General features: G+C 38.6%; 3 protein-coding genes and 1 long non-coding RNA gene across 4 annotated transcripts in view; 2 read left to right on the top strand and 2 right to left on the bottom strand.

The window, feature by feature from the left end:
- The window catches only part of LOC126832377 (uncharacterized), a 3,845-nt gene extending 2,923 nt beyond the window's left edge, over window positions 1-922 (top strand). The window contains exon 2 of the mRNA XM_050563132.2: window positions 113-922. Coding sequence (XP_050419089.2) covers window positions 113-712 — 600 coding nt within the window. The 3' untranslated portion in view covers window positions 713-922. The remainder of the gene's footprint in view (window positions 1-112) is intronic.
- A 34,256-nt stretch (window positions 923-35,178) lies between these two features.
- LOC126832404 (chitotriosidase-1) lies at window positions 35,179-44,230 on the bottom strand. Its single transcript, XM_050563167.2, has 9 exons — window positions 44,056-44,230; window positions 43,512-43,685; window positions 42,687-42,943; window positions 42,320-42,444; window positions 40,958-41,081; window positions 39,461-39,646; window positions 38,388-38,510; window positions 37,783-38,041; window positions 35,179-35,425 (listed from the first exon to the last, which is right to left on the bottom strand). The coding sequence occupies exons 1-9, from the start codon at window positions 44,117-44,119 to the stop codon at window positions 35,208-35,210; spliced, it is 1,530 nt and encodes a 509-aa protein (XP_050419124.2). The 5' UTR covers window positions 44,120-44,230; the 3' UTR covers window positions 35,179-35,207.
- A 12,796-nt stretch (window positions 44,231-57,026) lies between these two features.
- Window positions 57,027-73,830, top strand: LOC126824270 (chitinase-like protein 4). The gene is made up of 10 exons (XM_050553504.2): window positions 57,027-57,100; window positions 59,280-59,358; window positions 60,513-60,686; window positions 60,912-61,168; window positions 61,709-61,833; window positions 62,254-62,380; window positions 63,594-63,779; window positions 64,667-64,789; window positions 65,376-65,532; window positions 73,387-73,830. The coding sequence occupies exons 2-10, from the start codon at window positions 59,292-59,294 to the stop codon at window positions 73,809-73,811; spliced, it is 1,641 nt and encodes a 546-aa protein (XP_050409461.1). The 5' UTR covers window positions 57,027-57,100; window positions 59,280-59,291; the 3' UTR covers window positions 73,812-73,830.
- Window positions 73,831-99,067: 25,237 nt separating this feature from the next.
- On the bottom strand, window positions 99,068-197,218 carry LOC126827040 (uncharacterized). The gene is made up of 3 exons (XR_008787949.1): window positions 196,865-197,218; window positions 123,228-123,325; window positions 99,068-99,361 (listed from the first exon to the last, which is right to left on the bottom strand). It is a non-coding gene; the product is annotated as an uncharacterized LOC126827040 (long non-coding RNA).
- Window positions 197,219-288,358: the final 91,140 nt, after the last annotated feature.

The following is a 288,358-nucleotide window of genomic DNA, read 5'->3' as shown; positions in this document are numbered from 1 at the left end:
AGGGACAATAGGCCCCATGCCAGTCAAACACGACACAAAGGCAGTATTAGTCCCGAAGTAACCTAGTGACCTTGAATTGATGTTAATCTTCATTTCGGTTATATATTTTCAGGTACTCAAACGTCATAACATAGATAACAATGACGATATAACACTGGCAGAATTGGAGAACGCCTTTAAAGATGAACAACTGATAAAAGAAGAGAAGATTCTGTTATTTGGTAAAGATATTGATGTCCATGAAGCTTTTCAATTGTTGGATAACGATCAAAGTGGTCAGATTAAATACAGAGAACTCATTCATTTTATCGAATCAACTGGTATTTGTTGTCAGACCAGGTTCTTAGGTTATCAGCGCATGGACGTTACAAATTTTATATCATTTCTCGATTCACTACAATCAACTTTATTAACAAATGTTAAGAAAATTTATGTAGACGAGAGGGATATGGAGCGGACCGTAGGGATCAATACCGGTCATATTGGAACCACCGATTTTAATTGTGAGGAAGCTGACCGCGATTTCGTTGTGGCACGTGGGTATAATGGGGCTAAGTCTTTTTTACAATATTGCGCTGCCTCACGTGATCTTCCTAAATCTTCTCCCTTAAAACAGTCTGGGAATACTATTGAAGAACTTACCAAAGAAGATAATGACTTGCAATATGCTGATGATAATTTTATGGACGAGACAACACAACTTGTACATTAGAATTCTGTGAGGGACCTCTATGGACATTTTACAAATCTACAAGGACCATAACATCTACAATAACTCTCTTCAGTCAAATTTCCCATATTATATACGCGCCAACACTTTTTAACAAATATCTGATACCAGTTTTGCGTGTAGTATGGTCCTTCTGCTCTTACTTATAAAGCATCTTCATCTAAAAAAAAACCAACAATAATTTATAACCATTCTGACCAGAAATGTGGTACAGCAACTAATAGCAAGAAGAATGGCGATCCTATTAATATGAACCTGAATAGAAGGGAAAAACCTATAATACTTAATATACGTGCACCTAAATTTCTTACGTCACACAGTCGGTCTCAAAATAAGTGCTCACTGCAGTCGGTCTCAGACTAAATGAATTAATGAGGAAAACAATGCCAAAACAGAATCGAAAAATTTTGTGTGAATGCGTGCACCTAGTATAAAATAACCGAGTCAACTTTTCATATTTGAATAAAAAAATTCCCTGTTATTAGTATGTTGGTCTTAGAAACTGAGAGCTTGTTACGAAGATTTTGATAAATTAGATTATATTATTGATTGTCATACGAATAACATTAGTCGAACAGTTGGTAAGAAGTTATCGGAAGCATATTTTGTTTCAGAAATACGTAAAAAATTCTTTAAATTAACTTTTACTTTTTACTTATTGCATATTTAATCCCAGTAGAAATTAAAACGTATTTTACTCATGTTGTAAGTATTTTCTGACCATTAGAATTCTGCAAAACCTTTCCCCAGATCCCAAAGTCCAGTAAATGACATTTCAGAGACCAAGTAAGCCCCCCCCCCCCCTCGTGAGACAAAGTCTCCTCAGGCCCAGTCCCAAAAAATTAAAAGCTCAGTTACATAATCTCAATTCTAATGTGTAAAATTGTTCTTTCTACTCTCACAAAACAGGCGAAATGGACGGACGGGCCTCAAGATTTTGTCGCATTTCTTTTCCTCTCGTTAAGGAGAATTTGATCCCATTTGTCATGACATTGACTATAATTTTTCAGGCCCAGTTCCCAAAAATTTAAAGGTCAGTTACATATCTGAATTTTTTTCGCGCCTGTGCCACTAGATTCCATTATGGGACCATTCTTCCACTCCTCTGTGGTCTTATACTACCCCATCACTGTCATATTCTGACAACTCTGGCAAAACAGGTGGAATTGACAGGAGCAGATTTCGAGATTCTGTCCTATTGACTCCTATATCTGGTTCTCTTGTTCACAAGAATTTGCTCCCAGCAATGACCTCAAGGGCCAGGAGTTTGGTTCAATTTTTCAAAATTTTCTCAGGTTGCTCAGTGTTATAGCCACTGCCCGTAAGGTTCACATAAATTTAATTACAAAATCAATAACAATCATCATATATATGACATACTTTATGTCAACTTGAATAAAACTGCTTTCCAACGAGATATCGATCGGCGAACAACTATAGGCAATACAATCTATGTTCTACCGGGACGCCCAGTGTTATAGCCAGTATTTTGTTGACATTCAATGTGGGTGGCGTCCTAGATTTGGAACCGCCCCACCCACCCCCATTTTCCCAGCTTCCAGATCAGCTACTGTTCGGCCCCTGACTGCGTCACTCGTATTAGGGACATGTGCATCAGTCGGTCGCATTTTTGCTAAACACCCCCCCCCCCCCAAACAAAATCTTTATGTACGCCCCTGTGTCGACTGGTTTTGATGGATAGGATGACCATCTTAAATGCCATCTTGAATTTCGCCCTTCCTTCCAATGATTCAAGGGTGGAATTGAGGTGACATTTAAATGCACACAGGATGTGTTTATGGGGTCCTTGAAAAAGTTGTTCTACACCAATGGTTGTGTGGTTTTGGCCAATTGAATCAAAATCCCGTGTACTCTTTCGCATGCGGGTTAAACGTTAAATTTACACGTAGTTACAGATGCGTCATTTCAATGACATAGTAAAAATTCCGGAAAGCTCTAATTATTTTGAATAAGTATGCTATTTTGAGGTATATAGCCTTTCTACACACAAAGTCTTAAAGAGACACAACCTTTTAAGGAAATACACAAATTTCCAGTCGTTATCACAAGTCGTTGGCGTGCGCGTAAAAGAATCCCTGACAGTTAGAATTACATAAAGAGTAGATGGAAACACCTTTGTCAGGATAAAATGTCCCGCTTAGCACACGGCATTATCCCGACTGGTACAGTAAAGTAGCATTCAAATATGGGGAGAGAAAGACCATCGATATTTCTGAAGCCCTAAGCATATGTCTGGGATGACGCCTGTGGGGTGAATCTCGTATACAAATTGATATTGTACGTAAAAGATCCTAACAACGAAAGTTAGAATCCACAGAAAACGAGACATTAGGCCGAACGTAAGAATATTTCTGTCTATTGATACACTTACACCAGAGTTATTTTCAACCGCGCTGTTTTCTCTTTAAGCGAAATATTTAATGTATGGTTTGCTAAGCATAATGGAAAACGTAGAGCGGATAACGACGTCTTAAATATATTATGGCTAAGTTTAACTAGTAAGGTTAAATGACACCATATATTCAAACATGGTTATATCCTTAAATTATTTGGCAGTTTGACATGTATCCAAGAAAATGTAACTTTTTATTCACAATAAAATTATTATCAACATTTATGAAGCGCATAAACACAATAATTCCATCAAATGTGCTGTTGGTTTCAGAGTTATCACTAATTATTTTCCACAAAAGTTTACGGGACATAAATTTTTAATCTGAGGTTTCGTTCGACTTTTCAGTGTGATGTTATTTTTAAAATATTTTACACGTTACAGGCGCCTGTGCTTCAAAACGGCTGCGTATTGAGGACTGTAAGTTACTGATTATGAAAGAAGAGTCCAACCTTTGACTAGAAAAATATAATTATGCGCGGATCAATCGGGTATGAATAGCAAATATCTGTCCATGATTTTCGTAATAGAATTCGAGTTACTCCGCTGCGCACTCATGACGTCATTCGGCGTTTTACACGATCGATCCCATTGCTGGAACTAACCACCCCTACACATGATACATTAAAATTTGATTGTATTTGTTGAAGTGAACACCGAAGTTTGTTCTAGTTATCTTAGTTATAGCCAGAAGCTGGACCAGATTTATATGACTTTTTCTTCTACCCATCGGTGTTGTGGCTAAAAATATGTTTTCAAAAATTCAGTAAAGTATCCAAGTTGCCGAAACGAGCTCATACGAGCGAAAAACTTTCTAACCAGATATCCAAATTATTTTCTTAATTTCGGATTTTATTTTGTCACGGACTCAGCGATGACAACTGGCAAATAACTGCTGACTGACTTATCAGCCAATGAAATCGCTGCAATTTGCTGTGATCTTTCAAGGTAAACGAAACGTATCCTTTAATTGTTGTTCTAGGTTTTATTTCGTCGTAGAGTTACCCAGCATACAGAAACTGGATTCGTCTATTTAATTGTGAGTTTAGCCACAACTCTCTTATGTAGGACATACATGTACTATAGATATTCATTAACTCAGCATAATCGAGGCGATGGATATGTCCGTGGGCAGTATACATCCTGATCAGCGGCTTTTCTGACAACGGTGATGACCAGGCTTATTATGTGTTCAATATTGCACTATGATAAAAATATGTCATAATATGCATATCCCTTATCTTCGTGAATTTCGCATTTAAATAAACATTAAGACGTCGGGTTTTAATGTCATCAAGGTAACAGTTAGTGACTGTTTATAACTATAAGCACGCTCTCTTGCTATAGTTCTAATGTACACTGTTAAAAATAAATGTAAAATTACAGTGAAAAATATGTAATTTCTTTAACATAACGCTGTAAAAATACCACTGCATGTTTTTATACTATAAATTTACTGTATTAGTGCGGTAACATGAGATTACTGTAACAAAATTGGTAAATTAACCATAAAAGTGTAGTTTTACAAGTTAGATCTGTTTTTACATGTAAGCTGTATTGATACAACTATGTTTGTTAACGTACATGTATGTTGTATTTTAACTGTTTTTATGGGTAATTCTACTATTCAAACATGTTTAAATACGGGATTTGTGTACAATTTACAGGAAACGTGTTATTCTACATCTCTTAAGAACTTTAACATTGATAGACCTTTTAAGGCTTCATTACTTTTCGTTGGCTAAGTGGGTAAGACGCTGGCTCGCTAGCCCGGAGGTCGAGTGTTCTATATTTGATTTGGAATGGTTGCATGTGAATACAAGGCTTATGTAAGATTACATCAAACGTAATGTAGAAATACAACCATATTATGTCAGTTTACATTATGTGAACTGTATATTAACAGAAATACCATTTGAATTATTATTTTTACAACATATTGTAAATTAACTGTCAAATAGTGACCACATCGGTTATTCCTTCTTTGGCCACATGTAAGATTACATCAAACGTAAAGTAGAAATACAACCATATGTCATTTTACATTATGTGAGCTTTATATGTTAAATTATTTCAATTTATTGTGTGGGCGAAGTTTTATTAAAAATGTCATAATTTGCATGGTTTTTAGGCCATATTTCTTTTAGAATAAAGCTAGACACATGGTTTATTGTCTTGTGGCTTAAATGCTTCGCGGTGGATTTTAAAACAAAAATCTTGAAAAACTCTCGCGTTCACCAGACAGAAAAGTATAAATAACGCCATAACGAAAAATTGGAGAGCGCTGCAAATCAATAAGGTTCATTAGTTGCAACAATCCCTTCGAAAATCTAGCTTCTATCCGTTCACATGGATAAATCCCACGGAACACCGAAAATAAATTAAATAAGTATATCTCTGGGACAGCAAACCTTATATTTATGAAGTTCAACAGGGGTCATCGCGTTAACGCGTTAACAAGGTTTTCAAAGAATGGAGTGTAACTCTGGGATGGAAGATCGCTAAGCGCTGAATATCAATAGAGTTCATGACCCCAATGCTTCACACACGTTAACAAGGCTTTCTGAGAGAGGGTGGGTTATACTAAGGAACAGAAGGTCACAGAATGCTGAATATTCATAGGGTCCGCCCTCTCATTGTCCCATATTTAAAAAATAATACGGACTCTGGAACAGAAGTGTGCGGAGTACTGAAAATCGAAAGACCCCAGTGCTTCAAAACACATTTGAAAAACAAAATGAGTTAAAACAAAATTGTAGTCTCTATATCGTTAACAGGGTTTTCGGAAAAGGGAAAAGGGGGGGGGGACTCCAGAACGATGCGGGCGCTGAAATTCGAGAGTATAAAATATTCAAGATCTCGGGAAAATTTACACAGGATGTCATGATCCCCAGAATATTAACTTGAATTCTCGAGATTGTTAACACAGGATGGGAGAATCTCGAGAAAATTATTAGGGGATCTCGAGAACATTAAATTAGGATCTCGAGAAAGTATCACAGGTCTTCTACAAAATTTTGCATGACCCTATGTTTTACGGAAGCGTATAAGGGTCATGCAAAATTTTGTAGAAGATCTCGAGATCCTGTGGACCTGTGATACTTTCTTGAGATCCCAATTTAATGTTCTCGAGATCCTTTATTACTATTATATAACGGTTCATATTAACTGGAGATCTCGGGAAAATTTACACAGGATGTCAATATCTCGAGAACATTAACTCGGATTCTCGAGAACATTTACACAGGATGTCAATATCAAAGGAAATTTATCAGGAGATTTCGAGAACATTGAATTGAGATCTCGATAAAATTACCAGGTGATCACGGGATTTCGAGAAAGTATCACAGGATCGCAGGATCTCGAGACCTTCTACAAAATTTTGCATGACCCCTATACGCTTCCGTAGTGTTTTTCTTTTACCTTTTTAACAGTTATATGCATAAAGGAATTGTGATATTGTTTTTAATTTTTGACATTCGTTTTTTTTGTGTGTATGAAATATAATTTTTTGAGCCATAATGTAAAACTCAATTTGATTCATTTATTCACTGAATCACTCGCACACAATACTGTTATCGTGATTCGCATACATATTAAACTTTATGTGTATCGAGGAAACCTATATTTATGTATTCATAAATTAAACGTGGTGTGGCATCTATTAGTGGGCAGTTAAACCTTTCCATCATGCACCTGAGTTTATAAACGTCACAAATTAACCGTATCCACGTATACAAATCTCATTAATTTAAATTTTGATCAGTTTCACTGGTCGCTGTACAGGTCAACAACCAAGATGGGTAACACCATTACCTCTAACAAAAAGGAACCGAAATCAACCAGCGTACTCAACATGGAAGCTCGTGTAGAGCTAGTGAAGGAAAAGGAAAAAGAAGTAAAATTCGAAGGCAACTTTTGCGCGCACGACTTTTCGGCCGCTAATATATCCACAGAGCAAAACGAAAAGTTACACCAAGCAGACTTTAGCGATCACAACATCTCGAGCTTTAACGAAACCGACCATCTAGCAATGACCACAGACCCAAAGGATTTTGTGTTTGATTTTGAGAATCTTGTACTCGAAGGAGGAGGGAGTAAAGGCCTGGCTTACTGTGGAGCTATGCGATACTTAGAGGAGATTGGGGTGATGAAAAACATCAAACGAATTGCAGGAGCTAGTGTGGGCTCCATGACAGCCGCGTTGATAATTGTAGGATACACACCAGGCGAGATCGAGGAATTTGTTGGAACAAATGTTTCTGAAGTACTTATTGATCACAGTTGTGGCTACTGCAGTCTTTTACCAAATCTATTGTATGGATATGGGTGGAATCCTTGCGAAAAGATATATGAGTGGCTTGGTGATAAAATGCGACTGAAGACTGGTAACCCGGATGTGACGTTTCAAGAAGTTTACAAATTAACGAGAATGGAACTATGTGTTGTTGTAACGAACTTGAGTCAAATGACTACTGAATATTGTCACCCTAAGACCACGCCCAACATCCTTTGATCTTGTTGTTGTCATGCATGGTTTCTGAATGGTTGTTATTGCTTGTCTATATATAATTGCTCTACACACTTGTTACTGTACTTGCTTGAAAACGTTGAGAGAATACTCTTCGAAACGTCGCCCAAATAAATCAGTAATTGTTCTTCCATAAGTATGTGTTATAGTTTATTGCTCTATCCAGTTACTAAATGCCTCTAAAAGATCATGATCTTCCAGACTCGAATCCGGGTAGCGGCCGAGAAGAGCCTTCGGGATTTTCAAGCCTGGTAGCAACTTGCTAGAGTCACGTCGGTGCCGTTGGCAGGAGAAGTGTCTACTCGTTCTGGTGGCACGAAAAACTACACATAAAAGAACCATAGACTGTTGAAAATCGAAGAAATAGAAATATGGGCTATGTTATCTTAAGTTCTATTATTCGCGTAACCATAGAAATAAATATTTCTATACGTTTATCTTAAAATGGAGTAAGTATTATATTTTTGATAACAAGCCCCATTCTATTAAAACGCGACCTGGATGAGTGACAGCTTGGGTCTAGTGACGTTAAACTTCATTGATAAAAAATCTGGTCCATACTTTTATGTCTTCCATACATGCTAATTTCAACTCACTCCTTGTTGGTCTTCTAATAAGCTCTTAGATAAATTACAAAAAGTTCAAAACTCTGCGGCCAGGCTAATAAACAGAACCAAGAAATTATATGGCCACATAACTCTTGCGCCGCATTAACTTTAAAATATTGTTACTACTTTATAAATGTCTCATTGTACATTTATTATATTGTACATTTTCACCCGAAAAAGGCGTTATTGAAATTTGCATATTTAAGTATTATATCTACTGTTCTCGTGATAATCAACTAAACAATATAGTAATTAGAATTGTTTAAATTGGTTGGGATTAACCAATTTACGTAATCGTAGTGAAGCAACTGGTAAGTTTGTTTACAAGTTAGTAACGGTTTCTATAGATTTGGGAACTTAACATCTCAAAGATATATAAACCCAAGAAACAGCCAGTTTTTAGTTACGTTTACTAACTATAAATTTATTAAAAACCTGACCAGTTGTTCGCGTATTTAGTTCCAGCCCCGTATAGTATAGAGACTGATTATTAGACAGAGATCGCCCCTATATTAGTATTGCTCCGCCGTATCTTCAAAACCTTTTTGAAGTTTATGTCCTAACCAGAAATCTTAGGCTATTAAAACTTATCTTCGAAAAGCTTATTGCTAGTTGTACAATATTGTTCTAAAAGCAATTTACTGCCCTTATTTTCTTTTAAAATTAATGTCTTATGCATCTGAATTTTAGTTTTTAAATTAATGTTTACTTGAAATTTTTATATTCATTGTTATTGTTCTAATTTTTTAAAGTTTACATATATGCATAATATATGTACCATACATTTTTTATTGCAAAGCGCCTCTGAACAAATTTATGAAAGAAGAGTGCTAAACCAAATTACGTAATAATAGTAATAATTTCGGTTATATATTGCGGTATTACGCTGCAGCACGTGATCTTCCCAAATCACCCCACTCTAAACCATCTGTGACCAATAATGCCGGAGTTACCAGAGAATACAACGGCCTACCTATACCGTATGTTGATGCTAAAGATGCCCACATTAACGAGACAACCCGGTTTGTAAATTTTGAAGACGACAGCACACGGGGGAATAACTATGCAGCGCTGGCCGACAGATCCTCATCCACCAACAGTCGAAACTACGGTTATTCTAGGTTAGTTGATGATGTCATTGTTTCTACTGGTAAATATCATGTTCACGATTAGAAATCTCGTATGTTCAAATTTGAGTGCTCGATTCTAAACCTGATAAATATATATTATTGATCAAGTTTGATACATCTGAATTAATACCAACTTGATTTAACCTTAATATAATACCCAACATTATTCACAACTTATTGAATTGTGTTTACTATAATCACGACCGGTAATCAAAGAAAAGGTAGAAAGACAAGAATTTCATGAATAGATAACTGATTATCTTTAAAGGGACTATTCCGATTAGAATAGAGTCTCAAAAATTAAAGTCCGAGTACGTATGAATTTAAGCACCAAAAAATATAGGAATGGTGTATTGACCTTGTCTCAAAATTTCAGCTTAAAATATTGAGTCGTTTGGACGTGACCGCCAAAACTGCTTATCCGGACACGTAAACCTTTTAACATTTCGGGTCAATTTTTTCGTTGGGTGACCTGATAATCGATTCCCGTTTCTTGAGAGGTCTATACAGTGAGTGACCCATGTGTTGTACTTGATAGCAGACGGTAAATATCACCTACACATTATTTTTATAAAAAAGGTCTGGTTTTATCCAGACTCCTATAATACAGTTTGGGACACCGGTCTCCATTTCCAGATGAAGACTGATAGTCCAGGAGCTAATGACAAAATAATATGGTCATCAGTTACAAAAGGTTTGACCCCCCAAATTCGTAGCAGGTGTCCGTACGAGTAAAAATCAGTTGGTCAGATCAGGCACTGCTGGGGCGTATAGCCACAGCAGCACCTTAAAGTAGGCCCCAGGGGGCCTAAAATTAAGTCATAAGTTACATGGCTGAAACTTTGTAGGGACAATGGTATCCGTAGTCGGAGTAAATATTTCACAAATCTAACCAAAATTTCCGGGGCTTTCCCCAAGTCAGACCACACCCAATATCGCCTCGTGGGGCTAATAATATGGTCATCAGTTACATGGCTAAAACTTACCAGAAACAAAGATCCACTCTTGGTAAATACCATTTTTAAAAATCTAACCAAAAATTTGGGGGCTTTCCCCAAGTCAGACCGCTCTAAAGTATGTCCGACCACACCCTAAAAATGGGGCTTTTTATATGGTCATAAGTTACATGGCTGAAACCTACCAGAAACAAAGATCTACACTTGGTAAATACAATTTTCAAAAATCTAACCAAAACTTTGGGGGCTTTCCCCAAGTCAGATCGCTCTAAAGTATGTCCGACCACACCCTAAAAATGGGACTTTTTATATGGTCATCAGTTACATGGCTGAAACTTACCAGAAACAAAGATCCATTCTTGGAAAACATATTTTTCAAAAATCTAACCAAAAATGTTGGGGCTTTCCTCAAGTCAGATCGTCCTAAAGCCCACCTGGCCACGCCCTAAAAGTGGGACTTTTTGTTAGATTTTTGAAAATTGTATTTACCAAGTGTATTTGGGTGTTCAAACCTTTTGTAACTGATGACCATATTATTTTGTCATTAGCTCCTGGACTATGACGGGTTTAAGTTATTTGCAAACTTATCACAAATATTGAGTTACTTGCTCGGCCCGTAGGTAAAGGGTTTTAAGGCATTTTAACACAAAATTAAGCAGTTTTATTCTCCAAAAAGTTATCGGGATTGGCCCTTTAATTTTCTGTGACATGCTACAACTATATGCTATGTGTGATTCCATGTAATAATATATGAAGTGCGTTCGTCTAATTGTATTCCGATTTTAGTATTGTAGAAAAATGTATACATTTTGTAATGAAATAATTGGCGTCTGTTCCTTGGTAACTTCTTTAGTTCGCACTGATTACATTATATGTAATTATTATTATTACAGTTTCACACTAGTACAACACTATTATTTTTGTTCGGGTTATTATCGTATTGCATTGCGAATTTAGTATTGTTGTAGCAAAACGTATACATTTTAGATTGAAATAATTGGCTCCTGTTCCTTGTGAGTCTTTTTTGCTTGTACTGTTTATATCATAGGCGTTATTAGGGTTTCACACTACATACCTTAGGTGTAACACTACTGTTTTTGTTCGGATTATTAATTTTTTTCAAATTTCCTTATTTCTCGAAAACTACACATGGGCCCACCTTAAAAATATCGGCGTTCATGGAAAGGTGGGCGTGACTTAGAGGATGGCGTTATTTGAACAGTCTGAGCATGTCAGAAATTGGTAAAAGTAACGGACCGATTTTACAACTAATGTGTTTTGTTTTCCTCATTGATCTTGTTCAAGCATTACTTAACAATAACTCCTCATTTTGATTTAATATCTCAACATGCCCAAAGAGTGGCTAAATATGTTTTCAAGAGAGAGAGAGAGAAATGGGGTTTAACGCCCACTCGACACAAACTAGGTCATTTCGGGACTAACATATGGTTTAATTTTATTTCAATAATTCGCTTGTGCGTAGGGGTCTTTAGCAGTGGGAGGAAACCGGAGGATCCGGAGAAAACCCACGAGGTTGGACAGGCGACCCTATTACTTGTCACGTACAACCGGGGATTCGAAACCACGCCAGTCGACTCAATGACAGACTTTATGATACAGCGCGCGCACGCTTACCATTCAGCCATCCAACCCCCCTATATGTTTACAAACTATGCACTGATAAAAAAAAAAATTATCAGTAAATAACACCACTTGTGGTATAGGAATATTACTTAACAGAGATACGCCGTTTAACCACTACAGGTACATATTAAAGGACAATATTGGTGCCAGTCATTATCACATATGTGATAGAACTGATTAAACACGTTCCAAATATAATTTTAACACAGAGATCATTACTACGATAGATGCGTCGTGAAGATTTCAAGAAACAGTAGTGACGAACGCAAAATGAAAAGATGAGTTATCCTTCTATATAACTGATTTCCTTTTGCGTTCGGGGGGTGGGGGGGGGTGGCCGAATGGTTAGAGCATGAGCGCTGTATCATAAGGTCTGTCATTGAGTCACCTAGAGTGGTTTTGATTCCCCGGTTGTACGTGACAAGGAGTAGGGTCGCCTTCCAACCTCGTGGGTTTTCTCCGGGTCCTTCGGTTTCCTCTCACTGATAAAGACCACAACGCGCAAGCGAATTATTGAAATAAAATTGAACCATGTATTAGTCCCGATATGACCTAGTAAGTTTGTGTCAAGTGGACGTTAAATCCTCTCCGCCCCTCTCTCTCTCTCTTCTCTCCCTCCACTTTTTCGTTCGCCAGTTATATAGAACTAGAAGGATAATACCTTTTGCGTTCATCACTTCCCTTTCTTGAAATTTTCATAACGCATCTATCGTAGCAATGATCAATGTGTTAAAATTATATTTGGAACGTGTTTAACCTGTTCTATCACATATGACTGACACCAATATTGTCCTTTAAAATATGGCATGCAGACATAATCTGATAACTTAAAATGAACAGCGCATTGACTCCTTCATCTCTCATGATAAACTCCCACATTGTTGTTGACAAAATGTAAATATTAAATGTTATTGTGAAATCTATTAATTATTTATAAGAACCGTATTAGCATGCTCATTACACTTTAAGGGTGGTTGTACGTAATTCTATTATCACTGATAAATCTCTACTTGGTTAAAGAGTCCTGTTTTGCGATATGTAGTGGGCCAAGCTGCAGATTATTTGAAGACCATATCCGCTACCGCTGCATTACAACCTGACTGTTTTGTGATGAGTTATAAAGTTAAAGAATGTGTCGTATAATATAAGTTGTAACGGGAATATCAGCTTGATAATACAATAGCTTGGCGTCCATCAACTTGACCATGTTTTGGTTTGTGACATTATACAATAATTTTATCGTTGCTTACCAAGGCCTTGGTGTATTATAGATCCCTGGTGTACTCGCCGTTGGATCTTTGACAGGGATAAACAAAACCTGGGAGGGCGGAAAAACATGGGAACAAAATTGTGAACGCGGCTCAAAATTTAGCTTTGGCATACTCAAAACCCTAGATGATTGCGCTGAGTATGTTATATTAGTTGATATAAAAAAAACTCCTTGGATAGAGTGCGGAAAGGGGGGAGGGGGTGACTAGCATAATACGGTAATTTTCATTTCTATGTTTACGTCGTCAATATTTCCCTTCCGAACGATAAGGTACACTTCCCTTGTAAGTCCCGCAGACTCCAACTTTGACAAGTGAGTATCAGTTTTTACAAACCCCTTAAGTTTTTCTCCGCCCACCTACGAAAAGGCGTAGTTATAAATTCCAGGCGTTGATGTGGCGTCATGTTAGCATGAACTATCTCATGAATCAGATCTGTTAGGTACAGCTACTTAAATATAATAGCAGCTCCAATTAATGTCAAGCCAGTTTTCTTTATTTATACATCCGGTTCCATTAAAAAGTAAAGGAAAATCTACGTTTTATTTCTTCAAAATGTATAATTAACAAGTGTCTATACATCATCTTACAATGTGTTTGATGAACGTAGAAGTGAGAGTTGGCTTTTAAGGCCCTTTCAATCTCACACTGACCTTCATCAATGTGTCTGCAGCTACAAAAATTAAAATGATTATAGTTTCCTATTGGGTGTCTTTCTTCCTTCATTTTACACATTCTGAATGAGAAATAAATACAAATGCTAATATAACGTACAGAACAAACCATCTATAAATCGGTGTACCGGGTATTAAGGGACAACAGATGGCGCTAAAACATAAATTGTCCTCTGGCCTCATAATAACCGTTAATTAATAATGATTATTTCACCAATATAGTTCATTTCAATAATATAGGGATTTCTTTTGTTGGTATAGGTTCTTTTTGGGCGTACTACGTAAGTGTACTACAGTATACTTAAGATAATTGCTTTCGTATGGAAGCCTATAACTACCATTCATAATTTCTACTTTTCGCCTCTTCACAACGCGAAAGTCGAAAAATAGAAGTTACGACAAAATGTGAGACGACAACAAGCCAAATTCAACTCGAAAATAGGAAATTAAGAAATAACACACAGCGATAATAGCGCCCCTCGTTTTTTCCTAATTTCTTATTTTCGACTTGCATTTTGGCTTGTATACCGTCTTGTCGACTTTCGACTTAGTCATATTTTTGTATTTATTGATGTCAGTAAGAAGGCGCCAACACGCTATACAAGCCAAAATGCAACTCGAAAATAGGAAATTAAGAAATTACACACAGCGATAATAGCGCCCCTCATTTTTTCCTAATTTCTTATTTTCGACTTGCATTTTGACTTGTATACCGTCTTGTCGACTTTCGACTTAGTCATATTTTTGTATTTATTGATGTCAGTAAGAAGGCGCCAACACGCATACCAAGCCAAAATGCAACTCGAAAAGTAGAAATTAGGAAATTAACACACCACGCTATTAGCGACTTTTCGACTTTCGCCTCGGAATTTGTTGTAGTCTCAGTTTTCCAGGTCGCATTTGAATACGTGCAATCAGGGCTCACACTTGTATTACATTCGTTTCGGTACTGTCGCATTACAGCAACATAGCCCGAGAGAGTTATCTCTCCTTTCCCTGACATTTAAGTGAGTATTATTGTCTTGTGTGAAACACGATGGGGCGAACTTGGCATGGCCTTACCAAAATATTTTCTTGGATGCAAACATACTCAGAGCTATTGCAAACAAAGGGGGCACATAACGCTGCGATGTGTTACTTAAAATAAAAGTATTTATAAATTTTAATTACCATGGAGCGGGAGTAGTTGCAATTGGTCGTGGACGATAGCGATATTGAAAATATGGTCTGTATCTCATCCTGTAAATATAGACATGCCATAGCAAGTATCAGGACTACAATAAGGATGCGGCAATATACCATAAGCATCTCTTAAACCCTAGCAGACAAAACTATCCCGGCAGATTTGAAACCTTATTTGTAAAAACTTCAATCTCAACAGATCGATTGTGAACTAAAATATACACGGTAATTACCACGGATTGTCAATGTTGATCTTTCCGTCCTGAAGCCGCTCCATCGCTTTGAGAATGTCCAGTGGTCGGTACATTTTTTTTTTAAATTTTACTTTGCGGGATTTGACTACGCAGCAACATCGGACATATTCATTTAGATCATATGTTAAATTTCAGAATGAACTTCTCAGATACACAAATTTTATGCTTTAATTTACTACGTGATCTTTATTGATTTTCAAGATTCCAAAGAAGGTCCTGGGTAGACCAGTGCTTGGATTTTCGATAACGACTTGTTATTTTTAATATTATATTTTCAAAATCAGTTTTATTCATTTCGTCAATCATAATCAGTTCCCAGAATTTTAAGTAAGGAACTTGGCGATATGGTGCTTATTTTGGACTACCCTTCTTTCCGAAAGAATACCCTTGTCAATAATCGGGCGTTTTAGTTATATATTATATTGGTCTATGGTCGACATGGTCGAGACTATACAGAATGCCTGCATATCCTTAACATTCTCCTCTAGAACTTCCAACCTGAAGACTATCAAACATCAAGTCTGGGCAAATTGTATCACCACAATTATATCCCGACAATTGTCCAGGGTAGCGAACAGAGTGGTCAAACAAGATGTGAGGTGCTATAAATTGCAATAGTTGTGTTTTGTTCCCGGAAGGAAAATGAATTATATGTCGGATGTATAAGTTAGAAGGTATCTCCAGTCATTTAAATCTAGCCTAAGTAAAATATAGCACAGGTACAATTTGTTAGAAATGATTATTAGTTTTACCAGAAGTAGGGGGGCCTGTAATTATACATTCGCGGATACATTCTACCTCTTGCCATCCCACGATTTCTCATCCTCTTCCCTACATCTTCTCCTGGCTCACCGAGTGGTAACCCCATTCTCATTTTTCTCATTCGTTTTCCTGGATCCTCACCAACCTCACCACCACCGGCACCAGGACCACCAGCAAACATCATTTGTCGTTTCACGCGACTTAACGTCTTAATCCCCGTAGCTACGATTTTTTCTGGATTGCCAGCAGTCAAGCCTTTAGACACCAAGTCCAGAATGGGATAACCCAATGCTCGATTAGTCTGTAATCTCTTCATCAGTACCATCGTTAGCGCAGCTTCGGTTAGTTGGTTCTGTTCAGCTGATAGTAAGATGTCGAAACATTGTCGAAGTCGCTTGTTTTCTACTGGTGAAATGACTTGGTCTTGATCCAAGACCAAATTATCCACATCGACACTGAAAATATATGAAATAGTCTTAAAATTACATTGTAATCATTATTAAATTGTGTGTTGAACCCACAAAACTTTATTTGTATCCGTAAAGTAATGATGAAATTTAATCATAATGATGCGTGATTGGGTTGTATTTTTAAAAACAAAATGAATAGTTTCATTAAACTTTATGCAGAAACAATTCACCAAGTCCAGCGAAGGATTTAAAAGATATTACACAATACAAAATAAATTAAAATGGTAAATTTGATTTAAAAGTGTTAACAATATACAAGATAAATCCATCAAAATGTCACCGGAAAAAATACCATTATGTTTCTTCTGTACTTGTTATTTATGTTTGTTTCTGGGCGTGTCAAACATGTTTATGTGGTGTCCAGGCTGTGATTGTATTATCAACAAGACTCAGTTATGATGTAAACACGAAGAGTGTCAAATATATATACGTTGTAGATGTCGGTATTAGACTTGATATAACTTGTGTGATGCATAAACCCATTTGTTTGAGGCGTTTCCGCGTGCGTTTCAATGTAACCGACGAAAATGGACTTTACATATTGATCATAAAAATTCAATAGCAAAGTATGATTATTGGGATTTTATCACCCAATAATACATTCTACAGTAGATATCGCTTGTATGATATATTTCATAATCTAATGCGATATCTCCTTAGGAGTTGAAAAGGAACTACTTTTTTTATTTTCAAAGAACAGTCCATTTCTTATTAAAAGTAACTTTTTTTTTATTAAAAATGAACTATTGTTATTCAATTGACCTTGATGGAAACACCGGGTCAATATAAAGGACTTTGCAATGGTTGAATTGCTGTCAACAAATGATGTATCACTACGCCGTCATGTTCAGTTAAAGTGAAATCTACAGCAAAGAATTATATTTATCTATTTGTGCATGTAAGAAGGGATTGGGTGATAAATAAAATCTCCTACTCGTCTTATTTGATATCAAAAAATACTGGTAGGAGATTCTCTATATCTTTGCTATCACGCTGCGCCGTCTTGTATAAACCGCGCTTGCATTGAGTATCACGGTTATAGCTTCAAGTGAGTTTTACATGGGCGTGAGCGTTTGATTATTGAGACAACAGTTGGATTGAGAAACGCGTTTGACCTTTTCCCCTTTTCTGTGAACGCGGACATATAAATATGTTATGAATTTTTCTGGTCATAACCGTATAAACGTGTAAAGTTCATTACCTTTTGTCGTGAATTTTGTTTGTGAACAACGTGATTAGTAAAACGAATAAACCCGTTTTTCAGTGAGAAACAATTTCACGAAACGCACCACTACTTTCTCGTCAGTAATAAATTTTGCTAGGACACCAAGTGTGAAATTAAGATCGCACGCCTGAGGTGTCTGTTCGCAATATACGTTCTTTTTATTATGAAATTGTAAAGCGTAAAGTTATTTTAGAAAATAAATTTCTATTCTTCCTTTATCCCGCCTATCTTGCCATAAAAATACTATGAATTGATTTGCTACCGGAATATCAGAACTTTTGTCAACAGCGTGAAATGGGTGCTTATACAAAGTAAAATGAATACAATTTCATAAAAATATACTATAGTTTTCAATAACAAGCCTAAAAGAATACCCAACAATAGGCTAAAAGATCTTTTCGTTGCCTTATAAAAAGAATCCAAGCAACCACAGTGCTCTGCACACTTCGATAGATATATGTTGACCTTTCAGAACAATTGCCCCAAAATCGGAAGATTGAAAAACCCCAGCTCCCTTGACAGTTGGTATTCCAAATAATAATTGGTCGAAGCGCCGCTGTCCTGACACACTTGTCATCATAGCACACTGTACCGCGTATACCCTTCTTCATAAGCCCTGTTGGTATGGAGAAGAGAAGACCGTTAAACCCCCATTCCAATTCACTTCCGAACACCCCACAAACCAAAGATAGGCACTGAATACAATAATATATACTATGAACACTTAAACGATTAAGATATGCTTTTCATATTATTAAAGTTATGACATGTAAAGGAGACAGTATGCAAAACTAGTAGTAAAAGCACGTTCAAACCAACACTCCAGTTAGCGGTAAGTAGTGACGGGTATCGTTCAAGAAGCAGGACAAGTTTTATCTTTCTAGGACATCAGATATGCGTTCTCATCTTATAATTTAATATATCTAATATTTTTTGTTGTTTGATAACATGCAAAATATATTGAAAGCTAAACTACTGGGCCATAAAGTAACCTTTAATAAATTCAATGGTATTAAATGTTTTCCAAAGAATAATTAGACAGTGCCTCATTGCGTATCAGTATTAAAACGCATGGTTAACTTTAGCGACCTCGGCAACAGTATTGATCCGACCCATTAAAAATAACTACACAGCGTGCGAACATCACATCGTACAAACAAGACAATCAGTTGAAACAAACAAAATCATACAAAATGCATAACTTAGAAAAAGATGTTCTAATCCGAAATGTTATAAGTTATAGAAACAGGGGAATGAAGGAAAACCTACCCTAAATCTCTACAGAGCTGTAGAGCATCTCTGGCTGTAAGGTATTGGTCAGGTCGAGGTGCAGCTTGAATGGCAAGCACTAGCGACAGAGTTCCCAATATTAGATGTTGGTACATCTTGATTTTCGCTCTAACTAACCACCACTTAATATACCCGATTAACGCACATCTTATATAACTTTCTCTCTTATAACATTCTGAAAAATTTACGACCTTTAAAGTTTTTTTTATGTCTGGACGTTTCCGCCACATGCATCAGTCATTTGTCCAAGGAAAGATAGACTAGATCAACCAGAAACATATTATCATTATCTAGATCTGATAACATTTGTTTACACTGTACATTTGATTCATGTATAGAAATAACCGATTGGCATCGCATCAAATATATATGGAGTATTGTTGATATTTGTTATACTGGATAGGACCGGGAGGGTGAGGGGGGGATATTTGGCCCGGACCAAGGCCTCACGTACACTCTGTTTTCTACCCAATCCGAACAACTACCTAAACTTTCAGACTTGCAATTTAGAACATGGTTTCGAATCCGTGACATTGCCTTTGTGATTCCAGTTTCCTAACGACACAACCCCAACACTGCCTAAAGTCGTGATGACCTAGTCTAAACGGTAAAGGTAAGGTTTATTTGTTTCGGCATCATGTCGTAATTTACAACAACATGACTTGAATGATTTATAAACGAAAGTCATTTTCGGCACAAATAAGGCAGTTAAACAATCTAAGCTAAGCATAAATTAAACTGAAATTAAAAATGGATTCTTTATGTTGCTTTATATGTGCTACTCACTGGTTGTGATCGTTTAATTCAATTACCGTGTCCTTAAAGATTTTATTTGAAATATCACAATCTAATGTCCATATCGTTATAAAAATAGATATAGTTTGGTTTACTGCACTGATTCATGTTGAATCGATGTATTATTTATATTAGTGACATGGCAAAATCATTTCCAAATATCAATTGACTTTTGGCACAATATTTCGACAATGGAATGGAAATCGAAAACACGTCACTTTCAATGTTCAAATTGAGAGTCCGGGTCCCTAAGGTGAAAAATATACCCGTGTTTACCGAAGCTATTTTTATGCATTTAACCACATGATGTATCTTTATATTTCAAAATTTCTTTTTACTTGTCCTACCACTCAGTACCAGGATCTGGAAAAGTTGTTAAATAACCCCACGTTTTGTAGGATGTGAAGGAAATGAACTGTTGAATTGTGTTCTCATAGTGTGGGGTGCAGAACTGTGAGTAAACGTTCGCAGCGAAAGAAATCAAAAACAAAGCAAACTTTGTATTTCCAAATAGCTGCTTGGAACACCGACCCCTGATTTGACTAAACGCATTCAAAATATAAATAGCTCTTTGCAACAGCTGACTCGTAACAAAGATTTTGAGAATCGGGACTTAATGGAAAAAAAGGAAAACAGCAGTTGTCCTTACATATTACTGATTGAAGTAGAGAGCGAAGACAGATGCACGGTCGATTTTCACGTGACCGATAAGTTGTTATATTAGACTGTGTTCGAAACTAGCAATTCATAAAAATGAATTGAGTGGTCCTAAATCAGAGTAAGCCTGAAAAATAGAAACAGTCGACGCTCTAATTTGTTCTAATTATACATTTTAAGCGACGATTAGTTTATTTCAGTAACCCAAAAAATAATATTATTAATTGGTTTATACTTTAAGTATATAAATACCTTGACTAATGAGCATTTTCTGCTTATGATAAGCAGAGCGATAAGCAGTTTGATTGGCCGAGATTTTGGGACACAATAACTCTGCTTCTTATTGAGCTAGAACATTCCAACTTGGAGTAGGTATTTATTAGGTCAATGCCTTGGAGTTCGAAGATGAGCATTTTCTGTTTAGGGTAACCAGAGATATGTAATTTGATTGGTTGGTGTATTGGGACACGATAACATTAGTTCTAATTAAGTGAGAGTGATGAAATTTGGTGTATAGTTTTATTACATCAATATCATGACTAAGTTCGATAATGAGCATTTTCTGCTTTGGATGAGCGGAGCGATAAGCAATTTGATTGGTCGAGAATTTGGAACACAATAACTCTCATTTTAATACAGCTAGAATGTTCACACGTGGCGTAGGTGTTAATGCCTTGATGGAGTTTAAAGATGAGAATTTTATGCTTAGGGTAAGCAGTGATAATCAATTTTATTGATTGATGCTTTGGAACACGATAGCATTAGTTCTAATAAGTGAGAGTGAGGACACTTGGTGTATAGTTTTATCACATCAATACCTTGACTAAGTTCGATAGTGAGCAATTTGGAACACAATAACTCCTCTAATTGAGGTAGCATGTTCGAACTTGGTGTAGTCGTTCATTAGGTGAATGCCTGGATGGAGTTCGATGATAAATATTGTTTGCTTGCGGTAAGCAGAGATAAGCAATCTGCTTGGTTGATGCTTTGGGGCACGATAACTTTGGTTTTAATTAAATGAGAGTGATGAAACTCCGAGTTTAGATTCATTATATCATTACCTTGAATATGTTCGATGATGAGAATGTTCTGCTTAGGCTAAGGGGTGATACGCAATTTGAATGGCCAAGACTTTGGAACATAACAACTCTGCTTTTAATTAAGGTAGAATGTTTAAACTTGATGTAGATTTTCATTAGGTGAATGTCTTGACTGAGTTCAATGATTAACATTTCGAGCTAAAGCTAAGCAGAGCTAAAAACATTCATTGGTCGATGCTTTGGGATAAGATAACTTTGATTCTATCTAATAGAGAGTGATGAAACTTAGTGTATAGTTGATAATCAGTTTGATTGCCTGATACTTTTGAAAAAGATAAATGTGCGATTCATTAATATGTGTCATCTATTTATTTTTGGATTTCGGAGAGGTACATCAACCTCACTGTTGGCTTGTTAAAATAATAACATATATATTATACTTATGCAAGCTACACCACGTAAATTACAAATAGCCATCTACAAAAAATTAATAATTGCTAACTTATAGTCTATTCAGATTGTATTCCAGGCCTGATTTCGTGGGGGTGGTATCTCAGAAATTTTAGTATGCTGGATCAGTAATTCCAGCTTCTAAAATCAACGTCTGATATGTATAGTGGCCAGCGCAGTGCACGGGATAGGATACGCTTACTCTTTCCAAAGAACCTCATACCACTATTTATCAATATTACATAGGTCGTTGGAGCCACAGCGGCTAAGTGAGTAACACGCTGGCTCGTCAAAACTGGTTAAATACATAGATATTTGGAGCCACAGTGGCTAAGTGCGTAAGACACTGGTTTGCTAACCTAAAAGTCACGGGTTCGGTCTCGGTGTTGGCAGAGAAAGTACATCGGAATTATCAAAAGTCACTGTGCAGGAGGACTGAGAGCGTGTCAAGGATAGTAGTGCTGGATCTGACTATGCTCCTGTAGGAAAGTTTGAGTAGGGAAAATTTATTTTAGAGGAAATCTTTAGTGGGTGCCGAATTAAGTATTTTGGACTTGGGTGGACAATAGCAACGTGGTAGGTTATTTCAATTTTATCCTACCTGCTATATTTTTCTGTCAATGTCTATGAAATAAAGGCCAGAATGAAGCTGTCTGTGCGAACTAAAGTGAAAAATATATTTATTATTAAACATTTATAAATTTTTCACGGAAACTCATACACAATTTTTAAGTGAAAAAAGCTCTAATAATATAAAAAATAACATTTCAAAATTAATTACAATGAAATAACAATAAGAAATTTGTTGATAACACTCAAAAGGGATTTTTACAAGTTCCATCAGGTTCTTTGACAATCATACATTTACAAAATAAACAACAGGATAACTCATTAGCTCTGCAAATACAGAACGACTTGGCATATATTAGCCTACACAGACACAAGCACCAATAAAGTCACTCGGGAACTTTTGTACCCTGAATTGAGGAGCCAAACCATTTTTGGATATGTCAAAGCCACATTGACATGTTCTAAATGAATGATTACATTATCAAGACAATGATGTACCCATATTCCAGCAGCAGGATTCGAAATAAAGTTAGCAAACATATTCCTAGCGCCAATAAAAACCTATCTAGATGTATATATTTATCACGATAATAATTGTTACATTTATATAAGAAAAAAACATTTCAAGACACATTGTACCTTTCACGGTACAAACTGGGAGATCTGATGATATATTTGGACTTAAAACTCATTCAAACTAATTAATCTATCAAAGTTTTGCTTCAAATCCTTTTAAAAACATTGTATACGCAAGGAAATACCCCAAGCTATAAAAATCTATTAAAAGAAATCATGTTTGTGTCACTTAACTTGGCTGACGCGGTACCTTAGCGTGAAACCTCTGGCGTCACTCGAGCAGACATTCCTAATCGCCGGGTTGCCAGTTAGGGAAACCCTTAGTATACATTTCATGTGGACGTATATTGTCGTTGCTCCTGTCCGCCCGTCCACAATTGTTTGTGAACACTCCACAGGTCAGAATTTTTATCCGATTTCAACGAAACTTGAAATATTGGTTTAGCTCCCAAAGATCTCGGTTCCTTTCGATATTGGCATATATCGGACCGTAAATTCATGGATTATGGTCCCTGATTGCATGAAAAATCGCGTTTTTAGCTTGTAGACCCTATAGAGGTCACAATTTTTATCCGATTTCGTTGAAACTTAAAATGTAAGCTTATAACCCAAAGATCTTGGTCCCTTTCGATATTCGCGGATATCGGACCATAACTTCCTGAATTATGACCCCTGGTTGTACGAAGAAGCGCGTTTTTAGATTGTGGAGGCTATAGAGGTCATAATTATATCCGATTTAAAAAAAAAAACGTTTTAGTATATCACCGTTACACCCTAAGGATGGTTGAGTTCGAATTTTACTAAATCGTAAAAATCGGACTAAAACTGACAGGCAAAATGGCCGCCCCTCATACTCAATTTACGCAAAAATATGGTATATCAATGTTGTGGTCCCTCTAGAGGTCATAATTTTCTTTTGATTTTGATGAAACTTCAAATGAAAGTTTATAACCCAAAGATCTTGGTTCCTAATAATATATTTACTCATATCGGATCATAACTTCCTGAATTATGGCCATTGATTGAACAAAAAATCACGGTTTTAGCTTGTGGTCCCTGTAGAGGTCACAATTTTTATCCGATTTAAAACAAAATGTGTGAATATATTACCATTACACACTAAGATCTTGGATCCTTTTGATAAAATCGCGGATACCCGAACTTAACTTCCTGGATTATGGACTCTGATTGTTCGAAAAATGGCAATTTTAGCTTGCGGATTCTGTTAAGGTCACATTTTTTTCCAATTTTAAAAACCGTTTAAATGTTTCACCATTCCATTATAATGAAGGTTGAATTCGAATTTCGGGCAAATCGAAATAAAACTGCCCAACAAAATGGCCTCTCTTTGTAGTCAAAGCGTGTGAAAGTATGATTTATGAAGGTTGTTGACCCTCTAGAGGTCACAATTTTTTCCGATTCTGATGAAACTTAAAACATATCCTTTATATTCCAAAGATCTCAGTCCCTTTTGATATTTGCGCATTTCAGACTATAACTTTCTGTATTATAGCCCCTGATTGTACAAAAAAATCCCGTTTGTTTTTAGCTTGTTCTCTACCCATCTCTTGCAAAATGTGGGCATATCCTGCCTGGCAGCCGCTGGTTGTCCTGTATGCGTAGGCGGAGAGGGATAACGTTTTACCCCAAGCAAACTGCAAAAGAAACCCCTGCAGTTTGGTTCAATGATACGTACATATATCAGACAAGACAGCGAATTACCCTTGGATGAAGGCATGAATCCGACAAAAAACTCACTATCAATCGAACAATATATGAAAAAAAAATCAATAAAATGGGGTTTGAAATTTTTTTTATTGACCGACAGTAAGCATGGCTATATTATAAATGCAGAAGTGTATACTCGTACACGAGCAGATGCACTGACTGTCGATAATTTAGGAATCACAGGAAATGTAGTTGTTAGAATGACTCAAGATTTCCAAAATCATAACTACATTTTGTTTATGGATAGATTTTACACCTCTGTCGAGTTGGTTGAATATTTACTGAACAAAGGTATTGGTGTGTGCGGAACTGCGATGACAAAAACACTCAGAGCCATTAAAAACGCAATGCCAAATTCAAAGTTTATTTACTGCAACAAATTTTAACAAATGTACATAACAATTGTCAAAATCGAGATAACAAGTATCTGTGGATAATTTCATGAAAGAATTCACTACAAATGCACAAAACCGAAACGTTAGAGAACCATGAAACAAAGCAGGGGTCAGCTGAAGTTAATATCGGGTATGTTCACCCTGAGCTCTTACACATGCTTGAAGTCGCCTTGGCATGGACTGATACAGCGGACCAATCCATAACACGGACATGATGATTGTTCAGAAAGTCTCTTGTCAACCTCGAAGTGTGCCGTCGGGCGTTGTCATGCTGGAAAACCATCTGTCGACGGACGCTATGTTGAGCCAGCAATGGAAACAACACCGGACGAAAGATAGCGTTGAGAATGCCTTGGACCACCACCAACTGGGACTGGAAGTTGACGTTGATAGCGGCCCAAACCATGACGCCCCCCCCCCTCGAAACGATCCCTTTCCAGCACGCAATTACGAGCAAAGCGTTCATGTCGACGTCGGTAGATACGGTAACGTCCATCAGGAAAACTGAGGTTGCGGCCCATTGCTGTCTGGCAAGTCAGTGACGATGCAAAAGGATTTGACCATGGTAAAGTCGACGGCAGCGTAACCCTAGAGCAATCAGGCGCCTTAGGACTGTTTGAGGGCTGATCTGACGTTGCCGTGTTCCAACAGTTCCCCTGGCAGTAGCAGTGGCTGACCTGACTGGAACCTGTTGCGCAGATGCTGTAGTCGGATGTGGCGATCTTGAGCAACGGTTGTTACAGGTGGCGCTCCAGACCGGAGTCGATCGGCAACTCTTCTAGTTTCGTGGAAGCTTTGTCTGAGGGTGGTCATTAATGTGTCTGGCGACGGCTACCTGACACAGTCCCTGATCCAGCATTCCATAGCTCTGTCCCTGTTTTATTGTGTAAGGCGTGGCATCTTTCCAAAGTGATGAATGTTGAAATTTTTTTCTGTATTTTTTCATGTAGGCCGCTTACAATGCTTATGTAATTCAAGGATATTATAAGTTGCATACGTAGTCTTCTCATAGAAACTTTACATTTCACTTCTTTTTAGAGAAATTGTGCCACCAACGTGATGGCTTTGTCAGAAACATAACACAGAAGGGTAGACGTCGGTCTGATGCGGATCAGGAAATTCGGCTTTGTAACGTTGGACAACATGTGTGCGAACGGACGCACACGCAACGACTAACAATAAATGTGTTGTTTGTACAGAGAAACACAAAAGGGCTAAATTGAGTTATCCTAATGCGCTTGACAAAGACTTGCCTACCAAATCCAGAACTCCAAGGTTATGTATTGGAGATGAAATTTAATAAAAAAATAAATATTGTGATTAAATATCTTCGTTTCATCATTTCATTCAATTTTAAACTCATATAATATCAAATTCACACCTCGCATTTAGTTCCAATCAAAATGATGTCATTTTTGCAAATTCCTGCTCTAAAGACAGGGTGGGGTGTGCAACACCCAAAATATTTTCAGGGTTCAAAGGGTTAAACCCAATTTAATTTCATTTATATAGATCTTTGCTAAACCCATATATTTTGTCCCACAGATCCTTTAGAATTTATTTTCATAAAGACGCACAATTTGAATAATTGAAAAGACCGTCTATTTTAATAAATGTGTTGCATAATATACAAAATATGAACAACTTCAAATAGAACAATATAAGAATAAAACATATTGAACGGAAAACTTCGACACGCATTCCCCCATTCCCCGGGTCCAATAGATCGGTGTTGCAGACAAATACTGAAATCGGTATTTACAACAACCTACACTAGCATTACTTTGCGGAACCTTAATCAGAAATTAAGCTAGAGATGTTAAGAAACCCTTTATTCTGAGCGAAGTTATGAGTGTTTGGATTTTTTACAAGAAATAGCCGATCGTCAAGTTAAATTGCCATGATTATAAACCTCTCGACTAGCATTCTGTTTATTGAGCGACGTCCACATTACATGGCACGGATGGTCTACCGCATTCGATATCTAAACCATCCTATGGTCTACAAGATTGATTGTGAGCTTGTCATGTGATTAAATGGCTAAATAATGATTTATGTAACATTTGAAGACTGACAGAAATTTCACTAGGCAGAATTATTTCTTACTTCAATGTGTCTACATTGAGATTTCGTGTAGCACCTTTGGGATAATATATTCCCTTTTTACTTGAGTTGTTTCACTTATTTTTCTTTTTCTTTCTGAGTGAAGTCTGTGTCCCTACAGCGCAGCGGACCCTTTAGGCTAGCCCCCTGGATCCATTCACTTTATCTCGTATGTGCGTTTGTTGTGGTGTCTGTATATTGTGTCCTGTCCTAGGTTTGTCTTGTATGTGTGTGTCTTTACCAATAATGCGTCTTTAATCGGTTAAATAAAATGCAGTAGACCAAAAGTGCCGCCCACCCACACTGCCCTCCTTTAGGTATCTTACTGCTTGACATTATATTTCGATTAACGGTAGGCATATATAATACCCTATCATAACCATGTGTAATGTGTACCGGAAACGGACATCGGACAGTGATTTAAATTTGTTCTATTCTAAAATAAGATAAAAAAAATGAGTTTCTTTATTTAGAAGTTACATGTCAAATGGTTGAATTGTCACGAGAAAGTGTGTTTATCTCCCAAGTGAAACATGTTTATGGCGAAATTTTATATACAAATATCCCGTCTTCTGACGTGTATAGATTACAAAATGTTTATTTCAAGAAAAAAAACCCCAGTAATAAAGTATATGCATTGCTACGTACAGACGAGTTCCTCGGGACTTTTAGGCGTATGGTTTCCCCTGACAAGAAAGCACTTAACCTTTGGGAGTTGGATTTTGAAATCAGAGTAGGCCTTATTACCGCTGTCAGGGATAAATTTCCTGCAAAACAATAATGCAATTTGCCACGAGCCCGGGTGAAGCAGACATGTGGTAATCCCATTTCATTGCATTTTAGCTGTAAAACGAGCTCTTGCCACTTGATTTGATTCACTTACCCGATGCAATCTATTTTATTATTAGCATTCTCTTTATTTCCATTGTCTCTATAAAACCTATACGGTATAGGTTTTCAACAACCCAGTTGATTATTAGTATAAATCTGTGATCTAATGCTGTATTTTTTTTTTGTTTAATTATTTACTTACTAATTTTTCTATTATACTATTCAAAAAAAGTAGGGGATATTTGATTTTGGGGGCATAATACTAAAATATGCAAATGACTACGAAAAAAGACACTATAGAACCTAACAGAAGAAACATTTCCAGTTACATGTGACGTCCAAACGCACCAATAGCTACCGCACGGAATGCAGGTGATGCTTGGGATCATCATGGGGGTCCAACCCAAGATTTGCACGACTCTGACTTTGAATGTTACAGTCATTGTGGCATTGAATTCCAGGGTGGAAACATCAGTTTAATTGTTTTAGTGACCAGAAAAAAATTTTGATATGCGTCGGCTTACCCAAAATGAAAGGTTACGTGCCCTTGGCATGCTACAGATCGGCACAACACAGGCGGTTGTGGCGCGGACGATGAATGTTTCTCAGTCTGTCATAAGCAGGCTATGGTCCAGATACCGTGATACACAATCTGTACAGGACAGACCACGCTCAGGTCGACCAAGGGCGACAACTCAAGCCCAGGATCGATTTATCCGTACCTTGGCCTTGAGAAATCGTGTCATCACAGCAAATCAGATCAGCGCTCGTCTTCAAACAGACACTGGTGTGAGAGTGAGTGGCCAGACGATTCGGAATCAACTGCATAGGGGTCACCTTCGCGCCCGACGTCCTCGCGTGATCCCTTGTTTGAGAGATCATCACATTCAGGCAAGACGTCGTTGGTGTAGGGATCGTCAACACTGGGATAATCGACGTTGGAGCGATGTGATGTTTTCAGATGAGTCAAGGTTCACTGTTGATTTTTTGGACAGACGTAGGAGGGTGTGGCGTCGTCGAAACGAGCGCTTCCAAGACGTTAACGTCATCAGACATGATCGAATTGGGGGTTGTTCTGTTATGGTGTGGGGAGGCATCACTGTTGCTGGAAGAACGGCTTTACATGTTGTTGCAGGGCGTGTTACAGGCCAGTACTACCGGGACAACATCTTGGCAGTCCATGTTGTGCCGTTCGCACGACGTCATGGCCGCCGTTTCATCTTCCAGGATGACAACGCAAGATGTCACAGGGCCAGGATCGTTACAGGTTACCTCCAACAACAGAACATCACCACATTACCTTGGCCAGCACTGAGTCCCGACCTCTCCCCCATCGAGCATGTCTGGGACATGCTTGGACAGAGGTTACGTCAACGTCAACAACGTCCTGCCAATGTCCAAGAACTTGCTGCTGCGTTGCAACAGGAATGGGACAATCTGGACCAAAATGACCTTAGACGTCTCATTAGGAGTATGCCACGTCGGATCAATGCTTGTTTGGCAAACAGAGGAGGATTTACCCGTTACTGACTTGGTTGTGATGCTGTGGTAACTTTGCTGTTTGACCCCGGGTATCATTTTACCCTTATAATGGTCAGTCTGTGCCTTACTTAGTATAACGATCATTTGGAATAAATCGATGAATGTGAACTTCATTTCATTTTGTCATTTGTTTCTTCGTCAGTTTCATTAGGTGACTTTAATAACACTTAAAAATCAAATATCCCCTACTTTTTTTGAATAGTATATATTGATTTTACGTGCAAAATGTTAATGCTGAAGATCGTAATTTTGTAACTGAAAAAGAGCCTAATTTTTTGACTATAATACAGTATTATGCATTGTATATTGCTACAATTGCGCTTGCAAAAATGTCAGACCAATAGAAGTTATAGCTATTTTTGCAGATTATTCTAAACTTTTAAACATACATTATGCAAGAGCTAAATCTGTCTATTGCAGGTCTTTCTTTGGGCCTGAAATGTTATCTAAATTATTAATTAGACATTAAATAACCTATCCAGGCCATAATCAACTCTAGATGGCAGCGCTAGCCTGCGATCTTTAGTGGATTGTGAGCCGATTTACTGTATAACTTTCCTTCTCGATTTAACGATTAACTGGATAATCGAGACTATGCTGTTTATTGTACTTACTTTAGTAATGATGACCGAGGCTAGGGGGAAATTTCCGACGCTTAGTTCTCGGTTCATAGTGGATCAATTTGAATGAAATTTTCAGCAAATTACCTTTTCATTATCTAGTTTTTAACTATTATAGTGAGAACTGCCACCTCGTTACCGAATCTCCCATAATGTATCTTTAATATTCAACTTATTTTTTCATAAAACTTAAAGTTTCAGCCTTTCCGTTGGCTTAAAAGTAAAATTTTTTTCACGATTTTATGTCTACATTTTTATGAACAAGACAGAAGTCTTACTTTTTTTAAATGCCTAGTATTAGTATCGAATTAAAAGAATTGTGTAAATATATATCTAATAAATAATCACTGGATATATTGATCCTATTTTATCTTGTCTCTATAATATATGCTCATTCTGTAATGTTGATACTATAATGTTAATTATTTAATGTTTAAAATTCTATAATATATATAGTATATGTTAATTCTATAATGTTATTTCTATAATATATGTCATTTCTATAATAATAATGATATTACTATTAATAATCTTTATTCACAAAAAAACCCATTAAATTTATACAGGAGAGCTCTATGCAGAGGGTGATTACCCAGGGCTCAAGGATTTGGAACCAATTTGTTTTGTGAGATGGGTTAGTACCCACAAACATCTCCACTTAAACAAAAAAATATTAGATTGATTCATTAGTCGGGCCAATCATGCTACCCTAACAATTAGATTTCTACTGTTAATGCTCTCTTAGTACCAGGTTTACCTATTATTGATGATTTGTGTCACCAATGTCATCTGTTGAATCTAAATGACATTTTTCATCTTCAATCATGGTGTTGAATCGTGTTTCCGACTCTGCGACTTTATGCTTATTGTGACGCCTTTTTGGCTCAATTACAGCATCTTTAATCATGATTAAAATCTCAAAACTGTAAAAACTCTAAATGTTTTCTTATCGTCAAACATCTATTCTTACAAACTGCATTTGGTTTTCCGAGATTGTGTTTTCGGGGTTTCAACGCCAAACCTCGTCAGACACGTCATTGTGAAAAATACATAGGGTGCTTAACTTTGAGTATATACATGATTTAAAATTCATTATAGAAATTTGTCGCCTTTAAAAATCTTAGCACTTTATTAAATAGCTTGGTACAGGCCAGATATTAATCCTCTCTGAAAACTTTATTGAGTAAAAACTAAATTTTGAGAGGCTATAGCTTGTTATTTGCAAGAACTGCGACCCATAACTAGCAATCTTCCTACGTACAAAATGTAACTGACCAGAATAAGCATCATAAATAAATTAAAAGCACCGAAAATTATATAAAAATTATAATATTTCGTTTATTCAAACCCAATGTGAAGTATATGGACATCTTTTCAAAGTGTATTGCCCCATGCTTAAAACAAATTCATAATGGTCAAATTGTAAAATAAGTCCTGTTCCGAAAAAGGGTAACCATGATGCTGTCAATGACTATAGGGATAAATGAGGGATAAATTTAGTAGGTATATTTAGCAAATTATTTTCTATAAATAATCGTTAAATTTTAACGGTAATTATTCAGATTATTTTTCATCCTTTTCTGGAGTTAAATCAGGTGATAAGCTCTCGCCCGTCTTGCATGATTTAATAGACCTACTTATATGAACAATAATGCTGTTGATCCAATTATTTATAAAATATACTATTCAAAAAAAGTAGGGGATATTTGATTTTTAAGTGTTATTAAAGTCACCTAATGAAACTGACGAAGAAACAAATGACAAAATGAAATGAAGTTCACATTCATCGATTTATTCCAAATGATCATTAGACTAAGTAAGGCACAGACTGACCATTATAAGGGTAAAATGATACCCGGGGTCAAACAGCAAAGTTACCACAGCATCACAACCAAGTCAGTAACGGGTAAATCCTCCTCTGTTTGCCAAACAAGCATTGATCCGACGTGGCATACTCCTAATGAGACGTCTAGGGTCATTTTGGTCCAGATTGTCCCATTCCTGTTGCAACGCAGCAGCAAGTTCTTGGACATTGGCAGGACGTTGTTGACGTTGACGTAACCTCTGTCCAAGCATGTCCCAGACATGCTCGATGGGGGAGAGGTCGGGACTCAGTGCTGGCCAAGGTAATGTGGTGATGTTCTGTTGTTGGAGGTAACCTGTAACGATCCTGGCCCTGTGACATCTTGCGTTGTCATCCTGGAAGATGAAACGGCGGCCATGACGTCGTGCGAACGGCACAACATGGACTGCCAAGATGTTGTCCCGGTAGTACTGGCCTGTAACACGCCCTGCAACAACATGTAAAGCCGTTCTTTCAGCAACAGTGATGCCTCCCCACACCATAACAGAACCACCCCCAAATCGATCATGTCTGATGACGTTAACGTCTTGGAAGCGCTCGTTTCGACGACACCACACCCTCCTACGTCTGTCCAAAAAATCAACAGTGAACCTTGACTCATCTGAAAACATCACATTGCTCCAGCGTCGATTATCCCAGTGTTGACGATCCCTACACCAACGACGTCTTGCCTGAATGTGATGATCTCTCAAACAAGGGATCACGCGAGGACGTCGGGCGCGAAGGTGACCCCTATGCAGTCGATTCCGAATCGTCTGGCCACTCACTCTCACACCAGTGTCTGTTTGAAGACGAGCGCTGATCTGATTTGCTGTGATGACACGATTTCTCAAGGCCAATGTACGGATAAATCGATCCTGGGCTTGAGTTGTCGCCCTTGGTCGACCTGAGCGTGGTCTGTCCTGTACAGATTGTGTATCACGGTATCTGGACCATAGCCTGCTTATGACAGACTGAGAAACATTCATCGTCCGCGCCACAACCGCCTGTGTTGTGCCGATCTGTAGCATGCCAAGGGCACGTAACCTTTCATTTTGGGTAAGCCGACGCATATCAAAATTTGTTTTCTGGTCACTAAAACAATTAAACTGATGTTTCCACCCTGGAATTCAATGCCACAATGACTGTAACATTCAAAGTCAGAGTCGTGCAAATCTTGGGTTGGACCCCCATGATGATCCCAAGCATCACCTGCATTCCATGCGGTAGCTATTGGTGCGTTTGGGCGTCACATGTAACTGGAAATGTTTCTTCTGTTAGGTTCTATAGTGACTTTTTTCGTAGTCATTTGCATATTTTAGTATTATGCCCCCAAAATCAAATATCCCCTACTTTTTTTGAATAGTATATTATATTAATTGTATAGTATGTTTCATTCTATAATTATGAGATGCAGACCACATTTACAATTGATTTCTCTCGACTGATGTCCGGATTTGAATCCGAAAGAATCTAGTTCAGAGCCCTGCACTTTTACTGCGTCCTTCAAAACAATTGTAAATGTTCTAAGAGCATCATAAACCAACATTTCTAGCTTTACAGTTGACAGTTTATATTGCATGTTGTTTTTATTACCACACATTATAACATAAACTTACTGACATTTATGAATATGGCGACAATTTTTGAAACATTCAAATTAAAGGAATGAATGAATGGAATGTGGTTTAATGACACGTTAGCTCCAACTGGGCTATATTGAGACAATTAAACAACTATCGTAAAAAGAGTTCATATACATATATGTTATTAAAACAAATATCACATCGCTGTATGTATATAAATATTAAGGTTTTAAAACGAAAAAATGATTATATACACAAAGAAAAAAAATAAGCACCCGAATATTTATTTTTCACTTGTCATATGACTTGTCATACGAAACCCTGATAATATAACCATGGAAAAACAAATGTGGTTTGCAAGACATAAAGAATTTATCATTTTTTTTTATTTTAATCACCATTATGAAAAGAGTTCCAAGATGTCGTATTTGAGCCAAAAAATATGAAGGTGCAGAGTCAAACACAATTCAACATCGTGATGGAAGATGAAAAATGTCATTTAGATTCCACAGAAGACATTAATGACACAAACCATCAATAGCGGGTAAACTCGCCACGTGCCAGGAGGACAACTTTTCTTCACTATGATGCCGTGGCGACCCTGCCTTGGCTGCAATAGGTCCCGACCATAATCCGTTAGAGCATGTTTGGGATTGAACCCACGTGTACATACTCTGACGCAATTGGAGGCATTTCTTCATCGAATTAGCAGCAGTGGAACATTGAGCAGAGCAGACGACTTAATAGAGGAATCAGACGACGAGTGGAAGCTGTCATGCGGGCATGTGGTTTACCGACTATATTGATGATCTGTGTCATCAATTTCAACTGTGTAATCTAAATGCCATTTTTCATCTTCAATCACGATGCTGAATTGTGTTTTCGACTCTGCGCCTTTATACTTATTGTGACGCCTTTTTTGGCTCAAATACAACATCTTGGAATCATTTTCAAAATCATGATTAAAATCTCAAAACTGGAAAAACTCTAAATGTTTTCTTATCGCCAGACATCTATTCTTACAAACCGCATTTGGTTTTCCGAGACAATGTTTTGGGTTTTCAACGCCAAACCTCGTAAGACACGTCATTGTGAAAAATACATAGGGTGCTTAACTTATTTCTTTGTGTATATACATGATTTAAAATTCATTATAAAAATGTGTCTCCATTAAAAATCTTAGCACTTTATTAAATAGCTTTGGGACATAAGAGAGCTATAACCTGCCTTTGACTCGTCTCGTGTCTTAGGGGTTCTGACCGACAGAAATGACGACTTAAGGTATAAACAAAAACAACAAAAACATAAAAAATGAAATGTATTCAAAATATATTTTATAACGGACAATCACGTCGCCACATACAGGCAGTTTTACCCGCCGGCCATTTAAAATAACCAGTATTTCCTGGACAAGCAAGATGGTAGCGAGTGTACTTCCGGCCTGTTATCACACACAGGTAAAAATTATGACAGTTATCTGGGTCTGGGAATACACCATCTATAGGACACGTTGTATCATCAGTAGTGACACCTACGAAAGCCCCAAAATCAACTGAAAAGAGAAGTAAACGAGGTTTAAGAAATCAGCTTGTAACAAGTGTGGAAGTATAAATAAAATATAAAATGTGGTACCACCGATCCTAAAGATATGTAAGAACACAGATGTATAATAATCCGTCAGGTGAACAGGTGGAAAAGAGTAAGTTTATCTTGCGTTATGCACGATGGTTGCCACTATTCTTTTAACACTTCGACCAATAAATAACATGGACAATAAATGTTAAACGCAATACTACGTATCGACAGGTATTATAAGTTTTACCTGGTTCATAAAATATACATAATATAGAGATATGTACATTAAATATATGTACGTTATTTCTATAATTGTATGCACTTTTTTCATTTTCAATATAAAACTGACACATGTGTTCGCTCTATGAGGTCTCCTAATATAATACTTTTTATTTCATAAATAACATGAATAAATATCCTTAAATGATATTTAGAAGTAGAGGTACAGTATTCATGACATTGATTGTGTGATCATAATGAGTTATGTTGGTAGCTTCGGTCCCAAATCAATCTGCATCAGTTTGAGAAATAGTGAAGTCATATTCGAAGGAAAGTGATTGTTGTTATTATCTCTTGAATATTTTGACGCGTTGACTGTTATAATTCGTTTTTTTCGTGGATGCGCTATATTCATCATTGCTTGATATTATAAAGATACCCGCGACAGTATTGGACCGTTACATGTAATAGACTAAGGAATAGTAAATCCATAATACTGGGCATTTAATTGTCATAGGGGTGGACATTGTCATCCGGGGCACATGTACTGTGTGTAATTTGTCCCGAGATCACTTGTCCAGGTGTGAGGTGGGCATTTCCCCCCGGGGCACTTTACCTAGGAAGGGAGGGAGGGGGGTGAACGGTTGTCCTGACGGCGATTGTAAGGATAAGTGTTTGTATTAGTAGATAGAGGTGTGTTCAGGCGGCGCGGGGGGGGGGGGGCTTTCCTTGGAAGTGGACGTTTGTCCCAGGGGTATTAGGGCCGGCGGTTGTCCTAGAGGATGGACATTTGTCACTAGGGCTTGAGTGTTATCCCTTGATCGGTTGCCCCGGTTGATTTTCCTGTACCCATTATTCTGCGTTGGTGATTTTTTCGTAGATTTTTGTATGAGACAATAAATCAAATCTAATGCCATCAATTCTCCCCCCAAAATATGACAGTTATAAACATAGCTACTATTATCTAGAGTTAGAAAAAAAATGACTAATATTAAACATAAATAAACTGACAGATAGAAACTGCTTATGGCAGACATAATGGTTTACTGTTAGATTTTTTATTTTATCTTTAAACAGATGAATCACTTTCAAAAAGGCAATAAATGTGATTTATATGGTTCATGCGATAATGAACCCTATATATTATCCGCGTTAAGTGACAATCCGTTCCACAGTTTGGCCTTCTCTTACAACTTTTCAGTAACCCCTGTGACAGCCATAGAGTCTGCCATTAAGGGAAGTCGTACAAGAAGGAGTACGAATATAAGATTAATTAGTTAGCATATATAATGTTATTTATACCTGACATACAACACATATTAAATGTTTATGAGTTAGGTGTGCGTTATAGTAGGCTCGTGTTACATTTTAAGAATATGTTAGGGCACTGCCCTTAGTTGGACTTAAATCAAAACATTTTTAGCTCCCTGTTTTATTTGTTTTCCCAACAGTGGGGTCCGACAGGTGTAATTTAAATAACCACGAAGGATTTGTCAATTTATATATAGGCTATATGTCTGATATAGGTCACACTTTACGCAAAGTGTTCAAAGGAATATGGAAGATAAGGTATAGTGGCTGTAAACAAATAGTTTTGTTAAAACATTTTTGGTCGATGTTAGCCGATATCACCAAGACCCCTGACATGACTTACCACCATTTGATACAATCTGCGTCGTTTTCCATATAGTTCCGTTAAGTTTGGAATAAGAACTTAATTGTATCATTAAAAGCTACTTAACTCATAAAACAGATAGGGGTTATCTAGTTTAAACAAAAGCAATATAGGCCTGCCGTTTGGGAATTAAAAATCAGGTTAATCGAATAGATATGTAGTAAGCTACAACATAATGCTTGATGAGGCGTTTGTTTCCGCGGGTCCGGCGAGTTGACATTCCAAGAAAACCAGTCAGATATATATTTTGAAATCATTCTAGCAATAAATTGACAGCAATCAGAATGTTAGTGAACTTATTAGTAGCAAGCAATCGCTGTGACCAGCACCGATTATGCATATTGCATACTGCTTTCTTGCTTCAGTAAACCGAAACTATGAAGTTATCTGGACGCCACAGCGTAGCACGATTGGGTTGTACCATAAAATAAAGAGTGTACCTGATCCTGATCTAACTGCAGCAGCTGGTTGATTTATAGTTGGTTTTCTTTGTGGTGGCAATACTACTCCTCCGGGTCCATCTTCAGGACGCTGAGATCTAAAGTTCAGAGTCGGAAGAGGAACTGTTGAAGGTTTGATTATCTTATTAATGGTATTCAAAAGAGGGTAGAGTCCTTCGCCACAACTTCCGGTAAAATCGTCCATCTCGACGGACCAGACAAATGCTCCCCCTAATCCTTGTTGCACAATATACCTGGCCTGAAAAAAGTTTTAATGGATTTATAGTTTGTATTGGTGTAGTGCTGTAATGCATTGCAAATTTGTGTAACGCTCAGTGGTCCTATTGTATTTAATGTAACTAAAGACATCTACACATCATAATGAACAGGTTTAGTACATTTCTCAGTGGATTACACCACGCTTGGCATCATGAAAAATACACTTACCCAATTTCAAACATATTTCATCATTCACAGACAATCATCTGTAAAATATTTGCGACTTGTGTCCTTGCCGATAAAAAAAAGAACATTCACCATTATTATTATATATCCCACCCATACTTGTAGTATCGTTACATTCCACCTAGCTATAGTGTTCTCACCTTTATAGCGATACTTTTAGTATCATCATATCCAACCCATTGATCTCCACCGTAAGCATATGGTGATTGTTGTTCTGGTATCCAGACTGATCTCCAACCTTTATATCTTAGATTCTCACAAATCTGTATTTTGTACATAATTAAAAATTTAATTTGAGCTCATTTATAACTAATTTAGATAAAATTGGCCTTAAAGGGACTATACCGTTTTCAAGAGAGTCTCAAAAATAAAAGTCGGAGTACGTATAAAATTTTAGCGTCAAAATATAGAGGAATGGTGTATTTACCTTCTCTCAAATTTCCAGCTCAAAATATAGAGAAATGGTGTATTTACCTTCTCTCAAATTTCCAGCTGAAAATATTGAGTCGTTTGGATGTGAACGTCAAAACTGCTTATCCGGACACGTAACCCTTTTAAGATTTCGGGTCAGTTTTTTCGTTGGGTGACCTGGTAATCGATTCCCGTTCCTCGAGAGGTCTACATAGTGGATGACCCATGTGCTCTACTTGATAACGAAAGGTAAATTTCACCTACACATTTTTTTTATAAAATAAAAGTCTGGTTTTATTAAGACACCGCATAATGCAGCTTGGGACACCGGTTTCCATTTCCAGATGAAGACTGACGGGTTTAAGTTGTTTGAAAACTTATCACGAATATTGAGTTAGTTGCTCGACCCTTAGCTAGAGGATTTTAAGGGATTTTAACCCAAAATTAAGCAGTTTTATTCTCCCAAAAATATCGGGATCAGCCCTTTAACACCACGTGGTCTTCTTTTCTTGAAATGTGTACCCAAATTTACTATACTCTGCATTACATGAAGTGCCAGGGCCCATTAGTTATCAGTTGATGTTGTTCCGATATTTTTTTGAGAACAGTGTTACATTTTAATTTTTTAGTTTAGATCATCAGCACACAGGTGATCCACATATTATCGTATTATTAGAAAAGGAGACTATGGTCGATACTTAATTGTTTTAACGAATTTTCACTTTTTGTTATCTTATGCAATACAAATATCACGGAATTAAATCGTAAGTGGTAATAAGCAAAGAAAACTAAATGTCCTTACCTCAAAGTAAGCGAGGATTCCCTTTTCTCCTGTATAACTACCAGGACGCCCACCAGATGAGGCAGGTGACCCCAATCCATTTATTGCTGAGTTCTTCAAGGTATAACTCATGCCATATGTACCCAGACCAACAATAAGTCTTTCTTTAGGCATACCTTGTCCTAACCAGTAGTTTATAGACCAGATCTATAAATAAAGGCATGGGAAATAATCCTCGAGGCAACGGTTAACGTTTCAACATTAACCGATGTGGTCACTTCTAATTTCATACCCAATGAATGTGGTCACCACCGTAATCCTGTGATCAAGACATTCTTGTTTATTGGGTCCTATATATACATTTAACAAACCATCTTTTTAATTCTTGGTATTTGTAACAGCCATCCGTTCTGTTGGGTTTTATTGGCTAGTGGACTATCGGAAATTAAATTAACTAAAAAATTCAAGGGTTCGATTTAGAGAGTTCAAATAACCCGTGTATTTGGAATGATAAACTAAATGACCACGATAATCGGGAATGGATTTCATAGTTAAACATAGTATTATTGTAGTGCCGGGAAGGAATTGACGTCATGGGTTTATTGTAAACCATAAATTGTATACTTCACGCCCTTCGGAACAAATTTGATAATGAAGAGGGGGGTGTCAGGATAATGAACCAAAATAGGATACCAGACAATTCTGAAGCTAGTGAACACATACATTTGCAAATTATTGTGGAATCTTCAGAAACCCCTTTACAATCTTCAGAGTCGACCAAATCCGACATGCAAGAGGCGTAATGGGGCGTACTAAGAGTGTGTGCAGAACACCTTTAAATTTCACCATCTCGATTTGTAGTTCGTCAATACATATCAATTCACTCTCTTTCCATTTCTCTCCCTTGTCAGTGATGCAGGATGGAGGGGCTGACAAGGAAAGCTGTCTAGTCGTTCGGATGGGACGAAAAACCGAGGTCCCGTGTACACATTGGCGTGCACGTAAAAGATCCCTTGGCAGTTGGAATTCGATATAAGAGTAGGCCGTAGTGCCGCTGCCCGGGCAAAATTTCCCTCATAGCACACTGTATGGCGTATGCCCGTCTTCATTAGCCCAGGTTAGGAGCAGAACAGTAGGACGTTAAACCCCATTTTATTTCATTTCATTTCATTTCTTTCCATTTCACCCCTTTGCAAGCAAGAGAGTTTAAATTAATATTTTCTGCCAGGTTTTGGGTAAATATTCATGGGTTAGAGGCGGAAGGGTTGGTTACGGTGATATGTACGGCGGATAGTTACATGTATTACGCATGCTTCTTGTTTTTGGATGAGTCAACTGGCGTGGTTTCCACTCCCCGGTCGTACGTGAAAAGGAGTAGGGTCGCCTTTCCAACCCCGTGGGTTTTCTCCGGGTCCTCCAGTTTCCTTCCATTGCTATTGAAATAAAATTGAACCATAATCTGGTAATCCCGAAATGACCTAGTTAGAGTAGAATGCAGAATAATGAGAGTTATCTCACCTGATTAAGTTCTCGTTTTTTACCCTTGTCTATATTACTAGAATATAAACTACTGTGGTGACCAGTTGTATTCTCCCATTGACCATGGTAATTATATGCCATTAATAACATATAATCTACAGACCTGAAAAACAAGTATCAACTCATGGAATCAAATGGAAGTGTCTTTAGCCACATTCCCGTACTGATTTACATAATATTGTTATATGTCCAATGAGAGGGAGGAGGAAGCTTGCAGAGGCCCTTCGGCCCTCGTATTCTTAATCGATGTTTAACGGTCAAGTTTTCTATCATTCCACGTCGATGTTTCCGTCCCATCCAAACGACTTCCCCACGGGAGCCATTTCCGGAAGCGGTTCACGGTACACGCGGGATTAGAACTCGAGAAAATCTGATCCAGAATGCGGTGTCCTGGCCGCTCGACTAATTCTACCATAATAAAACTCATATTACAGGTTTCATATAAGGGTATATAGAAGACTAGGCTTTAGTATATCTTTTCAGTTCGAAACGCAATCTAGAAATAAAATAATATTTTGATGAATCTGTATTATACAGATTTAAATCCCCAACTTTCCAAGTATTATGAACATGAATGGTGTAAACAGTAGGCCACTGGTTCAACGAAACGTGCTGATAGTTTATTTATTTCATTCTAAATTGCCGTAGACTATGGGACTATTGTCATCACAATATAAAATGTTCTTCGCCTCAGAAAGCGGATCACACTTACTGCCGCGTTTGGAGGTGGCAGTTGGGGGGGGGGGGGGGTGAATTTCTTTGCCAATGACAACAACTAGTTTTCACGATTTGTAGTTCAACTGTTTATAGCAGCCCCCCCCCCCCCTTCGCCCCCTTTGCAGATCAAATTTGATCTCATAAGGAAGAAGAGGCTTTGAATTAAACTTGACAATTTTAAGTCTGTCTTCGTGTAGTGAAAAGCTCAACGGAAATGTGGTTAAAAGTTGGCACCAGACAAAAAGATGTGAATCAACAATGAAGTCAATAGCGAAATTAATTGTGGTCTGTCTTCATTGGTTATTGGAGTTGTCTCCCGTTTCATAAATATTGGAACGTAACAACGCAAATACACAATCCAGAGGGTGATATTTTTAACGTGTATCTTCTTGTCATAATACATGGGGTATATCCGTCTTTAATAGCCCGGTGGTGTAGAACAGTACGTCCTTAAACACCGTTTAAAGTGCATGCGCAATACAATTCGACCACCTACCACGACCCTCCCCAATAGGGGCTTTAAAGTACTCCTTCCATCATTTGTTGTTACTTTTCTTATGAACCCGATTGGTAAGCTTGTTGGGTCACTATTTGACTAATATGGATAAGACACAATTCACTTACTTGATAATTTCTTTAGGTTCATAAGATGCAGCAATGTAGTGACTCCCAGCTGCTGTTGCTAGTGTTAATAACAACTTCTCTTTTCCGCTCTTCCATGCCTCTTCCTGAAAAGCTCTTTGTAACATCTGAAGAAAACCGTCATGATTATAAGAGAGATTGCACATGTTATAAAGCACATATCGTAACAGAATGTTGGTTTAAAAAGTACATTTCCCCAAATGTTGATAGATTTAGGTGCCTATAGCACAAAAGTTAGATACATGTAATTCAACCAGCAAACCCTTAAGGCAAATTTATAAATTTAGACTTTATTGATTTTCGAGTATGGTAATTAGACAGCAATGTAAGGGAAGTAAGCGTCACTTACCCTCATTAAACTAGAAAACTTAAATTTATCTCCCGCTCCACTTCCTCGTACTCCGGGAAATTCCCAATCCATGTCTAAACCATCAAAATCATACTTCCTCAGATAGCTAACAACGTTCTGTACCCAGATACTTCTAGAGTTCTGATCTTTGACCACATCAATAAACGGAGCAGATCCCATGACCCATCCCCCGACAGCAATAAGTACTTTTAATCCTGGTCGTTTCTGTTTTAAATTGGTTGTTCCAGCGTATAAGCCTGAAATAAAGTATGTGCTTATTAATAAGGCCCAATATGCATTAGTATAATACGAGCTGGATTCGCAGGCTATTGAAATTTATGAACCGGGTTAAAGTGGTACTGAGTTTTAAATACATGTAAAACCATATATAAAATATTTATATTCAAACTTATTATCAAAAACACTGGCCTTTTCAGAATGAGGTATTTATCACGGCCGTTCCTCATATGCCTTAAAGAGCACGAACAGATTTGTGGGAATTAGAACCTGCTTGAACCTGTTAAGGCTGCCAGAGCTAATGTGTTGATGCTTCTTTAAACCAAATTTAATTAAATTGAGGTTCCAACCAAAAATACAACCAAACAAGTTTCACTTTCAGCTATGTTAACTCATCTAATCAGAACTGTTTCAGGTGTTCTAGAAATAGTAAGTATCGGCCTTTTTTGCACTTGACATTACGTAAAGAGTAACCCAAGGCCAAAGGTCACATTCCATATAACTTAAATACAAATTTAAATATGCGACAGGTATTATATTGAAAACATATTAATTATTAAATAAAATGCAAATAGTATTATAACTTACCATTACTTCCATAATCATTCCAGTTCATTTTACCTAGATCGAGGCCAGTGACATTGGCGAAGGCGAATATTATATGTGTACATTGTTTAGGGTCGATATTACTAGGAACAAATTTACCAATACCTCGTCTGTACTGGGATTCACTGCTATAATAACAGAAGGATTTCCTCTGACCTACACAAAATATAAAACAGCTTACAAACATTCATAAAAAAAAAATCAGTGCTTTAAACCAGTAGTAAAGACTGTCCGTGTTTTCATTAAAGACTCATGTCAACCAAAATTTCCTCAACACAAAGTAGTAATTTTCAACTCACTGGACAATTATATTAAACAAAATTATGATTATATTCGCAGTCTTCAAATTAGCTCTGTTTATAAAAATGTTAAATTATTGCCAATAGGTAAAAATTCAGAAAATAACATTGGTAAGACCTGTACAGTGTGCCAACCAGGAAAGAATGAATTTTTGTAATTTGCGTACGTTTCTATTGTCCATTTATGAATAATAATAATGATGATGATGATGATTAAACATAGTTACCTGTTACATAACAGAAACATGACGAGACGAGTAATATTCCAAGGTATTTATGCAGGGCTATCATCTTTTCTTGGTCTTCTATAAAATATGAAAATAACCATGGTAATATAACCAATCCTTGTTGGACTCCTTATAGTATAGTCAAATTATTCAAAGTCAATATAGTGTACAAAAATAAAACGTGAGAAGACGACGATAATTGGAACGTTAACAAACTTCACAACCCGAAGAAAACATACATTCACTATGCAAATAAAAATGCGGACATACTGCGAAAATCTTTAAAGTTGATTCTCGGAATTAACTTTAAAGTGGATGAGCATTATTAAAATGAAAATGTCTCTTTGATTTAAATAGACTTAAGTATGCATAGGAAGAGTGGATTTGCTTTCTCAAGTGTGTATTTCTTTACATTTAAAACCTTAGGTCCACATAACGAACCAATACTTAAGTTTGTGTGTCCAGCTGTAGATAGGTCCACCACCCTCCCCCACAAAAATGAAGTTAATAATCAAACTGACTTCCGATTAATATTCCATACCGATCCCATTTATCACTTTGTTTTAACTTAAAGACATTTAACCACTTTATATTTTGCGAGGAAAAGAAAAATATTCATCCTTATATTACAGTGAAGTAAGGTTGATTTTAAAGGAATTTGTTTACTAAATTGTTTATTAGGTATTACAAGCATATCCTTTCCCGTGCACAACACTCGTCACAGTTTATACTGGTTTGTTATTTTATTTATTGTAGGCTTACAGTAACTTTCAGACCATTAATAATAAATTGCTCCGCCATAACATTTTCAGCTTAAATAGGGTTTGATGAACTAATTAGCATAGGGACGTGGGTCATTCAAGGCACCCAGGCCGTTTCGCGATAATGCCAAATATTTATTAAATATGATTATAAGTAGAAACTCCGATTGATAACTTTTTATTAGTGTTACTAATCATATTGTAGTCCGTTTTTTTTTCCATCAACTGAAAAATGTTTTTGAAATTTAAGCTATAAAATCACGAATCGAATATATTTCGGCAAACCTCATCCAAGAATGATTTTATATTCAATTTTGTTTCGTTTTTTATTTTGTTAAATAACTTATTTTATTTAAGGAAGATATATACATCATGTGATACTATTGAACAATTGCATTGCCTGCAATATTATACGGGGCTTATTACAATTTTGAAAGCTAAGTGCCATGTAAGTGTAATTCTAGAGGTTTTGAGTTTTTGTATGACTGGCTAGCTGATAAAGTCCCCGTCAGACCGGGGTGGCGTCCTTACTGCGCTGCTGCGACCGTACGGCGACCAGAAAATGCACAAGGTCACCGGCGAACGTGAACACAACGCGAGAAAATGTTCCCCCAAAATTACAAACTTGAAAAAAGTCGCGTTCTTACCGCGACTGGTGCGATTATACCGCGTTCTCACGCCGCGCTAGTCACGACCTCTGCCGCGCTTATGGTATTTCTATTGGGATCTATTGGCTTGGTAAAGGCGACCATCGTCGAACCCGCGGCACTCTAACCACGTTCATGGGGTTCTTACCACACGTCTTCTACGTGTATCGCGACTGCACGTGCGTTTTTACAACGTTATCACAGCGACTATATAAGCTGGTGATTTTTTTGAAAATTTTACGATGACGACATACACACTGATGTATGAACTTTGAATCACCTGTTTTATAGCAAGTCGTTCATGAAAAACATGGTCGCCATAGGAACGTAATGCAAGCTTGGTAACCGCGCCATGGTCATACTAAGAACTCCATAAACGCAGTGGGAACCCCATAAGATCACCATGAGGACAACAGTGGTGAAATCATCGTTACATCGCCATGACAACACCGTAAGGACTTCGAACGCTTAGCGGGTTTGTGGCAGACACGGGAGGGTCGTGGTGAAGACGCCATGAAGTGCCAATTGCAAATGTTACAATTTTCACAGCGTCTTTGCCACGTGTGTACTGCGCGTGTACTAGGTTCATGGAGATGTTACCACGCTTGTCTCCCGACCATCGCGAACCCGCAATGTTCTCACAGCTTTTCCAGATCAGATCGCAGAACCTTTGCGTTTGTTTTGAACATGCTCAAAACATGGCTTTGGTAGAACGTTGGTTAATCTAAAACTTAAAGGGATTGTAATCTAATTCTAAAAAGATTGACCCAGCAAGATAAAATGTATTACCTTAAATGTCAATATATATTTGAAGTTATATTAAGTATATAAGTAAATATAGATGTTGGGTTAGTATATATATGGCCAAGGTGCGACCAACCTTGCACATCCTAGTAGCGCCATAGTTTACACATAGGGGTAAACCATTTTATTTTAGCATTTCAAGACATAGGAGTAAACCATTTTATTTCAGCATTTCAAGACATACTGATAACCCTATAAACAATTTTATAACCCCTTTCTGATTAATATATCGGGCTGCAATTTTTGAGGCCATTCAATTTTATATTTCATATTGAATCTTGGGTTGATGAATTTTACATAATAAATAATAAATAAAAAGAGTGGATTTTGTTTCAATTTAGGGTTTCCTAAATATTGTATATGAAATAGTTATGGTTCATGTCACGAATATCATAAACATTTAGCGTTTCCATAATTTATTTCTTCATAAAGATGCAATGCATTAACGCTTTTGAGATCTACGGCAATGCGGTTAAATTGGAGGTGTTTGAATTCCATTAAAAGTCGTAAACGTTATAGCCAAATGCTGTTTGTATGGATGGATCTAATTTTAGTGGTTAAATTTGCGAAAAGTGGGTGAATAAGATTCTATATATTTGCTTGTTGAATGAAGCACGAGCGCCTTTGTCTCAGGATATGACCATAATCAACTCTCGACGGCATCGGATACTCGAGATTTTAACTAGATTAGAACGGATCGCGATTTAAAAATTTAATTTAAAAATGGGAAAGCGAGGCTAAGTCTCGAATATACCAGTGCTCTGGTTACAACTATGCACACATCTTGTCAAAACTACAAATAGTGATAACTTGGCTCAGAATGAAGTAATTTGAATGAAATTTTCAATATTTTCATTTTACCTTATCTTTCTTGAGCTATTATAGCATTAATTGTCATCTCTTTATCTAATCTTACATAATGTATCTTTAATTAAAACTAATGTTTATGTACTTACCTATAGTAACATACGTGTTATTATAGTAGTTTCGTGCACGAGCTGGAGTATGTTTACTCTCGAAACACCTGATACTACTTTACAATGGAAACACAAGTTGCGTGGTGAAGTCCGCGTACTAGCGTGCTATTAAAATATTTCGTCATTTTCTTTTAAAATTTTGGCCTTTTGAATATTTAGAATCCACCCTACTATATTTTATTCGTGAACCTATTCCCCAGAGTTAAATTATGCAGAAAAAAAAATATCTTACCTCTCAACTCCTAGTCCAGTAGAGTACAAATGGCAACCCAAACCGAAAGCTTTCGGGTTTTTTTACACCCGTGATTTATTTCCCCTACCCTAATCTGTTTATAAAAACCCACTATAATTCTATGTAATTGTTTGGAAAGTCTGGGGTACTTGGCGTCTAGTTGTTATCTCTCCTCATACTATAGGCTTAATTACTTCGGCCAAAATGTGTCAATTGTTGCGCCCTTGTTTGAAACCTTTGCTTGCTCACGATTTGCTTGTCCGGAGATATCTTCATGTAGGTTACCAGTGCATGTTTGTTGGCCATCGTAAGATCATGAGAAATAACTAGCTATTAGTCTACATTACATAATCCTATTGAAATCGTTTTGGCATCCATATTTCGTGTACGATAAGACGAATGAATTTATTTGGTCTTGTAAGATTCAGCGTTTTTTGCTCTTTTTGGCATGAAAAATGTTCATTTTTTGTATTGTGATGATTTTGTACATACTGCATGTATTGTTATGTTATTCAAACTGTATGTTTATCACATATCTTAACAAATAATCAAACTCTAGCTACTGTGTGTTCCTGTAAAGTGGGGCTTATATCGACTTTGCATTCCAAAGCAACTAATTGCAATCAGTTGCAAGTGTGATTATGTCGATTATATCAGCAACTGAGAGCAACTGAATTTGGAGCGCTTACGTCAACTCGGAACTGATAGCGATTACACTTAACACGTGATCGACAAAATGGCGAATAACTTAGAAGAAACGCCCCAAAGGCATGGCCGGTCTTGCCAGAATTCTGTTATTATATTATTGTCAACATCATCAACATTTGAAAAGTGGGTGTCTTCGTTCGCTTCCATGTGATGTTATTTTCATAGAAACAAGTTGAACATATGCAACAGACTGCAACTAGATGCAGTGAGTTGTAAGAGGTGCTCAGGACGACCTTTTTCAGTTATATTCCGTTGCTTTCAGTTGTTTTCAGTTGCCAGGTCGACATAAGCCCCCCGCCCCCTCCCCCTTAAGGGTAAAAAAGCATACACCATCTATCAAACGACCCCGACTGATGCCGTTATGTTACATGGCAAGTCATTAAAAACGTAACAAGACCAAGACCAAACAGTACATTAGCTTGAACCAAACAGTACTTAAGAAGACTAGATCAGGCAGTACATATATGCTGGTCCAAACAGCACATGACCCTCTTGTACGTTTGGACGCATAAAATGCAAGTAAGGAATTACAACAATCGTATTATGAACTGTAGTATTAAATTACTTTGCCACTGTGGGCATATGAACTTTCAATCGGAATACAATTTAGGATTGATAGTACAATAGTTTAGGCCATACAACATCCGATATTACTTTGCCACTGTGGGCATATGAACTTTCAATCGGAATACAATTTAGGATTGATAGTACAATAGTTTAGGCCATACAACATCCGATATACAAGAACCTGGCTTATACCGCTATATGATTCCTCATTTGGGGTAAACTATATAGTCGAATTCATGCTCCATATCCTAACATAAAATTGGGATAAATAAATTACAATAAACAACAAGCAAATACGTAAAATAAAATAAAACCATAACCAAATGCGAAAAGATAGAATAAATCTTAGAAGACAAAGAAAGGAAATAGTGTCCCCTTTTCAAGACCATACGTAGTGAAAATGCAAAAAAGTCAAATAAAAGAGTACGACAATCCAGACCCATCAGATCGACCCCTAAATATCTCTTACATGGTGGCATATTATATTTGTCAATAGAGTATCCAGTCCTAGATAGTAGGCTGTCTATATTGAACAAAGATGTCCACATTGTCTGATATTTAGCGGGGTATCACTCGGGTCATCACTGTCAATAGCCAGTAACCACTTTACTCTATTCTGACATACACTAAATCATATAAGCTAGCTGTCTGCCCTTTATGGGCGACTTCAGATATTAATGTATACAAAAAAAAAATACCATACATATATACATTCGTACAATAATAATAAATATATATGCACCTGATTCTTTTTGAAATGTTTAATGTTTTTTTCGAGAACTTTAAAAGGTTTATGTCTTTTTACGTTTTTTATGTTTTCAAATATGAGGGAATGATTTACACATTATGATCCGTTCATACACATAATATGAACAGATGCACATACCATGGCGCACTCAGACACATATGACTCGTTCATACATATGACACACAATTCTACCGTATTAATCCAGGTAGATATAATGCGGAGATCGTGCAGCTTCTGGTCCAATTAACCCTGCCAGACATTTTGTTTACTTAAATGGACATTGTTTAAGCGATGTCTACATAATTTTATTATTTTGCTTAATTTAACAGAATTGAATGACATTAATGAAGTATTTACACTGAATGTGGTACAGGTAGTCATGGCAGGTATAAATACCACGTGTTGTAACTAAACCGTGTTGTTAAGTAACCAGTGTTTTCCTGCCAATCCACCATTTATAGAGGGCGGTGTTCACACTTCACGTCCAATCACAAGATCAATACATAATGACGTATATATTTAACCCCCGTGACCCTCGTCGCCTTTATGTCAGCAAATAACGTGCGCCTCCACACGAACTTTCACCTTTGATCATCTATTTAAAAGACATGATTTCGTCGAACAAGTTTGTACAACTTGCTGCAGATTAATGCGAGGGGGGGGGGGAAACGTTTGCCCGGACAGTATCGATTTCACTCACTCCTTCGCTTACGTGTGGACGTCGGTTTTCCGTCCGACCCAAACGGCTAGAACACTTTCCTTGTTGGTCTCTGACAAGTGAAGGCCGGCTTTAAAGAATCCCAAAGTATTTGAAGCCGGAACATTCTAGTCCAGTGTACTAACCGCTCGGCTCTCGAGAGCATGTAGACACATCATTATCGATAATAGAATTTTGGAGGTTGTGTATGCATTATATTCGGGGATGCTGGTGTGCGTGTCTGAACTATGTCGTGTTTACGGTAATCACACCTTTCTCAAACTGTAAATGTCACCCGAATCAGGTTACAGATTATATTTCTAGTTGTTACTAAATGAATATTATTATGACCAATCTTGTGACATCATAATTTTGCGCGAAAGTCGTAAAGTACTGTTAACTTTCTTTAGAATGGTGCCTTACTGTGCACACTGATGGGTTCAAAAATTCTAAAAAAAAATGTTTGGAATGGCTTGTGAAGGCTACCAAGTAACTACGTCATTCTGGTTTTGATTTTACTCATATATATTAAACTGATGTGACTATTTTAAGAAATACTTGTTAACCCGTACAACGTTTTCTGCCAAATAATGAAACCACCAGGTATTTGACGACATGTATTGGTTAATCGATTCACTGCGCAGGAGAGGAAAAACAAATTATTTAATGATGCGCTATTTTAATGAATATCCGCAAATGATAATAACATTTACTCGCGATGGCTGTGTAAGAGTTACTTCCCCTATACCCAACCTAAATTTCTGGATGTAATTCGACGAATAGAACGGAGTGTTGGTCTGAATATGACGGGAAGGTATACCAGTACCACTGCTTTAAACCCTTTATGATAATCGCTAAACTTTCAAACGGACATCAGCAAACCCTGTATGATTAGTAAGTGCTGTATATTTTAACTCGGCGGGAATGGCTGGCCGAATTGTTAAGAGTCTGCGCGTTTTATCAGACGGTCTGTCATTGAGTCAACTGGCGCGGTTTCGGTTCCCGGCTGTACGTGACAAGGAGTAGGGCCGACTGTCCACCCTCGTGGCTTTTCTCCGGGTCCTCCGGTTTCCTCCCACAGCTAAAGACCCCTACGCGCAAGTGAATTATTGAAATAAAATTGAACCATATGTTAGTCCCGAAATAACCTAGTTTGTTTCGAGTGGACGTTAAACCTCTCTGAAAATGACAATGTTTTTGTCCCACAAAATAGTATCCCAACGTACACGACCGCTTAGGTCCTCGGCTTTGTACGCCGAAGAAATTCGTCGCTTAACACATTATGGTTTTGTTTATGAGTTGGCTGGATGTGGGATAGAATTTTGCTAGAGCGGGCAATTGAATTGTAAGTGTCTATGAACCTTTCACGTGGGTTATGAAAAGCTGTCCTCGAAGTACATATATAGCAACATACATATGTGCATAATTGGAAACACACACACACACACACACCATACCTTCCCTGAGCCACAATCCTGCAACAGTCTAATCCTCTGCTTTACTATAGATAAAGTCAAAAATAGATTTTGGTCAGTGAGTTTCAGCCATAGCTTCTGTAAATATTGTGTACGATAATAAATGTCCACCCATTTGCACATGGGGGTTAGGGTGGCTAAGTGGGTGAGGCGCTGGCTCGCTAGCCTGGAGGTCGGGTGTTCGATCCCTGCATTGGCCGAGAACGTTTATCCAGATATTCCGGCGTGGTTCCCCCTTGTCAGTGGTGCAGAACGGAGGGCCTGACAAGGACAGCTGTCTAGTCGTTCGGATGGGACGAAAAACCGAGGTCCCGTGTACACATTGGCGTGCACGTAAACGATCCCTTGACAGTTGGAATTCGATATAAGAGTAGGCCGTAGTGCCACTGTCGGGCAAAAGTTTCCCTTATAGCTCACTGTATGGCGTATGCCCGTCTTCATAAGCCCAGTTCGGAGCAGAACAGTAGGACGTTAAACCCCATTTCATTTCATTTCCCATCCGCACAATGCGATTTCACGCCCCCTAGAGAGTGTCCCCGGGTCGGAACACAGTCCTGGCCGAGAAAACCCATCCGGATTTTTGACGCTAGGTTCTGACTTGGCAGGGGTGTCGCGTGGGAAAAGCATACTTGGTGGTTTTGGCAAAATTCCCGTGCCCCCAATCAATAAAGTTAGAATTGATTTGTATTTAACCTATGACATGTAGGATTCTTTAAAGATGCATTATGTAAGATGTAGATACCGAACTTTCCGTTCTTGCTATTACAGTTCAAAAATAGACAATGCAAACTTAATATATTGAGCATTTCTTTCAAATTACTTTATTCTGAGCGAAGTTATCAATGTTTGGAAGTTTGCCATTGATTGTTTATTATTGTAACAATGGTACTTGTTATTCGAGACTTAGCCCCGCTTCTCCATCTTTAAATTAAATCATTAAATAGCCAACGCGTTATCATCTACATGCATCGGAGCCATCTGATGGGCTAGAGATAAGATTATGGGTTTGTCATGTTATTAAATGTTTAAATAATAGTATATAACATTTCGAGCCAATTTAATAAAGACCCGCAATAGGCAGATTTAGCTCTTACATAATGCATTTTTCCACTTCGATGTGTAAATAAATGATGGAGATATTACCAGTCTGGAAATGGCTATGTATTCGCAAATTATAGAAAGAATGAAAGAAATGGGGTTTAACGTCCTACTTATCTACTCCAACTAAGTTAATGAAGACGGGAATACGCCCTGGCGTGTGCTATCGGGAAAATTTGTCCCAGACACCGATTGAATTCTAACTGTCATGGGTCATTTTACGTGCACACCAAAGTGTACACGGAACCTCGTGGTCGTTTGTCCCATCCGAGCAACTAGACGTCTTCCTGGCCACGCCAGAAAATGCCGAGGAAAGTTCGGGTTAGCCAGCCAGCGCCTTACTCACTGAGCTACACCCCACCCCACCCCCACCCCCTCACAAGAATTAGATGAACTAATAAATGATAATGTACATCATTTATAACCCTCCTTCCCCATTACACAAATTTCGGACGACCTCATATTATGGTATTATCTGTATCACGGAAGGCAACTTTCTACGTGTATTTACAAAAGTGTCTGTTAATGTCCATGGCGCCGCGGCTTAATTAGTTAGACCATCATCTAGCCATAAATAGTCCCAGCAAATACCCGTTGGTGCTGTGACTCGAAAGTACAAACACACCTGGATAACCAAGTTTATATTTGTGACAATCCAATATAAAGGCTGGACGATCCAACAATTTGTTTATTTCTGTGTGGGCGGATAGATGAAGTACACACATATTAATGACGTGTAAGTAGGCCAGACAGTACTAAAGTACTATGGTTGATTTTGGCCGATGGGGCTATAAAATCAGTACGCTACAGATGGTCAAGTTGGATTCACAAACAGGGTGTCACGACCTCGAACAGCGATGCTCAGATGGAAGGGGTAGCGTGTACGGAAACGTCACTTTCTGGGCAAGAGTCTCTCGATTGCAATACAGGAATACGCCGTTTTGGCATGGTCGCGAGGACAAATTGCGATTGGAATTTGATTAAGAAGAGAAAGCAGAAAATATTCCCATCCGACGGCTCACATAACCTCCATCATTTTGTCTTTCAATTGAAAATTGATAGGATGATTATGAACGCGGTATTTATTCCTTCCTGGCGAATAGACGTACTCGGCCCACACTCCGGGACAAAAACTTTCTAGGACGAGTGTTCTAACGACACAACAACCCAGGCCCCAACACGGACAGTTGCTATTGACGTGCTAAAGTAATTTACTACCACAGAAGGAGTTTGTTAGTAATTTAACTTGTAAAGTATGTGAAAGTGAAATGTTTTTAGGTACTTGTTTATTTACCCTAAACATTGAAATATTTCCTACTTTACCACGTAGGTGTTGTGGCGAATTGTTAACGCCAAGTGAATGAACCGTAATTAGGTTTAACACCAAATTGGGTCATTTGAGACCAATGTAGGGTAATTTTAATAAGAATAGTAGAATTGTTCTCGGCCCGGGACGCTTCAACCTACCTGTCTTCGACTTCCAAGGGATCTTTTACGTACATTTTATAACATATATTTCTTTGGTATGTAGACATACACTATAGCTAATTCTGTTACTAGAGGTGTGAAGCTCGAATAAAATAAAAATAAACTCATTAAGAAATCATTATCTATGCGTGACAAAAGTGATGTTACGTTGCAAGTTAAACCATTAATTTTATCAAGCTGAATTTCTGCGTTGCCAACCACTCGATCATAGGTTATTGACCGTATATACCAAATACGCCAACCTTCTATTTTGGTGGTTTTCGGGTTTAAAGTGTTACCTTGTCCACCTACGTTCGCTGTATAACTGGTAGGATCTTAACACATGTGTGTTATTTAGTGGGAAGGATGGGTGTCACTTATTGCGTTTAGTTAAATAATTACAAGACAATTAAAAACCTGACGAGTGGAAGTCTAAATCACGAGATTTAATTAACGACCAGGTTTATAATGTAATTGACACCATCGTGTATCTACAGACAGGCCTGTTTCTAAGATCGTAGCGGTCTTTGATATAATTAAAGTGGCTGTTCGAACATCACCAAACAATGAGATATCTTTAATTTTCAACATAAATGTTTAAAATAACATGCCTTTCTTTTCTTTTATCTGGGTCAAAAACTAAAATTGTCGATTTCATTCGAAGTTCTAGAAAAAGTACACCTTGACTCGTGCACCTCAATAATCAGTGCTTAGCTTAAAGGTGGCTAAGTGGGTAGGACACTGGCTCGCTAGCCCGGTGGTAGCGGGTTCGATCCCTGCATAGGCCGAGAAAGTTCATCAGGATTTTCCGACGTGGTTCCCCTGGCAAGGACGGCTGTCTAGTCGTTCGGATGGGACAAACAACTGTAGTCCCGTGTATACATTGGCGAGCACGTAAAAGATCCATTGGTAGTTGGAACATTTCCAACATAGTACAGTGTATGGCGTATTTTATGGCGTATGTCCGTCTTCAGTAGCCCAGTTGGGGCAGAACAGTAGGACGTGAACGATAACACAACATTATCCCTGTATACCAGTCTGTTCAACGTAAAGGAACATAGATATGAAACGTGACTTTACGTCCCAATTTTCTGCACCGACTGGGCTAAAGAGGGGGGTTGGATGGCTGAATGGTTAGCGTGTGCGCGCTGTATGATAAAGTCTGTCATTGAGTCGACTGGCGTGGTTTCGAATCCCCGGTTGTACGTGGCAAGGAGTTGGGTCGCCTGTCCAACCTCGTGGGTTTTCTCCGGGTCCTCCGGTTTCCTCCCACTGCTAAAGACCCCTACGCGCAAGCGAATTATGTAAATAAAATTAAACCATATGTTAGTCCCGAAATGACCTAGTTTGTGTCGAGTGGACGTTAAACCCCATTTCTCTCTTTCTCTCTGGGCTAAAGAAGACGAGCATACGCCATGCAATGAGCTATGTGTGAAATTTTGCCCGGACAGCGGCACTACAGTCTATTCTTATATCGAATTCCAACTGTCAAGGGTTCGCGTACGCCACTGTGTACACGGGACCTCGTTTTTTCCAAAATCCGAATGACTAGACAGCTGTCATGCACCACTGACAAGGAGAAACCACGAAGGAAAATCCCGACGAACTGTCTCGGTCAACACCGAGGCAGCGTCTTACTCACTTAGTCACCGCGGCTCCTTATTTCCTTAAACTGGGTTGCTGAATTGTAACTGGGTCATTTTGGGACTAACATATTTATTTTGATATTTGGAAGGGGTCTTTAGATATGGTGGGAAAATAAATACTCAGAGATGGAAGCCCGAGATCGAACCCCCACTTGCATAGCTACCATACATTGTGGTCTACATTCGGCACATTAAGCCACTCAGACCCCCTTAACTGAACTACGAATATGGGTTACATCAGTGTTACCTACAAAACCCTGTTTGGGCCGTTCACATACCCATTACATCTTGTGTATGAAGATGACTACACAGTATTGTCAGACTGGTATAAGCATGTCGAGATTCAAATGAATCGATGTGTTATACAAGAACCCAATATGCAAACGAGATTTTCTTCAACATTAAAAATTGCATGTTAATAAGTTATTTAAAGTTATAATCAACTGACAACATTCGAAAAACACATAGAACATTAGGTCAACTTTGAGGGGGTTGGGGTTGGTTTCCCCTTGTCAGTGATGCAGGACGGAGGGCCTGACAAGGACAGCTGTCTAGTCGTTCGGATGGGACGATAACCGAGGTCCCGTGTACAAATTGGCGTGCACGTAAAAGATCCCTTGACAGTTGGAATTCGATATAAGAGTAGGCCGTAGCGCCGCTGCCCGGGCAAAATGTCCCTCATAGCACACTGTATGGCGTATGCCCGTCTTCATTAGAACAGTTTAAGAGCAAAACAGTAGGACGTTAAACCCCTTTTCATTTCATTCTTGAGGGGGGTAACTATTTAAATACAACCCCAAAAGGGTCAGGTCAAGATTTGTAATCCCAAGAAACCTTCATTAAATTAATCAATAAAAAGATTAATGTTGAATTCCGTATGTCTTCACATCCATTCTCTTTAAGGTTTTAAACATACTATTGATTGTTCCGATATTTTTTTCTTCCTTCATTTTTTTTTTTCTCGCAAAACAGCCCCAAATCGTTTTAGTCAATAAAGGCTGGTTAGTAAGCAATGTAATTTTCACCATGCCGATGTCTATATTTTATTTACATACCGCTTTCAACTTACACGAAAACTTACAAACATTTTTTTTACAAGGAAACTTGTCTTAAAAGGTCTTCCGAGATACCGATCTTCCCAGTCACTCTACTGACTTCTCTTACTGACTCTCCATAAGATAACGGCAGCCATAATTGGAACTTGCGTCATCAGTCCAGGTAATTATCGGTTTTGTTATTTCATCAGAAAGAACAGGGTTTCCTTCAGGTAAGAAGGTGTTTTGGGATAACGGTTATATGATCTTTATTTTCGACTATTAAACGGTAGAATATTTTATGGTTTTCCTTTAAACGGACTGAACCTCTTTGAATTATATAAAAAAAAAGTTTACACGAGTTAGCAGGTGTGTTATTAGGAATTGGACTAGCGCAATCTTGAAGACAAAGTAAATTATTTAGATTTGGTCTATTAGATTAGTATTCGTTTCGAAATATTATGCAGAGTTCAGGTTGTTTACTAATCCAAGTTTCGTTGTTGGCTTAAACTTTCGCCCGTTGAATACGGAATTAGTTACATATATAGCTCAACATTGGTTATATCTATCTGTGAACATACCATGTTAAATTGAAGAACGATATCCACTTTGATACATGTATATAAACGAAAGCGAACATCCTCTTAATTAACCAGACTTGATCTAATCGAATTATCTGCAAACATAAAATATGCACAGTTTTCTCAGATGTCGAATTGATTGCGTGACGGGCCAGAATATCAGGAAAAGATAACCATATCTCATACAATATCTTGATAGCACCCAGTTTAGATTTTTTTCCGACAATAGGGTTTAGATCTGAAAAGTTAAACAAATGTATTTAATTTTGGAAGACGTTCTTGGGGGAAGGAAGGGGGGGGGGGGTATCTTAAACAGATCTCCGAATTTACACCAATCCAAAATCCAGAGAGGTAGTTTTTGGTCGAGGCTAGAAATTGCATTAATTCACAAAACAAAGATTATTGCCCGTTTTATTGATTGCAGTATGTAGGGTGTGTGTGTGGGGGGGGGGGGCAGGATTTGCATAGATACATATAAACATAGTTAGCTGGAGGTGGGGATTGGGCAAGGTTTTTGGGGCATTAGTAGCGGATTCTTAAATGTAGAGCATAAAATCATTAAGTTTATAGCCCAGGGTGAGCGTCGACGATAGGCGTATTTGTTGTACGTATTGCGGAAGTAACACTGCATGTTATTAAGGGTAAATTGCCGTCATTTAGCGGATATTGAACTCTTTCCAAAACACGATAGTCACGCAAAAAATGCCCTGAATAATAAAAAAGGAGAATTATGTAAAATTAAACATGGTGTAGATATATTATTATTGACAGACGATAAACAGTTCCTCGTTTCACTGTTTGATGACAAATGGCGAGAAGCATGGTCCTGCCTATTTATACAATATTAAATCTGTCTACTATAAAAATATACCGCCAATTTTATATATCCTCTGTCATTGATACCGGCATTACAACAAAGGTAGGATATCAAACATGTTATTACCCATTTGAAACAAAATCTACTGAAATTAGAAATATATTTACTTATTTTTTTTATAGATGTACCGAATATGTTTTATACTAGCTTTGTGACATCCATAAAAAAACACGAGTATCATTAATTGCCAATTTCACAATTTAAAGAAAAGAAATGTACCAAATACAAAAATAACCATTATAATTCTTGTAAAAATCAGGAACCTGTTTCACGAAATTTTAATTAAGATAAAATCCAAATTTTAGTAATTTAGTAATTTAGATTGATTTTAGTGCTTAGCCAATCAAAATTAAAATATTGGGATTTTATCTTTAATTAAGATTTCGGAAACAGGACCCTGGTTGTTATGGAGTTATTATGGCTTGCTTGAGCATTTTTTGTTTGTTTTGCGGCCAATCGGAACATGGATAAAATATAATAGGTTGTCCACAAAATATGTGAAAATAGAGGCAGACTGTTAGCTCACAGGTACTAGCTCTTCTTTATCCTGTAAAGTACAGATGCTTCTTATCTACCCATCTGGGGGTCGAAAATCATGAACCCAGTGGTGTCGCCACATTACAACCCCCGGTCCCCGTTTGTGTGAAATATTTTTAAAGCTGTCTGTGAAAGGGACTGAGATTCACTATATCGTGAATGTAACGTAGGCAATAAAAATCTTGAAACCAGTGAGGAAACCAGACGATTACCACAGGATACTGTTTGAAACGTGCAAGTTTTCATAACCGCAATACATAATCAAACGAATGGAATTCTTAAGAATCGAATGCGTGGACCCCAAATTGGGATCTTGGATTGTCGTATAATGTACTACATCAAATAGTTGTTTTTGATTATTAATATAGGTTTTCCCCAGGATGAACAACATGACGCGACTAAAAATGCAGCTCGTTTTCTTTTGTACACTGGTAGCCGTAACTGTAGGTATGTTTTTTTTTTTTTTGTTTTTTTTTTTTTTTCTAATGATATAATAATATATAGATTGATGACAAATGTAAACTATCGATACTGTGTTGGTATAGTCCTACAGAGATATTAATATATTTATACTATGGAATTAAAATATATTATGGTATCGATACTTCGGTATTGAAGTATCAATATTACGGTATTGGTATATATAAAACTGCCGGTAGTTTTTTCTTTGATGCGCATAGAAGTTATATCTCATATCACCCTGTCATGAAATCTTCATAGGTTGATATATACGGTTTATATCAACCGCTGATGACGTTGGTGATCGAAATAATACAAAGAACACAGAAATCAATTTTTATTCTTTTGATAATCAGTTTGTAGAATTCAGTACCGAAATAGACGACGTACTTATCGGCATATTTACATCGGTTATCCATGTCTAAGATATCTTTCAGAATGTCCTTTTCGGCCACATGTCGATTATTTCTCCACATACTCCAAGACTTAATAGCCCAAGAGTTCCTTTGTAACGTAGTTTTAGGTACAGCCACTTAACACAGTCGGCCAAAAACTTCTCTGAACATACGAAAAAAAAACCCCAAGGGTCACTGTAAGAATTATCGGAAAAGATTGCCTTTTGATTCAAATTTTCTTCAGCCTTTTGATAGAACCTCGTCGGAATTTGCATTCACATCTATTCCATCGTCAATCTGTTGGCTAAAACGGATTGATTGTTCGTCTGATAACGTATTGCTATCCATTTTGTTTTTGCTTTCAATTCAATTGAACCTATAGTTACTCCAAAATGGCGACGTATAAACAATAACATGCACGTACATTCACGTGATTACTTTGGTCATTTTCGTTAAATGGCGGAAACTATCGAGCAATTATCCAATCATTGTTGACTTTTAATGGATTAAATTTAAGGGTGAGTAAAACTATGGCGTTGTATATGTCGGATATACCCCCCCCCCCTCCCTCGGAAGCCCAAGCGTTCGCTATCATATCAACCCCGGCTAGGTTAATATCCTATACATATACGCTTGTATTAAGAAAATGGTTTATACTATGGTATTAATATATTGATGATATTTTATTGATACATTGGTATTATGGTGTTGATATATTGAATAATTATAAATATGATACCATTACAGGCCAGAAGAAGATGTTCTGTTATTATAACGCCGAAGCTCAGTATCGGCCTGGTATTGGTAGATTTGTTCCATCTGATATCGACCCTACACTTTGTACGCATATTGTCTATAGTTTCGCTAATGTATCGGGTCTTGAATTAACGGATGTTAACAGTAATGATAGAACGCCCGGTGGTAAGTATGCAACGTTTATGGCGGAAAGGGGTCATCATTAAATTCCATGACATTACGACAAGATTTGACTAAAGAGCTACTGTAGATGATTAGTCATAAATAGCATTTATGGTCCTTAATTGGGAACAATCAAATGTAAAGGCAGTGATATAACATGAAACCAAATTTTTAAAATATACAAACTCAAAAATCGAGTTCAAAGGCACCTTTTATTTTATATTTCAGGTCTTTACGAACAAACAATTGCCCTAAAACAAAAGAATCCGGATTTAAAGATTCTCTTGGCCGTCGGCGGCTGGGAAATTGGCTCTGAACCTTTTAAGGAATTAGCCTCAACTTGGCAAAACAGGAACACTTTCTCAAAGAATGTTGTGAAATATTTACGCCAGTATGGTTTTGATGGCTTAGATATGGACTGGGAATTCCCAGGTACACGTGGTAGTCCACCAGAAGATAAATATAAGTTTACGGATCTGATGAGGGTAAGTTAGATATGTGAATACTACTTGAATACATTGACCAGTCACACCGATTGTTATTGTTTTTGAATTTCAATTGTTAGCGCCCATTTGCCAGCAAAGTTCTGCCTAGTTGTTCAGGCGGTACTAGAAACTATCCCGATACAGAGTAGGTAGAGCCACCGAATTCTTCCCCTAACATTATATACGTGATTTTAGATAGATAAGTGTGTATATATACATGAATAACCAATAGTCATTTGGAATTTTATTTTACCAGAAAGTTAGGATAGATTGTGCCCCTCTGATATCGTTTTTTAGTGGTCACCACTTGGCGGGTGCCAAGTCGTTAAGTCTATTTGATTTTGGAGGAAAGGAAGATACATGAATTGATTTGATAAGATCAATGTTGACCCTTAAGCTTACCTCGGCATTTACTCACAATCTGACGTGAACTGTCGACGGGTAAGAAGTAGAGTGGGACGTCTCACTGACATACCGGATTTACTTCTGCCCTACCGATGGATTGTAGCATTAACAACCCTTATATCTTATTTATTAAAGCAACTTCAGAACCAATTTACACAAGAAGCAGCTGCTACCGGAAATGACAAATTATTGCTAACTCTAGCTACAGCTTCCGGTACATATTACATCAACCAATCATACCAACCTAAAGAACTCATTTCGTAAGTCTGGGTGTGTGGGATATTATTTAATATGATCTACACACCGGGGCAATGCAAATATTAATAAACCAGAAATTTCAGTCAACACAAATTCCAGTAATTTCGAGATAACTGATAATTTTGGCAGTGAATCATCCTGCTATTCCCCCGATTCTGTCTGAAAACTAAATATCCGACGTAATTCAAACGTTATGTATATGGCGATCATGGAGAATTGCACGTCAATGCAATATTCAACACATTTTTGGGGGGCTGGAATGCTAGTATATCAATCTATTTAAAACTTGAGTTGATCACAGCAACATAATATGGCCTTTTCATTGGTTGAGGATTCAAATTTTAGTATAAGTTATAGATCTTAGCCAATGATTAGCAGGCTTTCTTAAAATATGTTTTGTTTTTAATTGATTTTATTTGTAGAACTCTGGACTACATGTTGCTTATGACGTACAATTACCATGGAGGTTGGGAGAATACAACAGGACATCACACGGGTCTCTGGCCTAACAGCATTGATAAACCTGGGGAGAGGCGAGAACTTAACATTGTGAGTTATATATTAAGGAACATGAGGACATGATACTTCTAACGTATTCATTTTTGTATTGAAAAGTAAATGGGGTTGTTTTTAAATTGAATTTAGAAAACATATAAATTATTGCAACCTAATTAACTGTGCCAGTAATCATTTATCGACCAGGCGAAATTCCACTGCTGACTCATTTCTCAATTGATATTGTGCAGATCGAAGTAGAAACGATAAAATGGATAATGGAGTTATTTCCCTTTAACACTGTAATACAATTTCTGTAATAAACAGGCCACTTTATTTATATACAGAGGTGTGTCCATGAATTTGAGCAACGAGGGTCCCATGGTGAAGACATTAGGTCGGGGAAACTACCCGTGAATTTGATCAAATCAGAGGCTTTGAGATAATATGTCTTCTCATTTTGCTGCATATATATACAGAATTACCGTGGAGTCTGCCAAAACGGCGTTTTTTCCATGAATGTAGGAGAAAAATAAAAATTCTGTCATGTCGACACAGGACTTTTTGAGAATAAAATGTACTTGGATTATAACGTGTGCATTGTGATAAACTTGATGACTGAGCAGAAACTTTTCGTTATGCTCCTCTTCAAATTCTGACTGAAAAGAGATCTTTCTGGTTGGTACACTACCCTTTTGTAAATGGGACCTAATATTTTTCAATTTATTCGAATGTTTAGACATAATGCCCTTGTCATCTCCACCTTCGTCGACCCTGACAACCGAACTTGAAGTATATCCAAGGATCTTCTCGACCTACCGTAGGAATCGAACTGGGAACAGTTTGATTATGTTGTTTTCATTTGATTTTGGGGATCACGTGGCTAAGTGGGTAAGACGCTGGCTCGCTAGCCTGAAAGTCGGGTGTTCGATCCCTGCATTGGCCGAGAAAGTTCATCCCGATTTTCCGGTGTGGTTTCCCCTTGTCAGTGATGCAGGACGGAGGGCCTGACAAGGACAGCTGTCTAGTCAATCGGATGAGACGAAAAATCGAGGTCCCGTGTACACATTGGCGTGCACGTAAAAGATCACTTGGCAGTTAGAATTCGATATAAGAGTAGGCCGTAGCGCCGATGCCCGGGCAAAATTTCCCTCATAGCACACTGTATGGCGTATGCCCGTCTTCATTAGCCCAGGTTAGGAGCAGTAGGACGTTAAACCGCATTTCATTTCATTTCATTTCATTTTTGTTATGTTTTTTTTACCAGGATTGGTCAGTGGATTATTGGTTAGATAAAGGCATGCCTAAAGATCGTCTTATTATGGGTTTAAGTTCGTATGGAATGAGTTACACGCTCAACTTCACCAATCAGAACGGCGTGGGTGCCCCGGCTAAAGGCAACGGCAAAGTTGGCACATATACTAATGAACAGGGTATCCTCGCGTACTACGAAGTATGTACACATTTCTTTATTTAATAAGGAGTGGTAACGAGGGGAACGTTAGGGACGATTTCCATGTTATAGGGAATTGCTACTAAACTGTAGCTTCCCAATCAGGATGTAATACATATTGGCGTCCACAAGACCTAATTCAGCATTAACCAAGTGTTGTTTATTTACATGTATATATTGTCTCGTTATATTTTATATTTTATCATTACTTGATAATGACTAGAGAAGCACATTTAAACGTCGCTCAGTAATAAGCAGTAATTGTATTCTATAAAATTGTGACCTATATATTCCTGTTCAATTACTAAATACCATTCAAACAATTTAAGAAATTATTCCACTAATAATTATTTAAATTACTAAACGTATATACTTTGGATAATGAAATGTATTTAAGTGGAAATTATTCCACTAATAATTATTTAAATTCTGTTCCACGTTTGGGTTTTGTCTTGGTTTAGTTTCTTGGGACAGATCTAAAGTACACAATGGCAGCCTCAAGCGTCGTGAACATAACAATCTATGGATTTCAACATAATGTGAATGTGACACTGTTTTAAATGACTAGACATCTTTGGCTTTGGGTAAAAATACAAATTCTTGATTTGATATAATTTAATTTGTTGATATGCTTTCTGAACTGGGTATAGGTTTACATTTACAATTTAAGTCCATAGATAGAGCCAGCCAATGTTGTGTTTTAGCCGATTTTGTGCCCCACTGTCAACAGTGTGAGCCAACGAGTAAACCATGTGAAAACAACCAAAACAATACTAATTTCGAAACGAAAATTTAAGAGTAGCACTTATATTTTGAGCTAGATCAAGTGAAATACATGTTCAGATGTATATAAAAGGGGCTAATATACGTTTTGATTTTATTGCTAGATTTGTGAGAACTTGAAGTATAAAGGTTGGAATCAACGCTATATAGCAGAACAAGATTCACCATATGCGTTTGGTGGAGATCAGTGGGTTGGTTATGATAATCAAGACAGTCTGGCCATCAAGGTACACTATCGCGATTCAACCTTTTAAAAGAAATGTCTAAATTTTAATTTCTCCAATTGCGTAAAGAACATGTAGCCGATCAGTATTTGTGTCTTACAGTATCTGAAGTTTTTTGTCTTGTTCATCCTGCAAGACGAACATTGAGCATATTATGGTAACGTTTATTTCCATGCAAAGCGATGCAGTCGAATGTTGCACAGCGCAGTGGTGTTTATTTCTACTCTTTGTCCATTACTAGCCCCAGAGGGATTCATTTTGCAGGTCAATGTTTCTTTTCTGGAACCGCAGTCTTTTCAACCCAACCTCCGACAGGAATTTTAGGTTGTGTGTTGGGCAATTCTCTTGAGATTCCCTATCATAACCGGCATATGTACATAAGATTTGCAAAATACTGAAAGGCCAAAATTTAAGGAGGACTGGCAAATCATTCCAGGCAATTGCTTTACCTATTTTGCCCCACCACAGGTTAACTTTTTATCTGATGTCCGCCCACCGTGCGTCTGCACGGCCCATCATTTATGCTGGAAGTTCACAAGTTTGTTTGTCCACCAAATTGTGAAACCGTGGAATATGTATGTCTTTACAGGCTCAATACGCTAAACAAAAAGATTTGGGTGGTGCCATGTTGTGGTCTGTAGAAACAGATGATTTTAAGGGAACCTGTGGCGAAGGTCTGTATCCATTACTGAAGAGAGTCAACGGCATCATCAGAGATGGTCAAACCGGAAGTAGTGGTACTCAAGGTAACATAGACTGTTTTAATTGCTACTAACTATGAAATGTGTTCGTTGCGATTCGGGTTCCAGTTGAGAGACACTTTCGTCGTTGAGAGTTGAGGTAGATGCATGATTTCTCTGAATTTATATGTCTTTTAGGATTAATCGTACTATAATATACTTTGTGATGCGTCGGTGTCCTATTAAAGTAGTCAGTGGTGCAGTACACACAGCTTTGTATCTTTGCACATGTTCTCGAAGTAGTCTCCCTTTGATTTGATCATAGTCTACGTAATATGTGAAATGAATCATTTCTTCTACAAGTTTTCATCCGGCGTTTATCGTTGTGGGTTTCGTACCTGTCATATTACTTTTTTTTACCTCATTTTCTTATGTTTGTCACAGGTTTAGATCCTGTTTTTGATTCTTCTATCCCGTTTTCTTTCCATGTTAGTTCCTTTAATTTTCCATCTTGTTTTAATTTGTGTCTTTATGTTTTGGTTTTGTTTAATTATTGTTTTTATTTTTCGTTGTGTCTTTATTTCTTGGTTTTGCTAGTTTTCCATCTTAATTTTGTTTGTGTCTTTATCCCTTGATGTTAAATATCTTATGGCGTTTGTGTTTTTATCTCTTAGTGTTGTTATTTTATCTTATTTTTTTAGTGTGTGGTTAACTATTTCTGTTTAATTTTCATCATGTTTTCGGTTGTGTCCTTTTCTTGTCTTGCTGTGTTATTCAACGTTACGATTAAAATCGCCTTTAACCAATTTCATATTATGATTAGGATATGCGGTTCACAACGTAATCATTTGGGCCAATATGTACCTGATAAATGTATAGCGGAGAATGCGGTGGCAAAAATAAAGCGCTTCGCAGTTCCCGTCTGTGTATAGGCGTTGATCCAATATCTTCAAAGGCTATGTTGCCAAATTCGTTCTGCTCGTTTATTTCTGCAGTTCATCAAAATCTGTTCTTTAGCTTGCCCTCTTTATACGGCCTAATACCTTGCCAAGGCATGAGTTTATAATACCAGGTTTATCAATCCATGGCTTGAAAAGATAACAGGCCCCATAAAGAGTACAAGTTATTCAGCGTTACGATTAAAACCAAGGGTTTATAAACCCATGGCTTGGAAAGATAACAGGCCTTACAAAGAGCACAAACTAAACAACATATTTTGTTGAACTACAAAAAAAACCAGCCGGATAGTCTATCTAACCTCGATGTTTATATCCAGATATTCCGTTTGCCCCCACTTATAACAAACCTGCGCGCAAATGAATTACTGAATTTAAAAAATGCCATGTTAGTTCCGAAATTAACTGGTTCTGTCGTGGTGCCGTTAAGCCCCATTCGCACTACTAGTTAGGACTGGTCGACTTTGTTTATATTTTACCTGTCGCAATTGCGTGTCTTCTATTTATTGTCCAAAAACATGCCCAATATTTTAAATATTACGGTTTACTTATTTTTGTAGATAATTACTCCAAACAAGGCTTACATGAAGATAATGAATATCATATATAATCGTCTTAGACGATAATATCATGCCTTGCCATGGCATAATTATAATCACATCGGTGCATTTACTTTCCTTGCCTATTTTCTATCCTGCTATTTCAAATTTTTACAGAGCTTTATATTCTAAATATATTTAGATTCCTGATCTAACTTCCTGTACTTTCGATTAATTTTCGTTAATTGTTTCTACCTGTTGAATTTAATTAAGTACCCTTACAGTTGTCGCTTTCGCTTAGTCTGAAAAAGAAAATCGCCTTTAAGACCCCCTGGTGGTTGGAAATTAAAAGAAGATTAGGCTGCAGTGCCACTGTAACCCCATGTACACATTGGCATGTATGTAAAAGATCACCGAAAGGTCTAATTTGACGAGGCATCGCATACCTGCTCATAGAAAAACACAATGTAATATCTTTTGTAACATCTAATAATAGTATGTATGCAAATAAACGTGAAAATCACTATAAAAAGACTATGTGAAGTTCTGGTTCTACATATCGTAAAACAATAGTTTAATTGTAATAATGAGTTTATTTGTAGAATGTAATAATCCTCACAATATCAATAATATTTACTGTAGAATACAATTTTTTAATAACAAACTTATTCTATAAGGAAGCGGTTAGTTTACACTATAAGTTTGCGTGCAATAATTCGCTTCGTGATGTGTATTTGGTCGATTTCTTTATTTACGTCTTTAGTCTGTGTTGAATAATGTTACCACGTGGCAAACATACAATACTTTGATTCAGTTGCTGCTGCCAATTCATTTCATTTATGTGTACATTACGTGACATTCACCTTGATAGACTGGTATAAAATAGAAACAGAAGTAGTTTCGTTTGTCATACCTGGATATAATGGAATATAGTATATAACTTTTTTCCCTCGATAACTTATCTTTCATTTATTAATAAATCTATAACATGTGATCATTGAGAATCCGAGAAAATAGTTAATTATTATAATGACATAAATTAATGGTACTATTATATAAACGACTGGTTGATGAAGACTGAAGACTAAGAGTATAAAATGACTTGAGTTATTTAAAGAAAAGAAGAAAAAAACAACCCAAAACCGCGTTTTATGTATATTGATATTTCTCAAGTAACATGGATTGTTGAATGCATACAAGTAGATGCCAAACTCTTCAACAATAGAAACACAAACAAACATGTACAATAACATTCTTTAATATATGTCATGGCCTTGACGATGGCAAACAATCTTACAGCATTTGCAAATCGTATCGATTTAAGGCAGAGATCACCAAACTTTGTTCATGTTGTGCCAGATATAAATGAAAGAATGCCGAGCGCGGGGCGGATAAATATTTTGTCCAATACAATACACTGAATACAGAATAGATGATTGTACAGACTGTACACAAAAGTGAGGATAGTCATTCTATTTATTTATCAATACATAAATAAAATAAAACCAAGTACGAACAATCCAAACCATTAGACAAAATTCGAAGTCCTAAAAAAACGGTATAGGCAAAATAGTGTAATAAGGCAAAATAGTGTAATCAGCATATGGACTGTTCACCGTGTACAAAATACACGACAAACAGTGGTAACAGGTGTCCGGAAGAGTAAGCTTACCCTGCCTGGCGCCACACCCGCCATAGCTGCATCCAAACTATTAGGAGAAATCTCGGTAAAATAGCGTGATTGGCCAATAGACTATCGGTATGCAAAATGCACGTGATGAACAGTGTTAACGATGTAGTAGACAGACATAATCAGGGAGATTGTATAAGCGTCAATTAAATATTTCTAGAATAATAGCCGAGAGAGACATGTTATATTTACCAATCAAGTCAATATGACGCCCATAAAACTTTTTAAAGGTTTTAATAAGTTTAGTTCGCAAGTATCCCTGTAGTTGAAGCTTAGATGACAAATGCCTCGATCTACTTAAAAAAATCAGAATAAAACGAACAATCTCTCGCGTAACGAATTAGTTGAGACACAAACACTCCATAAGCTGGTGATATTGGAATGTTACTACTAATAAATGGAAAGTTAACAATCGGAAAGTCAAAGTCATCACGTTTATCGTACAATTTAACACTAAGTTTATGGCAATTGTCAAAATCGAGACGCAGATCCAAGTAGGAAGCGTAAATGTCACTGTCAGTAGTGTTTTTAATTTCGAGCTCATCAGGATATATGAATTCTACATAATTACTAAATTTTGGATTATTCAGTGATAGAACATCATCGATATATCGATAAGTGAAATTAAAATGTCTGACTAATCGTTTATTTGATTTTACGAGTGCCTGTATGTAATCGGCTTCTTAGGAATAGAGAAACAAATCAGCAAGCAAAGGTGCACAGTTGGTGCCCATGGGGATACCGACCACTTGCTGATAAATTTCCCCTCCAAATTCACAAAAGATATTATCAATTAAAAAATCCAACATCTGAATTATCTTCTTGGCGGTGAATTTATTTTTGGAATCACTATGGTTCTTAACAAAATATGTGGAGTTGTAATTAACAACTAAATATTGATATCTAACATTTCCCGATTTAGATGAAAAGACACTGTGAATAATGTCTTTTAACCGGGCTTTTAATTTACTATGGGGAATTTTAGTGTACAAAGTAGAAAAGTCAAACGTCTGTATAGATGAGATTGAAGCAAGTGATCTAGATTGTAAACCATCAAGTAATTCTTTGGAATTTTTTAAAATCCACATTTGATTAAAACCACTACGAGAGTATATTTTGTCACAGTATTTTTGAATACCCTCTTTCACTGCCGTTAGTATAGATGTCAATACTTTTGAAAGTGGTTTTGTGGAACAACGGGATGAACCTGCTATAAAACGTTGCTTGTAGGGATTTTTATGTAGTTTAGGTATCCAATATAACAAGGGCAGATCTGTATAGGTATCTCCACATGGAGTACCAAATGAAGTGGGTACAGATCTGTGATTGGATATAATTTCATCCTTACTAAGCGTAGAGCGTTTATACGTAGCACTGTCGATTGATTTCCCGTAATTAAGTTCTTTGAACAGACAGTCATAATAATATCGTTTACATATAAACACTAAGTTATTGGACGCTTTGTCAGCCGGTACAATGACATACTTGTCATGTAAGGCGTTGAGATTTTCAACAATGCTAACATCATTGAAAATAGATTTAGGCCTATTATCAACTAACAAACGTTGCATATAAATTCTTCGTTCAAGTAAACGACTGATAGACTTAGTCCAATCTGAGAGAGTATCAGAGATAACATCTTCCCTCTTGGCCCATGATCTGGCGTAGTCCTCTACGGCATCCATAATAAGTTTGAAATTTTGATCCCATGAAAATGGTTAGGGTTCCCGGTATTTGGGTCCTTTAGACAAAATCTCACGTAACTTATTATTCTGGACTATGTTTAAATCACATATACACAAAATAATATAAGCAATAAAATATTTTAATCTTACCAAAATGTCACCAAGTTAGAATATTTATACAAAGGTTAGGATGTAATAACGACATGCGTTATGTAAGAAGTGTAAGAAGCTAAAACATTTTTATACGCCCACATTTTCATGTCTTAACGCCTCGATTTTAAATACGATAATTTATATCTATTTTAGGTAGGATTATATTCTTAATTGTAGTTGGATTTGGCAGAAATATCATATATAATTATAATCAATCGTCGTTTTGATGAAAAATATTGTCAATTTTGCTTACTGAAGTCCGATATGATTTGCGTTGGGTTTTGCTACGTGGAACTATATAGCACCATCTCTTATCTCGAAATACGGAGGGTTGAGGGATGAAGTTTGTTATCTGCACGCTTCGCGCGATGCTTTACACCTTTGCTCTATATTAGTTTAGCTGGGCGCAGCATCCCCCATAAAGCTTATCTGAGGGACATTGCCGTGTACCGAACGTACCATTTCATGGACAGTACTTATCTTTTGTTCTTCATATATATGTACCTCGAAATGAGATATGCTAACGAAATAATTATGAAATAATTATTTCAGATGCATTGCCTTATTGGCGATGTAGCCGATTGTGTGTTAGTAAATTAGTAAACTTCTGGTTGATAATTTAAGCGTATTGACTTTGCCATATCAATGGTATGGCTTTAGCTCACAAGTCAGGTCTCGGGTTCGATGCCGATGTTGGTCGAGAAGGTTTCTAGGAATTATCCAATCTGGTTTTCCCGTATTCGTGGTGCAGGAGGGAGGAAATGTGTCTGAACTTTCGGATGGGACGTAGCTTACTCTTTGACATGCACGCAAAATAAGCCATGATAGTCGGAACTCGATTAAGAGTAGGTGTAAAAGCCGCTGCCCTGACACAATATGCTTCATAGCAAGCTGCAAATCGTATGGTCATACTCTATTTTAACTAATCAAAATGTTTGGCTCCTTTAAGTCTGTCTTTCAAAAGTTTAGGATGATTGTAGTAGTTCAAATTGGTGGTTGTATCGTTAAAACAATGCACATGACTGCTCTTTTTACAGCACAGTGCATTTGAAACACGTGCTTGGTAGGAGAATATGACTCGCCCAGCGGCGTTTCCGACTACATTCCATATACTTACATTAAGTTTCGTTATGTGCACAGATTTCTCCCCATCATTACAAATGTGATTATACATCAAATAATATTTTAACTTCATTAAAGAGACCATGTCTTTTTAGACTCAGGGTGTTGGTTAGCACGCGCGCGCTGTATCATAAGGCCTGTCATTGAGTCAACTGGCGTGGTTTCGAATCCCCGGCTGTACGTGACAAGGAGTAGGGTCGCCTGTCAAACCTCTTGGGTTTTCTCCGGGTCCTCCGGTTTCCTCCCACTGCTAAAGACCCCTACGCGCAAGCAAACTATTGAAATAAAATTAAAACCATATGTTAGTCCCGAAATGACCTAGTTTGTGTCGAGTGGACGTTAAACCCCATTTCTCTCTCTCTTTCTTTTTAGACTCAACAAATAAAGAAGTAAGTCCCAACGTTGAATGGTATATATTACGTCAATGATAGAACATGCTAGGTTTAGGATTTTATGGTCTATGAAGCGGTTAATAGCCAAAATGGACTCCGGTCACACCTATCACATAAACAAAAAAGAGACCTATTTCGGTTATTCAAAATATTTACGCGAACCAAAAGATCCGGTTCAAGTTGGTGGCGAATTTGAGTTCAAATATTCGAACATTTTCACGGCCAACAGTGGGGGTTATTCCGTCTATTTAATAACAATATGCATTCTGATTTGTATCCAAACATTTATGTTCTTAGCGACAACAAATGGTGTAAAAATCGTTAACACAAATATCCCTGTTCAAATAAAACTGTGTGCTTTTCACAGGTTAGGTGCGAAATTTAGATAAGATGTTAACATAACCTTAGATGGAAACCCATTCATATCCTTACTGACGACACTGAACTTGACAAGGTCAGTTAAATCAATATAAATCCAAACACAGCATGGCATTGACATTTCATTGGCTGAGTTCACCGAGTACGTTATGCATATTCCATGTCCGAAGCTTATCATTAGTATGATATAACGTTTAATGTCTTGACTGAGTGGTATAAACCACACGCTTTACATCATAAGGCATGTTATCTCTGCAATATATGAATTCGACCCCACGATTGTTTATGGCATGAAGTGGGGTCGCCTGTCTAATCTCGTGTGTGTTTTCTTTTTGGTTACCCCCACCCCACCTCTTTTTGCACCATGTCTAATCTCGTGTATATTTTCTGGGTACTTATGTTGCCACCTCTTTCGCGTACAACACTATCATATGTTCGCCCCGAAAAGGCCTCGTTACAGTTGGACGTCAGGATATTCTAATACAATATAGGACTATATTTTTGGTGCTCAGGTTTCCATTGCGGACTTACAAATTGCTAGGTTATATTGGCGTTAGTATGATATACACATAGTATACATTTCATTAATTCAAACGAAAGTATGGTGCTCTCGCAGTGGAAAAAAAACAAACTACAGTATTAAGAATATGATCGTTATTTGAATATCCAACTTTTCACGACTTAATCCACGCGAAATTATGCCCCAATTGCATATTTTACATTTAATTAAGAAAACAATGCCAACATATCAACGGTGATAACATCTCAGTTTTAAAAGTTTAATTCATCATATCTTTGTCATTTAGTATTGACCTTTTATAATATTGTAGTTTGCAAGTGGTTCAATATCGCTCGAATGACGATCACGGACTTTAAATGTATTTTGATACAATATTCTCAAGAACTGAAAAGAACTTATCCCGTGTCAATATTTTTGCGTTGATTGAATGACTTTTTCTTGTATTTTACAGGCGTTGATTGAATGACTTATTTTATATTTTACAGGATCTGGTGACCGAGGCAACCAAGGGTCGGGTGGTAGAGGTACAGGCGGGTCAGGCGGAAATGTCGGTGGCAGCAATGGTGGGGGAAACTTCGGCGGTGGAAGTAGTGGAGTCGCTGATGGAAATTTTGGAGGCGGAAACAATGGAATTGGTGGTGGAAATGTCGGTGGCGGAAACAATGGAAACAATTGGGGAAATGACGGCGGTGGAAATTATGGAAACAATGGTGGTAGATTTGGCGGTGGTGGTGGTAGTTCCAGCTGTGCCTCTTTAGGTACCGGTGCTCATGCTAACCCATCTAACTGTGCATCTTTCTTTGTGTGTACTGAAACAGATGATGGATATAGACGAGATGAGCTGTACTGTCCTGCTGGTCTTGGTTTTAATGATTTTATCAAGACCTGTGATTGGTCAGATTACTGTTAATAAAATATATTACATCTGATTGTATTCTTGTAAATGAATTGCCAAGGCAGATTATAATAAGGTGTCAAAGAATAACACTTAAATAAGTTACCACCAAAACACAATGAGAATATACCCTTCGCCACCACATCAACACCCTGTGTACAGATAAACACAATAGAGTATTTATCCTTATCGTTAACTCATATAGCTCAATATGTAAATAATTTAGTTGTGTCGGTCTTAATACAGAATAAACTTTTCATTTTCAAACCACAAAATTTAATTAAGTAAAGGATTGATGTAATACATCATATCTCATATAAACACACAACCAGAACCCGGTTTAATGTAAGAAGAAATACCAAAAATCGGATTTTGTGTTATTTGATCAAAATGAGGATTTTAAGTTTAATTATTTTCTACGGACACGTATACAATACTGGGGAAGAATACATGGATGGACCTCGTGTTTGTCCTATCCGAAAGAATATGCACTTTTTCCCTTACGTGGGAAACCAGGCTAAAATATTCCCAGGAACGTGAGTCGGGTTTTTAAAATAAGAAAAGTGCCTTTAACATCCGACTGTCACGGTGCTTTTATTTATAATTAATACGAGATAGACAATGTATTTGTAAACATGGTATGGATTATAGGTTGCTTTATTGGTTTTGGCAAGAGCTCAAGATATTTGAAGCTTGTGGGCTTACACTGAAGAAAGTCCAATACATTTGTACCATCCAAGGTCACATGGAATGAATCCTGACCTAGAAATGTCGTTCATGGTATTCCCATAAAGTCTACTCTAAACTATTTTTACATTAATGTGGATGTACAGGAGTTGTCGGGTAAGGGAATTGCACGAGAGATGGATGGTTTATTTTACCCGAAAGAAAAATTGATCACAGTCACCTGCAACCATACATAAATTGTCTTCAATTAGCAAAGAGTCGGTCTTCACAAGCTCGAAAAGTAGCTAGCCCTTGGGAGGTTATCTTTTAATCCACGAATTATCGTGACCTGAAATATGTGCCCTGTCAAGAGAATGAACGGAACGGAAAAAAAGAACTATATTATTAATTTTAAATGCGCCACACATTAATAAAGACATACATAAAGCATAAACCTTATGCACTATTTAGATAAGCGTCAATTGGCTTAAAGAGGAATTTTCACTTTCACTAATATACAAATATATATACTCTTTAAAAAAAAGTAGGGGATATTCAGAAACAATACAAAACTGCGGAAATGTAGTGCTGTTTTTATTGGAGTTAACCAATGTATGTTAATAACAGGCCAAGTGCCTACACATGAACATAAACAGTTCATATGGGCGGCTTATCTGATGGCCCCGTTTCACTCGCAAAGAGATACACTGTCAAAAGTGAAAATGGACGTTTTTGTTTTTGTCTTAATAATGAGTAATTGCTCCACCGATTATCAGACATTCAGCAATTCGTCGCGGCATGTCCTAATCAACCGTCCATTCACGATTTGGGGAAATCTGACCCACTCCTCTTGCAGTGCCACGGCCAATTCTTGCAGTGTTGTCGGTTCATCTGTGAACAGCAAGCGGCAGTTTTCATCAACCCTCCCTTGAAGTGTCGAATTTGACAATGGACTCCTCCCACTTGTATGGCTCAGTGGTTCTGCCGGGGCGATAAGTTCTTCATCTGTGAACATACTCTCAAAGCATGTCAAGTGTCCATGACTATTTATCATATGACAACCTGCATAGGTATTTTCATTTCAATATCCCCTACTTTTTTTGAAGAGTATATATATATGCCCTTAGAAAAAAATAGACCTACTGAATAAGTCAATTTTACAAAAGTTCGATGCACTCCTCGAAAATTATTATAAATGTGTATGTGTGGCATAAATTTATTAGTAAAACGTCTATGTCAGCGATAGACTGGTCGATTTGTTTCAACTATCAAATGTGGCCCCCATTCCCATCCTTATTATATTTAATATTATTTGTTTACAGACTGGTAAATATCTCAAAAGTGACCACCCCTCTCTTAAAAAGACACATGATTCAAAACAAAGCAACCTACTGTTTAATATGGTCTTATAGTTAGGGGTTACATTTTTAAAGAATCACAGAATTTAATTCTAGATAGTGAAATAAATTTGTTCATTTTATCGCCAGTTTTCTGGCATATGTACTTTCTGAAAAAAAAATCTCGCAATAAATGTCATTAAAAAAACGTTTGTTAAAAACAAGCTGCATGTCAATATCAGCTTGTATACTGAGAACAGGAGGTAAATATAGACTTAAAGTGTTTGCAAGTTCAATATTGAAAACAGTGAACATGTTAGTGTATATAGCGGAACTGTTGACACGTTTTACTGTTTAAATATTAAGACCGGGGTTCACGTGACCTTCAATATTCCCGTAAAATATAGATTACCCTTTCGTGAATATTTTATGATGTTACAGGATTTTTATGAGCCCAAATATTATTTAGGCGGCGGCAAACATTTATTATTAAAATTTATTTGGGTATGCTTGTTTAAGCGGGCACTGGGGTCTTTCAAGTAAGAGTAAGTACCAAAGAGTTATATGTAATTCCGGTTTGTCTAAAATGACATGCATGTTTCTAAAGCATTGCTATACCATATATAGATTGTTGGCATTGGTCTGCTAAGTTATCGCGGGTGTTTCTGAAAGATAAAATGTGCCAAAACAATAGTGTGGTATCGATACTAATATTTCAGAGAGGGAAGACTGCTTGAATTTAAACAAACTGAAAAAATAACGTAATAGTACATACTAAAGTCATGATTGCCTAATTTGAAACACCACTTGTTCAGCAAGTCTCTAGTATTTCGACGATAAAGGTAAAAAAATAGAAAACATGATTGGAATTGTTTGTTGTTCTGTAGTGGTTTGTTGTTTTGTTGACAGAGTTAACAAAATGTCGAAATAACGTGTAGTAGCAAATGATGATGAAGTTCGTTTTGAACTGTTGACAAAGGATTCTATAAATCGCCTGTTTAAATAAATTATTCCCCACTCACAAACACTCCTTTATCGCTTTGGCATTGACCCTGAATTGTGGTCGTAATGACCTCCAATTCCACCACTCTTTCAAACCAAATCTTGTGTTTACTGTTAGCAATACGTATGTTGAATTAAACCATTTTCCTCTTTTGCCAGTCGTTATTTTGTCTGTTAGAGATTACCTAAAACGTTTTTAACAATCAAAGAAGGATTTGTGTAAATAAGAAAACTGATCGTTTAAACTCGACAAATAAACATCCCCATTCCTTTACCATGTAATGTTTTTAATTAATTGATCTTTCCATTAAATTGTCAAGAGTTGCATCGTTAAGGACACACATATGCAACTAGTTGTGTCATGTTTTTTCATGTACCCATGATGATTTTTATCTTAATGAATGAATTTATGGTCCAACTTAATTGGGATTCTTACAGACGTTCCCGTGTCTTATACAACTCTGAATTGGTTCGGTACTAAGATCTTACACTATTATAAAATAAACAGAATGTGTACAATTAGAAAAACAGTTTAACTGGTCTCGCACATTCTAGATATGTATTTAAATTTGTTTACACTCATTCGACATCATCCACTGTGCAGCAAAAGTTCGTTTCTTTACATTTTCATTCTGCTGGCACTTGTTAATGAAATTTAGAAATTGAGACACTGATTGTCACGTCACTAAATACATAACCTTGGACTGTCGCGTTACTGAATACATGACAAGCGATTGTCACGTTAATGGACAATATTTTAGTCTGTTATGTGATAGAACTCGTTAAACACGTTCCAAATATAACTTTAACACAGAGATCATTGCTACGATAGCTGCGTAATGATGGTTTCTACTAAAGGAAGTGACGAATACAGAAGGAAAACACGAATTATCCTTCTATATAGCTTACTGAAGTGACGAATGATAACAGATACACGAGCGAATTTCTGCTCACTAAAATTCCTTCGAAGATCAAAAGTTATGTGAGACTGTGAGTGGATATCTGACATTTCAAAAAAAAAAAATAATAATTCAATGTCACTCGTGTCTAGATAAGAGAACACGAGAAAAATAGAAATAGTCCGTACATTCACTTGTTTTCATTCATTCTTTACTTAATAAAAACATGGTAATGCACACGGACTTTTTCTATATTTTTTCGTTTTCTCCTGTTTTGAATTATCAGATATCCTCTCAGTCTCATATAACAACTTTTGGTCTTCAAGGAATTATTTGTGAGCAGAAATTCGCCCGTGTATCTTTTATCACTCGTCACTTCAGTCAGTTGTACAGAAGGATAACTCGTGTTTTCCTTTGGCGTTCGTCACTTCCGCCTGTAGAAACCTTGATTAAGTATCTATCGTAGCAATGATCTCTGTTTTAAACTTATATTTGGAATGTGTTAAACCAGTTCTATCACATGTGATAATGACTGACACTAATATAGTCCTTTAATGAATACATAACCAGCGAATGTTCCGAAACTAATAACATAACTTTACTGAATACATAACCATCGACTGTCCCGTTACGGAATACATCACCACCAGTACAAAGAGTTAACATTTCAGAAACGTGACAATCGGTTATGTATTCAGTAACGTGACAATCGATAGTTATGTATTCAGTAACGTGACAATCGATAGTTATGTATTTAGTATCACGACTATTTGTGTTATGTGTATTATTAGGTAGTGTCCGCTCCTCACCTCTCTCCAGTTTAGTGGCTATCAAATGTGTTTCCAGGGTGCAGTGACGTGTAGGGAAGGGGGTATATCTAAAATGACTTGCTACGTCACATTTCTCCCAGTGCAATAAATGGTTAGTTTAGACTGATTTGTCCTCTTTCCAGTGGGCAAATTCAAATAAACAGTGCAGGGAGTACAGAATATCATTTTTATACCATGTTTGGCTATATTATCGTTTAATCATTTTACAAAGGTTGTGTAGAACTAATTTTACTTGTGTAATTATTGTGATGTTATTGAAACAAACTCAAAATATGTCAATAAAATTGGGATTATAATACAATCTCTTGACTGTATTTTCGTTAGAATATTTTATTTGTTTTTTAAAATGTTTCTTGGCAAATTTGCAAGTTTATGGTTTATAGAAAAGTCTTCAAGTTCAGGTCAGATATGAATAGCTAAACGAGATTTAGGGAATTCTTCGGGCAGATTATCGGCAGAATGTGTGTGTACAGATAAACAGAAACATATCAATAATACCCTCAAACGTGAACAAATATCGAAATTTGCTTATTTATTTATATGTTTGTTTGTTCCAATTGAACTTGAAATGACACAGAACCAACGCCGAAGCGCTAAAACTTTGCACCTCGAGGCACCGAGTCATTTTTTGTTACCGTACTCAGTGTACCAGAGCTAATAAACGTGCCATAGACAGGCGTGTCTAAGTCTGATGACTATGAATTAACATCTCATATAGTTTCTCCGAATTATGAGTTCCGGTCACATGAACTTATTGACTAATTATGGAGAACAATACCTATGAATGATTCAGAGTGTTTTTTTTTGTTTTAACACCTGTATTCTATTCTTACTCTGGCTGACACATATAGCTAACACCTTTGTGTTGGACTTTAGTGTTTAAAGAAAATATAAAAAAAATGTCAGTTTCTTCTATGGATATGTTGAAGTAAAAAATATAAATGCAACTAATTCTTATATTGAAGTAACTCAAATAAAACCTATCGTACTGAACATTGTAAAGTAAAGGATATAAAAGCTTCTGTTTCTTGTATTGAACATGTCAAGGGTAAAGACTATCAACGCTGCGGTTTCTTGTATTGAACATCTTCAAGTAAGAATATGAAAGCTGTTGTTGATGCTTACATTGAAGTAACACATATAAAAACTTGTTTCGTGTACTGAAATGAAATGAAATAAAATGGGATTTAACGTCCTACTGCTTCCACCGGGCTAATGAAGGCGGTCCTTGTACTGAACATTGTGAAGTAAGAATAAAAGCTTTTGTTTCATATACTGAACATTTTGAAGTAATAAAGTTGCTGCTCCTTATATTGAACATCCCAACGTTCAGAATACTCAGGCTGATGTTTATGGAACGCCGTTGCTCCCTTGGGTTATGTAGTTTGATCATGACGTGCGGTGATTTCGTCATTACGTGTAGTGATTATTTTTGTTCACATTGTGGTTTTATCATAACCTGTTGTGCATATTTTATTAAGTGATGTGCGTATATCATTAGGTGATTTGCATATTATATCATTACGTGATGTGATTTTATCAATACGTGGTGTGCATATTCCATTACGTGATATGCATATAAAATTACTCGATGTGCATATATCATTACGTGATATGCATATAAAATTACGTGATGTGGTTTTGCGATTACGCAATGTTCGTTCTTCATTAAGTGATATAATTATGATTTATCATTATAACTACTGTTTACATTGTAACTATTATTTATAATATGAGTATTGTTTGCATTAGATAACTACTGCTTCCATCGCAAATATTCACGTTTACTGTCTTAAGAGAAGACTTCACAATCCCTAATCATAGCGTCGAAAATTCAGAAAATTTAAGATGATTGCAATTCATAAAACCTACTCGTAAATTTTAGATCGGACATAATCGGCACTGTCGAAATTATTGTCACAATTCCAAGGCCAGGAGTAGCATGCATGATTGATTGACAAGGTCTACATTTTATAATGGATTATTTGGTTTCATAATTATATGATTGCATGTGGATTTCTAAATTCCTTTATCTCATAATATAGACTCCATGTTGACTAAGGGCTATAAGGGCTAAAATATGTACATCACATAGGGATAAAATCACACCACGTGAGGCCGATACAATAAAATAAAACATGATGAAAGAAAATGCACACTATGTAACCTGAACGATATTGAAGATGAATTTCATTTTATTTTAAGCTACCGTTGTTATATTAAATTGCGTGATCAATTCATGAAACCCTACTTTTTACGAACACCAAATATGTTTAAATTCAATTATTAAGTACAAAAAGAACCACTCTATTAAATAATACTTAAGTTTGCCACAATAACCGATCTAATTATAATTCTTGCATTATACTGATGTTTTCTGCCATGTTTATATCTTTGTATCCTATTTAGGCTAATAAATTTAACTGAATTTATTTACACCCCACCCCCATACTTCTTTTGTCTGTTTGTTTTTATTTACTTGCCATGTATGTATTGTTTGTATATAACTATAAGGTTTGTGTATGCTATCTGATGAATCAAAAGACTTAAAGAAATAAAGCAAATGTAACAAAACCACATCACGCAACGACAAAGTCATATAATAGAATACGCACATCACATAATGACAAAATCACATGACGTGATTTAACAAGTACACTGACTACACCTTCCAAGATGGCGCCTGCCAGTCGCGTCACGTTTATGACGAAATCAAAGCCCTGTATATACGGCTTTGAATGAAATATGCACACCACGCAATGTAATAATGCATATCACGTCATGACAAAATCATATATAATGAAATAACCACCGCAAGTAATGTGGAATACAATGCCAAAACCACCACATGTAATGTCTACGCCATGGCATGTAATGCCACGCCGCGGAATGCAATGTTTAAACCGCCGCACTTAATGACAGAACCACCATATGTAATGATAAAACCACCGCATGTAATGTCAACGCCATGGCAAGTAATGCCAAATCGAGGAATGCAATGTTTAAACCGCCGCACTTAATGACAGAACCACCATATGTAATGATAAAACCACCGCATGTAATGTCAACGCCATGGCATGTAATGCCAAGCCGCGGAATATAATGTTTAAACTACGGCACTTCATGGCATGTATTTCCAAGCTGCGAAATGCAATGCCAAAACCACCATATGTAATGATAAAACCACCGCATGTAATGTCAACGCCATGGCATATAATGCCAAGCCGCGGAATGCAATGTTTAAACCGCCACACTTAAGGACAGAACCACCATATGTAATGATAAAACCACCAAATGTAATGTCAATGCCATGACATGCAATTCCAAGCCACGGAATGTAATGTTAAAATCGACTCATGTAATGACAAAACTACATAGCCATCCCAAAATAGCCACACACGCAGTAACTGCGTTCCATATATGTTCCTTATATTGAACCTGTTGAAGGAGAGACTATAAAGGCGGTTGCGTCTTATACTAAACCTGTAAAGAACGACTCCCGTTTCCTATACTGAGCATGTTTATATTGAACATGTTGAAGTAAAGAATATAAAGCCTGTTGTTTTTTCTATTTTTCTATTGAACATGCTGAAGTAAAGAATATAGAAGTTGATGTTTCTTGTATTGAACATGTTGAAGTATAGAATATAAAGATAAAGCTGTTGTTTCTAAATTGAACATATTGAAAAAGTTTCCATTTCTTTGTTTCTTCTAACGAACAGAAAAGCTGGCGTGTATTCTACTGAATAAAATTATAATATCCGTGGTTGATTCTACTGTTCAAATAAATCACCGAACACCACTGCTCATGTGAGCCAACATAACCCAACAAATTGGTGGTGCACTTTTGTCTAATACACGGAATGTCTACCAGGGCTGCTTAAAAACTCAATTCCGCTATACATGGTCCTCTTAGCTAAACAAACTCTACATTTTTGGAAAGCTTATAACATCAGAGAGTTCCAAGAAAAATGTTTTGAACAATCATCGTCATCAAGTAAATGCTATGGTTATACTAATAATTCTGACGTTGGCATAAATATTGGCGAAATCACCCGATGTCTTTATCCTTGGAAAAGAATAGTGTGTTGGTTAAATTGTGATTGAAACTAAACGCCCCAAACATAAATGCCGTGGCTGAACAAGGGATTTTGGAAGAGTTATCTCCCTCTCTGTTAAATGTCTGCAGTTGATAACAGTATTTCAGATGCGTGGTGACTGCTGAATTTGTATGAAGCACAAGACACTGTGTGGGCACGCAAGCCCAATATTTTTATCGTCAATCGGGTCCCAGGATGTTTGGTGAGAAAGTGTGGGCTGGGTGGAACATACTAGAGCCTGATGAGCTGGTGGATATGTTTGGTAATGGTTGAGAAATCAATATGGTTATGAAGCAAGCCCAATATTTTTTATCGTCAATGGGGTCCCAGGATGTTTGGTTAGAAAGTGTGGGCTGGGTGGAACATACTAGAGCCTGATGAGCTGGTGGATATGTTTGGTAATGGTTGAGAAATCAATATGGTTATGAAGTAATGGACACACGAATCTGTCAGTAGCATTGTAAATCGCATTAAAACCACGTGATCTTTCCTACTAAAATATCAACCCACAACCCACTTGCCCTTTCAATTAGGCCCTACAGCATTTTTAGTACATAGAGGTGTAAACCTCTATTTCAGATAATATTTATGATTAAAGACCCAATTACAAACATATTTGAAATGAAACAGTATCTATAATTGTGTAATTTGCCTAGTCGTTCGGATGGGACGAAAAACAATAGTTTAAAAACAAATCATTTAATAAACTGAATCAGAGTTTACAACAGGCATTTGACCCAAACAGCGACGTTAACGGTCTACTCTTATTTAGAATTCGAACTGCCAAGAGTTCTTTTATGTGCACGCTAAGGTGTACACGGGACCTCAGTTTTAGGTCCCATCAGAATACATAGACGCTGCTGATAACAGGCCCTCCGCCCTGCACCACTTAAAAGGGGAAACAACGCTGGGAAATTTGCGGTGGACTTTCCAGGCCAACATGGCGATCAAACCCCGGACCTCCTCATTAGTGAGCCAGCGCCTTACTCACTGAGCCACTGACAACGGACCTCCTGCACCTCTGACAACGGGAAACTACACTGGACCATACGGAGCCAGCGCGGATTCCTTGCACGGATGAGGCTTGCATGGAAATGAAATGAAATGAAATGGGGTTTAACGTCCTACTGTTTTGCTCCGAACTGGGCTAATGAAGACGGGCATACGCCATACAGTGTGCTATGAGGGAAATTTGGCCCGGACAGCGGCACTACGGCCTACTCTTATATCGAATTCCAACTGTCAAGGGATCTTTTACGTGTACGCCAATGTGTACACGGGACCTCGGTTTTTCGTCCCTTCCGAACGACTAGACAGCTTTCCTTGTCAGCCCCTCCGTCCTGCATCACTGACAAGGGAAAACCACGCCGGAAAATCAGGCTTACATGGAAAGCATGGTGTTATGTATAAGCTATCCAAAACTATATAGTTTGTTTAGCTATCCAAAACTATATAGTTTGTTTAGCTACGAGGACCGTTTTGGAAACTTCACGCTGGAAATTCTGGCTGCAGGCCTGCATCAGAAAATAGATGAAATTTGTGATATCGATTCCTAGATCAACCATGTGAAGTCAATCACATTGTAAACTGGGCCATACTCCAGGTGTTACTACAGCTCCACATACTTTAGACTACAGCAAGGAATAAAGTAACCAAAATGAGCGAAGGGCTATTTGGATGTCCGCTTAGCACCACAACACTAACCACATTGACAATAATAGATTGTCCCTAAAGGACGTGACCCCAAGCTCCAGTACTCAACTGACCTTAAATCCACGTTCGAGCTACAAAACACCAGACAAGGATTTAGTTCAAGACCTTTGATATTTGGTGTTAGAATTTTCAACTTAAACAAGTCTTTAATGGATCGAAAGATCAGGCGATAAGTCGATTTTACGCACATGAACTCCATCACCTCAAAGTCTAGGAGGATGTTGAGATGGAAAATGGGTTTGATGAGTGTTGGGCGTGGAAATGTTATTCTTCTAGAGATCAACATTCTGAAAGAAAACCGATTAGTGAGATTTATGATACAGCTGTTTTCAGCTGATCACATTAAATCGCCAAATCCGGTTACACCAAAGTCTGTATGGACGCGAGAAGATGCTTTAAGAGTAGGTTTATAAGACCCATTGTACATTACTCTGACACAGTTATTGTCTATATTGCATACCTCGATTAGTCCCAGGAAAAAGCCAACAGTACTTATCATAGTACTAAATATAACAATAGACATGTATTCACTGAAAGCGAGCAGGTGGGTTTTAACGTCCACTAGACACTAACCAGATCATTCCGTGGCTATATTCGCGTTAGCTTTAGCTTAACGAATTTGCTACTCCTTGGGAATCTCACAACATACCATAGCATCAAATTCTATATGGCACTATTTTTCGAAAAAAGTTTTTTACTAGCTTCAAAATATCTGGTACATATTCATCGTGCTTTAGATTTAAATACAGATTAGAACGATCTATGCATATCTTCAAAGAACCCGACAGAACAGTGACTATAATTATGAGATGTGCTGCACTCTTAATAACTTGATTTACAAGATTTCTTTCAAGAGTCGGACGAACTTAGTGGGGTCACTGTCCTTAAAGTGATTTTCTCGCATTGTAATGTGATGTTAATTTCAAATATTTGTTTCGCTGAATATAAAATTTTGAAAATATGGATTTCTCGAAAATATACTTGTCTTGATTTTAAACTTGAAGATATAATGCGACTGAAGCTTATGTTCAAATACTTTATTTACTTCTCCCGTGCCAAACATCCTGCTGCGGCGTTCAAGTTGCCTCCCTTTGCTTCGTGCCTTGCACTAAAACTTCAGTAACACCACCACATTCCAAGTTAATACCTCAGTTCTGGGGCTTCTGAGGTGATGTAAACACTAACTTGAACTTGGCGAAGGGTTTAAAAGGGGTTGCGATAAATAAACATTCTTAAGCGTGATTTCTATATTAGCAACACCTGGTTTCATAAACCAAAATGTTTTGTCAATTCATTTACCGACTCGCTGAAACTCAGCCATGTGGTATTTCGGTTTCAGAAAATACTTGACTTGGGGACTGTCGGACGGATTTGTGTAAACCTAGAAGGCGTAACTTAGTGCAATAAAGTATCGATTATTAACAATAGTTTAGCTTTGAAGTAACTGTTTTGATATTTGGTGTTAAGTTTCGCACCCTCAACATGACAACAAATGTTTCTCCAATAATATCGTTAACATTTTAAATTGGTTTAAAAGATACAACTTGCACCGAAGAGGTGTTTGTTCAAACTCGATGAATTATTTGGTAAAGAACGCCCAAATTTCGTAAATTGTCAGTAATAAACATAACCGATTTCCATTGTATCTGTGTTCAAAAACATTACGAAGTGACATGGCTCTTAAAATGGCTAGACCTCGATGATTTCAGTAAAATAGCATCGGGTTAACCATATTTTATGTGCCCATTTGTGTTTATAACAAACTATTTATCGACAGTCGGGATTCGAAATACACAAAACATCCATTGGTGTATATATAAACTATTGGGAAAGCATTATTCCAACGAAGTTCGTTGACTAATCTACAAAATTTAACGTAGCAGCTCATATGTAAGATGATGCAATAATGCGACATAGTGTTACTACGCAACCTTTGAGATCGCATCAACCAACCGACAATAATAATCAGATTATTTAATACTCGATTCTTATACAGTTTGTATGTCTTGTGCGTTCATAGATGATCTGATTGTGTTCTAAAATACCTTGCATTGCCTTATCAAAACAAGACAATGTCTAAAAGACAATGTCTATAATAAGTTATATTTATAGCACGGCTTTCATCAGTTAACAGGTTTAACCAGAGGCCGAAGGCCGGGGGGGTTAAACCTGTTAACGAATGAATCGTGCTATAAATGACTTGCTCAACATGCATATTGTTATTGCATATAAACCCCACCCCACTTCTCTGTGATTTCTACTAAAACTAGTGTAAACCAGCAAAAGTGTGCAATAAAATTGAACATGTCTAGTTATTATACGGTTAAGCTCCACCAATCTACTAGAGGGAAAACAATCTGCTTATTCAACGAAAAGAACAAAGGAAGATTTCCTATCCATGTTACAAGTGTACTGTATATTTAATTACTCTATTCGTACATAAAGCAGATACTAGTATTTTTCAGTTTCTTTAAATTTGCAAGCTCTGCCGTATGATAACCCTTGTTTTTTTACCGCTAGTTCTTCTCCACTTTTCTTTTGAAGTAGCAGAATGTAGTTCTGGACTTACCTAATCTACTTTTAGTGTCTGTTGGTGGCCATTTGGTGTTAGGTTTTAGCTTTTTGTTTGCTGGAGTCCGGTGATCTTTCTCTGTAAACTGAATCTATTGTGTTGGAATAAGACAGAACCTCTACGAAGTTGTATTACATGTAATGTGTGCAACTTATTCCGGTTTTGCATTGCAACAATCCAATGCTTTTTCAAAATTTATAATACTTTGTACTATTTTATTTTACCACTCATTTTATTATATATCACTTATGGTAAATATATGGCCAATACATCTTCCGCAGCTACTGTAACTCATTCAGTTATTATTTCCAGGTATATCTTACCACGGACCAGTAGTTACGATGTACCCCTCCAGTTGTTATACAATCCTTCAGATTATCATTTAATGTTGTTTAGTGTAGTCTTTATAATCTTTTCAAAGGAGTGTAGTTTAACAGATGTGATGTTACCAATTATCATCGTAACCTGCTTTTCCATATTAGCTTTAGTGTCTTGGTTACTTCTGGTATCGGTGATGGCTCAACATAATACATGGATAATTATGCTAGGTTTCCACTGTCGTGCGATGCGTTACGATAGGATTGTCCCTACTGAGCTAACTATCTTCTACGTGCAGATACGTTCGGATACGGTTCGATTCGATCAACACGGTTGTTACGACTGACCACAATATACGATAAGACCTGATAGGATCACCACGATTAAAACAATTTCAATCGTAGCACTAATCGTGATAGAGGGAACCTAGCATTAGCGGTTCCCCAAAAGATGTTATACAGATCACATTATTTCTATTTTTAGTGCTACTTTAAACTGTTCAGATCATTTTTCTAACTTTACTTCATGATGACTTTGTCATTGGTGTATCGGCGTTATATTTCCCAGCTGGACTTATCATGTGCATCGTACTCATTCCACGTTTTCTGACAGAATGTTCAATTTCTTCAGCAAGTTCCTCGGCGTACTTATTGCTATCTGGTCCTCCATAGTCAGATTGGGTTTTTCTAAAACTTTGTTGATTTGGTGTTGTTCATTTACCGCTTTCTTCTTCTGGATTGTATCCCATGTTGATTTGGTGTTGTTCATTTACCGCTTTCTTCTTCTCGATTGTATCCCATGTTTTAGCTGTAATTCATTTTTTTTCTATTTTGTCTTTTCTTCCCTATCTATGATGTTTTTCGAAGTCTCTTCAATAAAATCTTTTTTGTTGGTTCCATGCCTCAAATCGATTGGAGACTGTCATTCAACTTAAACCTCGTTCCTGATGTTGTCGCATGTAAGTTATACCTTTTCATGTTTGACTTGAAATGGGTGTTGTTGGCTTGGAGTTTCGAGTACTAGATCGTAGCTTATGGGGAATATTGCCTCACCATTTATTATTAGACCACCATACAGAATCCTGCGCATAAGTGCTCCATGTGTATCCATTACACGGCTGCCATTTGAACACATTATCTCTCCAAATAGTATTTATACCCATTTTAGTATTCAAGTCATCTGTTCGTAAGATTAAGATGATGTGATGCGGTGTTACTTATGATTTTTTGCAATTTTTCATTACAGTCTATCTTGTGTTTTTTGTGCGTTTCATTTATTAGTGCATAACACGGTATGGTGGTCAGCTTAGCTTATTTGATACAGAACCTGGCTGTTATAATTCAATTATCATAGGGTTCCATGCTATTAGACTTTTGCTGCCTTCTTGCTAAGGAATACAGCTACACCTTTATCTATCTTAATATGTAAGCCGATTTCCCAGTAAGCTTCTCGGGACAAGGATTTTAACGTTCGAGTTAGTAACTGGTGCGTGTGGAACTGATACCATCTGGTACCCCGATATGTTTGCTCTTTACATTGATTAGATTGCTAACCTTGCGCAAAAACCCAAACAGGCAGGGCTAGGATATCTTAGTAAGGTCTTCGTCCAGATTTAGACTCCTAGTAAATAGACAACCAACCAATGCCATGACTAACCATCATCTGGTCAATTATTTATCCCATAGCTGAGGAAGACCGACACGTTGCATTTTTGGGCCCTTGTTTTTATATGAGCTGCCAGGTTAGAGCAAGCTAGATAGCGATATTGCACATGACACATATGATCACTTTGCAAGTAGAATCTCGCCAGCTCATACGCAATACATTTACGACTATTAAATCGATTTCCAAATTACATTGAAAATTGAGCAAAAGGTCAATATAAAACGGTTCTCGTTTCAGGTAAGCATTTAAATCGCTTGCTTGTGATCTTATCCCGCCTTTCGAAGAAACCGTGGTGCTATTAAAATGGGTTTGCCCGTTTGTCTGTCCATCACACTTTTTGGGTCACAAAAAACTCGGCTTCAAATTGGGCTAGAATGTTAAAATTTCTTGATAGAGTTCGATGATGCGTTTTTCTGCTCAGGCTAAGCAAGGATGACCAATTTGATTGGTCGATAGAACACAATAACTCTCCTGCAAATTACGCGGTGAGAGGAAGCTTTGCCTAGATTAAGCTGAATGATAAACAATGGCATTGTCATATGCTTTATAAGATTATAAAGCAGGTAATTAATGAATGCCATCTATTTCGAGGGTGTAGGTGATCAACCTCACTGTTGTTTGGATTAATAATAGGGTAATTATTTTTATGAATATTAAGCGGAAGGTGTCTTCGTTACTAAACTGAGTTTATATTTAAGCTTAGTATCGACAGTGGGACATAAACCCGGTGATATAACAACACCGTCTTTATTTACGTAAAAAATTAATTAAAGACAAAGTGTCATCCAACGAAAAAAAACAAAACAAGCAGCACTTCATCAAACATGACCGTGACATTTCCTTTCAATCTACCATTCCAGTAATTCACCATTCATGTCTAGTAAACAGGAAATAACTTTTTTTTTCTCGGCCAGAGGATGTTTGTTTTGTGTTTTTGTCTTTCGGTTTTATTCAAATACAGAAAAGATTAAAGACCGTCTCTGATTAGCGTTGATTAAGGTTTTTTTTTTAAATCCCAACCTGTCCCGGTTACCAATCGATAGCCTGTAATCGTTTTCGAATTGTTTTAACTGTTGTGTTCTAGGCTTTCTTTTAATATATAAACTGTGTCCGATTTTCAGTTATGTGTAATTTTATATTTTATTCATATAATAAATAAACAATCTATTCTCGCAACCAAATTTAATCGACTTTCCCACTATACCCATACTTGCATGGGCGAGATTTAAATAGGAGGCAAAGGCTATGCGATACTCCACCTAAAATCAAATGAACATCTCCAAATCTATTACCATCACATACTATAATTAGTATAGTATGTTTTGAATCCATGCAAAGTCTGGCTGGGGTTTGGTTTCAATAATTGTTATCAATATTGCTATAATTTTGGAACGGTATAATATTTGTTGTGTATCAACCATGACTAAACCCTCCAAACAATCTCTTCGCCAGAATTTACAACACTTAAAGTCGTGCACTCAATGACAATTTATTTAAACATACAAGCAACAATCGGTATTCACACTTCATATCCAAATCCGTATTTCGATTTTTTGATCGTTGTTCTCTTCGCACTCGAGGTTATCAAAATACATAAATTCAGTTTACAGGCTAATAAACAAAAAACAAACAGTGGGGGATCATTTGAAAAGGTTGGATGGGTTTAGAATGAGTTTTGTTTATATAATATGAGCTGTCCTCGGTCTCTCTAACGTGTTACAATATAACCGGCAATTCAAGGCTTTTCCACCAATGATTCAACTGTTTGCTTAAATACGACTTCCTATGCCAACAATGTGACTATGATATTGATAATGTTGTTAGTTTTTATACGCTGCTCTCGTCTTTTACCTTGTCACATATTGGCGTTTACGATTCAAACTCAACAAACGCGACCTTGAAATGCCGACTATCGAGTACGTTTTTAAAGAATGCTCTCATTGGTCGATATTCTCTCTGATCTCTCTTGTGATATTCGGTTTTAAAATATGGCCACCGTTCAAGGTCAAGTCAATCTGTGAGTTTGTTTCCTTTTTAGATTGTCTGAACTCTGACACCCCTCTTAAAACCTAAAGACACTAGAAAAATAGATTACCTAGGTTTTCTTTAAGGCGGGGATTTCTAGATTATCCATAACGGAAAACGTCTAATCATACATGGTGACCCGCATAAAATCCTAAATCCGTCTACACTCAAAGTAGAAAGGGGAACTGCACTTATAAATCGTTCGATTTGTTCCCGTTATTTGTTTTTCAATATCAACAGCAAATTGTGAAATAACACTCATTCTAATACGAGAATTATGAGGAGGGGAAAGTTAGGGGTGTTTACATGGGTGTCGAGAACGGCGCGCATCCTGTTGGCATTAGCAAGCTACTTATTGCACTTGAAAGCTCACTGAAAGGGTCAAAAATGAGTTTTTGAAAATATAACACTTTAATGTAAACTTTAAACAAGAATTCTTTCTGGATAATATCTGATTTAGCGAGATTGACAACGCCCAGGTTACAATAATGTCTGAAAATTCCAGAGAATCACAGAGTTTATTCCAACAGTTCAGTTTAAAGTTTTTCGGCAGTATAATTTTTTGACATTTACATTTAATATCACGGATAACAATAGGGCATAATTATACTGTGTCCCCATGCTCATTTTATTTTGCAGTCATTATTGATTAAATTCCCATACCAGTGCCTTATTTACGTGCGGTTCAATTGCAAGAATGACTTTGACAATATATAACACTTGTATATGGAATGCAATAATGATCGTGCCAGATGATATTAGTTAAATACTACTATTTTGATATATATTTGTTTAAATTAGTATATAAATCTTGTACTGCGCACCATTAAATATTCTTTAACAAATTGGGCAATTTTAACCAAGAACTATTTGCGTCTGATCTCGGGTTGACCTTCTGGTTAAAAGTTCTTTTCAATGTCAACTGTGTTTGCCACCACAATACCTCAACCGGAATTTTTCATTACCAAGTTTGTTTGTTTCCCTTCGATTTGTATCTTGGAACCCGTCCAGAAATGACTTGGCAGTATGGAGGACAAACAGCTAACAAGCTTGGAGGTCCATGCGAGTCGTTTAAAGACTACCAGTTCCAAAGCAAACACGTACCCGGAGTGATTTCAAGGGTGTATTTGATTATTAGGACAAAGTATCGAAGCATTACACACTCAGACATAAGCAAGGAATAGTTGGTTGCCATTTCGTAACGTTATAGACCATAATACGCAGATATATTCGTGTTGTGTGACATTAGAACTTCAGCTTTGTTCCGACATAAGGACCTATGATACCAATTTTATTAGTATTATGTGACATTGGAGCTTCAATATAGTGATTTTCAGTCTTTCGGGTATAGTGGCCAGTTATATCAGTGTTGTGAGACATTAGAACTACATTTTTGTTACATTCTGAAAAGACTTTCAGTCATGAGGACATGTGCGGCCAACTGTATTAGTATTATGTGACATTGGAACTACCATATTGTGACTATCCAAAGCGAATTTCAGCCACGCGTATAATGGGTAAATTTGTAAGTGTTGTTTGACATCAGTACTATCCGTTTCTTAGAAATGCGAACACTTATGACCAGTGCCCAGTGTTAATGGCAATACAATATTGTGAACACCCAAAAATGTTTGTATCATAGCAAGCTACATGCTAAACGGTCCAGATCACTGTAAGGATGAGCATTGAATTGTAAATTATTGTCTGTGTTCAATGTAATGTTGAGTGTGATTATAACGTGTGAAAATAATTAAACATATATGAATAAAGTTAAGACAAGACGAAATGAAATGAGGTTTAACGTCATACTGTTCTGCTCAGTTTAGAGAAGGCAACGCACAGAATAATTCAAGGAAGTTAACAGAACGAAGACCGGTGCATTCCGTTTTTAAATAAGGTAAGACCGTGAACATAGATTGTCATTTTTTGTATTCACAATATGTTTGGCGCAAAATAGCTCACTTCCACGAAAACTTACTTCATTTTAATTAACACTTTAGTGAATCCTAACAACCCATTACTGTTCAATCCGTGTTCAGCCAGTGTTGCGAAAAAATAGTAATATTGAATAACACCGCATTGACAAAACTGGTATCATTAATTAGCATTGATATCAATATAACCATAGATATAATTACATCAAACCGGTGTCTGCATTCTAATCTGTGAAGCCCTAAGCATATTATAATGAGTAATAAAACATTAAAATCAATTAAATACTACCGCCAATCAAAATATAAAAGCATAACCATCAATATAATGATATTATAATAAAACATTATCATACAACAAAATAAAAACATTACCATCAATCAAAATATAAAAAAAAAACATTACGATCCCCCACAATAGAAACTTTACGAATTATCAGAATAAAAAAAAAAAAAAAAAAAAAAAATGCTTACCATCATTCAAATTAAACTATAGTTACATATGGTCCATATGTTACGAGTCATTGTCCTGCTTAATTAGTAAGATTCAGATTTTATCATACGAACGTACTGTTTATGGCGGTTGACGTGCACGAGGCAGGGCATGTCTATCTTTTTAAACGCAAGGTACAATGTTTCAAGTAGGAAGTGTTTTCCAATTTAGAATGGCCGCTTACGTTTAATGAATATTGCTTGATATTGTCCATTGGATTTCCTGATTTTGTCCCCCACGGTCTGTACTTATTGGAAATAAACTGGTAGAAAGGAATAATGTTCTGGGCCAGGAGTAAAGAACACGACAAGCCCTGTTTCGTTACATAACTGATATACGATATCAATTTACATACAGCCTAAAGACAAAGACAATACACAAATAAATGTACAAAATAGCTTTTATCCAATTCGACGAAGCCGTGGGCATTTAGACTTAACATTGGTATCTGCCGATTTTCTCAATGCCATCTTTATGTGTCTTAGTATTATATATAACGTAATATTTCAGTCATACTTATTTGTACATGCCAATTCACTCTTTATTAGGGTGGGCGGGTGCGCTTTAGTACATGATGACATGCATAGTTTTACATTTGCTTTTATATACATGTATATATATATACTTTTATATATTTAAAGCATCTGGCTTGTTGCTCCTTAAAGAAAGTGTTAATAAAACAAGCTTCGTAATATAATGCAGCGTTGTCAAAGAATTAAGAAAACCACTTAAGATGTATTATGCGTGAAGCTCACAATAAAAGAGAGTCTGTTCCTAATCCGACTAAAGGTTACATAGAGATTGTCGTCGACAAATATTGGAGAAGATAAATGCAGTTCTGTCATACCAAGTATTTGACCTTCGGATATGTGTCATTTTTTTGTGCATGCATTAGGTTTTAAATCCCTTATTGTGAAACCTTATAAACAATAAGATCAGGGTTATTGAATATCAGTAACAGAAGACACACATCAATAAGTTGCTTAGTAGCAGCAGTCAAAAGAGGTAGGCTTGTTCATTATCACTTACTGGGTTTAAGTGATAGATTGCAAAGCTAATAAAAATCTCAATTGAAAAAATCACGAATTTTGATAGCTACGTAGAGACAAGTCAAAAACTTGTATGCTAACTAATATTTTGTAGCACACAAGACCACCCATCGGACTGATAACAAACAAACCAAATAAATGTTCGAGTTTGTAGCCCATATGATATAAATGAAATGAAATGAAATAGGGTTTAACGCCCTACTGTTCTGCTTCGAACTGGGCTAATGAAGACGGACATACGCCATACAATGTGCTATGAGGGAAATTTTCCCCGGACAGCGGCACTACGGCCTAGTCTTATATCGAATTCCAACTATCAAGGGATCTTTTACATGCACGCCAATGTGTACACGGGACCTCAGTTTTTTCGTCCCATCCGAACGACTAGACAGCTGTTCTTGCATCACTCTCGTATATACAATTGATATTGTATAGCCCATGTTTTATTAATTATATTTTATATCCCACATTTTATTCATGATATATATCTCGTGTTTGTAACTATGCGTTTATAGTCTATGCCATAAGGGTTGTATACTCCCGAATAAAATAAATTGTATAGCCCATATCTTATAATTTATACTATGATATAAAGAACATATTAAAGGCCACATAAATGATATGTTATTAGTAATATGCTCATATTATGTTATACGTTATATTCTGTACAGTCTGTAATATTTGGATAATTTGTAGCCCATTGTGATATAAGTACTAGCCGAAGATATCATTGATATGTTATACCTCATGTACCATTAGTGACATTTTCTGGCCGGTATGGTGAAAAGGTACTACAACCAAGTGATAAGTTATAGCCCATGAGGTATACGTGACATTTTATAGCCCATGAGATAAAAGTGCAGTAATCGATTTTGCCTATTATCGATTATTACATAAAAACATTAAAATTGTTTTTATTATTTTAGAAACGGTCGCATAACACCCCATTAGTTTCTTTCAAGCAGGGGATCACGTGGCTAAGTGGGTAAGACGCTGACTCGCTAGCCTGGAGGTCGGCTGTTCGATCCCTGCATTGTCCGAGAAAGTTCATCCAGATTTTCCGGCGTGGTTTCCCCTTGTCAGTGATGCAGGACGGGGGGCCTGACAAGGACAGCTGTCTAATCCTTCGGATGAGACGAAAAACTGTGGCCCCGTGTATACATTGGAATGCAAGTAAAAGATCACTTGGCAGTTGGAATTCGATATAGGCGATAGTGCCGCTGCCCGGGCAAAATTTCCCTCATAGCACACTGTATGGCGTATGCCCGTCTTCATTAGCCCAGTATAGGAGCAGAACAGTAGGACGTTAAACCCCATTTCATTTCTTTCAAGCTTGAAAAAGACACTCCTTTCAACTGGCTGAAATACAGCTGAAGGGAGGTAACTTCAAATAATTAGACGGCTTGACAGTCTTTCTTTACACATAAAAAGCGATTTTGAAATTTAACATTTTTAACAGTCCAGTTCATCAATGCTTATTAACATTAAACCGTTAGCAATATTTTTTTCAGATTCTACAATAATCTGTCGGTTAATATACTTTTAATCTGTTTTTAAATTAAAAAAATAACTTTCAATCAAGTACAGTACGAAGTTGGACAAATACTAAAGTGCAAGAAGATAGGCCTATATCAACAGATAAGTGATGTTGAGCGTTCTAAAAAGAATAAACATACCGTACCACATGCATGACACTCCCCAATTGCGTTTCATTTATGACATTTATTGCATATTTTAGAAAATGAATTAATCGAACTCAAGAGGCATACACTACAGTCGGTGATGTGATTTTATATATTAAATTTGACAGGCATATTATATTGGATTGTCTTTTCGATACTTTCTTCTTAAATTCAAAATGTATTTACATTTGCCGTAGAATATGAAAAATTCTGAAGAATACTCTACGATAAAGTCGTCTATGTTTAAGCTATGCTAATTGTGCGGGTGTGTATAAGCTCCATCAGAAAATGGTTACCCATATTTCATAGGTGATCTGAAAAAGAGAGAAAAAAACCCGCTTACATTTGAAAGAAGTCCTAGATATACATATAATGATATAAATTACGTATAATTATAATTAGCCTTGAATTAAAGACAGTTTAAAGATTCCGCGAGTTAACAAATAGGCTACACAATAAAATATACAATTTGTTTATATTTTGGCCGAATGGTTAGCACATGTGCGCTTCATCATAAAGTCAACTGGCGTGGTTTCATATCCAATTTAACTTGGGCGTATAAACTTTCGTCGTTGAGAAACTTTTGTTCTTGGTGAGGGGTGTTGGATAGCCGAATGGTAAGCACGTGCGCGCTGTATCATACTGTCTGTCATTAAGTCCACTGGTGTGATTTTGATTCCCCGGTTGTACGTGACAAGAAGGAGTAGGGTCACCTGTCCACCCTCGTGGGTTTTCTCCGGGTCCTCGGGATTCCTCCAACTGCTAAAGACCCCTACGCGCAAGCGATTTTTTGAAATAAAATTGAACCATATGACCTAGTTTGTGTCGAGTGGACGTTAAATCCCATTTCTCTCTCTCTATATATATATATTTGTGTGGCTTCGCCATAGGAAACCAACATTTTAAAATAACTTCATAATAACCATGTTTTTTTTATAATGAATTAAATGGTGCTATTTATTTTTTGTTTAATGCATTATGCAATGATGTACTTTACTTTCTCGATTTATTATGGATGTTAGAAACATTCACAAATATATCATACTGTTCTCGACTGGCATATTACCTCCAGGAAAACTCTTTATTTTACTGGCAAATTCTTAACTCAAAACTATTTACGACGCCTGTGTATTTATATATCGATATTTATAACTTGTGGATCAAAATATAGTTTTTAGCTCTAACTAGACAGATCAATACCTCTAATATAGATTTCCATCGCCATGCTTGAATAAAGTTCCGGAATAAAATGACACGAAATAACTGTGAAGGGAGGTAACTCCATATAAATGGAAAGCAAGGCGCATTGGACTTCTGGATGCATTGACCTAACTTTAGCTTTGAGCACGGGCTTGAGTTACTCTGGGGTCATACGAAACTTACGCTGTTAGTTTACAAATAGATCCCTATTTTGACTACTAGGAAGACCAAGGAAAGGAGAATCACTTAAGTTTACTTGGTTTTTTAAAAAAAATTGTAACTGGTGTAAAGGACAGGTTCTAACTTGGTTGGTTCCAGTATTACATGGTCCAATTCTTGGATACATCCCAAACATCTCTTTTTCGTCACTCTCTACCAATAGTGATTCGGAGAGAAAAAATCATTTTCGGGCAAAGAGGCCCACGTCAATTTAAAAGAACCAGTTTTGCGGGTAAAAAAAAGAACCATTAAACATATTCCAGATTAGACAATTGTTAACTGAATTTAATCGATTAAAATCATTCAAAGGAAAGGTAGAATATCATTATCTATAAAAAAAAAGTTGGAGGCGAGTTGTCTAGAGTTTAAAATGTTTCTCGTAAAGTCAAATGGCGTGGTTTCGAACCCAAGCGTTGGGGAGTAGAATCGTCTACCCAACCTCGTGGGTTTATTTTCTGTGCTCTCTTTCAACCACAGCTAAAGAACCCGATGCACAAAAGCGCATAATGGAAATAAAATTGTAATATATTTTATGTTAGTCCCGAAATGACTGACCTTGAAAAATAGCTCACAGATACAATTTTCAACTTTGTCCTAGAAAGATGAGCCTAGCGTCGCAGGATCTCACGATCACTCAACACCACAAATGACTTAAAAACAAATTTAAGATATCGGCGCCACTTCCTAACAGCTGAATTTGAATCAATTTAATACATGTACCATATAATAATATTACATTAAATAAATACAATCATAGATACAATCGATCGTTATTAAAATATAATTAAACGAAAATTATATAGCTCAATAAGCTAATGAGTTTGACGTCCACTCGACACAGACTAGGTCATTTCGGGACTAACATATGGTTCAGTATTATTTCAATAATAATTCGCTTGTGCGTAGGGGTCTTTAGCAGTGGAAGGAAACCAAAGGACCCGGAGACAACCCACGAGGCGATCCTACTCTTTGTCCGGGAATTCGAAACCACGCCAGTTGTCTCAATGACAAACCTTACAATTCAACGCGCACGCGCTAACCATTCGACCCCCCCCACCCGAAAACAATTTAATGTTTTATGTACATTATCTTTAATATAGTCATCTTTAGCACTTAGAAATATTGGCAATTTTAATAACAGGGCAAAGCTTAGCAATGTTAATAACAGGGCAAAGCTTAGAATCCCCTGATCCAATTTTTTCTTTAGTGGCTTAGGTGAGATTATCAGCGAAATCGGAATTATACACAAATTGATCCTTATTACCAACTGCCTGGCCATACATGTTTTGTCATCTTTCAATCTCTCCACAAAACGAGAGGTCCCATTAATGTCAATTTTCACTGCTCTAATTCTCGTTGTTGAGATTTCAATTGATCAAATATGTCACAAATTGGACCTTTGGTTCTTTTTGGGGCGGATTGACAGTCATGTACTTATAGTTCACATTAACAAAACACAGTATAATTTAAATATCTTTATATAACTACAATATATCAATACAATTATAATATGTATATATATATATCTATATATATATTGTATATATATTTATGTGATTATTCTCTAATAATATCACCGTCTCCACCATTCAAAATACCACTAATCACATTTATATGTTGATGAGATGACGATGAGTTGGTGGTACACGCGCACACAGCAGTCACCAACTATTTGACTCTCCTCTCCACGGCACATTTAAGAAGATGATTAAGATGATAAGGTTGATGAGTTATTCGTGTATATCTTTTAATTACCATAAAAATAACTAACTGGAACAATAACGACCAGAGTAACAATATAGGTAACACTATCCGTAGCACATTAACATTATCAGAATCACAATCACAATCACAATCAGGTCACCTATAAAACATAACACAATGTTTAACAAATAATCAAATTATTTCTATTCATCCACGATAATCAACATTACAAAAATCAAACAATACTTACAAGTAAATGTACTAATTATTGCTCATAATCACACAGATTACCATTATAACGACACCCAGTCAAAACCAACGAGACACACAGTCTAACACCCATTTAGTTGAAATATCTTTACGAATGATTCATGAATGATATGACCAATGAATATGTGTGATTCTCCCAAAATCCATTATTAGAGTGACAATATAAATTCATATCTCCCACCAGGTATACTACAGTTTCACTCACAACCAATCAAATCACGACAACAAAACAGGCAGTTCACATGCATTCAATGCAGTTATACCTGCAACCAGACATGTGAATTACTCAACCTTGGCAAATAATAACTATCACACATCTTACAAATAACAATAAAATCAAATGTTTATAATCAAACTTTATTACCACAATCTGAAAACATGTTCACCAGTTGTCATAAACTGTAATAAACAACAATAACATATATACTATATTTATTAATGTACAAATACTTGTGACCCTGAAACATTCAGCAATACCAGCGTGAATATATATGTATTATTCAGTACATCTACGACAAACCACATTGTAACCTATCTTTATCTAGTAAAGATATTGTCATACGTGACAAAATATATTGCATAAAATAATATTATTACCTGAATGCTGTCTTGTATTGGGAGCGACAGAAGCTTGGACTTCTGTATATTATGTTCATCTGAAGACATCATCAGCATAAGCCTGACGTAATATCTCAGTAAAACAAGACCCATGCTGACTGCTTGGCAGTGTCGCCTGAAATGACACAAACGTGCCAATGCACGTATATTAATAACGCGTTACCAATAACTCACCTTTAGAGAAACGTACGGAAACACTTTTCCACAACAATGAAAAAATAAGTTTTCCTCTTATTCCTTTGTCAACCGACGAAAGTTTCATTACTTTACTACCCAATAGCATCCTTGTCTCCGCTCCATCATCATACCAACTTTGGTCTGTTTTATCACTTAAAAGTTTGGCCAAACCTTCGGCGTCTAAAATGTGCTATCCGACGGAATGAATTATTGTCGCCTACTATATAAAAACTTTTGGTCTCATTCAAACCCACCGAACGAATATTTATTTTAGGGTTTCCAGTCTCTTTGATATCATCCTGTAACTCGTCGTTACTATTAGTGCCATTACCATTATTCTCATTATCATTCGTGTCATTACCGTTCGTCTCATTATCATTAGTGCCATTACCATTCGTCACATCATCATTTAATTCATTATATTTCGTTTTATTATCATTCGTATCATCATTCCCTTCATAATCATCTGCGTCATTAGATTGGTAGTCCGAATCATCCGTGTCGTCTTCGTCTGAATGAAAGTATACGTGTGCTGGAGTGAAGTGCGAGTAGTTGAAAAAATTGATACCAGTCGTCTTGAAACCAAGAATATCATTTTGCATATTGACATCTTTCATATTCGCATCCTTGAATAATCCTCCTGTCTGATACACTGTGCCCTTTCTCGTCGTTTGACTCATCTATGTGTCTGTTTCCTTTTCGGTAAGGGTTTTGTATGGGCCATAAACCAAAACATCAAGTGGCTGTAAATTGTGGGGGGCGGAATGGAGGGAATTATTAAGCTGTTTTATGTGGCATCATCCAAAACCTCTATCGATAAACGAGAGCCATGTTTATTTACAAGAAGCAGTACTTTATGATCAATGGAGCATGTAGTCTTGGCAACGAACAACCTAAGCCGGGTTAATAAACATCCCGTGTTCAATAGTCCTAATGTTTCTGACAGCGTTGGATTCATTCGGCGTCCTGGAAAAATCATTGCTGGTAGTATAAACGCTTCAAGCAGATCGCAGCAAGCCATTACGGTTACCAGTTGACCATTTTCGGCGTTGCTTACGACACAAACTTGTTTCTTTCTTTCTTTCCAATCACCCGTGGAGGTTTTGTGCTTGATGTGCGAATATCTGTACGGATGTCTGTTTCATTAGCGTTAAGGGCTCTGGCCCTGGTAACGCTTGTACAAATTGCAAGGGACAAATTCGGATTTATTTTTAAAGTATCGATAGACAGCCCAAATATAGTTTCTTTAGTATAATAATTCATCACTATCTTCAAGTAGAATTTTGCGATTCAAAAACCCTAACAAAATACGTAGCACAAAGGTCGCGGGTTCGTGGCTACATCGCAAATTTTTACTTGAAAATAGTGTTGAATTATTATACATTTGTGTCAGATGTGGCGAGAAATGATTCCTTTTTGTGAAAAAAAAGCCAAATTAGCCTTAAAACAGAGGTGGGGTAGAGCGGTGGTATTTTAATATTGCAGCTCAATAAGGATGAAAATGAACGGTCAAAGGACAGCGTCCGACCAGAGACCGTTTCTAAAGGAACTTGTCCAAATAATACTTCTTCACGTGTCAAAATATAATCTAATAACTCATTTTTCAAATTGAAAGTTGGCTTAAATCTTCCGAGAACTTTCTTGCAACTGTTTTTCATTAAATGGTTACGCAGTGGTTTATATGGAATGTCCAATGCCCAAGCAGATTCGCGAATCAACGAATACAGAAGACATGGCCTTATCTGAAAAGAAATCCAAATATACTACTTTAACTTTTGTTTTTAAATACATGTATCTACAGGAAGAATTTTATAGGGGTGGGAAGGGTCGGGTCAGCAAATCTGAACCTGAATATAACAACTAGTTTCATCAATAACAATAACGAAGGCACATTTTCATGTGTAAAACACAGTTCTAATCTTAGAATTGAAAGTTTAAATGGTTCTTATTTTCTTTAATACAGTCGTTATTTGCTCAGTATCTAGTTTGTTCTGTGTGTACCGGAAATCTCTAAATAGACAGATTCTCTGTAATACATATACAAATCACCAACAGAAATACAACATATTTTCAACGCAAGCCATTATAGGTATTACTAAAGGCATAATCATATATTGAATAATTCCGAATTTTTATTGAAAAGTTGTAACTAGTCCAGGTCTTGGCAATCTCATACAATATGAAAAATTATCACGAGCTTCTATCGCTTTAACAGGGTCTCTGGTAAAGCGGGATAACTCCAGAACGGAAAGTCACGGAATGCTGTATATCGATAGGGTTCGATGCGCTTTGGGCCCAGTTTAAAGACAAGTAACCAAGTTCTATACAAAATAATAACAACACGATTTGATTTTTTTAAATCAAGTTTACCCTCGTAATTTTTATCAATGTTAGATTCATCTTCCAAGCCCTGTTAACAAGGTACTGTCATCCAACGGTGACGAACATAGTTGCAGGTGAAGGGAAGCTGGTTGCCCTCTGATCCCTATCCTAGGTCACCGCAACCCCAGAAGATTCCCACTGGCTTATCAAGCATCTAACTCTCGGGTTTTAAGCCTAGCTCACAACCCACCGTGCGTGCTACTACGGGGTAAATTTTAGTAAACTAGTGAGTGAGACTTACGAGTCACTTGTGTGTGTTTGGCACCATAGAAGATCGCGGACGGGCCGTACAGACTTTTGCTCCTGCACAAACAAAATTTTCACTCGGTGTCTTTCAAAACGTATAATCGCCAAGAGTTGTCTAATTGCGCAATAACGACGCTGTTTTGGCATTAATGAAAAACTACTGTAGGAAAGTACCTTCTTCTGGCGCGTTTTGAATCTGCGACAATTCCACAGCATAAACTGATCCGAATTATTAGGTAAAGCGAGTACCGGTGTTGTCACAGGCGAACGTCTGAGTTGTTCGAAAGCTGACTATGATTTTCGTTCCATGTAAATTCTTGTTTACCCGTAATCGCGTATAACGGTAAAGCTATTTCAGCAAAATCCTTAATAAAACTTCTATGATAGTTCGCAAACCCAAGATTCTACCTCCATTGTACATGTTGGTATAGTCCATTTATGCTTTGATGCCGTTCTGGCTAACTTAGCTACCCAAAAATTCATCTTCCTGTTGAAACAATTCACATTTCTCTGGTTTTAACTTAATTTTATATTCCCTAAACCGGTCTAACACCAACCGCAAATTAGATAACTGATCATCTAGATCTTCCCCCTAGAACAAGAGTATCATCTAAAAGGCAATATTCGATGCGAAACCGTAAGGTACAAGATTCATTGCCCTTGAATATGTATTTGGAGCGCCACTTAAATTTGTAAATTCGAACAAACGGTATTTAACAATAAAGGCGGTTTTTTCTATCCTCTTTAATGAGGCGAATTTGACAATAAGCCGAATTTCCATCTAATTTGGAAAACCACTTGTTCCACGCCAAGGTGTCTAAACATATTGGTCAATCACTGGCATCGGAAATACATCCTTAGGTGGAACCGCATTCAACTTCCGATAGCCTATGCACCAACGCACGGTTCCGTTGAATGAATTTTACTTCCAACATTTTCTTTGAATATTTACCTTCGTCCCCCGCGAAACAAACGGGAGTACGTTGCATCCGTTGTTTAATAGGTTTTTGCATCACCCGTCTCAATACTGTGTTTGACAGTTCTTTAGCGAAGACGTCTTGATATTCAATTATTAGATTTTTAACTTTGACATATTCACCCGAATCTAAGAGTTGTTTGGAACGTTCAAATAAATTGTCCCATGCGAAGATATCGGATTTCAAATATATAGCTCGGTATATAGGCTGATTAGTTCCAAGAATAACACTATCCTGAGTTGGGTTTATCAAACATATACGAGGGAATTCAGTGTCTATGTGGGAGTGTGCCGATCTTTCTAATACTAGCTTAGGTTGACTTAAAGGTTCGATCGAAAACCTGTATAAATTATCATCCATATTACACCGTACCCGTGCTACAGATTACGATGGAAGAGCTTTTCGCTTGGCGACAGATAAGTTAGCGTGATCTGCTAGCTTATTTACTTCTCCACAACACATCAAACATAACTCTAATATACATTTTATCCGTTTTTAAGTCGATATGCACTTTATACGCGCTCATGAAATCTAAACCTAATAACATATCCCCTTCAATCGGAGTTACATATAATTGGTCAAACTGCAAATGGAATGACCCAAAAATTAGACTAGTAGCGGTTCGAACAATAAATCCGGAAATAGCTAACTCCCGTCCCAAGGTATTTAATTTTACGTTACGAAGCAATGGCGGCTTCCTCTCTAGTTAATCATACCGGCTATCTGAAAGTATCGTGACCCGTGACCCTGTATCAATTAGTTTGATTTTATACGTTGAATCGGATTGTACACGTCGAATAAATTGATATTCGAACAGGTAACCCTTTCTTCAACTCTGATACCAACGACATCTATATCACCCATTCCCGCTAGAAACAGTAGACCTCGAGTTCCGGAACCGTAGATAACGCTATTCAGGTTATGGACACCGGTTATGGTATTAACCACCTCATTGAAAATACTTAATTTTTCGCATGACAAATTTTCAGCAGTTGGAATTAGCGAAACAATTGGTTGCTCTGGGATCCACCGCACGCTTACTCGCTCGATCCTGTGAAGTGTAACAACTGATTATCACTGCTCACGAAACTCACGTGTCGGTTTTGTTCGTTAAAATTCTAAGGCGAACTATGTTTTGACTCAGGAAGACTAGGGTAATCTCGTTTATAATGGCCTCATTTGTTACTATTAAAACTAGAGCTGTGTAAAAGCAGTACTGAGGTGTTTCGGTGAAATATGTCAAGATTTATTCCAATTTCTACCAACACTAACATCCTGCACGTACACTTAATATAATTAAATGTTTCATAGACATGTCCTCAAATGACCTGGTTGGTGTTTAGTCAAAATCAACACCATTTTATTTGATATCAGTGATCGAATGAAATGTAATTTCACATTTCACATTTAACACGTTAAAGAACCATCTGACTGTTGGCAATCTAAACAATAGCCCATACGCTGCCGCAAGGGCGAAATTTCCCTTATACTTATTGTACAAACATCGAATTTCTCTCTCTGTTCATTATGTAGCAGACAGTAACGCTACTGTATATTATGTCACGCTTTGTCACGTCAAAATCGAGTTACACCATTAAAACAAATATATACTAAACATAAAAAAACAAAACAATTTCAGTACGATTTCAAAATCAGAGAGGCACTTTAATCAAATCATTCCAGAAAACGACTTACTAAATGGATCAAAGCAATTTTTGTGAACAGTACGTTGACACATTAGTGATTAATTCATAACAATTCCAAGACATTCCGAGAAGGTTTAGAGTCTGTACACAGTCTATACATCAGTATCTGGTATGTACACGGCGAGTGTCAATAACAGCAGCGCAGCGTCTGAAAATGGAGTAGACCAGACGATTGATGAACGCCATTGGCACCTGGAACCACACTCTCAGAAAAACCTGGTGCAATCCATCGGCTGTTTTTGGTCTCGGTACGACGTTAATAAGTCCCCTCTGAATTTCATACCAAAGATGTTCAATCGGGTTTAAGTCCGGACTAAAGGCTGACCAGTGTATACAGTTGCCAGCGATCTGCTGTAGAATGTCCCGAGTAATTCTGGCGGTGTGGGCACGAGCGAAATGTGGTATGACGTGGACCAAGATTTTGGAACACCACAGGACCCACTCTCTGGTTCAGGCCGATTCCGCCCCAAATCATTATGCTTGGACCTCCTCACGAGTCTTGTTCCAAGACACATTGGTCAGAATAACGCTGGCCACGTCGACGCCATATTCTGGTCCTGCCATCTGCAGTTGAAACGCAATACCGACCCTTATCTGTGAACAGAACATTTCTCCATTGCCTGTGTCGTCAGTTCTGGTGTTGTTGGGCAAACTGTAGACGTTCACGTCGATGGCGAGGGGGTGAGGATCGGTTCATGGTAAGGTCTACGGCAATGGATGTTCTCTCTGGTGAGACGTCGGCGCACTGTATCGGTACTAATGGTCCTTCAGTCTGTTCCCACTGTCTGACGTGCTGTCTCAGATGCCAGTGTAAAGGGATTCTCCACGTGCTGTCGCACAACGTGGCGTTTTTTTCGCCTTGTGGTAATCCTTGGTTCTTCTGAGCTGCCGTGAGTCGTGGCATGCTGCTGACGTTGTAGTGTGAATGATTCAACCAGGTATGGGGGTGCATTTTATAGGACTGGTCCCGTTGAACAACACCTGCAGCATGAGTTACATGAAAATCATGGAGAACACATTACCATATCAGATGTCATGTTGCGTTTTTGAAAACATTTCCTGGGTTCAATTCTGTTTTTGGGAAGGAGCCTTATAGCTCAGGTAAAGTTGGAGATGTGGTCACAAATATACAATAAAAAGATTTCGCAAGTTTTATACAATGCGTCTATTTAGAGTAACATACCAACCTGACGTTTCTTTTGCTGTTTAGTATAGTAACATCAAATACATATCAAAGTTGAAAAAAAAAATTCGCCCGGCCGAAAACATTCACGGGGTCATGCTGGTCACTTTGATACCACATATATGGGGATCGACCTCCGCGACGAAGCGGGATGGGCGAACACGCATACACACATATATCTTTGATTTTATTTATATAGATAATAAAATAGTCACAGGGAGAGGTGGGGGTTGAGATGTCTTAGTGGTTTGCAGACGTCATTTGTGCCTTATAGTCACACATTTGATTCCTTATTGTGGCGCCTTTTCCGGGATGTGGGAGCGTCAAAGTCAAAGAGGTGGAATAGGGACTGGGGTGTTACATCATGTCTTCAAACAAGATATGCCGCGGTGGCTCAGTGGGTATGGTGCTTGCTAAGTAACCAGGTGGTGCGGTGTTCCACCAGGTTTCCTCTTGCTGGTGACACAGGGCGGGTGGTCTGTCTATGAAAAACGACTAGTCGCACGGTTTGAATGGAAAACGGGGGTCCATGTATACAATTGGCAACACGAAAAAAGAGTACGGTGTAGCACTGCTGTCGGCGCAGAATTACCCTCATAGCCAACAGCATGGCGGATGCCCGTCTTCAGTAGCAAAGATACGGTACAGAAAAGCAGGACGTTAAACCGTATTTAATTTCATTTCAATTTCGACTAAGGTCAAAGAGACGCTAAAACTCGGCGTTCTTGGAGTGAAATCTTACAGCTTCAGGGCCCGTAGACACAATCGTACTTACCTAGCCCCAACCCCCGCCCCCACCACCACCAGTTATAGCAACCCACAACACCAAATACGCCCAGAAAGTTTCAAATCAATGCTTTGAAAGAAAACCACAGAAGGTGTGTATAAAGAATGATGTTGCTCTTTTGCCCTATATTGTATTTATTTATTTATTTTTTTACCTACCTTACAAATATCGGATTAAGAATAACACTACACTATTACTGTTATGCACACAAGACGTTTTGACAATATTTCAATAACATTCACAATTTACACATACGCAGAGGTGCGAAAGCGTTATATGTACAGTTGATAATAAGGTTATTTCAGATAAAAACATTCGTGAATAAGGATTTAGATAATTCAAATAAGAGTAAGATAATCATAAGAAAAAAAAACATCTGGTATTAATACTACGCCATGAATACAGGGAATAACAGATTACATACTAAATTAACATGTTTAATAAACGAAGATACACATCACGTATACTTATGAGTATAGAACTGTGTATCATATCGATATTCGTGCATCGTTACATCATTATTGATAGTTGAAAACTACGTCACCACGTAATGTTACGATATGTCCGTATATCATATCGATATTCGTGCATCGTTAAATCATTATTGATAGCCGAAAACTACGTCATCACGTTATGTTACGATATGTCCGGTTGTCCTTTTCATACAGTTTGTTCGATAGGCAATTTGGGCTTGGCCACTAGATAACCGTTCCAGTAATATACACCGCACACTATCAAAGGAGATCACTACACATTTCCTTGGTAGTTTCTATTACTGTATATGTGGAGATGTTTTATCCAGTACCATACACAATTTAAAATAAATCGCGGAAACTATTTAATGCATGCAAAAAACTCTACTCAGAACTCGCACTATAAAATGGAATTGTCTCCCTTGCGTTAATTTGAATAATAAAGCTACAGTATATTATTTGCTGTCGACAATGTCACGCCATGCTACGACAGGTTACATCCACTATCTAGATACACGATGAGCTATTGAGATTTGTATCGTCTAATACCTATTAACCTGGAAAAAACAGCCATTTTGAATTTTTTTTAATAAAACCGGAAGTTATACTTCAAGATCGAACTATCTAGATACACGATGAGCTATTGAGAATAGTATCATCTAATACCTATTAACCTGAAAAAAAAACCCCAGCCATTTTGAATTTTTTATAAAACCGGAAGTTATACTTCAAGATCGAACTTCTTGATATTAGTTGTTAGTATAGGTCAAGGTAATATAATATGTATAGGTCAAAGGTCACGTGATCGTAGGCTTTTAATATCGAAACATTTCCAAGTGGAACCGGAAGTAAACAAGGCCGAAATTAAAAAATCGGCTCCCAGAGAATTGGTGCCACCTTGGCTAATTTAAAAACAAAAAAAAAAGTTTTGAAAACCGGAATCAAAATGGCGGCTGAATATCGGTTTGAAGCTTTTTTGTAAAATCCATTATGGCGGCCAAACGGTTGAAAATGGTAACGAACAAGGTCTCTGAAAATGAAAAATAATATCCGGTGCTAACACTATCATATGCCATTTTTAGTCTATTTTTGAAATGGAGAGAGTTATTCATGTTCGGGAAAAATTGGAAGGTCTCGGAAATTGTAATATGCCATTTTGAAGGCATCGAAGTGTTCCTTATTACAACCAAGGTTTTTTGGGTTTTTTCAATTGTCACATATCGTCTCACTGTCTCATTTAACAACCTTTCATCTTCAACGGAATTGTCAGTGAAATTCAATTCGACCTTTTGTCTGTTATCGGTCGTTACTTCAGCCAGTTATATAGAAGGGTAACTCGTGTTTGTTATTTTTGTCGTCACTTCTCGTTTCTTCAAGTGTTTGTTACACATATACCGTAGCAATGATCTCTGTTTTAAAATTATATTTGGAATGTGTTTGGAATATGTTTAACCAGTTATGTCACATATGTAATACTGGCTGATAACAATACTCTCCTTCAATATAGGTATTTGAGGTAATCTGTGAAACTAAATTGCATACGTCACGCAAAACTATAGTATAAAATAAATTTGTCAAATTTTCACTCTGATTCTGTTGTGGGTATGTTGGTCTATAAAAAAAAATAATAGTCGGTCTCAGACTAAACGAATTAATGGGACCAACAAACAATGCCATAATAGAAGGGGAAATCCCAAATACTTTAATAATATGTGTATTTGCGTGAATTCGTGTACTTAAATTGAATACATCACGCAAAAATATAGTACAGAATAACCTAGTCAACTTTTTATAGTTGAAAAAATGTTTTTTTACTCTTATTCTGTTATGAGTATGATGGTCTAAGAAATTGAGAGATCTTGTTACGAAAATTTTGTTATTTCAAAATATATTCTTAATTGTCATAGGAATAATATTGGTAACAGAAAAGATGAGTTTGTTTCAGAAACACGTACAAAATCGTTAAATCATGAAATGTTATAAAAGAAATGAAATGAAATGGGGTTTAACTTCTTACTGTTCTGCTCCTTTACTGGGCTAATAAAGACGGACACACGCCATACAGTGTGCTATGAGGGAATTTTTGCCCGGGCAACTGCGAAGGGATCTTTTACGTGCACGCCAGTATATACACGGGTCCCGGTTTTTCGTCCCAAGTTTACAGTTTGCACAATAAACACGTCGGAAAATCCCGATGAACTTTCTCGGCCAATGCAGGGATCGAATACGCGACCTCTAGGCTAGCGAGCCAGCGTATTACCCACTCTGGCTCCCTATGAAATGATAACCCGATATATTAATTACTTAACAGTTTTACTTGTTGCAGATTCAAATTAAAACGTATATGTAGCGGAAATTTCTGGAACCAAGTATCCCTATCCAGAAACCAAGCCACATTAAGTGATCTCTAGGCTAAGCCGCATATTACTTATTTCAAGATGCCTGGTGGAAGACGCCTACCAGTAAGCACTTCAACCGGGAATCCTACTGAATGCTGGATTAACTGTTATGGCAAATTGCCGATCAAACTTGACTAAGCCCGCAAAAAGATATAGATCCATTTAAATGATGTAAGTATTATACCTTTCATCAAATGAATCATAGAACTGCAACTGTAGTGGTATTATTGTCTTCGTACTAGACCATACTGTGAACCTACCCATTGAAATCATCAGGAATGGAGAAAAAAATGGCTATAGGGCAGTCCGCAAGTACCTGCAAGTGTAAGGACTAACGCCAACACAGATACATGCCGACATGGTTTCCACTTTCGATGATGATGCCTCTTACTTTTCCACAGTAAAGAAGTGAGCTGCGGAATTTAAGCATCCTGGAAGGCGATCAACAACATGAAATGAAATGGGATTTAACGTCCTACCGATCTGCTCCGAACTGGGCTAATGAAGACGGGCATACGCCATACAGTGTGCTGTGAGGGAAATTTTGCCCGGTGCCCGGATAGCGACACTAAGGCCAACTCGTATATCGAATTCCAACTGTCAAGGGATCTTTAACGTGCACACCAATGTGTACACGGGGCCTCGGTTTTTCGTCCCATCCGAACGACTAGAGAAGAAAATCTGGATGAACATTTTCGGCCAAAGCAGGGATCGAACACCCGAGCTCCAGTCTAGCGAGCCAGCGTCTTACCCACTTAGCCACCGTGATCCCCCATCAACAACAACTATTCAAGAAAAACGTTACCCGTGTACATGGCATGGTGATTGTTGATCGACGATTGACCACTCGACATATTGCCAGTTTTGTATGCATTTCTCATGAGAGGGTTGAACACATTATCGCCAACAAGTAAGGAATTACAAAAGTTTCTGCAATATGGATGCCACAGCTCTCGATTGCGGATCAGAAAGACAGAAACGTGTCAAATTCCTGACGTCCCATGACAATCTGCGCCATTTTGAAGCAGATCCTGATAATTTTTTGGCTGGATTTGGTCCCGGCAGACTTCCACCTGTTCCCAAAAATGAAACCGTAACTAGCCGTTCGTCATTTTCCTAGTAATGATGACGTCATGTCAGCTGTGAACGACTTTATTAGGGTGGCTGAAGAAATTTCTTCCTAACCGGCATCCAGACCTTGCAACATTGTTTGCATATGTGTATTTCCCGAAGGGGACTATGTAGAAAAATAAATGAGACTCTGTACAAGTCTCTCACAGGCTTAGAACTACTCAGCAAGAATCTTACAAAATTCTAAATAAATATGATGAACGATTGTACAAAATCTTCATCTTCCACCAAAGTCTATGAAATGCCATTTCAGGGACTCTAGATTCAAAAATATCTCGATGGGGAGGGTGGGGGGTTGAATGCCCCCGGACCCCCTTGAAGACTAGCACCGGCGGCGCTCGGTTCGTGACTGCGTCACTCGTATTATCGGTTGCATTTTTGGTTACCACCCCTCTCCCCCCAAACAAAAACGTTATCCAGTCCGTAATCAAAAGCGAGAAAGAGAGAAATGGGGTTTAACGTCCAGTCGACACAAATTAGGTCATTTAGGGACTAACACATGGTTCATTTTTATTGATTCGCTTGCGTGTAAAGGTCTTTAGCAGTGCAAGGAAACCGGGGATCCGGAGAAAACCCATATGATTGACTTAATAGCCTAGAGTGTCCTCTTTAAGAATCTGTCGGGTGAACCTCGGTCACCCTAGAGCGTTTTGAACGATTCAAGATGGCGTCCAAGACGGCCGCCACATCAAATAATCCCTATAGCTCCCATAGTATTTATTCTAGGATGATAATTTTGGTGTCTAACCATAGATTTCTGGGGTCAAGGAATACACCGAAATCATTTATTATGTTGTGGGGTGATTAGATGATAGTAAAAATCAAACATGCCAGACAATATGGCTCTTTAACTCGTTAGCGGATGTTGGAAGAGATTATTTCACCATGAAACTTCATGGATTATGACACCTGACTGTACAAAAAAAACCAAACACGTTTTTAGTTGTGGACAGTCTGGAGATCACAATTTTTATTCGATTTTGATGAAACTTAAAATGTATGGTTACAACCGAAAGATCCCAGTTACTTTTGATATTAGGCCATATTTGACCGTAATTTCCTAGATTATGTACCTTGATTGTACGAAAAATTGAGTTTGGGGTATAAACATATATTTTAAGTTTCATCAAACTCTGACAAAAGTTGTGACCTCGACAGGTTCCACAGCCTTCGTATTACATACTTTTACACTATTTACGTACAAGGACCGGCTACTCTGTCGGTGTCGGGCAGTTTTGGTGCGATTTTTACGAAATTCGAACTCAAGCACTTTTTAAAATCGGATAAAAATTGTGACCTCTAACTAAAATCGCGAATTTTTTCATACAATCATTGGTCATAATCAAGGAAGTTAGGGTTCCATATGCACGAATATCGAAAGGAACCTAGATCTTTGTGATTTAAACATATATTTTAAGTTTTATCAAAACCTGTCAAAATTGTGACATCGGGGGTGCACAAATAACGACTTTTTCGCCAGTTCTTTTAACGCTCAGTGGTTTCAGAGACGAAATGATTTTCAAATTTGGTCGGTGATTTGATAAAAATCTCATTTTCGAGCAAAATTTATCCTTATTATAGATTATGAATTTTGACAACTTTCATAAGTTGATAACAACTGATGTTTCCTATCTTTCATTTCCGTTAGTAATATTTTGATTTTCTTGAGGTCAGATACTAGTCAAAATTCAAAATGGCGGCCAAAACACCATTTACGAGCAAAATGTCCCCTCAATAGAAAATATCCACGCAAATATCTAGGCCTACAACTAAATAATATGCACTAATATCTATCATCTACAAAATACAATCGTAACTATGCCTACGTTAAACTATTACAAACTATAACACAATAGAAAAAATAAACATATTCCCAAACTGTGATACTTCATACACATGCATCTATCTGTTCATCGACAACGTTATCTTTAGGCTTTATAACCGTCTTAATTGACTCTCGCGGTTCTTTCACGCTGAGATTATCGTATTTAAATCGTCCAGTGTTTAATTTGATCCAACATTTGTGTCGTATTTGAGGCGCAATAGTGGCACGTAGATAACATATTCAGAAAAGAACTAAAAGTCTAATTAAGCGTTCATGCCGTCAACGGATGTATCGGCTAGTATGGCCAATAGTGTCAGTCTCTGTTCATAGGCCTTTACTCCATCGGCGCCTGAATGGGGGGTGGGGCGGTTTCGGTGTACTCTGTCGTGATCGGCCTTTACATCAAACAATTATGTCCTGCTGCTTTTGTAGTATCAACAATTCATATCGTCACAACATAGTCTCCTCTATCCGCCAAATTTCTGGCCACTAATTTTAAGGTTCAAGTAAGACGTATCTTCTAGATATTTGATTATACAGTTACGAGATGACAATACGTAAGATAGGTCTTTAGAATATCTTCTCCTGAGCTTCATATATCTACCAGTATCGTCTTCTTCACTAACGACATGGTCTTTCGCCTTATCAGCTATTTCCCAATCCTGGTCAAAAAGTATATTTGCCACACTGACTATGATGCCACGAAGGTCATCGGTGGAACTTGAACTCCGATAGCACTGAACAATTCACCTCATTAGAGACTCGTTGATTGTTTTCCGCCCAGTCCCAATTTTGGTTAATATCTGGTGACTTTTGAAAGAACTTTGGGGGATCGCTGAGGAATTCTCTGAACTCGTAATGCGGTGAGTTCTACGGGGTGATATATATTCTGAGCGACGAATACACTTGGATCTGGGTCATTCTCAGAAAAAGTTCAGAGTAACGGTAAAGACACATTCATTTTTTTTATGAGGCCATTTATGTAAAAATTTTTCATAAATCAGAAGTAGAAAGTGTTCTTTCATTCAAAATCATGTTTGCCATGCATGATCAGCATTTTTGAGTTATTTATAGCCCTTCGAAAAAAATATCTGTCTTTACCGTTGAATACATTTTTTCATTATATCAGAACTGAGGCGTCACAGGCTTTCTGTCTCTGCAGACTGCAATGTGAACCATTCCTGTAACATGGTCAAAAGTTCCATGGTAACTGTCAAGCTCATTTTTCAATATTTCAAAACTGGTGATCGGATATTCTGGTTTGAGTGGTTTGGGGTTGTATGTTTGATGTCTCAAATCCAGGGAATAATCACAATCTATCTATACTAATATTTGTGACTGTCGTTTGTCTGTCTGTTCGGGGTTGGCGGCTACACTAGGTCTGCCCCGAGTCTGAAATTTGGGGTACAGGGGTAGCTCGGGACCGGGGAGTAACATAGGCCAGGTGGCGTAAGTCTACCACTTCCGGTTTCGGGGTTATGACCCCCGAGCGAAGGCGGGCATTCTTCTAGTATTAAATAATTTTAACTAGGTATCTTGCTTTGTAATATGATATATTATCTAAACTTCAAAATATTTAATGATAATGTTCAGGACATTTAATTAAACCAATTAATAATCTCTATTTAGATCTGTTTGCCAATAATCCGGCCGAGTTTACCTCTTAAATAAACTTCGAAATATATTCCAATGGTGTACAGAAATTTAATTAAATGAATTATGAAATAACATCAAGCAATCCAATCTAATTCAGATTTTTAACATATTAATAAATATATTCCAATGGTGTAAAGAAATTTAAATGAAATAACATTAATAAACACATTTTTGAACTAGATATCTCCGCAACCTGACATCACGTACGACAATGCCGATCACAGATTTTGAGCAGATCTTCTCAATTGAATCTAGAAAACAGACTCGGTCCAGAATTGCCGAAACGACAATTAAATCATTCACGATCGAACAACATGTTAAAGCTGACAGTACAGCGACTAGATTGGGATTAGGTATTGTAGGCAGTTGAAGTTGGTGTTGAAAATATTTACTTCAGTAGTGGATGATTTCGTATTTTTTCGAGCTGTTGTTCATCTAGAATGAATGGAGGGAGGTCATTAAAATTGACCTCAGTCAAAAAGAAACAGGTGTCTTCAGTTTCTTGAATATCGTCACGCCCTGGCCAGTTAAATCTGTAAAGGTCTCGGGATCCAACACGCTCCAGATATTTCAATCGGAGTGGTTGGGTTGCTATCACTCGGCCAATGTAGAACAATTTCTTTTTACCTTTAGTAAACATGACCGAGTAGTAGGAGTGAAGATGGGGCACAATTTCGGTTGGTGACTGCCTGGGACCGATATAACCCCGCTCATCAACCGCCAAAGACCACCAGACTTTAAATTTGCACCCCCGGCTGATGTCTTCTGGCGACATGTTCGTTATGTCTCTCATCGAGAGCTCAATATCATAACCTTCATCTAGACGTCGTCGGAATAGTTCTAGTTCGATGGCTGTTAAAGTCTTTTCAAAATTCTCACGTGGAGTTGGTACGTGCGTATCCTCGTCGCTGGCTGAAAACTCAATCTCCATATCTTCGCTTTCGCTATCCGAGTCCTGTGTCATTGCCATCACGACCGGCTTGAAGCAATTCTTCAGACAATCCCCAACAGTACAAAAACACGACAACACACGATGAATGAGATGGGACTTTTTGGTGGATACAACTTGGTGAATCTCAGTGCATTTTTTGACAGATGGGATGGTCTGTTTTTCCAAGCTTTGTTTGAAAAAGTCCATTCTGTCTGGATCTATTTTGCTCATCTTGATAGTTGTTTGGCTCTCCATAGCATCTAGGAGTTCATCAGCATTCGTGTATCTATACCGTGAACCACCAATCTATCAGCCGCCGTTTTGATGGCCGCGCCAATCCCATCTGCGGGCCCCTTCCCATGCCCGGATTCGAGGTAATTCCAGGTCACGGCTTTGAATCCTAAATCGAATGGGATATTGGACATGAGGAAAAGATTATATCGGTTTTTATACTGCGACGATGGACCATCAGAAATGAAGTTTATTGTGTCAATACCGGAGTTGACCAGTTCAACTAGGACTGGCTCCAAATGGGCCCAGATCCCAGGGGCTGTATGGCGGACATAGTCACTCACAGTGCAGTAGCATTTCACGGCTTCTGATTGGGTTACATGTACCGTGTGGAGGGAAATCTGCTTTTTAGAACCACCAAAATGCATGGACATTATCTCATGAGGCAGTTTTGCCTCATAGTTTTCTGAGAAGTCACATTGTATTACTGCTTCGTTTTCATTTATGGAATTCTTTAGCTTTCTAATCTCGTTGCACTGGTGTTTGACGCGGAACTGGTGCGGAACCAGTTGATGTAAGGAATAGGTAAAACTTTGTAGGATTTCACCTAGAGTAGAAATGACCTTTTCCTTCTGATGGATTCTAAGTTTCAACTTTTTTCCGTTAGTACTTTGGCGCGTTTCAGTTTTCTGTACGAATGCGAAGTATTCAACTTTCTTCGAGAGCTCGGGAAGAGGTAGTATGGCCAAAGAATCTACTGTCATTCGGGGGCATTCCTGACAAAGCCCATATGCACAGTCGTAACTATTTTCATCACATACTAGTTGTGCACAGATTTCATTGAGAGAAAGTAGTGAGGGCAAAGCACCGTTTTCTTTGAGGACTTTCGCCATGAGATCAACATTCGCATGCAACTTGCACGCTGTCGTATCTCTCTGTGAGAGACGTGGGGCCACCACATGGAAAGGCCGTAGGCGACAAAATTGGGCATACGATGTGATGTTGTTAGGATGTTCTGAGAGGAATCTTTTGTGTAAATTTTCCATTGTGTCTTGCATGTAACGCTTCACACGTTTTTCTCCATTTTTGGTGATGGTCTCTTTTTTGCCTGCAGCTGGGGTCGTAACATCATCCCGTAAGTAGAATTCGATTACAAGATTACTGACATAAGACAGAGGTCTTTTTGAAATTACATTTTCATCTAGTATGTCGTCCACTCTCTTTTTTATTACAGATCGACTCGCTTTAAGTTGGCGTCTGGCTACATCTAAGAGTCGATACTTTCGAAGTAACTTTTGGCCGATCAGTTTATGTATGGTCCTTTTCCTTTTGGTACTTTTTGATTTACCCATTGTAGAGGCCCCTTGGTCAGCCAAACAGTATCCGAAAAGTAACTGACGCTTGATCGTTGCCTGACTACTTGAATGTATTAAGTTCGCAGCTCTGGTGCCAGGTGAGGCTGCTTTTCCACCATCATTTATAATGCGGTCCATATCATCCTTCACTGGCAGTGATACTTTCTTGACTTGACGTTGGTATTTTTTTATCTTGTTCTCGAGTTTTTTTTTTACTTTATCCTGTAATTTATTGATGGTTCTGTAAGCCATTTTATCTTCTCGGCGTATTTTTCTCCTTCCCGCCCTTTTTTGATGCGATGGACCTGCTTGTTCAATATTTTCCGGAAGTTGTCTTGGCGGGGTAGGCTCTGGAGTGAGTAGTTCTAGAGATGAAGGTTCTGTGACTGTTTCATTATGGTTACGGCGGTGTTCTCGCTTACATTTGCGCCAAGTATTTCGCTGCAATCGTTTCTCTCTTTCTGACATCTTTGTGATATCTTTGATTTTGCCCAGTTCTTTACGTTTACGGTATCTGAAAAATAAAGATGTTTCTGTTCATTATCTTTCAATTAAGCAAATTGGGGGGGGGGGGGGTGGCTGCCATTGGCACAATCGTCATGCACGGTAAAAATGAAAATATAATGCTATACATCATTCTAGCTAGTTATCTAGCCCATCCAGGTGGTCCCCAGCACACACAGTCCAACTTGTAAGTGGACAAGTCTTTACCGTTCCAACAACTGTCTTTACCGTTACCGAAAAAGGTAACAGTAAAGACATCGAGTAGTAACGGTAAAGACACATTTTGCTTTATTATATAAACATATATATACTCATCTTTTTCTTCCTTATTTTGAAGAATACCAGTTATCTTATCTAATATATTATTATTTATAATATTCCCCCCTTCTTTGCCTCATTATTTCAGGTAACGGTAAAGACAAACTATTTCCCAGACATGTGAAAATTATGATTCTTACCTTTGAAATTCCCTCCTTGGTAAACTTTTATGGCTGAGAAAGACCTTGACCTTCAGGTTTAAAATAGCCTTGCTGAATAAAGTTGAGATATCTGTGAAACACACAGCGCGGTAACGGTAAAGACATTTTGAAACAGAAAATCAGGACACGCATTGAGGCTCTCCTCACGGCTACATTAAAACCGCTAGAAACCCAGGACTTTGTATGGAAATAGACCAATATAGTATGAATTGATATGCATGGGGATTAACATTCACAGTTTCCAAACATTTAGGAAAAATATACATAACTTTTGGAATCCAAAGTTGGACATGGTAACGCGGTAAGGACATTTAACACGTATATTAGATCGCGAAAGGTCTATTTTTGGAGTAAATATGGTTGAATAATTTTTTTCTGTTAGATAAAATGTTGTTTCAACACATTAATAAATAAATTTTATGATAATCAAGTAATTATTAGGTGAAAAAATTGAAGACATTTTTTTCGTTCAATTTGCCACTTTTTTGAGAATGACCCATCAGTACTTTCAGAGTCTGACGTCCTTTGGGTGTTGTTCTCGTCGTCGATACATAAACTTTGATCCATTGCCGATTGGTGTCCCTCCGCAGCTTGTTCCCGTTCCGCGTTCCGTTTCTATGCCCAGTTTCGCGGCACAATATTTGAACATACTGCTACATAAACACCATGTCAATTATCATTATAAAAAGACACGCTCTCTGCCTTCATGAGCACACTGTATTCAACTTCTAGCTGTTTCTCATAGACTTTACTCGTCGCACGAATGTCAAAAACATTCCTGGTCACAGTTTCATTGAATTCCGTTACTTGCTCAGTCTTGGTTACTTGCGAAGATGGCAAAACAGTTCATAATCCGCCTTAAATTTTCTGGTTACAGCCTTTTCATTTCTCGGATAAACATTTTTCTGTATTCAATCTTTTATTAAAAGTTTTAAGTTCTCTAGCAACGACTAGGCTAGCATTTTTCCGACTCTTTGAAACACGATAGAAAAGAAGCTGTCTTCCCATCACGAATTTTCCCGATTGTAATTAGAGAAACAAAAACATCTTGCTTGCGACATATTTCACCATTCAAGTCCTTTACGTCAGAATTCTTATGTTTACGATCCTCCTGCATGATGAACAAGAATTACGTCATAATGGAGGAGAGGATTGCTATGACAACGATTTATGACATCATCGTCGTATGGTTTTGAATGTTAATCATATTTTTGTTGTTCAAAGGACTTTTCTTCATCTTTTTTTTCTCAATCGGTGGACAATAAGTCGTTAATGTACACTTTTTTGGTATCATTCCCTTCTTTAAAAAAAAGAAAAAAAGCGTGAGGGGGGGGGGGGAATCTGAGCGTCATTTCGAATTTTGCCTAGTATCCGACCCACACCAAATCAATGAACTGATGAGGAAATTGAAGCAAATTACATATTTAGTTATTAATAAAGCTATAATAATACAAAAACATAATATGGAACACAATTACTATTTTAATAAACGTTTCTCTCAACGTTTTCAAGCAAATGATAATGAAAATAATGTACAGAAGGTTTATATAAAAAAAAACAAGTAACAACTAATTAATCGTAACAGAAACGTCAGATTGTTATTTGCTTTGATATATTTACCTTCTTATTTACCAATTAAATTCACTGATTTCACTGCCTCATCTCCATATTGATGACGAATATCTTCTTTGAGCGGCATTTAGCAATTGACATACGTAATACAAAAACATAATATGGAACACAATTACTATTTTAATTAAAGCGACGTTTCGTTGAGGGTTCTCTCAACGTTTTCAAGCAAATGATAATGAATATAATGTAGAGAAGGTTTATTTAGCATTAATTATAGTAGTGTAATAAGACAATAAATGGGGAATCTTGGGCGGAAAATTCGTATTTTAGCCGCCATTTCGAATTTTGCCTGGTCTCCGACCCACACATAATCATTGAGTTTATATATCACTATCTGTACCTACCTGCACCTATTAATTATTAGCAATATTCCTAGGTCACCAATCGAACACGTTCGAAATTGTAAACGCCACTTACCTCCCTTTGACCTACTCACCACTAATACCACTTACGGTTCAATTATTTTTCGGACGCCATTATTTTCTGGTTGTGTTTTTACACACGGGAGAATAACTTTATCGAAAGAATAACTTTCTTTTCTTATTTATTTGTGTTTTTTTTATTATCTTAGGTAAGTATTTACGACCGCTAGAAGTTGTGTCAGCTTCTTTTAGCGCTGTTAACCGAAGCCGAAGTTTTGGAAAATTCACGTGGCGTTTTTCATCGGAGGCTTACGCTCGTTTGTGACGATTCTAAAATGTTTCAGTCATCTTCAAATAACTTTAAATCCTGTTCCGATTGTGGAAGGGAGATGAATGTAATAGATGATCATCTAAAATGTTGGCGGCATCGCAATTGTGGCCGGGATAATGTCTGTTCCATTTGTGAGCTGTGGACACAAAACAAATGGTCAACAGTTTTAATGATGATTGGAAGGACGCGGGTTAGATCTAAGGCCAGTAACAAATCTGCCACAGTACCTTCAGGTTCCTTAAAGGGGTTAAACCCTGTCACGTCTGTCTCCCTAGTTGTTGATGATCAGGACTCTGGTTTCTTATCTTCTGACCTGCGTCTTAATAAGGGTCCTTCTGATATTAGGGATTCTATTTCTCTTATTCCAACTGTTCCCAATTCTCAGAATTGTTCAGCTAACAGTAAATTAGGTTCTAGTATGTTCAAACTGTCATGAAAGCATTCACTGAAGCTATGGATAAAAGGTTGGAAGACTTTTCTAAGAACTTATCTACAACAAAATTGTAATACCAACCAGCCCTCACATTTGAGAAATGTTGAACAGTCTAAAAGAAGGTATGATGAGTTTAATTCAAATCGTAAGGATTTAGATTCAAGCTCTGTAAATGATGATGTTTCGGTACAGAACGAGCTGAACGACCAAGCTCTGAATCTTGCGGGCTCAGACAATATTAGTAATGGTAGATCATCTAATTTTGACAATTTACATGAACCCACTTCCGATGTCAATGATTCTAGGATTCATATGACAGAATGCGATGGGTTTGTTCGCAAAATGGCTGAAGCCCTTGACAATGATTGTATGGGTGATTCAAAGACAGAAGGGCATAGTCTTACATTTCTGGACGACTTTTGACTGACCAATGGTCCAAATCTAGAATGTGGTAATTACATATTTTAGAATCTTTACACGATGTGGACGATGAAGTTTCTAACGAAAATTTCGAGCTTATAGGTCAGCTGATGATTCTCGTTCTACGGTGTCAACTTATCACTTTAGACAGTGTTGTTACACTCCACATCTTGCTGAAAATATAGCTGAAGGATTTTCTTCTCAGTCTTCTAGTAAGTCTCCTTTTACCAATGCTTCTCCGGGTAAAAGGGTCAAATTACAAAATAAACAGGCCCGTACTCGTAACAGTGACTTTATTAAGATAGACACTGAAGCTAGACTTTTATTGAGAGAATGTCCATACGGGTCGCTGATTGTTTCTTATCTAGGTGGTCTTGCAGATGAGGATGCAAGGACTCAAGCTTTGCAAGCTCTTTTAGATCTTCTCCACTCTATGGCTGATCTTACTTCAAGAATACGAGTAAATTCTATGTTTGCCAGAAGGGCGATTTATCTTAATGAATTTCATTTAAGAAACTCCGCTACTGAAGACAGACTTCTTGAACCTAAATTATATTGTGGTAAATTCTCAGAACTGTTACATTCCAGTGCTGAGAACATCAGCGATGCTAAGTAATTTCTGCATTTGTTAGCAAATTCTGCAAAATCAAAATTTTCGGGTAATGTGTCTAAGACTTCATCTAGTACTCGTGCCTTTGATAGGAGAAGAGCGGCACCCCAGGATCATCCTAACAAATCTGCTCATTCTAATGCCAAATATAAACAGATTGAGTATTCTGAAAACTTTAGGCATTCTTTTGAGGGTTATGGTAATAGTTATGCTTCTAATGTTACCGAGAGACCAAAGCGACTAGGATTTTCTAACTATAGGGGAAAGAAGGCGGAGTTTCACCGCCGATAATTACTTTTAGCCTGAAGTCAAATTGCTCGACCCTGCAGGTAGGGGGAAAAGTTTCTTTAATTTACCCAGCATGGGAAACGATCACAAAGAATCAGTGGGTTTTGGATGTGGTCGGAAACGTTCTTCGGATGAGTATTTTTTTTTTTTGAAGATTCCTCCAGAAACAGGGGTAAGGTATACTCCTTTACAGGATACTAAAACATTGGTTATTTTGGAAGAAGTAAGCAGTCTTCTAGAAAAATCTGCTATAGAGTCTGTTCCCCCAAGCCAAGTAGGAAAGGGGTATTACAGCACTTTCTCCATTGTTCCAAAAAATGACGGATGTTTACGGCTAATTTTGAATCTACGTTTTCTCAACCTGTATTTAAATGTACAACGTACCTCATTTCAAGATGGAGACGATGCGTTCAATAATTTAAGCACTATATCAAGGCGAATGAGTACCTTCGTTAGATTTGACAGACGCGTATCGTCTAATTCGTATTTTTCGTCCCCACAGATAATTTCTTCGATTTTGTGTGGGCGGAAATCATTACCTGTTTGCAACAATGTCGCTCGGCCTAGCCGTAGCCCAACGCGTCTTAAAAAGATAATGTCAGTAGTAGGAAGCTACTTACCAAGACAGCACCATCAATATATTCCTTTATCTGGTCGACTGGCTAATGAAAACCATTCAGCAAAATCTTCTGAAGGCCCGAATAAAAACACAGGAATGCTACAATAAATTTCAGGAAATGATTTCTCTTTTTCTAGACAACAATCATTTGCCAGCTTATGTCTTTTTACGGTTACTGGGACTCATGGCAGCATGTATCGACCTTATTCCATGGGTCAGGCTTCACATGCGCCCAATGAAGTTCTACCTTTTGGCTCAATGGATACCATATTCAGAGAGCCATTTGAAGATGGTTTCAATTTCGCACGCTTTTCGTTTCCATCTCCAATGGTGGAAGAGGAAGGATGTGTTCTTTCAGGGTATTCCTTTTGCAGGTTATCGGAATCAATTCCCAATTTGGGCGGATGCAAGCAACTCAGGGTGGGGAGGTCATTCCTTTCAGAAGAAACTATCCGGTCTTTGGAACCGATTAAAACGACAGAAGCATATAAATTGGTTAATACTTATAGCAGGATAAGCTTAATCTTCCGGACACCCGTTACCACTGTTTGTCGTGTATTTTGTCATTAGCTGCCAATTTCATTGAAGGCGCTACAAGACCTTCAACTAAAAGACTCTATTATAGTAGAATTTCAGTCTTTAGAGAATACTGCAAATCTAAGAAAATTAGTGCAAGTTCTGCCTATGTTTATCTTCATAAGACGAAAGGATGTCAATATAACACCATTATGGGTTATTGTTCGGCTACTGCGTATTTTCATAAAGGTTTTGTTGACAGCAGGGATGGTACAGTTAACACTAATCCAGATTTATCAAAACTAGTGAAAGTCATTATTAATGCATCACCTCCATGTCGGAACCTTATTCCTAACTGGGATTTACCTTCGGTTCTTTGGAAATTGTGTGATCCTCCATTTGAACCCTTATCTTCAGCAGGGTTAAAAAATTTAACATGGAAGACGGCTTTTTTAGTTGCTCTTGCTTCGGCATCTAGAGTTGGTGAATTAAATTGACAACACAACGGATAGGTAAAACATGGACTCTCATCTACATTCCTAAATTCAATAACTTGGCTTCTGATCCTAAAGATTTGTTGTTATGTCCCTGTAGGACATTAAACTTGGGATGGGTCAAAATAACTAAAAAAAAACAATCTGCAGGGATGTTTCTTAGGCGAAATTGATTGAAAAAAAAAACGATTTGGGCAAATTTTTGGTTCTATCTCGGCCAAATGTTCTTCATTAGCTGCCAATGTCATTGAAGGCGCTACAAGACCTCCAACTAGAAGACTCTATTATAGTAGAATTTCAGTCTTTAGAGAATACTGCAAATCTAAGAAAATTAGTGCAAGTTCTGCCTCTGTTTATCTTCATAAGACGAAAGGATGTCAATATAACACCATTATGGGTTATTGTTCGGCTACTGCGTATTTTCATAAAGGTTTTGTTGACAGCAGGGATGGTACAGTTAACACTAATCCAGATTTATCAAAACTAGTGAAAGTCATTTAATGCATCACACCCATGTCGGAACCTTATTCCTAACTGGGATTTACATTCGGTTAACATTTTTAACATGGAAGACAGCTTTTTAGTTGCTCTTGCTTCGGCATCTAGAGTTGGTGAATTACATTGACAAAACAACGAATAGGTAAAACTTGGACTTTCATCTACATTCCTAAATTCAATAACTTGGCTTCTGATCCTAAAGATTTGTTGTTATGTCCCTGTAGGACATTCAACTAGGGATGGGACAAAATAACTCAAAAACAATCTGCAGGGATGTTTCTTAGGCGAAATTGATTGGAAAAAAAAAACGATTTTGGCAAATTTTTTGTTCTATCTTGGCCAAATGTTCTTCTTATGCTGCATGCGGTAGATACGTGATCCAATATGTCTTTTATTATGTTTTTGGTGATGCCGAGTCCAAAAAAATATATTCCAGTATGTTTCGAGCAACGGCCGCCATCTTGGCTAGAATATTTAATTGACTGTGATAAAAGTCTCAAAAACTCATCTTCTGGTGTCTTCACAGTTGGCCAAATCGCAATCACCAAACTGTTATCGTCGAGTCATGCATATTACTCGGTCTCATTGTATGCTGAATTTAAAGAGCGACTTGAAGTTAATGGCAGTGAGGAGAGCAAGATATTCAAAGGTTGCGTTCCTAACAGATTCGGGCGCATCGCAAAATTATACTTAAGAAACAAAAGTGACATAGGTATTTTTTTTGAAAGCGTAGTAGACAGTAACTCAAACCGTCTTGTATTGGCCGTGTCAGCTTTTATTGAGGACGAATGGTTTCAGTTGTGTGCAGAAGTATATTCTCTAATTGGTGATACCATATTTCCGGTTATGGATTTACTTGGGATCGACAAACGCGGCTCAGAAATGATGCGAAACCGGGCAGTTGTGAAAAAGTTATTCGAAAAAAAGCTACCAGAACTCGAAAAGTTGTATACTTACTTCCAGAAAACATCTACTGGTAAAGGTCAACTGAATGGTGCTGTCTTGGGGGAAATATGTGAAGTGCTGAAGAGGCAATTGGCTGAATTGAACTACTTCGTAAGCAGTGATGATAGCGATTCTCAAGTCCAGAAAATGCAAATAGCTCTTTCTCACAAACCTTGGCTGTGAGTCGAATTCCGCCCGTTTGGACAATAAATTGAAAACATATGGTGGAATGTCACGTATCGAGACGCACTTGAAGAAAAATATCGTGACGATCAAGAAAAACAGCGTAAATGGAAATGGGCACTATGTTCAAAAGCAGTAAAAATGTAAAGAAATCGGAAAAGAATTTCCTGGCCACAGTTAAATTCGCCTAAATAGGAACTAAATAAGAAAAAATGCTCGAAAATGAGGGAAATCTTTGATTTGTGTCAAAAACAATATTGGATCCAAGATGGCCGCCGTTGCTCGGAACACGTTGGAGTATAATTTGTTAAACTCTGCATATTCGAAGACATATTGGACCACATATCTACCTTGGAGTATAATTTTATGAACTCGACATACTCGAAAACCTATTAAAAGACATATTGGGACACATATCTGGTCCATTCGAGGACAAAACTCTCGAAAAATGAATTTTTGGCCGCCATTTTTAAAAAAAAAAAAATGCCAATTACCCGAGCGAAAAAATCGAGATAGAACAAAAAAATATGCCAAAATCGTTTTTTTTTTCAATTAATTTCGCCCAAGATACACCCCTGCAGAATTTTTAGATGGTAGGGTCCCACCCCTTATTAAACACTTATGTTGATCGTACTAAGGATTTAAGGTCTTATGAGTCTTAACTATACATAACATATCAAGATGGTTATCACAAGCCAACTGCCAAATCTTCGTTATCGCGATGGATTGTTGGCATGCTAAAGTATTTAAATGAAGCAAACGGCTGGGATTTACCAGTGAACAGAGCACATGATACTAGAAAGATGTCAACATCTTAGGCACTGTTTGATAGAGCTCCATTAGATGAAACACTGAAAGCAGCTCATTCCGCATCAGAAAATACCCTTACTACTTTCTATCTGAAAGATGTGCTTACTTCACAGAAGCATCTTTCGCTTGCAGCTATTTTTTAGTGTCATCTAAACAGAAGAAAGTTTAGTCACAGATTTACATGTGGTTAAAATTTGAGTATAATATATTTTTTGGAGAATATCTATTTGTTGGTAGGTCCCCCCCCCCTCCCTAGGTACAGATTGTGATATAAACTGGGGGTTTCTCTTGTAAAACCCCTGCTTATGAGATATCTGTACCTGCCTGGATCAGTTCCGCCTCCTCCCACGAAGCCTTGTTTAAGTTTTATGGAAATACTGCTCAAAATAATAGAACCGGAAGTGGTGTTAGTGGCGAGTAGGTCAAAGGGGGGTAACTGACCTTTACAATTTCGGCGTTTTCGATTGGTGACCTAGCAATATTGAAAATAGTTAATAGATGCAGGTAGGTACAGATATATCTCGTAAACAGGGGTTTTACAAGAGAAAACCCTCAAATTGAAGTACATCATGTATTTAGTCAATAGAGTTATGTCATGTATGAAAAAGAGTTATTATAGTGGCGTAATAGACGATAATTGGTATATAATCCGCAATTTTTATTTAGGTCATCAACCAAATTCGTAAATAGATTTTTGTTGTTTTGGGTTGATGTTGGACCAAGCTATCCAAAAATTGTCCGACCCCGGGACCCCTTTGAACGAGGACATGGCTATCCCCGCCAATAATGGTTCGATTTTCATGATCTGAAGTTTATCCTCGTGTTTTTTCATCATGCTGACCCCATCTACGATACTCTTAAAGCGATTGGAAGTAGTTTCCATTGACTTCTCGTGGAAATTCCGTGTCAAACACTGATTGACTTCAGCCAATAATCTTTGGATTTTCATGATCTGAAGTTCATTCTGGTGGTTTTTTTTTCATGAAATCGACACCATCTATGATGCACTTTAAGCGAATGGAAGTAGTCCTTATTGAATTCCGGTGGGGAATACCAATTTCCGGTGTCTCAGCCTACCACTTTTTTTGGCTTTTGAAGCATGGTAAAATGATTCATGTGATCACTTTTGAGTGACTGGAATGTTCTGTCATGAGATTCAAGACACTTTGACATTTGTAACAAGTAAACAAGTTTGATATCAAAAACAAAGACCCTATCTAGGAAATAAATACAATGCGGTTCACTACATCAGTTAGTCATCACCCTCGTCCTCTTACACCCATGATCAAATTGGTACTCCCCCTATCAAAACACGTGCAGAGACATGTATAAGGTAGTCCATTTTTGCGGCAACTGCATCGCTCCGTGCAGCCTGTTTTACATCTACATTTTGTGAGTTCAGTTGCAGCACGAGGGGCAGGCAGATCAAAATTCGGCACAGAAACATAAATGCCCTTTTCCAACTAGCAGCCGCTTTTGTTGAATGGCGGGAAGGTTCAAGGATCTGGTTAGGTACGACTTGTCGCGTATCGCGGTGCACTTTGTTCCTGTGATATGAGGCAACAATGCAGCATGAGTCGGTGGAAGCATCTCTTACTCCAAGTTTTCTGAACTGAACAATTGCCATCTAAGTGTTGGTAGGTTTAATGGTACAGACAAAGAGTAGACTTAGCAGCCAGATCTCTCCAATTCCTTGAACTGCGAAGGCAAGTCACCATTCACCAGCTCAGTTGAGATGGATGATACATTCTCCAAGCTCTTTGAAACAGATGATAACAGGGTCATCACCATCAAGATTCATGTATGCACTAACCCATGTTTTCTTTGTAATGCCCACAATATTAAATCTCCAGTTAGCACCAGATAAGCTGCGAAGTCCAATCAGGCTACATTTATTTTATGGCTGAAAACATCAAACATGCAGAAACTCTCTGGCCTACAAGAGCACATCCCCGGTGAGTTGCCGGCAGGGTAAAAATAGTACACGGGTATTGAACATTATCTAGGGAAAGTATAGCGTGAACTTTTGCTTGTTACTGGAATTCCTAGCTCATTATATGAACATTGGAAAGACTTTATCGCTTGATTAGAACCATCATCCAACTTGTTGCCGAAACAAGCCTGCCGGACGTTGCTAAAGTCCTTGAGTGCCTGGAGCATTTTCTGGTCGTCAACGTCAACAAAGCCATCTGCTTTAGTATTGTTTAATAGCTTCTTACTTTGGATACCATTGAAAAGTCCACCATGCATTTCAAAGCGACGAACATTACGACGAACATTACAATGACCAAAAGGTGACTGCATGATAGATTTCTTTAAGGGGAAATCGATCCAGTTTGACACCGGAAATTGGTATTTCCCACCGGAAGTCAATGAAAACTACTTTCATTCGCTTTAAGTGTATCATAGATGGGGTCGGCATAATGAAAAAACACGAGAATGAACTTCAGATCATGAAAATCCAACAATTATTGGCGGAGATAGCCATGTCTTCGTTCAGATGGGTCCCGATTTCTGACATGCCCCTCCCCGACATTTTTGGATAGCTTGGTCCCTAATCAACTCAAAACAACAACAACAAAAAAAAACACAAAAAATAATAAATTTTAGCATACAAATCTTACGGGAGCTGTTTTGATGACATGTCACACCACACTATAAGGAATCGGCAGGCGTTTGAAGTCGACCATGATTGGCCCGGCCCTAATTACACACTTTAACACTTTTTGCTTACAAGGAGCGGTCATTTTGTCGGACATTTTCGGTTTATTTTCACGAACAGGAAATGGTGTAGCGGTGATATATTCGAACTGATATAATTATTATATAATATATTATTAAATCGGATAAAAATTGTGACCTCTAGAGCGACCAGAAGTTAAAAAACGCGATTTTCCGAACAATCAGAGGCCATAATCCGGTAATTTACGGTCCGATATGCGCGAATATAGAAAGGCACCCAGGTCGTCCGGTTATAAACAAAGGACAAAAGGGATGTGGCAGAACGCAAATGTAAAATGTAATGAGAGAAATGTAAAATGTAGACACGTCAAAAAAAGCATTTTCCCACAAAACATTTTGTCATTTAATACTTAACATTTGACGTTTTACATTTAAATCTTGCCTTAGAGGTATTTTGACTTTATTATTATCGGTATTAGGACTTTGTACTTGTTACCTATAATCAATGGAAACGACATTGTCGCAGAGCATTTAATATTGGCAGCGATACCTTTCCATAAGAAAGTTCATCGGGATTTTCCGACGTGGTTTCCCCTTGGCAGTTGGAATTCGACATAAGAGCAGGCCATAGTGCCGTTGTCCGGCAAATTTTCCCTCATAGCACACTGTATGGCGTATGTCCGTCTTCATTAGTCCAGTATAGGAGCAGAACAGTAGGACGTTAAACCCCATTCCCTTTCATTTTTTATCCCGAATCAATAGCTTAGCCCGTAGTCAAGACATTCACCTAATGAACAAGATGGTCAGTGGTATGAAGTTACTGACGATAGGGCACTAAGTTTCTGAGAATGTATGCGCTAAATATGATCATACACAAGATGTTATAGATTGATAAATCATATGTTTTAGATGTGGTCTGGAATAATTGTTAACTGTAAATAATATTAGATCGGGTGTATTTAGCTAAAAACTACTAACTATATGAAAGTAATGTTGGGGTGATGTGAGTTGTTCTTATAGTAATGATCATATTATTGAGTCGATATCCGCTTGTGTTAGCCGTGTTGGACCTTATCAAGATAAGAATCTACTACCCTCGCCGATTTTTTTTCTGCTGGAAATAATAATATCTTTGTATACCAAGTTGGTATATTTTGGATGGAAATTCTTCGGAAACCTCTTCTGTCACTTTCAAGTTCATCCCATGAAAAGATCAAGAAATCCAAAGGCGTATCTTTATCTGAAGATCCAGACTTCGTTTTCGCTGGGGAGGATATAATGGATGACTGAATCTGGAGGTAAGAATTTTATTGACCAGATGATTATTTCAATACAAGATGAGAGAGTGGTCAAGACAATGGCTATTGCAGTAGTCTATCTTGTTGGATCAAAATTAAAAGAACACATACGTTGTCTCGAAAATAGAGGTGTTCAACTTGAAAATGAAGTGAAGGTAAAAAAAACCAACTCTGAAATGGTAGACGTTAATGATAGACTTGATGAACTACTATCTGTTCCAGGAGATACTCCGACTCGAAAATTGGTTGCCATTTTTGAAAAATCGGCACATGTCAGAACCATCCGAATTCTCCGAAATAAGTAATTTGGTGTAAAAGGTTAGGCCTTATTTAAATTTGAATAAATGTATCGCGATAAAATGATTCAGCATTTTGTTTTTTGAGACTTTATAGTTCTGTTTGAAAGCAAAGTCGGGGGATGTGGCATTTTTAGAAAACGTTTTAGTTTTCAAAATGTTTGCTCGAAACTTCGTCATAACACACATACACACACACATATATATATATATGTACTGATCAGCTGTCAATACATATCGAACGCTTGTAGCGTATGAATTTGGTAATAAGTAACCGACTGGCCCAGAATTAACGGTATTCTTAGAAAAACGTGCAATTTTTACCTTTTCGGGACCATTTTGGCGGTTAAAATGCAAATGAGCAGAGCAAGACAGAAGCCGATTTTCGAATTTCGTTTTACTGCAATTTGGATCATAAGGCTGAAACATAACTATTTTCAAGGGCAAATTTGTGTGAATCACTTTTCAAGTTTTTATGCCCATAAAAGAATAAATGATTGTTCGATTTTCATAAAAGTTTGCACCATTCTGTGAATGTTTCTTAGATGTAACCAATCGGTCGTCGAAAATAACGTCATTGTGGTTAAAATAGTATTTTTACGAACATATATACATCAAAAGATAATTTCTCACTTGAGTCATTACCCAGAACTAGGCAATTGTTCAAGGGCAACCATTTATGTTGTTTTGCCCACAACACATGTATTTATAGTTTAATAGACATTTTACTATTTGATGCCTTATACAAACCGCCATCAAATCCAATCAATCCAAAATGTTCAGTATTATCGGAAGTTACGCGATTTTGAAAAAAAAAACCCAAAAAAACTATATGGTTATCCTTTAAAACAAACATTTGATGTAAAGATTTACTTCCATAAATTAATAGTATGCAAATATACGACCATGTTGATGTCACAAAATAATTTTTAACTTTGTTATTTGCCCAGCAACAGACGAATTGTATGCACATACACAATCCGGCAGATATCACAAAATAATCTCCAACTTATGGCCGATATATCATAAGCATAGAGTTATATATAGAAACTAGAGTCCGCACTGATCACGTGACCCCCATGACTACAACGTTAATGGTTTGTGCCGGGATGGAGCGACGGCCGCCATGTTAGTTTCGGGGAGTATGAACGTAAATACCCGGATGTTCACTATGTTATCGCATCAATCAATCTGTGTCAAACTGTTTTAAAATGTGCACAAATATTAAATTTTTAAATTTTCTCACCCAAATTTGTATTGTTTAATAAAAATAATATTAAAGATCCATGGACCGACTTATCTCCGGGCTCCACTTTCCACAGTAAAGGTTATAGAACATTTTAATTTGACATGTCAGCGATCTCGACCGCAGTTTCTCTGCGTCTACCTACTTGTACTTACCTTCGCTTTCTCTTTTAATTTTTATTAAAAATATTGATCTTTTAAATTAGTGCAATGTACACAATAATTATTCCTATACAGTAAATTTGTTAAATTGTTTTAGAAATTTATGGAACTAATTAATAAAGAGTGTAGAGAAATGAATGGGGTTTTTTAACAATAAAAGTGAACAGAAATCAATAGCCCGCAGAATTATATGTAGCCTACCGGTATTTTTATTTATTTGTTAATTATTTTATTTTAGGAAATTAGGGAATGAAAAGTGAAGAAAAATTAATAGCCTGCGTAAAATTTGTATTTCTATTTACCGGTATTTATTTATTTGTTAATTATTTTTAGAAATTTGTGGAACTGAAAAAGTGAAGAGAAATTAATGGCCTGTAGAGAAATGAATAGTTTTAGAACAACAACAACAACAATAAAGGAAATATGTTTCCAGAATGAAAAAAATATTTATGAAATGAAATGGGGTTTAAATTCCACTCGACACAAACTAGGTCATTTCGGGACTAACATATGGCATATGGTGGGCAATTCCACGCTAAAGTAATACAATTAGGTGAAAAATTTAATTAGTTGATAAGTGGACAAAAATAGTGTCTTATGGTGGGAAATAATCCATATTTTGAAGAAAAATCTCAATTTGGGTGGAGACTCTTCCAATTTTTTTTATTTGGTCTTGTGTCAAGGTTTACGTTGTAAATGTCGAATTTATAATTCTATTGTATTTTCTTACTTTGTGTTTGTTTGATTATTCTGGCTCATAATGAATGATTTGGCATTAGTTAATTATCTGACAATGTATATAAACTTAATATTTAAACATTAAAATATAAAAGTAATATATTTTTGTGAAGGTAACCAACATTGAAAAATATCACTATGAGAATGAACGTCCGTTACCAAATATTTACATTTTTTTTTCTCTCATTCATATTTTTATATGGAATTATTTAAAACTTCATATCTAAAGCTATAATAACCCATTCTTACTATAATGACTGTAAAAAGAAAAGATTTGCAAAAATTCTCAGAATAACTTGGGTTTTCATAGATGTACGTCCGTTACTTTTCACAGTATTTCATGTTACCAAATATTTACATTTTATCTCTCTTATTCATATTTTGATGGAACTGTTCAAAAACTCATATTTAAAGCTAATAACATCATTCATTCTTGTTACTATGACCGTAAAAAGAAAACATTTGCCAAAATTCTCTGAATTACTTAGGGTTTCATAGATGTTTGTACGTCCGTTACCAAAATTTTAGTGTAAAAATGTACGTCCGTTGCCAAAATTTTAGGGTCACAATATTTCATTCAAGGAGTAATGTTTTTAGGAAAGTAACTGCTCCATTAATTCAAATGAGTTAACTATTATTATTATCTATAAGTCCGATTATTTGTAAGTTTACATATCTAATGTAATGGGTAACATCCGTTACCAGAAAATATGTACGTCCGTTACCACAATAATTTCTAATTTACTGGGTTACAAGAATCCAAATGTGAGAAGTGATTATGCAGTACACATGTAGTATTAGTGCCATTTCTTAAAAGGATTAAAACTTTTAAATTCCACAAGACAATTCACAGAGTTTTGAAACTATGTTCATGCAGGCAAATCATGGTGACTGTTCATTTCTGTATGTCCGTTACCTATACTTTGAAGAGCCAATATTTATTTCCAGTGTTCATGAATAAATTAAATTATATATCAATTGATACTGAAATCATATGTCTTTAATGCTATATAAAACTCAAACAGTTAATTATTCGTGGTTAGAAAATATTGGAAGTAAAAAAATATGGTGAGTTCAAAATGTACGTCCGTTACCGTGGAATTCCCCTGGTTTAATTTTTTTTATTTCAATAATTCGCTTGCGCGTAGGGGTCTTTAGCAGTGAGAGTAAACCGTAGGACCTGGAGAAAACCTACGAGGTTGGACAGGCGACCCTACTCCTTGTCACGTACATCCGGGGAATCGAAACCCCGCCAGATGACTCTATGACACATAGGCCTACGAGTTAGAAGATATGTTTAAAAAAGGTGTTAAATGTGTCAAATTGTGTGTGTGGGCGAGGGGGGGTGGGTGTAGGCGCCCATTGCCTAGTTGTGTGAGGTTGCGGTTGAATAATGAGTGTTTGTTTTCGGGGAGCATTGCATAGACAGCGTCTCGTTCGGATGGGACGAAAAACCGAGGTCCCGTGTAGGCCTACACCTTGGCGTGCACGCAAAGAACCCTTGCTAGTTGGAATTCAATTGCTGTCCGGGCAAAATTCCCCTTAGAGCACACTGTATGGTGTATGACCGTCTTCATTATCCCGCTAGGACGTTAAACCCCATTTCATTCTTCATTAGGCTAATTTGTTTGTTTTCGCTTGTTCAGCTGAACTTGTTTGTGTTTAGAAAAATAATATGACATGAAAATTTATTATATATCTTAAGTTTCTTATAAAGATTTAGTAGTAAAGGGTTTCTTTTATTTTAAAATGACTTTTAGATTAGGTCTTCACATCAAATTAATGACATTAATTCGATTGTTATTGAGTAGGCCTATTGACGTTTACATTGGAATGAGCTTGACCCTAACCCAGTGCTATAAGTAGAAGAATGGACCGATTTTTGATAGGTACAGTTGATAAATCAATCTAACCTGTGAAACGCTATTCCACTACCCCTTTTCGGGTGTTTGAGCAGCCAAAACAGCAGCAACTTTCTGGCATATTGATTATAAAACACGATTTAAAAGATCTAATGGTCGTCACTGTCGTCAGCGTCAACTCCCCGGAACTAACATGGCGGACAAGGCCCCATGTCAGCACGCTGTCACGTGATCAGTGCGGACTCGAGTTTCTATATATAACTCTATGATCATAAGTCACTTTGTAAGGTTTTCGCACTTCAATATGTATTGATAAATGGTTATTCCATGTCCATTTTTTTTAACACGTATGGAAATCTGTTAAACGGGAATGACGTCCGCTAAAGTGCGCGGACGCCGGTGAAACTCGTGATGACAGTTCTAGTTTTCGATTTGTTTCAGAACTGTTACTAAAAGCAAAATAAATATGTGTATGTTTACAATAGCACTAATATTTGGTTACCATTCTATTAATATTTCTCACTGTTCATTACATCATTGATATTCATAGTATTGTAACCAAAATGTTCCTGATAGAACACTTATTTTCAGCAGCAGATGAAATGGTAACTTTTGGGATTTACAATAGTTTCGCATGCCGATATTCCTTTTAAAACAGCACTTTATATTTAGGCACAAAAGACTTGTTTCTGGTGTTGTGTTAGAAAAGAAGAAAAACAAAGGAATCTTAGGAAAATATAGTCCCTTGAATAATGGAATATTGTTATGTACAATTTCAAGATAAAAAATACGCGATATGGCAAGGGATGTATCGAGAAATTATATAGTGATTTGAGAAACATAATAAACGAATTAAAAGATTTTTTTTAAAAAAAAGATTGCATACATTCTAAATATACACCTTAATTATGTGTACGTGGTTCTACAAAACCGGATAGCAAATTAAGGACGGTAAAAAAAATGTTTACCAAAATTAGATAAATTTGAGAGATCATCGACAATCTACACTGTAATGACTAGTATGTAAGTGAATTTCTTTTAAAGACGCATTATGTAAAAGCTACATTTGCCTGTTGCATGTCCTTCTTTGGGCCCCAAATGTTATTTAAATTATTAATTAGACATGTATTCACATGACCAGTACATAATCGGATGGTCGCCTATTTTAATGGAGTGAAACACGATCAGCAATTTAATAAATTTAAAAATGGATAATCGAGACTTTGTTTATTATTGTAAAAATGGTAGCAATGGAAATCTTATTAAAACTTCCATTTATAACTTCGCTCAGAATTATGTATATAGTTGAACTGAAGTGTCAATATATTCCTTTGTCATTATTAATTTTTAAACTATTATATTTAAACTGTCACTTCTTTATCCAAATCTTACATAATGCATTTTTAATTCGATAAATAATATTTTATAACAGTAGTTTTATTTTGTTGAGGGTTGCATTAGGAATTACGCTACATAGAAAATTAGTTGATCACCATGCCAGTCTTAGCTCAAGTTTAAAATTTCTCAAGGCAAATTTTAAGCCACTGAATAACTATACAAACCGCCATAACCAATGGATTTTGTGTACCGAGTCCCGCAGCCTCCTTCCAAAACTCCATCACGTGTCAGCACAATAGCAGGTTCAAATTTGTATGTAGCTTATTTCGATATCAAAAAGTTACAACCATCGGACGGAGGGTAATTAATTATTCAAGTCAGTGGGACAAACAACCGTGGTCTTGGATCCAGTAAATAACTCTTTCAAAATAGTTATATTCGACTGGACCGAAACAACCACCTACACAAGTGGGGCGAAACGACATAAAGTCAACCCTACACCCCTTGTCCGCTTAGGCTCTTCCAGAAAACTAGGCCAAACATGGTTGTTTTCAGTACCAAGATGTCAACAAACCACGATTTTTTTCAACGGAGAAAAAGCTATATAGCTTGATCTGAACTTCATTCCCACAAGACAAAAATCAATGGGTGACCATTCCAGGTATTTCACAAAGTTTTAACCATTTTAAAAAAAAATTGAAGAAATGACAAGCAATTTTTGAGTCGTAGTATTACATGTAACAGACAGTAGAACAATATGGTTGAAGAGAAGGGATTCGAATTTCTAGAGTATATACTATTCAAAAAAAGTAGGGGATATTTGATTTTGGGGGCATAATACTAAAATATGCAAATGACTACGAAAAAAGTCACTATAGAACCTAACAGAAGAAACATTTCCAGTTACATGTGACGCCCAAACGCACCAATAGCTACCGCATGGAATGCAGGTGATGCTTGGGATCATCATGGGGGTCCAACCCAAGATTTGCACGACTCTGACTTTGAATGTTACAGTCATTGTGGCATTGAATTCCAGGGTGGAAACATCAGTTTAATTGTTTTAGTGACCAGAAAACAAATTTTGATATGCGTCGGCTTACCCAAAATGAAAGGTTACGTGCCCTTGGCATGCTACAGATCGGCACAACACAGGCGGTTGTGGCGCGGACGATGAATGTTTCTCAGTCTGTCATAAGCAGGCTATGGTCCAGATACCGTGATACACAATCTGTACAGGACAGACCACGCTCAGGTCGACCAAGGGCGACAACTCAAGCCCAGGATCGATTTATCCGTACCTTGGCCTTGAGAAATCGTGTCATCACAGCAAATCAGATGAGCGCTCGTCTTCAAACAGACACTGGTGTGAGAGTGAGTGGCCAGACGATTCGGAATCGACTGCATAGGGGTCACCTTCGCGCCCGACGTCCTCGCGTGATCCCTTGTTTGAGAGATCATCACATTCAGGCAAGACGTCGTTGGTGTAGGGATAGTCAACACTGGGATAATCGACGCTGGAGCAATGTGATGTTTTCAGATGAGTCAAGGTTCACTGTTGATTTTTTGGACAGACGTAGGAGGGTGTGGCGTCGTCGAAACGAGCGCTTCCAAGACGTTAACGTCATCAGACATGATCGATTTGGGGGTGGTTCTGTTATGGTGTGGGGAGGCATCACTGTTGCTGGAAGAACGGCTTTACATGTTGTTGCAGGGCGTGTTACAGGCCAGTACTACCGGGACAACATCTTGGCAGTCCATGTTGTGCCGTTCGCACGACGTCATGGCCGCCGTTTCATCTTCCAGGATGACAACGCAAGATGTCACAGGGCCAGGATCGTTACAGGTTACCTCCAACAACAGAACATCACCACATTACCTTGGCCAGCACTGAGTCCCGACCTCTCCCCCATCGAGCATGTCTGGGACATGCTTGGACAGAGGTTACGTCAACGTCAACAACGTCCTGCCAATGTCCAAGAACTTGCTGCTGCGTTGCAACAGGAATGGGACAATCTGGACCAAAATGACCTTAGACGTCTCATTAGGAGTATGCCACGTCGGATCAATGCTTGTTTGGCAAACAGAGGAGGATTTACCCATTACTGACTTGGTTGTGATGCTGTGGTAACTTTGCTGTTTGACCCCGGGTATCATTTTACCCTTATAATGGTCAGTCTGTGCCTTACTTAGTCTAACGATCATTTGGAATAAATCGATGAATGTGAACTTCATTTCATTTTGTCATTTGTTTCTTCGTCAGTTTCATTAGGTGACTTTAATAACACTTAAAAATCAAATATCCCCTACTTTTTTTGAATAGTATATTTGAAACAGAGGGGGATCTACGGATGATTTAGTCGGTCAACAAATTTGTGTAAACATTTTCAAGAACGATTTAAAACGAAATCATAGAGTTGGACATCCAGATAAGTACAATGTCACACAAAATCCACGACCAATTATTGAACGGTTTAAGGGCTACTACACAAAACTTGATTTTGTTAAAAATACGAGTAATGCCCTCTCAATTAACGATGATTTAACCAAAACCAGAGCACAAGTTGCTTATAAAGTACGAAAAATGTGTAGGGAAAGGAATTTGATAAAACGTGGGTACGTGATGTTATCGTCTTTGTCAAAACAGCACCAGGAAGAGTTGTGCTTATCAAATCCCAAAGTGAATTTTATTCTCTTGTTGAAGATACCATCCTCAAGCTTGCAACACCTCATGAATCTAAACAAGAGTCTTCAGAAATAAACCAGTCAATAAATGAATCTTTTGTTGTCCTGTCCCCATAATCTGTTATTTGGAATATATAATTTACTAATCAGCAATTATGACCCCAATTTCCTTCCATAGATGACGTGCAGTAGCCTGACAATACCTGAAAATGACAAACTACTATAATATACCTGGCATGATATCATATTCCCCAGACCATTAAATGTTTTTTAGAACTTAATGCAGTATTTATATTGAGCTTTTTAATAACTTTTAAGTAGACCAATCACTATTATCTAATGAAATGGACGACATACTTCCCGATACTAACATTGTTAATGTTTAATGTATTTTTTTTAAAAAAAATCAACGTCTCTTGCTTTCCCCACTGTTAAGATTATTCAATCTGCTTATATCGAAATCCATCTTCCCCAATTGTTGGAAATTGACACACGTCATACCAATAGACATTATGTTCTAATTACAGATCAATATCAATACTAAGTTCCTTGGGTAAAGTTTTTGAAAAAAACATATATAAGCATATTGATAACTTCGTTCATACTAATAAAATTATAAATATGTACCAGTCTGGGTTTCGACAAAATTATTGTGTTGTTTACCACTTCACCGATATGTATAACCATGTTTCTTCCTGTTTAGACAAAGGGCTTGAAGTAAAAGCTATATATTTTGATGTAAAAGGGGCATTTGATAGGGTATGGTATCGTGGCTTGATACACAAAACAAACTCAGTTGGATTAGAAATGGTGTTTTAGATCTCCTCAAAAGTTATTTATTCAATAGAAAGCAATCAGTTATTATTAATAATGATTCCTCAACTTTTAAACATATATATTTCGGCATACCCCAAGGATCCGTACTGGGACTGCTCCGTTTTCTAATTTGTATTAACGATATTACAAATGAATCGAAGACATCTCCCAATTAAGATTATTCGCAGATGATACCTCGTTATTTTTGGTTATATATAATCCCACCGGTACCCTTAATACTTTCAATAATAATCCAAAGAAAATTCGTGATTTGTCAGAAAAGTGGAAGGTCGATTCCCCGGTTGTACGTGACAAGGAGTGGGGTCACCTGTCCAACGTGGGTTTTCTCCCGGACCTCCGGTTCCCTCACTGCTAAAGACCCCTACACACAAACGAATTATTGAAATAAAATTGAACCATATGTTAGTTCCGAAATAAGAGGAAGTTAAACCCCACTTATCTCTCTTTTAACGATATATGATGCAAATACTCATTAACATCTAGTTCGATAGTTCCCTGCTTTCTCTGAAAGGTAGGAGGATGGGGGGGGGGCAGAAATTAAATGAGATGAGAGGTGATGATTGACGGAAGCCGTAAGCATTACAAGACAGCATGTCAAACATTTAAATTTTGAATTAAAAAAGAAAACGCAAACACTATCGCCAAATACACAGTAATACACTAACAATTAACTACGCCTCCACCCAATGCGGTCCAAGTTGCAGCCATGTAAAACAGACGATGGATGAAAATAATATAATAAATAATCAAACATAGGTCGAAGCACAGTTCTATTATAGTTCTGGTGTGTTCATTAGCTACTCTTGGAATTATCTTTTAACAGTTCAATAGCTTCGTCATAAGCTCTAGCGTTGGTTTCCCACTCCTTAACACTACTAGCCATTAACGTCTCCTCGGCGCTTTTTATTCTTCGGATTTTGCTTAGGAGTGGCTTCCTCGTGGGTGATTATCTTCCTCCCCCGTCTTCCTCATCTGTGCTTGAATCCGAGTAAATGCAAAAATTCTGTTTGTACTCGAATCCATAGTCACTTGGGGGGTGCGGGGTACAACTCGAGACCTACTAAATCCCAACACTCCGCAGACTTCACAATCTTTAAATTTACCATCTTTTTCTTCTTGCCATCCTCGTTTTGCCCCCTCGTTGCCTTGGCGGCTTGTGGGCGGCGAAGCCATAGTGCCTGAAAAAAAGATCGATATTAATTAGGCACAAAGATACGATGGTCCACACAACTTTCCTACTACGCTTCGCCATATACGGTGCAAATCCCCGAATGTCCAGATCGTCCGCATTCTCGGTATCACGCACTACAAAGCCTTCGTCAGTATCACCATCATTGTAGGCCGTTGGGGTAAATTTACCATATGAACCACTTGCATGCGATTGATGTCGGTCAGTTTCCGAAGTACCATGAAAGGTCCACGCCGATGTTTCGCAAACTTGTTTGGTATCCCTGCTGTCACCGTATGGGTAAACAGCCACATATTATCTCCAGGAGAGAGATTTTCCTACCGATTTGATGATCGTAATAGTTTATCTGGCGTCCTGTTTCAGATCGGAGATGTTTTCTAACAAAATCGTGACACAGAAGAAGATGACCATTTAGTACGGTATTCTACAAACGTTAATTCCTATAATTGTTCTATTATTCTGCTTGACTTATCCATTAGATTGGAGTCAGGCGGCGTCGTGCGGTTTTTATGCGGCCCGCCCCAGCTGTTAACGGTTCTTGGGCACTTTTCTCTTTTCTTAACTTAATGAATGCACATTCCTTACAAGAATTTGTATAATTATCTAGATCAGATCTAATTCCAGGCTTGTTTAATCTTCTCTGTAGCTTTGCTTATTCTTAGATGAGCTCCGGTTGGAAGATCAGGCGCACCATGATCGGGTCGAATAAGAAATTCATGGGCATAGAGATAAAATCTGAAATATTTTTAGAAATGAACATCTACAGGTAACTCGCGTTACGCCCAGGCTTGGACAACATCATACTACCATAGGCAATAACACGTACCACTCCATCATGCACTCGGGAAATCACGGCTCTCATTCTATATCCACTTGCGTCAGTATCAAGTACGGTGTTAGAAGGGTCTGTATACGCCCATGCTCCTCGCAGTGTTTCGTTTGATTAGGGCTAATCCCACTTCTGTAAACAAAGCAAATTCGTGTTCTAAATTATGACTGGTCCAAATATGTTTACATAACGTTACGTCATTCCCAATTAACCAGTGCGTAGCAGAATATTGCAGAAAAACTAATTGTGTGACAAACAAGGCTATCAACTGTCAACACGATTTTCACTCTGTGGATATAATGTGAACAATATTGTTTTGAGACGAACAACACTTTCACCGTTTTTAATACCTTAAATTACTGTCCAAAGTTTTAGGGAAGACCCCTGATTAAACGAAGGGCTGTCATGTTGCTGTGCTTTTGGATAGATTTGATTGAACGGGAAGAATAGACACACTCCCTCAAAAGCGCAAGTATCAGAAGCTAATCCAGCAATGGCCAGAGAGGTATTTCTCGGGCCAGTGCTTCAGGAATATGGTATACGCCAGAATAGGGATTTCTGTCAATTTTCTTTTAAAACTTTTGAACGACTCGACACACTATTAAGTCGAAATTGTTACCCCTTTTCATTTTTTTAAGGTTTTGGCAATCTCTGAACATTTTCGTATAAACCTCCGGTAATAACTTCAGAGTCCCACAAAGCTGAAAAGTTCTAAGCCTATCTTGTGAAATACCTGTACAAAGTCGATGGTATCCATTTTTTTTTCTACATAGTCCACTTCGTACACACGTTTGACAACGATTTTCCAAGGCCTGAATGCCGGCCAGGGAGACAAGTTGTTCACGATCGCCTGTTACTGTTTCACTTTTGTGAACGAGCTAAGTCTGCATATTGCGGGTCTTTATTGTGGATTCATATGTTATATAATAAACTATGAATTAGTAGTCTCTATCATCCAGAAAACTATTCTACGAATATTAGTCGGGATGCGTTGTCAACTTTTAAGAATAATAGGTCATTCAGTATCATAAACAAAGTGTAAAGGAGGTAACTAGTCCTAAAACAAGATGGAATTAATTTAAGAATGCCACTTCAGAAAATCCATTTGACTGTATTGCCAGTTCAATATCCAACACTCTTTAATTTTGTAAAATTTCTCTCTTCATGGGACATATCCATGTTTTTTAATTAATCCTAATTCGTCGTCACGATTCGTGTTTGTTTATAATCATGCAAAAAATATGGGATTTATTGCGGTAAGGGATGCAACTCTTACTTGACTTGGTCAAAGATACTGGATAATCAACCACATAAAAAAAAAACCCGGTTACGCACGGACAGTCAACAATTCTTGCGAAACCGATATAGACTACTGTGTTTGAGGCTACACAGTTTGTGTGACGCATTGTGGACAAACCATATCCATTTTCAGCGTTCCACAACCTTCCGTACCAGAGTATGTCCCTTTTCCGAAAACCTTGTGAACGTGATAGGCAGTGGTTTTTAACGGATATTTTTCAAATTTGGTCGGAAGCATTGGTGTCATGAAACAATGAATTCTATCGCTTTTCAGCATTCCGCGACATTCCGCGACATTTCTAAAATTAAGAATTAGGGTTATGAGAGGATATTTAGCGTTCCGCAAGTTTCGATTCCCCTTTGCTGAAAACCCCGTGAACGCGATATCGGCTACAGTTTTTAACGGATGATTATCAAATTTGGTGTGAAGTCTTGTGGTCATGAGAGGACAACCCTATCAACGTTCAATGTTCCTTTCGTATCAGAGTTATGTAGTTCTGGAGGGATGTTTTTCAAATTTGGTGGGAAACATTCGGGGCACGAGAATATAAAAGCTATTGAGATATCCCTCTTTTGCCGAAAACGTTGTCAACGAGACGGTCAACGAACCCTATCGATTATTCAGCATTCCGTGACTTTCGATTCCTGAACTGCCCCCCCCCCCCCAAATTGCCGAAAAACTCGTGAACGCAACAGTAATATGAAGCAGTGTTGCCATAGGGCAACATAGAAATCTTCCTATGTGCGCCGCGAAATTTTGAACGGCACATTATAAGAAATGCGAAAAACCACGTGACCCCAATTGAGAGAGAAAGAGAAATGGGGTTTAACGCCCACTTGACACAAACCAGGTCATTTCGGGACCAACACATGGGAGGAAACCGGAGGACCCGGAGTAAACCCACGAGGTTGGACAGGCGACCCTACCCCTTGAAACGTACCACCGGGGATTCGAAACCACGCCAGTTGACACAATGACAGACCTTATGATACAGCGCGCACGTGTTGACAATTAGGTTCCCCCCACACACACGATCTAAATTGAATATCCACTGGTGTCTACTGATAAGTTCATAGCTGTGTGTTTCTTTATTTAGTTTGAGTTATTCTATGTGTCTATGAATAGTCTGTGTGAGTCTGTCTACTATACTGTTGTATTCCGTCTGACTTAACATGTTTGTATTTTGCAAAATTCAAATATATTTCATATATATTTAGCCAGGTGTGCCGCTATATTTTATGTGTTCCAAGGTGTGCCGTTGGCAAAAAAGGGTTGATGACCACTGCCATAGGGTGTGAACCATATCAATACTAATCATTCTGCGACTTTCCATTCTGTATCGTCGCCTGTCCAGCCTCGTGGGTTTTCTCCGGGTCCTCCGGTTTCCTTCCACTGCTAAAGACCCCTACGCATAAGCGAATTATTGAAATAAAATTAAACCATATGTTAGTCCCGAAATGACCTAGTTTGTGTGGAGTGGACCGTGGACGTTAAACCCCATTTCTCTCTCTCTCTCTCTCTCTCTCTCTCTCTCTCTCTCTTCCATTCTGTATCAACCCCCACCCTCCCTTACTTTGCTAAAAACCTTGAGGGATATTTTCCTTTTCAAATTTTCCATATCAAACATGGACGTGTTCCCTTTGAAAAATCTGCTACCGAGACCTGTTGCGTGGGCGTATGTATCAAGACATTCAAAAGTAGAAATAGGTTTTTAAACATAATAGCTGGCGACAACGTCACTTACTATCTTACTTAACCCAGAAATGCAGCATATTATACAGTTTCTCCCAGTGGAGATTGTTAGTGTGTGAGTCTGAAAATTCTGGTTGAATCATAGTTGTATGCGATTGGCCTTGCTTTATTTTGGAAAACAGATTGGAAGTGCTCTGCATTTAGATAATGGGTAAAACGACTGAAAGGTTGTTATTCTATTTTCCGAATAAGCCAGAATATTAAATGAACCTTAAAGTGTTATTAACAAATTACCCATAATAAAAGTTTGCCCTAATACATTAAAAGTAGTAGGACCATATTATATAGGACGAAAGTTAGTTATTTTTACGAATACGAAGTGGTATCAGGAGTTTGTGGGCTGAGGATTAACTGGTTCTATGTCCACTTTTTGTAAAACTGAGAAAAATGAGTGTGAAGTTTTGCATCGCTGTATTTTGAAACTCATTACATTTTTACCAAATTTTCACTGGTGTGGAAGCTGACAATATAAGCAGCTGGCAGGGTGCGTGGTACTTTGTAATGCAGTGGTATCCAATCTGGTCAAACCGAAATACGATAAATGGAGATGGGACTTTGTGACATACAAAATTTTATGAATTTGTCAGGCACAAAGTTCTATCTAGGAGATAGAACCTTGTGTCTTAAGACGGTGCGAATCACATAGTTCTATATCCAGCCTTATTGTTTTTTAAAAAAAACTACCCGTAAACTGGGGCAACTCTAGCCCAGGGATTACATTGTCACAGGTTCAGAATCCTTCTATCTGAGAAAAACATATTTAGCCTATGCCAAAGTAACCCCTTAGGTCTAAAGTTACTCTGGTTTACATGTACAGGAGAACAAAATGGGTTTAATTCATGAAAATTACTATTGAAATCCATGCTACATTTTCGCCTGACGAAGATTAAAAAGTGTCAATTTATTGAACAGCTACAAAAATATGATTTCAGAAAAAGTAACACATAACACTTTCAAGTATTAAACATAACAAAAAGACCTTTCCGGCCCAAAATTTAACGAAGAGAAAGCATTTTCTATCCTTCGAAGAACTGTCTCCATCCTGTATTCCTCAGTAAAACCCGTTTTAAATTTTAGCACTTGTATATGGGATTCTTTCATACCTGCCTCTCTGGGCAATGGAATGAAAGTCTTTAAAATCCGCTAACTTCATCTGGATCAGCTTCAGCTTATTGACAGTTTTAAGGACTCTTATTAGCCCGACTGGACTCTAGATCTCTGCTGGGCCACAAACCTTTTCAATCTGGCTGTGGATATTGTCAACCTCTTGGATTGAACTGTGACCCCGTTCACATAATTTTGCTCAGTCATTTTTACCATGGGGTGTTGATGCATGAAATGCTTCAATACAGCAGAAAATACGCTATTTCTATTCTGGGGGACACACGAATCACTCCAGAGGATAATGTGCCTTATCCTTTGATCATCTGCGTGATCTTCTACTATGACATTCAGAAGTCTCATTACTGCACTAGCGATGTCGTTTCCAGATCTACCGTGTTGGCCCTCATGCCAAATGGCCCCATAGCATTGCTTATCGACAGAACAAAAAGCAGTCATATTATAAACATTAAGCTTCCTTCCGTAAAAGAAGCTCGAGATGTTTGCACGTGGCAATGCAAAAACATTGTCCAAGTCAAAACACACCGTGAATGAATCTTTGTTAGCTCTGTCTTTGTCTCTTTCCTCCTTCGTTTCCACCTTACCCTTTACGTGTGCTTCCAGTTCACTCTTTTGTTTGTCCGTTGGGTCGGTGTTTGTTTTCATTTCTTCACACCAATCACACCTGTCACTTTTAGGGAAATGGAATGCGAGGTTGAATTCATTGTTGAATATTTCTCTATACAAACATAACTTCCCAGGAGTAGTTCCATCTGCTTCACATTGCTCCACATACTTTCGATAAAGAGATGCGAGATTCATACCCCATTGCGAAAAACGCTCCTTGTTTATATCAGCCCGACAATAGTGGGATTCGACACGACAAATTGGCTTTATGTCTTTTCTAATGCCATTTTTGACTTTTTCATGTATGACGTGATTTCCATGTTTGCCCCAAAGGAGGTGAGTTGGTGTGCCCCCAGACGCTTGCTTTGACAAATGATAATTATTAATCCTTTTTTGACTTACATCAAGAGTACCCAGGTAAAACATTTTATATACACGAATAATCTTGCCATCAGAAGGTAGATAGTATTTGTAACTGTTCTTTTTTCGGCTGACAATTTTTGTTGTGCGCTTTCTCTGTGTAGGGTCCACTTCAGTAGTTCTAGCGTAGAAATGGGATTTTCCGTCATCATCTAATGTCCAAAAATCTTTAAAGATATCCACCTGACCATCATGGCTGAAGTTCGCTCTGCACATGAATCTACATCTAGTGCAGTCGTTTTTGTTCTTCACACTCCTCTCGACATGTACCTTACCTCTGCTATCAGTATTCATTTCACCGGACTGCCTCAAGCGCTTACGAACGTTGCGTTTCCATGTACTAGGCTCACGCTGGCGTTTTCGTGTCAGGGTTTTCTCAGTGCGCTTGTGCTTTTGAGCTGTCGGACGAACCCCATTATTTTCATCGTTTGTATCATCATTCGAATATTTGTCCTTGTCCTTAGTGGGACTGTAGTCGCCATCTAGCACCGAGTCGTCAATGTCACTAAGTGGTGTAGTCTCACCAAACCTGAAAAAAACAAAAAAACAAATGTGAATAATGTTTTCTAGGCTGTTGTGACAATAACATTATTGTTTTAATTATGATTGTGGTATTCTTTGGCAAATCATGACATAGAAAATTGCGTCAACAGCATAATATGATAAGTCTTTTGCATTTTTTTGATATTAAAGAGTTGAAAATCTCCACGTGTTGTTAGAAATTGTTTAGTTTTATTGATTCTTATTTTATTTTAATGTGTTCGAAATATTGGAAAACAACATAAGTGTAAGTAAATATGTCATTTTATATTTGTCTATCAATAATATGCGAATAGTATGATTATTGTCATTTGGGTTTTTGGTTTTGCTCCGAAATGGTTAACTTTACTACTAGGCCTAGGCCCTTGGCTATAGATAATGTCTACAATACTAGCTACAGTTCTCGATCAACTAACTATAATGTCAGGATATCATACATTGATATTTAGTTGTCTGAATCCTATAAGACCAACCATTAGTTAGTTCCCTTTAATGGTTACATCAGAGTTACTTACCTTGTGTAGTTTTGATTATCCACGTTACAACTGAATTGTAAAACAATGGCCACGTGTTCGCCTGTCTGGATAAACTATACTATTGACTAATTACTCAATTGTAGTCTTCATACAGACACATTTGATAAAGATCATAAGTGTATTACACTGTAAGCCTATGATGGTAGGGAGCCACGGTGGCCGAGTGGGTAAGGCGCTGGCACGCTAGCCTGGAGGAAGCGGCTGTCTAGTCGTTCGGATGGGACGAAAAACCGAGGTCCCGTGTATGCCAGTATGACCCATGGGCCTGGATGCCAATTAGTTCCATCTCCATCATTATGCAATGAACTACTGTGTACGATCATTCAAAATAAAAATAGGGTTTCAACAAAACATTAAGCTGTCTTAAATTGCCTAACAATCAATACCTTTCTAACAGATTAAGAATTTCATTCTGGGACAATATTCCGAGGGCCTTACGGCGAGTTTTCTGCTCTAGAAAATACAGCCATGCTGGTGTCTCTTTCGGCCATGTTGTCAAAAGACCACATGACACCAGACCCAGGAATTATATTGGTGAAAGTGGACATAGAACTTTGTGATGGGGAATGGATTGAAATTTAAACAAAGGCCTATGTGTTTTTTTGGCAATTTAACCTAGAGGGCGCTTCTAAATTAAATCAAGCTCACAGTACATAGCACCTGTTGATTCAAAGATAGTTTTTATACAAATATCTTATTTTTAGTGAAAAGTGGACATAGGACCAGTTAATCCTCAGCCCACGAGTTCTTGAACCAGTAAGCAGGTGTACGACACCCGTCAATACTAATAGATAACTGGAACGATAGTTTAGAGCAGTGGTTCTTAACCCTTTTTGCCAACAGTACACCTTGCATCACATGAAACAATAGCGGCACACCCGGAGAAATATATAAGAACAAATCCTAACGGATCGTAAATCAGAACATCCTGATTAGGAACCGACTCCAACAAAGACACGGTATTATAATCCTTATTATTCCACCACAAAAATCGAAAATAACCACTTTGTTCTACATAAACTCTGATAGAACATATTTTCAATGTCGCACAAAGCGAATCTGAAAAGACACAGCTCGCCGTCAAGTGAATCTTGTCGGACTTCGGTTCTAGAAACTTCGTGACTTTTCGCGAATATGCAATTTGATCAGATTTGTTTTCTACAAAGTCCGTCTCAAACATTCTCTGAAGATTGTTTATGTCGATGATTTCATTCACGCCTGAACGCAGTGAAATATAAACTTGATCAGACGTTTGACGATTAGTCGTGGCATAGGTACAGGGTAGGTTGCAGGTGTTCTGTGACTAGCACCAATAGAATCAATATTGGACGGACTGGGATCAGTCACATCAAATATTCTACAACCTAGGTCTGTACGTTGTGCAACAGTAGTACTACCAACTAGTGGAATTACTTCGCGCGCTGCTAATGCCCGTGCGCAATCGCATCCGATTATTAGCCCAACTTTAACATCCTACTGTTTGCCCCTACTGGACCAATAAAACGAGCATATGCCATGCCATGAAATTTTGCCCTGACATCGGCGCTGCGACCTATTTAAATGTTAGAGGGTATCGGAGGTATTGGCTAAGTGAAGGCATCTTCGAACCATATCCGGTGTCGAAATATGCGAACGATTTACCGGTATAGACGGATGAAAGAGGGATTTTTAATACAGTATCATAACCGCGAACCATCAATCCACAACCTTTACGACTCTTAACGACTTGGTCCTTTACGAACATCATAGAAAGCGATAACACAACATCATGTTCAAAAGGTTCACGGTATGGGGTGGGGGTGGTAACTAATAGAACGTTGCGGGACGCTTCACGGCAAATTTGAAATAAAAACCAATAATAATAAATAGGTTAAAGATTGTGGCCTTTATAGTATTTTTTTTTTTAAAAAAATTTATACTAAGGGGGCATAACTCTGGCAAAAAGTTCGCGGAACGTGGATTTTTGATAGGGTTCAAACCAAATTTAAGTAATTTCATTTGAAAAGCTATAGCCACCAGCATTATCACAGGGTTTTCAGAAAAGGGATCATAACTCTGGATCCTGAACATCAATTTTAAGTTTCATCTAAATCGGACAACACAACACAATAAAAACTCTAGAGGGTCCACAAGCTACATACGCGATTTTCGTACAATCAAAGCCAAGCTAGGCACTGACATATGCCAACATTGAATCCATCCAAGATGTTTGTATGTTAACAAATATTGTTAAGTTTCATCAAAATTGGATAAATATTGTGACCTTTATAGAGTCCTCTATCAAATGTCTAGACATGGATGACGCCATAATACGTCCACATGAAAGTGTGCATGTATAAAAACAATGTATTCTAGTTACTTGTAATGGTTAAACATGCATTATGCAAGAGCTAAATCTGCCTATTGCAGGTCTTTATGTAGGCCTTAAATGTTATATAAATTATTTATTAGACATTAATTAACTTACCAAGACTACAACCAATTCTCGATGCCATCGTTTTCTCGAAATTTTCAACAGTTTCAAATACGAATTACAGTTGATGATTTAATTTGGAATTGGATAATCGAGACTGTTTATTATCTTAACGGTAGCAATGGCAACCGAGGCTCATAACGGAGGTAACTCGCCTCAGAATAACGTAATTTTCAACATAATATCTTTTCATTATCTATTTTTTTTTAACTAATATAGAAAAAACTGTCAACTCTTATCTAATTCTTACATAATGCCCCTTTAAGTAAAGGTTAATGTATACAATAATACATAAGTTAAATACCGCACGATAAACCTGAACCTGAAGGGCTTTACATGTAGATATATCTGGCATGGCATTTACTTTGTAAAAACAAAGGTTGTCGCATAAAACGTACAAGACACTATATTATCAAGAGTAACAATCTATAAAGTAATTATCATAAATAATTAAAATTTTCTTGGTTCCTATTTCTTCTATAATTCTTCCTACAAAATTTCAAAAGTCGTTATCACAAATAGACAGTAATTATCGGAAATTGGTTTTCTTCATTTCATGAAAATAAATTTTGTGTACAAATTTCAAGTCAATCTGATGATAACTTTAGCTGTTCGGGTAATCGGAAATATTTGAAAAGGGTTATTCGTCTAGTGAGTTTCAAAAATATTTACCATTTTTTTTAATTCAATCGGATAACTTTAGCCTTTGGACGTCTTCAAGAATTTTCAAAATGATCATGGGCAATAATTATCAGAAATCGTTGAAAATCAATCAGGCGTGACATTTCAATGCTGTCTAAACTGGTGTTTACTGTTCATTAAACTATGCTTGAATCATAAGAACACGAAACTCAACAGCGTCCAGTTGTTCTAATGGATAATTCAAGCGTGGTTAAATGGACAATAAATTCCCGATAAATACGAAACAGGAACGTGTGTGTATCGATATTGTAGCTCAGATATTTAGGGATTTTCTTCGGAACTATATGAAACATGTTTACACCCATTTTAAAAAAGTCGTTATTTGGCCACGCGCTTGCGTTCATTTTTTAAAAATATTCCAAGAAGATTTAGACCGTCCTTCCTGCAAATTTAAAATGCTGGAGTCTCGAGTTGCTGGCAAATGGATTATGAAAGAAAATGTTATTCGGATATCGACAAAAAATACTTTTAACGTTTGAATAATTTTTAAAAGAACAGGAAATTAGTCGTATTGTGGTATTTAGAGGCGAGTGTCAGCTGTAATTGGAATAATTCCGGTCTGCTATCTGAGACTAAAGCAGGAGTAACAAAGATGACCTCGCTTCGGGAGTTTCATGTAAGTTTTCAGCCTTTAGTATTTTATTTGCAGACTGTTATCACATACCCTTTAAAACTATGACAGTGATGTCTAGCCTAAGATTCTAGTGGTCGCTATGTATACTGTTCTGACGTGTTGTCAACAAATGTCAATTTTGGCATAATGATTTTCGACTCCCTCATAGTATTTTCAAGCGATTTCTTGTGACTAATGACTTATTATTACTAAATTTTGGTGAAAGAATCTAGCCTACTAAAAAGAGAAAACAAATTTGTTCATACTGTCACTGCCTATAGCTAGTTACGAATATATTTGAATACATGAAAATAGTTTTAATTAATTTTATGAATGATTTTCTAATGTTTTATGTATACTCTTTAAAAAAAGAAGGGGATAGTCAGAAACAATACAAAACTGCGAAAATGCACTGCTGTTTTTATTAGATGTAACCAGTGTATGTTAATAACAGGCCAATTGCCTACACATGAACATAAACAGTTCATATGAGCGGCTTATCTGACGGCCCGATTTCACTCGCAAAGAGATACATGTTCAAAAGTGAAAATGGACGTTTTTGATTTTTGTCTTAATAATGAGTAATTGCTCCACCAATCCTCAGCAATTCGTCGTGGCATGCCCCTAATCAACCGTCCAATCACGATTTGGGGCAATATGACCCACTCCTCTTGCAGTGCCACGGCCAATTCTTCCAGTGTTGTCGGTTGATGTTGACGTCGCTTAACAGTAAATCTTATGCAAGAACCGATAGGAAAGCAAACATGGATAGATAAACCAGCACGCGGCAGTTTTCATCAATCCTTCCTTGAAGTGTCAAATTTGACCATGAACCCCTCCCACGTGTATGGCGCTATTGCGTGTCGCATGTGCAGTTTTCATCAATTCTTCCTTGAAGTGTCAAATTTGACCATGAACCCCTCCCACGTGTATGGCGCTATTGCGTGTCGCATGTGCAGCTCGGTGGTTCTGTTTGGGCGATAAGTTCTTCGTCTGTGAACATACTCTCAAAGCATGTCAAATGTCCATGGCTATTTATCATATCGCAACGTGCATAGGTATCTGCATTTCAATATCCCCTACTTTTTTTGAAGAGTATATTTCAGAAATGTGTTTTCATAAAAGACGATGTTTGAAAATGGTGTGATATTCATGTGTGCAGACTTTCTTGGAAGATGTTTGCAAATTAAGATTTGAGTTGAGGAAGATGAATGAAAAAAAGTACACTGTAAAATTTTTACGCAGTAATTCGCCTTAATAATTTAGAGGGGGTTTATTGTCCATTCGACAACTCTTTTCGACCAATCAGAATCGAGGACATTTCTAATTTGTGCTACAATATTCATTATTTCACTGTAATCAATAGAAATACGTCACAACACCTCTCTCTAGACAAAACATAGCCAAAAAAGACAACAGTTTATCCCTTACGCAAAACCTTTTGATCTTGACCTAATTTGATAAGGCTCTTTTAATGCTTGAACTGTTGATAAAAGCCCAATGCTCTAAACACCCAATTTGAAGAAGATCAGGTAAAAAGATAGACTATCGCGTTAACAAGCCAATTTATTTCTGGGGGACCGATTGACATGCGTTACAACATATTAGCCCCCCCCCCCTCTTAAATTTGGGCGTATAAAATTGGTTATTAACATGCAAAAGGTTTCTATAAATCGTGCCTGTAATCTTTACAAATAGACATATTACTGTACAACCTCCAATATTGCCGAAGTAAGTAGGCCATAACTTAATAGCGCGTGTTTTCTTTCAATCGCCATTGCTTCAAGTCTCGATGGGGGAGGGGGTGGCCGAATGGTTAGCACGTGCTTCGCACTGTATCATAAGGTCTGGAAGTGAGTCAACTGGCGTGGTTTCGACTTCCCAGTTGTACGTGGCAAGGAGTAGGGTCGCCTGTCAAACCTCGTGGGTTTACCCCGGGTCCTCCCACTGCTAAAGACTTTTACGCGCAAGCGAATTGTTGAAATAAGATTGAACCATGTGTTAGTCCCGAAATGATCTAGTTTGTGTTGAGTGGACGTTAAATCCCATCTCTCTCTCTCTCTCTCTCTCTCTATTTATGTCTTACATAATGCATCTTTAATCCCCAATATTGATATCTCTCTTTCTTTTCTCTTCTAAAGTCATTCTTTGTGGTAAATATTTGTTCTTTTCTAAAATCATTCTTTGTGGTAAATATTTGTTGTTGATTATATTTAGAATTCTCTGCTTGATATTTATGTCTGTAAGGATAACGTTTGCTATTTTGCCTTTTTGGCTTTCATATCTTTCAGTTGCAGTGAAATATCTTCAAGTTAGTCTCTCTTAAAGAGCGCATGGCTCTATTTTTTGGAACCTTGAATTAGACGAAAATGATTCTAAAGGCACATATTGAATAAAATATGAATGGATATAAAATGATTTATATTCAGTTTTTGAAAAAATATTTTAAATCCGTAAACAGTTAAAATTGAATGGCAGTCGTTTATCTATGTATAGGTGGTAGTCTAAATAAGGTTTTCCATTAACCTTTTTTCTCAATAGTAAAGAACATGTTCAAATACTTAGCCCAGTGGGGGGTCACGGTGGCTAAGTGGGTAAGACGCTGGATCGCTAGCCTCCTGCAGGTCGAGTGTTCGATCCCTGCATTGGCCGAGAAAGTTCATCCAGATTTTCCGGCGTGGTTCCCCCTTGTTATTGATGCAGGAGGGAGGGCCTGACAAGAACAGCTGTCTAGTCGTTCGGATGGGTCGAAAAACCGGGTCCCGTGTACACACTGGAGAGCACGTATAAGATCCCTTGACAGTTGGAATTCGAAATTCGATAAAATAGTAGGTCGTAGTGCCGCTGTCCGGGCAAAATTTCCGTCATAGCACACTGCATGGCGTATGCCCGTCTTTATTAGCCCAGTTCGGAGCAGAACAGTAGGACGTTAAACCGAAGTTCATTTAATTAGCCCAGTAGGACGTTAAACCCCCATTTCATTTTGTTCTACAGATTTCATTTTCAAAAATTTAAAAACATGGTGTGTATTTTTCTTAGGTGTAAAATAATTATTTAACTTTCGATCCAACATTTTTATTGCTGATCTTAGACTGGATGCTGTCCCCTGCTGGGCATATTTAGGCAAAATCCTAAGATTTCATAATAAGTTTATTGTATTGTTTTGATGTTTGTTCTTTTTTAAACAGATGTTTACGAAGAATGATTTACCCAAATCAGCTCAAATCAATAATTTATAACCATTTTTGATAATTTACATTGTCATTTTTTAATTTAAAATTGTATTATATACGTATTTTGTTCCTTGGTTACGACTTTTAAAGTGATTGGGAATCGCATTTTGAGGGAATTTTGACATAAAAATGTTACGATTTTAAGGGGCATTATGACAGTTCTCGCTATAATAGTTAAAACTAGATAATGTAAAGTGAATATGCTGAAAATTTTACATTGCACCACTCTGAACCGAGATATTAAGAGTTTGATCATCATTACTAAAGTCGGTACCATTAAAACACAGCCTCGATTATCCATTTTCGGATTAAATCATCAATGAGCGTTGAGTAGCAAATCGGATTAAAATCCAATGAAAATCCGGAACATAAGATGGCATCGGGAGTTCATTAAGGCCTTTTCTTGTTAATAAATGTCTAACATTTCAGGCCCAAAGAAAGACATGCAATAGGCAGTTTTAGATCTTGCATAATGCATGTTTAATTAAAAACTAACAATTTGGCATGAAGAACGGTATCGATATAAATTAAGTATGAGTTGAAATAATGATGGTTATGGATAGATTTGGGTAAATCGTGGTAGCCCACAATTTTCGATTTAATGTAATTTGATGTGATGGAACTTGACATTTAGAACAAAATCGCCTACTTTCAGGTCGCTTGCCATTCTTCTCGCATACTCTACACCGTTGACGGAATTTTAACCAGTTCTAGTTGTTGTAAACATCCAGTAAGTCTGGCTGGTGTGGGGGGGGGGGGGGGTCTTCTTTGGATTCTCGGGGGAATGGGCTTCATCACCGCTCACATCATCTAGAGTATCCCGGTAAAACATGTTATCAATAAGTTTTATTCTAAATTGTAACAATGACATTTTAGACAGTTCATATTTATTGTTCAACAGTATTTGTGCATTATCAATACACACAATTCGAACATATAAATTAAAAATAAAAATTTCACCATATTTAGTTTTCTTTGTTGTAGGTTCCATTTTAGGGGCATGAAGATTTCAATCATTTTCACAGGCCTTGTGTCTTTCCAAACCAGTATCATAACATCCGCAACCCTTTTAAAGATGACATCGCCTATCTTCACAGTGTCGATCCCTTTGTCCCACATAAATGTATTTTATTTTTATCATATAGAAATAATTTAGTTAATCAACATCATTATAGAAGTTGCCCATGTACAGTTTATATCCGAAACCAAACATACGCTTAAGCAAATTGCAACATGTGCCAGACAAAGTTACACTTAGCCACCGTACGATTCATAATTACAAACATCCCGAATCGGGGTCGGAATGGATAAAACCCTTGATTCCATATTATTGTCCGTTTTTTTGTGGATTCTAGACCTCAGCATGCCTTCATCTAGGGACAATGTGTTGTTCAGGTAGGAAAATTGATGAAACTATGTCCATATAACTATAGACCGATTCAGCTAAGATGTCACGTGACGTCCTCACTGAACCGTTAAATTTCATTTAAAGTAATGTGTTTGCCTTCGTGTTTATTCTTCATATAACTGCATATTTATAACTTTTATTGTTTTGATCAGTACTGATGCTGTTTAATAACTATTTAGTGTGAACAAATAACGTCTATTTCGTCATCTTGAGTATAAATTGACTTCATTTATTTAACAACCTGTTAATGATACATTTACACTATAGCCTACTTCCTACTACATTGTTTATAAAGCATTTTTAGTGATAGGACTAACATTGAAAAAACAGAACACAACTTTATGGATAACAATCACTAGCAACTTTAAAAGTGCAACGTTTCAACAAGTGTCCTCTTGTCGTTATCAAGCACAGGGTAAAAACTACGTTGATGGCAAAGAAGCGTGCGAGCCAAATTCGTCATTGAATGTTTGTGTTTTCCTTGATACAAAATTTCTGTTATTCGTTAAATGGTGACCTTCTCCCCCTGAAGCTTCATCTTCCTTGACTCAGGTGAATATGATAGTGATGACAAAGTATAAGAACCGTGATGACATAGTATAACATAGTATAAGAACCTGGAATATGATAGTGATGACACAGTATAAGAACCGTGAATATGATAGTGATGACATACTATAAGACCGCAGAGTAGTGGAAGAATGATAAAATAAGGGGACTTAGCCTGAAAGTTTTAAACAATTCCCTGGCATTTTAGTTCATTGCTGAGAGCAAATTCTTGTGAACAAGATGATAAAAAAGCACCCCTTACATCCGCGTTTGCCGGAACCTACATAACCTTACCAAGATCTCGAAAAATAACGGCAAGTATCTAACGGGGCCTATATTTTCTGAAACTCTGAACTCCAGTTGGGAACTCCATCATTTTTCGGGCGATCACGAGGTAAAGAATGAAATGAAATGGCTTTTCTGTCTTCAGAATTGGTTGTACAAGCAACCAACACAACAAAAGTGGGGCATTATTACGGGGAAAGTAGTCTACTCAAACAAACAATATAATCAATTGAAATCATATTATTAATAATTATTGTCGAGCGCATATCCACAAACGGCAATATTTATTAAATACCGTAGTCAAACCGTTAGGCTAGACTAGTCAGTTAATAAATCAAATTTTGTGTAAAAAATAGTTGTATTATAGTTTATTATAACCAAAATTTCTGAACACTATTATAGGCCCTGTAGATATGAAATCATCGGTAAACAACTGGCCCTTGTTTGTGTTATTACCAGTACCCGATCCACGATGAAGCAGACATGGAGGTGGGCCATGTCAGGCTAGTCAATTAAAAGGATAGTCCTATTATTTTTGTTTACACAAAAGGTTACGTTAGCCTGTAGGCCTACATATAACGCGAAACAAGAATAAACGAAGGCGACCCCATATTGTTATAGCGGTTACCACCCAAATCGTTTCACATGACGTCTTCGACAACAATGCAGATTATTTCACGTTCATTCTGATTATAGAGACCTCAAGCCAGTTGCGGAAGACACGTTTTATATGAGCCTGGTCCAAATCGTCAAGATTTTGCACTGGTGGATCAAGCTGATGGCCCCCTGACACAGAAAATCAACTACACTAACCAAGGGAAAGCAACCGTGAATTTTTTGCATCGTGCTAGTCGTGCAGTCTTGTGATCACGTAACAAGACAGGTCTCTCATTGGTCTCTTGGTGTTAGTGGGACAGTAAGGTAACCATTCCCTTTTCAACGTAAGTGCTTTTCACAAAACAATAACGTACTGCAAGATTTACCAGAACGTTGACGGTCCGGCAATACTATATTCCGGAAAACACCATTTTATACTGAATACCGGAAAACACCGGAAAAAACACTAAATACCGGAAACACCCTAAATAGGTAACCCGGAGCCTGGTCCGCTGTGTGCGGTTTTGGACCAAGTGAGCGCCGATGTAGGAAGGTCAAGGTCATTACGATGTCCGTTTTACAAATAGCCCCCCACACCGCCCCCCCCCCCCCAAAAAAAAAAAAATTCGAATTTTTCCGAAAAATTCGTTTTACAAAAAAACATTCCGTAGAAAATAATTTTACAGAGAATAATACTGGAAAAAAAATTTTGAGAGAAATTTGGGAGAAGAAATTGTTAAAAAAAAATCTGAAAAGAAATTTTTCTTTGACCGTAGGCGCCCACTTGGTCCAAAACCACACACGAGGACCAAACTCCGGGTTACTTAATAGCTACAGGAAAACTTAGAAGAGTAAACTGTGCCCGAAATTTTTTTAGAGAGCGCGCCGCTCCGGGAGGGATCATCGTCAGGGTGGGACGGGGGTGGAATTGTCCAGTCACGTGACGAACATAGATCTTCCGTTCCTCAACCCATATTATTTCCACAGTCATTGTCATTTTAATGACAAATTACGGGATGATATACGAAAATACAGGTTTACTTTGAAATAGTGCAAATGATACTTTTCCATCTACAATCTTCAGATCAAAGGATGCAAGTTCTTACACAGTGCAGCATAATTTTTGCAACAGAAGACATCTCAAATATCGATTGTCTGAAAAAACATTTTCTCGGGGACATTTTTTTCCGAATACGCATTCGGTGTAAGTCTTCAGCTACCAGGAAGTGGTTAACATAGTAATGTTTTATTACGATAGTAGTACATAAAACGAATTGGTTGCCTGAGGTTCTCGGGGGGTATTGTAGCCTCATCGGCTAGAGTCCTCTATTTCACAAACAAAAACAACAATTGCTTCACAGACGTCCAGCTTACCACTTCCCGTCAATGCAGTAAGATAGAATATGTAGTTTTCTCATGGACAATTGGGCGAAAGTTGGGGTTTTCTCAAGGAAAACTGGTCAACAAGTTGGAGAAAAAGGGTCGAAAAGTAATCCAGAAAAAAATCCTGTGTGCGGCCCTCGGAATATGATGGAATATGTTGAATATTATTATGGTTCAAGTGATTATATTTGACCCTGGAATGAAAGTAAGCTCAGAAACAAGTAGATTTTTAGCCCTTCCAACGAGATGGATAGCTCTTGGAAAGGATAGACACTTTTCAGATTACAGCCTGTCCGAGAATTGCGTGGCATCCATTTCGTTTGGTGATTATCACACATAGCGGTTAAACCGGGAACTTCAACTCGAACTATTCAGAGATTTATTAACTCGCTTTTGATGATACTTGCTGTTTTATGATGCGATTTTTTGTTACCTAGGGAGGGGTTGGCCTAGTCGTGCCTTCCACTAATTCGTACCACCCTGATGCCAGCGTTACTGGTAAGAATCAGGAGACCGGCGCAACCGGCATATAATGGGGCCCTCCGAGGGCAGTGTTTAATCTACTGAAATTTACTGAAAATTAAAATACAAAATAAAATATGGTCAATGATGGAGGTAGACTGATTGCGTCTTTTAAAACATTCAAAACATAATAGGCATCAACAAAATTTTGGAGAAAAAAATCGGATTTTTTTTGGGGGGGGGGAGGGGGCTATTTGTAAAACGAACATCGTAATGACCTTGACCTTCCTTCATCGGCGCTTACTTGGTCCAAAACCGGACACCCAGGCTCCGGGTTACCTATTTAGGGTGTTTTCCGGTATTTAGGATGTTTTCCGGTATTTAGAATGTTTTCCGGTATTTAGTGTTTTTCCGGTGTTTTCCGGTATTCAGTATAAAATGGTGTTTTCCGGTTGTTTTCTGGTGTTTTCCGGTATATAGTATGGCCCTGACGGTCCTTTTTGTCATTAGTCGCTGTAGTGGGTTGTCTACGCCCCATTGTGAAATATAGTGACCAGTGATTTTAAAACGTTTCTCAATGCAATGGCCGATTTCCCAAATATGCCTTTCATGACGGAAGGGGGTGATGCTTCCCCTGCGCTGTATGCTACACTGATAATAGCTTTCATTGGCATGCATTGAGGGCAGAAAACGTCATATGTGATTGTCATCTGTCTGTTCATGGTTGGGGGCTGAAATTTGATGTACATGGGTAGTTCGGACCGTGGAGTAACAGGCTAGTTGGCGTTGGCCTACCGCTTCCGGAGTTACCGGCTAGTTCGTAATTTAATTTGGGCGTATAAACTTTCGTCGTTGAGATACTTTTTTCTTGGTGAGGGGTGTTGGATAGCCGAATGGTTAGCACGTGCGCGCTGTATCATACGGTCTGTCATTGAGTCAACTGGCATGCTATTGATTCCCCAGATGTACATGACAAGGAATCGAGTCGCATGAAATCCTCGTGGGTTTTCTCCTTGTCCTTCAGTTTACTCCCACTGCTAAAGACCCCTACGCGAGAAATGAAATGGGGTTTAACGTCCTACTGTCCTGCCCCGAACTTGGCTAATGAAGACGGGCATACGCCATACAGTGTGCTATGAGAGACATATTACCAGGACAGCGGCACTACGGCCTACTCTTATATCGAATCATGCCCGTAGCCAGCAGGGGGGGGGGGGGTTCCCCCCTGAAAAAATGTTTTGCCCCCCCCCCGCCCGAAAATAAATTGCCGACCATAGCTCTAAAATACCTACTGTAGACTGTGTCGGGTGTGCCCTCCCCCCTAAAAACCCCATTCTCTCATCCCCACCCCGCTTTGCCAAAAAATCCAAAACGCGAAAGGCTATAGTTTTTCAGTCATGCAGGTTTAAAAATGTAAGGGGGCAAAACATAGCTCTCCTGAATTTGATCAAACTCAAAATCGCTCCCTAAAAGAATTCTCCCAAAAGTCTTAAAGGAGCTAAATCTGTATTCTTTGGCACCTAGAAATATGGACACAAATGTGTCGCAAAGAATATAATAATGTAATATGACCTTATTTAAACTGATTTGCATTCAATCGTTTCTGTTTTTACTGTAATTTCTAATCAGTTATGTTCGGCGAAATACGCGAAGAGTTTTTGGCGTCTTGTTATTCCAGTCTACACCGGCAGTATTCTCTTATGGAATGCTTAGCCTTGTTCATTGAGTCGCTTCGTGTGATAATTTTAAAATTTTCACTTTGTCTTAAAGATACATTATTGAAGATTAGATAAAAGGCTGGTAGTTTTCACTATAATAAAAACTGGATAATGTAAAGCCAATATGCTGAAAATTTCAGTCAAATCGCTTCACTCTAAGCCGAAAAAAACTTATTTTTTAAATTACTGTAGCCTCGATTGGCTTTGTTACCGCTGCCTCGACTATCCATTTTTGCGGTTATTCATCAATGGACGTTGATCCAGCAGATCAGATTCAAATCCAATGAAAATCGGACACATAAGATGGCATCGAGAGTTGATTGTGTTCTTTTCATGTTAATAAATGTCCAATAAATAGTTTATATAACAGTTCAGGCCTAAAGAAAGACCTGCAATAGGCAGATTAGCTCTTGCATAATAATGTTAAAATAATGGATATCAAAATGGCATTTTCACGGTAAGATAGCCACATTAATGTTGAATTAAATAGACTAACATGTCGTGTTTGCAATGTCGAAAACTGTTGACATTAAGTTAAAGAAGTATGGCACTTGTAAGTAAATTATCTACTGCAGGCTTTGTTTTACCAACATTTTTCATATCGCTCAATGAAAGGGTTACTTAAGTATTATTTTCTGTTCCCTTGAGTTCTCTGAATATCTGATAATCTCCATTATTTGAAATATAAAATCAAAACAGAAGTCTAAACTATTATGGAAAAAGAAACAATATAATTTAATAAAGATTAACACAACACAAATAATTGTTACTAATGTATATGCACAACTGGGAATTCTCTATTTGCAGTAATTTTCTTATGTCATTGTCACTTATAGTAAACTACTTTATTATACTTAACAAACTAATGTCAATGATACTTTTTCTTTTTAAAACCTTATCGCATTGCAATTTCTTCACCACATTTACCAAAGCTAATTTTATCTTTGATATCTTGTAAAGCTTTTACAGTTTTTCCAACAGCTGGCATTACATCCGTTACCACAATATCATCCTTTTCCAGTCTAGAGTGATAATGGTTTTAATAATGGTTAATAAAAGTTAACCATGTGCACAAGAAATTGAAGTCTTTTAATTTCTTAAGAATCTCTCTCAATTTCGCAGCATAACTGGGATTTTTATTGTTCTTTATTGAATCTTCGCGGGTTAATCCAAGAAAAATCAAATTGTCCAACAATTTTGTAAGACCCCTAGGATGACGACTTATAATCATCGTCCCGTGAACCATTGGGATTTTGTAGACTTTTATATTGTGGATTTCTACCATTTTCGTGAAATGACGGGTCAATTACCAGATTTTTGAATTAATAATATTATAACTAAGTCCCCAAACACTCTTCAAATCTGGAATTTTTAGAAGGGAATCTTTAATAGCAAGTTCGATGCGATCATCTGTCATTTGCTTGAAAAGTCAGGTTTTAGCCCCGGAAGTTGACGTAGGACGTAAAACAAACAAGACTTTTTGGTATAGTCGTACCATCGATATATAATTTCAGGTATGTCGCTTTTGCATCACCATACTGGTCAATATTCTGTGTCAATCACAGAAGGTTCGATTCTTGAAAGAACAATCAAGACTTAAACTCTTTTACCGACCAGGTTTTCCGTGCTTGCGACCTATCAGACAAGACCGTAAATACGTTGCACCTTCATAATTCAGTAATATTGTTTCTCATAGAATCAGCACTACAGGAAACGAGTTCTTTTGCCTTCTCACGATTATGCATGGAAATCAAGGACAATCCACTTGCCTTTAAAACATTTACTAAGATGTTAAAATGAGTAAATGTTAGTCCTTCTACCGCTAAAGTAATTAAGTAATTTTTTAAATGCTTCAACAGAAATAGTTTTGAAAGATTGGTTTATTTTGGGCCGTGTAGAAATCTTTGCATTTTTCTGTGAAGTAGATGCATCTCGACTAATATTATTAATTCTGTGTCAGCAGATTCGCCTTCCAAAAATTAGTATTATAAGGCAGCCTTGTGTGCCGTTGAGTTCAGGTGTACCACACACACGTTTGGATTTCGTCTTTGGCCGCTTGTCGAATTTTTGATTCTTTAATTAGTTTTTCGGCATGCTTCATGAATACCTTGCACCATACGTAATCGTTGTTTCCGTCTCTCTCCGCTTTAAACATACAATATGCAAGAGCTAAATCTGCCTGCTGCTGGTCTTTCTTTAGCCCTGAAATGTTATCTAAATTATTAATTAGACATTAATTAACTTATCAAGAACATACTCAACTCTCGATGGTTTCGCTAGCCTGCGATATTTACTAGATTAGGATCCGATTTGCTGCTCAACTTTCATTCATGAGTTAATCATGAAATGGATAATTGAGACAAAGTTATTTATCGTACAGACTTTAGTAATGATGATCGAGGCTAGACCGAAAATTCAATCGCTAAATTCTCGGTTTAGAGTGGATCAATTTGACTGAAATTTTCAGCAAATTCCCCTTACATTATCTAGTTATAGTGAGAACTGCCAGCTCTTTGTCTAATCTCCCATAATGTATCCTTAACACAGATATTCCCCCACCCGTATTTCATTTTTGGAATATCTTAAAAAGGACAGTTTTTGTTTGTTTTGTCATTACATTAAACAAAACGAACAGTGCTGTCAATAACAACACATACATTGATACATTTAACTGATATTAGTGACCGTTTACCGCTTTTTTGACAATGTGCTATCACAAACCGGAAGTTTTAAAGTGCGGTCGAATCTATTGACCTATGCAAACTCTTCCACCTTTGTTGTTGTGAAAATAAATAAATTGTAATTTACGTTTCAAGTATTACGCTATAAAAGAGTTTACTTATTATTTGAAAGTTTGATGTAAATATTAATATTACGGTAGTGCGACGGGCGAGTTGTTTTAGTCTACCCCAAACACTGATCACTCGAACGGTGGTCTTACATTTATAAGAATCTTCCCAGGCGGGGCATATACCTGATAATGTTATGAATTAGCATCAATTGGACCAAGGCGAGTCTAATAAATCCGATTGGTTAAAATTATACTTTTATTTTGACGGTTACAACGAGTTGAAACCCCCGGATATTTTTCCTCGCGTTGGCGCATCTATATAGTTCTCGAAGTGAGAGGAGTGAATTCAGCAAGTGTGGTTAGTGAAAAAATAACACACACCTCAACGCTCTTCTAGGTGAGCAGGGGGTGGGTGCGCTGACTGGTTTTTGAGGGATCTTTGGGGAGAAGACGTACTTCTTTTAGATAAAATAAAACAAGTATTTAAACTGCTTTAATGAAAAGAGATTTAAAACATTCAGTGAGCTCATGGATATACATGTACGCTTACAAAGTTAACGTGTAACAATTAAAAGTTCAAATAAGCCATTTTCGCCATCTTCATTAGCCCTTTTACTTATGTCTGGAGTCTCGAGTCCATTGTCGTGCTGCAAGATGTTTCCTCTGAACAAATAGCCAGAACAGTACACCGTACAACCAAATATGTCATATCTAACGAAACACACATTAACATAATTGTCAGTCAAATAATAACAATATCGTTATGAATAATATGAACACTATTGGTTTTTGTGGTCTGTATGTTGGCAGTTTTTTATAGACAATGTACTAATAATAAATATATAACTTTAAAAAATTCCTTTTTATGTATTAACTGCTCAGGCATCCTCATTCACTGATTAAATGAAATTTGCCTGGGAGAAATTCTATAGCTATTTATTCTTAATTCTGCAATTGAATTGTCAGTCAAATAATAACAATATCGTTATGAATAATATGAACACTATTGGTTTTTGTGGTCCGTATGTTGGCAGTTTTTTTATAGACAATGTACTAATAATAAATATATAACTTTAAAATATTCCTTTTTATGTATTAACTGCTCAGGCATCCTCATTCACTGATTAAATGAAATTTGCCTGGGAGAAATTCTATAGCTATTTATTCTTAATTCTGCAATTGAAAAGGAAAAGGCGGATTTATTGAATCTGAATATCGAAAAACGAGAAACTTGTGTTTACTTATTTGCTAATATCGAAAAGCGAGCTGCATCTTTTTCGTTTTTCTCACAATCAGGGGCCATTTTGTCGGGCAGTTTCTGTCCGATTTATTAAAATCGGATAACAGTTGTCACCTTTAGAGGGACCACAAGCTAACAACGCGATTTTTTGTGCAATCAGGGGCCATAATCCAGGAAGTTGGGGTCCAATATGCGGGAGACCTTTGTCTTATAAACACACATTTAAAGTTTCATCAAAATCTGATAATATTTGTGAACCCTAGAGTGCCCACAAGCCAAAAACTCGAACTTTCGTACAACCAGGGCCATAATCCACGAAATTACGGTCCGATAAATGCCAATATTGAAAGGAACTGAGATCTTTCCGAGATAAACTTTTATATCAAGTTGTATCAAAATCTGATAAATTACGGCCTATAATTACGGCACACAGTCCAATAGTAAACGTGACAAATTTTCCTGGCTTCTCATTCTTATCTTTTAAAAAAGACATCAGATATGCATTACTAAAAGAAAGTATGTCATTGTTATTATTATTTCTATCTCCTACCGAGCCGTAGATAAATATTTACATATTTTTAATAACTTCTATTTTTACTCCAGATAAGTACATGTAATGGCCGCTTCCAGATTCCAAATCCTCTCGACTGTTAAATTTGTTGACGAATGGCTAGTGTTGTAGCCTTAGTGGTGTCTGGGTTGGGGATTGCGAAATGGCGTTAACAAAACTGATTTATGCATACCCACCGTCTCCAAGACAGCTTGCACATTTATGCAGCAGTATACCTGACATAGACTGGTTCGTCTATCTACACTGTGTGTCTGAATCCGCATATGTGTAACATCGATACAAAAACCTATTACATTTCGAAGGTGTGCCTGTTCATAAAAGCTAGAAAGTCTTATATGAGGTGGGCCACTTTATAAATGCCAGCATTGGTAACACGATCTATTACCTCGCGAACACTGCCTTCGTGTCGACCAATAGTATCCCCAATGACTTATATAAAGAATCAACCACTTGCATAAAGCGGAAGACAGTGACTACTTGCTGCCCCAATATAAGTCTTATTTGTCTGGTAGTTGCGCATAGACTACCTTCAAGAATATTACATATAATATACATAAATAGCTCCTTTCCAAATCTGCGTCAGAGTCTGTAAGGTCCCGAAGCGTTAAATTTGAAGTTTTACCTCTGTATACCCTCTTGTTCCCGACAGCCACCTTAAATGAATAAATGAATTAAGGACCAGATAAATTATGTAACGATGCCCGGTTGGGGGTTAACACTGGCTTAACCCTGATTTTAATGTAACGACACTGAACAAAATACTTCTGTCTTTATATTTAATGACAAGTTGAATAACCGGACTCAGAAGTTATTTCTTTCAAATAATGAATGTTCACATTTAATTCCGCAGATTCCTGCAACGATCTTCGTGGAATTGAAATAATCATTAAATAGTATTTTGTTAACATTTGCCATATCATTATTCAGAAATATCCCGCTTTCTAACAACGCCTATTGAATTAATCAAGGGAACGAGATCGAAATGGCCTGTAGCCATGGGGTGTTCAAATTAGTAGGCGACCCGTAGGCTCGTAGCATCATCACCTTCTGATCCTCTTGTCTTGATACCATACGTGCGTTGTACATAACTGCTGTGAGGCCTTTTGGTCTACTGTCTCTGAACACGTGTACTCGCTCATCACACTCAGGTACTCGCGGCTCCTCTCGTCGCGCGTAGTCCTACCGACCAAGCATCCGACTCGTGTCAAGTGTTGCCATTTGTACTGGCAGAACATTTTTGAACGTTTTGAGATTGAGAATTCGATAGCGACGAAGACAAGACGATGGATGCATTTGTGATTAGAAAGAGACCATCGTCTTCTGATGACGTGGCTACATCGTCATTCCAACGATTCACCGCCTTATGTCCAGTCCAAGACGAAAGCGATGATGTTCCAGCCCAGCCCCGTGTAGTGAACCCACCGAAAACTACGTTTAAAAAACAGACTAGTTCATTTCAAAGTAAGTGGTACACCGATCGGTCTTGGCTCTAGTACTCGGTCCAAAATAACGCGTGTTTCTGTTTTCCGTGCCGGAAATACCTTTCTATTAATGAAAGGGGTCATGTTTCACACATGATTGGTTCAGAAATCGGAAAAGCGCTACTGACACTGGTAAAGGTTTTGCAAAACATATTGGATCGATATCCAACATGCATGCTATGGCAATGTAGACCGGGCGTAAGAAATACGAGAAAGAGGGAGGTGCACCTGAATCCTTATGTACCGATCAAATTGAACGCAACCGTTATTATCTCACTAGGCAATTTGAGATAATAAAATTTCTGAGTATAAATGAGCTACCATTTAGAGGAACTGAAGAGGAAATAGGCGGACTTCATTCAGGAGTATACGACTGACATAGATCAGAAATCGGCAAAAATATTCCTGAAAACGCAAAATATACATCGCCCCAATTCCAAAATGAGGTCATAAGCATGATGGCAGTGATGGTGAAAAAGAACCACTTGCAGCAAATAACTAGCTCTAATGCGGGGCTAAGTCTAAGTCATCTGGGATAGAGCTGCTCACTGTAATGATCCGTTTCGTTGACGGTGAAGGGCATCCAACGGAAAAACCTTTAGGTTTTTTTGAACTGGAGCGATTCGATGCGGAATACATATCTGGCGAAATTCTGGGGGCAATGAAAGATTTGGACTTGATGTTTCTACTGGCACATTGCCATGACGGCGCGTTCGTTATGTCCGGGAAATATTCCGTTGTCCAGCGCAGAATAACGGATGCAGTACAACGTGACGTACCATATATTCATTGCTACAATCATCAGCTCCATCCCCTGGTTGTACACCTGCGCAAGAAAGTCGCCATTGTAAAAGAGGTTTTCGATGTCTGCCAATTACTGAACGACTTTTTCGCTAAACAAAACGTTCACGCTGAGTATACAAAAATCTGGTGGAACGGCACTAGCCCGTTTTAAGGAATAGCGCTGGAGTGGCCATTTCAAAACGACGAAGACCGTCATTGAAAACTACGGAGATATCTCAAATACACTGGATTTCTTCGCAAACTGAACCCACCCAGATCCGTCGGTTGCTGCAATTGGATTGAAGACCACTATAATCCAGGAACGATTCATACTCGCATGACTGGTCATGTACGAAGTTCTCGGTGCACTGAAGCCAGCGGACAAAATGATGCAATCCAAGACGTCCCCGATTGTGACAGGGTTTTAAATTATCAACGAAACCATACAAAATGTGCGCACAATGAGAACTCGTGAGAAATTCGATGAACTCGTTGAAATATGTGAGCATAAATTGGACAGCCCAAACGAATCGGCTGAAAATCAGCAGGAGTTGGCGGCGAACAAGCCTGCATAGCCACTTCACCATTCGCCAGGCAGCTATAGCGCCTAACTGCGTCACTGGCAGGACAAAATGCACGTGGCGATGACTAGTGATGTAAACACTAGGCCTCACGCTGTTTTCGCTTGCTATTTGCTGGTTTATTATACTTCTAGTTATACAAAATGTGTTACTATGCCTTTTGTTGGTACCCCGGCTGGTCTGTCCACATAATTTTAAGCTGTCAAAGTATATTTTAGTCACCTAGGAGATGTAAAGGCGCAGCAAGCCTGAAACAGATTAGGCTGTCAAGTTGATATACGGTCCACAAACAAACAGCTCACCTCCTGAAACCGAGAAACCAGACTCAGACATTTCTGAAAACTATATGGTCATGGGATCAGTCTACCTCGAGGGGAGTAAAGTTGTAGCGAGGTTAAGGCGGGAAAAGGGCATCTAAAATCTGTCAGTCTTACCGTCACTGCGAATCAGTGAAAACTGAGATCTCTAGAGTGTGCACAAGCTACTGAAACGTACAATCAGGGGCCATGACCAATGAAATTACCCATGAATGAAACCGAGTTTCGTCAATCTCGAGGGTCCACCAGCTTAGGGGGAGCGGCCATTTTGACATATTAGAATGGCTTTTAAAATCGGATAAAAATTCTGACCTCTAACGGGTCCACAAGCTAAAAACGCTATTTTTCGTACGATCAGGGGCCATAATCCAGGGAGCTACCGTGCGATATGCGCGAAGAACCGAGATCTTTGGGATATAAATCTATATTTTAACTTTCATTAAAACCGGGTCAAAATTGTGACCTTTAAAGTGTCCACAACCTTGGTATTGCATACTTTTACACTATTTAAGGACGGGGAGCGGTCCTTTTTGGCGGAAATTCGTCCCGACTTCCAGGGGCAGAGCCACGTCCAATATTCGTGTTTATCGTATACTGGCCGCAATTCTGAATGGATCATCATGGAACTGGGCATATGTATTCCTTATGGTCCAAGGACGGCAATTATTGATTTTGGTGCATGTCCCGACCCCAATCGCAGAGCCACCCCCAATTTTTTGTGTTTAGCGCCTGAAGGCCACGATTCTGAATGGAATATCCTGGATCTTGGTATGCTTAGTCCTTATACTTTAAGGAAGAAACCTATTGATTTTGGTGCATGATGTTTGTAAAAATTATGTCTGTAAATAATCTACAGGTTGCAATTATTAACAGATTTAGATCCAATTCAGTATAATCCACCATAGGGCTGTACCTATTTATATTGGTCAATGCCCCCCGCCACCACACACACACCAGGGGCAGAGCTACGCCCAATTTTTGTGTTGTTTATTTTTTGTCTTCAGACTGGAATTCTGAATGGATCATCTTGGAACTTTGGAATTTGGCATATTTATTTATTCCTTATACCGTATGGATAGAAACTATTTGTTTTGATGCATGCCCCGACCCCCTGGAGTGTGGTACCACACCCACTTTTTTGTTATTTTTTTGTTTGTAAATACTCTACAGGTTGTAATATTAACAATATTTCAATAAACGGGTTACTTGTACCTATTTATATTGTTCCATATCCACCACCAGAGGCAGAGCCACGCCCATTTTTTTGTTAATCGTCTACAGACCGCAATTCTGAATGGATCATCTTGAAACTTTCCGTCATCCTGTGGGGGTGTTACACCCACCTTTTTGTTAATATTTAGTCTGTAAATTTGGCAAAACAAACGCAGCGCCTAGCCTTCTTATAATTTGCTTCTTGTCATATTGCAGTCATGACAGCCATTCCATATTCCATGCTCTTCATTTTAAAAAGCATCATATCAATCAAAGCAGCAGAGGAATGTATATTGAAGTGGTAGCGATGCTCTTGTTTAAATTTCCAATAGAGGCAACGGGCAGAAATGTCTGGACACAGCTATGCCAACTGGTCTCTATCGAAACATGCTTCTCTCTGTTCGGAGCATTTTGAGTCGTCTGCTTAAATGTCCGTTATTATTACAAATCACCAAAGATCAGTATGATTCTCAAAAACAAAGCATTATAGCGTCCACTAGAAATGCCAGTTAAAGAGTCCCGTCCCCTGTTAACGGCACTCGGTAGCGGGCTCTGGGCAAGAACGTGTGCCTTGCCGACCACCTTGGTGGTCACTGGGCGATGCCTAGTCGTAGCCGACCCACCGAGAAGACGCAATTCATGTCACATGGTGACGTCTCGGTTCCCTGACCTGTCCTCGTGATCTCTCAACAGGGGGGCGGCCATCGACAATTTCGCTTGCCCGTCGCTAGCCGACGGAAGATTCCTCCTGTGTCACACGTCATCTTTCGACCGAGTGTCGGTCGACCTACCAAGAAGACGCATCCTGTGCTTGGTTTCCTGACCGGTCCTCGCGATCTCTCGACAATTTCTCTAGTCCGTCGCCGGCTATGGCAGATTCCTCTTCTGTCACACGCCATCTTTGGCCGACTTCTCGTTTTTGCCGATCGTTGCGACCCATGTCCGTGAAGGTTGAAATCCTGGTAATTGAGTGGGGATTTAACTTGGGAGCCCTTTCTCTGCAAAATATTACATTGGCACTTGGTTCACCTTGACCGAAGGTCAGAGTTGCCCACTCTGATCAATCGACTGTCGTGGGTGTTAGCTCTGTATAATGCACGCTTTCCCAGTTTAATGCTCTATTGTTTATTCACTCAGCATATTGCCTTTGTGCCCTAAGTCCATTATACAGAGCAACAGCTTGTGTCAATCATGTTGGTGTAGTATTTTTACTTTCTGGCTTGAGTATACACCTCATCGAGTCTTGAGGCCAAGCACCGGTTATCCGTTCTAGGCCTCCCCTTGGCAGACAAAGCAGTAACCTGGGGGACGACGAGGGTGAATATAAAAAAAATACTATCATGGATTCCTCAGTCCCCCCCACCCCAATTAAAGACCATAATAAACGGAAACGTCCTGATACAGACGACGTTTCAAACTTTTTTAATTCAAACAATAAACACTAAAGGTATAGCTGAGGTTTCTCTAAAGTCTCGCTATTTTAATAGCTAAAGGTTAAGCCGGTGAGCCCAAATCCATCAAAAAACTTAAAAATGGAACACAATTGGTTACCATGCTACTCAAGTCAACGTCCTTGGCAGGCATTGCTATCAAAGTGTCGTCACATGTGTCACTTAATTCAAATAGAGGTGTAATTAAATGTCGAGATGTTGAAGGCGGCAGTGAGGATGAAATGGTAGAATACCTTTCATCTCAAGGCGTCTCACATGGTAAAACAATTAGTGTACAGCAAGGTAATTCAAGATAAGGTAAATTAAACACGCACCTATATCCCCACTTTCAATCGTCCCGACATTCCAAAGACTCTTCGCTGCTAAAAATGCCAAATGTTTGGCCACAGCAAAACCTGCGCTCGTTGTAGTCATGATGGCCATTGTTGAAACTTGGTGTTTCTTCACATTTGCTGCAAAGGAGTTAGATGTAGATGGGCCCATGGCCTTATTCGCTTTAATTCTACCCCTGCGCCGCTCGTTGTAGTCATGATGGCCATTGTTGAAACTTTGTGTTTCTTCACATTTGCTGCAAAGGAGTTAGATGTAGATGGGCCCATGGCCTTATTCGCTTTAATTCTACCAGATCACGACTGAACCAAAACGTTTGATTAAACCATGGTATAATGACGATTGCAAATCTGCTCGTAAAGAGCGTGATCAGATTTTGAAACGACTTAAGAACCATCCTTCCATGGAGAATATTGCAGCATATCAAATGCTTCCGGCGAAGGCCTGTAGAATCAAGCGTCAAGCAAAGAAATTACGTCTCTAAGATCAATTCCCGTATCACATCAAAGTATGTATGGGATTTAAGGTAAAAGTAGTGCTTTATCAGTTAACCATCTAAATATCGATAATACTACCTTGTCATTTCCTGATATTGCTAATTCTTTGGCAAGTACATTTTCCTTCAATCTGTTATCCAGTTTCTTCTCTGACGCATTTCGAGGCATTGAACAACAATGTGCGACTTAATGTCAAGTCCCGTATGATGAATGTTACAATGATCGAGACGAAATACACTACCAGATTTTAAAACATTTACCCCCTTCGTAGCATGAAGTCACAATAATTCGCATCCTTAAACCGGGTAAAGGTCCCACGAATCCTACCAGTTATCGTCCGATCGCTTTAACTAACTGGATTGATCAACCAAAGGCTTGTTTGGTACCTTGAGACCAACAAGCTTATAATTGACCTTCAGTGTGGATTTCGCTCTCAAAGGAGCATAATTGATCATCTAGTTCGATATGAAACGTTCTTCAGGGACGCTTTTCACCTTGAAGCAACATAGGGTGTGTCCTCTCATGGCCCCATGCTTCACAGCAAAAAGTAGTTTAAAACTTAAGCCTCTACCCCGCTAAAGTGCCAATTGTTGACAAACCGATGAAATAATACACCCACATTAAGAAGTCGGCGTATACAAATTAATTTCCGATGACTAACATTCCATATTTGCCATTTTTGGATGTGATGAAGTAGTTTAATCATGATATGTATGAAGTGTAATGGTAAGGTCACTAAGATCTGGAGGATGCGTTACGATACGTTACAAATTATTTCACGAAAAGGACCAGTGATATTTGGATATACCCCTAGAGGATTTTATACGTCATATGAATCGATAATAATTCTGTCGTGTCTAAAAGTAAAGTATCGGATTTAATCCACCCCCACAAGCACAGGAGAACATATTGTTAGGTTGGGATAACTGGAAATAAGCGGTGACCATGCAAGATACGCCCACAGTTTGCAAGAGGTGAATGGAGATCAATAGGGTCCAACCTCTAGCGAGACAAACATTGCGTTTTCTCGGCTGATCCTATCATAACGAACTCTCCACCACAAATTGTTAAAGACAGTGAACATATACAGGGCCTTATTTCACAAAAACTAAAATAAATCTCCTTAAAATCGTCTTCAACTTAACGGGGGATTAGGTAAGATTAGATAACGAGCTGACAGTTCTCGCTATAACAGTTTTTAAAAAAATAATGAAAAAAAGAATATACTGAAAATTGCAGTCAAATTTCTTCACTCGGAACCGATATATTAGCGATTCAATTTTAGGCTAGCCTCGATCATCATTACTATCGTTGGTACGATAATAAACAAGGTCCATTTGTACGCTAAATCATCCATCACAAAACGTATTCAAATCCAGTAAATATCACAGGCTAACGATGGCATCAAGAGCTGATTATGATTTTGATAAGTCAAGTAATGTCTAATTATTAGTTTAGATAACATTTAATGCCTAAAGAAAGACCTGCAATAGCCAGATTTAGCTCTCCCACAAAACTTAAAATAGTGGCGTTTCACAAAACCATTTTAGGGACATTTTTAACTAAAATTAATTTTAAGTTAGGACAGCCTAACCACAACCCTGGTGATTTGCCGGCAGGGTATAAAAAGTACAAGGGTATTGAACATTATTTTGGGAAAGTACACCCATTAGGCATCAAAAATATCAAAAAATGAAAATAGCACATACAACACGCTCGATATTTACTGTCGCAATCTGGAGACATAAGATGTTCAGAGCAAAACATGTTAAAAGATTATTTTTATCATTGTAGTCCAGTGGTTCCCAACCTTGTTTTGGCAACGGCACACATTGGAACACATGAAAAATAGCAGCACACCTGGCTAAATATATATGAAAAATATTTGAATTTTGCAAAATAAAAACATGGCAAGTCATAGACGGCATAAAACCGTAGACACAGACTAGTCATAGAAACATAAATGACTCAAACTAAATATAGAAAAACACAGCTATGAACGTATCAGTGACTACTCAATTGGGATCAAGTGGTTTTCGCATTTTCTTAGTGTGTCGTTCAAACTTTCGCGGTACACTTAGGAAGATTTGGTGGCACACCTGTGTGCCGCGGCACACTGGTTGAGAATCACTGTTGTAGTCATTTATACGATCATTTCTTTCAACAATTTTGACGACATTCGCAAAAAGTCACTCACTGAATTCCGTACACATTTTAATATCAAATATGACGAGAACAATAAAATAAATTGTGCATGCTAGTAGTTTCGGTGCGTACTCTGTGTCCAGTGACTTAGGCCTCCGAGTCTGTTCACGGAGTCTTTAAGACACTCTGGTAGACCGGGTGTGGCTATAAACTAGTCATAAAGCACCCAAATGGCCAAATTGCTAGGTATTAGAAGGCCTACAGGCCCACAATACAAGACATGCTATTGGCCTAGGCCTATTTGAAATACATCTATAATATGTTATTATTTATTTTTTTAAAAATGAAAGCCGTCATTTTTAACAGAATATACATCATAAAACACACACTGAAATAATGTTGGAGCCATAATGTATTTTATCTTGGAAATGAAAATCAAAAATGTTATGGGCCTATTTGAAGTTAAATTTTAATTATCTTAAATTTATTAGCACACAGTGAGAAATATTAGGAGCTAAGGGTATTTTTTTCTTGGGAGAAATACCTACTAGGCCTACCCACTGCTGTATCTATAGATTCCTTGATCAAGGGTAAAGGGAAACCTAAAGGCTGTTAAATATGGTCCCACTGAATAGCTTGTTATTAAAAACCCATGCATATACACCAAAATAAACTTCATGTCACACTTACATTCAATGTTGGACAAATTTCACTAATTAAGGTTAATAATACTTTTGGGGGTAGTGGTAACTTTTGTTGGCATTTGACACCAACCATGTTCACTATGCAATAACTTTAATCATTAATATGATGCATGAAATTATTAAAGGTCTCTATAAGGAAACCAATTTTGGTTACTTTATCTACAAAATTGGGTGTTCAGGGGGTGGTCGGATTCAAACTGAAAGTGATTTTTGTGGTAATTTGGCTAAATAGTATATTTTTCGGCTGAAAATGATAGTATAATGACGTTGAAAAATGTTTAAAACATATAAGTTATGTCTAAACATGATAAATTAATGTTGCAATTCTTGAATTATTCCAAGAAAACTGGGTTTTGCTATTATCTTTAATTTGACGGTGCAGAAAAAATGTACTTGGTCTGGGAGTGTTGTCCAGATTTTTTCCAAGCGTCTCAACATATAAAACAGGAAAACACAAAGTTTTGCTGTAAAAGAGGGATGTACACAGAAACCACCCACATCATCTACTAGTATCCTAGAAAGGGCATCTGCGTTTAAATGTTTTGAACCTGGTGAATATATTTAGTGATGTCATATTGGGCAAGTTTTTCCACCCATTTAGCTAACTGACCATTAGGACGTTTTACGTTAAGCAGCGAGGTTAAACCAATATGGTCAGTCGGATGTTTAAAGTTAGGCAGGCAGGTTAAACGACTATGGTCAGTTCTGAACATAAAAGGATAACCTAAGAGATAATGACGGGTGAATCAGTTCTGACCGTAAAAGGACGACCTAAGTGATAATAACGGGTAGATCGAACCACCGCAAGTAATTCTTTACGCGTCGTACCATAACGTCGCTGTTCAGGGGTTAAAGGAACAACTTCAATAGGCTATCAATCTTTCTTGACCAGTATCCAAGACAAACGGATCTTTCTTATTAGGCAAAGCTAAAACTGGGGTAGTCACCAAAGCAGACTTAATATTCTCAAAACGACTTTGGCTTTTCCCTGTGATAGAGTACAAGGCTCCCACGCCTCTTCAGCGTACCCTTTTAAAAATACTCGGTGGTAATTGGCAAAACCCGGGAACTTTCCCACCTCCCGGGTATACTTAGGAACCGGGCAATCCGTACCGGGGCCATGTGTTTCCACCCACAATAGGTCCTAGAAATTCTACTTCTAGCCGGTATAATTCGCACTTTCTGGGTTTCATTTTTAAATCATATTGACGAAAACGTGTAAAAACCGTTCTGAGATTAAGTATAAGATCCTGAAATATTTGACCCATTATTAGCACATCATCGATTAAGGCCAAAGATGTATTCCAATTAAAGCCCTGTAGCACTAAATTCGCAGCTCTTCTATAGGCCGAGGGGGGGGGGGGGTGGGTGGGTGGAAAATCCAAACGGCATACGCTTAAACTTGAACAACCCTTACTTAGTTAGAAATGCAGTTTTCTTTTGATCTTCAGGTTTGACTTTGACCTGCCAATATCCAGAGTTGTCATCAAATTTAGAAAACCATTTGTTTTCTGTCAGGGTATCTAAACATTCCTCAATAATAGGTAGAGGATATAATCCTTAGTCGTAACTGCATTGAGAGCTCGATAGTCAATACACCATCTTGCATTTCCGCTAGGTTTGCGTATTCTGAAGTGGAAGGTTCAATAACACCTGCTTTTAACATTTTCTTTAAATGGGCTTCCCCTTCAGAGGCAAAACACAAAGGTGTCCTACGCTTGCGTAAGTTAATAGACGGGGTATCTCCAGTGTGAAAGGCAAAATTTCCTACGTCATATTTAGTTTGAGCAAAATCGTCACTAAACTCAATCAAAAATTCAGCTAATTGTTTCGCTTGAACACCTGACAAATGTTTAATTGGTGGTTCATATAAAGGTAGAGTGGCCCACAGCCTCAATTATTTGTACTATATAAACTGACCTGTTTTAGCAGCATGGTGTCACGCGGATCAAAACAGCGTTTATGAGAAAAGTGCTCTCACGGGATCGCTCGTGCACTGTAGGGGCCATACTATATACCGGAAAACAACCGTAAAACACCATATTATACTGAATACCGGAAAACACCGGAAAAACACTAAATACCGGAAAACATTCTAAATACCGGAAAACACCCTAAATAGGTAACCCGTAAACCGGAGCCTGGTCCTCTGTGTGCGGTTTTGGACCAAGTGAGCGCCGATGAAGGAAGGTCAAGGTCATTACGATGTTCGTTTTACAAATAGCCCCCCCCCCCCCAAAAAAAAAAAAAAATCCGATTTTTTTTCTCCAAAATTCTGTTGATGCCTATTATGTTTTGAATGTTTTAAAAGACGCAATCAGTCTACCTCCATCATTGACCATATTTTATTTTGTATTTTAATTTTAGTTTTCAGTAAATTTCGGTAGAGTTCAGTGTTTCAGTATTTCAGTAGATTAAACACTGCCCTCGGAGGGCCCCATTATATACCGGTTGCGCCGGTCTCCTGATTCTTAGCAGTAACGCTGGCATCAGGGTGGTACGATTAGTGGAAGGCACGACTAGGCCAACTCCTCCCTAGGTAACAAAAAATCGCATTATAAAACAGCAAGTATCACCAAAAGGAGTTAATAAATCTCTGAATAGTTCGAGTTGAAGTTCCAGGTTTAACCGCTATGTGCCCTAATCACCAAACGTAATGGTTGCCACGCAATTCTCGGACAGGCTGTAATCTGAAAAGTGTATCCTTTCCAAGAGCTATCCATCTCGTTGGAAGGGCTAACAATCTACTTGTTTCTGAGCTTACTTTCATTCCAGGGTCAAATATAATCACTTGAACCATAATAATATTCAACATATTCCATCATATTCCGAGGGCCGCACACAGGATATTTTTCTGGATTACTTTTCAAGCTTTTTTCCCCAACTTGTTGACCAGTTTTCCTTGAGAAAACCCCAACATTCGCCCAATTGTCCATGAGAAAACTACATATTCTATCTTACTGCATTGACGGGAAGTGGTAAGCTGGACGTCTTTGAAAAAAAAATTTCCAGTATTTTTCTCTGTAAAATTATTTTCTACGAAATGTTTATTTGTAAAACCAATTTTTCGGAAAAATTTTTGTTTTGTGACAGAAAAATTTTTTCGTCCAAAAAATTTTGTAGAAAAAAAAAATCGGAATTTTTTTTTTGGGGGGTGGGGGCTATTTGTAAAACGAACTTCGTAATGACCTTGACCTTCCTTCATCGGCGCTCACTTGGTCCAAAACCGCACACAGAGGACCAGGCTCCGGGTTACCTATTTAGAGTGTTTTCCGGTATTTAGAGTTTTCCGTTTTTTTCCGGTATTCAGTATAAAATGGTGTTTTCCGGTTGTTTTCCGGTATATAGTATTGCCGCACTGTAGGCAGCAAACAGTCGCCCAAAATAGACATTCACGTGGCAATATTCATTCACTTATTTATCAATGAAGCTATGTAAAAAAATTCTTCTTTACTCGTTGGACTTTTAAAAATAAGTAGTTACGAACTAGATTAAAATTTTGGCTAAAACTCGGCGATTTAATTTCTAAGTTAGTTGATTGTAACTAGTGACGTATCGGTTCAGAGTCAACTCCTGTAGTTTCGCCCTTTTTCTATCTTTTAAACGCTGCAAGACTGTGAAAGTTACTTTTTTATTTAACCGTAAAACTTTGAAAGTTACTTTTTTAATTAACCGTAAACTCTGTTGGAAATTAACTGAACGAAATGTATTTTGCCTAGTCTCGATTAACCATATGTGTATGATTAAAATAAAATTACGGTACTGGTCACAAGACTCGAATTCTAATCATTTTAGGGCGCTGCGCATTTGGCCTCCGGTTTTGTGTCAAATTTAATAGGAGGATGTGCCATTATGGCTATGCCATTATTCGTGTTTAGTATGCTTATGCTTTCGCGCGTAAAAACTGCATTTGCAATTTCTAACATGGTGGTTACAAAACGTTTCAGTTATTATAAATTCAGCAACAACTCATTTTTTCTAGAACTGAAATATAACTAAAAAGACGCGTATTGACTGTTCATAATTATTTAAAATATGAAAACGCGACACGATGCGCAAATTGTGCGTCTTACTTTCAAGAACAATAGCTATAAAATAGAAATTTCCAGATTGATACATAATACGACACAACCAACCAGTTAGTGGTAATTCAAACACAAAGGATATATTTAAACTTAAATTAATCTAACATATCACTAAAAGATCCTTATTGTAGAACTTCCAATTTATTATGTAGTCATTTTCATACCGGTTGTTTTTAATAACAGAATTTTCCCGTCATATAACAGATCAAAGAATTTTTCGAGACGCATTGTCACGTATGACATCTTTTTTTTTTACGTTATCTGACGCCTCAAAGAGCCTAACCATATCAAAAAGCATGCAGTTCGACCTTGAAATGGGTTCAATTGATTTACGTTTATTCTATAATTTATAACACAGTTTAGAGCGCAATGTGTAAGAGTCGCATTTTTGACTCCTAAAGTTAGGTTCACACCAACGGCCAGGGGCGTAAATGTGGGACCCCCCCCCCCCCGAAGAAAATAGTCGGTCACAAAATCAGTGCAGTCGGTTGCAAAATAAGAGCAGTCGGTATCAAAATAAGCGCTCACTGCATACGTCACGCTACTCACACAAAACTTTAGTATAAAATAACCTTGTCAACTTATCATGTTTGAAAAAATGATGTGTTTCAGTCATATTATGTTGTGAGTATGTTGGTCTATGAACAAAATTTCCCCCAGTGAGAAAAATAGTCGGTCTCAAAATAAGTGCAGTCACTCTCAAAATTATGCACCGGCGACTCAATAAATTAATGAGGTAAACAAACAATGCCAGAATAGATCACAAATACTATGTATTTGTGTGAATCCGCCAGCCTAAATTGCATACGTCACACAAAACTATAGTATAAAATAACCATGCCTGCTTGTCATGTTTGAAAAAATGTTTGTCACTCTTATTCTGTTGTGAGTATGTTGTTCTATGAAATGTTTTCCTCAATGGCAAAAAAATAGTCGGTCTCAAAAAATGTACTCACCGCAGTCGGTCTCAGACTAAATGAATTAATGAGGTAAACAAACAATTACAAACAGGCGAAATTGACAGATAATTAAAAACTCGTTTACATATTTGAAATTTTTTCGCGCCTATGGCGCTCGATTCCGTTATAACATTATATTTCTATTCCTCTGTTTTCTAATACTGTCTCAGACCTATCATATTCACGGTTATAATGAATTGCTCAGTTATACTGGTGTGTTGGTCGTGGGGCGTCAGACTTTAGAAATGTTATGTCAACTCTTGCAAAACAGGCGGAATTGACAGAGGCAGATCTCGAGATTCTGTCCCATTGGTGCACATTTCTGGTCCTCTCGCCCACAAGACTTTCTCCCAGCAATGATCTCAAATGCTAGAATATAGACTCAATTTTTCAAAATTTTCTCAGATTGCTCAGTGTTATAGACACACTCATCATATATGACATAAACTTTATATCAACTTAAATAAAACTGCTTTCTGGCGAGACAACGATCGGCGAACAACTATATAATTATACAATGCAAGTCTTATGTTCTACTGGGACGCTTAATGTTATAGCCAGTATTTTGTTGACATTCATTGTGGGGTGGGATTGTGGATGGCGCCCTAGATTTGGAACCAACCCCGCCCCACCCATATTCGCAGCTTCTAGATCCGCTCTGCACATGGCCCCTAGAAAACTCGCACCTGTGGTGCGCGGCTCCTGACTGCGTCACTCGTACTGGGGGTATGTGCATCAGTCGGTCGCATTTTGGCTAAACACCCCCCCAAACAAAATCGTTATGTACGCTCCTGCCAACGGCGCTTTAAAGCTCGATTAAAGCGTCAGGGTCGTAATAGATCGTTGGAAAGCTTTGAGCAAAGCGGAACATTCGGCAAGAGCGCCAACAAATTTTAAGACTGTTTCAAAATTTTGAGCGCTCTGTCACGAATTGATTAAAGCGCCGAGAGCGTATCAAAGCTTAACAAAGCGTAACAAAGTTCAGCAAAGCTTGACTCAAAGCGGGGACCCAAGTCTTCACGGTCTGTCACCACTTGACACGCTTTGTTAAGATGTCTCGAGATTTGCTACGATCTGGCATGAAGATCTGACACGCTTTGGTACGCTTTCTCACGAATTGAGACGCTTTGTTACGCTTGGCAAGTTTCCTCACGCTCTCCTACGATACCCAAGCTCTGTTACCAGCGCTGCGACTTGAGTACCACTCATTGCATTGTTTCAGAAAAAGTATCCTGAACCTGAAAAACAACACAAAGATGGGACCCAAGAGAGGTAGAGGTGCAGCAAAGATCAATAATAACATGAATAATAACATAACATAATAATAACATAATAATTTCAAATTTCCAAGTCAGTATTACAAAATAATGTTCATAACACACTATTCTTCATCATCAGTCTTGCGGGCTCGCTCTCTCTCTCTCTTTGAGATGTTCTCTCTGACGTCTGGCATCCACAGTAGCGGGGCCCCTTGCAGGTGGCTGTGAAACATCTTCCCAATGAGGTTCATGTCTCTTTATTATGCTATTGTGCTCTTCATCCTCGTGATCCACCTCATTGGCTGCTATCGCCACCCTCTGCCTCAGCAGGTTGTGCAGCACCACAGCAGTCTCCACCAAATGTCTGACGGTCTCTACCTTCTGTTCCAGTGTTCCCAGCAGGCACCTGAACCTGTTTGCCTGGATGCCAAAGGTATTCTCCACCACTCTTCTACCCCTTGAGATCCTGTAGTTGTAGATTCTCTGCTCATCTGTCATCCCTCTTCTACTGTATGGCTTCATCATGTAGCTCTTCAGGGCAAAAGCATCATCAACCAGGATGAAGTATGGAATATCTGGCTCAGTTTCCCCAGGGAGAGGGCATGATGGGGGCAGCCCTATGGACCCATCTGCTAGAGTCTATGAATATCTGGGAGTCAGACATTATGTGTCCTTTACCTCCCAGCTCAATCCAGATGAACTTGTACTGTGCATCTACCAAGGCCAGCATTGGTATGGAGAAGAACCCCTTGTAGTTGTTGTAGAGACTGCCTGTGTTTGCTGGCTTCTTGATGGCTATATGTTTTCCATCCAAGGCACCAACTGCATGGGGGACATGCCACCTCTGTTCAAACTGCTGGGCAAGGTTTCTCCATGCTTCAGGGGAGGTAGGTGGGTTGAAGACCTCATCTTAATACGCCTGTACAATGGCCCTGCACACTTCCGGAATCAGCTCTGATATGGTGGAGATACCACATCGGAATCCATATGCCAGTGACCTGTAGTTGTCCCCAGTGGCTAAATGCCTCAAGGTGATTGTCAGCAGCTTGAGGCCAGCGGACAAGGGGTGCCTGTAGTTAGTCTGCTGCTTCTGGATGACTGGTGCCACTCTTTCCAGGATATCATCGAACACCTCAGGGGTAAATCTGGTGAAGTTTCTGAAGGCAGCAGGGTCTTCTAATCTGAGTTGTGTATCCAGGAGGCTAGTGTATTGACCATACTGTTGTCTTCTTTCTTCAGTGAACCATGGCCTGGTCCAGCAACTCTTGATGAATAGTCTCCTCCCTCCTGCTGGTAGATCAACCTCCCCTTGTCTTTGCTGTTCTTCCTCCGCCTCTAGGCTAGGATGTATTTATACAGTAGGGAGACAAACATCATGTCTTCTTCAGATAGATTATGCTCTGGTACATCTGGAACTTCTGGATCTTGTAGTTCTGCCATCGTGTTGTGGAGTCAAAGATGCAATGATTTTGTGGATCTGCTCTGGATCAAAAGTGGCATGAAATTTTCCAATGCGTAACACCGCTTAACAATGCACAACAGAGCTTGATAATCGTATCCGAGCGTGATTTAAAGCGTAATAATCGAATCAAAGCGTAATAAAGCTTATCAAAGCGTGATTTAAAGCGTAACAAGGCCTGATCAAATTGGGAAATAATTCGTCCCCCAAAGCGTAACCAATTCGTATCAGAGCGTAACTGACAGTAACATTCCTTAGGAGATCATGATATTTTTAAAAAAGTAAACAAAAATGATTGCGCTTTGCTCGCCGATTTAAAGCGCGACATTCGCCGTTGGTGTGAACTAGACTTAAGTAGATTCTTATACGGAATTCCGGATGCAGTGATAGACATTTGGACCACTGCTGCCGAACCGATTTGAAAATGCTTTCGTGTGCTCTGTTTTTGATGTGTATGATTTTTATATTTGTGATAATTATTTGAAACAAAATAGGATTATCATAAAGAATATTTAACATCTATAATATGAGTACAGCAAGCACTCTCTACAGATTGCGTTTGAAAACCACGAAATTCCCCTTATTAGAAAGTTTTAACTATAGTCTATTGCATGTAAACGTTAAAAAAAATCAGCTCAAGGTAACTGATAAATACAGACAACCCCTCTCTCTCTCTCTCTAACTAAGGGTTGTACACGCGTACAAATATTAAATTCAATTGTTAATTGTAAGTACGTAAAAAACGAAGAATCCCGACTGCAGAAATTAAGAGTTCGTTTTTCAGAGCAAAATTTGAAACTTTGATGTGACCAAGAAGTATAACTCTTTTTGATGAAAAAATCTAAGGCTGTAACGCTACTTGGGCGATCAACTTTTCCACATATTAGAAAGTCCCATTCAAATGGTTAAATCACACAAATATCCAACTTAGCAATAGTTTAATTGTTCATGAATGATGATTTTAATGGTAAGTCTTATCATATTTGTTAAAATAAGCCCCAAATTAAGCTCGTTTATTGGATTTTTTGTTCTGTACATGAACCACTCTGATAAAGGGACTAAATAATTAGACACCCCAGGGATACCACCAGATTGACATTGAAGGGACCTAAGGGCTAAGGGTAGTTGATCCAGGGAAAGAATTCCCTATCCGCATAGGAATTAACGATTCATTCCCAATCTCATAGGCTTATCCATGGGAAAATCAGTATCCGAATGTAAAGTGCGACCAATAAGTAAATGTTCACTTAAAAAAACATTATGTTCTTGCTATAATGGTTCGAAAATAGATAATGCAAAATGAATATATTGAACATTTCATTTAAATTACTTTATTATTAGCGTAGATATTAGGATTTGAAGGTATGCCAAGATCTGTGCACTCAAGGCGAAGCCTCGCTTCACCATTTTTAAATTAAATCATTAAATGGCCGGCCGAACCGCTGTAATCTGCTTAAAATCGGACCCATCCGATGGCTTCTCGTTCTAGTAAATGTCTAATTAATCTAAGGTTCAAAGAAATGCATGTTTAATATAATATGCTTAATAACCTAATCTTTTAATGTCCTATCCAATTTACAAGCTAGACGAGAGACTGAACTAGCCGTAATAATAGTTTTAGTCGGAACTATAATTAGGGCAGTATACGAGGTTGCTATGGGCCAATTAGAAAACCAGGAAATATTTTCGGTTGCAGCATGTATTGTAATATCCCTAATTTTGGGTGGCTTATTTTCTATTTTGTAGAGGATCGAGACATACACTTATGATATGTATATATCCATCATTTCTAGCCCTCCGGGGAAAATTCCCTCTCTCATTTTAATTAAATGATCCTTCATCTTTATCTTCCCCGGGATAGATATTACCCCAATTTTAGCTGATTTCTTATTTAACGGTGTTGACATGAGTAAACCACTTTAACATTTCTATCGCTTCCTGAAGTTGGCGATAAAATGACTCGCTTCTGGATTGTTACAAACCGAAAACAGTTTTAAAACTGACTGCCGTGCATTAAAATTTTCAGAGGAAAAAACAGAGTAAGCCCATAATGCCAATCGTTGCCCACGGTCACTCCAGTCACTTATAGACTCATTGGCATTTTGTCTAGCCGTTTGGAATTGGGATATATTAACATTAAATTCAGGAATTATGACATCTAACGCAGTTTGGGTCGTGAGACCCGCCTATGCATATTTTCACATGAGACGACCATAACTTCGTTGAAGAAGTCTCTCTAGAGCATTTGGGTTTATTGTCGATTTTATTTCTTAACAGCATTATTATTAGATGGGGAGCCCCAAGTTGAGTGGTCACTGATAAAATCTCCACATATAACAATATCTTTAGTTTTTATTTGATCATAGATTTTTTGATACATTTCTTCCTCAGTGATTATACACGGATCATAAATGTTAACTTTTATGTCATAATAATTTTAATCCGATTACCTAACCTTCATTGGAGTCTATATGCTAATAAACTTATAACGAGAGGAGAGTTGTTCACTCACGAATATTGGAACAACCCCGCCCCGCTCCGCTCCTCGTCAATTTAAGACGATCATTCCGCAAAAATGTGTTTTCGACCAGGTTTGGGTCCTTCTGTATTGTACCTATTTTTTTCCCTGTACGTATATTATGTCAGTTTTGGATTTGCTAACAAGGTGGTTCAGTTATATGTCATACGTGGTCTGTGAAATCATTAGTATTTATTTGCCTTATGTTTAACTTATTGAATATTCCGATGTAAGTTGTTAGATATTTTGAATGGATAGCCAGTTAGAGAATTCTTTAGTATTTTTCTTATTCTTATGTATTTTGTCATTAGCATCAGAATTCTTCTTAATTGTATGTATACGTCATTTGTTCGATGCAGCGTCTGTATGAACAAGAGTGAACGTTGTCCGTTTCGGTTAGTTCCTTTTAAAGGGTGAGTTGTAGTCCCCTCGTTTGACTTGGTCGGTGGTTGAGCCACAGCTACATATTTTTTTTTATTAGCCGCATATGGAAAGTGAACATCTGAGTGTGCATCAGCAAACCTCAACGTCAGATGCAGCTTTCTGAGTATTGTTAATCACTTGATTGGACACTGTGCTGTGTATTTCCAAATGGCTGTCAAGAATAAACTTTTTTTTTCATTTTGATTTTGTTTTAAAATTATACAAGGGATTACCCCAAGTGTTGTTTCTAATAAAATTATTTGATTCTTTTGATTTACCCTTATATAAGTTTGATTTAACAATATTTTGTATTTTCCCCTGTTAACATTCGCGTCTCATCTATCCCTAGATGACTTTAAAAATAATTTTGCTTCCCTAAACGAAATATTCTTAGTATACTGAATTCTAAGAATTTAATTTGTTTCGAGGGATTTGGTGCAAGTTTTGTCAGTTGACTATCGCCACAGTTAGAACATTTTAATACCTCAGATGAGCAGGTATTACTGCTGTGCGAGTCTGAACACTTTTGCCACACTGAATTACCTTTCATTGAGCTTTGCTATGGCCAAACTGTTGACAGTTATTACATATCTTGACACGGGAAATATGCTGGTAAACAGTTCAGATCTGATAGTCTAATTTTATTTTTTCTGGGACTTGTCCATTTTTTAATCTTGACTTGTATGGTTGCTGATATTTTACTATATACACTTATAACCTGATAGCCATTACTTTGAAGATCCAACTGGGGCTTGTTCCTTTTTTAACCCTGACTTGCACGGTTTCTGACCTTTTGCTATCTGGGATTCTGTACCTATATACACTTATAACATGATAGCCATTACTTGCCACTTTTTTAACCCTGACTTGTATGGTTTCTGACCTTTTGCTATCTGGGATTCTGTACCTATATACACTTATAACATGATAGCCATTACTTTGAAGATCTTCTAAGTGCTCTCCGTGGCACTGGGCAATATAATCTGAAAACTCCTTTATTTGTCGTGTTCATTTTCAGAAAAAGGCTAGATTGTCAAAATACTTTAAACTTTACAAACCACATTATCCAAACTACGATTAATTTTTTTACAATATATTCCATGTACGGTTTAGGTTTTATTAGGATACTCTACAATGTAATAAATTAGTGTGGCCTATAATACAGAATATAAACTACAAAACATATAAACTCCGAGAAAACTGATATAGGGCATTTCAAGATAAAATCACACCCCTTCAGGTGTAATGTAACTGGCCAAGTCAAAAGACAGAGCTGTAATGTGGTCTGCTCTTCGTTTCATTTTGATCAGGTGGTTTTTGATTCTGTTCATGAAGAACGAACTTAGAGTGAGGTTTGGACTCGGAGGCCACGTCTGGGACCAGACCTTAGCCTGGTACCCACTCCGTATCAATTCAAACACCCTGGTGTTGTTAGTTGAAAGAAAAGAAACGAGATAATCAGATAAACATATATAATTATAACATAGACAGATGACGACATCAAATTCGAACATTTTATTTTATTTGTATTTTCTCCAAATGTTACCCGAGCCGAGGTCAATAGGTCGGTATTTGTATCATTTCCAGAATAATTGTTTGCCATTCGGGATCCTCTAGCGACCGTGGAATCACAAAAGCCAATATAGTGGGTGGCTCCTCGTCATCAGCATCATCAACCAGTTGATTGAGTGTGAAGGCTCTCATCTTCGCTGCCGCTTAGGACCCGACTGTAGGACAGATAATCTTCAAGTTTCTGTAGTCGTCCATGTTGCTGTGCGCTTATGCTCTCCAGCGTGGTTAAGGTTTTATGGAATTCTGCTGAAGTCTTTAGTGTAAACTGACTTAAACTCTGGAACTGTTCGCCCATAGTTATCTTCTGAGGCCATCTAAAAAAACACAGTTAGAACAATTAAGGTAAAGGTCCAGCGCACATCACTGAGAATACGGGGAAAATGGCGTTAGACCACTTGACCAGCCTCCCCCATCTATAAGCAGGAAAAGCACTTACTTTGATAATAATTCTTGGAAGTTTACTATTTCTCGTATAGAAATAAAGAGACGCCTGTAATTACGCCCGATCTAGTTGCTAAACTGTACACTAATACCATATAACAAAGTAAAATACATCCACCCAAACAAATGATTTTATCTCGAACATAAGCTATAGATTTTACATAAAAGGCAACAGTATGCAAGATCAATAATATTCTCTAACGGTGGCAAATAGGCAAACCACTGGCGAGCTGGCCAACACAGAAGATCAACAATATCTTGCACTTGCATGTTCAAGCCGCCTGAAGAACACTTGATATGAGAATTGCAGGCGGAAACACGTAGGCATTCAACAGATTTATACTTATTCCCAGCGCGTCCTGCGCCGCTTCCGGATCCGGAACTGGAGAAATGTACAGTAGAAACTGGTGGTCGAAGCTTGTGATGAATACGCCTACTATCGGAGTCCAACGTTGATTGAAGACCAAGCGGAAGCAGTCTCCGGGTTGAACAGCCACTCTGTCGCTCTTGGTTTCACAGGTACACCTGATCTATTACATTTAGACGGTAAATATGAAGATATTTCACATGTCAGCTGATAAAAACGGAACGTTATATCCAGCATGTTGATGTGTGACTGTTTCTCCTCTCCTGTCCACGTTCCGGAAAGAAGCGGTTGCGCAATTAGTAGTAAATTCAGATGAGTTCTCTGGAGTTAACCCCCACAGGAGATGGCCGCGAAGGTGGTCTGGCAAGACAATCACTCAGTTGATATGGTCTAGGTCGACAAATTGGTTAACGAAGAGCTGGATAGGTCGTAGTTGCAGTCGACACCTCAAAGTTGAATTCTGAGCTGAGGTTAATAAACTTAAGAGTGTCCAAAAAGGTCTGTACCGATCTGGGACCTTCCAACAGTTTGCGTATACCTCACTGTATTTTGATCCCAGCGATTTTCCAGAACCAATAGGAGGTTTCGCTCTGTGTTGAACGAAACTCCCATGAGCATCAGCTGAGTAGGAACCAAAATCGATTTTTCTAGATTGGTCTATCAACCCAATCGACTAAAAATGAACTTTTCACTGGTAATGTTTCCCCTGGATGAAAAACCGGAAGACTGAATAATAAAATCCTGGCGTTAAATCCTCCTGAAATACTTCCTCTACGTCGCTTTTCTGTGGAAGCCTTAACAGATCCATCTTGTGATCAAACCGAATTACATTTTTTACCCATGTGTCTTTTATGATTGACTGCCAATTCTGCGAACAATTTTTGAGTCTTGCGCCAACGAGGAACGTTTCATCCGAAAAATCCCACTATGCGAAAGTAAAAATCTGTGTGACATATGTCACAGTCTAAATTTAGTCATCGACGTAGGTTTCGACGAAGGTCCCATCGCCGGCGATATATTCTGAGAAAACCGAGTTTTCTTAACTGGAGGTTGGCTTCGAATTCCAGGCGAATTTTGAAAAGAAAGTACATCTTGAATCTGGCATTAAACATGGTTTTATTAGTTACTGACTGATGAAGTGGTGACCCAACTTAGAGCACTCAAAAGCAGCAACACGCCTTTCCTGAATAATAATTTCCACTAAAAGAGTACTATTTGAATTAGGCATAGTATTAAGAGCTCGCACATCCGACGCTATAGCCGACGTAACACAGACACGCTGGAAGAGGTATCCAGTAAAGCTTCCAAAAAAGTCCCCAAGTGGGATGACGCCAACATTCACTATTTAATGCAAGACTCCCAACAAGAGAGTGTGTTATTTCCAATCCTGGCGGTGGGAATAGACTGCCTCGAAATCAAATATTCAACATCGGGATCTGCTCTTAGCGCCTCCACCGAGAAATCGAAACCATGAACAGGTTACAGTGTATCCTTGGTTACTGACTGCTACCGGCTTACTCGGACCCGCCGGTTGTGGTGTAATATCCTTGAGAACGCTATAAACTATATTAAACTATCGGATTGATATGTTGATTCAGCTCTCTCTCTCTCTCTCTCTCTCTCTCTCTCTCTCTCTCACACACACATCGTTACGAGAACCTGTATTTTGACGATGTGGCGGTTGTACGGGAACCAGCAGAAAACGAAGCGCCCTCTGGAACAGATGCGATGTGTCCACCACAGTCACCAAAAGCCTGTTAAGGGACGATTTGATGCGTATCTCGCTTGCGAATCACCCCTATGTAAGCTTTAAAAGCCTTAGGATCCAATCTTTACAATCTGTCATAAAATATAAGACACTCCTCTTATTGCTAAACCAAGAGGGTTGGCTGGAAAGTTTAAGTCTACCTGTCAAAGACCTGTACAAAGTCGATGGTTTTCATTTATTTTCTGCCAATGATGTTGCAAGACTTGGGTGCCGGTCAGAAAGACATTTCCTTCAGTCACCCTAAAAAACAGTCCTTCACAGCTGACATGACGTCATCATTAGTAGAAAAATGACAACCGGCTGGTTACTTTTTTCATTTTTGGAAACGGGTCTTATCCATGGTTACAAATCTGAATAAAAAATTATCAGGATCTGTATCTAAACAATACAGATTGTCACGGGACTTCAGAAATCTGACCCGTAGTAAAGAGCTTTGGCACCAATCTTGCAGAAACTTTTGACATTCCGAGCTTGTCGGCAATTGATGGCCTCACAGAACGCGGGTCATCTCCAAAGCTCTCTCTATCACGCTTAAATTCCACAGCCCACTTCTTTACTGTGGAAAAGGGAGGGACATTATCCCCTAGAGTACAGACCATGTCGGCATGTATTTTTCTTGGGGTTAGTCCTTTCAGTACGTGATAACTGCCCTATATCCAGTTTGGTCCATTTCTGGTGATTTCAACGGGTAGGTTTACAATATGATCTGGTACGAAGACAATAATAACACTACAGTTACAGTTTTTATGTCTATGATTCATTCATTGATTGTACTTGTTGGTGGCAAATTTTGTTTCAACCCGATTGTGGTATATCCTGTTCAGGCTTAGAACTTTTCAACCAGCCCTCGTATGTCGACAAACATAAACAAAACCCAACCAAACACAAACAGAACATTAGTAGATAACCACAAAGGACATGCAGTGGTCTGCACGATAAAACGGACGAGGAAGTTAGACCCCGAGCAGAGTACCGGTGTTTACGGCGAGTTACGTAGTAGGTTTCTGGGTGATTGTGCGTTTTTCTGTTACGTCTTTCAACAAATTGACCGATGGTCAAACGGAACATGAACATAGTTAGGTCAGGATAAATAGTAAATTAATTGACGGATAACACTGGACAATTTTATTGTATCTAAAGCCGTATCCAACGCTTTTGGGCCCATATTACGTTTATGTTGACCGACTTCCTATCTTGACATCCCTGACAAAATTTCGTGGTTATAATATGCTCATCTGAACAATCATTAAAGGCTTGCGAGGCTATAAGTAAAACATTACTCTGGCGCAAATTCCGAAATTGCACTACAGCGGTTTCTGGTAACTCCTGGTTTCCAAACCATTTTTCCATTTCAACTTTAATTCAATGTCATATTAGTAAATAACTCGCTTGCCTTTCTTTCTACGCAAAATCATAATGGATCTCTACTTTCATGATCAGAACAATCTTATAAAGTTACGAAATGATGAAAGGGTAATGCTTTGGGTGTCATGTACGATATACCAGTGTCAGGAGACGGCGAATCATTGCGTTCACCTGAATGTTTCTTAGAGCTAATACTAGAACTTCTGTTATCATGTCTAGTACTACCCCCCTCCCCCCACAATCATTTGAACAAGTCATTCGTAGTTGGTGTTTATATAGGCTGTCATCACAGAAGACGCTGGCATTATAAGATAGGTTCGTCGTTTTCGTCTAGGACATCTTTAATGAAGCGGTAACTTGATTAGAGGAGGCCGCCTCTCAGCACAAAAATACCATAAATATTTTCTGAAAATGTATCAGTATATTACATCACCATCTTGACACCACCCACCGGATTGTAAATCAAGACTGTAATCACTGGGTCTGTGGCCTCTATTATTACCAAATAAACTTATTATTAGGCCCACAGTATGACGCACCCTATCGATGTTCAGCGTTCTTCGATATTCGATTCCAGAGTTATGCCCCTTTGTCGAAAACCTACAGTTTATAATGGACGTTTTTAAAATTGGTTGTTAAACATTGTGTTTTGAAGTTATCCCCATTTGCAGAAAACACCATGAACGAATTCTGTAAATTTGTGTCTCGGGATCCTCCGTGCCAGTTATATCAATGAGGACACTGCCAAACTGTTAGTAAATTCCGTAGTCACATCGAAAATAGATCATTTAACACCCCCACCCCATTTTTTTAAAGACCTGTTCCCGTGTTACTTCTTTTAAATTGTTTTGTAATGTGTTTTATTGATAGCTTATATTGGTCATACTATGCGCAATTTATCTATAATAGTAAACCTTTGCTTTGTTTTGTTTTTTTCAGGTAAGAGTCGTCCAGACCTGTTTTATTTCTACCTATGAATAATGTAAGTTTTTTTATGTTTATGCAATTGACAACCAATTGACACAAATTGAAGCCATATGCCCATGGCTAAGCTCTGATGTCATAGTTATATATAGTACAGATATTATGTAATGTGATCATTAATTTTTAATTATTTAATAAAACAAATGATGTGTGGAGCTTTGTATGACTTTAATTACATTTACTAAGTGTTTGATTGTGAGTAAACCGGCGATTAAGACGGATACACAAATTTGTGTAGTATTTTGTTCAACATTACAAAACACAAACGTTTGTCAATTATCATATTACAAAACACAAACGTTTGTCTAATATCATATTACAAGACATGGTTTTTGTTCTCTGTCATAAAACTGTGTTTTGTATCACACAAGATATGTGCACCTAGCATATCTACAATTACTAACATCAGATGCATGTGGGACCAAGTGTTTTGCTTTATTTGAACTAATCGTAACCTTTATTAAGCAATATCTTTTGTATGTATGTACTATTATTATTAGATCATTTAACATAGTACACTTCTTGTACCAGTGTATTCAGACGCGATTTACAATACAATAAGGGAAATGGAAAATAGAAAACACTCAATAAAAGTTAACGGCTGAAGTTCGTTTATTTTTTCAGTAAAGTTTAAGGAAATACTGATACTGGTTGAAAATAAAAAAGACCAACGTAATAAAAACATATACAATGCAGCAATATTTAATTTGGGCTAGGTGTACATTGTAGGTTTCCCTAAATATGTGTTTTAAGGGACCTTTTAGTTCCTAATGGTACGACCAAAGGAAAATCATTTCAGGAGCCTGAACAATGAACGCTTCCCATAGGTTGATAATTTTACAGATTTGGTACCCGACTATCAACAATGATACCATGACAATTTGCAATGCCTATCATATTGATATATACAGTTAAGAACATTACAAATAACATCGAGCTTAACTTACAACTTTGTTTTGTTCCAGTAGAACAATCAAAATAATCCGTAAGGCTATTTTCAACTAAGACACACGTTTTCACCTCGGACGAAATTTGAGCTTACATTGTTTTTAACAAGGATGTATATTAAAATCAAACACAGTAAAAAGCAGCTGTAAAGTCAACAAATATGCAGTATAATCTGCTTTTGGTTTTTCTCTATCAATGATTAAAGGGTAAAACAATTCTATATAGTGGAATACCCATGTCTATAACCCGCCTTAGGATTTTAATTAACAATTTTCTATTATATTCAAGATTGATATTTCGCCATAATTGGTCGGTTTTGACTTATTTTTTTGTCTATGGCGAATGTAATTGATTTACCTTGTGGTAACATATTTTGAATTCTTAAACATTTCAAGTACTTAACCATCATCCCCACTTGCTTTACCATTTTGTATGTGACACAATGAATACAGAATTTCTTCACCATTTTAATATTCTGATTCTGTATTCAGAAATATTTGACTAGAGTCTAGATCTGCCTCTACTTCAATGTCATTCTTCTGTAGTGAAAATTGTTCACTCGATTGTTAAGCGGGAATTACATTTGTTTATTCCACATATCATTGCACTCTTTGGTCTTCATTTTTTCTACTCTTTTTACAGCTTTTAAAATTCTTATTTAAGTGGAAAATGTCAAATTTAAGTTCGAGACAGGGACGAGAGTTTTTTCCGAATGTTTTGTATCTAAAAATAATATTTCTTAATTTTAATGTCTAGAATTGATATGGTATAATATGGTATCAAATTTGCTACATAATCTTTCAGCATGCTAGTGGCTAGTGTACAAGGGATACAGGTTTAGCGTCTAAAACGAATTAAGACAGGAAGATGAAAACGGAAATTACAACAAATAATTCCTTGAATATATATAGGAGAAATCAAACTGTCCATTATACCATCAATTTAATGAAGATGTATTTCATTTCATGTTTGAATGTATAGAAACAAATATTATAGATGTTTGCTTTCAAAATGTTCATCTACTAAATATCAATAGATCTAATTTTCTATCAGATTCTAGTAATCCTTGTATATTATCACGTATTTCCAATTGCATATAAGGGGTGATGAAGTATTAGTTTGTTAGTATACATACTCCTCTGAATTTGTGTTACTTCACAAGTATACCTTTTTATACAATATCTTTAAACAGTATAACATAAACACACTTTATTATCAGGCTCAATTCAAGGTTGAGTCAAGTTTGGAAATTTTGGTCTATGGCCTATATTACGACAATAAACGTATTCTTATTCTTAAATTGTGTTACGCAAAAGCTTTATTGTTTTCACATTCCGGAAGCACTTTTAGTCCTGAATTTGTACACGAATTAACTCGTTTTGGTAGTTGGCACTGCTTATGATTTTATTTAAACAAAAGATTTTGTTTGCAGTGTGAAAAAAGTCAGGAAGTTTAATTTATTGGTCTGATTAATTCATGTATGTGGATACATGCCTGTTTGTTCTGATCCCCAAATGTGACACACTTCCCTTAGATTGGGAGAGCGGTCATATAGACTATGCCTGTTCCGCAATCCCTTTATATTTTTGATAAAAACATATTGTTTAAAATAAGTACCACCGTACTATAGACCAGGAGGAATTGACCAAGTTTTTGGATGAAATTCTAAAATCTAATTCACCAAATCGATGCTGATTTCTTCAAAGAAGAAGCATGCCAATTTTCATTTCGCTCGGACTTGAATTGACGGAAACTTAGGCTTTTTCGAAGTGCGTCACCCCAAGAACAAAAACAAGATGAGAATGAATAGCGGTTAGCAACCAGTTCCTGACACAAAAAAAAATATAAAAAACTGGCCGTCAGAATAAAAGATATAAACGGGGTGGGGGATAGATGAGATTCAGAATGAAACGAGAATGTGACCGTGCCGAAAACAACAGAGATTATTGGAGTGAAAGAGGCAGGGAGTTTCGGAGAATGATTTGGGGATGATGGAGAAAGGGAGGAATGTTAGCGCTGGATCATTGAGTGGGCGAGAGAAAGTTTAACGTCCAGTCGACTCAAACTAGGTCATTTCGGGACTAACACAGATAGTGTTCAAGTTTATTTCAATAATTCGCTTCCGCGTAGGGGTCTTTCGCAGTGGAAGAAAACCCACAAGCTTGGACAGACGACCCTACTCCTGGATAACATTGGGGGAGACATTTGTGATATGGAAGAAAACGAATAAGGGTCAAATGCTTGTATTTTACATACGCTAGATCTCTTTTAAAATCCTATTTTGCGTACTACTTTTTAAATAAGAGGTTGTCGAGAAATAGGGCGAGGTGACGTGAGCTTAAAATGTGTAAATTGCCTAGAGAAACGGGGATAAAACATGAACGGTTGAATGTAAAGCGGTTGAGTGAAATGCGTGGTAGTGGAAGATGAAGAAAAAGAAAATATGAGATAAGAAAGTCGGATGAAGCATGAGGTAAAATGTTAGATGCAGTCGGAGATGAATAGAACGAAGAGTGTATAGATGAACGGGAGACCGAAAATAAAATTATGAGAGGTGAATGTTGATTTAGAGCAAATAATTGTCAAAATTTTAATGATTTTGAGTGAACGAGATTCATGTGCCGGTGAGATAGATCAGGGTGATATTTTAAAGCGATGATTGGGGGAAAACGGTGGTGATAGTAATAAAGGGATCAACCAGGTCGGATTGTTAGCGTGGAGTAAGTGAGTGATATATATGGACGATAACATATTTTATGTTAATACCCAGTGTATAGTGCCTTATATATGTTACCGACCTGCTTTTTCTACTCTACAGTCTCCCTCTTTCATTCTTTCCCAGGAATCGGACTATAGCCTGTGGTCACGCCCATTTTGGCAAAAATTGAATGGCTGATATCCCAGTGACCGTAAGAAGCCATAAGAAGCACACACACCAAATTTCAGGAAAATCAAAGTGGGTACGGTTTACTTTTTTCCATTTTTGGTGTGATTTGACACGGATGTAACCAGGCCCCTTGTCGAGAAAATACACCGCTGCCGTCTATTTTTGGGATAACAAATTCTGCATATTTCCCTTACCTCTCATTAAGTTCTACTCTCTTGCAATCTCTCCACCTCTCTTGTATTCTCTGCTTGCTCGCCTCTCTTCGTCTCTTTTTCCCCTTAAACATCGCCCTACATCTCTATGATTCTCGTCCCTCACTCCCATGTTGTGTAAGTGTTGTCGTTGCTACTTATTCCCCCCCCCCTCATACCTCATTTATTTTATCCGTTCTTCTCTCTCATTTCTTACACCCTCATTATATTTGTTGTTTCTCGCATGTACGTCACTAAATAACTTCCACTACTCTTACCAGTTGTCATTCACGCACGCTTGTTTGTCCTTAACTCACTGATATGTCACGCCTTTCCTATACACTTTTTATTCATATTACCCCCCTCTATCTCTGCTTCCGCACCTCTCCATGACTTTTCCATGTTTCCTTGTATCGCTCCCACAACCACGCTTACTACCATTGTTCATCCATGCACTCCTTACTACATCCCGCATCGCTCTCTTTCTCTCTCATTCTATTTTTAATCTCGCTTGTGCGTCACTAACCCTCACTACTCATGCATTCTTGTTTGTCTTTAAGTCACAAATATGTCAGTCCTTTCCACAAATACAATCGCTTTCGTTCTCTTTCATTCTGTTTTACTCTCGTTTATGCGTCACCAATCCCCACTACCATTGTTTATTCACACACTCTTGTTTGTCTTTAAGTCACAAATATGCCAGTCCTGTCCATTAATACCATCGCTCTACTGTTGCTCTGCTTTATCTCCTCTCTACGTCTTTGCTTCCTTCTCTTGTCTGCCCGATAACTATGGCATTCTAATCTGGCATTCTAATCTTTCTCTTTCTTGTCCATGTATTCCATGTTAAACTTTTCTTATCCCCCCCCATCTTATCTTCGCATGACCCATGACCATCTTAGCTCACATATCCACGATTCTTATTTCTACACACTCGTGTACGCACCATCCGTCCAAAAAGCATGATCTGCCTCACTCACAGTAATCCTTCGTATATACATGCTCTCTTGGACTCACGTATTATTTCTACTACACGTTTGATATACTTACATCAGTTGTGGTAGCAAGCAATGTCACGCGGAACACTATTTTGTGTGACCAATCTGTCATCTGACCTACTCAATGACGCCTCCCCCCACCCTGACTATATTTCATTCATGGGTGCCGTCAAGGGGTGGCAATGCCCGAACCATGAACTGCAAATTGTATGTATATACTGTACGCGACACACACATAGCCGTGATTTTGACAGTATCTGTTGTTGGCTAAGAATTGCTGGTTGTTTCAGTAAGCCCCTATTAAAGAGTACTTTATCACCAAGTATGCTAGTTCAGAATCAGCGGTAGTATTAAGAGTGATTGGGGTACATGACAGAGAAAATATGAGAGTGAGGCATAAGAAAGATGAATACGTGAGTGTGGGGTGCAAGGGGGTGTGGGTAAACGAGGATGAATGTAAGACACGGAAAAGAAAATGAGTATTAAGGCTGAGAGAGAGAGAGAGGGGGTGGGCGAAGAAGAGATCAGAGGAGCCCAGAGTGTGAGTGCACGAGAAATGAGAGTGGGAGATCAATAATATATTTTGCTGAACTTCAGAGAGCCTCGATAGGTCCTCCTGTCGACAAAACTTTGATTTGAAGACTTTAGTTGTGATAAATAAAATCCTATATAGAGATGTCGTATTCGAGAAGCAGAGAGTACGGGGAGGTAAGAATAGGAGGTGATGAATGAGAAAGAGGAGATTCGGAGTGTGGGTGATATATAAGGAGTAATAGGAGATTGTGACTGCCCGATAAGAAAGAGATTAGAGTGAGAGAAAGACAGTGAGTGTGAGGGAATGAATTGAGAACAATTGATGTGATAGAAATAAATAGTAAGAGGGGTGAGATTGGCAGGAAGCAATACGTGGGGCTAATGAGTGAAATAGATGAAGGATAAGAGGCGCATGCTATGAGATTGCGGTAGATGAGATAGGAAAGGCGAAAAGGGATGATGGAGGCTGCGATGTAGGAAAATGATGGATGAGAGAGGTTGGTTCACATGGTAGTCGGTGGGATTCTTGCATGTATTTTGAAATGGGGCTTAACCAATTTTATTAACTACATGTATACATATTTAACTATAAAATGTGTATTAACATAAACCTTAAACTGTTATTAAAATATATTACGAGAGCACAAGTTTAAAGGACATTCTATCATCAAGCATACTTTCGCTCAAAACCTCACTGTGAGAAAGGACAACGGTTTGGTGAGAAAATACCTTTTCAGACAGAATTAAATCATTTGTACGAGAGATATTTCTGTTTCCCCCAACCAAGTTCAAATTAATGCAAGTGCCCAATTTTTAAACTAGACAATCTTCAAATCAGAATTATGTCCTGAAGTGCACCAAAACATATCTTTCAATCATCTGACACGTTTATTTCTCGAGCACTCACACTCAGCTACGCCGATCCCTTCGCCACCTTCCCCGCTCATTATCATTCACTGTTAAACTTTACTCTGCTATCCATTCTGTTTGTCTCAAACATCACTGTGTCCGCATATCTCTTGCTCATATTTCTCACATTTATGTCAGTCACACATCTCTTTCTTACCCTGTTTTCACCCCAATTCCCCTCTCTCACACACACATACACATACCCTACTTTTCTCTTTCCCAAACATCTCTGGACCCCCCCCCCCTCTTGCCCTCTCTCTCTCTCGCTGTTCACCCCTGTCGTTCGTATCAATTATTGCCGCTCTCGTCCCATACCCTCTTCTCAATCTTTGTGCTTTATAGCACATCCACTTATAATGTTATATTCATTCTTTCATCCTCTCCCATATTTGTCCATGATTTTAGGAGAAATGAAATTAAGGAGGAAGAAAAAGAAAGGGACAGTAATATTGAGATAGATCTTAGCTATTCATGGAATTTAGAAATACATTAATTAGCTATAACTGCTAAAGGCACTGAAAGCCTGGCTTCTTGAAAGAACGAGCAATTTTAGGCAACCAGCGAAGCTGCAGTCAAAACCACGACTTTGCGCGTATGTGTGTCGCGTACAGCACAAGCTATTTGCAGACGATGGTTCACAATCAGCATTTTTAGTAAGAGTAATTAAGGATCATGACTGAAAATCTGAGAGAGTGAACGTGTTAGTAACAGTCCATCACTATCATCGGTGGCATCAGACTTGGTCAAATTTTTTATTACAGACGTCAGAAAGTGGGAATTGAAATGAAGGTAAGTAATGAGGCTTGTATAAACGATAAATATGAATGAGGGAAAATGGCATTGGAGGCGCTCATGAATGTTGATAATATTGCAAGGATGGAACTGGGTGTGTTAAAGAAAGGGGCGTTAGAGACGTAATGATGGCAGTTAGTGAAAGAGGGGATATAAAGATATGGGTGTGAGGATGTGATAAAATGAGAGAAAAGTAAGTTGACTGACTGAGAGCCGCGATTTCGTTGCATCGTTGGTTGCCTGAAATGGCTCGAAAGCGAAAAGAGGTGAGAGTAAGACAGTTGGGACTCGCGAGACAGTAAGAAGGTATGTGGTTGCTAAAACAAGTGGTGAGTAGGAGATAACTAAATAGAGATGGGAATTATGAGATTGTAGTGAGTTGTAAATGTGGTTGAGGGTATTGCATAGTATGTGATTTGGAGATTTCAGTGAGGTATAAATGTCTTTGAGGATAATACATAATATGTGATTTGGAGATTTCAGTGAGGTATAAATGTGTTTGAAAGTAATACATAGTATGCAATTTGGAGAGAGTGTTAGAGAGTAATACATAGTATGCAGTTTGGAGATTTCAGTGTGGTATAATTGTGTTTGATGGTAATACATAGTATGGAGATTTCAGTGAGGTATAAATGTGTTTATGGGTAATACATAGTATGGAGATTTCAGTGAGGTATAATTGGGTTTGATGGTAATACAAATTATGGAGATTTCAGTGAGGTATAAATGTGTTTGTGGGTAATACATAGTATGTGATTTGGAGATTTCACTGAGGTATGAATTTGTTTGAGAGTAATAAATAGTATGCAATTTGGGGATTTCACTGAGGTATAATTGTATTTTGGGGTAATACATAGTATGGAGATTTCACTGAGGTATAAATGTGTTTAAGGGTAATACATAGTATGCGATTTGGCGATTTCACTGTGGTATATATGTGTTTGAGGGTAATATATAATATGCGATTTAGAGATGGTGTCTGTCTGATAGTAACACTCTTAATTTATCATAGAGGAAAGTAGTGAAATGTCTGTGAGTTCAGGACAAACAGGAGTGCATGAATGGATAATGGTGGTAAGAGTGGTGCGAGAGGAAATATAATGAGAGTGTGAGCAATGAGGGAGAATCGGGCGAAGAACAATAACATGCATGTGGGTGTGAGATGAATGGAGAGATATGATTAAGAACACATTTATTTTTGTCCGTTTTGAACTAGAAATTATCTACACGCTACTCCAAACTGATATGATTAATATAAAGGTAAGTCTTAAAGATGAGACACGTAAGACAGGGAGAGAATGAGTGGGGGTGGGAGTAAAAAAGGCGTAGAGAGGTAAGATAGTAGAGACAGAAGTGAAGACGTAAGTAAGTCAAACAAGACGTGGAGATGTGAGTAATTTAAGTACAGACAGCGATGGTATTAGTGGAAGTGATTGACACAAGAGTGTGCTAAAGACAAATGGTATTAAGGATATATGCGAGAGAAAAATAAAGACGTGTGAGAATAAGAACGAAATGGATGACATATGGTTGGGCAATATAGTATGATTTAGTGTAGTACAACTAAATCCGAGCACTGGATTGTGAGATTAGAGGGAGTACGTAGGTAAAAGATTATGGGAGTAAGACATGGCAAAGAAAATGAACGTTAAAGACTATTAAGGAAGAGTGAGATACTAAATGCAAGAGTGGGGCATATAAGAGTAGAAGAGAAAGCGTGTGGCAATGTGAGGTTTGAGAACATATGAAATGTTAGAGGTATAAATGTGTTTGAGGGTAGTACAAGAGTGAAATAATAAAATGTGAGAGTGGCGCATATAAGAGTCCGAGAGAAAAATTATGAAGTGTTAGAGCGAATAAGAAAGATAGAATATAATAACATGACTGTGGAACGATACGAAGGAAGAAAAGGTGAGGAAGCAGGCCAACATGAAAGCGATTGGAATAGAGGAAAGTAATGACATATCTGTGAGTTTAGGAAAAACAAGAGTGCATGAATGGACAATGGTGGTAAGAGTGGTGCGAGAGGAAATATAATAAGAGTGTGAGCAATGAGAGAGAGAAGCGAGCGGCGAACAAAAATCTGTATGTAGATGTGAGATGAATGGATAGATATGATTAAGAGCACATGTATTTTTCTCCGTTTTGAACTAGAAATTACCTACACGCTACTCCAAACTGATATGATTAATATAAAGGTAGTCTTAAAGATGAGACACGTAAGCCAGGGAGAGAATGAGTGGGGCGGGGGTAAAAAAGCCGTAGAGAGGTAAGATAGTAGACGCAGAAGTGAAGACGTAAGTAAGTCGAACAAGACGTGGAAAGGTGAGTAATTTAAGTACAGACAGCGATGGTATTAGTGCAAATGATTGACACAAGAATGTGCTAAAGACAAATGGTAGTAAGGATTATGTGATATATGCGAGAGAAAAATACAGGCGTGCGAGAATAAGAACGAAATGGATGACATATGGTTGGGCAATATAGTGTCGATATTTTAAACATTTGATTTAATGTAGTATAACTAAATCCGAGCATGGGATTGTGGGATTAGAGGGAGTAAGTGGGTAAACGATTATGGGAGTAAGACATGGGAAAGAAAACGAACGTTGAAGACTATTTATTAAGGAAGAGTGAGATACTAAATGCGAGAGTGGGGCATATAAGAGTAGAAGAGAAAGCGTGTGGCAATGTGAGGTTTGAGAACATATGAAGTGTTAGAGGGAATACGCGGATAAGAATGAAGATGCGAAGGAAAAAAGACGTGGAAAGATGAGGTAGCAGTAATGAGTGTGGGAACGAACAATTCTAGTAAGAATGGTGGGAGAGGAAAATAGAATGAAGCTGTGAGAAATTAGAGAGAGAGAGAGGGGGGGGGGAATGTGCACGAGGGTGAGATGAACGGGGAGAAATGAGTGAACAAACACATTTAATTTATGATCCAGAAATTATCTATAAGCCAAACCTAACTGATATGATTAATACCAAGGTGGTCTTAGACCTGAAACATTTAAGAGTGGGGAGAGAATGATATAGGGAATGAAAGAACATATACGTGTGAGAGGCAATACAGGGAAAAGACAGGGGTGAGAATGACATGACCGTTGGGGATAGGTGGGCTAGCATTTAAGAGTGGAGAGAGAATGAGTGGGGAAATGAAAGAACATATCAAGTGTTAGAGGGGCTGCAGGGAAAAGACAGATGTGAGAATGACATGACTGTGGGGATAGGTGAGCTAGCATTTAAGAGTGGAGAGAGAATGAGTGGGGAAATGAAAGAACAGAGAGGTGAGTATGGCATGACTGTGGGAATCGGGATTTGGGAGGTGGGGGCGGGGTAGGTGAGCCAGCAGAGAAAGGGGTTGAGACGTGAGAAATTAAGGAAAGTCGTGCGGAGGTGGGAAGAGCATGACTGTTGAAGTGATACTAGAAGGGAGGTGGGAAAGTCGAACGAGACGTGAACAGGTGAGTTCAATGTGTTTAGTACTAAAGAACAATGGTAGTAAGGGTGATGACGTATCTTCGAGTGAAAAATAGAATTAGGGTGTGAGAACTGAGACAGGGGGACGGAAAAGCAAAGTCTGCATGGCAGAAGGGGAAGTGAGTAATGATGATGATATTGAGAATATTGACTAAACAGTTCATCACTATCATTGATGACAACAGACTTGGTCACATATCTTACTGCAGACGTCAGTAGGTGAGTAATGAGGTTTCTATAAATAATAAATACGAATGAGAGTAAATGACTGTGTATAAATGTGTTTGAGGGTAATAAATAGTATGCGATTTGGAGATTTCACTGAGGTATAAATGTGTTTGAGGGTAGTACAAGAGTGAGATATTAATTTGTGATAGTGGCGCATATAAGAGTCCGAGAGAAAAATTATGAAGTGTTAGAGCGAATAAGAAAGATAGAATATAATAACATGACTGTGGAACGATACGAGGGAAGAAAAGGTGAGGAAGCAGGCCAACATGAAAGCGATTGGAATAGAGGAAAGTAATGACATATCTGTGAGTTTAGGAAAAACAAGAGTGCATAAATGGACAATGGTGGTAAGAGTGGTGCGAGAGGAAATATAATAAGATTGTGAGCAATGAGAGAGAGAAGCGAGCGGCGAACAAAAATCTGTATGTAGGTGTGAGATGAATGGATAGATATGATTAAGAGCACATGTATTTTTCTCCGTTTTGAACTAGAAATTATCTACACGCTACTCCAAACTGATATGATTAATATAAAGGTAGTCTTAAAGATGAGACACGTAAGCCAGGGAGAGAATGAGTGGGGCGGGGGTAAAAAAGCCGTAGAGAGGTAAGATAGTAGAGGCAGAAGTGAAGACGTAAGTAAGTCAAACAAGACGTGGAGAGGTGAGTAATTTAAGTACAGACAGCGATGGTATTAGTGCAAATGATTGACACAAGAATGTGCTAAAGACAAATGGTAGTAAGGATTATGTGATATATGCGAGAGAAAAATACAGGCGTGCGAGAATAAGAACGAAATGGATGACATATGGTTGGGCAATATAGTGTCGATATTTTAAACATTTGATTTAATGTAGTATAACTAAATCCGGGCATGGGATTGTGGGATTAGATGGAGTAAGTGGGTAAACGATTATGGGAGTAGGACATGGAAAAGAAAACGAACGTTGAAGACTATTTATTAAGGAAGAGTGAGATACTAAATGCGAGAGTGGGGCATATAAGAGTAGAAGAGAATGAGTGTGTCAATGTGAGGTTTGAGAAATATGAAGTGTTAGAGGGAATACTTGGATAAGATTGAAGATGCGAAGGAAAATGGACGTGGAAAGATGAGGTAGCAGTGATGAGTGTGGGAACGAACAATTCTAGTAAGAATGGTGGGAGAGGAAAATAGAATGAAGGTGTGATAAAGATAGAGAGGGGGCGGGAAATGTGCACGAGGGTGAGATGAACGGGGAGAAATGAGTGAACAAACACATTTAATTTATGTTCCAGAAATTATCTATAATTATCTATAAGCTATACCTAACTGATATGATTAATACCCAGGTGGTCTTAGACATGAAACATTTAAGAGTGGGGAGAGAATGATAGAGGGAATGAGAGAACATATAAGTGTGAGAGGGAATACAGGGAAAAGACAGGGGTGAGAATGACATGACCGTGGGATAGGTGAGCTAGCATTTAAGAGTGGAGAGAGAATGAGTGGGGAAATGAAAGCACATATCAAGTGTTAGAGGGAATGCAGGGAAAAGACAGGTGTGAGAATGACATGACTGTGGGATAGGTGAGCTAGCATTTAAGAGTGGAGAGAGAATGAGTGGGAAATGAAAGAACATATCAAGTGTTAGAGGGAATGCAGGGAAAAGACAGAGAGGTGAGTATGGCATGACTGTGGGATGATACGGGATTTGGGAGGTGGGGGCGGGTAGGTGAGCTAGCAGAGATAGAGGTTGAGACGTGAGAAATTAAGGAAAGTCGTGCGGAGGTGGGAAGAGCATGACTGTGGTATTGATACTAGAAGGGACGTGGGGAAGTCGAACGAGACGTGAACAGGTGAGTCCAATGTCGTTAGTGCTAAAGAACAATGGTAGTAAGGGTGATGACGTATCTTCGAGTGAAAAATAGAATTAGGGTGTGAGAACTGAGACAGGGTGACGGAAAAGGAAAGTTTGCATGGCAGAAGGGGAAGTGAGTAATGATGATGATATTGAGAATATTGACTAACAGTCCATCACTATCATTGATGACAACAGAATTGGTCACATATCTTACTGCAGACGTCAGTAGGTGAGTAATGAGGTTTCTATAAATAATAAATACAAATGAGAGTAAATATTGTAAGGACGAAGATGGGTGCTAAAAAAACGAAGCGGTGGGGGGGGGGGTACAGTCATAATGATGGTGGTTTATGAAAAAGGTGAAAGGGGGGATATAAAGGTACCGGTGTGAGGATGTGACAAGATGGCTGAAAAGTAGATTGACATTGAATGAGATTTGGTAGACTGAAAGACAGGATATGATCGTGAGAAATATTTAGAGAGACGCAACTTTGTTGCATCGTTGATTGCATGAAATAGCTCGAAAGCGAAAAATTCGCCCGTATACCCATCAAAAAATAGAGGACCATATTGTAAAGAGGTGAAAGTAAGACGGTTGGGACAGAGGAAGAAGGTGTGTCCTTGGTAGGAGGTAACTGCAAAGAGATGGGAATTTTAGAAATTATGGGATTGCAGTGAAGTGTAAATGTGTTTGAGGGCAATATATAGTGTGCGATTTGGAGATTTCTTTAATGTATAAATGTGTTTGAGTGTAATAAATAGTATGCAATTTGGAGATTTCACTGAGGTATAAACGTGTTTGAGGGTAATACAAGAGTGAGATAAATGCGAGAGTGGCGCATATAAGAGTTGGAGAGAAAAATTATGAAGTGTTAGAGCGAATAAGAAAGATAGAATATAATAACATGACTGTGGAACGATACGAGGGAAGAAAAGGTGAGGAAGCAGACAGAAATGAAAGCGATTGGAATAGAGGAAAGTAATGACATATCTGTGAGTTTAGGACAAACAAGAGTGCATGAATGGACAATGGTGGTAAGAGTTGTGCGAGAGGAAATATAATGAGTGTGAGCAATGAGAGAGAGAAGCGGGCGGAGAACAAAAATCTGTATGTGGGTGTGAGATGAATGGAGAGATATGGTTAAGAGCACATGTATTTTTCTCCGTTTTGAACTAGAAATTATCTACACGTTGAAGACTATTTATTAAGGAAGAGTGAGATAATAAATGCGAGAGTGGGGTATATAAGAGTAGAAGAGAATGCGCGTGGCAATGTGAGGTTTGAGAACATATGAAGTGGTAGAGGAAATATGCGGATAAGAATGAAGAAGGCGAAGGAAAAAAGATGTGGAAAGATAAGTGCGTGAACGAACAATTCTAGTAAGAATGGTGGGAGAGGAAAATAGAATGAAGGTGTGGGAAATGACAGAGGAGAGAGGGGGATGGGCGGGAAATGTGCATGAGTGTGAGATGAACGGGGAGAAATGAGTGAACAAACACATTTAATTTATGATCCAGAAATTATCTATACGCTATACCTAACTGATATGATTAATACCCAGGTGGTCTTAGACATGAAACATTTAAGAGTGGGGAGAGAATGATAGAGGGAATGAGAGAACATATAAGTGTGAGAGGGAATACAGGGAAAAGACAGGGGTGAGAATGACATGACTGTGGGGATAGGTGAGCTAGCATTTAAGAGTGGAGAGAGAATGAGTGGGGAAATGAAAGAACATATCAAGTGTTAGAGGGAATGCAGGGAAAAGACAGGTGTGAGAATGACATGACTGTGGGATAGGTGAGCTAGCATTTAAGAGTGGAGAGAGAATGAGTGGGAAATGAAAGAACATATCAAGTGTTAGAGGGAATGCAGGGAAAAGACAGAGAGGTGAGTATGGCATGACTGTGGGATGATACGGGATTTGGGAGGTGGGGGCGGGTAGGTGAGCTAGCAGAGATAGAGGTTGAGACGTGAGAAGTTAGGGAAAATCGTGTGGAGGTGAGAAGAGCATGACTGTGGAAGTGATACTAGAAGGGACGTGGTGAAGTCGAACGAGACTTGAACAGGTGAGTCCGATGTGATTAGTGCTAAAGAACAATGGTAGTAAGGGTGATGACGAGTGAAAAATAGAATGAGGGTGTGGCAAATGCGGGGGGTAGGAAAAACAGTCTGCATGGCAGGAGGTAAAGGTGAGTATTAATGATGATATTGAGAATATTAAGTAACAGTCCATCCCTATCATTGATAACAACAGATAGACCTGGTCGCATTTCTTACTGCAGACGTCAGAAGGCGAGAATTGAAAGATAGAAATTGTTTAGGTGAGTACTGAGGTTTCTATAAATAATAAATACGAATGAGAGTAAATGACTGTGAAGGTGATCATGCACTTTGATAAATATTGTAAGGATGAAGGTGGGTGCGCTAAAGGAAACGAAGCGGGGGAGGGGGGTACAGTCATAATGATGGTGGTTGTTGAAAAGGGTGACAGAGGGGATAGGTACGGATGTGAGGATGTGAGAAGATGACTGAAAAGTAGATTGACATTGAATGAGATTTGGTAGACTGAAAGACAGGATATGATCGTGAGAAATATTGAGAGAGACGCAACTTTGTTGCATCGTTGATTGCATGAAATAGCTAGTAAGAATAGTGGGAGAGGAATATAGAGGAGAGAGGGTGATGGGCGGGAAATGAACCAGAAATGAACCAGAAATTATCTATAAGCTATACCTAACTGGTATGATTAATACCAAGGTGGTCTTAGACATGAAACATTTAAGAGTGGGGAGAGAATGATATAGGGAATGAGAAAAGATATAAGTGTGAGAGGGAATACAGGGAAAAGACAGAGGTGAGAATGACATGCCTGTGGGGATAGGTGAGCTAGCATTTAAGAGTCGAGAGAGAATGAGTGGGGAAATGAAAGCACATATCAAGTGTTAGAGGGGCTGCAGGGAAAAGACAGATGTGAGAATGACATGACTGTGGGGATAGGTGAGCTAGCATTTAAGAGTGGAGAGAGAATGAGTTGGAAATGAAAGAACATATCAAGTGTTAGAGGGAATGCAGGGAAAAGACAGAGAGGTGAGTATGGCATGACTGTGTGATGATACGGGATTTGGTAGGTGGGGGCGGGGTAGGTGAGCTAGCAGAGAAAGACGTTGAGACGTGAGAAGAGGATGACTGTGGAAGTGATACTAGAAGGGACGTGGGGAAGTCGAACGAGACGTGAACAGGTGAGTCCGATGTGATTAGTGCTAAAGAACAATGGTAGTAAGGGTGATGATGTATCTACGAGTGAAAATAGAATGAGGGCGTGGCAATTGCGGGGGCGGAAAAACAGTCTGCATAGTAGGAGGTGAAGGTGAGTATTGATTATGATATTGAGAATATTAAGTAACAGTCCATCACTATCATTGATAACAACAGACCTGGTCATATTTCTTACTGCAGACGTCAGTAGGCGAGAATTGAAAGATAGAAATTAAGCAGGGGGGGGGGGGGTACAGTCATAATGATGGTGGTTGATAAAAAGGGTGACAGAGCGGATATAAAGGTACGGGTGTGAGGATGTAAGAAGATGATTGAAAAGTAGATTGACATTGAATGAGATTTGGTGGACTGAAAGACAGGATAGGGTCGTGAGGAATATTTAGAGAGACGCAACTTTGTTGCATCGTTGATTGCATGAAATAGCTCGAAAGCGAAAAATTCGCCCGTATACCCTTCAAAAAATAGGGGACCATATTGTAAAGAAGTGAAAGTAAGACGGTTGGGACACGAGTGACAAGAGGAAGAAGGTGTGTCCTTGGTAGGAGGTAACTGGAAAGAGATGGGATTTTCAGAAATTATGGGATTGCAGTGAAGTGTAAATGTGTTTGAGGGCAATATATTTTTATAGTGTTTGATTTGGATATTTCTTTAAGGTATAAATGTGTTTGAGGGTAATAAATAGAATGCCATTTAGAGATTTCACTGAGATATAAACGTGTTTGAGGGTAGTACAAGAGTGAGATTATAAAATGTGAGAGGGCGCATATAAGAGTCCGAGAGAAAGAATAATATTATGAAGTGTCCAAGCGAATAAGAAAGATAGAATATAATAACATGACTGTGGAACGATACGAGGGAAGAAAAGGTGAGGAAGCAGGCAGAAATAAGAGCGATGGGAATAGAGGAAAGTAATGACATATCTGTGAGTTTAGGACAAACAAGAGTGTTTGAATGGACAATGGTGGTAAGAGTGGTGGGGGGGGGAAATATAATGAGAGTGTGAGCAATGAGAGAGAGAGAAGAGGGGCCATATTATATACCGGAAAACACCGGAAAACAACCGGAAAACACCGGAAAACACCATTTTATACTATATACCGGAAAACACCAGAAAAACACTAAATATCGGAAAACTTCCTAAATACCGGAAAACACCCTAAATAGGTAACCCGTAGCCTGGTCCTCTGTGTTCGGTTTTGGACCAAGTGAGCGCCGATGAAGGAAGGTCATGGTCATTATGATTTTCGTTTTACAAATAGCCCCCCCAACCCCCCAAAAAAATAAATAAAAAAATTCCCAATTTTTTTTTCCAAAATTTTGTTGATGCCTATTATGTTTTCAATGTTTTAAAAGACGCAATCAGTCTACCTCCATCATTGACCATATTTTATTTTGTATTTTAATTTTAGTTTTCAGTAGATTTAAGTGTTTTAGTATTTCAGTAGATTAAACACTGCCCTCGGAGGGCCCCATTATATGCCGGTTGCGCCGGTCTCCTGATTCTTACCAGTAACGCTGGCATCAGGGTGGTACGAATTAGTGGAAGGCACGACTAGGCCAACAGCAAGTATCATCAAAAGCGAGTTAATAAATCTCTGAATAGTTCGAGTTGAAGTTCCATGTTTAACCGCTATGTGTCCTAATCACCAAACGAAATGGATGCCACGCAATTCTCGGACAGGCTGTAATCTGAAAAGTGTCTATCCTTTCCAAGAGCTATCCATCTCGTTGGAAGGGCTAAAAATCTACTTGTTTCTGAGCTTACTTTCATTCCAGGGTCAAATATAATGACTTGAACCATAATAATATTCAACATATTCCATCATATTCCGAGGGCCGCACACAGGATTTTTTTCTGGATTACTTTCCGAGCTTTTTCCCCCAACTTGTTGACCAGTTTTCCTTGAGAAAACCCCAACTTTCGCCCAATTGTCCATGAGAAAACTACATATTCTATCTTACTGCATTGACGGGAAGTGGTAAGCTTGACGTCTGTGAAAAGGGTTGATCGATAAATTTTCAAGGAAGCGAAGGTTGTTGTTTTTGTTTGTGAAATAGAGGACTCTAGCCAATGAGGCTACTTTCCCCCCGAGAACCTCAGTCAACCAATTTGTTCTATGTACTACAATCGTAATAAAACATTACTATGTTAACCACTTCCTGGTGGCTGAAGACTTACACCGAATGCGTATTCGGAAAAAAATGTCCACGAGAAAATGTTTTTTCAGACAATCGATATTCGAGATGTCTTCTGTTGCACAAATTATGCTGCACTGTGTAAGAACTTGCATCCTTTGATCTGAAGATTGTAGATGGAAAAATATCATTTTCACTATTTCAAAGTAAACCTGCATTTTCGTATATCATCCCGTAATTTGTGATTAATGACAATGACTGTGGAAATGATATGGGTTGAGGAACGGAAGATCTATGTTCGTCACGTGACTGGACGATTCCACCCTGACGATGATCCCTTCCGGAGCGGCGCGGCGCTCTCTAAAAAAATCTCGGGCACAGTTTACTCTTCTAAGTATTCCGGTAGCTATTTAGTAACCCGGAGTTTGGTCCTCTTGTGTGGTTTTTGACCAGGTGAGCGCTGATGAAATCAGTTCATTAACATACAAGCGAGTGATCGCCCACGGTCAAAGAAAAACTTCTTTTCAGATTTTTTTTTAACAATTTCTTCTCCCAAATTTCTCTCTCTGAAAAATTATTTTCTACGGAATGTTTTTTTGTAAAACCAATTTTTCGGAAAAATTCGATTTTTTTTTGTGACAGAAATTTTTTTTCGTCAAAAAAATTTGGGAGAAAAAAAATATTATTTTCTACGGAATGTTTTTTTGTAAAATCAATTTTTTTTTTTTTTGGGGGGGGGGGGGCTATTTGTAAAACGAATATCGTAATGACCTTGACCTTCCTTCATCGGCGCTCACTTGGTCCAAAACCGCACACAAAGGACCAGGCTCCGGGTTACTTATTTAGGGTGTTTTCCGGTATTTAGGGTGTTTTCCGGTATTTAGTGTTTTTCCGGTGTTTTCCGGTATTCAGTATAAAATGGTGTTTTCCAGGTGTTTTCCGGTTGTTTTCCGGTATATAGTATTGCCGAGAGAAGAGGGCGGAGAACAATAATCTGTATGTAGGTGTGAGATGAATGGAGAAATATGATTAAGAGCGCATGTATTTTTCTCCGTTTTGAACTAGAAATTATCAACACGCTACTCCAAACTGATAATTAATTTTAAGGTAGTCTTAAAGATGAGACACGTAAGACAGGGAGAGAATGAGTGGGGCGGGGGTAAAAAGGGCGTAGAGAGGTAAGATAGTAGAGACAGGATTGGAGACGTAAGCAAGTCGAACAAGACGTGGAGATGTGAGTTAATTAAGTACAGACAGCGATGGTATTAGTGGAAATGATTGACACAAGAGTGTGCTAAAGACAAATGGTAGTGGGGATGATGTGATATATGCGAGAGAAAAAAAAAAACAGGCGTGCGAGGATAAGAACGAAATGGATGTCATATGGTTGGGCAATATAGCGTCGACTTTTTAAGCATATGATTTAATGTAGTATAACTAAATCCGAGCATGGGATTGTGAAATTAGAGGGAGTAAGTGGGTCAACGATTATGGGTGTAAGACGTCGAAAAGAAAACAAAAGTTGAAGACTATTTATTAAGGAAGAGTGAGATACTAAATGCGAGAGTGGGGCATATAAGAGTAGAAGAGAAAGCGTGTGGCAATGTGAGGTTTGAGAACATATGAAATGTTAGAGGGAATACGCGGATAAGAATGAAGATGCGAAGGAAAAAAGACGTGGAAAGATGAGGTAGCAGTGATGAATGCGTGAACCAACAATATGGTGGGAGTGGAAAACAGAGAGAGTGGCGGAGAAAAAATGTGCATAGAGTGAGATGTCCACGCGGCAAAATGAGTAATCAAACACATTTAATTTAGCCGTTATGTACATGAAACATTTAAGAGTGTGGGGAGAGTGAGTGAATGAATGAGAGAACATATGAAGTGTCAGAGGGAATACAGGGAAAATACAGAGAGTTGAGTATAACATGACTGTGGGAATGATAGTGGATGGAGGGGATAGGTGAGCTAGCCGAGAAAGAAGGGAAAATCGTGGGGAGGTGAGGAGGGCATGACTGTGGAAGTGATACTGGAAGGGGGTGGGGTTGGGGATGGAGAGGTGAGCTAGTAGACGAAGTCGAACAAGACGTGAACAGGTGAGACCGATGTGATTAGTGCTACAGAACAATGGTAGTAAGGGTGATGACGTATCTGAGTATCTGAGAGTGAAAAAAGGGATATAAAGGTACGGGTGTGAGGATGTGAGAAGATGATTGAAAAGTCGAATGACATTGGATAGACTGAGAGACAAGATATGATCGTGAGAAATATTTAGAGAGACGCATTTCTGTTGCATCGTTGGTTGTCTGAAATAGTTCGAAATATACAATATCCTTCAAACAAAACAAGAAGATCATATGTAAAGAGATGAAAGTTAAACGGTACAGACACGAGAGACAGACGAAGGTGTGTTGTAAGTAGTACAATTGAGTTGGAGATAACTGGAAAAAGATGGTATTTTGAGAAATTATGGGATTGCAGTCAAGCGTAAATGTGTAGCAGGGTAATATATAGTATGCAAGTTGGAGATTTATGTGAGGTATAAATGTGTTTGAGGGCAATACATAGGATGCAAGTTGGAGATTTATGTGAGGTATAAATGTGTTTGAAAGTAATACATAGTATGCAATTTGGAGATTTCACTGAGGTATAAATGTGTTCGAGGGTGATAGTATGCAATTTGGAGATTTCACTGAGTTATAAATGTGTTTGAGGGTAATACATATAGTATGAAGATTTCTGTGAGCTATTTAATGTGTTTGACGGTAATACATAGTATGCGATTTGGAGATTTCACTGAGGTATAAATGTGTTTGACAGTAATACATGGTATGCGATTTGGAGATTTCACTGAGGTATAAATGTGTTTGAGGGTAATACATATTGTGCGATTTGGATATTTCACTGAGGTATAAATGTGTTTGAGGGTAATACATAGTTAGAGATTTCTGTGAGGTATAAATGTGTTTGAGGATAATACATAGTTGGAGATTTCTGTGCGGTATAAATGTGTTTGAGGGCAATACATAGTATGTGATTTGGACATTTCTGTGAGGTATAAATGTGTTTGAGGGCAATACATAGTATGTGATTTGGAGATTTCTGTGAGGTATAAATGTGTTTGAGGGTAATACATAGTATGTAATTTGGAGATTTCACTGAAGTATAAATTTTTTTTTGAGGGTAATAGTATGCAATTTGGAGATTTCACTGAGGTATAAATGTGTTTGAGGGTAATACATATAGTATGGAGATTTCTGTGAGGTATTTAATGTGTTTGACGCTAATAAATAGTATGCGATTTGGAGATTTCACTGAGGTATAAATGTGTTTGAGGGTAATACATAATGTGCGATTTGGATATTACACTGAGGTATAAATATGTTTGAGGGTAATACATAGTTGGAGATTCCTGTGAGGTATAAATGTGTTTGAGGGCAATACATAGTATGCAAGTGAGAGATTTCTGTGAGGTATAAATGTGTAGGAAGGTAATGCATAGTATATGCAACTTGGAGATGTTGTTTGTCTAATATTATCACTCTTAATTTATTATTATTTTTTAAAATATTGATCATTATTCAAGAGTGAGATAATAAAATGTGAATGTGACGCATATAAGAGTAGGCAAGAATGCATGTGACAATGAGAGATTTGCGAAACTGTGATTGTTAGAACGAATACATGCTAAGAAAGATAGATTATGATATGACTGCGACAATACAAGGGAAGAAAAGGCGAGGAAGCAGGCAGAAATGAGGGCGATGGGAATATAGGAAAGTAGTGACATATTTGAGTTTGTGAATGGACAATGGTAGTAAGAGTTGTGGGAGAGGAAATATTGCGAGAATATGAAAAATGAGAGGGAGAAGCGGGCGGAGAAAAAAAAAAGAAAAATCAACATGTGGGTATGAAACGAGGGGGGGGGGTAAAAAAAGACGTTGAGCGGTAAGATAGTAGAGATAGTGCAAACGTGAGGAAGTCGAAAAAGACGTGGGATTAGTGGAAATGATTGGCACAGCACATACGTGAGTAAAGAACAAACAAGAGTGTCCGAATGAACAGTGGTAGTAAGGGTGATGAGATACAAGAGAGAGAGAGGTATGAGAAATGAGAGAGAGAGAGAGAGGCACAAAAAGAGAGTCTTTGCTCACTATGGCTAAGAAAGTAGTGCGAGAATAAGAAGGAAATGGTTCATGTGAGTGATGGGCGTTATATAAATGATAAATAAATGAAGAAAATGTTAATGAAGGTGATCTTGAATGTTGATCAATATTGTAAGAATGAAGGTGGGTGGGTTAAAGAAAGAGAGAAAGGCGGGAGGTTAGAAAGATAATGATGACTGTACGTATGAGTAATGAAAGAGGGCTATAAAAGTATGGGTAACAGAGAATGTGTAAAACGAGAGGAAAGTTGGTTGACATTGAGATTTGATAGGAGCTTGAGAAATTTTTGTGAGAGCAAATATCAAAGAGCCGTGATTTTTTTTACATCGTTGGTTGTCTGAAATGTTATTGTGTATTGCTTCAACGAGCGAAAAAAACAAGGGCGCGGGGGGTGTATATGAACTAAACAATACCTTAATCCTCCTAGACATTTCTTCATTTATTCCAGAAATATCGAAATTATTATGAACTGCACTGTTTGCATATTTTTCATTATTACCATACATTTAATTGTAAACATGCTTGTCTCCTGACCTTCCATTCATTTATAAGAAACAAAATATATCTTACAAAATAGAGTCTTATACACAGATAGGACCAGATGTAAAAAAGTAAGACTAAGACGGGTGGGATAGGAGAAACAGAGGAGGTGGTAATGTAAATGGTAAAACATGCGATTGTGAGATAACAAGAAAGAGATGGGATGGGGTAAAATTATGAGATTGCAGTGATGTGTAAATGTGTAAGGTGGTAAACAGTGAAATGTCAGAATGCTAGAGACAAGCATGAGTGATATAAGGTACATAATGCAAACGTATGAAACATGTATAATGTATTCTTAAGTGAAATATGAGAGAGAGAGAGAGAGAGAGAGAGAGAGAGAGTTGTGGGTGCTAGATTATGAAATTAAGGGAGAAGAAAGTGATTAGGCTCATAACAGAAATACGAGACGAGAGGGTTTGGAATGAGGACAGCGAAGATTGAGCATAAAAGTGTAAGATGAGAGGGATGAAATCTGTAAACGAGGATGAGTGTAAGCCATGGAAACGAAAGAGAGAAGTGGAAGACTGATGGGAACGACAAGAGATGACGTGTGTGTGTATGGTGGTGGTTGTGGTGGTGGGGGGGGGGATAGTGGAACTAGTTGACATATATGTGTATGTAAGAGTGCGCGAATGAACAATGGTAGTAAGTGTGATGACGTACATGAGAGAAATGAGAGAGGGAATGCGAGTGCAGTAATGGGGAGTGAGTAATGATGATGATCTAGTGAAATACACAAAGACTGCACACGATGGCTAAGACAGAGTAAGAGAGAATGTGAGACATGCCGAGTGTCAGGGAGAACGTTCGCTGAAATAAAAGAGAATTGCGACAAAATATGATCAGAGTGGCAGAGGTAGATATAGGGGAGGGAATACAAACTGAGATCAAATCTAAACTAAAAATGGAAATGAAACTCAGTAATTTATACACAAGTGACCTGGCAAGGTGGGCACAGAAGACTTTCTGGCTATTAGCAACAATTATCTTTCACACTTCACCCTCTCTCATCAATAGATTACCTTAAGCTAATCACACGCACCGCCACGTCCCCCAAACCCATCCATATAGATACATATCTTATTCATACACTTCTCCTCATTTTTGTCTATGACCCTTCCATTCTTCTACGTAGACTTCAATTTAAATTCGGTATTTGTGGCTCTGCATTAAATCTTTTAGAGAGCTATCTTGTGGGTAGAAAACAGTGTATTTTAGTTAATTGCAAATCGTCGTCTGAATCTGTTTTGTCATCTGGGGTTCCCCAAGGTTCTGTTCTTGGTCCGATTTTATTTACCCTCTATACGTCACCATTAGGAGATATTGTCAGAAAATATGGTCTCAGCTTTCATTTGTATGCCGATGTTACTCAATTATATATTCCATTTACACCTAATTGGCCATCTTCTTTCAATTTATCAAAATTGCAACTTGAGAACTGTATTAGTGAAATTAGAAAATGGATGTCAAAGAACTTTCTACAATTGAATGATGATAAAACCGAATATTTGTTATTAGGCTCAAGGCATCAATTAAGTAAATCTGCACAAGATAACCCCCTGTTGTAATTGGTAATTGTGATATATTTTCATCTTATTCTGCTCGTAATATTGGCGCTATCTTTGATAGTTTTATGCTTATGGGAGCTCAAGTAAATAATATTTGTAAATTGTGCTATTTTAATATTAGAGATATAGGTAAAATACGTAAATGTGTAACTGTAGAGGCCACTAAGTCACTTGTTAATTCTCTGGTCACTTCTCGATTAGATAACTTTAATTCACTTTTAGTTGGTTTACCTTTAAAGCTTATAGATAAATTACAAAAAGTACAGAATACTGCGGCTAGACTTGTTACTTTAACTAAGAAATGTGACCACATAACTCCTGTTTTATATAATTTACACTGGTTACCTGTTAAATATCGAATTGATTTTAAGATTGTATTACTTACTTTTAAATGTTTAAATAATTTAGCTCCTGTTTACCTCTCAGATCTTTTAGAACTTTATACACCTGGCCGAACATTACGTACATCAGATAAACTACTTTTAAAGCCCAAAACTGTTCAACTAGTCTCTTATGGTCAGCGCTCTTTTAGTTATCAAGCACCTGTTTTATGGAATAATCTACCATTTAGTTTAAGATGTTGTACATCTCTATATTTTTTTAAAAAACAACTTAAAACACATTTATTTAATCAGGCTTTTAACTGACTCTGTTTACAATCGTTAACATGCCCATAATCTTGTTGTTTGTGTGTGATTTACATTGTCACTTTGTAAAGTTCCTCTGAACATGTTATATGAAAGGGTGCACTATAAATATGATGTAATAATAATAATAATAATAATTTCATCCCCCGCACATTCACACACTTACTCCCAACTCAGCTCTATTCCTATCAGCCACCCCACCCCACGACTATAAAGGTATGGATGACTATGGAAGTGAGAAAAAGATTGATTCTAGTTGTGATATCGATATGGCGTATGAGAGAGAAGGAGAGAGCGATTTGATGTGAAGAATGAGAATGACGAGACTCTTAGTATGGGCGATATAGTGAAATAAAGAATACAAAACAGACGAAGGGGTAACGAGTATTCTTGATAAAGCACGTCTTGTAGGCAATAGCCACGACCAAGCTAAGGGATGATACCGTGGGGTGTTACGTATACTAAACCAAACATGTACCCCAATCCCAATTAGAATACTGAGATAGGAGTAGTAAAAACACATAGTACAGGCATTGGAGTTGAATGTTGAGAGGGAGATGAATATGAGAGCGGAAGGCAAAGGAAGAGGATGGAGACAGGGTGAGTAATAATTGAGTACGTAAAGCTAGTAGTGAGATCAGTGTTTGGGAAATGATGAGATAATACAACATAATCGATGAGATAGGAAATAGCGGATACAATGAGATACGATTATGATCTGTTAAAAGATGATAGAGGAGATGCAAGGGAATAAAATGTGGGAGGGAGACATTCAAGGGTGGGGGAAGAATGAGTTGAGATCTGATGTGAATGGCATAATATTATGGGGGATAACAGTGGTGAGTGAATGACGCGGAGAGGCGAGGACGTAGAGAAACAACAGCGCGATGGGATTGGTGAAAATGATTGACATACATAATAGTAAAAAATAATAATCGTTCTCTATAGCGCTGAACATTCAAACCAACAAGAGTGCGCGAATGACCAATGATAGTAAAAGTGGGAAAATATATAATATGGAGGTGAGAATGGAGAGAGAAGGGGGGGGGGGAGAGAAAACGAAGGGTGTGTAATGATGATCTATTGAGACTTGTATACGAAAGGGAGGTCTAGTAAACGATGGCTATAAAGGATGAGAGAATAATAAGAATGAACTATAAGACATACGACCGTGAGGGAGGATTGGTGATATGCAAGAGAGTTTCGAGATAATATGAAGCTAACACAAGGATAAGAAAGAAGAATGAGAATGGCATGACTGTGAGGTGATAAGAATGGGGATAAAAGATGTGGATAGGCGAGGAAGTACAGAAAGACGAAAGCGATGGGATTAGTGGAAATGATTGACATACATGTCAGCAAAGAACAAATAGAGTGCTCCAATGAACTATGTTAGTAAAGGTGAAGTACGTACGAGAGAAATATATAATAACGTGTAATAATTGTGATGATAAGATAATAATATTGAGATTGGAATACAAAAAAGGAGAGCTTGTACACGATAGCTAAGAAAGGGTGAGATAATGAGAATGAAACATGAGACATATGAGAGTGATCAATTGAAGACATGAGGGAGAGTTTGGAGAGAAAATATGACGAGAGTGATCAATTGAAGATGAGAGAGAGAGAGAGAGAGAGAGTTCAAATCTATGCTAAGAATTTGTTATCACAGCAGTGATCGATGATGAAAATGGGTATGTTATAGATTATCTGTCTCATATCACTCACTTTCATTACTCGTTCATTCACACTCTAAGCTATGCCAATCCCACAATCCCCACCCATGTAGATCTATCACTCTGAACCACTAGTATTTGTCATCACGTTTTCCCAATCATTTTTCACCCAACCCTAGCACATTCACACACTTACTTAGGTTCGTGTGCCCGACAAGACGCTATTCCCGTCAACCCGTTTTGCACCACTCACTCTCATATACTGTCAGTTTCTCTATTCTGATCCGTCGTTAACCGCATGGCTCGGGAAATCTCTTGCTCTTCTGTATTTGTCTGATCTCTTTCTCTTATTTTCCGTATCAGACTCTAAATCTCTCACATTCCAATGATCACTTTCGCGTGTACCCCAATCATTCTCACCACTCTTACCGTTACTGCTGATTGTAACCACCCCTCTCTCTCTCTCTCATCCTTTTCCACATAGCATAGTGTCTTGCGCAAGGGGGACTATGATGGAAATTAATATGAGAGAGACAGTTTCGTCGGCTCTCCCTCTCCCCATCTCTCTCTCTCTCTCCCATGCTTTAACATTTCTCTCAAAGTTTACCTCACAATAAGAAAATGGTAAGCAAGAATTTGAACAAGGGAAGGGAGGGATGGGCGTTGTATAAATGATAGATACGAATGAGGGTTATGAGAGTGAAGGTGATTATGAATGTTAATAGGTATTGTAAAGATGAAGTTTGGTAGGTTAGAGAGATAATGATAACAATCTGGTCCATAAAGTTATGGGTAACAGTGGATGTGGGAAAATGATTGATTCTAGTTGTGATATCGTTATGGCGTATGAGAGAGGGGGTGAGAGGCCATAAGAGTATGGGTGACAGTGGATTTGAGAAAATGATTGATTCTAGTTAGGATATCGATATGGGATAAGGCGATGAGAGAGAGGAGACGAGAGAGTAGTGGTAGGTTTGGGTCATAGAAAAAGCTAGTGAAGCAAAGCATAGAGATATGGCGAGAGATGCGAGTAAAACATGCAAAAGAAGAATAACTTTGAAGTAGTAAATGTTAGTGACGCACATGCGAGAGAAAAGTTTAATGAGAGCGATGGAGGTAGTGGTAAGGAGTGAGTTAAGGACAAACAAGGGTGTGTGAATGAACAATGGTAGCAATAGTAGTGTGAGTTACAGAAAACAATATAATGAGGGAGAGAGAACTGGCAAGAATGGGAGACGTGAATGAAAAAGAGGTGTGTGTGGGGGGGGGGGGGGGAGCGATACGAGAGGAGAAACGAGGAGAGGCTAGCAGGCGGTAAAAGATGATAAAGCGGATGAGAGATAATGATAGAAATTAAACAGAGATTTGATGTGAAAAACGAGAAAGTGAATTTGCCGATGAGAAAGAGAAATGGAAGTGTCAAAGACAGGGAGTTTGAGGGAATGATCTGGGTACAATGGAGATGATAGAAATAGAGATGAGAATGGAATGGTTGTGGCTGAGATAATAGAGGATGGTCTTAGAAAGAAGTGGCACATCTGTGAGTTAAGAACAAACAAGAGTGCACGAATGAACAATGGTAGTAAGAGTGGTGCAAGTTAGTAACGTATATGCGAAAAATAGAATGAGGGTAGAGTGTGTGAGAAATGAGATATGCCCGGGGGTCCGAGGTGAGGGTTGGGAATGAGTATCTCACGTTTTTTTAGGCCGTTGTGGACAAAAAATATCTACAATCTATTCCATACTGATATGATTTAATATAAACGAGTTAAGTCTTAAAGATAAGGGTAAGAATGAAAACGGGGACAATAGAAACGAATGTGAATGAAATGTGAGTGGGGCGATAAGTGGGTGGCGGAGAAAGAGACGCGGAGATGCAAATAAGCGGAGAAAGAGAGGGGTTTGAGACAATGAGAAAATGATACTGAATGTATACTAAGAGAGTTGAACACAATGAGATTTAAGGGAGTGGATGAAGGTGATAAATTGTAATAGAATGGACAGCATGTTTTATACACCGTTTTTCGGCACTTAATTTGTCCGTAAAACGTTGGTAGAATGGAAGATGATATCCTTGTGTCTTGTCTGTACATTCCCGGGGTCCCTTTCCTTTCCAACAATGCAGCATTTTTCTAGGCACAAAGTCTATCATTTCCATCTAACTTGATTCAAACTCATATTTCCGACATACCAAAACATAAACAGAGCGGCGACCTGTCAATCACTCCACACGACTTGCTGAACATTTTGTCGCCATGATCTGTTAGAAATAAATCAGACAGTTCAAATATCGTCGCACATTGATAAGTAAGTACATATATATATATATTAACGTTTCTCTCAAACGCCATGTATTTCATTCAAGAAATTTTTGTAACAATATAAGTGATACTCGACTAATTAGACGCTGTAGTTTTATCCAAATAAGATTGAAATGTGGGAGTGACTTCAATTGTGTGAAGATATGAAAGATAGTTTGGAGAAAACATGATAAGAGTGACAGAGGTACATCATGGGGGATAAGAACCGAGTTCAAATCAATGAAAAGACTCTAGAGTTTGTATACAAAAATAGACAGCATTGGGGAACAATGTATTATATAGACAAAGGGTCCTCGTAAGGCGTTCTGTAACAATTATCTGTCACATGAGTTCAAATTAATGAAAGTCTCCGTGGTTTAAACCAGACAGGAAAACTTTTAACGTCAATTATATCTTACTCCCATTTCCCGAGCACTTACACTCAGCTACACCAATCTAGTCGTTCGTCTCCCGCTTACCCAGTCGTGTATGCTCAACACAACTCTATTTCTGTCCTCAATTGTAGCACCACATAGTCTCATATACTGTTATCTTGCTCTCGTATCTTTTGTCGCAAACGTCTCTGTATCGGCACGTCTCGTGCTCTTATGTCTTATTTTTCACATCTCGTTCCTTCTAATCTCCCCCTTTCTGCTATGTTCACCCCGTGCCTCTCTATATCTCCCACTAAGTTTCTCTTATTCCCCTCTGTCTCTCCGTGTTTCGTATACTTTATTGTCGCTCTCGTACCCCACTGTCTCGCATTCACTATTCTTCTCTCTTTCTTACCACCTGTGTGTTATAGCATATCCGTTAATTGTTTCACATTCATACCCTCACCCTCTCTCCCATCAACTACCAGGGGTAAAAGGTAAACAATAACGACGTAGTGATTTATACTTGAATAAGGAGGCGGATTTGTATGAGGGATGAGTGTGCATGGTATGAAATGGAGAGAGAGATAGAATTAGGAATGGGAGAAATGGGAGTGAATATGAATGTTGATGTATGAATTATAGGAGTTAGAGAGAAGATTACATTGGGTGAGATCAGAACAAAATTCAGTGCTACTGTTAGATTTTGTGTCAACAAAAGAGTTAACCCGAGCCCCTTAATGTGATGTTAAGATTTAAAAAAAGATTACATTTTGGGAAAATAAATTCAATTTTAAAATTGAAACTCATAGCCATTTTCAATAATTAGTTCTATTTACAGATTAGTACATTATTAGTGGTGAATTATATGGTTCCGATGAGACAAAGACCTAAACCATATTGTTATTTAATTCTTTAGCTCAAAACGTATCACTAACTCATTGCTTTGACCTCAACCAGATTGATGAAATTCTCTTAATAGTCCAGGTGTTACAAGACGGACGTACGGCCACCTCTATAGCCACATATTTCCTATCACAAGACAAAAACAAACAATAAACAGAGTTTATTACCGATAACAAAGAAACAAAACTAATATACAAATACAAAATACACATATAATCATCAGGAACCACTGTATGCAATAAAGAAGTTTCACTTTTGGTTCTGTTATAAACGCGATTAAACGACATACAAAGAAGCACTTCTGGTGAAGCAAATAACACAAACACTACACGATACAGCTGGACACAGCTTCTGCTTTACTTTGTCGTGATCATATAGGCATTACATTAATTAAAACATTCTACAATTTATTGCCATCTATAAGACAAAAGTATTTTCAATTAGCAAGTTATATACAACATGCAAGTATACCTTTTCACCCCATGACATATATCTTAAAATCACACAGTATATTATATACGGAACAAATACCAAATTCGTAAGTACAACAGTTTAAAATCATGAGTATACTTACAGATTGTCATCATTTTACCCCCCAGTGTCCGTCACCTAGACTTCATGTCAGTTTGACGCTATATACATTGTCACCAAGGCCATCATTTGTCACCGAGACAAGAAAATACACGTCACCAAGACTACCATTTGCCATTTAAAGACAAGAAAAATTACATGTAACAAACATTAGACATTAGACTACACTTCGGGGACAGCAACTAACAAATTCAGAATACCTTCTTTAATACCCTACCTCAAACTAAAACTCACACACAGCATGATTTCCAGACAGTCACATGCACACATACCCATCACTCATGTCTTTATAATTGACAACCAGAACACCTTGTTAAAATCAATACATTTATTTCAGTCTGGATAATCAGTAAACAATATATGGCATTAAATGAGTACATTAAGGGGAGAGCACCCAAATCTTTAAAGGGGAAATACCCCACATCACCATGATTTTGTGACACCAGGACTTAGCAAAGATTTAATTAGCATCTCGAATATAAAAGGTTTCAGGCCTGGAATTTATAGGTATGTGATCGCGATCTCAAAAAATGCAACTCTTAAGTAATGCTTTTGGGGACAAAACCAGAGGGCACTACCGCTAGATTTGGTATTATAACACATATCGAGTACATCGACGAAACCTGTGTCAAAATGTTCCTTAGAATTTCCAGTGACAATATAAATCCCTCGGAGTAGTTAATTTTGGGGATTATCCCAAGGGTATTAAACTGTTCCTAGAGTAATCTGAATCCTTCTGAGTGGTCAATTTTTAGGAATTACACTGCTCAGGTCAAAGGTCACCATTTTTCGGCCACGCCAAATCCACCTTCAATACATATCTCAGCATACCTTCAGTACAAACACAAAGTGGGTATCAAGTTGTTCCCTAATAGTCGATTTTGGGGATTAACCCAATTCTGAATAGGTCAAAAGTCACCATTATTGGTCATGCCGAATCTACTTAAAAGGTAAGGAACTAGCGCATAGCAGGCGAGTAAGTGTGAGAAATGCGGATGGCGAAGAACAGTTGTGTTGAGGACACACACAATTCTAATATTGTTACGACGGATGGGAGTGATAAAAGAGGTAGGTCATCATTGTGTAGAATCCGAGAGATGGGCAAGATAAATGGAGTGGAATATGGTAGGTATGGTGGGAGGGGGCGAATCCAAAGATACGATTAGTCATTATTATTTAAAACTTTTGATTAGTAAAAACTTCTAACGTGTTGCAAACGGGACCAAACGTAACAGGCATTTATTGTAGGTCGCCATGAATTTGAAATTATCTAAAAGCTACTTCAAACTGATTTATTAAGGTTGTCTTAGAGAGCAAGATAAGGGTTAGAGATGTGAGAATTGGTCACGCAGTATGCAGGGAAAAAATAAATATGAGAGAGAGAGAGAGAGAGAGTAGTAATGCGTGACATATCAGTGAGTTAAGGACAAACAAGAGTGCATGGATGAACAGTGGTAGCAAGAGTAGTGGGCGTTAAAGATGTATATGTGAGACAAAAATAGAATGAGGATGTGAGAAATGAGATGGACGTCGTGAGATATCAGGAAACAAGGGTAAGTTAATTTTATTGTAGGCCGTTATGAACTGGAAATTATTGTACAAACTACTCCAAACTGATATGATTAATATAACGGTAGTCTTAGAGATCAACATAAAAGAAGGGGGGGTGAGTGAAGGCCGATTTCTGGGGTAAAATATGAAGTGTTAAAGGGATAAGAAAGAGTAATGGGATAAGGAGACGGGGGTAAAGACACGTAGACCCTGTACACTGTGGCCAAAAAAAGGTTGAGAGAATAAGAATGAAATATGATACTTACTGAATGTAAGAGAGAATGAGTGACGAAATGAGAGTTTTGGGAAAAATAAAAATATGATGAGAGTTACGTAGACTGGACGGGAATGCAAACCGAGTTCAAATAAATGAAAAGAAAGCAGCTTGAATGTTAAGCTATAAAGTTACTCTCTTAGCGATCAAAGTGACGTATTTTTGGCATTTGGCGGTTTTGTCAATTGGGCAAACTGAACCCACTAGGAATGCATTTGACTGTGACGTAGACCCCATTCGTGAGAACGAGTGAAAGAAAGGGACTGTGAAGCAAAAAGGGTTATTACTGAGACTTAACGGTATGATAATGGAAAAATGCCCGAGTGGCGTTTCTCATGGTTATGTGTGTGTCGCGTGCAGTACAAGCAATTTGCAGACAATGGTTCAGTGAATGCCACCGCTCATTTCCTAACAGGTCAAAATGACGGCGCCCATGGATGTAAATCTAGTTATAGCGGACCGTCACTTTGCAGACTGACATTAAGTTTGCAGATTGGTCAAACAAAATAACCATTCCAGGTGAAATTCCTTACTGCAGCAATTGATGCAAGTATATCAGACTTGTAGTAGAGATAATAAATATGAGAGCTTGGCTATCTGTATTACAACTGTGACACAGATTATGAAAATGGTGCGTAAATGAGTGTTAGAAATAAGAGTCATGGATATGGGAGTAAAGGTGATCATGGATGTTTGGGAGATAGTGGTGGTGGTGGTAGGATACGTGTTAGAAGGGATAAGAGAAAGGGCTAAGAATGACATGTGAAGAAAAATAACCTTACAAAATTAATGTGGAACGGATTTGTGTGTTAAGGAGAGTGTCAATTAACAATGGTAGTACTCGTTGTTGGAGTTCGTGACGTACATGCGAGAAAAATATGAGAGTATGAGATATCTAGTGAGACGGTTGCAAATGGAGCTGAGGAAGCAGAGAGAACGATAGGATTGGTGATCATGATTTGTGAGCTGGAGTGTACTTGATTTAATGGGAGTTAGAGTTGTGGGAGTTAAGGAGTGTGTGAATGAACAATGGTAGTACGAGGGGGTGGAGCTAGTGACGTAATTGCGAGAGAAAATGGGGGTGTGAGAATAAGCGGTTGCAAATGGAGTTGAGGAAGCAGAGAGAACGATGGGATTAGTGCTCATTATTTGTGAGTTAGCAATGTACTTGAATGCCTATTGGTAGTAAGAGTTGTGGGAGTTACCTACGTACATGTGAGAAACATATAGAATGAATGGGTGTGTGAGATGAGAGAGGGAAATAAGCAACATACACCACCCCCAGATAGAGACCAACGGTATCTTACATTTAATTTAGTAAGTCATGAACAAGACATTATTTACAATCTACCCAAAACTGGTTTGATTTTAACCATAAGTAAATATGGTCTGAGAGATAATGATCATGGTGAAATCGGAGACAATAAAGAGGGACGAGAATGACAGAGATGTGAGTGGTGGGGAAAGAGATACGTGTCCGAGATATATGATAATAATCGTGGGAGTGGGCTGTTGCTTTTTTATTTATTTTTTTTTGTGGGGGGGGGGATGCGACTGGGTGGTGAATAAAAAGTGAGGGGGGAGTAATAATAGAATAATAGGACAAGAGAAGCGAGTTGTTAGATCAGAGAATTGTGTGAGAACGTATGAGAGAATACAACATAATCTATGAGGTAGGAAATAACGGGTAAAATGAGATGTGTAATAACATGACAGGAAAAGCGGGTGGTGATAAATCATGAGAGAATACAACATAATCCATGAGATAGGAAATAACTGATCGAATGAGAGACGAGGAGTTCAATGAGATGAGCTGCGACGACATGACGATTAGTGGATAAAGGAGCAAAGATAGAGAGAGAGATGTGGAAAGGGGGGGGGGGGTCTTAGGAGAGACGTGGAGCAGCTAGCAAGCAGGGAAAAAAAGATGAGAATCACAGAAAAAAATGGATAAGACGATGATAGAAGTTAAACTGAAGGTAGAGTGAAAGGTAAGAGATAAGTTGGAAATAATGCATAGCGGTTAAGGAGAGGGGCCCACTAGTCCCCGGGTGAGAGAGAGAGAGAGAGATGTATGATATAGGCTATCTGGCAAAGGATAAGGTGGAAATAATGCGTAGCGGTTAAGGAAAAGGGGTTCACTAGTCCCCGGGTGCATTAGTCCACCGGGTTCACTAGTCCGTCGCTATAAAAAATACTATGAATATGGGTATCAAAGAAATCACAGCAGGTATATTGGCAGATTAATATCATGTCATGATGTCGTTGTGTCGCCCTTCATAAAGCGGCAACGCAACATCACTTCATTGATTGCCAGGGTGTTTGCGTTAGTATTATTGCCAGGGTTCGTTACGGGTGTGCATTTAAATGTGATTATCAATCGAAAAATGGCAATTAAAGATATATGCGGACTAGTGCACACGCGGACTATTGAGCATTCCCCCGGTTAAGTAAGTATGAGAAATGGTCATCAAAGATATGTGGATGGAGATGATTAACGAGATAGAGAGAGAGGGGGATCGTAATAGTAGGAAACTATTATGAGTTAGAAAGCGATGAGAGTATGGGTATGGAGTGGCTTATCAGTGAAAAACAAGAGTGTGTGGATGAACAATGGTAGTAAGAGTGATGGGAGTTACAGATGCATGTGCGAGAATAAAATAGAATAAAGCTGTAAGAATTGAGAGAATGGTAGTAAGAGAGGTGAGACTTTGTGACGCAAAATAGAATAAAGCTGCAAGAATTGAGAGAATGATAGTAAGAGAGGTGAGACTTAGTGACGCAAAATAGAATAAAACTCTAAGAATTGAGAGAATGATAGTAAGAGAGGCGAGACTTAGTGTCGCAAAATAGAATAAAGCTGCAAGAATTGAGAGAATGATAGTAAGAGAGATGAGACTTAGTGACGCAAAATAGAATAAAACTCTAAGAATTGAGAGAATGATAGTAAGAGAGGCGAGACTTAGTGTCGCAAAATAGAATAAAGCTGTAAGAATTGAGGGAATGATAGTAAGAGAGGTGAGACTTAGTGTCGCAAAATATAATAAAGCTGTAAGAAAATAATAAAAGAACCTGTAAGAATTGAGAGAATGATAGTGAGAGAGGTGATACAAGACTTAGTGACGCACATGCGAGAGGAAAATATAATGAACGAGATAGAGAGGGGGGGGGGGGAGAGCGCGCGCTAACGATGGGAGTAGTGTTCAGAAAGTAGAGAATGATTAGTGGAATCGATTGACATTGCTGTGAGTAAGGAACAAACAAGGGTAGTAAGGATGGTGACGAGCATGCGAATGGGTGTGTAGTAATGAGTGACATATCAGTGAGTTAAGGACAAACAAGGGTGCATGGAGAGAGGTATGCAAATGGCAGAAAAAAAGACAGGTGAGCAAGAGATCGATGGAGCCGTGAGGATAGCGACCGTATATGTGAGTAGGGGGTGCAAAGACGACTGATGGAAATAGAGATGATAATGTCAAATGCATGTGTCGGGTTTATATGGGATAGGATAGATTGGCTAGCAAGCACACGAGAATCTGAGAAAAGGATGGGTGAGACAATGATAGAAGTTAAACTGGGGGTGGATGGGAGTGATGTGTGATACTACTGAGGTTGATATTGCAAGGGAGACAGAGCAACATAAGATATATGCGTGATACTAGGTTATGTGGAAAAGGATGAGGTGGAAATAACGCATAGCGGGTAAGTCAGTGTGCGAAATAGGCATCAAGGATAAGCTGTTGGAGATCGCCATAATCGGCTGCGTTGAGGATGCAAAATTATGATATTGATGGGAGTAATAAGAGAGATAAGTCGACATGGTGACAGTATGTAGAGTCTGAGAGATGGGTGAGATAGATGGAGTTGAATATAGTAGGAGAGAGAAACTGGATGAAACAGGTGGTACGAGAAATTATATTTTAAATCTACTCCAAATGAAATGAAATAAAGTGAGGTTTAATGCCATACAGTGTACTATGAAGGAAATTATGCCTGGACAGCGGCACTATGGCCTACTCTTATATCGAATTCCCATGGTCAACGGTTCTGTTACGTGTACCTCAATGTGTACACGTGACCTCGGTTTTTTTCGTCCAATCCGAACGGTTATACGTTGTCCCTTGCCAGGCCATCCGTTATGCACCACTGACAAGGGGGAACCGAGCCGGAAAATCTGAATGAACTTACTCGGTCAAGATAAGGATCGAACACGAGACCTCCAGGTTAGCGAGCCAAAAGCTCTCTAAAGCTACTCCAAGCTGATGTTATTAATATAAATGTTGTCTTAGTGAGCCAGAAAGGGGTGAAAACGGTGACAATAAAGGGGGACCAGGATGAGATGTCAGTCGGGCGATACGTGTGGGAAGAAAGAGACGAGGAGAGGCGAGTAAGCAGAGAAAGAGAGGAGTGTGAGACACTGAGAAAATTAGATTGTAAAAGGGCAGAACATAATAAAACGTAAGGCATAGTATAGCTAGATCAAGACAGATATGAACAGAAAAGGCTGGAAAATGGGTTCACAATCAGCAGTGGGGGTAAGAGTGGTAAGAATGATTGGGGTGTATGGCAGGGAAAATATGAGTGTGCAAGGAGTGAGAAAGGCGAAAAGGTGAGTATAGGAGTGTAAGACGAAAGGGGGTAGCGTGTAAACGAGGGTGAGAATGGGATACGGAAATAAAGGTCACTGAAGACTGGTTTAGAAACGGTGAGAGAAAGAATAAAATCTAAGAAAGATATGAGTGGGGGAGTTGCAAGTTGGGGAAATATAAAGTGTTAAAGGGAATATAGAGATACGAATGAGAAGTGGAGAAATGCAGGGAAAGACGAAAGCCATGAGAATAGTGCTATACGTTCTTATGTCACATCAGTTACATAATAGTCCATATTACAATATTTAAAATTAACATCACTTTCTCTCAACCACACTCCTGTAAAAGTCTAACCAGCGTGGCTAGACTCAGGAAACCACTACATCGTAAAATGGTCGTCTAAAGAACCAAATATGAAAGATAACACTATTGTTTCAGCCATCATATTTCCCCATTCCTTGTTTTTAGACCCTATGTCCTGTTATTGTCACAATATTTCATAAAAAATTAATTTGCGTTTCAGAATACTAGTTAACTTATACCATAGCTAATATTTTGGCAATGAAGAATTATTAATCAAAACCATAATATTATTTTACATATATGTTCTTTAGCACAAATTCCTGCCATCCATATTACTACATAGGGTAGACAAGAGTGCGTAGTGAGAGAGGTGAGAATGTCCGATTAAAAGTAAGCAAATAAACTTTGGCAAACACTCCGTGAAAGTGACTATTTCAGGGGTATTGGGTGTACATTAATCGCTAAAAGCACTAAATAGCATTAAAATAATAGGCAGAAGCGGATTGGGAACGCGTGGTACGAAGATTCTGTGTTGACTTGTTGAAAATAACGAATAATTCCAAGAACACTGAATGACACGCAATAACAATGATTCCGAATAGCACCTGCAGAGTGGATTTATCTCGTCGCTGGAATGAGTAAAACTAGTCACCATTTTGATACTTAAAGACTGACTTGAAATACTGCTGATGAACAATGGCGACGCGATAATTTAGAAGCACGGGGAAAACTTTCCTGGGCGCTGATTTATTGATAATGCGAGGCACGAAATACAAATCAGGACTCGTCGGTGCTGAACTAAGAATAAGGCACAAAGTTGGGTACAATCAATGTCAACGAAAATAAAATTTCTGATCTATACAAAACACCTCCGAACACCCTCCATATCAGGAACCACGGGTAACTTACTTTATATTAGGCCGTTATGAACTAGAAATTATCTACAAGGTACTCCAAACTGATATGATTAATATCAAGGTAGTCTTAGAGATATAAGATTGGGAAGGAAGTTTGAGGTGGGAGAAAAATGAAATGTTAGAGGGCTTAGAAGGAAAAGACTATGGGGTGGAGGGGGGCGGAAGACAGGAGAGAAAGATGAGAGCTATGGAATTAGTGGGAACAATTAACATTTATGTGAGTAAAGAATAAACAAGGGTGTGTTAAAGAACAATGGTAGTAAGGATGGTACATGCGAGAGAGACATACAATGAGCGTGTGATAAATGTAAGGTATAGGGAAAACAGAGTTGGATAGAGCGGGTGAGTAATGATGATCTTGACACTAGGATACGAAAATGAGAGCTTGTGGCCGATGTCTAAATGGGTTATGTAACAAGAATGCAATGTGATACATATTGCGGGTATGAAGAGAATGAGTGACGAAATGAGAGTTTGGAGAAAAATATGACGAGAGTGACAGAGTTACATACAAGGGGAGGAGAATATATACCGTGTTCAAATCAAAACGACAGCGGTGATGAAGGGGGGGATACAGCATTGTAGTTTGGACAGTTTCGCCCCCCCCCACACACACACACACATTCCCAGTCTCCCACATTGTCCAATTCTCTGTTATTCCCCTCTTTGTCGAAAAAGATGATATTGTGAGGTGAATCGATAGATACGGGTGATAGATTATGAATTAAAGGGGAAAAAAGGCAGGATGGTTGACTGATTTTGAGAAATAAAAATGGGAGTGAATATGAATGTTGATATATAAATGTAAGTAGTTAGAGAGAAAATGACACTGTAAGAGTGGGTAAGCTAAGATAGATTGTTACCGAGATTTTAGCTACGGATATGAAAATGAAAAACCTAAAATGGTCCGAGTGCTGTGAGAAATAAGAATCATTGGTACGCGAGTGAAGATGATCATGGGTGTTTGGGAGAAAGACAATTCTTGTGCCGGGCTATATAAGAGGGGGGGAGGGAGCAAAGAGGGGAAGAGAAAAGGATGGGTGAGAGACATTGATAAACTGAAACGAAACAGAGATCAGAATGCATGGTTACGTAGGGGAGTGGATGGAAGTGATATATGATACTAGTGAAGTTTGTATTGCGAGAGAGACATAGCAACTTAAGATATATGTATGATAGAGGCTCTGTGGAAAATGATGAAAGTATAGTGGGTAAGTGTCAGAAATAGGCATTACTAGATGGAGATGGTCAGCTATGATGAGGTGACATTATTCTGATATTGATACAACAGATGGGATTGATAAGGGAGATGGATGGACATGGTGAGTGAGAAACATGTGTGCTATTGTGTTCGAGAGATGGAGTTATATATGGTAGGTACGAGGGAGAGGGAAATATGATGAAAACGAGGGGGCGAATCAAATCATTGAGAGATAATTCAAAAATACAATTACTTATTATCATCAAAGATTATAATACATGTATTTGGATTAGTAATACCTTCTAACGAGTTACAAAAAAAACAAACACCTCCATATCAGAGATGAAGCGTGGGCGGGGATATTGAAGTACAATTCGTAGTGTTTAATATAGTTATAGTAGTGGAATGTTTTGGTGTTGTTTTTTGTTTGTTTGTTTTTTCCTTTTTTATGGAGAGGAGGGGGGGGGGGGTCTTGTCACTGATAGGAGTTTGCAATATAGGATGGGGTCATTTATGCTTTATTGTTCTCTATGTATATTTAATTTACAAAGCTTTCTATTCATATTGTATATATATATATATATATATATATATATATATATATATATATATATATATATATATATGTGTGTGTGTGTGTGTGTGTGTGTGTGTGTGTTTTGGCTACAGCAAACTTTTTGCTTCGCCTGTAATAAAGTTCAAGTTGATATAGACAGATATGAACGTGCAAAGCTAGAAAAAAGGTTTGGAAAGATATACTAAACAGCAAAAAAAAAACGTCAGTACGATTTCAAAATCAAAGAGGCACGTTAATCAAATCATTCTAGAAAACGACTTACGAAATGGATCAAAGCAATTTTTTGTGAACAGTATGTTGACACATTAGTGATTAATTCGTCACAATTCCAAGAAATTACGAGAAGGTTTTTAGTCGGTACATAGTCTATACATCAGTATCTGGTGTATCCACCGCAAGTGACAATAACAGCAGCGCAGCATCTGTACATGGAGTGGACCAGACGATTGATGAACGCCATTGGCACCTGGAACCACACACTCAGAAAAGCCTGGCGCAATCCATCGGTTGTGTTTGGTCTCAGTACGACGTTATTAAGTCTCCTCTGAATTTCATCCCAAAGATGTTCAATCGGGTTTAAGTCCGGACTAAGGGCTGGCCAGTGGATAACGTTGATACCGTTCTGCTGTAGAAAGTCCCGAGTAACTCTGGCGGTGTGGGCACGGACGTTGTTTCGATGACGTGCAAAATGTGGTATGACGTGGGGTCTGAGGGCTTGATCAATGTAGCGCACTGCTGTGATGCCGCCTCCTCTCCCTGGACCAAGATTTTGGAACACCACAGGACCAATCTCTGGTTCGGACCGATTCCACCCCAAACCATTATGCTTGGACCTCCCCATGAGTCTCCTTCCATGACACATTGGTCAGAATAAAGCTCGCCACGTCGATGCCATATTCTGGTCCGGCCATCTGCAGTTGATACGCAATACCGATTCTCATCTGTGAACAGAACAGTTCTCCATTGCCTGTGTCGCCAGTTCTGGTGTTGTTGGGCAAACTGTAGACGTTCACGGCAATGGATGTTCCTTTCCGGGTGCTGTGTTCCCACTGTCTGACGTGCTGTCTCAGATGCCTGTGTGAAGAGATTCGACACGTGCTGTCGCACAACATGTCGGTCTTCTCGCCTTGTGATAACCCTTGGTCTACCGGTTCGGGGGCGATCATCAGTGGTGTTGGTGGCCCGAAAGCGTTGCTGAAGCCTGTAAACATTGACCTGGAAGTGATTGGCAACGGCTTGGGCCGTGTGGTCTACGTCGAGTCTTGCAAGCGTCTGGTTCCTCTGAGCTGTCGTGAGTTGTGACATGCTGCTGACGTTGTAGTGTGAATGATTCAACTAGGTATGGGAATGTATTTTATAGGGCTGGTCCCGGTGAACAGCACGTGCAGCATGAGTTATATGAAAATCATGCAGAACACATTACCATCTCAGAAGTCAAGTTACGTTTTTCAGAACATTTCCTGGGTTCAGTTCTGTATTTTGTAAGTAGCCTTTTTGCTCAGTTAAAGTTGGAGATGCGGTCACAAATACACAATAAAAACAGTTGGCAAGTTTTATGTATCATACCAACCTGACGTTTCTTTTGCTGCTTAGTATATAATGGACATGCAAGAGGTTTGGGTCGTCGATAATCACAATGAACGTAGATATGAATGTGAGAAAGGCTGGCCAGGGATCCGATAGAAATAGTCGATAGTGTGAGGTGATAGACGAAAGCTAGCATAGCAAGCGAGCTTTAGGCGAACACACACAGAGGTTTGAGTCATAATGTAGAAAAGAAGTTAGCAAATCAAAATACATTGAAATACTGACGAACGGATTTAAATGTGAGAGAGATTGTACGAAAGTGTGCGTGTGTGTGTGTGAGAGAGAGAGAGAGATAGATAGATAGATAGAATGATAGATAGAGAGAGAGAGAGAGATAATGTAATAGGAAAATATAATGAGATAGAAAGCGATGAGAGTATGGGTATTGAGTGGCTTATCAGTGAAAAACAAGGGTGTGTGGATGAACAATGGTAGTAAGAGTGATGGGAGTTACATGAGACTTAGTGACGCGAAATAGAATAAAGCTGTTATAATTGAGAGAATGATAGTAAGAGAGGTGATACTTAGTGACGCAAATAGAATAAAGCTGTCAGAAAAAAAAACTGCAAGAATGGTAGTGAGAGAGGTGAGACGAGACTTAGTGACGCACATGCGAGAGGAAAATATAATGAACGAGATACAGAGGAGGAGAGGGAGAGAGAGAGAGCGATGGGAGTAGTGTTCAGAAAGTAGAGAATGATTAGTGGAATCGATTGACATTGCTGTGAGTAAAGAACAAACAAGGGTAGTAAGTAAGGGTTATCGACTGAGACAGCGAGGGTCGAAGGTCGGTAACTGACTTACACACTGGATTCTTTGTGTAAGAAGTTGAATGAGAGAGACGCGAGTTCATCACAGGCCCTTTATCACAGAAAATAGTTTTACCAATTCGTCTATAACAGATATCAATACATTATTTTACACGTCATAACATATTGTTGTTTACTCAGCAGATTGGGGAGTGGGTCAATAACCTGAATATGTGTATACCTGTTTATTTACGATTCATACAAATCAGATCATTCCAATGCCACTTTTTATTAAGAAATGTGGATTGGTATATGGATAAATGTATTTGAAGCCTATTTGCTGACTTCTGGTTTTCGACACTATTTTATACGCCAACATGTAGTATATTGTTCTCGCTCCCGTCAATTATGGTCATGAGACGAAGAATCCTGTTGATTTTCAATGATTTCCGATAATGACTTCCATGGTGACGAGCATGCGAATGGGTGTGTGAGAAATGAGAGTCGCACGAAGTAAACACGGTGTACATGCGTTGTAGGGGGGCGGCGGGTAATGATGATATTGACAATATGCTACGAAAATGAGAGCTTGTAGATGATGGCTAAGAATGGTTGAGATGATAAGAATGAATGAAATATGATACATCTTAAGGGTGGACGAAAATGGGTGTCGAAATGAGAGTATGGAAATAATATAATGAGGGTGACAGAGTTACATTGAAGAGGAATACAATGAGAAAACAAACCGAGTGGTGGTGGTGGTGTGTGTGTGTGTGTGTGTGTGGAAGGGGGGGGGTCGATAAAAGAGAAGAAAAGGTGTTATATAGAAGGGAAAGAATAAGAATGAAATATGATACATCTTAAAGGTGGACGAAAATGGTGTCGAAATGAGAGTATGGAAATAATATGATGAGGGTGACAGAGTTACATTGAAGGGGAATACAATGAGAATACTAACCAAGTGGTGGTGGTGGTGGTGTGTGTGTGTGGGGGGTCGATTAAAGAGAAGGGAAAGGGAGTATACTCGAAATTCAAATCAATGAGAAAACATAAGTAATGAAAGTAAGTATTTTATTGACATGGGGACCTCACAGGGCTTTCTGGCGTATGGCTACAAATTGGTCCAAAATCATTCGCTCTCGATACTCAACCAATCGATATGCCAATCACACCGCTCCTTCCTATCTCTCTCTCTCTCTCTCTCTCTCTCTCTCGTATCGCTCTCATCACTCAACCAATCACCCTTATCACCCTTAAGGTATGCCAATCACACTGGTCCGACCATATAAATATATATATATATATATATATATATATATATATCTGTCTTACCTGCTCTATTATTACTCCTCGCCTCTTTCTCTCCCGAATCGTATTAAACCCCGTCTTATTTCATTCAGAACTTTCGTCGCTTTTCTTCCACACAACGTGTTCATCTCTTTCTTACCCATTGTTTTATAACATATCCTTTTACTCATTCTCACGCATTCTCACATTCATCTCCAATTCTTGCCCAAAGGAAATTGATAAGATTATAGTAAGCTTATAGTGGGCTTTGTATAAATGATAAACACGAAAGAGGGAAATGGGAATAAGAGAGAGGGAGAGAAATGGGGCTTAACGTACACTCGACACAAACTAAGTCATTTCGGGACTAACACATGGTTCAATTTAGTTTTATTTCAATAATTCGCTTGCGCGTAGGGGTCTTTAGCAGTGGGGGGGGGGTACCGGAGGACCCGGAGAAAACACAAGAGGTTGGACAGGCGACCCAACTCTTTGTCATGTACAACCGGGGAATCGAAACCCCGCCAGTTGACTTAATGACAGACCTTATGATACAGCGCGCACGTCCTAACCATTCGGCCATTTAACCCCCAGAAATGGGAATACAGGTGATCACAAATGTTGATATATATTATAAGGACAGGCGATACGTTTCAAGTCAGTAGCTTGAAGCGTATATATGGTATTAGTGTCAGTGGCCTGTGGCACGAAGTAACAGTATATTGTCGCATACATAATATATTATGTCAACGCTTGGGCGATATAATATATTATGTCAACGCTTGGAACTAGGATGGAGGTTACTAAGCATGAACTTGCAACGATAGATTTAATTGGCGCTTTGATAACCAATGAATGCTTTGGAGACATATTTTGGCGGTATTTTCCATCATGGAATCGGTAAGTTTCGATTGTTTTTTTCTTTTCTGTTTTTTCTCTCTTTTCTGTGTCCTAACCCTAACCCTAACCCTAACCCTAATCCGAAAGAAAAGTGCCCTTTTTTGAAATTCTGACATCACAGGTGCCCTTTTTCTGATAAGGATGCCCTCTTTTATTTACAGGGACACTTTCTATTGTTAAGGGGGTGGACCGGTCCCCATGGTCCAACCCCTGGATCCGCTCTGATGACGCGTACATTCCACTGAGTCTACAGGTCTAATATGCTAACACGCTTGGAGCGTCAACACAATATATTATGTCGCCCAAGCGTTGACATAATATATTATGTATGCGACAATATACTGTTACTTCGTGCCACAAGCCACTGACACTAATACCATATATACGCTTCAAGCTACTGACTTGAAACGTGCAGGGTGATAAGGATGAGGGTGGGTTAAAGAAAAAAGAGAAAAGCATTTGGTTGGTTAGAGAGATAATTATGACAGTTCGGGTGGTGAGGAATTATTAGATTGCTGTGAGATGTATATGTGCAAGAAAGTAAGATACATAATGATGACAGTTAGGATGGTAAGAAACGATGAGAGTGTATTGAGAAACAGAAGAGGAAGGGCTGTGGATGGTAGACATGTGACTGAGATATAACAGGAACGAGATAGGATTGTAGGATATGATCAGATTGCAGTGAGGTTTAAATGTGTAAGATGGTAAACAGTGAAATGTCAGAATGCGAAAGACAGATCTAAGGAATGAATGAGATATATGATATTGCCCACGATACGAAACTCTGATGCTGAGACTCGGAGTGTGAGTGATATATCTGGTAGATAAAGCAAAGTAAAAACATGTGAACGGAAACACCAAGACGTTTCATGTACGTATAAACAGTCTTGGAGTCAATAGAAACGAACAAAGCCAGCTGAGGGGTGATATAATGGTTTTTTAATACGCTATATATGGGCATCAATCCAATTTAGAATATTTAGATGGACGGGATGGGAGGAATAAGTGGTGAGGCCATGTGATAATACAGACATAAGAGTGGAATGTTGAGAGGGAGATGAATATGAGAATAGATGGGAGTGAATAATAATTGGACAGGAAAATCGAGTGGTGAGATCAGAGAATTGTGTGTGAAATCATGAGAGAATACAACATAATCCATGAGATTATAGCGGATCAAATGCGATAAGATTGTGAGTTACGTGAGATGAGATGCGAAGAAAATGATGTTTAGGGGATGAGACAGCAAAGCTAAATCAAAGATATGAGAGTAAACAGTTGGGAATGGGATGTAAAGGGGATTTAACGTGTCTTCAGTACAATGCTAATCCCAAAGTTAAAGGCAATGTGTACATGCGCTGTCATGGCAAAGATTTTATCAGCTGATCGACATATTAGTTGAGAGTACATTGTCCTATCCACGTGAATGGGGCAACAAGTTGGGAGGGATATAATTTGACATTCAACGAGATTGCGATCAAGTAACACTAAATTGTCATATTTTATTGAATCTTTTAATTTTTAAGTTTCATCTAAATCGGACAACAATTGAGGGCCCTAAAGGGTACACAAACTTAATATTTGTACAACTCTCATTTGCAGACCAAAATCTTTTGATCCTTAACATATATACTAAACAGTACGATTTCAAAATCAGAGAGGCACTTTAATCAAATCATTCACTAATGTAATATTCTCCACATCTACAGTTAATTTGGTAGACACAGCCTTTCGGGAAGGTAGGCTTTGTGAGGTTTGACTTTCCATTAGCATTTACTAACTCCTTAGCTGTTGCGCCTTTCGGGAATGTGGTTTCTATGCCTGCTTCTGTTTTTGGTAACCTTCTAAATTGGTTGTGGGTGTATGATTTTTTGGTTGATCAAATTTTGATAGGTTGGGTAATGTGGCTTTGGTGAACTTGTTTACCATATGTTCTGAATAGTCGTTGTGTTGGATGAAGACGTCTTTTAGGTGTTGTACTTCCAGGTTAAGGGATTCGGGGTCACAAATGGTTTTGGCGCTTTTAGTAAACGTGGTGATAATGCCTGCTTTTTATGCATTTGGGTGATCAGATATTAAGACATAGGAACTCTATCTATCCGAGTCGAATAAAGCACTCTGTAATAATGGACTTAAATGCCAGTGCCTGGGCAAAGTTCCACCATAGAAAAGATAACCTATGGGGTTGTCCCAAAATGACCGAGTTCACCGGTAATGTGTCGACGAAACTTTTAACTCAATTCTATTTTATTTAAAAAAAAATTAAAGGACCATTAGGTAAAATTATAGTAAGGGATCCAGGAAAGACATTGGTGGGGCCTTGAACACATGCTTCTTAATTCGGAGGTCTAGGGTTGTTTGAATTCACCAATGTAATATTCTCCACAGTTAATTTGGTAGACACAGCATTCGGGAAGGTAGGGTTTGTGAGGTTTGACTTTCCATTAGCATTTACTAACTCCTTAGTTGTTGCGCCTTTGGGGAATGTGGTTTCTATGCCTGCTTCTGTTTTTAATAACCTTCTAAATTGGTTGTGGGTGTATGATTTTGTGGTTGATCAAATTTTGATAGGTTGGGTAATGTGGCTTTGGTGAACTTGTTTACCATATGTTCTGAATAGTCGTTGTATTGGGTGAAGACGTCTTTTTGGTCACAAATGGTTTTGTCTCTTTTAGTAAACGTGGTGATAATGCCTGCTTTTTATGCATTTGGGTGATTAGATTTGTAGTAGATATATTGATCCATGTGTGTTGGTTTTCTGTACACTGAGGTGGTGACATTAGAGTTCTCTCTTCTTTCCATTAAATTAAGAAATGGGAGGCTGTTGTTTGTTTAATTCTCCATTGTATATTTCATTCTTGGATGTTGTTTGTTCAAGTCATTCAGGGGGACGACAGTATCATCTTCGTTTTGTAACATGACGAAGGTGTTATCCATCTTTCTAGACCAGAAAAAAAAATAGATTAAAAATGAGCTGTTAGAGTGCCTTCTTCTGGTGACATCATGTAACTTTCGGAAATCAGCGGTGATAAAGGATTTACCATCGGTAAACCGTGGATCTGTAGATTTCAGGCATTGCTGGATCAAAGGAATAATGGTATCAACTTGTAGTGATGTATCCAGTGGTGTAGAAAGTTGTCGAATACAGGTTTCAAGAACTCTGAAATCAAGGCTTCTTTTCTTGGCAAATTAGTGAGTAGGTCGACAACACCGTACGAGAGCAATTCATTGGGGTCCTTTATGAAATTATCACTATGTCTGGAAGATCTATGAATATCATGAATATGACAAATCCTACAGATTGTATTTAGGTGAAACAGAATGGACACCAGGAGCTTTTAGGTTCATCAACTAAATCAGCTCCCTTCTCCGAGAGCCGAGCTATATAAAACCCGTACAAACCCGTGGACTAATAGTAAAACGATAACGAAAAAAATAATGTTGAACGCGGAAATTGAATTAACAAATCTCTGATGGGGCTAAAGGGGGCGTTCTTAAGGGGTGGAGTATGGGTCGGGGGTCTACCTTTGATGAAAGAGGAGAGTACAAAGTTGAAAATGGAATAGAATGGGGTTTAACGTTTCGTCTACACATAGCTAATTCTAACGTCCAATGCAATGTGTACATCGCCTGTCATAGCATAGTTCTTTGTTGATTGACATTGACGATAGCTCAGTGAGTAAGACGTTGGTTCGCTAACCTGTTAGTCCTGTGTTCGATCCCTATGTTGACTGAGGAAGTTCATCGGGATTTTCCGGCGTGGTTCCCCCTTGTCATTGGTACAGGGCGGAGGACCTGACAAGGGACAACGTATAGTCGTTCGGATTGGGCGAAAGACCGAGGTCCCGTGTAGGCATTGGCGTGCACGTAAAACACGTCTTGCTGTTAGAATTCGATATAAGGGTAGGCCGTAGCGCCGCTGCCCAGTCGGGGCAGACTAGTAGGATGTTAAACCCCATTTCATTTTTTGATTGACATTGTATAAATGGGAGTACATTGACCTGCCAATGTGAATGCGTACGGCAAGTGAAGGGGACAGAATTAGAGACAGGAGATTGCTGAGAGAGAGAGAGAGAGAGAGAGAGAGGGGGCGAGGGGGTATCCGTCGGGCGATTACAGATGGGGCCGGAGAGAGGCCAGCAAGATCTATATTTCGTTTCGCTTTTTTTATACTTTCGATGGCCTACACTACATGAAGGTCGTGTCAGGGGTCGTACGAACGGCTTTAGACCCAATGACGTCAGACATTGATTAATCAATCAGCGTTGGCGTTTCTAGTAATATAACAATTCTTTCAGATCCTAGTGTAGTAAGGACAGATAAAACGAAATTTTGAACTATAAAAAACGAAACGAAATAGGATTCGTGTTTTAATCAGGACCCGAGTTCACAAAGCATTCTCAGACTTAAGTTGAGAATTTGCTCAACTTTCAATCACTGTTTATGAGAAATTTCTTTGATGCAGAAACACAAAACTTTGCACATAGCTTCTTATGGATGTATTTGATACATTCAAACAACAACATTATTATAAAGGGCTATATTTTAGTTAAAATAAGGTGGACAAGTTTGAGTAAATTCTCAACTTAAGTCTGAGAATGCTTTGTGAACTCGGGGTCTGATTGGCAAACGGCGAAAGAGGCGTTAAAAGGCGGTAATAAGAAAAAAAAAGATACAATGATCAAATTAAACTGAAACGAAAGAGGGATCAGAATGAAAGTTCATAGGGTGGGTGATATAATGATACTGGTTAGTATTGCGAGAGCGACAGATACATGTGTGATAGATGCCGTGTGGAAAAGAATAATAGCACAGCAGATAACTGCATACAATTAGAGAAATCGTTTAAATATGGATACAGGTATCGACATTGGCACATATATTCCTTGAGGACTAATCATTTATAAAGCCCATTAGCCACTCTAAAATCCAAGATGGCGGCAATTTTCAACGATGGTCGAATTTCAGGCAACGAGATTGCGATCAAGTCAAACTAAATTGTCATATTTTATTGAATCTGTTAAGTTTTACGTTTCATCTAAACCAGACCACAATCGAGGGCATGTGCTGAGCTACAAGGGAGGTGTGACTGTGCGATACTAGACAAAAAGAGAGATCAGAGATATTAGACGGTGGGATATAAAGTGAACTGAAACGAGAGATCAGAATGTAAGGAAAGGGAGTGGATGGGAATGATATATGGTACTACTGGAGGTTGTTATTGCGTAAAAGACAGGGCAACATAAGATATATGAGTGATAGAGGCTATGTGGAAACGGATGAGATGGAAATAATGCATAACGGGTTTAAGTGTGAGAAATAAGTTTCAATGATAAGCTGATGGGGAGAAAAACGATTGGGGTACTTGACAGAGTGTGAGGGGTGAGAAAGTGACCATAGGAGTATGAGATGAGAGGGAGTAGCGTGTAAACGAGGATGGAAGTAAGACATGGGGAAAAGAACATTGAAGACTAGTTAAGAAAGAGTGAGCGAAAGAATACAACCCGAGAAAAGAACATTGAAGACTAGTTAAGAAAGAGTGGACGAAAGAATACAACCCGAGAAAACTATGAATGGGAGAGAATGGGCATGGGAATGGCAGGTGGGAAGATTATGATGTGTTAGGGAGATTACAGGGATAAGAAAAAGAGATATAAGAATGACATGACTGGGAGCGACGCAATGTTAGAAAAATACGCGGAGAGGTGAGGAAGTCGGTTAAGACGAGAGCCATTAACAAGAGTGTGTAGTTAGAGAGGCAAGAGTGAGAGACGAACATGGGAGAGGAGACTAGAATGAGATAGAGGGCAATGGGAGTAGGGGTACGGAGTGGCATATCAGTGAACTCTTGCGTAGATGAGAGACCGAGAGCGAGAGAGAGAATAGTGACAAGGAGTAAAATAGCAGTAAATTAAGTACAAACAAGAATGCGTGGATGAAGAGTGGTAGTAAGAGTGGTGTGGTAGGTGTTAAAGATGTATATGAGAGAGAGAAAAACATAGTATGAAAGCTGTAAGAAATGAGAGAAAGAGACGGAATAAAATGTATGCATGGGGTATGAGTTGAGAGGGGGTGGGGGAATCAGTAGCAAACACAAGCTCAATTTCAGGAACCACGGGTTACTTATTTTTATTTTAGGTTGTTATGAACTAGAAATTCCCTACAAGCTACGCTACTACACAATATGATTTATATAAAGGTAGACCTAATCTTACAGATGAGACATATTAGCCTGAGAGAGAAATGAGTGAAGGACGAGAGGTGGGAGAACATCTGAAGTGCCAGAGAGATAAGGAGGGTGGATGGGATAAGAGCGCGTGGTGGTAAAGGCGTTGAGTGATAGAGGGATAAGAAACAGGGATGGGATAGGAGGGGGATGGCTGACAAGAGGGTGGGTGGGAGTATAGAAAGACTGGTAGGAATGATTGGGGTGCATGACAAGAGAAAATATGAGAGAGTGCGGGTGAGAAAGACGAACAAATCGAACATAGGATTGTGACAGGAGTCGGGTAGCGTGAAGACTGGTTTAGGAACAGTGAGAGAGAACAAAATCTGAGAAAGATATATGAGTGCGAGAGGATTGGGTGTTGGAATGGCAAATGTGATAAAATATGAGGCGATGAAATGAGAGTGACATAGTTACATGGGGGGGGGGGGGGTACAAACGAAGTTCAAATCAATGAGAAGACAGAAGTGATGAAACTGAGTATTTAATTGACAAAGGGGCCTCACAAGGCTTTCTGACAATATTGGCTAAATCAAACATTATTCACTCTCATTACTCAACTAATCAATCACCCTTAAGCTATGATAATCCCACAACCGCTTCCAATTAAATATATATCTGTCTTACCCACTCTTATTACTCTCTCTCTCTCTCTCTCTCTCTTCTTTTACTAGTCAAAATCACAACATCCATGCATCAAGCGGAATTGGTTATACAATATAACTATTCCAAGTAAAATTTGTCAAACTAGTAGTCAATATGAGAGCGTGGATATATGAGTATTAGACCTGTGATGTGAGACAAAAAAATTAAATTAGGACGAATGATGCGAAATAAGAATCATGAATATGCGAGTAAAGATGATCATATTCATGGATGTTGGGAAGATAGGGTGGTGGTGGTAAGATAAGTGTTAGAGGGAATACAGGAATACATGACAGTGGGGGAGATAAGAGATGATAGAAAACGTGAAGTGAGATGTGAAGTAAATAATGATTGGGGGATGAAAGAGCAAGCAAACATCAAAAAGATAAAAATAAGCTAAGTGAGATGATGTGAAGTAAATAATGATTGGGGATAGAAGGGCTAACAAACATGAAAATAAGCGGGTGTAAATTGTGTTGAGGGGAAAGTGAAAGATGAGAACTGTGGGATTAGTGGACATGATTTGTGGGTTAATGGGCGTACGTGAATGAATAGTAAGAGTTGGTGTGAGAAAAAATAGAATACAAGCCTGCATGGGGGTATGAGTTGAGAGTAACGAACACCACCTCCAGATCTTGGACCACAGGTAAGTAACATCTATTTAAGGCCGTTATGAACAAGAAAATAGTGAGTTATGGAAAACCAAGAGTGTGTGGATGAACACGTGCGTGGATGAGAGCGAGAACAATGGGAATAACGGTAAGGAGTGAAATAGCAGTAAGTTAAGTACAAACAGGAGTGCGTGGATGGGGAGTGGTAGTAAGAGTGGTGGGAGTTAAAGATGTATATGAGAGAGAATAAAATAGTATGAAAGCTGTAAGAAACGAGAGAAAGAGACGGAATAAAAAGTATGCATGGGGGTGTGAGTTAAGAGTGTGTGTGTGTGTGTGTGTGGGGGGGGGGGGGGTCAGTAGCAAACACAAGCTCAATTTCAGGAACCACGGGTTACTTGTATTTTAGGTTGTTATGAACTAGAAATTCCCTACAAGCTACGCTACTACACAATATGATTTATATAAAGGTAGACCTAATCTTACAGATGAGACATATTAGCCTGAGAGAGCAATGGGTGAAGGACGAGAGGTGGGAGAACATCTGAAGTGCTAGAGAGATAAGGAGGGTGGATGGGATAAGAGCGGGTGGTGGTAAAGACGTTGCGTGATAGGGGGATAAAAAACAGGAGTGGGATAGGATGGGGGTGGCTGAAAAGGGGGTGGGTGGGCGGTGGTACACAGGTGAAAATGTCAAGGAGTATAGAATGAGAGAGAAATAGAGAGATAGAGAGAGAGAGAGAAAGAGAGAGAAATGGGGTTTAACGTCCACTCGACACAAACTAGGTCAATTCGGGACTAACATATTGTTTAATTTTATTTCAATAAATCACTTGCGCGTAAGGGTCTTAAACAGTGGGAGGAAACCGGAGGACCAGGAGAAAACCCACGAGGTTGGACAGGCGACCCTACTCCTTGTCACGTACAACTGGGGATTCGAAACTACGCCACTTGACACAATGACAGGCTTTATGATACAGCGCGCACGTGCTAACCATTCGGCCATCCAACCGAGTGTGACAGGAAATGGGGTAGCGTGTAAACCAGGGTGAGAGTAGGATACTGAAAGGAAAAGGTGCAATGAAGACTACTGGGGACTGTTTCACAAAATTTTAACTAAGATAAAAATCCAATTTTTAGTAATTTGATTGGATAATATTAGATTGATTTTAGTGCTTAGCCAATATAAATTGAAGTATCTACTAAAACTGGATTTTATCTTTAGTTAAAATTTCGAGAAACAGGGCCCAGGTTTAGAAACAGTGAAAGAAAGATATATGAGTGCGAGAGGATTGTGTGTGGAAATGACAAATGTGATAAAATATGAGGTGTTAAGGTAATATAGAGATCAGAATGAGAAGTGGAGAAATGCCATGGAAATACTGAAAAGGGGTGACACATCTGTGAGTTTAGGATAGCCAAGAGTGCGTAGTAAGAGAGGTGAGAGTTAGTGACGCACATGCGAGAAGAAATATAATGAGAGAGAGAGAAATGGGAGTTGAGGTAAGGAGGTATGCGAGTAAAGATGATCATGGATGTTGGGAAGATAGGGTGGTGGTGGTAAGATAAGTGTTAGAGGGAATACAGGGATACATGACTGTGGGGGAGATAAGAGATGATAGAAAAAGTGAAGTGAGATGTGAAGTAAATAATGATTGGGGGATGAAAGAGCAAGCAAACATCAAAAAGAGTAAAAATAAGCTAAGTGAGATGATGTGAAGTAAATAATGATTGGGGATAGAAGGGCTAACAAACATGAAAATAAGCGGGTGTAAATTGTGTTGAGGGGAAAGTGAAAGATGAGAACTGTGGGAATAGTGGACATGATTTGTGGGTTAATGGGCGTACGTGAATGAATAGTAAGAGTTGGTGTGAGAAAAAATAGAATACAAGCCTGCATGGGGGTATGAGTTGAGAGTAACGAACACCACCTCCATTTACAATACTTAGGTGGATGGAATACCTGAAGAAATGTCCGAGATATGTGATAATAAAGACATGAGAATGAAATGTTGAGAGAGAGAGAGAGAGAGAGAGAGAGAGATCAATATGAGAGTTGGTTGCCCAGAAATAGGAGAGAGGCGCGGTGGGTAATAATAAGGGAGGAAACGCGAGTTGTGAGAAAGTATGAAAGAATACGGCATAATTCACAAGGTAGGAGTTAACGGATAAAATGAGATACGATTGTGAGATGTGTGCGAAATCATGAGAGAATAAAACATAAACCATAAGATAGGAAATAACGGATAAAATAAGATAATACTGACATTGTAGTTGGAGATAGGTGTTGGCCAATAAAGGTGAGGATGCGGAGTGAGACTTTGCACGCAGCGAAAGAGGCGATGGGTAAAAGACAATGACAGAAGTTAAACTGAAACTAAAGATCAGACTGCATGGTAAGAGTAGGGATGGAAGTGATATATGATACTAGTGAGGTTTGTATTGCGAGAAAGGCAGAGCAACATAAGATATATGTGTGACAGAGGCTATGTGGAATAGGATGGGATGTAAATAAGGGATAGCGGGTAAGTTTGAGAACTAGGCATCAAGGGTTAGCTGATTGTAAGCTATGTTGAGGTGACACAATTCTGATATTGATACAATGGATAGAGGAGTAATAATAGAGATGGTGAGTGACACACATTTGTGACATTGTGTACGAGACATGGGTATTATAATTAGAGAAAGAGGGGGATAAGGGTCAGTATGAAAATGGCGACAAGAAAGAGGGGCGAGGATGCTATTTTAGTAGGGCGATCAGTGAGGGAGGGACGAGTAAGCGTGGTGTGAGACATTGAGGACATTAAGGGAGTGAAAAATGATAATAGTCGCGAATAGTATAGCTAGAGAGACAGGTCAAGCAGATATAAGCATGCGCGGCTGGAAAAGGGGTCGGAGATATATAATGGATATTGAAGAGGTTTGAGTCATAGAAAAAGCTAGCAAAGCTAATCGCAGCAAAAATACTGGCAAACATGAGTATGAATGTGGGACGGATGATAATAGATAGATTTAGGTGATAGAGAAAAGCTAGGACAGTAAGACAGTGAGCTGCAGTCTAACAGAGAGAGAGAGAGAGAGAGAGAGAGAAAGAGAGGGGGGGTAGATCACAAGCCGTGTGGGGTAAGAATGGCTGAAGTCTGAGATGAGAGCGGGGTAGCGGGTAATCGATTATGAGAGTAAGGCTTGACGAGGGGTGAGAAAGGCGAAAAAGTGGTCATTGGGGTGGGAGATGAGACGGGGTGAGAGGAAGATACTGAAAAGAAAAAGAACCTTGAAGACTGGTTAAGAAACAGTGAGAAAAAGAATAAAATCTGAAAGAGGAAATGAGTGAAAGAGAATGAGTGTGGAAATGGCATGTTGGGAAAAATATGAAGTGTTAGGGGGAATACATTGATAAGAAAAATAGAATAAAGAATGACATTACTGTAGGAACAATACGATGGTAGAAAGACTTGGGTGGAGGGGCGGGCGTTTAGAAAGGAGTGGTGACAGTGGCGCACATGCGAAAGGAAAATATAATGAGAGAGAGAGAGAGGGAGCGATGGGAGTATGCATACGGTGTGGCATATCAGTGAGTCAAGAAAAAAACCCAAAGAGTATGTGGATGAACAATTGTAGTAAGAATGGTGAGAGAAAAACATAGAATGAGGGACTGGTAGTAATGGCGAGAGTTAATGACGCGAAATGGGAATAGTAGTAAGGAGTGAAAATGGAATAAGAGAGGGGGGGTGCAAGTCACGGTAAACTGCAGAGAGAGAGAGAAAGAGAGAGAGTGAGAGAGAGAGAGATAGGGGGGGTGCAATCATCAGTTGCGGTACATGAAAGAAAGTATAAGAGTGACAGTTGGCGTGTGAGATGAAGAGGGGGGGGGGGGGCGTTTTAAAATAGGGTGAGAGTAGGATACGGAAAATAAAAAGAACGTTGACCACTGAAAAGGGAAACGAGTGGGAGAAAATGGGTGTGGGAATGGCAGGTTGGGGAGAATATGAGAGAGAGAGAGAGAGAGAGAGAGAGAAAGAGAGAGAGAGAGAGAGAGAGAGGGGGGGGGGAGGAGGCTGGGTAAGACATGAGCCAGGGGAATAATAAGGGGTGACATATCTGTGAGTTTAGGATAAACAAGAGTGGGAAGTAAAAGAGGTGACGCACATTCGAAGGGAAATATAATGAGATAGAGTGTGGTGGTACGGAGTGGCATATCAGTGAGTTATGGAAAACCAAGAGTGTGTGGATGAACACGTGCGTGGATGAGAGAGAGAGAGAGAAAGAGAGAGAGCGAACGATGGGAATAACGGTAAGGAGTGGAATAGCAGTAAGTTAAGTACAAACAAGAGTGCGTGGATGAACAGTGGTAGTAAGAGTGCTGGGAGTTAAAGATATATACGAGGTCAGGAAGTAGAGAAGAATTAGTGGAAATGATGGACATTTCTATGAGTAAAAGGGCGTGCCAAAGAACAATGGCAGTTAGGATGGTGACGTGCAGAGAATGAATGAGAGGTCTGCATAGGGGTCGGGGTTTCGAGTGTTAAGTAATGAGGATATTGAGGCTGGGGTGCGAAAATGAGAGCCTGTTGTTGATGACTATTGAGGGGTGGGGGAGACTGGGTGACGAAATGAGAGTATGGAAAATGTATAATGAGAGTGACATAGCTACATAATAGAGTGGAAGGGAATACAGACAAAGTACAAATTATCCGCTCTATTATTATTCGTCGTCTCTTTATCTCTCGTATCTGTTAAATGATAAATACGACAGAGGGGAATGGGAGTGAAGGTGGCCATGAATGTTGCTAGGTATATTGTAAGGATGAATGTAGGTGGGTTAAAGAAAAAGAGCTGAGCGGGAGGTTAGGGAGATAATGACGACAGTTATAATGAGTAATGAAGAGATTGCAGTGAGGTGTATATGTGTAAGATGGTAATAAGTGAAATGTCAGAATGCAAGTGAGACATGATATTCCTAACCCCATGAAGTTTAGAAAAAAAATAATCAGCTATTACTGCAAAAGGCACCGAAAGCCTGGCTTCGTTAAAAAATGATGTTGTCGAAATCACGTTTATGTGTGTTTGTCGCGTACAGTACAAGCAATTTGTAGACGACGGTTCAGGGATCGCCATCGCTCAGTTTCTTAATAGCAAAAATGACACAATCCATGGATTAAAATGTAGTTATAACGAATCGTCACTTTGTAAGGTCAGATGAAGATGGCAATTAAGCTCACGCGGATTGGTCAAACCAAATAACTGTTCCAGCTGAAATTGCGAACTGCCGCAATTGATGTAAGTATGTCATAATTGTAGTAGGATTAATAGATACGAGAGCGTGGATATCTCAGTATTAGAACTGGGGTATGCAAGTAAAGATGATCATGAAAGATGGGACGATAGGGTGGTGGTGGTAGTATAAGTGATATGAACGAGGGCTGAGAATGAAATGGCTGTGGGGGAGATACAAGTGGAGAGAAAAAGTTAAGTGAAATTAGATGTGAAGTAAAGAAGGAACAAACATAAATCTAAAAGATGAAAATAAGCTGGTATGGTGTTGAGGAAGTGGGTGAAAGATGAGAACGATGGGATAGTGGGCATGATTTGTGGGTTAAGGTGTGTAGTGACTGAAGAATAGTGACAGAGGGGCGAATGATATAAGCCTGCATGGGGGTATAAGTTGAGGATAACGAACACCACCTTCAGATCTGGGACCACAGTTACGTTAACACTATTCGAGGTCGTTATGAACAAGAGCTTATCTTTAATCTACTCCAAACTGACAGGAGTGAAATGTGTGCGAAATAATGAGAGAATACAACATAGGCAACGAGTGTATCCAATAAAGAATACTGAGAAGGACGGGATGGGGGAAGAGATAAGTGTCAGGCATATGTGATAAAAACAGGGTGACGAATATGAGAGTGGGTGGTGATGAAACATTGAGTAATAATAAGTCCGGAAAAGCGAGTGGAAAGATCAGAAAATTGTGTGAGAAACATGAGAGAATACAACATAAGGTAGGAAATAAAGTGTAACACTATGTCTAGTGCTATGCTATGCGTCGCTGGTTAGATGTGGAAAGACATTCTAACCAAAAAGCCCCCCAACAACGTGTGACGCATACTCTCTTCACTGCTACATATTATAAAGCCTTGTCATCGTCTAGTATTATCTCTGATTATTGTTGTAATGTTCTACTGTAGGACTCCACTTTAAACATTGTGTATATATATTATATCTTTATCTCAGTCGTTAAAACGTTAACTCTGAAACACTTTGTTGGTTATTTATGTTTTTATATCTTTATAACACCCATAATAGAAAGGTTATATACAGGAAACTACACACACCGCTATGGCATTAAATATAAGCTAAATATAAATTCTCTATCACCTAACTTGTGTTTTGCAGCGGCGTATCCCAGCCTCTCAGCCGAGGAGGCTGTGGAAACGTCCTTCTGAGAATGCGAAATGATGCCCTCATCCTAGCCTCTAAGCCGAGGACGCTGTGGGTATGATGTTCCCCTGGGAACTCCGAGTGATGTCTAAAGAAACCTAAACCCCGCACGTTCTTTAAAAAGAAGATACGTGCACGAGTCATGTATTGACCCCTGGGAAAGTACTATATGGACACAAGTTGCCGGCGTGTCTAAAAGAATGGGATTAGCATATTTGGATTAACAGACTATGATGTCATTGCCCGATTTTAATCTACCAGGCATATCCTAGCTAACAATTTCAACACATTAAACCAGAGCATCATTTTTTACAGAACTTAAGCTATCTCTACAGTATATAGGCCCTATAGTATTACAAACCGACAAAATGAGATACGACTAAGAGTTAAGTGAGATGTCTGCGATATCACGAGAGAATACAACGTAATCCATGCGATTTTCCCATTTAATAGAATACTGAGAGAGACGAAATGGGGGAAGAGATCAGTGTCAGCGGTATGTGATAATATAGACATGGGAGTGGAATGTTGAGAGGAGGTTCAATATGAGAGTTGGTTGTGAAGAAACAGGACTGAGACGGGGTGGGTAATAGTAGGACAGGAAAATGTGTGAGAAATCATGAGAAACATAGTGGTAGGTTCTGGGCAATAAGAGCGGGGAGACAGAATGGGGTTAGCAAGCAGCGAAAGAGACCTAGGAGATTAGTGAGAGACAATGATAGAAGTTAAATTTAAAAGAAAGAGAGATCAGAATGGAAGGTAAGGGAGTTGATGGAGGTGATAGAGAGAGATACTGACAAACCGATGTAAATGTAACAAAGATTGCAAAATATGGGCGAAAGAGAAACAAGTCAACTAGCATAGCAAGTCACGGTGAGTTGCAGAGAGAGAGAGAGAGAGAGAGAGAGAGGGGGGTGATGGAAAGGAGAGGCATATTAGTAATAAGTGAGCGTGGATGAACAATGGTAGTAAAAATTATTGTAGTAAAAGATCTTATACGCTAGAAAAGAATAGAATAAAGTTGTGAAAATTGAGAGAAAGAGACGGGGGTAAAAGTATGCTTGGGGCTCACATGAGAGGGCTGAATTTAGTATCAAACACCACATCCATATGATTTAAACAATATTTTATTCATTAAATTTACAGAATGTATATAATAAATACAGGATACAATAACACGCTTTATCAGATTATATGCGACCGTTTCTTTAGAATAGATCTTTAACAAATTTGCATATCATAATATGAACACAAAAATTCAAATATATAGTATAAAACATATCCACATTTTAGATGATAATTTAGGATTGGTTAAAGGGACATTTTCGTGTGTCCAATACTGAAATTTATCTTTTATTTAACGAGTACATATATTTGTTGTTTTGTATGATATTGGTTTTTTTTGTCTTGATGCTCTATTCCAACATTTTCAATTTATGCTTTGTTTGCTTTTTTCAGTAAGCTTATCTTTAGATCAAACAGGTAGGAATGTCCCTTTAAAACAATAAAAGATTAAAGGGGGGAAATGTTATCAGCACCACACCGACAAATGGTTTTTAATTTATCGTCTCCATCATATTATATTTTATGGAACTGAACCGCATTTACGACCTCCCTATCAGAAATCATGGGTAACTTACTTTTGTATTAGGCGTTATGAACTAGAAATTATCTACAAGGTATTCCAAACTGATATGATTTTTATCAAGGTAGACTTAGAGGTGACACATATAAACTGTGACAGAATAGATGAGTACGAGAGTTGGGAGAAAATATAAAGTGTTAGAGGAATAAGAAAGAAAGATATCAGAATGATGAGACTAAGGGGGCAGGAGATATAGAAAAGTGAGAGCGTTGGGATTAGTGGGAATGATGAAAATGATGTGAGTAATAAGAAACAAGTTTACGCCAAAAACAAAAAAAAATTCTAGGAAGAATGGTAACGTGCATATGAGAGAAACATAGAATGAGTGTGTGAGAAATGAGAGAGGCACGAAGAAAACAAAGCAGGAAGACGAGTGATGATGATATTGAGACTGTGTGGAGCATAGAAATGGTGAGAGAATGGAATATGGTACATATTGAGGGTGGCGGCGAATGATTTACGAATTGAGAATTTGGAGAAAGTATGATGAGTAATTGAGTTTCATAGACGGGAAGAGTATACAAACTGAGTTAAAATCAATGAAAAGTCAGCGGCGATGAAATAGGCAATACTATATACCGGAAAACAACCGGAAAACACCATTTGATACAGAATACCGGAAAACACCGGAAAACACACTAAATACCGGAAAATACCCTAATTGACCTAGGATGATGAAAAATTAGTTCGTGATATTTCTAGTTTTATTAAAAATACATACAATACATTAGATTTATATACAAAGCCGATTTCATTGTTTATTGGTGTTGGTGGCGCTGATGGTCTTCTTCCTTGGATGGTGCTTCTGGTATTCTGGTATTATTGTTTCTGAAGAAAAAAGAAAGTCGCTCTTGGTCTTTTCTATTGGCGTGACCATGAGATCAGAAATGTCATGATTTGGTTGGTTGAAATGAATTGAGACAGGTTTGTCTTTTTTGGTGACTATGTCTGATCGGTGACCGTTAATTCTTTCCCTAAGTGCATTTTGAGTCTCCCCTACGTATTGCTTGTCACATTTTCTGCATGAAATTAGATAAATGATGTTTGAACTACTGCATGAAAGTTGGTCTAATATTAGGAATTGTGTGCCAGATGTTTTGTTATGGAAATGGTCGGATATGTTTAAGATTTTGCATGTTTGACATGGCCACAAATTTTGGTTTTAACTGCTGATTGTATATTATTTTTTTTTTGGCGGCAAGCTCAGCTAGAGTGCTGTTTTTTATACGTCGTAGATAGCGTTTGGAGTATCCCCTTTCACTTAGTTTGCTAAATACCAGCGTACATGCTGACTCAAAGTCGGCCTTCTGAGTACATATCCTATGAAAGCGAAGAATCTGAGATTTTATGATGCCAGAGAAGATATGTTTGGGGTGAAAGGAGCTCTTGAACAATAGTTGATGTGTATCGTCTTCTTTGAAAAATACTTTAGTTTCTAGTTGGCCAGTGTTTTTGGTGTTGCCACTTTTAAAGACGGTGGTGTCAAGAAAATATATGCTGTTATGACTTACATTTGCGGTTAATTTGACAGATGAATGGTGATTGTTCAAAATGTTGAAAAACGTCCAAAATTCGTCTAGTGTGTACGTCCAGGCTATGAAAACGTCATCTAGAAAGCGTCCATAGAAATCTGGTTTTAATGGATAGAGTGGCAGAACTTCCCTTTCCCACTCCGCCATGACGAGGTTTGCATAACTTGGGGCAAATCGTTTTCCCATCGCAGTTCCGGAAGACTGGGGGTATACTTGGTCGTTGAAAGCGAAGTCATTCCTCCTCAGACAAATGTCGAGTAGTTTGAGTATTTCTTCGTCCGGCCTGGATGCTTGCGGGTTCCTAAGAAATGATTTCCTAACTGCTTCAATACCTGTGTTATTATCAATGTTCGTGTACATGTTTTGTACGTCGATGGATATTAAAATGGTGTGTTCGGGGACTCTTAACTGTTTGATTTTCTGAATGAAAACGTTAGTGTCTCTAAGGTAGGATGGGTGTTGGCATGCTAGGGGTAATAAGAAATGGTCTATATATTGTGATACGTTGTATGATTCGCTGCCACAGTCTGATATTATTGCGCGTCCCTTGGGTAATTTATTAGGTATAAACCATTCTGTTTCTGGATTTTTATGTATTTTTGGTAGTGTATAGAGATGTTTTTGTCGGAAGTCAGATTTAGCAGATAGATAATCATATTGTTTTGCTGTTATGTATTCCTTATCCTGCAATTCTTATAAGATGTTGTTTAGTAAAGTTGCTGATCTTGGCTCCAGAATAGCTATGGATCTCCCAGTCCCCGAGGAAGGATGCAGTCCTAGCCAGGCTAGAGGATCTAATAACCAGGGTCTTTGCCATGACGGGTGGTGGGAACCATAAATCCTTCTCGTCTTTACCTTTGCAGCTGTGAGGTCTCTTTAGGGATAGGTTGAGTGATCTGGTGGAAGATCTGGTGGCGATTCTAGGGTTAGGAATGATGGGCGATCTAGGGGACAGACAGTCGCGTTTAGTGGCAATATAGATCCCGAGGAAGTAGGTGAGCCAGTCACAACCCGGGGCGAACTGGTTGATCTAGCTGCACGCTTCGGGGAGTGTTAATGCAAGTGCCTTTCCAGGGGATAATTTTCTCTTGTTGGGTGTGTGTCGTTTTGGTGTGTCCCGGAGAAGGCTGTGTGTAATGTGCATGGGTGATGGGGGAGGGGGCGTGACCGTTTTGGAGACCGTGGACAGTAGGCGTTGAAACTCTGTCTTCACACTATCCTGAAGTCGCTTACCGTAGGACTTCGTGGCTCATGCTAGGGCGTGGCTAGAGTACTCTTGTACAGCATCTTTGGTAAAGTGACGTGACTTCAAGTACTCCAGTTTCTCCGCTAGCATGGCTGGGTAGTGTGTCGACAGGGATGAGGCGACGTCCTTGGCCCATTTCAAGTTCAATGTCTCAATGGTAGTGGCTATGGTAGGCGTCTTCAAAGCCGGCTTCACGAAATTATTCAGGTCTTGGATCTTCCAAGTGAAACGTCTGGTTGGTGTTCCATTCTCCTGTCTCTCCATAATGGTCAAGTGGGGGAGGCATTGGAGGACCTATAAGAAGGCTTTCACGACAACTGCATTTTCTGGGGGTGGTTAGCGCTGGTTTGGTTGTCGTTTTGGTTGGCGCTGGTTTGGTAGTCGACTTGGTTGGCGCTGGTTTGGTTGTCGACTTGGTTGGTGCTGGTTTGGTTGTCGACTTGGTTGGTGCTGGTAGTGGAATCCAGGTGGTGGTTGGTGGAATCCTGGTGGTGGTCGGTTGATGCCTGGTCGTGGTCGGTGGAAGCCTGGTGGTGGTTGGTGAAAGCCTGGTGGTGTTTCGTGGAAGCCTGGTGGTGGTTGGAATCTGCTTCGTAGTTGTGGCCATTTCATTGGTAGTTGAGTGGGCGTGGGAAGGCGTGGGCGTCTGGTGCGATGCCTATCCATGTTCCAGAAGTGGTGGGGTGGGGGAAAAACTGCTTGTGTGGACGTTGTGCAAATGGGACAAGATAAGAAAGCTGTAAAGAGAAGAGGGGGGGGGATAAAATGTATCAATAGATGTATGAAGTTAAACCAAGTGAAACGTCTGGTTTGTGTTCCATTCTCCTGTCTCTCCATAATGGTCAAGTGGTGGAGGCATTGGAGGACCTATAAGAAGGCTTTCACGACAACTGCATTTTCTGGGGGTGGTTGGCGCTGGTTTGGTTGTCGTTTTGGTTGGCGCTGGTTTGGTAGTCGACTTGGTTGGCGCTGGTTTGGTTGTCGACTTGGTTGGTGCTGGTTTGGTTGTCGACTTGGTTGGTGCTGGTAGTGGAATCCAGGTGGTGGTTGGTGGAATCCTGGTGGTGGTCGGTTGATGCCTGGTCGTGGTCGGTGGAAGCCTGGTGGTGGTTGGTGAAAGCCTGGTGGTGTTTCGTGGAAGCCTGGTGGTGGTTGGAATCTGCTTCGTAGCTGTGGCCATTCCATTGGTAGTTGAGTGGGCGTGGGAAGGCGTGGGCGTCTGGTGCGATGCCTATCCATGTTCCAGAAGTGGTGGGGTGGGGGAAAAACTGCTTGTGTGGACGTTGTGCAAATGGGACAAGATAAGAAAGCTGTAAAGAGAAGAGGGGGGGGGGGATAAAATGTATCAATAGATGTATGAAGTTAAACCAAGTGAAACGTCTGGTTTGTGTTCCATTCTCCTGTCTCTCCATAATGGTCAAGTGGTGGAGGCATTGGAGGACCTATAAGAAGGCTTTCACGACAACTGCATTTTCTGGGGGTGGTTGGCGCTGGTTTGGTTGTCGTTTTGGTTGGCGCTGGTTTGGTAGTCGACTTGGTTGGCGCTGGTTTGGTTGTCGACTTGGTTGGTGCTGGTTTGGTTGTCGACTTGGTTGGTGCTGGTAGTGGAATCCAGGTGGTGGTTGGTGGAATCCTGGTGGTGGTCGGTTGATGCCTGGTCGTGGTCGGTGGAAGCCTGGTGGTGGTTGGTGAAAGCCTGGTGGTGTTTCGTGGAAGCCTGGTGGTGGTTGGAATCTGCTTCGTAGCTGTGGCCATTCCATTGGTAGTTGAGTGGGCGTGGGAAGGCGTGGGCGTCTGGTGCGATGCCTATCCATGTTCCAGAAGTGGTGGGGTGGGGAAAAAACTGCTTGTGTGGACGTTGTGCAAATGGGACAAGATAAGAAAGCTGTAAAGAGAAGAGGGGGGGGGGATAAAATGTATCAATAGATGTATGAAGTTAAACCAAGTGAAACGTCTGGTTGGTATTCCATTCTCCTGTCTCTCCATAATGGTCAAGTGGTGGAGGCATTGGAGGACCTATAAGAAGGCTTTCACGACAACTGCATTTTCTGGGGGTGGTTGACGCTGGTTTGGTTGTCGTTTTGGTTGGCGCTGGTTTGGTAGTCGACTTGGTTGGCGCTGGTTTGGTTGTCGACTTGGTTGGTGCTGGTTTGGTTGTCGACTTGGTTGGTGCTGGTAGTGGAATCCAGGTGGTGGTTGGTGGAATCCTGGTGGTGGTCGGTTGATGCCTGGTCGTGGTCGGTGGAAGCCTGGTGGTGGTTGGTGAAAGCCTGGTGGTGTTTCGTGGAAGCCTGGTGGTGGTTGGAATCTGCTTCGTAGCTGTGGCCATTCCATTGGTAGTTGAGTGGGCGTGGGAAGGCGTGGGCGTCTGGTGCGATGCCTATCCACGTTCCAGAAGTGGTGGGGTGGGGGAAAAACTGCTTGTGTGGACGTTGTGCAAATGGGACAAGATAAGATAAGAAAGCTGTAAAGAGAAGAAGGGGGGGGGGATAAAATGTATCAATAGATGTATGAAGTTAAACCGTAGTAGTGTTAATATAGTGCCTTCTCCAGGGGATAATTTTCTCTTGTTGGGTGTGTATCGTTTTGGTGTGTCCCGGAGAAGGTTGTGTGTAATGTGCATGGGTGATTGGCGAGGGGGCGTGACCGTTTTGGAGACCGTGGACAGTAGGCGATGAAATTCTGTCTTCACCCTATCCTGAAGTCGCTTGCCGTAGGACTTCTTGGCTCATGCTAGGGCGTGGCTAGAGTAAGTGACGTGACTTCAAGTACTCCTGTTTCTCCGCTAGCATGGCTCGGTAGTGTGTCGACAGGGATGAGGCGACGTCCTTGGCCCATTTCAAGTTCAATGTCTCAATGGTAGTGGCTATGGTAGGCGTCTTCATAGCCGGCTTCAAGAACTTATTCAGGTCTTGGATCTTCCAAGTGAAACTTCTGGTTGGTGTTCCATTCTCCTGACTCTCCATAATGGTCAAGTGGTGGAGGCATTGGAGGACTTGAAAGAAGGCTTTCACGACAACTGCATTTTCTGGGGGTGGTTGGCGCTGGTTTGGTTGTCGTTTTTGGTTGGCGCTGGTTTGGTTGTCGACTTGGTTGGCGCTGGTTTGGTTGTCGACTTGGTTGGTGCTGGTCTGGTTGTCGACTTGGTTGGTGCTGGTAGCGGAATCCAGGTGGTGGTTGGTGGAATCCTGGTGGTGGTCGGTTGAAGCCTGGTGGTGGTCGGTGGAAGCCTGGTGGTGGTTGGTGGAAGCCCGTTGGTGTTTGGTGGAAGCCTGGTGGTGGTTGGTGGAAGCCTGGTGGTGGTTGGAATCTGCTTCGTAGCTGTGGCCATTCCATTGGTAGTTGATTGGGCGTGGGAAGGCGTGGGCGTCTGGTGCGAGGCCTATCCATGTTCCAGAATTGGTGGGGTGGGGGAAAAACTGCTTGTGTGGACGTTGTGCAAATGGGACAAGATAAGAAAGCTGTAAAGAGAAGAGGGGGGGGGGGATAAAATGTATATATATATATATATATATATATATATATATATATATATATATATATATATATATATATATATGTATGAAGTTAAACCGTAGTAGTTTTAATATAGAAAAAAATAAAGGTTAAAAATGTCTAAAGAAAGTATATACTATTGTTTAATTAAACAATAGTATATACTTTCTTTAGGCATTTTTAACCTTTATTTTTTCTATATATATGTATATAGACTGTTGTGCAGTATCTGTTTACTGTGGCATTTGTTGTATGAAATGGAAAATTCAAAACAAAAAGTAAATTAGCAGAGAGACAAGGTTAGATATTCGACGTATGTGAGTAGATTGATGGAAGAGCTCGTGCTCAAGCGTGTACTGATTTCACAATATGACTGGTAACGTGACGGAATGCAACTAGAAATATAACACGTATGAAACAAAGGGAAATCGTTTGAACTTTGAGGTTTATTAATTACACAGTATAGTATATTGTGTAATGTCAATTGTCAATTTAAAACTATTAACAGATATAAAAATAAAAATACATAAAAATATAAAGAGAGAAAAAAAAATCTTACATATAATATAGATGGGTCGTTCCTCGATTATATCGCGATGCACATTTTGGAGTGGTATCCTTTATCAAGCGATGATAGGGTATTTTCCGGTATTTAGTGTGTTTTCCGGTATTTAGTGTTTTTCCGGTGTTTTCCGGTATTCAGTATAACATGGTGTTTTCCGGTAGTTTTCCGGTATTTAGTATAGCCCGATAAAACTAAGTATTTTATAGACAAGGGGAGCCCCGCAAGGCCTTCTGCCGTGTATCTGTAACACATTTTTCACTCTCAGTACTCAATAACTCATCCCAAACCTATGTCAATCTCAGAACCCCACCCACATAGATATATCACGCTTATCCAGTATTATTTTTCCCCATTCTCCTCTCTCTCTCTCTCTCCCACGTATCTTTTATTTTTGATCTCATCCTTCATCCGGCCTCGACTTGAAATCCCGTCTTATTTCATTTCACCTCTCTCATCTTTAGTCCCCGTCTCTGGCACAACTTGCTACTCTCTCTTTCTAGCCCATTGTTTTAGAGCATATCCGTTTACGTATTATTAACCTTGCTCTCACATCCATTTCCCACAAAGGAAATTAATAAGAAAATAGTAAGCGAGACTGGAATGCAGGAGAGTTGCGTGTTTGTATAAATGATAAATAAAGAGGACGGACATAGGAGAGAAGGTTGGAGGTTGATGACAGAATGGTGAGAAATGATGAGATTGCAGTGAGGGACAGAGGAGGAAGGAAGGAATGTGGTGAAACATGGGGGTAGAAGATAGGAAAGAGATAGGATGATGAGAAATGATGAGATTGCAGTGAGGTGTAAATGTGTAAGATAGCTTCCATAGTACCACAGTAAACAAACCTTGTGGTGGCCTACCAATTTAAGAATTAGAATTTTCAAACGTTGTAGTTTGAGTTTTTTAAAGTTAGAACTAAAGTGTGATTGGGATAAGTATGATGAAAAATCCGATTTATGAGTCGTAAGAAAATGTGACAGAACGAGACTGTGAAGTGGGAAGAGCTAGTTGAGAATGAGGAATTAGAGAGAGGGTTATTTACTGAGGGGGTGATCAGGATACTTTCTCGCAAATCCTCACTTTGAGAAATGTCAACGGGTTGATAAGTAAATTTGAGAAAATACATTTTCAGACAATTCGAATCCCGCGAAATGAGTTGAAAGTCCCAAAAATTTTAAACCAGACACTCTTCAAATCAGAATATTCGACAAAGGGACCTCTCGAGGCTCAGTGAAGTTTAGGAAAACATATCTGGTCAGAATCATCTCTTACTCCCATTTCCCGAGGACGAACACTCCGCCCAACCAGTCTATTTGTTCCCCTCCAGCTTACCAAATCTCATATGCCCAACTCAGCTCCATTCTTGTCCTCCATTGTAGGACCGATTAGTCTCATACACTGTTACATTTCTCGTGTGTCGTATTGTTGTATATTGCTCTTCTCACAAATCTGTCAACCACATCTCTCTGTCCTATCCTATTTCACCCCGCACCCGCCCACCCCCTCACCCCTCACCTTTCCTATTCAATGCTCAACCCCGTCTCCCGATCTAAAAAAAAATGATATAAGGTGGAGTTACAGGCACTTCCGCAATCAAACTAGTAGACATAATAAATATGAGAGCGTGGCTATCAGTATTAGAACTGTGAGACAGATTATGAAATTAGAATGGATGGTGCGTAAATGAGTGTTATAAATACGAATCAAGGTAATACGAGTAAAGATGGTCATGACTGATGGTGAGATAGAGTGGTTGGTGGTGAGATAGTGTTAGAGGGAATACAGAGATAAGATTGAGAGTTGATTATGACATGACAATATGGGCGATAAGCGAGAAGAGAAAAAGTTAAGTGAGATGATATATGAGAAAAAAGGAGTTAAGGAAGCAGAGATTAGTGGACATGATTTATGAACAAGACATTATCTACAATTTACTCCAAACTGATACGATCTTATTCATAATCAAAAATGAAGTATTAGAGATAAGGGTCAGGGCGAAAATAGGGGTGAGACGTGGTGGATATGAGTGGAGTGGAGCGATAGGGAATTAAAGAGCACACATAAATCAAAGAGAGGAGAAGAAACATTTGAAAATGGAATGGAATAGGGTTTAATGTTCCCTCTACACATGGCTAATTCTAACGTCCAAGTCAGTGTACACATGGACTGTCATAACACAGTTCTTCTCAGATGATTAACAGTGTAGGAGTGAATGACAAAGAGGTATGTGTTGGCTATTACAAAGGCGACCGGGGAGAGGATAGCAAGCAGTTAAAGATGGGCTTAAAAACGATAATCCGAGAAAAGCAGAGGGAGAAACAACGACAGGAATTAAACTGATCGAAAGAGAGGCAAGAATGGAAGGGAGTGGGTGGGTGGGATTGATATTGCAAGAAAGACATAGAAATATAAGATAAACGTGTTATAGAGGCTGTGTGGAAAAGGATCAGATTGAAATAATGCATAGTGGATTAAGTGTGAGGAATACACGATTCTGATATTGATACAATAGATGGGAGTGTTAAGAGAGATGGGCCGACATCGTGACAGTGAGAAACATTTGTGACTTAATAGATAGGAAAGATTTAATTCAATAGAAAAAGTTACCAAAGCAAAGCATATTCAAATACTAACAACTGCCAAACATAGATGTAAATGTGAGAGAGGCTGCAAAGAAGGGTGAAAGATAAAAAAAACTAACAATGCAAGTCACTGCGAGATAGAGAGAGAGGGGGTGGGGGGTAATGAGTGACATATGTAACACTATCGTTAGTGATAACAGTAGACCAGTTTAGTAAATACAGCATTTATTTACAACGGGAACAGAATATCAAATATCACATAAATACATCAACACTACAAAAACTAGACTATAATGGAACTATTACTACGACAGGAATACATCTAACCATATTGAATCTACCATTCCGCCCGTCTGCCAAGGCAGCGGCTGAACTCAGGTGAGTCCATACACTCGTCCAAGCCTTTCTTCTCCGCCCGGCTCCTCTCTCCTAACTGTCAGCGAACTCCTCAATATATACCCTTGCACACATGGTCATACATGCAATTGTCTCTTTTATCTCGTCACGGCATGACTACTGACCAATGCATATTCCTTTGAAGTAAAGCGGAGCGTGTGCAAAGACCACACGTAGTTTGTAAAGAACATACTGAATCAATTACATGTTTAATAAGCTCGTGCTTAACAGAAGTTTATATAGAGGTGAAAGTCAAAAATCATATATTGTTAAAACTAGCGGAGTTCATTAAGTTCCATGTACCTAAATGATACTGTTCAATTTGGTGAGAAATATAAATCACTTTGTCACACATATCAGTAAGTTATGGGAAACAAGAGTGCGTGGATGAACAATGGTAATAAAAGTGGTGAGAGTAAAAGATGTGCTAGATAGCGATGAGGGTAGTGGTAAAGAGTGCCATATCAGTAAGTTACGGACAAACAAGAGTGGATGGATGAACAGTGGTAGTAAGGGTGATGGGAGCTAAAATAGAATGTGGGTGTGAGAATTGAGGGAATCGGGGTGAGGTGAGAGCATGGAATGAGTAAAAGACAACACTTCAATATCAAGAGCCAGGGATAACTTACTTTCATTTTAGGCCGTTTTGAACCTGAAATTATCTACAAGTTACTCCAAACTGATATGATTAATATCAAGGTAGTCTTAGATATGAGATATATTATAAGACTGGGAGAGAATGGGTGGATGGCGCGAGATTGGAGAAAATATGAAGTGTTAGATGGATAAGAAAGAGGCAGCGGGGTGAGAATAGTGGAAACTTAGGCATAGACAAGGGTGTGTCGATGAACAATAGTGGTGTGAGTTAAAAATGTATGTGCTAGAAATAATAGAATAAAGCTGTGAGAAATAAGGGGTGTAAAAAGTATGCACGGGGGTGTGGATTGAGAGGATGGAAAATAAGTATCTAACAACACATTTTGGAATCGCAAGTAACTTGGGGCCGATATGAGCGCTTATGCCCCCGTCAGACCGGACTGGCGTCCTTACTGCGCTGCTGCAACCGTACGGCTACCAGAAAATGCACAAGGTCGCCGGTAAACGTGGACACAGCGTGAGAAAATGTCTCAAAAAATTGCAAACTTGAAAAAAGCCGCCTTCTCACAGCTTTCCAGGTTGGATCGCAGAACCTTGGCGTTTGTTTTGATCAGTTGCGACCATGGAGACCACATGACGATATCTGGTGTTTCCGCCACGCTTATGGCGATCTTGACGCGCTCTGAAACCATTTTATTTTTCTTCCCCGTAGCAGCGCAGTAAGGGTGCCACCCAGGTCTGACGGGGGAATTATAGAAAGATGAGGGCGATGGGGTTAGTGGACATGGTTGACACTACTGTGAGTAATCAACAAACAAGGGTGCATCAAAACAACGATGGGAGTAATGATGGCGACGTGAATGCGAGAGAAACAAAGGGGGTGGGTGAGTGATGATTTTGAGACTAGGATTCGAAAGCTTGCAGATGGTGCTTAAGAGAGGGTGAGAAAATAAGAATGAAATACGATACATACTGCGGGGGTGGGGGGTTAATGAATTGAGAGCAGTGGTGAGACTATGTATTTTATAGCAAGCGGGCCTCATAACTTTCTGGCGATAAACAACAATTATCTGCCACACACCGTTCGCTCTCAGTACCCAACAACTCACCCCTGAGCTACGCCAAGCACACCGCTCCACCCATAAAAATATATATAATAGTCAATAAGTAACAATGACCCATCAATTTTCTTATTCTATTTCGAGATTATTTTCCACTCATTGTCCGTGAGTTATACCCATATACAACAGATTAAAACAACAGTGTTACTATGTAAAAAAAAATGTATAAATTATAGTACTATGTTCATCGGGATACATATTTAAATGTGAACAACACCCACAAATACAATTTCAATTGATTTTCTAAATATAATCTGTAATGCACGCCATGTTTAATTTATACAATTGAGTATAATTTTTCTTCTAGAAATATCCCATCGTTAAATTACTTAATTGTGGTGCGGCCTTGGTATTCATCGCTATACCAATAATTTGTTTGTAATTTGTTTCGCCAAATGTAAAAGTGTTGTTATTCAGGATGATACGTATGGATTTGAGGGTGAAGTTTATCCAAATTCTCGCATAATTGCATTCGGGATGTTTATCCAGTCAATATTCTACGGTCAGACAGCATAGATCATGGGCAATGTTGCCATACATGTTACAAACATCCATGTTTACGAGACAGTCGCCATCATTTAGATTTTTGGGTAATGTAATAACAAAATCTATGTCATCCCGAATAATAGATTTTACATTTGGCACGTAGGGCTTCAGTACGATATCAATTAGATTTGGTAGTCTATTAGTCGTGCAGCGCGGACCGGCAATTATTGGTCTGAATGGGAGATCATAATTATAAGAAATCAACTAAGCGCAGACACTGAACAAAGCAGTTACATTATGCAGTGGGGGGGGGGGGGGGGCGGGGCGTCACTGAAACATTTGCGTCACTGATCAATGATTATAGACTGTGTGTGTCTAGGTAAACTACTGCAGAACTGATGTGACACTATGGTGTCGTTAAATAGATGAATTATGAATTACTTCCACGTTGCTTATACGGCCCGTGACACTAGGGTGACACTATGATCAATTCGGAACTATCTTTGACTTCACGTTGTGCATATGATCAATTAACTCTGGAAAACTTTGTTGGTTTATAACTATGTTTATATATCAAATACAGGAAACTACAGCATCTATGATAGTACATTAGGAGTTATTATAATATATACAGACTGCGTTTAACAAGCCTAGCACTCAGACCTAACGGTTGAAACACTACATATTGTCTCTATCCCGGTCTAGAATCAGAGGCTGTGGGTATGATGTTCCCCTGAACTCTGTGTGATGTTTGAGGGGAAAGTTAACCCCGCTCTTATTATATAAAGAGAATACGTGCATGAGTCATGTATTGAGCGCCGGACAATTGACCAGGTACTTCCTTTATCAGATTGGTCAGCTGCACAGACGCTACCCTGGATTTCAACACACTGTACTTATATGGACACACAGGAGGGCGGCTAACCACGTTTCTATTGCATGGGGTTGCCATATTTGGATTAACAGACTATGATGTCATTGCCCGATTTTAATCTACAAGACATATCCTTGTTAACATAGTTCTCTATGTCACTGGTACTAGCCTGGTCGAGGTACATATTTAGTGAGAAAAAATTCCTACCCAAGCGATTATTATTTCATATGAACAAGTAGGGTGAGTAGCCTTCCAGAAAAATTTTCCCCGTTGATCGGCCCTGGGGAAAATTTTTAGGGGGCTTTTTTGTTTGGACCCCCCGAAATCGCCCTAAAATCCGTTAATGGCTATGAGAACTTGCTTAATATTCATATTTGGGGTTAATAATGTACTAGGAGCCTATAGGAAATCGATACCAAGGAATTCAAAAATAATGTCAAAAATGACGTCACTGTGACGTCATAAGTCAAAATGGCGCCAAAAATTTGAAAATTTACCTCATTCTTGAAGTTTATCATAATTCACAATAAATGAATTAATATTTACAAATAAAACACACTGATATAAACAAACATTGATTTTATAGGTAAATGATAATGTAGTCAGATTTCATAGAATGATCATTGATCGTTATCTTCTAGGTCAACGTCCTCAGAATTCCTGCAAGATTCACCATGACAGCCCCCACACGCGCTGACGCATTTTAGGCCATTCTTCCTGCAGCTGCATATCATGGTACCGCACTGATTTTTCAGCGACTTGCACTTACATCTCACAAAGTTTAAAACGCTTTCAGGGGCTGCAGGAAGGTCTGTCATGATGGGTTCGTAGCCGTCTGGTGTCTTTTTCCAGCCCCACTCGCTCGCATTCAGCTCGCTTTCATTTAATTTTAACCAAACGACGACCTGCAGCTGAACTCTGAGCGCATGGTAATAAGCCGCCCGAACCGTGGGTGGTATTCGGGGCAGGGTAATGGAATTTTTCTCCGCCATCATGAAGTCAAATCTCTGGTGTCGTAGTTTAGTTAGGCTCACATCTGGTTCTCCGTACATTAAAGAGAATAGCTTACATCCGGCATCTCCAACAGTTTGTTGATTGGATGATGTCACAATGAGTTTACTAAGCATTTTTATCGCTTGTTAATGTACCATTTATAGTGTTTTTTCCGAATCCGTAACAGTGCGACGTTGTATCGCACCCTGACCACGCATGTGCGAAGAAAATGTTCTGTTTAAATGCAGCGGGTATAGTGATGTCACGAATTGGATAAGTACTTTCAATGTTCTTTTTTGATTGGGTTTCGCGGCGGAAGAATATATCCGACATTTCATCTGTCCAATGGTATATAATCATAGTGAGAACATCCGTATCATTAGCAACTACCGTCACGTTCTGTTCGTTCTTAAGTTCAGCGCCTTCTGTACTATGACAGAGTCCGCATCCGCGTTGCAGATTGTTACAGCGTGACCGTCTGTTTTCAACATGTCCGCCAATTCTCGAATAAACGCTGTCTTATTATGGACATTTGTGAAAAAGGCACTTGGGTCCTCGTGCACTTCATTGTCAACTTCAATTGTGATATTATTTGCCCTCTTTTTGACATTTAACAGGCGACGCTTATGCTCGTGGCCTTTGGTACTAGCATCATATCCATCAAAAACTATAACAGCTATGCCAAACTTTTCCCTGACAAATTTCCGATACTGCTCAAAAACTTCTCTGTACCTTACGCCCTTCTTCCAACGAACCTTGTTCAGAAGCCACCCTCCATCTATTATCATCATTGTTTGTGGGATATCAGCCTTGGGCGTTGGTTTCACTTCCTCAAGAATTTCATTAGCTAGATCCGCTTTATCGGCATGTCTCATGAATCGTCCATCGAATAGGGATGATGGCACCGCACTCATTTCATATTCGAAGTATTTTTCTTGGTCTTTCCCTTGCCGTTTAGCAAGTGCAGTGCATCTAAGAAATAACACGACTTCCTCGACTTTCAATTCTTTTCCTCCGATCTTTACACTAGGTTTCAAATCGTCCAGGGTTTTTACCTTCGAAGTTCGTTTGATTGATGCGCTTTCATATGTGCAGTTGTCCAATCGAATCTGGATTTGATAACCGACGCTCTCAGCTTCGTCACAATTGATGTTGTCTTCCTGAGTAGCCGTCAAACCTGTCGAGAGTGACATTAGTTCTGTCAATTCAAGATCGAAGGGATCTTTCTTATCGAACCATGCGATGAGTTTTGTCAAATCACAAGTGTCTCTAGCGCGTCTGGATTCACCAAATTCTGTGTGTTGCTCAGATGATTTGTGCCTTTTGCCCGTTAATGAAGTCATAGCGTCATGAAACTGAGCGAAGTGATGCATGGTATAAATCCACATATGTCTGACACTTTCAGTCAATCCACGGCCGTGGGTCAATCCACCACGACCCTTAAGTCGACTCATAAGGGCCTGCTCTATAGTTAAATCTGTCCAAAGTCCATTCCAAACATGACCTGATCGTTGCACAGCGTGCATATTCTCGTTACAGTATTGCGCGTACAAATTTGGATGCGTATTCGGAAGATCGCGCATCTTTTGTAGATATAAGCGAGCAGACTTGGCATAGAAGTCATGTCCAGTGGCAGCGAATAAGTTCAGAAAATTGGTTGTTGCGTCCAGGTGTCCTACAAAGAATTTTATTCGTTCGCAACCTACAAATTCTCTGATAAACCCCTACATATTCTTGAAATAGCAACCATAATTTGGCTGTTCTCGATCTCATTGTTAGCTCGTTTTTCACTTTATTCATGAAACAGTCTAATTTTTCCAGGGCACTTGATTCTAGTACAAAATCCATATTCATCCCCTCACTATCATCCTTCTTATAAAATTCAGTTAGAAGACCAGATAGTTCATCAATGTCATCTTTAGACAATTTCGGATCGGATGATGTCTGATCAATTTGTGATACTACTATTTTCATCAACTTGTAAGACAATGTCGCGTCCAATAAGAAAAGTGATCTTAGTGCTCGAGCGATAGCTTTACCCGACATAATGTGAACAATCGCGTTCGGTCCATATATGCAGTTTAATGCTTCTTCTATCCCCGAACCTTTCATGATCATGAACACGGACCCTACAGCGCTCATTAGCGTATGAAAGCCACCGAGTCTAATAACGACCGAGTTGATGTTTTCATGTGAGACAATCTCCTCAGCCTTTATGTATAAAGGTTGGTCAAATGTCAATGTTGTCTCATCTATATTCAACGATTTAATCTGTCCCTCTATGTACTTTATACAGGAATATAATGTAGACATATCGCCCGGATCTAAATCCATGAGTGGTAAAATGGTGATATCATCTTCATCAACAGTGTCTTAGCGTAGAAATGCATGTTGCATGAACCCTGATCAGTTTAACCAATGCGGTTCCGGTGATAGTAATCTTTTGAGAAGATAACTCGACTGCCATTAAAGGTTAGAATAGTACAAAGTTGGTAGACCAGTTGTTGGATACTTCAGTTCGATCAAAGGATTGAATTTTACAGATGCTAAAGCTGGTGGACCGCATGGAACATAAGACAGAACAGGTATACCTCGGTCTTTTACCAATTCATTGACATGAACTCGAGCTAATCGTTTGACGCGCTCAGACACAGAGTCGACTCTGTTCTTCTTCTTTGTAATTCTTATAAGGCCTAAATCGTGAAATGTTCCTTTTCCGTCCAACGTGCTTACTTTGGAGTCAGCATTATCTGCCACATAATGAGTGGGGCATTTCTCAGCTGCTGATAGACACTTCAGCGTAGGATCTTGTAAAATAGAACGTTTAAAAGTGTGTACCTCGTCATAGGAAACCGAAAACCCCAATGCATACAATTCCTCATTCAACCATCTAGAACCGAAAACTAAATCCATCTCAGCGCCCAGTCCAAACATGATTGGCGAAATAACTGACCTTGGCCGCACACATTGGACGATGGCATGGCCGATAGAAACCATTTTTAGGTCATTTTTCATCAACGTCTGTAACAGTTTGAGAAGACTAGGAGTAAGGAATTCGCATAAGCTATCATAGTCATTCAGGTCATACGGATTTGGATATTCTCGTTTCGTGTATTCTCGTTGTCTAATTTCTTCGCGAATCAGTTTTGCGGCAGCGACCATTATGCGTTCACTATCTTCCAACTGATTTGCTTTTCTTTCCTGATACCAAGAGTCACTAATTATGAAGCTGGCCATATTCCGAAAGCATACTTCTTCTTCCCTACTTCCACCAATATATGCAAAATATATATGCTCCCCGTAATGCGATTTAAGCTTCATGCGCAGAGCCTTCTCTGAGTATATTTCTGAGCCTTTGCATGCAAGTTCACCCATCTGGCGATGCAGTTCTTTGATCGAGAAGATTTCTGCATCCCCCTCGTCCTCGAGCCAACTACATAACAACAGAAATGAATCTTGTTTATCTGAATTGACCGATTGATTAGCCATTAGCAACTTCTGGTAACATCGAGCGTGATATCGAGCCTCAACAGCAACTAGATCATGACAATCTAAAAGCCTAGCTCTTATTTCATCGGTCAAGTTAGAGGACACCCGTTCAGACGCTTTCAGGGACGTGGTTCTAATTTCCATCGTCTCCACTAGTTTAATATGATCGCGATCTGGATGACGAGCGTCGGAAATAGCAGGTTCACCACATAAAAAGCAGTGCTCTTTCCATTCGAACTGTGGTACTTCGGATCGCAATTTTTTAGGACGTGGTTCACCACTATCATCCATGCTACGTGTCGATGTTCTTTCGTCGATATACGGCCGACGACAGCTTTCATGAACATATAGATTACCTTCCGTAAGTAATCGCTGTTGTAACGTCAAATCTCCCCTTAGCTCGGCAAAGCGAGAAAGCGTACCCCGACCTTTTTTGTACAATTTTGTAGCTTTCTCGTGAGTAAAACTCTCCTCACACATAACACAACAAGATTCAGAAAAGTTACCGCCATCTTCATTATCACCATTCATTATTACATACAGAAAACATGCAGCGGCTTTGTAGAAAGGTCTTTTTTTCAGACGGATATCGGCGCGTATAGTGCAGCCCAGCACAGCACATTAGCAAACAAACTAAAACTGAACAAAAATATAAATGACGGGAACAATTTGGGGCGCCAGTGACGTCATAGGTTATTTTTGACGTCATTTTTGAATTCCTTGGTATCGATTTCCTATAGGCTTCTATTACATTATTAACCCCAAATATGAATATTAAACAAGTTATCATAGCCATTAACGGATTTTAGGGCGATTTCGGGGGTCCAAACAAAAAAGCCCCCTAAAAATTTTCCCCAAGGCCGATCAACGGGGAAAATTTTTCTGGAAGGCTACTCACCCTACTTGTTCATATGAAATAATAATCGCTTGGGTAGGAATTTTTTCCCACTAATGCGAGATTTGAGGATAGCTCGACCAGTCTATACTGGCTAACGACTTCAATATATTAACTAGAGCATCTTTTACATAACTTAGGTAATCACTACAGTATATAGACCCTATATAGTATTACAGCACGCCCCTTTGCAATGTGTTAAATAAGCACCGTTGCTTAATTAACGTCGTTATCTAGCATGCATTAAATACAATACAATACTAGTAGTATACAAATACTTTCAGAATGACATTTCAAAATTTTCATTCCATGTCGCGAACAATCCTTAAATAATCACTAGTATAGTTACTAAAAACTTCTAGTTGTCCATTAAATATTTCAAGTCCTACTTCTAAAACATCATTACACTGATAGGCATGCTATAATAACATAAATACACTGATTCACGTTATAACACAATAAATAACATTGTTTTTAGGTCAATGTAATTTCACTGTCCTATTGTTCGTTTTCTTCCACTTTAACCTAAACACAGAAAAGTATAACTAAAATGTTCCTAAAATTTTCACGTGTCCTAATTTCAAAATATTATTACACTACACTTAATGTTGTTAAAGTTCAGTTTCACTTTAACATCGCCAATTCATCCTCTTGGATTCCCAAGTAAGGTGTCTCATTTGCGGACTTATAAGAATTTTCAATCAGCAATTCCTTTCACGACTTGTGTTGGGATAAATGCATTCATCCTTAAATCAAACACCTCATTTTCATCAGATCAAAAACTCAGTATTCCTTATTTAAAACTTTATTTCAGTATTAGCCTAACATTATTTCTTAACCTTATTATCAACTCTTGCTATTAATTAAATTTAACGTCATGTAATTATTAATAAACTTTGATGTGTCTCTTTAATGATGAGAATTCTTAAACAGTATTAAATTACCTTTGATCTCAACTGTAACTCATTAATTTTATTGTTACATTAGCAAGGAGGGGGGTTGGGTGGCTGAATGGTTAGCACGTGCGCGCTGTACCATAAAGTCTGTCATTGAGTCAACTGGCGTGGTTTCGAATCCCCGGTTGTACGTGGCAAGGAGTAGGGTCGCCTGTCCAACCTCGTGGGTTTTCTCTGGGTCCTCCGGTTTCCTCCCACTGCTAAAGACCCCTCATGCGCAAGCGAATTATTGAAATAAAATTAAACCATGTGTTAGTCCCGAAATGACCTAGTTTGTGTTGAGTGGACGTTAAACCCCATTTCTCTCTCTCTCTCACATTAGCATGGATGCCACACAAACATGGCCACTATCTGAATGACATCCTATTTTATCTAGAACTATATCACAGGCGAGAGGTGTACACTTCACTCAACCCACATAATTATAGCGTCAATCATTAATAACCTATAAACACTCATTACATTTACTAACGTTTTACTTATTAGTATTACCTGTTAACAGTGAACAGTTTTCTACCACATTAGCAAATCGCCTACAAAAACCAGATTCTGTACTGGCATTCCTTTTATTTCCTCACGTTAAGACTATACCCCGGTGTACTGGTTCTCGCGATTGGATATTCACCTCTCCCATCTTTCGTCGCCTGTATCTTACATAGCTTGCTTCTCTCTCTTTCTCAGCCATTGTTTTAAGGCATATCTTTTTACTCATTTTCACCCATGCTCTCACTATCATCTCGCGCCACCCAAAGGACATCGATAAGAAAATAGTAAGCGAGACTTAAATGAGGGAGAGAAATGAAATGAAATGAAATGGGGTTTAACGTCCTACTGTTCTGCTCCTAAACTGGGCTAATGAAGACGGATATACGCCATACAGTGTGCTAGGAGGAAAATTTTGCCCGGGCAGCGGCACTGCGGCCTACCAACTGCCAAGGGGTCTTTTACGTGCACGCCAATGTGTACACGGGACCTCAGTTTTTCGTCACATCCGAACGACTAGACAGCTGTCCTTGTCAGGCCCTCCGTCCAGCATCACTGACAAGGGGGAACCACGCTGGAAAATCTGGATGAACTTTATCAGCCAATGCAGGGATCGAACACCCGACCTCCAGACTAGCGAGCCAGCGTCTTACCTACAATAGAAAAATCTATTTTAATCACTATCATTTCTTCCCTTTCACCGTATCTCGCATCTGTTATTTTTGCCCTCGCCCTCCTCCTTGCCTCGACATTAAACCCCATGTCATATCATTTCACCCATCACACTTTTCGTCGCCTGTACAGTGTCTCTCACACAACTTGCTGTTCTCTCTTTCTAACCAACTTTTTTCTAGCATCTAGCATCTCTACCGCACTCCCACCCCTCCCCCAATGTTTGACTGAGGGGCATATTAACGAATGGAATTGTAGTCATGAATATTGGTAGACTATTAATGTAAGGGTGAATGCTAGTACGCCGAAGTGAAAGATGAGCGGGACAATCAGATACATGGCAGTAAGTGTAAAGGATGAGAGAGTGGATAATAGAGTATGGGTGACAAGAATCAAGATCGGATGGACTGAGTAGACGTGGTTGCCTGAAATTGTTCGTTGCTTCAAAACTTACGGTGGTGGTATAAATTATTATTATTTGTACTGTTGTATATAATAACAGACTATTTTGCTTTATTATCATACATAGTATGTCAAATATGGATAGGGTCTGACAAAAACATTTTACCTGTTAGTCGTTCTCCCACCCTATATTTGTTTTTTTAATCAGTATATAAGGCTTCAGGTTCATATTACTTGTGACAATATATAATATAACATGAAATAAATAATAATAAACTTATACAATTTAACATTACATGTTAAAAATTCAATGAATGATTTGAAAGACACTAAATCATTATACAATCTTAATAGACAGGAGGCTCTGCGCGGGGGGGGGGGGGTAATCAAATGGACACAAAACCAGACCCAACTTTTCTAGAGTAAAATTTTGCGTAGAATACGATGCCGAGTGGTAATCAGTCCGCCGTTGGGGCGTTTTCGAGATATTTGGGGTCAAAGGTCAAATGAGTTCATTTGCACTGAAAGTGAATGCGCAGTCATTCTTGTATTATGAAAAGAAGCTGAAAGTGATCGAAAGTAATCACACTTTCAATAAAAATGTAAACTTGCTAAATTCACCTTTAGTCTTAGTGACCCTGGAGGTCAAAAGGTGAAATTTACCGTTTTTGCACTAGGAAGATTTAAAGCAATAAAATGTCAACGTAAAATAAAAAAAACTAAAGCAAAACCTGTTCTAATTAATAATAGGAACATTTAAAATTAACCAGCGGCTGCCAGGCCCGATACACTAACATTTTGCAAGAGACAGATAGAGAACAATCTAAAAACAAAGGTGATTTTTTGTTTTGTACAATCAGGGGCAATAATCCAGAAAGTTATGGCCTGAAATGTGCACATATCAAAAGAGAATGGAATCTTTGGGATATAAAGATATGTTTTAAGTTTCATCAAATTCGGATAAAAATTGTGATATCCAGAGGGTCCACAACCTTCGTATTACACACTTCTACACAATTTGCGTACAAAGAGCGGCCATTTTGTATGGCAGTTTCATTTCGATTTTCCTGAAATTCGAATTCAACGTTCATTATGCTGGAATCGTAATGTATTTAAACGGTTTTTAATATCGGAAAAAAAATTGTGACCTCTAGAGAATCTGCAATCGAAAAATGCGATTTTTCGAACAATTAGGGGCCATAATCCAGGAAGTTAAGTTCGGGTATCCGCGATTATCAAAAGCAACCAAGATCTTAGTGTGTTATGGTGATATATTCACACGTTTTTTGAAATCGAATAAACCTTGTGACCTCTACAGTTTTCAAAAGCTAAAACGTGATTTTGGTACAAACAGGGGCCATAATCCTTGAAGCTACAATCCGATACATGTCAATATCGAAAGTGATAAACCTATATTTCAAGTTTCATTGAAATCGGATAAAAATTGGGACCTGTAGAGTGTTCACAAATAATTGTGGGCGGACGGACAGGCAGACGACAGACTTTAATAGTCCCCTGCTTTCTTAGAAAGGCGGAGGACACTGAGCAGATCCCTCTGAATTGTTGCATACTTTGTAATGTAAACATGTCCGACTAAATAATGGAATCCCTATTATCAAGTCGCATTATTCCTATTTTTTGGGCGATTTGGGAGAATCACAGACACCGAACAACACCCCATCCTACATCAGTTTTCTGAGCATAAGGAATGTTTCCTGAATGAGTTATGACTTCTAGGCACTGGCTTGAGCGCAATTATAATCGATTAAAAGACAATCTTGAAAAGGAGGTAGTTGATTTGCTATACGACGGAAGTGAGGCCACCGACTAGTAGAGTCGGAACTAGGAATATGATTTCTATTCGCCGGCATCATTTTTCTGGAATAAACTGGCACCAAATGCTTGGATTACAATCATTTCCACTAACACGCAAATCGAATGCTTTACTACTACTTACTGCCCCATTTTCTGCATACATTGTTGAAAGCGAAAGCTGAACTTGTGTTCCATCGACACCAAGAAAATCTCTAAGTATACTAAGCAGCAAAGAAAAGTTGGGTTGGTAGGTTACTCTGAATAGACGCATTGCATAAAACCTGCCAAATGTTTTTATTGTATATTTGTAACCACATTTCCAACTTTACCTGAGCAATATGGCTCCTTCCCAAACACGGAATTGAACCCAGGTAATGTTCTCAAAAACGAAACCTAACTTCTGAGATGGTAATGTGTTCTCTATGATTTTCACGTAACTCGTGCTGCACGTGCTGTTCACCGGGACCAGCCCTATAAAATGCACCCCATACCTGGTTGAACAATTCACACTACAACGTCAGCAGCATGCCACGACTCACGGCATCTCAGAGGAATCAGGCGCTTGGAAGACTAGACGCTGGCCACACTGTCCAAGCCGTTGCCAATCAGTTCAAGGTCAATGTTCGGACCATCTACAGGCTTCAGCAACATTTTCGGCCACCAACACCACAGATGATCGCCCCCGAACTGGTAAACCAAGGGTTATCACAAGGCGACAAGACCGCCATGCTGTGCGACAGCACTTGCTGAATCCCTTCACACAAACATCTGGGACAGGACGTTAGACAGTGGGAACACACGGAAGACCAATCAGTATTGATACAATGCGCCGACGTCTCACCAGAGAGTACATCCATTGCCGCAGACCTTATTGTGGACCGATCCGCACCACTCGCCATTGACGTGAGGGGCTACAGTTTGCCAACAACACCAGAACTGGCGACACAGGCAATGGAGAAATGTTCTGCTCACTGATGAGAGTCGGAATTGCCTATCAGCTGCAGATGGCAGGACCAGAATATGGCGTCGACGTTCCCAGCGTTATTCTGACCTATGTGTCATGGAACGAGACTCATGTGAAGGTCAAAGCATAATTGTTTTTTGTGGAATCGGCCTGAACCAGGGAGTGGGTCCTATGCGCTACATCAAGCTCTCAGACCCCACATTTCGTACGTCATCGAACAACGTTTTCCAGCAAAACAACGCCCGTGCCCACACAGAGTTACTCGGGACTTTCTACAGCAGAACAGTGTCAACGTTATGCACTGGCCAGCCCTTAGTCCGGACTTAAGCCCGATTGAACATCTTTGGGTTGAAATTCAGCGGAGTCTTAATAACGTCATACCGAGACCAAACACAACCGATGGATTGCGCCAGGCTTTACTGAGAGTGTGGTTCCAGGTGCCAATGGGGTACATCAATCGTCTGGTCCACTCCATGTACAGACGCTGCGCTGCTGTTATTAACAATAGCAATGGACACACCAGATACTGATGTGTAGACTGTGTACAGACTCTAAACCTTCTCGTAATGTCTTGGAATTGTGATGAATTAATCAATAATGTGTCAACATACTGTTCACAAAAAATTGCTTTGACCCATTCAGTAAGTGTTGTCTAGAATGATTTGATTAAAGTGCCTCTCGTACTGACGTTTTTCTTTTTTTTTTTGTATTATTTTTTTGTTTTTTTTTGTTTTTGCTGTTCAATATATAAGATAAAATTAGTGTCCGACTGGATTCCAAGCAAGGCTTTCGTTCGCAGTTATTAAAATGACGATTCTCACAAGCTTCTAAATTATGAACTGTTGCAGTTTTTCTAAGTTTATGCGGATTATTTCGATTAGTTTTTGACTTATAGGGAGGCAATTGCAAATACTTTTGCTTATAGTCATGAAAAATACCATCTCAACAATTTACTAAATAGTCTGGTAACTTATTCAAAAGTGTCTTATTTCCTCGCCGGTCATTTCTAACTTATCACGATAGGCTTGCGAAATAACAAAAGGATTACCAAACCGTTATTCCAATACAAGGAAAGCTGTCTAGTCGTTCGGATGGGACGAAAAACCGAGGTCCCGTGTACACATTGGCGTGCAGGTAAAAGATCCCTTGGCAGTTGGAATTCGATATAAGAGTAGGCCGTAGTGCCGCTGTCCGGGCAAAATTTCCCTCATAGCACACTGTATGGCGTATGCCCGTCTTCATTAGCCCAGGTTAGGAGCAGAAAAGTAGGACGTTAAACCCCATTTCATTTCATTTCATTTCATTTCATTTCGTTATTCCAATAAAGACTTTGCAGGCCCGTAGCTAGCCCAAAATTGTTGGGGGACAAAGGCTTCTAGAGGCGCCGATGGGGCTTCTAGGGGCGCCGATGTGCCTACACTTGACGGACCTTCTCCCTTCGGAGAAGGGTCTAGGGTGCTCTCCCCCCAGAAAATTTGGGAAAATAGGGATTGCACCTGAAATAATAATTTATGAGAAAAACGAAAAGTACGGAATGGGGGTTAGAGTGCGACTTGTTTGAATTTTGAAGATTATCAAGCGGTTTTGGACGCCCAATTCATTCGTAGGCGCCTAACCAATCTCACTCGGCATTATGGGCGCCCACGATCTCGGTAATATGATCAGGTCGTGGGCGCCCAACCAATCTTTAGCAAGGCTGACACTTGTACGATTCCGTGACACGCAGTGACAGGTAGTCTCGCTAATCCTTTGCATCCTTCTGGGTATGATGGCCGGTTAGAGGCAGCACCTCCTGCAGGTGTCGGTCAGTCGTCCATCCACCAGGGATCAGATCATGTGTGTCCGGATCTTCGCGGTCCACTTCTGAAATTGCGTGTGAGTATCTGATGAGGATGAGGTTGTGCATGACACAGGCGCACATGCTGATCAGGTTGATAGTGTCGGGGTGCTGATGCATCGTCGTCAAGAAGTAACGGAACCTTTGAGACAAAATTCAAAAGGAATTCTTCACGACACGCCGGGCACGAGACAACCTGTAGCTGTAAATGCGTTCTCGTAGGATCTGTGACCGATGGGAGAATGGTTTCATCATCCAGGTTCGGAGAGCAAAGGCGTCATCCCCTACGAAGTGATAGGGCACTGGCTGGTCATCATTAGCGAGTGGTTCTTGTTGAATCACTCCAGCTCTGTTCTCTTCTACAGCATCATGTTCCCCCATCCGACGCACCACCCTCTGCCCCAACATCCACATAGAGGAACTTGTAGGTAGCATGTGCCAGTGTCATCAGAACAATGCTGTGGAAGCCCTTGTACTTGTAGAAGTAAGAGCCAGCATTGGGTGGCTTCTTTATGGCGATGTGCTTGCCGTCCACAGCCCCCAGACAGTTGTGGTAGTTCCATCTGGAGCTGAACCTGGCAGTAACTTCCTTCTACTCCTCTTCAGTTTTAGGGCAGCGCAGCACTTCGTCCTTGTAGACCGCGATGATGGCTTTACACACCTCGGGTATGAACTTGCAGATGGTACTTGCTTCAACCCTGAAGTTGTACTGCAGACTTGGATAGGAATTTCCAGTGGCTAGGAAGCGGAGGGTGACAGCTAGCTTGAGTCCAACTTGAAGCGGTTCCCTCATGAAGGTGGATTGCTTCTGGAGGCGAGGGGTTAACTTCTCACTTCTCAACCATCTCTTGGAACAGGTCAGGTGTGATTCTGAGGTAATTTTTGTAGCCCCTTTGATCTTCCTTGTGGAGTTCAGTCAGTAAACTGTCATACTGTCCAAACTCTTGCCTTCTGGTCAACCATTCCCTGACCCACACCTTCCTTTGTGTCTTTCTTCGAGGTGGGGTTGCCTTGTCTTGCTCTTCTGCCCCTTCCAGCCTTTTCTGCTGCTCTTGAACAATGGCTAGAGCAGCTGCCAGGTATAGGCATCTTCTCTTCCCTGCAATAATTGTGTCTCTGACATTCAGCATGTTGTCTCTTCCACAGACAACCCAAAAATGACCAGGGGTTGGGGAGGCCCCTTTTTTATATGGCGTGCCTAAGTCGGCACGACACCGTCCGAATTGCGCAAACTCTTCGTGCCAATGCGGGAAGTGCGTAAACAATGCGCAAACTATGCGTGAACTCGTCGTGCCAGTTCGTGTCAATGTGGACACTGATGGGCACGCATTCGTGAACTCGTCGTGAACTATGCGTGAACTTGTCGTGAACAGTGCGGGAGCCTCCCAGTTCGTGCCCCAAAATGGCACGACTTGCCACGAAAAAATCGTGGCCAAAAGTCGTGCAAGTGTCAGTCTGGCTTTACTCGGCATTATGCATTATGTGCGGGCCGACAATCATATATTGTTATTATAAGGCACCCCACAAATCATGTCATTATGGGCGCCCCTCCGGGATAAGGCACGACAGATCAAGCCGACTCAGCTTTATGTGGCGCCCATACTGATATGAGCTATTTTGGTCATTGGCTTCGTATGGCGTCCAATGGAAAGGGCGCCGTGGGCGCCCATTGTGGGAGCAGATTTTTCCACAAAGGGTGCCTTCGACGCCCATCGGGGGCGCCAACTTTTCATCTTCAAATGCCTTATAATATTGTAGTAAGGCGTAGCTTTCAACGATTCCACACGCAACATCGCTTAAATATTTCTTCGGGTAAACATTTGTTCTGCAGGTTGAATGTTCTTGTTTTCTATCAGAGAGCTAAACCCGCATTTCCATGTCGGATACTTTAAAGTGGCATTATGGAAGATTAGATAAAGAGCTTCCAGTTCTCACTCTAATAGTTAAAAACTGGATAATGTAAACGAAATATGCTAAAAATAGTAATATTGTTCCGCTATGAACAGAGTTGTTAGCGATTGACTTTTTGGCCTAGCCTCGATTATCACTTCTGAAGTTGGTACGATAATAAACATAGTCTCGGTTATCCAGTTCTTGATTTAATCATCAATGAGCGTCGAGCAGTAGATTGGGTTCAAATCCAGTGACAATCCGTGACATAAGATGGCATCCAGAGTTGATCAAAGTCTTTTCATGTTAATAAATGTCAAATTAATAGTTTATATAACATTTCAGGCTTAAAGAAAGACCTGCAAAAGGCAGATTTAGCTCTTGCATAATGTATGTTTAACGGATCGCCAGAAAATACTAGGTCGGGAGCTGGCAATTTACTCAAGTTAACTTGTTCCACAAACATCTTACCAGCAGATGATAAAGTTTTTTTCTTTCCACAACAAAAGACACAAATTAATTCTTCCTATACTAGCGACTGACTAGCAAACGGCCAATACACTGGTTTGCATTCGATAATCTACGGCTCAATGCAACATATGATTTGTGTCAATACATCATTTTAAACCTCATTTGCATGAAATACAGTCGGGTAAAGATAAGCCATATGGTGTGGAAAACGAGAACAAATTGCAACATAATTTTTTCTCGACGGAATCTGGTAGAGGAGTCCCTAAAGGTCTCGCAAACACAAATCACCCAAAGTAAAAAAAAATTTTTTCGGGTGATTAGCATAAATCCAATATGGCCGACATTGGCACCTTAACAGTAAAATATCTCGGGAATGGTTGAGTTTGGGGGTGTAAATGTATTACGGGTAGATAGGAAAGTGGTACAAATGACTCAGAAAAACATAGCTAAATTACGTGCCATACGCCAAATAATTAGCATATATCCAATATGGCAGCCATTGAAACCTTAAAACTCCAATATTTCGGGAATGATTGAGTTTGGAGGATGTAAATGTATTATGAGTAGATAGGAAAGTGCTACCAAAGAACTAGAAAACAATGCCAGGTGATGTCCTTGTGGGGTCATAACGTCGTACGGCTAACAATTAGCATACATTCAATGTGGCCATCATTGGAACCTTAAAACTCCAATATTTCGGGAATGGGTGAGTTTGGAGGGTATAAATGTATTACATCTGGATTATACTAGACTGGGACTATTCAGTGTTGGTCATTAGTAGGAAGACATGCTTTAAAATACATAGAAAGACCAAGTAGCATATCAGAATGGAAATGTATTGCGAGTAGATAGGAAAGTGCTACCAAAGAACTAGAAAAAACAATGCCAGGTGACGTCCTTGTGACGTCATTACGTCATACGACTAACAATTAGCGTAAATCCAATATGGCGACCATTGAAACTTTAAAACTCCAATACCTCGGGAATTGCTGAGTTTGGAGGATGTAAATGTATTACGAGTAGATACGAAAGTGCTACCAAAGTACTTGAAAAACAATGTCAGGTGATGTCCTTGTCATAACGTCGTACGGCTACCAATTAGCATAGATTCAATATGGCTACCATTGAAACCTTAAAACTCCAAGTAAAGAATGCGAAGATAAGCGGACTTTTGACATCATACAGAACAGGTCACAATGATAGTTCTAGCCTTCCATCAAATTGTAGTACCATGGGTCTTTTGTCAGACGTGGAGAGCGGACCCCTACTAAAACCGGTCGCCACATCCGACGTATAACCCATGCATCTTTTCTTACTACATATCTTAGTAGCCTTTGCTTCCACTTCACGTTGTGTATTTACCACTTCTTGTCTATCTCAGCTAGTTAAGACGTTTGTCTTTCCAGGAATAACAATGCAACAGTTCGTTTTTTTTTACATTTTATATATCATAGTCGGATACATAGATACAAGCATAGTATAGATTACAATACTAAAGTCATTCTCAAACCCTAGCCAGCCAGACGAGTCTGCTGATAGAAATTGTTACATCGTTTCCCTTCCAGAATCTGTCTGCTGTCTGACGAATTCTCACAAGTATGATAGTTTTGTAGCTTTTGGTTTTGGACCCTCAATTATCTAATTGTTCAAATATATGTAAATAATTAGAAAGATTGGCTAATTGAGTCAAATGACGTCGAAACCCGCCCTTATATGGTTAGTGGAAATTTACTGTAGACATTTCCCACAAGATATCTGTTATCAACCTAGAATTGAATATTTACCACATTAGGACTCTTTTTTATGTAACAATATGCCACTCATTCGCTAACTTGATTTAAGTAGAAATATGCGAATCTAATAGCTTACCGAAGATATTAATTAATACAATATAATGCCATTATTAATTTCAAGAGCAAAAATTCTAGCAATATTGCTAGAATAATGGTTGATTGAAAGTGTGCAACCATGACGATTACATCCATCTGAATGAATGGTAGCGTTGAGTAAACATAGCTAAGGTTGGCTGGATCCATGTCTGTTATTGGAAATCCTCGTATAGTGGCGTTTTTTCGGAGATGGTCTCCAGTCTACTTAGTGCCTGACTGACCAGGGTGATGTATCTGGTTTGAACGGCTACGAATACAGCCAAAAAGGGCATTTTGTAAAGGTTGTAACATAAATATTTTACTCGGTGTCTGAAAGACCTGGATGCCAATTACGGATTGTACCATTTTTCTACTAACAATTCTTCTTTATTGGCGATATTTTAAGGGACTGTAGTATCAAGTATGCAGTTGGTTCAGCTTTATACGGATCGTTCACTATGAATTTCAATCTTTAAGTTGGCGTCGGGTGAATTGGTTAACAAATTTGGCGGGTCTAGTGTTGGAGCTTCTACATCATGTCCATGTGTCTCCAGAAGGTATGTCGGTTGTTAAGTAGGCTTGCTTTGCTGCTTTAATTTCATATAAGAGGTACAGAAACCGTATGCATTCAAGGTACCGATAACAAGTCCCGGCCCGTAAATATGATGTAGCTGTATCGCGAACGCTAAATGAAATAGGTCTAAAATTGCTTGGGGTCTCGCCGCTTTTACCAAAAGTAGCCCGAGAGATGAATTCTTCAGCTCCTCGCCCACGATCAGCTCTTGTAAAGAAAGTGTACACAAATTTGAAAAACTTTATTGTTTCTGGTCCAGGTAATACTTTTCTGGATGGGGGATGGATTTTGTTTAATAATCTTGCTTCAGATTAGTGTGGCTGCTGTTTTGATAAATCTCTTCTGGTCGAATTCCAAATCCCCCTTTCGTGAAATATAACATTCTCGAAGAATATTGTCCAGGTTCTTCGATTAATAATTACGTCCTTTCACATTGGCTGCCCATAATACATTTCCATGCTCTACATTCAACCATTCCCAAGCTATTAGAGTTTTGAGATTTCCAAAGGCGGCCATATTGCATGTATACTAATGATTGGACTATGGGGTTATGACGTCACACGATGTTTTCTGATTCTTTTGGAGCACTTTACTATCTACCCGCAATACATTTACACCTTGCAGTTTTAAGGCTCCAATGGCAGCCATATTGGATATATGCCAAGTGTTGGACGTATGACGTTATGGCGCCACAGGGACGTCATGGGTTATGTTTTTTTTATTCTTTGCTACCACTTTTATATCTACTCAACTATTCCCGAGATATTGGAGTTTTAAGGTGCCAATGGAGGTCATTTTGGATTTATGCTAATTACTCGAAACCCTATCTTTTTATTTTGAATTTATTCTAATTGTTGGCCGTATGACTTATGACGTCACCTGGAATTGTTTTTTCTAGTTCTATGGTAGCACTTTCCTATCTACTTTCAATACATTTACATCCTCCAAACCCAACCATTCCCGAGATATCGGAGTTTTAAGTTTCAATGGCGGCCATATTGGATTTAAGCTAATTGTTGGCCGTAGGACGTCACAGGGGCGTCATTTAGCTTTCCTATCTACCCGTAATAATTTAAATAGCCAAACTCAACCATTCCTGAGATATTGGAGTTTTAAGGTGGCAGTGGCGGCCATATTGGATTTATGCAAATTACTCGAAAACTTGTTTTTTTTATATTAGGCGATTTTTGTTTGGGAGACCTTCAAACTTCAAGGGCCCTTTGTTATGTTCAGATAACGGGAATGATCGCTGGTTGTACCATTACTGGTGCTTGTTCTTGGACTACTGGAGTACTGCTGAAGCTGAATTCGGCGGTCATCGGGGATTGTCCACTTCACTTGGAGACTGACAACCAAGTAAGGGCGAGTTCCGGAATGCAATTAATCCTTTCCGCAAAGCATTCAAGTCTGGTTGATGATGGATGCGACACTTGCGTACCAGGTTCCTCTTGGCCTTGACTGCAGCCTCAGCATTCCCATTTGATTGGGGGTATCTGGGACTGGATGTCGTATGCCGGAGATTTCATTCTTGGGTAAATTTCCGGAATAACTTCGAGGAGTATTGCGTCCCATTGTCGGAAATGATTTCATCTGGTATTCCATATCTGGAAAATGAGTCGTCAGTGCAGATATGACTGTTTCTGATGTTGGATCTTTGTGATTCAGGCCAAAAGGACAAGTAGTCGACAATAACGATATGATTTTCTGTGCCATACTGGAACAAGTCAGTGCCAACCTTCTGCCAAGGTCTTTCAGGCATTGGATGTGGGTGAAGGGGCTCACATGGTTGTGAGGATTGGGTTATCCGGCACTTTTAACATTGTGATATGAGATCTTCCAGGACTCTGTCTATCCCAGGCCAGTAAACGGATAGTCGAGCTCTACGCTTGCACTTCTCCATGTCTAAATGACCATCGTGGAGATGTTGTAGCATCTGGCGTTGCATGGTTACGGTACGGCAACCATACAGAATTATACCATCATGAAGTGTCAGGCTAGAAGAGCACAATGACCAATATCGTCTAATAATCTCTGGGCAATCATTTTTTATAGTCTGGCCAACCTGATGCAATGGTGGATGCAGGAGTTGACATTTGTTGATCATTGACCATGCAATCTTGGATCTTGACTAAAGATATTGACAAGGTGTTTATCGACTGGAGAGACAGCATGGTGTTTACTAGTGCTTCGCTATCATCTTGGTCTATAATATGATCTTCTGCTGGCTGATCAACAGGTGCTCTTGATAAAGCATCAGTGGAAAGATGTTTTTTACCATCTACCCAAGATAGCTGTAAAATTGTATCGGCATAGTTTTATCCTATATTGATTGAAAATTGGAATAAGTGGCTTAGGATCAATAAGAAAATCAAAGTGAGGAAGACCGTGGAGAACAAAAATGACATTTCTTCATGGCCCAAGCTGCTCCTAGTGCTTCAATTTCAATCATAGCATATCTGGCCTCTGTGGGTGTCAAAAACCCTGAGGCTGCCTGTACAAGACTACATGTACCATCTTGTTTAGCTTGACAGCGTCTTCTTGAGCTTGTTCCCAAACAAAATGATTCTTGTGCTTGAGGAGAGGGCGAAGCGGCTGTAGGGCATCTGGTATTTCTGACGAAAAATCTGCTAACTGATTTACCAGACCAAAGAATGATCTGATGATTGTATGTGATAGTGTTGGGCTTAGGAAAATTCCCGACGGCATTAGTGAGCTCTGAACTGAGTTCATATCTATCCGAAAACGAAATATAGCCACAAAATTGAATGGATCGCTTTCCAAATTGACATTTGGTCAGGTTAAGGTTGACCGAATGTTCCTTGCATCTCTGGAGAAAAGCAAACAAACGTTCTTCATGCTGTGCGTCATCTTTTCCATATAACAATGTCATAGGATTGCAATGCCTCAATAATGTCTACTGGTCTTTCCCTTTGGGCTCTTGTCAAGAATTTTAAGTGTTTTGTCTACTAGGGCCGATTTTAAAGGACAATATTGGTGCCAGTCATTATCACATATGTGATAGAGCTGGATAAACACATTCCAAATATAATTTTAACACAGAGATCATTGCTACGATAGCTGAGTAATACAGGTTTCCTATGTCGGAGGTGACGAAGGCCAAAGAAAAACACGAGTCATCTCTCTATATAACTGACTGATGTGACGAGTGATAACGAATATACGGCCGAATTTCTGCTCACTAATAATTCCTTCGAAGACCAAAAGTTGATATATGGCACTGCATGAGGATACCCGACAATCCAATGTTATTGAATGTCATTAGATAAGAGAGAGAGAGAAATGGGGTTTAACGTCCACTCGACACAAACTAGGTCATTTCGGGACTAACATATGGTTTAATTTTATTTCAATAATTCGCTTGCGCGTAGGGGTCTCTATCACTCGTCACATCAGTCAGTTATATAGAGGGATGACTCGTGTTTTCCTTTGGCGTTCGTCACTTCTGATTCTGGAAAACTGTATTACTCAGGTATCGTAACAATGATCGCTGTATTAAAATTATATTTGGAATGTGTTTAACCAGCGCTATCACATATGTGATAATGACTGGCACCAATATTGTCCTTTAAAAGGGCGATTTGTTAGTAGAGGACATTTGATCTAGCTCATTGATGCTTGAAAAAATATCCCATCGCTCTTTCCACGTCCTCAATGCTTCACCTTTGTCTACCGAAAAGGACGAAGTTTATTTTGGTGGTTGTGAGAGGAGGCGCTGGCTGAGAAATACTTGAACCAGTTCTGATGATTTATATAAGAGTAGCGAGCATTGTTTTAGGACAGTAAAACAGCTCGCATTGCCAATCAAAAACACGTTCAAGATAACTTTATTACTAGAGAGCTAGAAAGGGCACATAACTCGATAAAGTTCAGACCACACACCCCTCTACCAGATTCCGTCGAGAAAAATTTTGTTGCAATTTGTTCTAGGTCATTTATTATATTTACCGGATTAATATACAAAATTGGGCCTTTGTCACAAGCTAAAAATAAAATATAATTACATTAGATCAACTACGCCAGATAGAAAGGAACAGGATGGGTAAAACGGCAGCAGTGTGCTGTGAAGGATATCTATAAATATATATATATATTGCACAATCCCTTTCGTTCTTTTTTTTAACGGTCTATCAGCCTTAGACACTGGGCCTTTTCTTGTGATCCACGCCTTAATGAACACGAATACATGTTTTTATATCTCTAATTATTTAACTTTACACAGTTTTCTAGTGGCAAATGTGTAAAAAAATGCAGCAATCCCAATTTTAGGTTCGTAGGATGAATAGTAAGCGAAATAATCACAATTAAATTTTCTATTAACTTCAATTCAATGCCAATAATTAATTATTGCCAATAATTAATTAGACTACCGTTACACCGTAATGTCGGGTGAGATCGAATTCCGTGAAAATCTGACCAAAACTGCAGGACAAAATGGCCGCCCCTCGTACGCTAATGGTGTAAACATCTGCTATATCAAGCTTACCAACCCTCTAGAAGTCACAATTTTGATCCGATTTTGATGAAACTTGAAATGCATGTTAAGATCTCAAAGATCTTGGTTCCTGTCGATATTCCGGCATGTCGGATCGTACTTTCCTGAATTAAGGCCCCTGATTGTGCGAAAAATCGCGTTTAGAGGTCACAGTTATTATCCGATTTAAACAAAAACGCTCGAATGTATCACCGTTACACCGTAATATCGGCTGAGTTCGAATTTCGTGAAAATCTGAGAAAAGCTGCCGGACAAAATGGTCGCCCCTCGTACTCAAATAGTGTAAACATCTGGCATATCA

Source organism: Patella vulgata, chromosome 1, assembly GCF_932274485.2.
Source record: "Patella vulgata chromosome 1, xgPatVulg1.2, whole genome shotgun sequence".
NCBI classification, from domain to species: domain Eukaryota; kingdom Metazoa; phylum Mollusca; class Gastropoda; family Patellidae; genus Patella; species Patella vulgata.
The sequence above is the reverse complement of the archived record's forward strand: the minus strand, read 5'-3'. Positions and strand labels throughout refer to the sequence as shown.

Bases quoted from the DNA above. Each gene is read 5' to 3' on its own strand.
- LOC126832404 (XM_050563167.2), bottom strand. From the start codon at position 44,119: ATGATAGCCCTGCATAAATACCTTGGAATATTACTCGTCTCGTCATGT. The intron at 42,944-43,511 runs GTAAGTTATAAT...ACTTTATTTCAG, and splicing joins GAATGATTATGGAAGTAATG to GCTTATACGCTGGAACAACC. The intron at 38,511-39,460 runs GTAAGGACATTT...TACAAAATACAG, and splicing joins GAATCCTCGCTTACTTTGAG to ATTTGTGAGAATCTAAGATA.
- LOC126824270 (XM_050553504.2), top strand. From the start codon at position 59,292: ATGAACAACATGACGCGACTAAAAATGCAGCTCGTTTTCTTTTGTACA. The intron at 60,687-60,911 runs GTAAGTATGCAA...TTTATATTTCAG, and splicing joins TAATGATAGAACGCCCGGTG to GTCTTTACGAACAAACAATT. The intron at 62,381-63,593 runs GTGAGTTATATA...TTTTTTTACCAG, and splicing joins AGAGGCGAGAACTTAACATT to GATTGGTCAGTGGATTATTG.